This window comes from Myotis nattereri (assembly GCF_964212035.1).
Source record: "Myotis nattereri genome assembly, chromosome: 3".
Classification (NCBI taxonomy): domain Eukaryota; kingdom Metazoa; phylum Chordata; class Mammalia; order Chiroptera; family Vespertilionidae; genus Myotis; species Myotis nattereri.
In genome coordinates this window covers 169,717,152-170,005,509 of record NC_138077.1, presented here as the reverse complement: position 1 = coordinate 170,005,509, position 288,358 = coordinate 169,717,152, and the positions used below count along the sequence as shown (strand labels likewise).

Genomic DNA, 288,358 nt, shown 5'->3' with positions numbered 1-288,358 from the left:
ATGCTGTGACAAATGATAAGAGTTCCTTTTTCTTCTTCCTCTTCTTAAAGAATACCTTTCAGCATTTCATATAATGCTGGTTTGGTGGTGATGAACTCCTTTAGCATTTTCTTATCTGTGAAGCTTTTTATCTGACCTTCTATTCTGAATGATAGCTTTGCTGGATAAAGTAATCTTGGTTGTAGGTTCTTGGCATGCATCACTTTGAATATTTCTTGCCACTCTCTTCTGGCTTGCATGGTTTCTGTTGAGAAATCAGCTGACAGTCGTATGGGTACTCCCTTGTAGGTAACTGACTTTCTTTCTCTTGCTGCTTTTAAGATTCTCTCTTTGTCTTTTGCTCTTGGCATTTTAATTATGATGTGTCTTGGTGTGGTCCTCTTTGGGTTCCTTTTGTTTGGGGTTCTCTGCACTTCCTGGACTTGTAAGTCTATTTCTTTCACCAGGTGGGGGAAGTTTTCTGTCATTATTTCTTCAAATAGGTTTTCTTTTTTTTTTTTTTTAAAGGTTTTTTTTTTTAATATATTTTATTGATTTTTTACAGAGAGGAAGGGAGAGAGATAGAGAGTTAGAAACATCGATGAGAGAGAAACATCGATCAGCTGCCTCCTGCACATCTCCTACTGGGGATGTGCCCGCAACCCAGGTACATGCCCTTGACCGGATTCGAACCTGGGACCTTTCAGTCCGCAGGCCGACACTCTATCCACTGAGCCAAACCGGTTCTGGCTTCTTCAATTAGGTTTTCAATATCTTGCCCTCTCTCTTCTTCTGGTATCCCTATAATTCTGATGTTGGTACGCTTGAAGTTGTCCCAGAGGCTCCTTACACTATCTTCATATTTTTGGAATCTTTTTTCTTTTTACTTTTTCGTTTGGGTCTTTTTTGTTTCTTTGTATTTCAAATCTTTGACTTGATTCTTGGGATCCTCTTGTCTGCTGTTGGATCTCTGTATATTATTCTTTATTTCAGTCAGTGTATGCTTAATTTCTAGTTGGTCCTTTTTCATATCCTCGAGAGTCTCACTAGATTTATCGAGGGTCTCACTAAATTTATCGGCGGTTTCCATAAAATTCTTGAAAAACCTTATAAATGTGGCCTTGAACTCTATATCCAGTCATTTGCTTTCCTCCATTTCTGTCATTTGTGACCTGCTTCTTTGTTTCCGCATTTTTTATGCTTCCCTGTGTTGGTAGAGTGGTTTTGTGTGCTAGGTGTCCTGTAGGGCCCAGTGGCTCAGCCTCCTTGGTTACCTGAGGTGGACACTCTTGGTGCACCCCCTTGTGGGCTTTGTGCACAGTCTTGTTGTAGTTATGCCTTGATTGTTGTAGTTATCACTGGGAGGAATTGACCTCTAGGCCAATTGGCAGTGAGAATCAGCTGTGTCTGCAGTGGGAGAACTTCTGTGCTGAAGACACCCTTCTGGGGCAAGACTTGCTTCAGTGGGGTTTTGGTGCTCACTGAGTCTGCACCCTGAGTGTGTCCCTTATGGATCTGAGGAGTTGTAATCTGGATGGTCCCCCTCTGACCACCGGGTACACTGGCTCTTGGATCTAAGGAGGTGCTAATTTAGCCTCTGCCTGAGGTTACCCGGCAGGAGCTACGAAGAAAACTGCAGATTCCCTTCCTTTTTTGGAGTTTGGAGGTACCCTGATGAGGCCCAGCTGTGAAGCAATGCAAGCTGCTGTGGGGCCTTGGGCCTTCTCTTGGAAGTTCTGGGTCTGTCTGGTCCAGCTGCAGTTAGGTAATTTTCACGTTGCAAAGGGCCAGGGCATTCATATGCAAAAGCCTCTGCCGCAGCCTGGGTGGGGCGGGGTCTCAGGGAATCAAAGGGCGGAGCAAGCTGCTATGGCGGATTCTCAGCCCTGCCCTAAGGGGCCGTGCGTCTCAGTGTCCCAGTAATTGCTGCAAGCACCTCTGAGGGAAAGCCGACCTCAAGTTCCGAGTTCTGCCCCCTGCCAGACAGTCCAGTTTCTCCCCGCATGAGTCCTGGGTCCCCAGAGACTTCCGGGAACCGGAGTTCAGAGCAGCCAGGAGTTGTGACTCCCTCCCGATTCAAACAGACAGCCGCATCCTCAGGTACCAGCCCCTTTCCGCGTGCGGGAGAGCTTCCGTACCTCTGCACTTTACTTCCGCAGCTCCTCTGGCTCTCAGTGTGCTTTTCTTTCCTTCTAGTTGTAGAATTTCCACTCAGAATTTCCTGTAGTTCTGGATGATGTCCATTTTGTCTTTATGTTGTTTTTTTGAAGTTGTTGTGGGAGGCAGCAATTTCCTGGTGTTTATCTATGCCGCCATCTTAGTTTTTCTCTCTGTTTATATCTTTTTAAAAATTCTACTTGTAAGCGATACTGTGCAATATTGTCTTTGTCTGGCTTATTTTATTTAGCACAATGCCATCCAGGTTCATCTCTGTTATCACAAATGGCAGGATTTCCTTCTTTTTAAAGCCTAAATAATATTCCATTAAGTATGTACATATATACATATATCTACATATATACATCATATATATATATATATATATATATTTATATATATATATATATTAGAGTCCTGGTGCACAAAAATTTGTGCACTCAGGGCGGGGGGTGTCCCGTCAGCCCAGCCTGTGCCCTCTCGCAGTCCAGGACCTCTAGGGGGATGTCCACCTGCCAGTTTAGGCCTGCTCCCTGGGGGGATTGGGCCTAAGCTGGCAGTTAGACATCCCTCTGGCAGCCCAATAGCCTTTGGGGGATGCCCAACTGATGGCCGCAGTAGGACATCCTTGGAGCTCTCCCTGTGGGAGCGCACTGACCACCAGGGGCCAGCTCCTGCATTGAGCCTCTGCGCCCTGGTGATCAGTGCGCGTCATAGCGACTAGTCATTCCTGGTCATTCTGCCATTAGGGTCAATTTGCATATTACCCCTTTATTATATAGGATATATATATATATATATGGCATTTTTTATCCATTCATCTCTGATGGACACTTAGGTTGTTCTCAGGTTCTCACATCTTGGCTCTTGTGAATACTGTTGCAATGAACATGAGAGTAAAGATAACTCTTTGAGATAATGATTTTGTTTCCTTTGGATATATATCCAGAAGTAGGATTGCTGGATCATATGATTGTTCTATTTTTAATCTTTTGAGGTACCTCCATACTGTTTTCCATAGTGGTAATAACAGTTTGCTTTCCCACCAACAGTGTACAAGGTTTCCCTTTGCAATTAATTATATACAAGATCATGTTGCCTAAGAATCACAATAACTTTTTAATTATTTGCTTACTGCATTTAAATTAACCCTCTCAGTCCCTCTAGTATGCAACACCATAGCCCCCAAATATTCCTTACTCTTGGTAATGTCAGACACTCCTTCTCTGGGGATAGAATAGCATGTCCTTAAATTCCTCCTAAAGACTGGAATGTCTTGCTAACAGTAGCATTGACCTCCAGCCAGGGTAATTTTCCACATTCATCTCCCATACAAAGATATACGTATCACAAGAGCCAAGTGCTTGTGTTCATGCATCTAGGGTCCTTTGACTTTCTACTCTGTGACTTGCCTATATCTTTGCTTCAGTTGTTGACCAATCATCCTATGATGGCCATACTCTTCTATTATTTATTTATTTATTTATTTATTTATTTATTTATTTATTTAATATATTTTTGTTGATTTCAGAGAGGAAGAGAGATGGGAGAGAGATAGAAACATCATTGATGAGTGAGAATCATTGATTGGCTGTCTCCTGCATGCCCCCTAGACCAGAATCAAACTCAGGACCCTTCAGTTCACAGGCTGATGCTCTATCCACTGAGCCAAACCAGCTAGGGCCATACTCTTCTTTTTAGATATGATAATACATTTTAAAGTAAAATCTTTGCCAGTAAGTTTTCTGTCTCTACTTATGCTATCTTTGTCTGCTCTGATCCAATACTTATTTTATAGTTTTACTCTGAAAAGGCATTCTTATTTTTAATTTCCAAATGCAGCATGTGTGTGTGTGCGTGTGTGCACATGTGACTGCACATGCAGGGGTTGGGTGAATATCTAGGGATAGCACTCAATTATCATCCATTACTCAAGTCATACTTTTTGTCATTTAAACTCTATACAACTCTTTTACACATATCACTGTTAATTTATTTAACCTCCAATTGATCTATTTTATGAACTTGCTTAGGACTTTATGGTTAGTTCTCTTACAGTTACATCTTGTTAGATTCAGCTCATTATTTCAGACTACTGAGACCCTTTTTACATACTCATTTGTTTGCCATTCAGTGTAATGTATCCTACCATATTTATGCTTTCCCATATTTGGGCAGTAGATCACAGTCTATATCCAAGAAAAGTCTGAACTAAAAGCTCAGGGCAGAAACAGATCACTGTGGCATGCTATTGGAGACCTTCCCCCTTGGTTGCCTGTGATCAGCAATTAACATTCTTTAGAAATGGTTGCTTAGCTAGATACACATGGACTTACCTGTGCTTCCTTTTCCTCTGCATAAAATTAGGCTGATGGAGTACCCAACTCATCAGACTGTTGTTGGTTCTTAAAATATATTTTTATTGATTTTTAGAGAGAGAGGAAGGGAAAGGGAGAAGGGAGAGAGAAATAAGAAACATCTCGACTGCCTCCTACACAGCCCCTCCTGGGGATGGAGCCCACAACCTGGGCATGTGCCCTGACAGGGAATTGAATCAGTGACCTCATGGTGCATAGGTAGATACTCAACCACAGCCACACCGGGAGGGCTTATAAGACTGTTGAAAGGATTAAATGGTTAAACAATGTGCTTAGAACAGTGCCCAGCACAGAGTATGTGCCCCGGAAAGTGAGTCATCATTATTTGGGAAAGCAAGGGCTTTAGACAATGGCTTGGCCTTTATCTTCATCTTGTCATTTCTTAACTCTGCATCCTTAGACAAGTTATATAATTTCTCTGAACCTTAATTTTTTCATCTAAAAATTATCATAATAGTGCCTTCTTTATAAAGTTGTGAGAATTAAATAAAATAACACAAGTAGAATGTGTAATGCAGTGCATGACTCAATAAGTATTTGTTGCAATGTCTTTTATTGACATTCATCTTGTACACATGTTTTCATCTGCTCCTTCCATCCCTCTATCAAGATGTGTACAAAAGCTTGTAGATATAAGCCTGTTTGGTAACTGAAAATTTGCAGAGCTATGATTCATTTAAACCATGTTTTAAAACCCTTCTAAAATTCTGAAAATATCAGCAAAATAATTATTTAAGTGTGTAATTAATATATGTTATGGCTAGGTTATTAATTGTGGATTTATCTTATTATAACCTAGACTTGTATGTTACATATATGTTGTGTGTACAGTTTATGAGAACACCATAGGGACCTTTGAAAAGATTGTGATCATTTTATATCCTGGAAAGCACAGTTTGATTGTTCAAAATGATTATGAAGGTTTATGTTTGTTTTTATCACTGCTTGTCCCTTTTATTTATTTGGTGCTGAGAACATAGCTCAAGAATGCAACCACCAATGATAATGCTGTTTCTATGAGAAAATAGTCTGCCTCACAATGATCAGCTGAGATATGAAATCTCAGACTCACTGTGGTGAAAGCCACATACTGCTTGCCAAATCACAATGCTCCTTATGTGTGGCAGGACAAGAAATCCCAGATCTTAACGGTGTGATCTTCACAGAACAAACAATGCAAAAGCTGATGCCTTAGAGCAGCTAAGAATCAAAGCTTGATTTTTTTCAAATTATTATGTGTCAGATATTCTAAAAAGTGTCTGTGTGAGCATAATACAAAACCTTACAAGCCAAAAAACTTGAATTTTATTCTCTGCCATCCATTAATAAAAAAAATTTGGTGCCCTTCTGCCATATGAGGACACAGCTAGAAGATAACAACCTAAGAGCTAATAAGCAGACCTTCATAGACACTGAATCTGCCAGCACCTTAATCTTGGACTTCTCAGCCTCCAGAATTCAGGATCAAGAGTGTCAGGCAAGCCCACTGGTGTGGCTCAGTGGTTGAGTGTTGCCCTATGAACCAGGAGGTCATGGTTTGATCCCAGTCAGGGCACATGCCGGGGTTGTGGGCTCAGTCCACAGTGAGGGGTGTGTAGGAGGCAGCCCATCAATGATTCTCTTTCATCATTGATGTTTCTATTGCTCTCTCTCTCTCCCTTCATCTCTGAAATAAATAAAAATATATTTAACACACAAAAAGTGTCAGGCACAACCCTGACCAGTGTGGCTTAATTGGTTGAGCGTCATCCCATGCACCAAAAGATTGCTGGTTCAATGCAGCAGGCAGTCAATCGATGGTTTGCTCTCATATCAATGTTTCTCTTCCTCTTCTTTCCTCTCTCTAAAAGTTAATTTTAAAATCTTTTAAAAAAAGAATTGAGAGAACAAAAACATTTTAAAAGAAAAAGAAAAAACAGGGAACATGAAAGCAGTCTTTACATTATTTTATTTTTTTTTAAGAAAAAGGATTATGCTCGGCTGGCATGGCTCAGTGATTTGAGTGTCGACCTACGAACCAGGAAATCAAGGTTCAATTCCTAGTCAGGGCACATGCCCATATTGTGGGCTTAATCCCTAGTAAGGGGCATGCAGGAAGCAACCGATCAATGATTCTCTCTTATTATTGATGTTTCTATCTCTCTCCGCCTCTCCCTTCCTCTCTGAAATCAATAAAAACATATTTAAAAAGAAAAAAAAGAAGAAAGAAAAGGACCATAACAACATAGTAAATGGATTGGGATATAACATTGAGGAAATCTCCCAGAAAACAGAAGAAAGATGGCCAATAGAAAAATAATAAAAGGATCAATCCAAGAAGTCTGGTATTCCAAATAATAGGAGTAGCAGAAATTTTAAAGAAATAATTTAAAAATTCCCAGAACTAAAGGAAAAATATTTTCTAGTACATTACCTACCTTTTTGGACTTGACTTCTTTTCCAGAATGGAGATAATAATTACCAAAAAGATTGTTCCAAAGATTAGATTATTAGTATAAAGTATATAGTGCCTGGCACATGGTGAATGCTCAATAAATGTGAGTTCTCTTCTTTCCTTTTTTATTGTCAACTAGAGGCCTGGTGCACAAAAATTTGTGCACTGGGGTGGGGGGGTCCCTCAGCCCGGCCTGTGCCCTCTCGCAGTCTGAGACCCCTCAGGGGATGACCACCTTCTGGCTTAAGCCTGCTCCCTGGGGGATTGGGCCTAAGCTGGCAGTCAGACATCCCTCTGGCAGCCTGGGAGCCCTCGGGGGATGTCCACTTGCCAGTGGGGAGCAGGCCTAAGCTGCAGTCAGACATCCTTAGCGCTGCTGAGGAGGCGGGAGAGGCTCCCACCACCACCGCTGTACTGGCAGCAGTCAGCCTGACTTGTGGCTGAGCAGAGCTCCCCCTGAGGGAGCGCACTGACCACTAGGAGGCAGCTTCTGCATTGAGCATCTGCCCCCTGGTGGTCAGTGTGTGTCATAGTGACCAGTCATTCCCAGTCATTCTGCTGTTAGGATCAATTTGCATATTACCCTTTTATTATATAGGAGTGCCTGGCCAGCCTGGGTGAGGGGCTAATGGCTGTTTTCAGGCTGGCCACAACCCCTTCAGGGTGGGGATCCCCCCTGGGGTGCCTGGCCAGTCTGGGTGAGGGGCTGAAGGCCATTTTCAGGCTGGCTAAGTCCCCCAGCGGGGACCCTCACCCCATGAGGGTGTGGCCAGCCTGGGTGAGGGGCTGATGGCTGTTTGCACAACCCCCAGCCACTCAAGCTCCCAGTGGAGGCTGGCTGGAAGCAGGTATCTGGGATTTATTTGTCTTCTATAACTGAAACTTTGTTGCCATGAGTGGAGGCCACAGCTGGCTGAGGGCAGGCGGGAAGCTTGGCTTCCTCCATCACCCAGGCAACCAAGCCTCCTGCTTGCTCCAGCTCTGTGGCTGCCAGCCGCCATCTTGGTTGGGTTAATTTGCATATAGTCACTCTGATTGGCTGGTGTGCATGGCTTAGGGTGTAGCGAAGGTATGGACAATTAGCATCTTTGTCTTTTATTAATGTAGAAGATCCATTAAAAAATGTGGCCCCACCAGTGTGGCTCAGTGGTTGAGCATCTACCTATGAACCAAGAGGTCATGGTTCAATTCCTGGTCAGGGCACATGCCCGGGTTGCAGGCTCAATCCCCAGTGTGTTGTGTTCAGGAGGCAGCTGGTTGATGATTCTCTCTCATCATTGATGTTTCTATCTCTCTCTCCCTCTCCCTTCCCCTCTAAAATCAACAAAAATATATTTTTAAAAAAGATGAATGGAGTGGGAGAAACAGTAATTATTATTTTTTAACTTGGTTCTGGTTTGAGTTAGCTCCTTTAAAGGATACAAAAATAAAGTTGTTTTTTTATACCAGGCAATTGAAATGATTTATTCAAAGAACTTTATCATCATGCCTTAATACCAATCTATAATAAACAGAGAAATAAGGGAAGTAATACTATCACCCTAGTTAAATATATACATCATAAATAATATTTGCACATTTAAGCAATTCATGAATCCTTCCTAAATAATGAGACTGTAATGCGGAGCTTTTGCTTTTCAGTGGGAGAAAATACACTGCTGGGCTTTAATTTGCTTTTTGCAAGGCTAACACTCCATAGGGGCTTGTGGGGGGGGGGGGGTAGTGGTGGGGGGGGGGACTTTCCCAGTTTATTTGGACTATTTGTCTCCAAATAAATAACTTAAAAATTACAGAGACACCTCCCCAAGTGCAAAGAAGTTAAGTTGCTCAGCCCCAGTCCTTAGTTCCCATGCTTCTATATTGCCTGCTGCATTGTATTATCATTTATCTGTTGTTTATTAGTAATGTATTTATCTGCCTTCCTTGAGGGCAGTTTGCTGTGAGGATGAACTAACAGTAAATGTAAGGCTCATAGCACAGCTCCTGGCCCAGGGCAGGCCTGACCCAGTGTTACCCATTGTCATCATCAACTTTATTACAGACTTGAAATGTTCCCCACTGTCCAGAGCAGAGTCTGGCACACTCAAAATTAAGTGGGTCCTTGGAATACCTGTCTTAATCATCTTAAGTACTGATCCATTAGAATTGCAAAATCTCAGAAGATTCTCCCTACCTTCTCAACCACTTTCATTAAGCATCATGGTGAGAATGGGGTGTGCGAGGTCATGAAGAAGGCCTGCCCTCCACAAGTTCACAGATGGATCCTGGGGAAACACACGAGTACACTGTCTTAATACAGGTGTAAGGGAAGAAGTGCAGAAGCAGAGAGAAGGGACTTACAACTTATCTAGAAGAGCCAAAAAGGCACTTCAAGTAGCAGCCTTTGTCCCGAATGTTGAAGATGGGGCACCCGTGGGAGGAGGGGTGCACCAAGTCCCAGAGGACAAGTAATGACAGTGAGCCTTTTATTTTTTCTAATGAAAAGAGAAACAAGGTCACTTCCACATGTGACACTTTACCAGGCCCGGTGCTGCCTGCAGGGGGTGCTAAGGAGGGTGTGGCTCAAGCCCCCCCTGCAGGCTGGTTGCAGCTTCAGGCCTGTCCTCCCAGCACTGCTCTGTCGAAGGATTTGCTGCCACCCAGGTCCCTTTGCCTCTGCTGGTTTTCTGTTATCACTGTCTGCCACTTTCTTAACCTTTCTGCTCCTGCTTTTCTTTGTCCATCTTATCGTTTCTGTCTCTGGTCATTTCTTTCTTTTGCTTCTGGGTCTGCCCCAATCCCTTTGAAGTGCTTCTTTCCTCCATTCCCAGGCATCTAAGTCACCTTCAAGCTGTGGGTTCCTCAAGCTCTTGGGGTTCCCATTTTCATTGCTGCTTCCTATAATATTTCCGGCTCTTAAAATAATCCTGCAAGTTATTATTTCCATTTTAAATATGAAGAAACTAAGATATAAAGAGTGATGTTATTTGTTTGAGGTCATAGAGATGGACACTGGCAGTTCTGGGGTGAAATCCTTGTAAATCCTTATTTGACTCCAAAGCCCATGACTGCTATTCTGTGATACCAGCTGTAGTTCTAGGTCAACACTCAACAGTGGGATGGATGGCAGTCTATATTCTTCCCTAAAAATATCACCGGTACAGGCTCCATACATGTCAGCAGCCACAGCACACCCTTTTCTTCCTTCCTTATTAAGTCGAGGACTTTCATCTTTTCACCGAAAGGAAGCATTTCCCGGCTTTTCCTGGGCATGTCCGAATTACAGCATCAGTCCTCCTGCGCTTCGGGGCCTGTAGTAAGTAAAATAGGAGGGGCTTGAACATGAGCACTGTGATACCACCACAGCGGATCGGATCTCCCTGACTCTGCTGACTTATGTCCCGAGGCACACAAGCGCGTGCGGCGTGGAGACGTCCCCAAATAAAGTTTTTTTGTTTTGTTTTTTCTTTTTTAAATGGAAACACCAAGGTGGAGTTTTTCATTGTGGAAGATGAGGCCCCTGTTGGGGAGCTTTAAAAAAATACTTGTGCCTAGATTCTACCCACAGAGACTGACTGAATTGGACTACAGTGTGGTGTAGGCATTAGGATTTTTCTAAAAGTACAATTTATATACAATAAATTGCACATATCTTAGGTGTATAGTTCAATGAGTTTTGGCAATTGTTTATCTCCTTGTGACCACCATGATAATTAAGATAGAGAACAGGCCCAGCTGGCATGGCTCAGAGGTTGAGCATTGTCTTATGAACCTGGAGGCCACGGTTCAATTCCCAGTCAGGGAACATGTCCAGGTTGCGGGCTCAATCCCCAGTAGGGAGCCTGCAGGAGGCAGCTGATAAATGATTCTCTCTCATGATTTATGTTGCTATCTGCCTCTCCCTCTCCCCTCCTCTCTGAAATCAATAAAAATATATTTAAATTAAAAAATAAAATAAAATTTAGTCAATCTAGTCAGTGAGAAATGGTCATATGAATTGACATGGTATTTATGTGAACACCAATGAATACTGTTTTGTGTGCTTGCTAGTGATCCATAACCTTCTTTTTTAAAATATCTGTTTTGAAATCAAGGCTTTTCCCCATTTAAAAAAAACAACCAGGTTGTCTTTTTATTATTGACTAGAGGCCTGGCGCATGAATTCGTGCACCACGGGTGGGTCTGGCCAGCCCGCCCTGATTGGGGTTGGGGGGCTGATCAGGGGCTGGGCCGGCTGAGGGGAGGGGCTGTGGGTGGTTGGCTGGATGGCCCCGCCCCCTGGTGGAACTCCTGGTCTAGGGGACAATTTGCATATTAACCTTTTATTATATAGGATTTGAAAGAATTCTTTAGCTGACTCCTGTTTGTGCTGTCTTGTACCTGCTTTTGTTACTCTTACACAGTCAGTAGGTGTCTGTTACTTACAATAGCCTAGTGTTGGTACCACTGTGGAGATGAAGGGGAAGAAAAATGTGGCATGCAGGGGTGCAGAGGGGCAGAAAGAGCAGTCTCAGGAGGCTTGGTGGTGTATTGGCGGGGGGAGGGGGGGTTGCGGGTCAAGAGGGATCAAGCTGGTGGTGGAGAGGCTGAGTGAGCCATGGAAGGAAGACTTCTAGCCACTCTCTTAGGAGGATCCCCAATAAATCTTGGGGCACTGGACTTCCACATAGCCTAGAGAACAGATATATATCTGCCAGAGGGCTGGTATGCTTGGATACATCTGTGACAAAGATACAAAGATACAATTCTGACCCTTTTATAAGTGATTCAGAAAACTAATATCAGGCCCAACCTCTGCCTCCCTGTGAACTCCCCAAGGGTGGCAACCAATTCTTTTAGAATTTCTTAGAACAGAGACAACCCCACTGTGATGCTAGAAAATACTGGCTCCTCTGTCGTGTTCCTGGTTCTCCTCTCAGAAGTTGCTGGCTGTGGCTTCTTAGGTTACAGGTACAATGAGTGAGCCAAGGCTTTATGTACGGGTAGAGGCTCATTGCTATTCTTGGCTTGAATATGGCAGTGGCTTAAGTTCTATTATTCCTGGATGTTGGTTATTACTGTCATTATTAGGTCTGCTGATCATCTGTCATTTCAAGGTCAAAACCCAACAACTGGAATGCTAAGGACAATAAAAAAAATCAACTCTGTTATTCAGGAATTCGCAAGCAAGCCTCCTGCTCCTTTCAGCTGCATGGCTGCCGGCTGCCATCTTGGTTGACAGTTAATTTGTATATCCTGCTGATTAGCCAATGGGAAGTGTAGTGAAGGTACGGTCAATTACCATTTTGTCTTTTATTATATAATATATACTAGAGGCCCAGTGCACAAAAATTTGTGCACTCAGTGGGGAGGGGGTCCCCTCAGCCCGGCCTGTGCCCTCTCGCAGTCTGAGACCCCTCGAGAGATAATGACCTGCTGGCTTAGGCCTGCTCCTGGGTGGCAGAGGGCAGGCCCAATCCTAGGTGCAGCCCCTGTTCGGGCTCAGAGCAGAGCTGATTGGGGAGTTGGGGTGCCAAACCACAACCAGGCAGAGACAGATGTGGATGGCAATCAACAACCCAAAATTCCCCTGGCTGGCTGCTCTGGCTTGCCTTAGTCATTTCAATAATCTCAAAATAACAAGACCCCACATTTTTAAGCAATTGAATTTTATGGTCCCTAGAGTGCTATGATGGGGCTTTATTTTCTTCATAACGCGTGTCTTTATTTTCAATTATACAAGTCAAATATTCTCTTTGTAGAAATTTAGACAATGCAACCTATTCTACAGAATAAATAAAAATCATCCACAGTATCACCTTTCAGAGATAATTATTAGCACTTTTGTGTTTTCTCTCCCAGTCAAGTACATAATGAAATATCTGCCTCCCCCCCCGATCAAGTGTCACATACATTTGCCAAAGAGAGACCATTCTTGTTTATTTTCTATTGCAGCTGGAGACCTGGATTGACAGGTTCCTACTGCTAGGGTCAGATGCCAGTGACTTGGAGAGAGGGGAGTGGGCTTGGGGAGTGGAGTAGTCAACTTCCAAAGCTGTATTGGGTTTGGGCACTCTCTGAGGGTATATCTGAGGGTTCGGGGGCCTCATGATAAAAGGACTTCTTTCCTGTATTTGGCTTGAGATCTTGAGTCTGGGAAAACCACAGGTGAAGGCAAACTCACTCCTTGGGTCCATCCATGTGTATGAATGCCACCCTTACAACCATACAGAATCACAGCTTGACTCATCCAGCTAAGTACCTACTAGGTATGGAACATTTTTCTTCCCTCAGGAATGTAGAATCTAATGAGGGAGAGAGGGAAACTGACTGTTAAAATACATTCTGATAGCCTGGCCAGTGTGGCTCCGTGGTTGAGCATTGAGTTATGAACCACGAGGTCACAGTTGGATTCCCGGTCAGGGCACATGCCCAGGTTTTGGGCTCGATCCCCCTAGGGCCGTGGTCGGCAAACTGCGGCTGGTGAGCCACGTGCAGCTCTTTGGCCCCTTGAGTGTGGCTCTTCCTAAGCCTTAGGAGTACCCTAATTAAGTTAATAACAATGTACCTACCTATATAGTTTAAGTTTAAAAAATTTGGCTCTCAAAAGAAATTTCAGATATAAGCAAGGGAGAAACCAAGATGGAGGCATAGGTTAACTCCGGAGACTGCTGCCTCGAACAACCACTTCAAAAAACAACTAAAAGACGGAACGGACATCATCCAGAACCATAGGAAGGCTGGCTGAGTGGAAATTCTACAACGAGGAGGAAAGAGAATATCATACCCAGACTCAGAGGAGGCGCAGTGCTGAAGTGAAATACTAAGGTGCGGAGTGCACGTGGAGTGGGCTGGAGGCGGAGGGCGCAGTTGTTGTTTTCAATCGGGAGGGAGTTTCAGACTCTGAGCTCCAGATCCGGGCGAGTCTCTAGGGACCCAGACTCAAACGGGAGAAGCGGGACTGTCTGGCTTCGGTCGGAACTCGAAGGCAGCTTTCTCTCCGAGGTTTGCAGCGGTTGCTGGGACTCTGTGAGGCAGAGCCCCTAGGGACGGAGCTGAGAGCAGCCATAACTGCTCGCTCCGGCCCGCCCTGTAGATCCCCAGGGACCCGCCCTGCCCAAGCCCTGCACAGAGCCATTTGCCGGATAGCCTCAGGCAAACGCTAGATTAGCACTGCCCTAGATATCCAGCACAGAAGCTCTCCCACTGCAGACACAGCGGACTCTCATAGCCAGTTAGCCTGGAGGTCAAATCACCCCCAGTATTGCCGACAACAATCAAGGCTTAACTACAACAAGACTGCGCACAAAGACCACTAGGGGGTGCACCAAGAAAGCATAAAAAATGCGGAGACAAAGAAACAGGACAAAACTGTCAATGGAGGATATTGAGTTCAGAACCACACTTTTAAGGTCTCTTAAGAACTGTCTAGAAGCCGTCGATAAATGTAGTGAGATCCTCAAGAAATCTAATGAGACCCTCGATGTTATGATAAAGAACCAACTAGAAATTAAGCATACAAGGACTGAAATAACGAATACTATACAGACTCCCGACAGCAGACCAGAGGAGCGCAAGAATCAAGTCAATGATTTGAAATGCGAGGAAGCAAAAAACACCCAACCAGAAAAGCAAAATGAAAAAAGAATCCAAAAATATGAAGATAGTGTAAGGAGCCTCTGGGACAGCTTCAAGTGTACCAACATCAGAATTATAGGGGTGCCAGAAGATGAGAGAGAGCAAGATATTGAAAACCTATTTGAAGAAATAATGACAGAAAACTTCCCCCACCTGGTGAAAGAAATAGACTTACAGGTCCAGGAAGCATAGAGAACCCCAAACAAAAGGAACCTGAAGAGGACCACACCAAGATACATCATAATTAAAATGCCAAGAGCAAAAGACAAAGAGAGAATCTTAAAAGCAGCAAGAGAAAGAAACTCAGTTACCTACAAGGGAATACCCATACGACTGTCAGCTGATTTCTCAACAGAAACTTTGCAGGCCAGAAGGGAATGGCAAGAAATATTCAAATTGATGAATAGCAAGAACCTACAACCAAGATTACTTTATCCAGCAAAGCTATCATTCAGAACTGAAGGTCAGATAAAGAGCTTCACAGATAAGGAAAAGCTAAAGGAGTTCATCACCACCAAACCAGTATTATATAAAATGCTGAAAGGTATCCTTTAAGAAGAGGAAGAAGAAGAAAAAGGTAAAGATACAAATTATGAACAACAAACATGCATCTATCAACAAGTGAATCTAAGAATCAAGTGAATAAATAATCTGGTGATCATAGTAGAATCAGGGACATAGAAAGGGAATGGACTGACTATTCTTGGGGGGGGAAGGGGTGTAGTAGATGCGGGAAGAGACTGGACAAAAATCGTGCACCTATGGATGAGGACAGCGGGTGGGGAGTGAGGGCGGAGGGTGGGGGGGGGGGACTGGAAGGAGGGGAGTTATGGGGGGAAAAAAAAGAGGAACAAATGTAATAATCTGAACAATAAAGATTTAATTAAAAAAAAAAAGAAAAGAAATTTCAATCGTTATACTGTTGATATTTGGCTCTGTTGACTAATGCGTTTGTTGACCACTGCCCTAGGGGGTGTGCAGGAGACAGCCGATCAGTGATTCTCTCCTTCCTTCCTCCTTCCCTTCCTCCCACCACACCCTCTCTCTTTCTTTCTTTCTTTCCATTGATTTCAGAGAGAAAGGGAGAGGGAGAGAGAGATAGAAACACCAATGATGAGAGAGAATCATTGATCGGCTGCCTACTGGGGATCAAACCTGCAAATCAGGCAAGTGCCCTGACCAGGAATTGAACCTCCTGGTTCATAGGTCAATGCTCAACCACTTAGCCATCAGCTAACTTCCAGCTGAGCTCATCATTGATGTTTCTATCTCTCTCTCCCTCTCCCTTCCTCTCTGAAATCAATAAAAAAAAGTATATTAAAAAAAAACACTCTGTTAGTAATGTAGTAAGGCATACATGGTGAATTGAGAGGATAAAGGGGGGAGTGTTTATCTGCGATATACATCAGGTTTCAATGACTTTGGGGGAAGGGACAGTCAAGGATGAGACAACACCATGTGTAAAGACACATAAAAAAGTAAGAGATATGCTTGGGGAAGAGAATAGTTTTCAGTGAGACTGAAAACAGGGTATGGAAGGGACAGGGCTTTCGGGTGGTTGATTTTAATGCATTAAATAAAAGCAACAATTGAATGCTTGTTAGATGTTGAGCTGGGGATACAAAGTTAAATAAGATGGATTTTTAGGTCACAATCTTGTTAAGAATGAACCTAGAAACACTGAGAACTAGTAGCAGCCATAATTCTGGGAGTTCTACTATGGCAGTTCGTAATGTCCATCTCAAGCCAGTGACACTTTTAGTAATATCAAATTCTTAGTCTTCCCATCAAAGAGAATTTACATCTGAAATATAAGAATTAACCAAATAGGGAGAGAAACCAAGATGGCGTCATAGGTAAACACCTGAAATTGCTGCCTCGCACAACCACTTCAAAAATACAACTAAAAGACAAAACAGACATCATCCAGAACTACAGGAAGGCTGGCTGAGTGGAAATTCTACAACTAGAAGGAAAGAGAAAAGCACACTGAGACTCAGAGGAAGTGCGGAAGTAAAGTGCAGAGGTACGGAGGCTCCAGTGCACGCGGAAAGGGGCCGGCACCTGAGGACGGTTGTCTTTTTCAATTGGGAGGGAGACACAAGCTCCCGAAGGCCCTGAGCTCCAATTCCAGGTGAGTCTCTGGGGACCCAGACTCATACAGGGAGAAACTGGACTGTCTGGCAGCGGGAGGAACTCGAGGGCGGCTTTCTCTCAGAGGTGCTTCCAGCGATTACCATGGGACACTGAGACCCAGGACCTCTTAGGGCAGGACTGAGGAGCAGCCATAGCTGTTTACTCCGCCCTGTTGATCCCTGAGACCCCACCCCGCCCAAGCTGTGCACAGAGGCTTTTGTATATGAATGGCCTGGCCCTTTGCAATCTAAAATTACCTAACAAACTGCAGCTGGGTCAGAGAGACCCAGAACATCCAAAAGAAGGCCCAAGAACCCACAGCAGCTTGCATTGCTTCACAGCTGGGCCTCATCTGGGCACCTCCAAATCCCAAACAAAGAACAGGAATCTGCAGATCTCTCTGTAGCTCCTGCTGGGTAGCCTCAGGAAGAGGCTAAATTAGCACCTCCTTAGAGATCCAAGTGCCAGTGTACCCAGTGGTCAGAGTGGGATCATCCAGATTACAACTCCTCAGATCCATAAGGGACACACTCGGGCAGACTCTGTGAGCACCGAAGCCCCACTGAAGCAAGTCTTGCCCCATAAGTGTGTATCCAGCACAGAAGTTCTCCCACCGAAGACACAGCTGATTCTCATAGCCAATTGGCCTGGAGGTCAATTCCTCCCAGTGATACCAACTACAATCAAGGCTTAACTACAACAAGACTTGTGCACACAGCCCACAAAGGGGTGCACCAAGAGTGTCCACCTCAGGTAATTGGGGAGGCTGAGCCACTGGGCCCTATAGGACACCTAGCACAGAAAGCCACTCTACCAACACAGGGAAGCATAAAAAATGCAGAGACAAAGAAACAGGTCACAAATGACAGAAATGGAGGAAAACAAACTACTGGATATAGAGTTCAAAACCACAGTTATAAGGTTTTTCAAGAATTTTCTAGAAACCGCCGATAAATTTAGTGAGACCCTCAAGAAATCTAGAGAGACCCTCGAGGTTATGAAAAAGGACCAACTAGAAATTAAGCATACACTGACTGAAATAAAGAATATTATACAGAGATCCAACAGCAGACTAGAGGATCGAAAGAGTCAAGTCAAAGATTTGAAATATGAAGAAGTAAAAAACACCCAACCGGAAAAGCAAAAAGAAAAAAGAATCCAAAAATATGAAGATAGTGTAATGAGCCTCTGTGACAACTTCAAGCGAACCAACATCCGAATTATGAGGGTGCCAGAAGAAAAGAGAGAGCACGATATTGAAAACCTATTTGAAGAAATGACAGAAAACTTCCCCTACCTGGTGAAAGAAATAGACTTACAAGTCCAGGAAGCGTAGAGAACCCCAAACAAAAGGAATCCAAAGAGGACCACACCAAAACACATCATAATTAAAATGCCAAGAGCAAAAGACAAAGAGAGAATCTTAAAAGCAGCAAGAGAAAGAAACTCAGTTACCTACAAGGGAATACCCATACGACTGTCAGCTGATTTCTCAACAGAAACTTTGCAGGCCAGAAGGGAATGGCAAGAAATATTCAAAGTGATGAATGCCAAGAACCTACAACCAAGATTACTCTACCCAGCAAAGCTATCATTCAGAATTGAAGGTCAGATAAAGAGCTTCACATATAAGAAAAAGCTAAAGGAGTTCATCACCACCAAACCAGTATTATATGAAATGCTGAAAGGTATTCTTTAAGAAGAGGAAGAAGAAGAAAAAGGTAAAGATACAAATTATGAACAACAAGTACATATCTATGAAGTGAATCTAAAAATCAAGTGAATAAAAAATCTGAAGAACAGAATAAACTGGTGAATATAATAGAATCAGAGGCATAGAAAGGGAGTGGACTGACTATTCTCGGGGGGAAAGGGGTGTGGGGGGTGCGGGAAGAGACTGGACAAAAATCGTATACCTATGGATGAGGACAGTGGGGAGGGGGGGCGGGTAAGGGCAGAGGGTGGGGTGGGAACCGGGTGGAGGGGAGCTATGGCGGGGGGGGGGGGGGTGGGGGGAGAAAAGAGGAACAACTGTAATAATCTGAACAATAAAGATTTTAAAAAATAGAATTAACCAAATAATTTAATTTATAATAAAATACCTCTTTAACAAACTCTTTCCAGATGTATAGTTTTAAAACATATCTAGTGCACTCATATTGTAATGGATGGAATTGTGTCCCCTCCCAAAATTTATATATTGAAACCTTAACCCCTAGGACCTCAGATTGTGACTGGAGATAAGGCCTTTAACAATGTGATTAAGATAAAATAGGCCATTAGAGTGGGCCCTACTGCAATCTGACTGGTGTCCTTATAAGGGGAGGAAATTGGATACACAAAGGGACACCAAGGACATGTGTGCACAAAGGAAGAAGCATGTCAGGACACAGTGAGAAGGCAGCCATCTGCAAGCCAGGAAGAGAAGCCTCAGGAGAAACCAACCCTGCCAACACCTTGAACTTCCAGCTCCAGACCTATGAGCAAGTAAATTTTTGTTTTTGAAATCACCCAGTCTATGACTTTTTTATTATGGCAGCTCTTGTAAACTCAAACACATACAATCTGGCCAGATGCATATAGGCATTTAAAAATATACACTTGTTTTCCCCGTAGTAAGAAATCTGTACTTTATCCTGTAGAAAATGGCAACTGTGTAGAATTTTTGAGCAGAGCAGTGACAAGATCAGATCTGTGTCTTAGAAAGAGAATTCTGATGCCAACAGGCAGGTGAATTGAATAGAGGCTGGAAATTCAATGAGGAGTCTGCTGTCCTCAAGTAGAGGCACTAATCCTCTGCCTAAAGTTTCAGAAACATCTGGAGAATAATGCCAAGGGCAAGAGTGCATAAGTGAGTTTACTACTGGGAAACACACTTTTGCCTGATTTCACCCTTAGGCCTGAATTTTAAACTTCCATCACTGGCTAGACTAGCCTGGTGGCAAAGCATTCCAGGGGAAGCTGTCTTCACTTGTCTTCCAGGTCCCTGAGTGTTAGATGCCAGTCTCTTACAGAAAGCCTGGGTATTTCTTTTTCAAGTGTTCACTACTTCGTGAATTGCCAACTGAGCTATCTGCTTATTGTTTAAAAATAAACAACAAGTGTGGTTCAGTGGTTGAGTGTCTGCCCATGAACCAGGAGGTCGTGGTCCAATTCTTGATCAGGGCACATACCCAGGTTTTAGGCTCGATCCCCAGTAAGGGTCATGCAGGAGGCAGCAGATCAATGATTCTCTCTCATCATTGATGTTTCTCTCTCTCTTCCTCTCCCTTCCTCTCTCTAAAATAAATAAAAATACATTTTTAAAAAGTAATTACTTCCTTAGTGGGTAGTTAAGAGATTTTATAAATCTAGCATGGGGGAAAATAAATAGTTTTGGAATTGAAATAAGACATTAGGGGTAATACATACAATGAAATACTATTCCGCCTTGCCCTAGTTGGTTTGGCTCAGTGGATAGAGTGTTGGCCTGCAGACTGAAGGGTCCCGGGTTTGATTCCGGTCAAGGACACATGCCTGTGTTGTGGGCTCAATTCCACAGCCCATCAATGATTCTCTCTCATCATTGATGTTTCTATCTCTCCCTTCCTCTCACTCTCTGAAATCAATAAAAATACATTTTAAAAAAGAAGAAGAAATACTGTTCAGCCTTAAAAAAGAAGGAAATCCTGCAACATGTGGCAACATGGATGAACCATGAGGATGTCCATGAGAGAAAGACAAATACTGCATGCTTCCACTTACATGGGATATCTGAAATAGTCAAATTCATAGAATCAAAGGGTGGACTAGTGGTTGCCAGGGGCCAGTGTGTGTATATGGGGGGGGGGGGGAGGGGGCACGGGGAACTGCTAATCAATGGGCGTAAAGTTTCAGTTGTGCAAGATGAGTGAGTTCTAGAGACCTGTTGTACAACACTGTGCCTAGAGCCAGCAATGACATAGTGCACACTTAGACCTCCTGTTAAGCGTTGTTATCACAATAAAATAAAAAACAGTTTTTAAAGACATCAGTGTTCAAACTCTGGCTTGTTTTAAAGACTGGTGATTTGATATTGCTGAGAGCTTTCAGAGAGCTGGTGTATTTCTTTTTCAAATGTTTGCTCATCTGGGACTTGATTTGCTCACCCGGGGACATGAAAACTAATAGTGTTTCAGTCCTCTTATGTCCAAGGCCCTTGTTATCCTATTTATTACTTAGAATGTGTCTGTGAACTAATACTCTCCTCATTTTGACAGACAGGAAACCTCAGTTTGTCCAAGGACGTGGGATTCAAACTTGGGTCTAAAGCTCCAAATTCCAGGATTTCTAAGGCTCCTTCCAATTCCAAAATGCTCTCTGGCTGAATAACACTAATCAAGCAACAGTAGTAAAGACAATAGGTTCTCTAGTGATTAGTAAGAGGCTATGAAGAACCACTTACCCTGCAGGGAAACATGGTTTTTCAGGGGAAGAATTACTCCTTGTATTACTCCATGTATTACTTCTGACGTCTTGATTTCAAGCCCAAATGGAGCAGACAAAGGGAGGCCAACAATAAATTTTTGAGCAGCAAATGCATTTTCTTAGGTTGAACTTGTGGGAGCTTGGAATTTGGCAAGTGCTCTGGGCACTGTGAAAAAGAAATGCTTGGAATCGTATGCCTTTAGGAGAGAACCAGGCATGTCAGATCCAGGTTAAAGGGCATCTTTTGGTGCTGTTGCTAAAAGGACCTCCTTTTCTACTAACATGAAGCAAAAAATAAGCCAGGTCCCCCAATTCCAAATCTAGTATGTTTAGTTAACTTCAAGTAGCTTATGCTCTGGTTGAGAAAATATATATAATTCACACCTGTCCGCTTCTTCATTACATTGAATCAACTACCCTTATTGCACATTTTCTGTGTCAGCACAAAGTTGTAGGGACATAAACGCAAAGTCCCTGCTATGGGTTGGATTGTTTCTCCCCAATGATCATATGATGCCCTAGCTAGTTTGGCTTGGTGGTTAGAACATCAGCCTGAGTATTGAAGGGTCCAGGTTCAATTCCTGGTTAAGGGCATGTACCTGGGTTGTAGGCCTGATCCTGACCTGGGTCAGGGTGCATGCAGGAGGCAACCAATCGATGTGTCTCACATCAATGTTTCTCTCTCTTTCCCCTCCCTCCATTCCACTCTCTCTAAAAATCAATGGAAAAAATATCCTTGGTTGAGGATTATATATTTTTTTAAAAAATCATATGTTGAAGCCCTAGTCCCTAATACCTCAGGATGTAGCTATACTTGGAGATAGGGTATTTAAAGAGGCAATTACTTTAAAATGGAGTCCTTATAATATCCCCTAATCCAGTGGTTCTCAACCTTCTGGCCCTTTAAATACAGTTCCTCATGTTGTGACCCAACCATAAAATTATTTTTGTTGCTACTTCATAACTGTAATGTTGCTACTGCTATAAATCGTAATGTAAATATCTGATATGCAGGATGGCCTTAGGCGACCCCTGTGAAAGGGTTGTTCGACCGCCAAAGGGGTCGCGACCCACAGGTTGAGAACTGCTGCCCTAATCCAATATGACTAGTGGCATTTTATGAAGACAAGATTAGGACACAGACACAATAAACAGAGGGATGAACATGTGAGGATGCAAGAAGGTGGCCATCTGCAAGCCAAGGAGAGAGGCCTCAGAAGAAACCAGCTCAAGATGCCTTGATCTTGATCTCAAAATTCCAGCCTCCTGAATTTTGAAAAAATAAATGTCTGTCATTTAAGCTACCCAGTATTTTGTGATGGCAGCCCTAACAGAAGAATGCAGTCCTCCCGAGCTGCTAGAGTTTCTCTTTTGGTGGGTGAGACAGAGAAGGCAGCAAGCAACAGAGGGGAGCTCTGGGAACCATGGGCATCCAGAGGTGGACATCTGTCCAGACTGCAGAGGGTGGTGGTCAGGAAAGAATGCCTGGAAGAAGTGTCCCTGGAGGGGAGTCCTGAAGGACTGGTAGGAGGTTAGCCAATAGGAGCAGAGGCAGAGAGACATAAGCATGGAGACAAGAAAGAACGCAGCACCTGCGGGGACCGGCAAGTCATTTGAAATTTAAGGGTGATTGAAAATGGAAGTGCTATTGTGTAGCTCTGTCACGAGCACATTAGTTCGGAGAACGGAGACATGATGAACAACAGCAATGATAATATCTTATTATTATAGCACTTTCCAGTCTGACAAGCACTTTCTCCCAGCTTATCTCTCAGTGTCCACAGGAGAGTTGAATCATTTCACACACAAGGCAAATGAGGGTCAAGAGGCTAACTGGCTTGGCCAGGTCCCTAAAGGAAGTTAGTGGCAGACTCATCTAAAGTTCAGGGCCTTTGCTTCCCCATTGCGAGTGGGGGGGGGGGGGGAGTGTCAGAGGGCCCTGTGCCAAGCACAGCTGTTTCCTTGCCTCTGACTTTGCTCCTGGAGCTGCATGAGGGGCATCCCGGGGACAGAGTGGTTCAGGTGACAGGAAGGAGCCAGAGGGTTGAGAGCAGAGGGATAACTAGACCACAACATGCTAAACACACCTCTGGGAGGGGGAAGAGCTCTGGCCTCTGCTTATCTTCTCATTCAGTTCTGTCCCTGATTAAAGGTGTTTGAAGTCTCTTCATCTGTCAAGTGGAGTCATAACACCTTTCAGGCAGGACATTCTGTAACTCAGAAACCCCCTCTGGGGATGGACACTGGCCCGCCAGGGGGATGTGCAACCTCGCAGGAGTATCCCCTCAGGGTTGATGTGACAGAAAAGTGAAAGAAGCCCAGCTGGCATGGCTCAGTGGTTGAGCATCAGGATTCGATCTCTGGTCAGGGCACATGCTGGTGTTGCAGGCTCCATTCCCAATAGGGGCCGCGCAGGAGGCAGCTGATCAATGATTCTCGTCATTGATGTTTCTATTTCTCCTTTCCTCTCTGAAATCAATAAAAATATTTTTTTTAAAGAAAAGTGAAAGAAGAATTTAAAAATGCAAGGTGTTTTACAAATGCAAGATAGTCCTTTTATCTGCTTGAGAGGGGTTGCATTTAGGACCTGGGGATGGGGAGAAAGGAAAGGTCTCCAGCAGTCCTCTCTCCGTCACTCCTCTCCTGTGTCCCTGTAGCAGATGCTTAGGTGCCCTGCCATGTTCATTGACCTTAACCACATCCCTGGTTTCTGACCTGAATATCAACTGCCAGGGCCTAGGCCCCTTTGCCAGAGGGCGTTCTCTAGATGTCAGTGACTGCTAGGCCCTCACTTGCTGACGGCTGGCACTCCTGTGTAGGTAATGCTCCCAGGGAGCAGCTCTCAACCGCAGTCTAATGGGATTTGGTCGATGAGTGCCCCAGCTCCTTCTTCTCTTTGGAGTAACTACATTGGCTCCTAAGAGTTCTCCCGTTGAATGAAGCAAGACGAACACTATGGTTGTCCATCGTGGTGACTTGCTTAATAGCACAACTTTTATTGGTATCTGTTACTTCCTTGGCTCACTTCTCCGCTCCTAAGTGTTCCCTGGGGTCACCTCCCAAGGAGGCAACTTGTACTCCAGTCCATGACTCACACTTTGCTTTTGGGGAATCCCAAATCAGGACAACACTCCCTGTCCAAAGAGTTATTTCCTGCCTTGGACATGGTGAAAGGGCACAGAGAGGGGAAAGGAGAGAGATACAGAGATATAATTCATTCACTCAGCAAATACTTACTGTCTATGCCAAGGACCATGCTGGGGACCAGCTAGAAATCTCAAGTCTGAGGAGAACCAAGATGGCGGCATAGGTTAACGCTGGAGTTTGCTGCCTTGAACAACTACTTCAAAAGTGAAACTAAAAGACGGAACGGACATCACCCAGAACCACAGGAACGCTGGCTGAGTGGAAGTCCTACAACTAGGAGGAAAGAGAAACGCATACGGACACTCAGAGGAGGCGCAGTGCTGAAGTCAAATTCCGAGGTGCAGAGTGCGCGGTTGGCGTTTTCAATCGGGAGGGAGTCGCAGACTCTGAGCTCCAGATACGGGTGAGTCTTTAGGGACCCAGACTCAAACGGGAGAAGCGGGACTGTCTGGCTTCGGTCAGAGCGAGTGCAGCTTTCTCTCCGAGGTTTGCAGCCATTGCTGGGACTCAGAGAGGCAGAGCCCTTGGGGACAGGACTGAGAGCCGCCATAACTGCTCTCTCCAGCCCACCCTGTTGATCCTGTGCGACCCGCCCCGCCCAAGCCCTGCACAGAGGCATTTGCCGGATAGCCTCAGGCAAAGGCTAGATTAGCACCTCCCTAGAGGACAGAAGTTCTCTCACTGCAGACACAGCTGATTCTCACAGCCACTTGGCCTGGAGGTCAAACCCTCCCTGGTATTAGCTACAACAATCAAGGCTTAACTACAAGACTGCGCACAAAGACCACTAGGGGGTGCACCAAGGAAGCATAACAAAATGCGGAGACAAAGAAACAGGACAAAAATGTCAATGGAAGATATAGAGTTCAGAACCACACTTTTAAGGTCTCAAGAACTGTTTAGAAGCCACTGATAAACTTAATGATATCTACAAGAAAACTAATGAGACCCTCGATGTTATATTGGGGAACCACCTAGAAATTAAGCATACACGGACTGAAATAACGAATATTATACAGACTCCCGACAGCAGACCAGAGGAGCGCAAGAATCAAGTCAATGATTTGAAATGCGAGGAAGCAAAAAACACCCAACCAGAAAAGCAAAATGAAAAAAGAATCCAAAAATGCGAGGATAGTGTAAGGAGCCTCTGGGACAGCTTCAAGCGTACCAACATCAGAATTATAGGGGTGCCAGAAGATGAGAGAGAGCAAGATATTGAAAACCTATTTGAAGAAATAATGACAGAAAACTTCCCCCACCTGGTGAAAGAAATGGACTTACAGGTCCAGGAAGCGCGGAGAACCCCAAACAAAAGGAATCCAAAGAGGACCACACCAAGACACATCATCATTAAAATGCCAAGAGCAAAAGATAAAGAGAGAATCTTAAAAACAGCAAGAGAAAGAAACTCAGTTACCTACAAGGGAATACCCATACGACTGTCAGCTGATTTCTCAACAGAAACTTTGCAGGCCAGAAGGGAGTGGCAAGAAATATTCAAAGTGATGAATACCAAGAACCTACAACCAAGATTACTTTATCCAGCAAAGCTATCATTCAGAACTGAAGGTCAGATAAAGAGCTTCACAGATAAGGAAAAGCTAAAGGAGTTCATCACCACCAAACCAGGATTATATGAAATGCTGAAAGGTATCCTTTAAGAAGAGGAAGAGGAAGAGGAAGAAAAAGGTAAAGATACAAATTATGAACAACAAATATGCATCTATCAACAAGTGAATCTAAGAATCAAGTGAATAAATAATCTGATGAACAGAATGAACTGGTGATTATAATAGAATCAGGGACATAGAAAGGGAATGGACTGACTATTCTTGGGGGGGGAAGGGGTGTGGGAGATTCGGGAAGAGACTGGACAAAAATCGTGCACCTATGGATGAGGACAGCGGGTGGGGAGTGAGGGTGGAGGGTGGGGCGGAATTGGGGGGAGGGAAGCTATGTGGGGGGGGGGGAAAGAGGAACAAATGTAATAATCTGAACAATAAAGATTTAATTTAAAAAATAAAGAAAAAGAAATCTCAAGTCCTAGGGCTCTGAGGAACCATTCATCACTTCAATCACAGCTCACATACGGTAGCCAGGACAACCTGGATTGGAGGTGGGAGGGAGAGTGTTATGAGAGGACGCTTAATGTGAAGGAGGTGGGTCTCTAAAAGGGGAAGAGAAGCCTGGCCAGCAGGTGTGGCTCTGTGGTTGGACGTCAACCAATGAACACAGTTTGATTCCGGGTCAGGGTACGTGCCCGGGTTGTGGGCTCGATCCCCAGTGTTGGGCATGCAGATAGCCAATGATTCTCTTTCATCATTGATATTTCTATCTCTCTCTCCCTCTCCTTTCCTTTCTGAAATCAATAAAAATATAAAAATAAAACAAAAAAGGGAGGAGAAAACAGAAGTTCTGGAAGTGTAGGGGAGGTGAATGGCAAGAGTCAATAAAGGCCAGTGGGTGGGAAGGAAATTCACTTTGAAAAGGGCAAAAGCTCTGGGTGAGTACCTATGTGTCATCCTGGGAAGCACTCAGTTATCGGGGGCATCAACAGTCAGAGCTGAAAAGGGCCTCAGGGGTCACGGGCATCTCCTTCATTTTACTCCTGTGGAGACTGACGACCAAAAGCAAAAACAACATGATTTCCATGACCCTTTATGCTGAGAGTGCTCTTTCTCTTAAAGGAAATAAGACTCGGTCATTATTTCTTAAACTCTTTTTCATTATTGCCCAAGAATCTTTTTAGACATTTTTTCCAATTACCCCTGCCAATGAAATCTTAATACCACTGATATATTGTATGTCTGTTATATACTATGGATATGTTTATGTACTATAGCCATGAAGAGTAAGATTTTTTTTTTCAATCCCAAGAACCTTGCTCCTATTGAGAATGCATGGAACAGAGGGACCAAAAGTGGCCTGGTTACTGAGGTCTTGAAATTCAGGCACAAAAACTGAATTTGGTGCAGTAAACAATAGGGAGCCATAGTAGGTTCTTGAGCACAGGGATGCATTGGGGAAAGAAGTGAAGAGCCTATGCCATTAAACACTATGTGCCAGCTACGGGGGCCGGGCTAGAAGATTTTTTAAATGTCTGCTTGACTCTAAAATTCATGATTCCAGCCCTGGCTGGTTTGGCTTGATGGCTAGAGCGTTGGACTGAGGACTGAAGGGTCCCAGGTTTGATTCCAGTCAAAGGCACACGCCTGGATTGCAGGCTCGATCCCCAGTATGGGGCATGTAGGAGGCAGCCAATCAGTGATTCTCTCATCATTGATGTTTCTAACTCTCTCCCTCTCCCTTTCTCTCTGAAATCAATAAAAAATACATTAAAAAAATAAAATAAAATTCATGATTCCAATCAAATTTTTTTGAATCCTCACCCGAGGATATTTTCCCATTGATTTTTAGAGAGGATGGAAGAGAGAGGGAAAGACAGAGAAATATCAATGGGAGGGAAACTTTGATCGGCTGTCTCTTGCACACACCCAGACCAGGGCCCGGTTGGGAGGAGCCTTGCAGCCAAGGTTCATGCCCTAGATTGGAATGAAACCTGGGACCCTTCCTTCCATAGGCCAATGCTCTAGCCACTGAGCCAAACCGTCTAGGGCCCAACAGAATTGGTTAAAGGGCATGGGAGTTAAGGCTCTCATAACTTCAGCTCATGTAAGCAGAACAAGCCAGCTGAACTCAGGCTCCCTTCTCAGTGGTGAGCAGAAAAGGCCTGCACCTCAGTGCTATATGCAGATGAAATGTAACACAGGGGCTGTAACTAACTCACATATAAGAGTCTCTAGTGAGCCCTAGCCAGTTTGGCTCAGTGGATAGAGCGTCAGCCTGTGGACTGAAGGGTTCTGGGTTCGATTCTGGTCAAGGGCACATGCCCAGGTTGTGGGGTCCATCTCCAGTGGGGGGCATACAGGAGGCAGCCAATCAATGATTCTCTCTCATCATTGATATTTCTACCTCTCTCTCCCTCTCCCTTCCTCTCTGAAATCAATAAAAATACATTTTAAAAAAAGAGTCTCTAGTGAAGGACATATGTGCCCCTGAACTTGAAAGTGGAGAGGCAGTAAAACAAAAAACATGCTCATGCTTTACTATTTGGCCCCTCTGAACCTTTTCATCCTCTCTTTTGACTGTTACCAATGAATGAGAGAGATTTTTTTAATGATCATTTTTGCTTATTCAGTCCCAGGAGCCACAGAGCCTGGGACTAACAGGATGACCCAGGGCACAACAGTGGACATGGCAAGGGGGCACTTGCTGGTCAGCAGGACAGCCTGGAAGCTGACGGGGTGCAGAATGGGGAGGACGAGGCCATGACATGGAAAGAATTCACAGAATTATGATGGGAATAGTGTTGGGAGTCACAGCGAACCCGGAGCTAAATCAGCCACCGGAGTGTTGGTGGATGACTGCATTAAGGAGAGTGGTGGGCAGCATGGTCTGATGATATGAGAGTCACTGCTGGGGTTTGCAGGGTCCTCCCTTAAAAAGTCCTTTAGCCCTAGCTCGTTTGGCTCAGTGGATAAAGTATCGGCCTGCAGACTGAAGGGTCCCGGGTTCGATTCCAGTCAAGGGCACATGCCCAAGTTGCAGGCTCAATCCCCAGTAGGGAACATGCAGGAGGCAGCCAATCAATGATTCTCTCTCATCATTGATGTTTCTATCTCTTTGTCCTTCTCTCTTCCTCTTTGAAATATATATATATATATATATATATATATATATATATATATATATGTCATTTAATGCCTTTCACTCAAATTTTGAAACAGACCTGGTGACAAACTATTAGGATAGTTATATTTATTTAACATTTATTGTGAATTTAGTGCTTATTGTGAATCAGACATTGTTCTGAGTACTTTTACAAATATTAAGCCATTGAATCCTATGAGGTAGATATTATTGCTGTCCCCACTTTTCAGCAAGGAAACTTAGCCTTATAGATGTGGTAGGCAGTTAGAAAGACATGAGCAGAGCAGGATGATGGGCAGGTACAGAGGTCATCAGGGTGGAAGGCCCCAGGTGCCTAGCAATGGACAATCAATTGTAGGATGGCACCTCGCCCCAGGGTGACTTTTCCTCCTCTAGCATGTCCCTGGTGTTACAGTTTGGACTCCCTGACCTTTCCTCCCTAGAGATACCATCTAGGCTTCAGTTGTATTTCAGCTCCAGGCCCAGATAAGCAACAAAGCCAGCCTCAGGACCAGCGGCATTGAATAATGACGCCCCTGCCTTTCCCTTTCCTGTTCTTCCCCCTCCTCCTCCCTTTCTGGGGCCCCGGGCACCTTACTAGCTTCCTCACTGCCAAGCTCCAAAAGCTCATTTCTTTTAGAATTACTCCTCTACCTCTGTGATTTGCTCAATAAATGTTCTCTTACAGTTTGGGTCTTGGCTATGAATTCTTTCCTAGCCAGAACCCAACTTGCTGAACCCACGTTTGGTCTGACTTCACAATACCTACAACACAGAGAGCTTAGGTCAAACCTTAAGAAATATGTAGTTCAATTGGGAAACTAAGTCCCATAGTGGTGAAAATATTTGTGCAGAGTCCAAGAGAAGCAGCAAGAGATTAGCATTCCCGTCTCCTGAGTCTCAGCTCACTACTTTTTTTTTCCCCCTTGAGAATATTTGTGTTCCCATCTTCCCAACTAGACTTCAGGCTGCTGGGAGGCAGCAACTGCGTCTTTCTCCTTCCTGCACAGGCAGCAGCTGAGCACAGCACCTGGCTTATACGGGCCATTCTATAATGTTTATTGAATAAGTGCATGGATTAACCACCCCCTCTCCTCCTGAAACCCACCTTGATTCTTTCCTGCCTGCAGGTGTGTTGTTGTCTTGGATTTATCTTTCTGACACCATGGAAGCCTGGGCCAGAGGCATTGCAATGTCACCTGTCCTACGTGCTGGCTCTCTGTGCCCCCAACATTTTATAACTGCAGGCTGCATGTCATTTGTTCTGGGCCTGTCACTATGCCAGGGAGTTATCTGACCGAGTGGTTTTCTGCAGAACAGCCTTGATTTGTTTTTCTAGTTGTTTTAGTTCCTAGATTTTGTTTTCTTCATATAATCACCAGGAGTTCTTATGTTCTTCTTTCTCTGCTTTTTCAGATTGAATGCAATGTCCTTGAGTGATTAGCAGCACACATAGAGTGGGGCAAAAGTAGGTCTACAGTTGTTTCTATGGAAAATAATACAAGAATTAATAAAGAAATAATACAAGAATAAATAGTGTCTCATGTCCTCACAACTGTAAACCTACTTTTGTCCCACCCTGTATAGTATAAGAACTTAAGATAGAAATTTATTTTCAGTAAGTTAACTATTTGTGAAGTATTATTTTTATGGTAGGTACCTTGTATCCATTATCTCACTTAATCCTCAAGAAACTTCTGTGAAAGAGGCATTATTATCTCCATTTTACAGATGCTGAAAATGGAGGCTCAAAGGGACTAAGTGATTGATCCAAGCTTATGCAGCCAGTAAATAATAAAGCCCAGATATGGGTGTATGTGGCCAAAGATTATGCTCTTTCCACTACAGCACACTGTCTCTAGGGGCAACAAATTAAAACAAGCCTATTTTGCAAAAAACAGTTTGGGGAAGACATGCCTGGCTTTGTGTCCGTATTTTTAGAGATCCTTAGTGATTTGAGTGACAGCGAACTCTGGGTATGTAGTCAGTGTTGAGGTGGAGGAACTGCCAGTAAAGGTGGCAGAGGGCTAGACTGCATTAGCTAACTTCGCAAGCATCCAGAATGAGACAAGAGTCTGGCTCTATTTGGGGAACAAGACAGATACATTCCCTTCCATCATGGAGCTTACAATTGGGTATTGTTTGCAGTTTTGGCCATGCAGTTAAGTCGGGAAGCTGACAAACAGGAGAGTATACAGAGAAGTAGGACCAAAAATGGTGAGAAGAAAAAAAAAGAAACAGTTAAAAGAATTAAGGACAGATAACAGAGATCTAGAGATTAGATATATTCTGAGTGGCACTCGAAGGTATAAAGCTGGCTGAACTGAAGATAGCCAGCATTAAAAAAGAAAAATTTTCTCATAATTAGCAATGAATTGCCTCTAAACATAGTGAGCCTCCAATTACTGGTTCAAGCAGAGATTGTGATCACTTTTCAGTGACATAACGAGCAGCAGTGTACCTGGGCAAAGAGGGTGGGATCGGTTTACTGCCTGTGTGACATTGGAAAGTTACTTAGCCTGTTTCTTCATCTAAGCTAAGAAAATGAAGCCCCTGCATCTGAGGGATACTGTGGGGTTCATATGAAGTGTCAGGGCACATGGCTGATAGTAAGCCTTCAGGAAATGGTGTCAAGTATTATTAGTATACTAGAGGCCCAGTGCATGAAATTCGTGCACTCAGGAGGGGTGGGGGGGTTGTCCTTCAGCCCGGCCTGTGCCCTCTCACAGTCTGTAAGCTCTCAGGGGATGTCTGACTGACAGCTTAGGCCCACTCATCCTTAGTGCTGCTGCAGAGGCAGAGTCCAGCTTCTGGCTGAGCTGCACTCCCCCCGTGGGAGTGCACTGACCACCAGGGGGCAGCTCCTGCATTGAGCAGGATTGGGCCAAAACCAGCTCTCTGACATACCCTGCGGGGTCCCGGATTATGAGAGGGCACAGGCCAGGCCGAGGTACCCCACTGGTGCACAAATGGGGCTGGAGAGGGACATGGGAGGTTGATTAGCCGGGGGGTGGGGGGGGTGGGGGGGGGGCGGGACTGCGGGAGGGCTCCAGGGTGTGTCCGGCCCATCTCGCTCAGTTCCAATTGGCTGGACACCAGCAGCAAGCTAACCTACTGATCAGAGCATCTGTCCCCTAGTGGTCAGTGCATATCATAGTGAGCAGTTGAGCAGCCTTAGCATATCATTAGCATATTACCTTTGATTGGTTGAATGGACAACCAGACGACTGGACACTTAGCATATTAGGCTTTTATTATATAGGATCAGTAGAGGTGGGAGTAGATGGCTGTTAAGTCCCTTCCAAGTACACGATTCTATAGCTCCACTATTACCATTGAATTTGCTTGCAAGAGAAATTTTACAAAACTGGCTTTTGAATGTCCATAATTCCTGTTCAATGTCCTGGTTGGGAGAGAGAGGGAGAGGAGGTTGAGAGGAGCCCCCTCTGTGGTCCCTCAAGTCCCCCAAAACTGGTGATGCAATTTGTTTTATGAAGTAAAAGAGAGAAAAGTGTGATTATTTTGGAGGATGTAACCATCCTTGCTGAACCAACAGTTCTTCCCATTTGTTTGCCCTGACTTCCTTGTGCACTTAGTCTAATAATGGTCACACAGGGCTCTTCTCTAGGGCACTTCTCTAGTTTGTGTTTTGGGAAGAAACACCTTCAGACTTGAAGGAAGAAAGGAAGAAAGAAAGAAAGAAAGAAAGAAAGAAAGAAAGAAAGAAAGAAAGAGAGGGAGGAAGAAAGAGAGAAAGAAAGAGAGAAAGAAAGAAGAGAGAAAGAAAATATTTATAATAGTGAAAATCAAGGATGACCCAATGAACATGCTCCTGTTATGAACAGCGAGGGCCCCCAAGATCTTCCTGAATAAACAGGGCTCTGCCTGTAGGAAATGTGACCTGATTTTTCCTCTTCCTTTGCCATGGAAAATTCCACTCCCACCACTAGCAACTCCTTTGGCTCAGAGCCAAGAGTCAATCAAAGTGTCTTTTCCTACTTTTCTCCTTCCTTAGAACAGAGTTCGGGAGGGCCATTCCAGAGCTTGGGCTTCTACAACTTTCAGTGCTTTCACTCAGCAGGCTCATCAATTTAAGAAAAGATTTATGGAGCCCAGCCACAGCGCTTTAGTCTCCGTTTCCCCCTTTTTCCCTAGGGGTGTGTGTGTGTGTGTGTGTGTGTGTGCTTTGAAAATTTGGATTTTCATTTTGAAGTACAAAACTAATGTTTTTTGAGGCAAAAAAACCCCAAATAAATACCATTGTGCAAATCAGTCAACAATATTCCCCCCTTCTGCTTAATCTATCCCCCCCCCCCCCCGCAAATGTAAATATTTTGGGCTATATCTCTCCAAACCCTTATCTATATGTATGCATGTGTATCTATATATACATATCATATATGTGGTGTATGCATACCTCTATATACATTTACCATATACCTGTGTGTATATGTATTCACATATTTAAAGATTTTTGTCATACTCTTGTTAAACGGGACTTATCAACTCATTAAAAAACTTGCTTTTCCCAATAGTTCATTTACCCCCCCCCCCCCAGGTAAATATATATAAATGTAACTTATTTTATGCATAATATCCATAGTTTATATACACCATTATTTATGTATTCTCCTATAATACATATCCAAGTAGTTTCTAGTGATTTTGTCTTTTGCCACTTTAAATCATACTGCATAAAAGAGTCATGCATCTATGTTCTTATTTATTTATAATTTTAGTTTGGTAAAGAGATTTCCCAAAGTCTAATTTCTGGGTTCACCAGAGGATTTTAGATATTACCCGAGAGAAAGATTCAGTGCCTAGCATAACACATAGTCCTTTGCCAATAGCTTTTCCCTCTTTTTTGGGAAGAAGGCCTGGAAAAATACTGTCCCGTTCTCTTCCTTCCCTACACCATTATTCTCCTGCAGTAGAATGGGCAAGGATAATATATCCTGTGTAATTCAGCAAGGACTAAGAATCCCCAGTTTGCTGGGTCATTAGAGGATACAAGAGAGACCCAAATTAAACAACTACGTATTCCTTCAGTAAGGCTTTTGTTCCTTTTTTTTTTCTTCATGAAAAAGCAGATAATAAAGAAGTCAAATAAAGATAGATTGTGCATTGCTGGGCTTTAATAGGTAGTTAAATAATGGGACCTGTGAAATCATTGGCTTATTCCGCTTTCAGGATCTGAATATATTTTTCTTTCTGCAGACCAGAGGAATAAGGGAGTGAGATGAATGAGATGAATCACACCAAATGTCCTCTCTCATTATGATTTTTTAGTTTTCTCATCCCAGAGACTCACAGCTCAAGGTTGGAAGCGGTCTTAAGACATCTGGTCTGTTCGCTATGTCTGGCCTCTTGTTCCTACTTTCTGCATTCCTCCTTAACACAGTGTGTTTGGTTATTTCTTTCTTCCCTCCATGCCTTCCAAAGAACATTTATTGAAAAGCTTTCTGTGTATTAGAGCCCAAGCTGGACTCTGGGAGTAAAGAGGGAAGACACAGGCCTGGGCCTAAAAGAGCTTACAAATAAGGGGGAGAAAAATCAGTAGACTTAAAATTAGAAGAGGACAGAAATGTGAGTACTCAGGAAACACAGAACACAGAGCAGAAGCACCTACCTTAGCGACCCCCGGGAGTGTGAGAAGAGGCTAGTGAGATTAAGCTGTGACTTTAAGACTGAATAGAATTTTGCCAGCACTGACTATGCAGAAGGTATAGTCAGTACTGGCAAAGTACTGACTATACAAAAGCCTGGAGCATATACAAAGGCCTGGAGATCAGTGAGAATACCATATATTAAAGTTGTGATAGTAATTAAATTAGAGTGGAGTGAAGGAATATGAACTTGGAGAGGTAGAGAGGAGCCAGATCTTGAAAAACCTTACGTTCCTCGATAAGGAGTTTGTGTTTTATCCTAGTGCAAATGGGGAAAATATTAAGTGTTAAGTGACAAGATTAGATACACATTTCATAAAGATCTTTCAGAGTCAGTGCAGAAAATAAGGTCAGGGAACATGAAAGAAGAGTTTTCTGGTTTAAGGGAAGTTGGGTAAGAGAGGAATGAGCAGATCTGGAGGCAAGTTGGATGTATGGTTGATTGTGAGCAGGCTTTAATAAAGGATTAAAGAATTAAAGAATTAAAGATCCAGAATGAGTCTTCCAGTTCTGGTTCATACAGTTACACTGAATTTCAGTTGTGGATATACATTGAACATATAAACCTGAGGTTCATAGATAGGAGTCCATGAGGAATTTGGTGATTTGGGGCATAGGAATTAATACCTTAAGAATTAATACAATGGAACAAAAAACCCAAAAAAGATCAGGAGTAACAGACTAGATAGGGAGACCAGCAGGGAAGCCAGCAAGTCAGTAAGAAATGGTGGGGAAGGATCTGCCTTAGGCAGAGGCATTGGGTAGATAGAATAGACTGGCCCTGTGACTCTTTAGACAAGGAGGGAAAGAAAGTGGGAGTAAACTGGACAACCAATGGGTCTGGGCTGCTTGTCACTACTTGAGCCAATTAAGCAGAGACCTGACTGAATCATTCATGAGTGTTTATTCCAATAATGCTGGCAGTATGGGAGAGCAGCAGGTCATCCATGGAAATCTGCTCTGCACTCCCTACCCCCATAAGCTAGCAGCTTATATTGGGTAGGACAAAGATTATATGGGGAAGTAGACAAAAGGAATAAAAATGGATATGAAAAATGGGTACAGGCATGGGGAAGTAGGCAATGCAGGTGGGGTTGGGACTCCATTTTTTGGGCAACAAGGTGTTAATCTTTCCAGGATAATAGACAATTCTTGAATGAGAATGGGCCACATTCCAAGGTTGACCCCCAGGTCCAAGGTTGACTCCCAGGTCGTAGAGGTGTACAACTCCCAGCCAGGTTAGAATGGGCTTCCTTTAATTAGAACAAAACAAGGTGACAGAACCTGGCTGGAGAACCTGGCTAGAACCTGGCTGGAGAACCTCGCTATGCTGATCAACTGAATGCTGTCTCCGAGTCCTTCATTCTTTGCCGACTCCGTCCACACCTTTGGGAACCCCTGGACCTCCTGGGGCTGGACCCCAACACTCCAGTACCAGTGGGCTGTGCCGCATGCCCTCCAGGAAGACTCGAATCTCAGCCTTGGGAAGGGAGCCCCTTTCATATAGGCTTGTCTATAAAATGCTATTTTATTCTCCTTAGCAGGTCATTCATAATATGTGTTTATGTAAAATTTTTATATTCAAATTACTGGTGTGGTTTATGTCCAATCTAGATTCTAACTGCTAACAGGCTAGGTATGGGGATGGTCGCAGGAAATAAACCCTAAAATATGGTAAAAAACAAACAAACAAACAAACAAACAAACAAAAACCAAGGTTAACAGCATGATTAATATTTCTTTACTAGAGGCCCGGTGCACAAGATTTGTACACTCGGGCGGGGGGGGGGTCCCCTCAGCCCGGCCTGCACCCTCTTGCAGTCCAGGAGCCCTCGGGGGATGTCTGACTGCCAGCTTAGGACATCTTTAGCACTGCCTAAGTTGGCAGTCGGACATCCCTAAGGCGTCAGTTGGACATCCTTAGCACTGCCACCAAGGTGGGAGAGGCTCCTGCCACCACTGCTGTGCTCACCAACTATGAGCCTGGCTTCTGGCTGAGTGGTGCTCCCCCTGTGGGAGCGCACTGACCACCAGGGGGGCAGTTCCTGCTTTGAGCATCTGCCCCCTGGTAGTTAGTGTGTGTCATTTGCATATTACCCTTTTATTATATAGAACTAGTGGCCCAGTGCACAAAATTTGTGCACATTAAAAGGGAATTAATTAGAGGAAATATTTTAATATTGTTATTTGCCCTTTCTCTATAATACAAGTGTCAGATGCCAGAGTTCTTGTCCCAGCATCAAGAAGGGTTCAGGAATCTGGAGAAGGGGCTGTGTGTAGATGACATAGGAATCCAGAGACTACTAAAGAGCCCAGAGATGAAATATAATTTTGAAAGGCATTGGTGGTCAGAGGAGCTTACCTAAAGGAACTAAGATCTAAGGTCTTAAGTCTAAGGTCTTAGGTTCTCTCTGTCCCCAGGACTCCATGCTTTTTATTAACACAACTTGTCCTGAGGCGAGGTGGAGATATACACCTCAAAGGGTCAGGGTTTGGTACAGAGTCATTGTCAGAATGGGGGAATTAGCCTATGGCTGTTCAGGTGTTTGGCCAGTAGGAGGCAATAACATGTAGATTAAGATGCCTTTTAGCTCTCTGGCAGCCAACTATCAATTTAATGTATCCTATTCAGGTTTGGGGAAATGCCTTTAGCCATTCTCAGATGCAGCCCTGCTGTACATGCTAAAATTGGTCTTCAGCAGTCAGAGATGAAAGAAAATTATTAAAATGTATATGAAAATCTCCCTCCTGTCAGAGTCTGGGGCATGCTGCAGGACCCACAGTCAAGTCCCTGCCCACCCACACATGCCTCGAAATTGCGCGAGACCCAAACCTGTTTGGCCTCACCCCCATCAAGCCCTGCAGGGAGGGGGGCACAGCCTCAGGTCCCCCAGTGCAGCCTCAGGTCCCCTGGCTCCAGCGTGAGGGTGTGACAGCCATTTGCATATTAGCTCTTTATTATATAGGATAGCTATAACTAGTCCCCAGTATTCTATTTCTGCCCCTAATAGGAGGAATCCCAGAGCCATTTAGGTTTCTGGTTTAGACAACTAGGGTAGATGGTGCTTTGCATCCAATTTGGATAGGGAATACTACACAAGAAGTTGCTTTAAGAAAGATGATGAGTGCATCCTTAGATAGAATGAGTTCAAAGTTCCTGGGCTATATCCAAGGAGAGCTAGGCATAACAATTAGCTATATGAGTCTGGAGTTAGAAAAAAAGTATGGGTTAGAAATATAAACCTTGGTTTCAACATGTCAGTGGTAGTTGAAGCCAAAACTGTGGCTGAGATCACTCAGTGAGAGACTACAGAGTGAAAGAAAGGCAGGTCAGAGATGAAGCCATAGGAAAATACTTTTCATATATAAGAATTAGGTGCCATTTTGACCACATGAATGAGCCTGGAGGGCATTACACTAAGTGAAATAAGCCAGACAGAGACAGACAAAAAATGTATGGTATCACTTACATGTGAAATCTTAAAAAAAAAAAAGCGCCAATTTCATAGAAACAAATAATAGAATGGTGGTTGCTTGAAGCTGTGGGGAGGGGACAGTGGGATGATGCAGGTCAAAGTGTTAGGGGCAAAAATAGAATACTGGGGACTAGCTATGCTTATAGGAAATGTAAATCATGCTCTATTAACCATGATTGCTGTGTGCTGGTTAAAGAAAGGACATTCTAACCTGGCTGGAGTTGTATGGCCTGGAACCTGGGAGTCAACTTTGGACCTGAGAGTCAACCTTGGAATGTAGTCCATTCTCATTCAAGAACTTCCTATTATCATAGAAAGATTAACAACCCCCGCTGCCCAAACAATGGAGTCACAACCCAGAAAGCATTGCCTACTTCCCTATGCCTGTAATCCCTACTTCCCCATATAATCTTTGTCCTACCCTATATAAGCAGCTGGCTTATGGGGGCGCTGCAGAGCAGATTTTGTGGATGACCTGCTGCTGTCACATACTGCTGGCAGAACTGGAATTAATGCTCATATATGATTTGACCCTGTCTCTGCGTAATTGGCAGCACAGATCCATTGATTGTCTGGTTACAAAGGGGTACACATTTCCAGATATCAAAATAATAAGTTCTGAGGGTCTGATATGCAGTGTGGTGGCTACAATTAATAATATAGTATAGTATACTTGAAAGTTGCTGAGAGTAGATCTTAAGCATTCTTACCACACACAAAGGAAGGGTTAACTATGTGAGATGATGGATGTGTTAATTATCTTGGTCTTGGTAATCATTCCACAGCATATATCAAGTCATCAGGTTGTACATTTTAAATATATGCAATCATATTTGCCAATTATTTCTCAATAAAGTTAAAAAATTAGGTAGAAGATGAGGTGCTCAAGAACAAAAGTGAAGTGGGATGGACAGATAAAAGGCAGGAAAACTAGAGGGAAATGACATGGTAGATGCCAACAGAAAAAGAATTTTCAAGATGGAGGGAAAAGTAAATAGTTGGTGCATGTTGCAGAGAGTCAAGTAAGGTTAATATTGAGAAATGTTATTGGACTGGATTTAAGAAGTAGGAGTCCCTCTTCTTGTCTCTCTTGTCTCTGCCTCAGGATCTTTGTGCTTGCTATTCTCCTTTCTTAAACTCCATTTATCCCCCAGATAGTTGCATGCCTTACATCCTAATTTTGGTCAGATCTCTGCCTCACGTGTTACCTTTTCAAAGAGGTTTTCTCCGACCACTTTGTCTAATCTAGCATCCCTGTCTCACTCCAGCCCCTTATCCAGATGAGTTCCGCAAGTATAGCACTTAGCTCTACTTGACATTAGAATATTTATTAGTTAATTGTTTGCTATCCCTACTAGAATGGGAAATACATAAGTACAGGGATTTTGTTTTGTTTGTGGCTGTGTTCCCAGTGCCAGGCCTAGAGTAGGCCTTCAGTAAATAATGGTTGAGAGAGAAGTGACTGATGGGTCATCTTGATAAGAGGAATTTCAGTGAGGTGTTTGAGACGGAAGTCAGACTGACATAGGCTAAGGCATAAATGGCAGATAAGGAAGAGGAGTTATGGAGTGAAAACTTCTTTCTGAAAGGTAAAGAGAAACAGCCAGGGAAGAAGAGAGGGCTCAAGATATGAGCGGCTTGAGGAAAGAGTGCAGCTTTGGAGTAGGAGGCTTAGAGGCTGTCAGTCCTGCGTCTTTGAGCAAGTCACTTGACCTCTCTCAGTTACGTTTCCTCCTCTGTGTATGCCATCATTAAAATGGATTTAATAATAGCACACACTTCATAGGGAGGATTAAGCAAGATAAGACACATAAAAGAGCCTGAAATATGGTAAATGCTAAATAGTACTTCCTTTCTCCTTTCAACAATGCTGCAAGAAGGTATTGATTGATTCAATCAACAGCAATTTTTAGCATCCAGTTGCTATTCTAGCACCTGAAAATACAGGCTGAATAAAGCAAACAAGGTCACTAGGACATAGAGAAGAGTAAGCTCTTGGAGCCAGATCGTCTAGATTTGAATCTGTTCTTTGCTAGCTGTATAATCATTGACAACTCACTTAATGTGCCTCAGTTTCAATCCCAGTAAAACAGGGATGATAATAGCACCTTGAAGGGTCTGAGTGTTAAATTGTAAAGGAGTTAGCAATGTGCCTGGCAGATGGTAAGCTATTAAAGTAAATGTTAGCTATTAAAGTATTTTGTCATGAAGCTTTGCAGTCTAATGTGGAGAGAAGAGGGCAAGAATATTTGTCTGATTTTATAGGTAAAAAACCCTGAGGTTCAGAGAGGCTATAAGTAAACTGCCTAAGTCAAATAGTAGGGGTGGAGGTGAGACTTCAAAGCCTACACTATCTCTGTCAAGCCCTGTGGACTCTTTCATGGGTGTCTTCTCTAGGGCATCCCCTACTATGAATTCCACTGGTTTTGTTTTCAATGAAGAGTTTGCAATGGAGGACTTAGAAAAATCCAAGAAAACAATTTGTAAGCCCCCAGAACCCTTCATATCTTGGATCTGTCCACTGCAAGGTCTAGCCTCCTTCCCTTTGGGTAAGAGTGCGTCCCTCAAACCATCAAACAAGTGATCTAGAAGGAACTCAGAACGAGTCTCAGGAAACATGCCATGCTTGGAGGTGGGGATTGCCACTGATTCACTATAATATCAACTGGCCTTTTGTTTGTTTCTTTGAAATTTTGAAACTGTGCCATGTTCTAGGCACTTTCCTACATAATGAGGTTATCAGGTCAAACACAACAGTCCCTGACTCTTCACAGTGAGTGGAGTCCCACTCATGAAATCAGAAACCCTGGCACAGTGTGTTATATCCTATGATAAGTCTGATATGAAAAACCAGCACAAGGACTTCTGAGGAGGACGTACTTAATGGGGTGAGACTCCAGAGGAGGAGATGTGTGAACTGACTTTTTTTGAGGCATGAGTAGGCACGCTGTCGTTGGAGAAAGGGAAGAATATTCTGGTCCTGAACAAAAATCCAGAAGTCTGGGAGGAAAGGAGAATTAGATGGAAGGGGCTGGAACATACCATTTAGAAAAAAATTCTGTGGCCAGGCAAGAGGGTGGTGCTCCATGAGAGAAGGGACTTCCCTTACTTGTCCTGATGTCTAAAATGGTGCCTGACACAGAGTTGGTACTCATTCATTACTTGTTGGTTAATGGAAAGCTAAAATACTGTATCTACTCCCAGAGATTCTGATTCAGCTGATCTTCGGTAGGGCCAGGGCACTGGTATGGTTTAAAAACTCCCCAGGTGATTTTTTAAAAAAATATATTTTATTGATTTTTTACAGAGAGGAAGGGAGAGGGATAGAGAGTTAGAAACATCGATGAGAGAGAAACATCAATCAGCTGCCTCCTGCACACTCCCTACTGGGGATGTGCCCACAACCAAGGTATATGCCCTTGACCGGAATCAAACCTGGGACCCTTGAGTCCACAGGCTGACGCTCTATCCACTGAGCCAAACCGGTTAGGGCTCCCCAGATGATTTTAATGTACTTCCAGGCTTGGTACAATTGGACTAAATGAATGGGCTCAACCAGTGGAGATAAGAAAATGTATATTTGTAGTTTTCTGTGGGTCAGAAAGCTAAATCTTTGAAAATACCTCAGATGAAAGTACAGTGGGATTTTAAATAAGCCTGGCTGGTATGGTGAAATATTAATGGTAGCATCTAGGTGATGGGTTTTCTGGTGGGTATATAACTTTTTTTTTTTTTTAATTTAGATGTATTTTTAAATGTTGGAGAAAAAAATAGCTTGAGCCAGAGATAAAACATGAATTGAGTTACACTGAGAAATGGAGAGAAACCGTTTTAGTTCAGCCTTCTTTGAAGAGGCAGAGAGGAGCAGCCCAAGCCTTCCAGTGGAAAGGCAAGTAGTGGTGGGCTTGTGTGTCATTCTGCTTGGCTGCCGCAGAAGGAGGGTGCTCTGCTGAAAGAACCCAGGATGTCGATTCAACTGGGGTCAACTGGCTGTTGTTAATTGGGTAATGCCTGTGCACCTATTTCCTTACCTGTTAAATGAGAGTCATGTGAATAGCCGCTTTATGTACAGAATTCACAGAGCAGTTGTGAAGATCAAATAGTGCAAATAGAATGAATCAAATAGTTTTCAAAGACAGACACAAAGACTTTCCAAGAGGTAGGACAGCAGAGAGCATTTTAGGGGAATCAGTTCCTGGATTTTGTTTTCCAAATGTAATTTTTCTAGAAAGGATTTCTCTGAAAGACGCTGTGTGTTGAGGTGTTATGCCAGTTTTTTCTCAGTTCCACTTTCAGAACCAGCCATATCCCACTTGATAAAATAAAAAGGTTTACTTGTCCCCATCTTATTATGTACCTTGCACAGAGCCCCAGAGAGATCCAAAGAGGCCATTCAAAACACTGGGCGAGCCTAGCCCTTTTCTGGTCCAGGCAGCATGCACCCAAAGCAGGGCTTGTGTTTTTTTCCTGGCTTATCCACATGCTGTGAAGAATGAAAGGCAGCATCTGGAATGGACTATTTTTTCCCCCATTGGGATGTTTTGAATCCAGTTACACAATTTTTATTTAAGTACCTCAGCCTTTCCATCCCCTGACTTTTGTCAAAGAATCTGTCACTTCTGACATAGAGTCTTGTGATAGCAGAAACACACACAAACAAAAACCCCCTAAACAAAAGGGGGATACTGATTAAAAAATACTAAATAGAATTACATTTTATATATTCCATTTCATTCGGGAACAAATTCTCTGCAGGGTTCTCTTCACTCTCTCTCTCTCTTTCTCTTTGAATTCAGAAGTGAGATGGTTGTCATGGGGATGTGTCTTAACATGTTTATTTGAATAGAAAAATGTAGTCAGATCTTTTCTGACACAGAAAAATATCTGATTTGGCCGGCTGGTTTGACAGTGAGGGCTGATTTTTGGCAGTTAGGTGGTAGGTGAATATTTTCCATAAATCAAATGAGCTGAAAATACAGCGCCAAGATTTTTGAGTAAATTATATTTAAATCACATGACTTAAGAGAGAAAAATTCCTTGCCAAAATTTTTATTAATGAAGGTATTTTGAAATAAATAATGTTTTTCATTTGCTAATCCTTTCTAAACATATCCGGTTAATTAAAATGACTGTATGTGGAAAAGTAACAAGTATGATTTAATAACCATTTGAAAATTCTTGAGAAAGCCTTTTTGATGAACTTCCCAGAAATCCAAAAAGGTGAATGACTGGATAAGAAACCCTTTTTCATGACTGGGTAACAAACCCTTTTGCAAGTCAGGTGCTTGTAATTTTTTTGCAACAGAATTAAAGGAAGAATCAAGTTTCAGTTAGTAGTTGACTAAAAAATGCACATCAATGATAGATCACTCCATGATTTTTGTAATATAACTTGGAAGGTGTTAAAAGAATTGAATGATATTGCTGCAACAAAACTCTTATTCCCAACCTCTAATTTATGTGAACAAGTTTTCTCAACATATCTACACTAATAAAAGAGAAAAATGGTAATTGGCGTACGGCGATACCGTTTTCATTGGCTAATCAGGGCTATATGCAAATTAACTGCCAACTAAGATTGGCAGTTAACTGCCAACAAGATGGCGGCTAATTTGCATATGTAGGCACAATGCAGTGAGGTGAAAGGGAAAGCAGGAAGAAGCCCCCTGCCACTGACAGTGATCTGAAACCCAGGGGGGAGCTAAGAGCTGGGGGGCAGGGCAAAGGCGGCCCTGGGGCCGCCTTTGCCCTGCCCCCCAGCCATGATCGGAGAATCAGGCACCTTTGCCGCCCTGGCCAGTGATAGCAGGAAGTAGGGGTGGAGCCAGCAATGGGAGCTGGGCACGGTCGAAGCTGGCAGTCCCAGGAGCTAGGGGTCCCTTGCCTGGGCCTAAAGCGAAGCCCATGATCGCGGCGCCCCCCGCTGCCACTGCAGGTCCCCGCTGCCTGGGCCGGATGCCTAGGCCAGAGGCGTTAGGCCTGGGCAGGGGCGGAGCCTGCAACCGTGGGGAGCTGGGGGTCCCCTGCCCAGGCCTGACACCTCTGCCGGAGGCCTCAGGCCTGGTCAAGGGGCCGATCCGGTGATTGGTGATCGGAGGGTGATGAGGGTCAACTCCTCTGGCCGAGGCATCAGGCCTGGGTGGGGGGCGGAGCCGGGGATTGGGGGGATATGATGGTCCCCTTGCTCAGGCCTGAAGCCTGGGTCAGAGGCGTCAGGCTTGGGTGGGGGGTGGAGCAAGCGATCAGAGGGAGATGGGGGTCCCCTGCCCAGGCATGATTCCTGGGCCAGAGGCCTCAGGCCTGGGCGGGGGCCAGAGCCAGTGATCAGGGGGAGATGGGGGTCCCCTGTCCAAGCCTGACACCTCTGGCGGAGGCGTCAGGCCTGGGCAAGGGGCCGATCAGGTGATCGGAGGGTGATGGGGGTCAACGCCTGAGGGCTCCCAGTATGTGAGAGGGGGCAGGCTGGGCTGAGGGACACTCTCCCCGCCGCCCCCCCCCCCACACCCAGTGCACGAATTTCGTGCACCGGGCCCCTAGTATTTATAGAAATGGAAAACAGAGTGGAATAAATGTTGAACACTATCTCAATAAAGCAATAACATTCACATGAGCCAATTGTTAGATTTATAATTTATCTTACTTAGTAAGAGAAGAATTTATAATAAAATATTATTTTTATTTAATACTTTTGATAATAATAGTCATTATTTTCATCAGTAGTATATGACTAATAATTATAATGATAATTCAATTCCTAGAATTGAGTTCTTTTTGAACTATGTAAACAGGTGTGAGATGATATATCTCATTGTGGTTTTGATTTGTATTTCCATGATAATTAGCAATGTTGAGGTCCTTTCTAAAAAAATTTAAATTCTTTATTGTTGGAAGTATTACCTATGTCTCCTTTTTCCCCATTGACCTCTCCCTTGAGCTCCTTTTTATGTACCTGTTGGTCATCTGTATATTGTTTGGGAAAATGTCTGTTCAGATCATCTGCCCATTTTTAATGATTTTTTTTGTTGCTATTGTAGAATTGACTTATTAAAAGAGAAGAGTTTAAGATATCTTGCTCATGTTACATGTCCATCATGGTTCAGTTTTTTTTATGTAGGTGGAGTCACCTTTCTTTGGGACTCAAGTCAATTGCTGACCAAGGTGGCAAAGAGAAAAGGGACCTAGGGAACTCTGGCTCTTTAAGCTTCTACTTTCATTTGCTAAAGTAAGTCACATGGCTACTCCTGAGATAACAGAATGGAGAAGACTATTTCATGAGGAAAATCAGAATATTTCATGGATGGAAGTAGAATCTACTATGTAGAAAGTTCTGTATCATCCTCTTTGGGGATCCTTCATGGATCATCTAAGAACTCCTAGGGATTTGTGTAGTTCAAAATGAAGTCTAGTATATAGCATAATAATATTTAATAAATATTAGCTTTTATCCTATATAATAAAAGGCTAATATGCAAATTGTCCCCTCAACCAGGAGTTCAACCAGGGGGTGGGACCAGCTGGCCAATAACCCGAGGTCCCTCACCCCAGCTGGCCCCGCCCCCAATCACCTGATCAGGGGCAGGGCCAGCTGGACCCCACCCATGCATGAATTTGTGCAGAGGGCCTCTAGTTATTATTATATTTCATTAAGAAGAAAAACATCTTTCTGTATGTTACCTATTTATAAATCTTCTGAGGATGAACAGGATAACTTTATGGTCTTTCTTATTCATGCAGCAAAATACACACAATTGTGCTAGTCTCCAGTAGGATACCATATTACTTAAGGAATGGCTGAGTATTTCAGAATATTTAGCACAAAGAAGAGTAGTTCTACGTGGGGCAAGATGTCTGTTTTCAAAAATATGAAAGTATGTGAAAGACAAATTGTACAAACAAATAACGTGAGCACCCTCAGAAGACAGTCCTGGTACTGGACTCTCCAACAAGATACACCTATTATATTATACTCCCCTGCCTAGTTGGTGTGGCTCAGCTGGTTGAGCATTGTCCCATGCACTGAGAGGTCACAGGTTTGGTTCCTAGTCTGGGCACATGCTTGGGGGAATGTGCAGGAAGCAGCTGGTCAATGATTCTCTCTTATCATTGACTAGAGGCCCGGTGTACAGAATTCGTGCACTCGGGGGGGGGGGGTCCCTCAGCCCGGCCTGCACCCTCTGGCAGTCCGGGACCCCTTGCTCCTTACTGCCTGCATGCTCACTGCTCCTTAGTGCTTCTGCGGAGGTGGGAGAGGCTCCCGCCGCTGCCACTGCACTCACCAGCTGTGAGCCCGGCTTCTGGCTGAGCAGCGCTGCTGCTGAGGGAGCACACTGACCACCAGCTCCTGTGTTGAGCATATGCCCCCTGGTGGTCAGTGCGTGTCATAGAGACAGGTCATTCCACTGGCCAATTTGCATATTAGTCTTTTATTATATAGGATGTGTCTATTTCTCCCTCTCACTTCCTCTCTGAAATCAATAAAAATATTTTTTTAAAAACAATAAATAAAAACTAAGGGCAGAGACAGATCACTGTGGCATGCCACTGGAGACCTTCCCTTTGGTTGCTTGTGATCAGCAATTTAGGAAAGTACAGGTAGGTATACATTGAGTTATCTGTGCTTCCTTTCGCTCTGCTTTAAAATGTTTCTATTTCATCGATGTTCTATTTCTCTCTCCCTCTCCCTTCCTTTCTCTCTAAAAAAATCAATTAAAATTATTATACTCCCTTTCTACTCTTTTAAAAAATGTTTTTATTTTAGAGAGAGAGAAAGGGAGAGAGAAACAGAAACATCCATGGGAGAGAAACATCTATTGGCTACTTCCTGCACCGCCCCCCCCGCCCCCCCCCGCCCCAGTTGTCAAGCCTGCAACCTGGGCATGTGCCTGATGGGGAATCCAACTGATGACCTTTTAGTTCATAGGTCAATGATCAAGCACTGAGCCACACCAGTCGGGCCCTTTCTACTCTTTTGATTTGTCTCCCAGATGACTTGCCCATAGTAAGCCCTCAGGTAAGTGGAGTCTGTAACCTGGGCTGGGAATCTGGAACCAAGTTTGGGACTGGTGTGGTAGGCAGGTGGTAATGGCAGTGGAGGAAGACAGCTGGAACTTGACCCTGGAGTTGGTAGGTTGGTTTGTAGTCATGGGGTAAAAGACAAAGTGGGAATGCCAGTTGACAGCCAGATCAACCGTGAGCCAAGCATCACGTCAAAGGGGTCTGGCAGCAAGACCAAAACCTGGGACACAGAAATAATTTGGCAGGAGAAGGCTGACAGATGAACTGGCAAGTTCAGGAGGAGAGATGTAAGTTAAAACCTGTGGAGATTCCTGAAAGAGAGGGACTAGTGGGAAGAACCTAGCTGATGACATGAGTGACGTTCTCCTTCCTGTTAGCATTTCTCTGTATAATCTGGTGTAGAAATCTCCTGACAGTCTTAGAACCCTCTTTACTCAAGTACTAAGGAGATTGGGTAGGGTGGAGTGGTTATATGCCTTCACCCTGATGCCTAGGGTCAAATCCCAGCTCTGCTACTAACTGGCTCAATGACACTGGTGGATAAATTACTTAACCTCTTAGTGGTTTAGTTTCTTTACCTATGAAATACAGAAATAACAGTGTTACTCCAGAGGTTTCTTAATCAACATAGCACAGTGAATAAAGAGTATGGGTTTTGGAGTCAGGATGCTTGATTTAGGTCCTTAATCTTCCACTTACGTCTATGGGATTCAGGCAAGTTACCAGATGTCTTGCTTCAGTTTAAGATCTATAAAGTGCTCCAAGTTACCAGATGTCTTGCTTCAGTTTAAGATCTATAAAGTGCTCACACAATTATAGGCTACCTATGGTATAATACCATATAATAACATATATATATATATATATATATATATATATATATATATATATATATGGAGAGAGAGAGAGAGAGAGAGAGAGAGAGAGAGAGAGAGAGAGAGAGAACTGGCTGGCCTGGAACATAGAAAACACTCAATAAATGTTAATTATAATCTTTACTGCCCTTATTAGAAGACCAAATTTAGAAGACTTCCACAAGCGGGATCTTCTTTACCCACCTGGCCTTGATGAGCTAGACTTGAGCAGGATAAACTCAGTATTCGGTTCTGGTCCCTTTATTCAACTGGAGCAGAAAGAATGTTGCACTTTTCCTGGCAGTTAACGTTGCGCAGAGGAAAGACACACCCAAAGGCATCTGATCTCTAGACATGCCTACTAACCCCAGGCAAGGTCTAGAAGGAATTCTGCTAATGGTTGTGGTTAGAAAGGTGAGATGAAGAGAGGGAATGACACAGCCCTATTCATCCCTCTACGTGATGTACAAATCAGAACAAAGTTCTGAGCAAGATACCATCATTCTATCATTATATTTGGAGGGTAGAACATAATGGATTGTTACTTAGAGAGCACCTCTTGTTGTGGGCCACTGTTCGCGAGAATGAGACCACCAACTCCAATCAGGTCTTAGCAGCAAGCGAGGATTTATTGAAAGCTGGCCAGCGACTGCAGCAGGTCCTCCACACAGGGAGCCCCACCCTGCTGCAGCCCCGAGCCTTTCTCTAATAGCCTTTTTAAAGGGTGTCACAAGCTCAACAGCGGCCAGTGCGGTGTCACACCTGGCTGGAGCTTTTAACCACAACCCATTCTTTGAACAATCCAGTGGAAACTACCTACTCTTTGAAAGTTTAGTAGAAACAGGTGTAACACTTGGCTGGAGCGTGTCCGAGTCCCCGAAGTACAGATTGACATCAAGATACATAGAGTACAAAGAAGTTACAAAATTTTCTTTACGTCAGTTAAAGGTTACATATCTATACCCATTTCACTGTATGACACTAAGCGTGCATGCCCGTCACACTCTGTCATAAACTCTTATACAGGAGCAATTTGTAAATAGTCTGTTGCTTATGAAGCATAAGGAGGCATGACAGGTAAACACAAAGAATGTTGATTTCATGCCAAAACCGGTTTGGCTCAGTGGATAGAGCGTCGGCCTGCGGACTGAAGGGTCCCAGGTTCGATTCCGGTCAAGGGCATGTACCTCGGTTGCGGGCACATCCCCAGTAGGAGATGTGCAGAAGGCACTGATCGATGTTTCTCTCTCATCGATGTTTCTAACTTTCTATCTCTCTCCCTTCCTCTCTGTAAAAAATCAATAAAATATATTAAAAAAAAAAAAAAGAATGTTGATTTCTTTCCTCCAGTTCTTTGTTTAACTCCTCGGGAACTTTTTTGTTTGTTTGAGAGAGCAGACTTGTAAAATAAATGCTGCTGCCTCTTTTCAATAACCGTTAAGAATTTATAGGTTAATAACCATGTGGGCTAGTAAAATTTGGAGATAAAATGATTCTTTCACTTGTAAGAACACACTATGGTCACAAATAATGCCATATTAGTCCTTTATCCACCATTTATTCTCTCAACCATTTGGCTTCTTGAGTATTTAATAATGGCCTACAGGGAGAAAGGAGCTAGGTATACTCAGGACTGAAGTCTTGTTTCTTTTTTCTATTATTTTCAGCTTTCTTTTTGAATCTTGGCAGATCCAAGTCACTAGTCTTTCTTCTGTATATCCAGAGAAGCTTCACAGAGACAAAGAGAGAAATAACTATCCACTCACTCATTCAGCAGAGAGTCAGTCATTCAATAATATTTGATCTCCATGTCTGGACTCCATACCTAGCTATGTAGAGGCCATGATGAAAAGATGAAGCCACTATATTCAAACATTCTACTGTTCCTGCCAAATACAACAGAAATATGCCTAAAATTATTATGGAAAGTGACCAAGAGGAATTAGGTTTAACTTTTGAAGTGGGATCAGTGTCATGTCTGAACTGTGGTTCCATCATTTAAAAAATGCTGGTGAGTTATATTAAACTACATTTCAAAGTGTTAATGTAAAAAACCATTGAATCCTGTAAAGAATTTTTGTGAGCTTATTTGAGCCAAACTGTCGACATATGCCGGGAAGCAAAACCTCAATGAATTGAGATAATGCTCGGGAGAATGGCGGGTTACATCTGTATTCACATTGCAATCAAAGGAAAGGGATGTAGGTGGGTTCATGAAATCCATTGGTGATAGACTAGAGAGGCGGGAGAAAGCAAAGCTGAGAAACCCCTGGGATTGGATAAAAAGTAAAATGGTAGACACATACTTAGGTGGGTACAGGAACAATTAACATGATAATGAAGGAATTTGTGGTATCTGTCCTAGTGCCTAGCACATTAGGTTGTGCCTCCAGGGGTCCAGAAAAAGGGAAGTTACCAGTTACCCAGACATTTCAAGGTATGTTATTATAGATGCAAAAAGACAGATAGGCTCAGTTAAGGTAAAGGTTGACCTTGTCAGTGAAGATACCGGCCTAGGACGTAACTACCCACCATAACTGCTTTTAGTTAAAGTTTAATTTCAGACCATCCTTTGTGGGTACTTTAGGTCTCTGAGTTTGCAAGACTGCCATGCAGGCCTCCCCTGAGCTTGTCAGGTTAGCATGTGGCCCCTTTCATCCACAAAAGGTACACTTTGAGGTACAGTAGAGTATGTGACGTATATCCCTGGTGATGTAAGAGATAATTTGATATAGTGTTAGAGATGGTTCTAGGTCAGCCGTGGGCAAACTACGGCCCACGGGCCGGATCCGGCCCCGTTTGAAATGAATAAAACTAAAAAAAAAAAAAAAAGACCGTACCCTTTTATGTAATGATGTTTACTTTGAATTTATATTAGTTCACACAAACACTCCATCCATGCTTTTGTTCCGGCCCTCCGGTCCAGTTTAAGAACCCATTGTGGCCCTCGAGTCAAAAAGTTTGCCCACCCCTGTTCTAGGTGGTACAGTTGTTGTAGGTAGTTAGACGGACATGAGAAGAACAAGGACGATGGGCCAGGTACAGAAGTCACCAGGGTGGAAAGCTCCAGGTGCCTAGCAATGGACAATCAATCACAGGGTGACTTTCCCTACCCTAGCATATCGCTGGTCATGCCTTTGGACCCCTGACCTTTCCTCCCTAGAGATAACATCTATGCCTCAGTTGTATTTCAGCTCCAGGCCCAGATAAGCAATAAAATCAGCCTTGGCTGACCTCAGGATCAGCTGCATTGAATAATGACCCCTGCCCTGTTGCTGGCCAATCAGTGGAGACCACAACCCTGGAAGGACACACCTGGCAAACTGCTGAATATTTTATTGAGACCTTCTCCTGGGCCCTCCCCTAAAACCTCCACCCTAAAAACCCTGAGGCTGGAGGACCCAGTGTGCTCTTCTTTCTAGGAGTATGCCCCTCCTCCCCTTTTCTACTCTCCTCCCCCACCCCCCACTCCTCCTTCTGTGGCCCCGGCACCTTCACCTTACCATTGCTTTCCTCACTCCCAAGCTCCAAAGGCCCATTTCTTCTACCTCTGTGATTTACCAAATACATGTTCTGATACAGTTTGGGTCTTGGCTCTGAATTCTTTCCTAGTCAGAACCCAAGTACCAGCTTGGCTGAACCCAGGTTTTTTCTGACCCCACTGGTCAGACACCTGGTGCTGTTCCCACGCCTACAACACTTGGATCTGGCTTTAGATAATATTAAACTGAATACTTAAAAAGTACTCCATTTCTAATTTCATTTTGAGCTATACTAATTACAGATAAACAAAGTCTCAGTTAGATGCTATATGTCTTAAACACCTCTCTAACACTTGGTAAACAACCCCCTTACTTTATGTTTTAAATAAATTTTAAACTCAGAAACTCAACGGGTAGTCAGTCAAAAGAGTCCAGTTGGAATATGGTCTCCTATTTTATTTTTCTTGTATCCATTTTAGTTTATCCTTATATTTATGGTTTGTGAGTTATATATAGTTTCTTTTTCAAATAAATTATTTAGACAAATTGAGTCAATATAAAGGAACAGGATAAGCAGATAAGAGTCAAGGTGAGGCAAGGTGATGGCAAGATTATGAAAGTAGTATAGAAATGACTGCAGTTTAACAAACAAGAGTGCTATGCTTGAAATGAGATAATCTGAGATTGAGTCCCTGCTCCACCACCTACTAGCTGTGACCTGGGGCAGTTCACCTAATCTCTTCCAATCTTAGCTTTCTCATCTGTACAATAGGAGCAAGAACATTACCTTCTTTGCAAGCTTGTGAGAACTGATGAAGGAACATGTCAATGTAGTGACACTGTAGAGAGGCTATACCACTTAATGTCAAGGGTGTTGGGAGGAGGAGGGAGACTTGCCAACATTAGCAGAATACTTATTACAGGCAAAGTGCAGGAGAGAATGATGAATAGAACTTGGCCGCCACCTTTAGAGTTTAGTTTTTCTACAGGGGAGACAAACACATAGATGTACATTATTGTGAAGACTATGATAAATTATAAATGGGTATAAAACTATAGGCCAAGGAAATAGGAAGTTGATTGCATGGGTATATTTGATAAGAATAGCTGCCATTTCCTAAGGCCAGGGAGCCTGCTAGGTTCTTTGTCACATTAGCTCATTTATTCCTAACAATTTGGGAATTGAGATCGGAGAGACTAAATAATTGTCCCATTTTAATAATGGTGATAATATTTATGATGAAATACTTATCATATGCCCAGCACTGTGGTAAGTCCTTTATGTGCATTACCTCATTTCAGCCTCACCACCAGTCAATGAGATAAGTCTGTCTCCCTTTTACAGATAAACAAACTAAGGATCGCAGAGCTCAAGAAGCTTGCATATTCAGTAAATGGTGCTGTTGTAGTCTAATCCCAGGGGTGTTTCACTCCAAAACCCATTTCGTCTGATTATACTGCTTCCCATCAGCAGCTGAGCTTTGGGGCCCTGGTGTGACTCTACACAGGGAAGGTTCTTTGAGTGCTCTGTTGTTAACTGCTAGGTTCCATTCCGGGCTGAGTTTCTCTATTGAGTTTACCTATGTCACAACTCCTCTTTCTGTTTCACAATATAAGCTCCTAAAGCACGAAGTCCAAGGACCATATGAGTGGCCAACACTGCTCCACTATAAGGTGATGTTGGTAAGACATTTTAAAAGTAGGCAAAAGAACTGGGTGATGATAAGTCAGGGTTTTTGTGGAGGCTAGAAGCTGTATTTTCTGTAGGAACTTAGAGAATTAATTTTTGATAGATACAAAGGTCCTAACATCCCACAGCAGGCAGAGTAATCAAGAGACCACACATCTCCCATGTTTCTCAATGCTTACTTCACTAGAGCAGTGGTTTTTAAAGTGTGATCTCCGGATCACCAGCTGCAGCATTACCTGGGAACTTATTAGAAACTAGAGGCCTGATGCACGAAATTCGTGCAAGAGTAGGCCTTCCTTCCCCTGGCTGCCAGCACTGGCTTCCCTCTAGCACCCGGGACCCGGGCTTCCCTTGCAGCCTCATCTTAGTCCAGAAGGTCATCTGGAAGGACATCCAGTCTAATTAGCATATTATGCTTTTAGTATTACCTTAGACCCACAGAATCAGAAACTGGGATGGCACTCGACAGTCTGTTTTAATAAGCCCACGGAGTGGTTGAGACAGGCTCAGGTTTGCAAACCAGCACATAGAATCTACTATAGATTATAAGGCATGTGGCAGGAAGAAGAGGGGAGCTGTAACCCATCCTACTCCCTGCCTCAGCTCTTCTTTGTTCTAGGTGAAGGGCTGAAGGGGCTCAGCTAACAACCTTCTGAGGTCTACAGCAGCTCTGATATATTAGAGAGAATGAATGCTGCCCTGGATTGGTGGTTCTTGTGTGCTCCCAGGTAGCCAGACACTAGGTGCTGCCTGGCTGTAGGTGTGTGTGGAGAACAAGGGCTGCCAGGGGCCAGACAGGATAGGTGCTAGGCTCCTCCCTCACCCCAGCCTCCCAACAGCCAGCCAGCCAGGAACCTAGAGGAGGCGCCTCTCCACACTGTCCCTCCCCATCTGTGCGCCATGGTCGGTGGCTCAGAACCTTGCAATGGATTCTCAAAGGCTGGAAGCCTGTGGAAGGAGGGAAGAGAAGGGGAGTTGGTGGAATGCAAATGTATATGGAAAACACCTGTTTTTCGCTGCTGGATATTTTTACTTTATCCTGAAGGGACCATAATATCAGAGGTGGGGAAATAATAGAAATTCATTTGCACTTTAGCAATACCTCTGGTAGCTGTGAGGATGGATTGACAGAAGCCAGAGGTGTATGGGCAGGCAGTTAGCACACTAGTCCCAGAGGGAAATGAAGGCTGTGTGGGGTGGGAGCTGATTTAAGATGATATGAATTTGGATATGCAGGGGAGGGGAGGGGAGGGAGAAGATAGCACCCATTTGGACTTGATTAGTTGTAAGTATAGTGTCAACAGCTGGGCCCTGAAGTCCTGGAATCAGTTGGCAACAGGATCCTGAGGGCAGGTGAGTGATGACCGCGCCTCCTTCCTTCTGCCCCAAAGCCTAGGTTTTGGAATCAGGCAGATGAGGGTCCAAAACACCCGCTGGGATGTGGCTTCCAGGAGAGCAAAATTCCGTCTCTGGTTTTCAGCTATAGGCTTAGCGCCTGTGTCTGGCACACAGTAGGCACTCAGTAAACGTTTGTTGAATGAATCAACGAATGAAATGAATGGCCACACTCCAGGCCTCCTTTCCTCACCTGTGCATACTGGACCAGGAGTGGTCCTTGCCTAAGGAAATCACCTGGCCCAACTTGACGCACAGTCGGCGCTCAACAAGTTGTGTTATTTCCCCTGAACAGTAGGTCGCGCGCCTAGGCGACCACAAGAAAGCGCCTTCTGTCTCTTGTGTCTTCCCACCTCCCTTCGCCCCTACAGCCCCTACTGGGTCTTGGGGAGCACGTGGGCCCGGAAGGCGGGGTGGCAGCGCGGTGGGCAGGGGAACGGACGCGGGCCGGCGTCTCGCGCGGAGCCGGGCTCCTCGGCTTACGTAAGGCGCGAGCCCCGCGCGGACGGCAGGGACCGGAGTGGGGGCGGGCGGAGGCGGCACCGCCCAGCGGGATCTGGGCTGCAAGCTGTGGGAGCGCTGCGTCCCGGCCGAGGTGTGTGCTTTTGCGGCTGCTTTGGGTGGAGAGGCGCCGGACTCCGGCTCCTCGCGGCAGGGAGCGCATCCGTCAACCCGCGGCGGAGGCGGGCGCTGCGCTGTCAGTGCGGGCAGCGGGCGCAGCGGCCGCTGCGACTCCCGGGGATGTGACAGCCGCAGGGAAGGGCCGAGGCGCGGATAAAACGCTGCCCACGTGCGAGGACCCCGCAGGGGCTCAGCGCCCAGGCCTCCCGGTGCGAGGGGCGACGGGGGAGGGGTGCGCCTGGAGTCACCGCCGACCCGGGTTCCTGTGTGGGACTGGCTGGAGGATGCCGGGCTGCCCGACCCCTAACTCGGATGCGGTGTGGGGAGCGAGATGGAGGGATCAAAGTGGGACTGCTCCGGCCCACCTCTGAGCCCCAAGGCTGATCGTGCCTGGGGCGGGGACGGGGGACTTCTCCCAGCTCCCGGCTTGGGGCGCGGAGGGCGGGGAGGTGCAGCGTGGCGCCTCACTCCGCCTTCCAGCCGCCCCGCCGCGGGCTGAAGGGAGGGGCTGCCTTATAACTCTCTCTTTCCCTGCAGGGCGGCCGCCAAGTCCCCGCGCGAGCGGCGAGTGTCAGGAGCCGGCGCAGGAGAATAAAAGTTCCCGGTGCGTCTCCGAGGCCGCTGTCCGGCTAGCGCGCGTGGCTGCCCGACTCCACGCGAAGGCGATGGCTTCCAAACTCCTGCGCGCGGTCATCCTCGGGCCGCCCGGCTCGGGCAAGGGCACCGTGTGCCAGAGGATCGCCCAGAACTTCGGCCTCCAGCATCTCTCCAGCGGCCACTTCTTGCGCGAGAACATCAAAGCCAACACCGGTGAGGGAGGTTGGGGGCGAGGGGCGGGGGTGAGCCGAAGCGGGTTAGGCTTAGGCCGGGGAGGCTAACGGCCGGAGAGGGGCTGGGGCTCCTCGGGCCCGGGGCGCCCTTCCCCCTCCCGCGTGTGGTCGTGCAGCCTCCTACGTGCCGGGCCGCATGCAGCCGGTGGCCCGCGGCTGTGCGCCGGGGGAGAAGGCCGACGCCCGCGGGGAGGAGGGTGGGCGGTGCGCGCGCTCCTCTCCGCCGGGGCTCCTCCTGCCTTGGGGAAAAGCCGGTAACCACGGAGCTGACAACGCCAAGCTCCTCTCCGGCCCTGTTTCCTTAAGGCAAAGCCAACCCCACTCCCCAGCGCCTCGCGTCCATCCCGGAGCCCACTCCTCTGGCCCTGCCCCCCTGCCCCCCGCCGAGCGCCGCCCACCTGTGGGAGTCCGCCCGGTGCGCGCTGGGGAACCTGTGGCGCCGCGGTGCTCGGAGCCGCGCGCTGTTCCAGCCCCTCGGTGTCGCCTCAGGTCTCCGGGCAGAGCCCTGGGTGGCTCTGAAAGGCCTGTCTGTTCCGTGGCCATTTGCTAAGGTAAATTCTCACCAGGAACTCCCCGTCTCCAAGCCCGGGCCTGGCCGTGAGAAGACTAGTAGAAGACTAGATCTGATAAATTGCATATTGAATCCAGATTGCACAGAGCTGGCTTTTTGAGAATGCCTCCCTTGGCTTGCGTGATGATTTTGGGGATAAAGATCGCCTGACCTCCCAGGCTTTCAGGACAGCCCTCTTCCCCCTCCTTCCACCCCACCTTCACACCAGCTCATTAACTGGCATTAAAAGGCGAGAGGTAGCTGTTGTGCTGCGAGCGAGGTACATAACCCTCCTGGGATGCAGATGCTTATAATTATCAACTTCTTTATGAAAAGTTATTGCAAACGGGGTTCTTGACCATCGCTTCTGTTTCCAGTGTCCAAAGTGGTTATTATCCAGGGATCTTTTAAAAATTTTTTTTATTGATTTCAGAGAGGAAGGGAGAGAGAGATAGAAACATCAATGACAAGAGAGAATCACTGATCAGCTGCCTTCTGCACGCCCCCTACTGGGGATGAGCCCGAAACGGGGCATGTGCCCTTGACTGGAATCCAACCAGGGACCCTTCAGTCCGCAGGCGGACGCTCTACCCATTGAGCAAAACCAGCCAGGGCATTATCCAGGGATCTTGATTACAGAAGCACATATTAATTTGAAAAGTTAGGAATTAAGTATCTCAAAGGCAGAGTTTATTATGTCAAGCTGGTAGTAAAAGCAAGTTTTTACTTTGATTTTCAAGAACACTCCCGCATCCCCCGCCCCCACCCCCGCATCCATCTCTTAGAAGGAAGAGCACTGGTTACACCTGGAATTTTCTCTGGGAGGTTTAGTTACTTAAATTAGGTCTATTTTAATTTTAATACCACATTCTAATGCATTTTATTTCAGAGTTTGGGGTGGTTCTTTCTGTTTTGGGGGAGAGCAGTGTGAGAGGGAAGGCTGGCTCTCAACCTAAGGGTTTTGTGATGCGGTCCCTTGTGCATGGTAGGGAGATGGAGGCATAGTGAGGGGAGGAAATGCTAGAGTGGGATTGAGCCCATTTCTTAGCATTCTCTGTACCTGACTTGTTTCCTTCTGGCGTGAAGGGCTTTACACCTTTCCTCCTTGGGGCTGGCTTATTGGCCCTTTCCTAGTTTGTTGTTTATTTATTTATTTATAAAATGTTATCAGTGATTTCTAGGGAGGAAGGGAGAGGGTGAGAGAGACATCAGTTGGCTGCCTCCCTCTCCCCCCACACCAGGAATCAAACCGGTGATCTGTTGGTGCATGGGATAGTGCTCAGCCAACTGAGACACACCAGCCAGGGCTCTTCCATTTTTAAAGAGAATGTGACGGGAAGGGGTGTATTTCTGCTCTTAGAGGTTTTGAAAAATTTCCACTTGCTCTTTTCCCTTATTCTCATTAGTTTTTTTATTTAACTTTCCTTTGTTCTGCATTTTGAATTTCAGTTTTTATTCTCTTTCAAATATTTCCATCTCCTCTTCCTCCCTCCCAGATTTCTCCTTGGAGTAAGAAGAAGTGACTATGAAATGTTTAGATTATCTTTTTCTTTTTTTTCTTTTGGGAATCAAGTATTTTTGCATGAACCCGTTTAGAGAAGAAAAATAAAGGATAGCAATTTGTTTTTAAAGTGGCTTATTTCTAGTGGACTTGGAGACTGTTTTCGGATTATATTTCTCAGAAAGTCTAAGAGTCTTACTGCCCAGTAAATAAAACATTCCACAGTATTTATTTTTTGTTACCTGCTGTTTTCTTTCAGCTAATTCCCTGGTAGAGAAGCACAACAACCCCTGAGTATGTACCCCCTTTATAGCTGAATGTTTGAAGGAGATGATGAAACAACAAAACCCCAGGAAATAAAACCTTGGGAGGAATTTGAATTGGAAAGTAGCTCGGCCATCTGCTGCAGCTTCCATTAGGGCATACCCCTGTCCACATGGCTTTCTGGCAGCCTCTGCCTGGTGAAAAGCTGCTCCTTCAGGGAAGAGCTGCTCTTTGCTTCTGGGAAATCTTCCTTCCTCCACCTACCTTGGCAGACTTGGTCTCTTTTCTGCACATGGCTTGGTTCTATTGCTAAGGCCACATACAGTTATAACAAAGTGCAACCTATGTCAGTGACTCATCCTATAGGTACTTACTGAGTACCTGCTATGTGTCAAGCAGTGTTCTAATGTTACCCGGGGAGAGGAGAAGATAAGGATGAAATGGGACGACCAATGGGTCCGGCTGCCTGTCACTACTTGAGCCAATTAAGCCGAGACAGAGTTGAATCACAAATGAGCATTTATTCCAGTAATGCTGGCAGTATGGGAGAGCAGCAGGTCATCTCCAAAAATCTACTCTGCACCCCTCCATGGTGAAGTAGGCAAAAGAAATAAGAATGGTTATGCAAAATGGGTATTGCAGGCAATGTGGGCTGGGGTGGGCCTTGATTGGACTACTAGGTTGTTAATCTATGATAATAGGAGAATGGACTTCATTCCAAGGTTGACTCCCAGGTCCCAGGGGCATACAGCCCCAGGTTAGAATGTGCCTTCCTTAATCAGAACAATGAAGGTTAACAGCATGATTAAGATTTCTTATGTCTGTAGCTAGTCCCCAATATTCTATTTCTGTCCCTAATAAGGAGACCTCCGTTCTTGTCTTCTTGAAGGAAAGATTTCAATCAAGAGACAAAGTGTAGAAAAGTAAGCAAGAATTTATTGACCACAGCAAAAACATACTTAGGAGAATGAAACAAGAAGAGCATAGGAGAAGCAACAGGAGAGCCTAGGTTGGGCTGCCTTAGCTCACTGGGAAGTCAGAGAATAGGGGGCCTTGGGGACAAGGTTCAGGGGGTTAGCCCAGGAAGAGCTGCCAATTAGGGGATATGTTTTCATTTTCAGGGGTTTTAAAAGCCGGGAATTTAGGGGAAGTCTTAGGGCAGGTTAATAGAATATTCATTTGCAGATGTACCAAAATGAAAATGAGATTGTCTTTTTAAAATATATATATTTTAAAGATTTCAGAGAGGAAGGGAGAGGGAGAGAGATAAGAACATTAGTAATGAGGAAGAATCACTAATTAGCTGCCTCCTGCACACCCCATACTGGGGATTGAGCCCGAAGCCCCCAGCACATGCCCTGACCAGGAATTGAACTGTGACCTCTTGTTTCATGGGTAGATGTTCAACCATTAAGCCACACTGGCTGGGCTAGTCTCTTAATTTGTCTGCCCTTAGGTGTGGTTGGCAAATGGCACTTAATTGGATTTCTGTTGTCTCTCTCTCTCTCTCTCTCCCTCCCTCCCTCCCTCCCTCCCTGAGTAGAGTGATTTAAGCTATTTACCCTCTGGTTGGGGAGAAGTGCAAACCATTTACTCTTTTTTTGTAAAAAATATTTTTATTGATTTCAGAGAGGAAGGGAGAGGGAGAGAGAGATAGAAACATCAATGATGAGAGAGAATCTTTGATCAGCTACCTCCTCCACGCCCCCTTCTGGGGATCAAGCCTGCAATCTGGACATGTGCCCCTGACCAGAATCAAACCCAGGACCTTTAAGTTCACAGGCTGAAGCTCTATCCATTCAGCCAAACCAGCTAGGTCCCTTAAGTATCCTTGGTTTACTGAAGATAGGAATTATTAGGTGGCTGCAAACTGCTCTTTAACTATATTTCTTAGTTTTCCTATTCCACTTGTCCTGGAATTTTACTAGCTTCTTACTATTCTATAGCACCAGGTGCTGGGGGCTATAGCAATATTGAGATGATCTTGTGCCCCTGTCCCTTCTACTTTCACCATGTCTCAGTTCCTCCTGGTAGAGGGATTTGGCAAACAAACAAACATGAAAGGAGTTCAACAATGGGTCAGGAATTCTATGGACACCTTCCCCAGAAGGAGTCAAACAGCCTCCAGCTATCAAATCCATTCTGTTTAATTAGCTCTGATTTTTGGTAAAAGTTTGTACTTACTATTTTGAGGGAGGAAAAATTTTCTTCTACCCTTTGTTAGAACATGGAATTGGCATTATTAAGTGTTCATGAAGGGGCAACTTCCCATCTAGCAATGAGAAGGGCATTCAGAAGGGTTGGCTAAGGGAGCCATTAACAAAAGAAACCAGATTATCTTTTCTTTGGAAGGGGTTGGGGGTGGGGAGCATGAAAAGGTTTTTCATCATGCACATTTTAAAAAAATTCCTATACTAGAGGCCCAGTGCACGAAATTTGTGCATGTGTAGGGTTCCTAGCAACTGCCAGCTGCTGGCCAAGGCCTTCCTTTGTTCCACCTCCTGATATCAGCGTACATCATAGTGAGCAATTGAACTCCCAGTCTGTCCAACTTCCGAGGGGACACTTTGCATATTAGGCATATATATATATATATATATATATATATATATATATGTCTTTATTTAAATGAATAATTTAATTTATCTTCCAATTACAGTTGACATGCAAAATTATATTAGTTTCAGGTGTACAACATAGTGATTAGACATTCATATACCTTATGAATTGACCACCCCCATAAGTCTAGTACCCATCTAACACCATACACAGTTATTATAAGGTTATTGACTATATTGCCTATGCTGTACTTTATATCTCCATGACTTTTTATAACTGAGATGCTTCTTTCTCTGGGGGATATAGAGTGCCCAAGTAACAGATTACCTCATTGGTGTTGACCAGAAAAGTCTAGATTGGTTGATTAGGATTGTTTCCGGTGAGGTTAAAAATGTAATTAGACCAGGTATTAAATCTAGGTTTGGTATCATGGGTTTTTAGCACCAGTGAGGCCATTTTGGGGGCTTGTGGTTTTTCTCTTTAATACCTTCATGGTTCTTCTGGCTGGTCTAATCAAATTGACATGAGGCAGATTAGCAGGAGAGAAACAAATGTTTAATAACATGTATCTTTACATCTGTATATATAGGGAAGACCCAAGAAAACAGTAATTTGCCAAAATGGCAGAAGCTATCACCTTAAATACCATCTTCAGCTAAGGACAAAGGATGTTGGAGATGGAGAGTCAGTTATGAGAGGTCACCAGGAAAAGCACAATAAACAAGTATAATATTGTTATGCGTTGACAGTGAAGGCAGGCCTGCCTGGTAAAGTGAGGGAAGTACCCTCACAAATGGAGATTTCCTTTATACAGTGGGGCCTTGACTTACGAGTTTAATTTGTTCTGTGACGGAGCTCGTAACTCAAATTACTCGTATGTCAAATCAATTGTGAATGAGTGAGACATGTGATGCTGGGCTGATGTTGTGGCATTCACTGTGACGTTCACTGCACCAACTAGCGGTGGGGTAGCTGAAGCTGGCTCATAACCCAAATTTTAGCTCGCAACTCAAAGCAAAAATCGGCCGAGAGATGGCCCGTATCTCGAAAAACTCGTTAGTCGGGACACTCGTAAGTCAAGGCCCCCCTGTAAATGTAAGTGTTCTTTACAAAGGGTAACTTCTACTTAGTTCTCAGAGCTTCTCCCCTGTCTGCTGCTGTTTCTTAAAATTAACCCGTTTAAATAATCACTATCCCAAAGAGGCAGATTTTGGAGTGGCAAGTGCTGTTCCTCTCCATTCCCATCTTTGAAACTTCAAATAAGAAGTTTCACATTCCAGGAGCAATGCTGGTAGATTGTTCCATATCTTATTAAAGGTGCCTTAATCGTGAGACTAGGTCAGGTCAGTTAAGCAGTTGTCTCTCATTTCAAAATGTGGTCTGGCAGGTGAGCTCCTGACATTAGGTCTATATTGAGCAAACAATCAGGTAATTAATAAGAGGCATCTCTAGAAAACAAAAGAACAACGGTTAATAATTGGAGCAAATTGTAAATCAGTTTCCGAGCCAAGGGGACAGCCATCGAAGATTTCAAGATGTCAGGCTCAAAGCTTCTGCTGCAGGTTGAAATGTCTCTGACGTCATCATGTGTTCTGGAAAACTTAAAAAATATATATATTTTTTATTGATTTCAGAGAGGAAGGGAGAGAGAGAGTTAGATAGAAACACCAATGATGAGAGAGAATAATTGATCGGCTGCCTCCTGCAGGCTCCAAACTGGGGATTGAACCTGCAACCCGGGCAAGTGCCTTGACCGGTAACCAAACTGTGACCTCCTAATTCATAGGTTGACACTCAACCACTGAGCACACCTGCTGGCCGGGCTCATGTCTGCTGTTCTTAAAATTAACCAGCCTAAAATAATATCCCAAAGAGGCATATTTTGGTGTGACAGACTCTGCTTCCCTTCACTGTAGATTTGAGATTAGCCTTGTTAGCTCTCACACATTAGCTTTGCCTTGTCTGCCTGGAGCCATGCAGGCTCAGACTTATCAAGTACCTTATTTGAAGACTCACCCCAAATTTTTGGCTCACTGTGTAGGTAAATAGAAGAGAGAGTTCTCTTAGATCGACAGGGGCTGGGCCCTCAGTCATCACTGTGTGTGTGTGTGTGTGTGTGTGTGTGTGCGCGCGCGCGTGCACGCCCATTCACACTTTTTATGTGTAGTGAGAGCTTCCTTTGTTGAGTGCTGGGTGACTGAAACCTTCCTCTGAAGATGTGAGAATCCTGTGTTAAGGTTTGGACAAATAGTGGTGTTTTGAAAATCACATTATTCTGGATTGGGTCTACCTTAAGTTCAGGAAAGTTAGCAGATTTTTATTTGAAAGCATCCTGGACTTGACTGAGAGAAAAGATGCTCAAGGACAAGCCTGTTTCTGCTCTTAATTACTAACTGCAGCTCTTGCTGGGGTTTGCAGATGGGACTAGCATTTCAAATTAGACTGTGGTCTGAGTCTCTCTTCTCTGAAAAGATGACCTAGTTCAGAGGGTTCAGGGTTTGGGGGCATTTTTGAGGGGTACTCATTAAATATAAGTGTATCTTTCCGTGTAAGTGAAAACTTACATTAAACAGAGATATTGGATGATAGAGAAGCTGTGTTAGAGAGACTTGAGAGACAGATTTTAACAATATACCTAAAATATTATATAGTTAGCCTTTGTGTAGATCCTACAGGGTTCTTGGCTTATTACAGGATTTATAGAATGTGTTATATTCCATTTTTTCTCAGGTTGGTGAGAGCGGGGATGTAACCCAGGGCAAGGAGCCTGACCAATTTTGAAGCATCTCCTCAGTCTGCAGGTCCACTCCACACCCCCCTTACCTTCTGGTTCCTTTGAGGGTTTTTATATATTGTAGAGAGCTATCTGTGACTGGAACCAAGTGTTCCATTGTGGCAGGCTGGCACGACCATGGCATACTCAGCCCCACATTGGGCGCCTTATGTGCCGTGCCAGCTTAGCCAGGTTCAGTGAGCCCGAGTGGGGGCGGTGAAGGATTGAGAAAAGACAGACAAGAGAAGAAAGCTGGATCTCGGCGGGACACTGCCCTCTCTGATGGAGAGAGATAGCCCATGGACCACAAGCCTTGTCTTTATTTTCTAGCCAGATTCCACGAGGCCAAGTAAGGGCGTGGTCAAGATGTTTACAACATTCTCGTGGGTTTCGATCCTACTCAATTACATGCACCTGAACTCTATCAAGCCCACATCACTCAGACACATGGGGCCACGTGTTCGGACCATAGGTTCAAGCTTACAACTATAGCTGTTGTCTATAATTGTGCTGGGAAGGCTCTGTCCTCCACGCTGGGACTTGCACGTGGCCACGAGAGGACCGTGCCCTCTCATTAGTCCTAGGCTTGAACCTGTCCAAACACTGTAGCCGCTCTCCACATTCCATGACAGTAGGTCTCAGCCACAGGAGCTGCTGAATCTGAGCATTCTTTCAGTGCTGTCATTTTTTTAAAGTAGCTTTTTTTGATCATGCCTTTTAGAAGAATTAGTAAATGTGAAAATGGAAATAATTGAAGAGACAATAAAAATTACCCATAATACTACCCTGACACCTGAAATTTGTTATTTTATTTTTTTCTTTCCTGTGTCTTTGTCCCACTACCCCCAACAAACTAACTTGGGGTTATATTAATTGATAACTTTTGCCCTCCCACTTAGATAGATGTATGTATGGTGGTAATTTTTTTTTCTGTTTTTTTTTTTTTTTTAATTTTAATGAATTTTTTTAAGAGTAAGGGAGAGGGAGAGAGAAACATCAATGAGAAACATTGATTGGTTGCTTCCTGCACCCCGCCCCTCCCTCCCTGGGGATCAAGCCTGCAACCCAGGCATGTACCCTGACTGGGAATCGATCTGGTGACCTCTTGGTGCATGGAATGATGCTCAACCAACTGAGCCACACTGGCCAGGGCTTTTCTGTGTTTTTAAAGCTTCTTCAAGCATTTTTAAAAATCCTCACCTGAGGATATGTTTTTATTGACTTTAGAGGGAGAGAGGAAGGGAGGAAGGCAAGGAGAGAGAGAGAGAGAGAAAGAGAGAGAGAGAGAGAGAGAGAGAGAGAGAGAGAGGTGAGAGAGAAACATTGATCAGTTGCTTCCCATACACATTCTGTCGGAGGATCAAACCTGCAACTAGGTATGTGCCCTGACCAGGAATCACCCTGCAACCTTTTAGTGTACAGGATGATATTCCAACCAATTGAGCCACCTGGCCAGGGCTCTTCAAAAGCATTTTTAATTTCTGTTATTCCATTTATTCAGCAGATATTTTTTGACTCCGTACTCATATCTATTTGTTTTTAGAAATGCAAGTCCCCAGAGAGGTGAGAGGATGAGGAGGTTGAGAGGACAGATGAGTCCATATGGATAAAACAGGATAGTATTAGATAGAAGAATATGTTATGAAGGAAATGAAATGGTGAGGAGTTAGTAATGAGGGTTAAGGTGGCTATATCCTAGGTGGTGTGATTAGGAAAGTTCTCTCTGAGAGATGAATAGCCATAGGAATGAACATGCAATGATCTAGGACAGTGATGGCAAACCTTTTGAGCTCAGCGTGTCAGCATTTTGAAAAACCCTAACTTAACTCTGGTGCCATGTCACATATAGAAATTTTTTGATATTTGCAACCATAGTAAAACAAAGACGTATATTTTTGATATTTATTTTATATATTTAAATGCCATTTAACAAAGAAAAAACAACCAAAAAAAATGAGTTCGCGTGTCACCTCTGACACGCGTGTCATAGGTTCGCCATCACTGATCTAGGATCACAAGTGTTGGCGGGAGAAGCAAGGGCCAAGGGCCTGAGGTGAAAACAAGCACAGCTTGTTTGAGGAGCAGAAAGAAGGCAGTATTTTTGGATCCTTACGAGCAGCAGGAATGTGGAAAGAGGTCAGGTGAGAGCGATGAACAAATATGAGCCGCAAGGGTCCTGGAAAAGATTGGATTTTATTTCATGGCACTGGAAAGCTATTGAAGGGGTTTTTAATAGGACAGTGACTTTTGGCTTGATCGAAAAATCTTACCTTTGGGATGCTGTGTGAAGTGACTGCAGGTGAGCTAGAGTGGTGTCCAAGGAAAGGGTTGTATCTGCTCCATATCACCTCCAGCTTTCATTGTTTGTGCTTCGTCTTTAAGGTTCACACAAACACTGTGCCACCGTAGTTTATGAAACTTTCACATTTCTGCTTCAAACTTTCTGGAACTCAAGTGGTGGCAGTTGATCATGAAACTAGTAAATCGAGTACTAGGCTATTAGCTATAAATCCACCCATTATACATGACATATTAAATTGCCGGTTTCCTTTCAAATCTACCAAGTATATTGTTCAAGGGCATTACAATATACCATCTACTCTTCAGCACTCTGTGCGGTCCATGTTGTGAGATTTAAGGACTTGGAAATTATGTTTGTCTCATACAGTTTTAGACAGTATGCTTTCACAGCGAGTCAGATATGACAACCATGTATTATTGTCTTTCAGCAGACTACATTGGTTTTTCAACGAGTGAGGAGGTAGTAGAGCAGTGGTTCTCAACCTTGGGTGCACATTAGAATCACCTGGGAATCTTTTTAAAATCCTGATTTCTGGGCTTCATCCCCGGAAATTCTGTTTCTTTGTTACTAATGTTGTGGCCCCACCCCATAACAAAGAAACAGAATTTCTGGAGGATGAGGCCCAGAAATCAGGATTTTAAAAAGATTCCCAGGTGATTCTAATGTGCAGCCAAGGTTGAGAATCTCTGTAGTAGAGGCTTTGGATTACTCTGTGCCTTTTTCCAACACTTGCAGTTTGGTTCCCAGGTTGGCCTTTATGGGACAGAAGGTCTCATTTATAGAGCTTCACAAAGTCCAAGTAGATGCTGATTTTATATTTTAACAGCCTCACTTCTAAATTTCAAGAATTCTTATACTGGTTAAATGACAGGTCAAGCAGCCCTTACCTAGACAGTGAGAGTGACAGTATTGAAATAATGCAGTTACCCCTGCTCATCAAATTGCCAAGAATCTAGAAATCAACCGTTTTTCTGTTCTTCAGCACTTTCTTCTTGATCAGCAACCGGTGATGCTGGCACTTTTTGAATTCTTGTGACTTGGTCATTATAACTAACATTTGCATTGAGTCAAGCCTGTGCTAGGCCCGGTACTGGCTGTTGTGTGCATATTATCTTTTAGTCCACACACAAATCTACAGAGCTGTTGTTACTAGATCACTTTGAAAATAAAGAAATGGCCTCAGAGGTTGAGTTACTTGCCGTAGGTCCAACAGCCAGTTGGTGGAGAAGCTTGCATTCCAACTTGGGACTCCGTAGCTAGGGATAAAACTTCCCATGCTGCCATTCAGGCACTCCAGTAACTAGTGAAATGTCCATTCATGTCTCATAAATGCCACATGGGGACCGTGGACAGCAAGGAATTACTGCAGCTTAGTTATCCGCAGGTGCACAGAGATTCAGCTGGTTCTTTAAGGGTAGGCTAGAGGTCCATGGTTTGTGTCCCTAAAACATTAAACATCTAAAAAAAGGAAACATTGACTTCCTTCTCCCTCCTCCAAAAAGGACTAAGAGGTCTAACACAGAAACCATATGTTATTGTGGGGAGGTAGAAGTTGCTTTTTATCATAATGGTAAGAGTTCTGGAATAATACCTGAATTTGATATTTCGTTAGTCAGGTGATAGACCTTTCTGTGCCCACATTAGGTATAGGGAGCCACTGAAAAATAAAACATGGTTTCTACCCATAAGACACTTACAATCTAGGGTTCTAGGTTCTGTATTATGTTCTCATGAGGCATGGCAGAGTATATGTGTGGGGGCGAAATGTTAACATCATGGACCAGAAGGGGAGGGCATTGTTCAGATGTACCTTTCTCCAGTAATGCCTTTCACACTTACTAATCTCTCAAAGTCTATCTTCCGTTCATCGCCTCCGTGAAGCTTTTTCCACAGCTGTTGCAGCTACATGTCATTTTATTCTCTGACATTTCTTTTATTGCTAATCTGCACTTATAATATGGTATTCATTATCACCTCCCTGTAAGATGATCTGTTTCATAACTTTAGTTATAGTCTGTTGCCATCTGAATAGTAAATCCATTAGTGTCAGTTCAGTTCAACAAATGTTTTTGGCAGGAGGGAAGATGTGCTATATACAAGGGAAAAATAATCAAGATAACCTTGAATTCCTTATGTCTTATACCTTATATCTTGTGTAAGCACTACGAAGAAAACACAACAGTGCAATGCCGGATAGTGACTGGGGAAGACCCCTTTAGACTGTGGAGTTGGAGAAGGTCTCCCTGAGGTGATGTTGAAGCTGCACACCGAATGAGGGTAGGGGCCAGATGTGTGAAGATTTGGGGACGGAGGGAACAGCATGTGGAAAGAGCCTGATGTAGGAGTGAGCTTTCCATCAGTGGAGAGAAGAGGAAGCAGGTGTCTGGAGCACCGAGGGAGGAGATGGTAGAAGATTTTTAACTCTCATTACTTCAGTGGCTTAGTAATTTAAAAAAAATCAAGAATCTCAGTTTGGAATAAAATAAAAGTGTAAGACCTCCTTTCCAGTAAGCTCATGGCTTTGTTTCAGTTTTCTAGGGTTTTTAGGAACTAAACACTATGCATAACAATGAATGTGTTAAGTTTAATTATTTGTTCCATTGCTTAATGTCTTAGAGTTGGAAGGGATTTTAAGTCCTTCTGTCCAAGTGGCCATTCTGTGCTGGATCCTTTGGGCCCTTTCTATAGCAGCTGACAGCCAACTTGCCTCCTCGGGATCAGGTTCTTTCATTGCTGGACAGGTCTAATTGTTGGGAGATTTTTCGCCTTATACTGAGATGAAAGCCAACTTCTTCAAACTGCTACCCATAAACTGTCATCTACTTGTCCAACTTAAGTCTCTTGGAGCCACATAAATTAAATCCATTAATTCTTTAGAAAATTGAAAATAGTTGCTAGGCACCACTTGCCTGACTTTTAAGTTCTTCCCCCGCCCCGCATCCTCCCTCCCACAAGCAAAATAGTCCTAGTTCCCTCAACCATTCTTCCCATGATATCATTTCCAGATTCTTTTTCAGCCTGTTTCACTGACCCTTTTTGATGGCAATGTCCACTAACATCTGCCTAAATGTGGTGAGACTATTGTAGCTGAAGTGGATTTATTTCTAAATTCTACCCTCTTTGTAAATAACACATTATTTGGGAGTATTTGTGAACATTGTCCTGCAATGTACACTGTAGTTCAATTAGCCTCCTAACACTGACAGTATTTGAGGGTATGTACCAGGTTCATCTCAGAACCTAATTACTGGCACCAGCTACTTAAGGCCACTCAAATCTGTCCTTTCTCTTTTTTTAAACTATCACTTTATTTATTTAAAAAAAATATTTTTATTGATTTCAGAGAGGAAGGGAGAGGGAATGAGAGAGAGGGAAACATCAATGATGAGAAAGAATCATTGATGGGCTGCCTCCTGCACACCCCCTACAGGAGATCAAGCCCACAACCTGGGCATGTGCCCTGACCAGGATTCAAACCTATTAACCTCCTTGTACATAGGTTGATGCTCAACCACTGAGACACAACGGCTGGGCTGTGTAATCTTGGCCTTTTAAGTGAGGGTCCAGACATCCCCTCTCTCCTTGGCTCATTCCAAGAGTTAAGGTGGCTAAAGATTTAAAGATTAAATTAGAAAAATTCCAGGAGTTTGGTGGAATTAACACAGTGTAAACATCACAGTACATTGATTAGAGATGAATACGTCAAGACTAAATTTGCCCAAATTGTCATTAATTATAGTTTATTTGGATTGTTTTCCACATATTTCTTAAAATTAAGGCCTATATAGATTTATGTTGAATGCCTTAGTGATGCAAAGCTCTGAGAGGTAGTATGGTGTCTTTAGAGCATGGGCTCTGAGCCACATAGCTGAGTTTGGAATCTGACTTGGCTACCCTAGCTCTGTGATCTTAGGCAAAGTGGCTGCTTTTGTTTATTCACAAATGAGAGTAACTGTAGAGCTACCTCATAGGGTTTCCTCTGAGTATTAAGTTAATATGTGGTGGCAGAGCTGAGGCAGGGCGTGGGCAGTCTTCTTGAGTGAAAAATTTAAAGGGGTACCAAAATTCAATAAGTAATAGTCTAATGCAATAAAATGAAAATACCAGTATTTTACTTATTTTTTATTTATTGTTTTTAAATTTAAATTTAATTTTTATTGACTTTATTTGGGAGACATTGGTTAATAAAATTACATAGGTTTCAAGTGTACAATTCTATAATACATGATCTGTATATTGTATTGTGTGTTCCCCAGCCCAAGTCAAGTCTCCTTCCATAACCATTTATTCCCCTCTTACCCTCTTCTATCTCCAACAACCCCTTTTGTTTTATTTTTGCTAAATCTCTTTATCTTTTTCATCCAGCCCCCACCCCCCCGCCCCAACAGCTTTCAGTCTGTTCTCTGTACCTGAATCTGTTTCTGTTTTATTTTGAGTATTAGATTCCACATATAAGAGAAGTCATATGGTACTTTATCTTCCTCTGACTGGCTTATTTCACTTAGCGTAATATTATCCAGGTCCATCCATGGTGTCACAGAGGGTGAGATTTCCTTCCCTTTTATGGCCAAGTAGTATTCTATTGTGGACATGTATCTCAATTTTTAATATCAATATTTTAAGTAAATACTAGATTCAGTAGAACTGAGATTAGGATATAGTCAGTGATTTGTACAAGTGCAGGGTTGGATCCTGTCTTTATTTAAAAATTTTCATAGCCTTTCATCGTGGTTATTTTGTATTTTGATATTTTAAAATATTGCAACAAAATGTTATTTGTCTTGATTACTGGATGTGTTCCCCCCCCTTCAGTTCCCGCCCCCCAAGTTGAGTGCCTCACTCATCTCACCCAACTAGCAGGCCAGTGTGTTGGTGTTTGTTGTTGGTAGTGGGTTTCCAGCTGCCCTTCTGTGTTCTTCTGGCTGGACTAAATCAGACTAACATGAGACAGATTAACAAGAGAAAGACCAGATTTATTGCATATGTACATATGGGGGGTTCCCTAAGAATATGAGACCCAAGAACAGATGGGGCAGTTAAAGGCTTATATGCCACTGTGAGCAAAGGAGAGTGGGGAAGGAGTTGTGATTTGGGATTTCAAAGGGCCGGAAGGCAATTCACATGGAGATTGAAAAGCATATATTTGGTAAATAAGTATTTGCTGGATCATCTTGACCATGGGAACTGGGAGGACTTGTTAGATTCCTCCCTATCACACTTTGTTCGTGTTAAACTATAGTTATCTCTGATAATAGTTCCTTCTTGGAGCAGGTCCTCTGTCTAAATTCCTTCTAGACAGGGGGAAGGTCAATGGTTTTTCCTGAGTTCGTTTCTTGAAAATAACCAGCTTACAATGATCAATATCTCAAAAGGTATATTTTGGGGTGGCAGATTTTGTTTTACGTTAATTGCTATGATAGTCTGTAGAGGAAATGAATTCTAAGAGCCTAGTGGAAGGATTAATTTTCTCCCAACATAGATATTTCTATTAGTTGTCTCAGTGCCAGTCAAAATCTTATAATCAAGGTCAGTTTTAGGTTCTGAATGTCAGGTTTCAAACTCTGCTGGAGCTCAAATCCCAGAGAATAAAAAATGGGAACACTTAGCTTATGTCTGGAGGAACCTAGCCAAGCCAAACAGCACTGAAATATTGCTTGTCCTTGATGGCCAGGGTTGTGAAAGACAGCCACAGATGGTGGCTGAGCCATAGCTGGAACTACTGTTAGTCTGTTTGAGATGCTCTAAGTGATAGGAGCCAGAAATCCACCCACTAGGGCTGGGGGAGGTTGGTGGGAAGTGGTGTTTCTAGAAGTTAAATTATGATGATAGAATCTTTCTGTAAATCTGCATCTATTCCAATTTGCTTTCAGTTATGTAGACCTGATTATAAACATGTCTTAGAAATCTGTTTTATAATTAGTGGCCCTTGAAAGGCAGGAAAAATGTTGCAGAAACAATTTTTTAAAGCTTTATTCTTGGCAGACCAAGTGTTACACAAGACAAGGCAGCTGTTATCTGTTGGGGCATCATCCCCATTGCCGTGGTGTCTCTTCCTCCTTCCCTCCTTCCCTCCTTCCCTCCTTCCCACCAATTCTCTCTTTGATCTTTTTTTTCCTTTTTGACACAGATTTATTCAATGATACTTTCTGCACAAAGTAGTAGAAATAGTTGCTCTTATGTGAACTGGATGTTGTTGATGCTTTGTATAAAGTAGGTGGAGGTGAATGAACTAATAATCATTATAGCTGCTATCATTGGCTTTGATTTAAATTTATCTGAATTTTCTCCTTTATTTTTATTTTTTGTTTAATTTTTAAAAAATATATTTTTATTAATTTCAGAGAGGAAGGGAGAGGGAGAAGAGCTAGAAACATCAACGATGCGAGAGAATCATTGATCGGTTGCCTCCCGCACACCTCCTACTAGGGATTGAGTCCGCAACCCGGGCATGTGCCCTTGACCAGAATCCAACCTGGGACCCTTCAGTCCACAGGCTGATGCTCTATCTACTGAGCCAAACCAGCCAGGGCTGTCCTTTTCTTTTTTTTAGATTGCAAAGAATGTACTTGAGAACTAGAATGAGTTTAAAACACAACTTTATTTTGTTGGCTACTGCCAGACATTACTGCCTTGCTGTGGCGAGCTGACTCAACTGCATGAGTTTGATTATTTTCCCCCAAAATCTTTTTATTGACTTTTATTTTATTTTATTTTTTTTAATTAAATCTTTATTGTGCAGATTATTACATTTGTTCCTCTTCCCCCCCCCCGCCCCATAACTCCCCTCCTCCCAGTTCCCGCCCCACCCTCCGCCCTCACTCCCCACCCACTGTCCTCATCCACAGGTGCACGATTTTTGTCCAGTCTCTTCCCGCATCTCCCACACCCCTTCCCCCCCCAAGAATAGTCAGTCCATTCCCTTTCTATGTCCCTGATTCTATTATAATCAACAGTTCATTCTGTTCATCAGATTATTTATTCACTTGATTCTTAGATTCACTTGTTGATAGATGCATATTTGTTGTTCATAATTTGTATCTTTACCTTTTTCTTCCTCTTCCTCTTCTTAAAGGATACCTTTCAGCATTTTGTATAATCCTGGTTTGGTGGTGATGAACTCCTTTAGCTTTTCCTTATCTGTGAAGCTCTTTATCTGACCTTCAATTCTGAATGATAGCTTTGCTGGATAAAGTAATCTTGGTTGTAGGTTCTTGGTATTCATCACTTTGAATATTTCTTGCCACTCCCTTCTGGCCTGCAAAGTTTCTGTTGAGAAATCAGCTGACAGTCGTATGGGTATTCCCTTGTAGGTAACTGAGTTTCTTTCTCTTGCTGTTTTTAAGATTCTCTCTTTATCTTTTGCTCTTGGCATTTTAATGATGATGTGTCTTGGTGTGGTCCTCTTTGGATTCCTTTTGTTTGGGGTTCTCCGCGCTTCTTGGACCTGTAAGTCCATTTCTTTCACCAGGTGGGGGATGTTTTCTGTCATTATTACTTCAAATAGGTTTTCAATATCTTGCTCTCTCTCATCTTCTGGCACCCCTATAATTCTGATGTTGGTACGCTTGAAGCTGTCCCAGAGGCTCCTTACACTATCCTCGCATTTTTGGATTCTTTTTTCATTTTGCTTTTCCGGTTGGGTGTTTTTTGCTTCCTCGCATTTCAAATCATTGACTTGATTCTTGTGCTCCTCTGGTGTGCTGTCAGGAGTCTGTATAATATTCTTTATTTCAGTCCGTGTATGCTTAATTTCTAGGTGGTTCCCCAATATAACATCGAGGGTCTCATTAGTTTTCTTGTAGATCTCATTAAGTTTATCGACGGCTTCTAAACAGTTCTTGAGAGACCTTAAAAGTGTGGTTCTGAACTCTATATCTTTCATTGACAATTTTGTCCTGTTTCTTTGTCTCCGCATTTTGTTATGCTTCCTTGGTGCACCCCCTAGTGGTCTTTGTGTGCAGTCTTGTAGTTAATACCAGGGAGGGTTTGATCTCCAGACCAAGTGGCTATGAGAATCAGCTGTTTCTGCAGTGAGAGAACTTCTGTCCTCTAGGGAGGTGCTAATCTAGCCTTTGCCTGAGGCTATCCGGCAAATGCCTCTGTGCAGGGCTTGGGCGGGTCGCACAGGATCAATAGGGTGGGCCGGAGAGAGCAGTTATGGCTCTCAGTCCTGTCCCCAGGGGCTCTGCCTCTCTGAGTCCCAGCACCTGCTGCCAACCTCAGAGAGAAAGCTGCACTCGCTCTGACCGAAGCCAGACAGTCCCGCTTCTCCCGTTTGAGTCTGGGTCCCTAAAGACTCGCCCGTATCTGGAGCTCAGAGTCTGCGACTCCCTCCCGATTGAAAACGCCAACCGCGCCCTCCGCCGCCAGCCCGCTCCGCGCACTCCGCACCTCAGAATTTGACTTCAGCACTGCGCCTCCTCTGAGTGTCCGTATGCGTTTCTCTTTCCTCCTAGTTGTAGGACTTCCACTCAGCCAGCGTTCCTGTGGTTCTGGGTGATGTCCATTCCGTTTTTTGGTTTCACTTTTGAAGTAGTTGTTCAAAGCAGCAAACTCCAGCGTTAACCTATGCCGGCATCTTGGTTCTCCCTCTAGAATATACACCTTTTTATTGATTTTTAGAGAGAGGGGAAGGGAGAGGGGCAGAGAGAGAGAGAGAGAGGGAGAGAGGGAGAGAGGGAGAGAGAGAAACATTGATATGAGAGCAGAACATCCATCTGCTGCTTCCTGCACTCCCCCTACCTGGGATCCAACCCGAAATCTTGGCATAGCCACACCGGTCAGAGTGAGTTTGATTATTTTTAGAGACTCCAGTTCAATTTGTTAACAACAAAATAGGGATGGGAAATTATTGTCTCAAAAAGAATGTATGTCACCTTCTTTATACCAATTTTTAGAGCACAGCTGTGGCAGCTGAACTACATATGCCTGCTTTGTTTTCCTCCTGTCATTTGGCAGGTGGAGAAAGAGTGAAAGTTTTAAAGTGAGTCTAAAATTAGTATATCTGGTGCAGCATTCAATTTCCTGTAAGTGCTATTTGGAATAGCAATATGTAGCAGAAGAAGATATAGAGATGTGAGTATAGAAGAAGCTTAGAGGTTGAAATCCAGGGGCCAGTGCAGTTTGATTCATGAAGGAAATATTCTCAGATATCTAGGAACTCATGGAATAGAAGCCACTGTGCAAATAGATTGTCTTACCCTGAAAGTGATCCTTGGTTTAATGGGCAGGGTTTAATGTTTCCTATTGGGTAATTTAGCAGCTCATCTTTAGATTAGTTAGTGAAGTAGGACTTCCTGAGTTGCAAAATGAAATCCAATGCTTCCTCTTCCTTCTCACTGCTCCTGTCCTGGGGCCAGCTTGGACTGAGTTAGAGATTTGCAAACCAAAATCCTGGTTGTTAGTTTTGCGTCATTATGAGGTGTAGCAAGGGATTGATTGCACTGGGTGGGAGCAGATGTGCTCTTACAGTGGGAGTGACTGGTGACACTGGCTAACAGTTGTGTCATGTGGCTCCAGCATTATCTCTTGCATTAGAAAGGCTTGGGTCCCCATCACCTGCTTGGAAGGCACATAGTATTCTACTCCACTCCACTGACTATGCACCTCTCCCTAATCACCTCTTTCTCAGCTTTCATGCTTCTGGAATTCTTCACTTCTGCTTGCAAGTCTTTTCTTGTAAGGGCTGCCCTTTTCTGCACTCCTTCACCTGTGTTGGAGACTACCTTTATTTTCCTCTCCTAAAGGACCCCCAATATAATGTGCTTGTATGGAGGGTGTGTGGGTGATAGGGATTAGAGTCTGGCATAGGCAACCTCTTGACATGGCATATTAAACACCACTGCCCTATGACCTGTCAGTCATTCCCTATACGTTCCTCCAGCTCTGCCCTTCCCTCCCCTAACTTAGAGTTCAATTTGTTAACTTCTTGCTCTTTTCCTTTCTGGAGAATGTGTTCTTTTTCTGTCTCCCAGATTTCAATCCTCCAATACTTTCTTATCCAGAACAGTTTACCTCTTCACTGCTAACCCCTCGGTTGCAGGCTCCATCCCCAGCCCTGGTTGGAGGGGGGAGGGGAGGGTATGGGAGGCAACCAAGCGATGTGTCTCACATATCGATACTTCTCTCTCTCTCTCTCTCTCTCTCTCTCTCTCTCTCTCTCTCTCTCTCTCTCTCTCTCTCTCGCCCTATCCTGTCCACTCTCTAAAATTCAATGGAAAAATAACCTTGGGTGAGGATTAACAACAAAAAAAGACTGTTTCCCTTTGCCTAGGATAGATCCTCATGTTTAATGTTTATTACTTTTTTCTTGCAACGTTTTATTTTGCTTTTCTTTTAAAAAACAAAAAAACCCCACAATCCATCTTTATTCACTTATTCAACTTAAAAATGATTGGAGGTATCCTTAGCTCCCTGAGGCTTAGTTTAAATCACTCAGGTGAACAGGACATACTCTAAGGTGTCCAGAAGGGGAGAAGGCGGTTGGTTGAACAGAGGATTCCAGTGTGGGAGTCATTTGGAGGAGGAGACTAAGTAATTGCTTGAGGAAATGGAGGAATGCTTTGGAGGCTGGGCCTGGAAGACTCCCCACTGTAGGGCATGTGCTAAGAGTGCAGCCTGTGGGATCGCATTGTCTGGGCAGCCAGCCAGCAAGTTGTGCAAGCACTACATATCTCCATTTCTTCCACTACAACCAGGACTAATAATGGCACTACCCTCTTAGTGTTCTAAGAATTAAATGAGATAATACATACAAGGGATTGGAGTAAGGCTTGGCCCAGTGTTTTTGTTTGTTTTGTTTTTGGTGTGTTTGTTTTAACTTTTAAAAAAATGACCTATAATGTTGAAATAAATTTTTCTCTCGGCCCAAGATGGAACCACATCACCACACTGAGACTTAGGTAACTTTCATATCCTGTAAATACTCTGCTTGATACTTTGGCTATTGTCAATATCTTGGCTGCAAGGAACATGGGGGTGCACATATCTTTTTGGCTTAATGTTTTCATTTTCTTTGGATAAATACCCAGAAGTACTTCTATTTTTTAATTTTGGGGGGGAACCTCCATACTGATTTTCATAGTGGCTGCCCTTTGACATTATTATTATTCTTGCTGGGTGTTAAAGGATGGTTACATGTCACCCTACCCAGTGGACCTTATGCCCCCACTGGGAGCCCCATCAGAAAAGAATGTTAGCATCAGCTTTATGTCTCCTTCTCTTTCCCTTTGTTTGCAGGAAGGTCTGCTGCCAGCTTTGGGAGGCTGGTGAGCATGGCACATCTTTGGTGTCCTTGTAGTTCTCCACCAGAGCATTGCCAGGGAGCTATGACTGAGGGACGGAGGGAGGGATGGAGGACAGTCCCTCATGGCAACAGTAGCAGCCCATCGTCTGAGCAGATGGCACTGGAGGAAACAGCAGCTTCCCTGGAGCTGATCTGCAGCCAAGAACCTGCACTGAGAGGCAGCTGAAAAGGTGTCTGGCACAGCCAGACCCACACCCCAGGCCTTCTGCAATGGGAAGGAATTTCTTTTTATGTTGCTTTAAAAGTGAAATTCCTCCCTGCCCTCTGAATGGGATGGTAATGGGTTTGTGATAAGGTTATAGGGGGAGGCAGAGAAAATCTAGAGAGCTCAAGAGATTTGAAGTATGGCCCTGCTCCTCAGGACTGAAAGTGCCTGGTGGACATCAAAGCAGACTCACAGAACGTGGGCTTGAGGAGATGCTTAAGCATTTTGGGTCTAAAACTCATCTATAATTTTGGCAGATCTTTCAGATGACTTGCCTTTTCCCACTTGTTCCCTTGCCCGGCGTCTGTTGCCTCCATCCCAATCTGCTTTTTCTCCTTTGCTGCTTATATAAGGCGGCACATGGTCCTACACCAGATGTTCATGGTGTCCTTATGAGTGCATGTGTTCCTATTCTGGGCCAAGAAAATACTCCTGATGTAGGACATCCAATATATTTTAGCTTATGTAACCCCAACTCTTTCATGATTTATTTAACATCTTAAAACAGGATTACTGCACTGTTTTAGCCTTTGAATCAGTGTGGAGGGTCAAGTAGTAATGAAGCTGCTGGTGGAATGAGAAAGCTTACGGAAGAAGAATCTGCTGGATATCCTTTGTGCTTTGATATTGTGTCACCGTCGTTCTCAGTAATGCTAGCCGCTTCCTTACCCAAAGTCGTCATGGCTTCTGGCCATGCATATTTTTATCTTGGCTATTATAGAAACACACCCACTGCCAGCACATTTCTGGACCTAAAGTTACAAAATTAGACAGAGTGTAAATATCCAGTCTGGCTAGAGAGAAAAGAGCAAAGAGGTGTCACAAAGCATCGGCCCTTATTCCAGAAGTCTTCCAGGCAAGGAATGATAGAACGCTGACAGATGATTCAGGTTGGAGTTGTGGTCCAGACTCCACTCCTCACATCTAGAATGGGTTTAATGATCCATACCTTGGCTGCCCGTGAAAGCAAGGAGATTTTTCTTAACCTTTGAGGTCCCTTACATCACTGCAGAGGTGGAATCTCATGATTAAGAGGACATGAGTGTGTACCCTGACCGGTGTGCTCAGCGGTTAGAGTGTCAGCCCAAGGATGGAAGGGTTGCATCAGCCCATTGATTCCAGGTCAAGGGCATGCACCTGGGTTGCAGGTTCAATCACTGGTCCTGCTCAGGGGGCGTTGGGGAAGCAACCAATCGATGTGTCTCTCTCACATTGATGTTTCTCTCTCTCTCCCCCCCCCCCACCTTCTACTCTCTCTAAAAATCAATGGAAAAGATATCCTCGGGTGAGAGATTAGCAACAAAAATAAACAAATAAAAGGACACTAGTGTAGTTTGAGGCATACTGGGAAAGCTAGTCCACTTACCTTCCCACCTGCCCACAAAGCCAGGTACTGGAAATTGGAATTCACCTCTGATGAATAGAGGTAGAGGGGTCCAGCTCTCTCATGCAGAGGAGGAAGCTTGAGGGCACAATAAATGAAGCACATTGATGTGTGCAGTCATGCGGAAGCAGAACTGAGAGCCAAGATTCTCGATTCCCAGTCTGATGGTAATTCCTTATATCATGCTGACTCTTTGCCTCATGATGAAGCCATTTCAGTGTTTTTAAAAGTGCATCTTCCCATGATCAAAAGGCAGATAACAAGAATAAATCAAGTAGAATGGTCTCTTATATGTGGTATTTAAAAAACAAAACAAAAGCCTTAGCTGGTTTGCCCAGTGGATAGAGCATTGGCCTGCAGACTGAAGCGTCCTGGGTTCTATTCTGCTCAAGGGCACATGCCTGGTTTTAGGCTCAATTCCCAGTAGGAGGCGTGCAGGAAGCAGCTGATCACTGATTCTCTCTCATCATTGATGTTTCTATCTCTCTCTCCCTCTCCGTTCCTTTCTGAAATCAATAAAAATATATATTAAAAACAAAACAAAACAAAAAACCAAGCTCATAAATACAGAGAACAGATTGATGGTTGCCAGAGGTGTGTAATAATGAAGGTGGGCAAAATGAGTGAAGGGGGTTAAAGGTACCACCTTCCAGTTATAAAGTAAATAAATCATGGGGGTGCAATATACAGCATGGTGACTATAGTTAATAACACTGTATTGCACATTTGAAAGTTGCTAAGAGTAGATCTTAAGAGTTTTCATCACAAGAAAAATAATTTATGATGACAGATGTTAACTATACCTATTGTGTTGATTATTCTGCATTTAATATACAAATATAAAATCATTATGTTGTATTCCTGAAACTAATTTAATACTATGTCAATTGTACCTTTATAAAAAAATCACATCATAATTATGTTTTTAATCTCACAATTAGTGGTAAAGAGATACACATTTGTACTTTACATGAATTTGGGTTCAAATCTAGGTTAAATTTTTTTTTCTATTGACCTTCTTTTGACTTAGGAAATGATTAATTATATAGGTCATAGATTCAAATAACTTTAGCTACAATTTCCTTTGGTTAATATACCTTATGATGAGCTAAATATTGTACTCTAAGGTTAATAGCAAAAGAAAGGTGTTGAAGACAGGTGTACTCTGTGTGGAGTCACTGTTCCTCGGGAGTGACATGATCACTGACTTAGGGATCTTAGCCTGATGTACAAAGGAACAAAGAATGAATAGGATTAAAGTCTTGCTTTATAGTTTACTTTATAGTATTATTTTGTATTAAATAAATTATAAACCTATCCTTACCTTCTTTAGAAATAGTTTACAATCCCTAATGTCTTGTGATTTATCAGAAAACCTTTAGGGTAAAGATTGTCTGTATCACCCAGACACCCAGAAGGAGAGATGGCTCCAAAGATAGGCAGCATGTGTTTTGGGTGGTCTAGTCTAGTATAAACCTCACTTGGGGTGATAAACTTTCTGCTTCCTTAGTTAGAGAATATTTTGGAGTCGTAAGCTCAGACATCTTTAAAAGTTGACTCATACACATTTTGTGGGCGTTTAAAAATGTCAGGTAGCTTCAGGAGGAGCAAGCATCTCTTGTACGAACAGATCTTTTTTGTTAGGAGGTCAGGCTTGGGATCCAAATGCAACCTGTGGTAATGATCTTTCTGCACCAGCTTGAATAGGCTGAAGCAATAGTTGTGAGAACTAAATGTTCATGTATGCGGACTGATCAGATAACAGAATGTTGCTTAATTCAATAAATTTATTCTACTCAGTTGTTTAAGGCCTGCCTGGCAAAAATTAAGACCATAAGATAACATTTAAAAGAAACATTGCTGTTCATAATCCTCACTATGTGGTTGAGTCGGTTTTTCTGAGTTTTTATTGCCTTAAAAGTTTTTATTATCATGACTGTTGAACAACACAGTAGACTGAAGATATGACAGGGGATGTAGTGAAAGGAGTTTAAGAATTTGTAGGACCTTGGGTACAGGAAAACAGAGCCTGAAGATATGATAGTATCTTCAAGTAGTATCTCAAGTAGAATGGCCCTTATTGATCCTTAAAATTGACTCTGCCCTCAAGGGGATTATGATCTGGTATGGAGGATATGTAAACAATCTCCCTTAACAAGAAGAGTGAGATGTAGGTACAGGTATAACCACATATGGTTGTACAGGGACGTGGCAGGGCACCTGGCTAAGGGGTATGTATGGGGCCTGTAGTCCAGTTTGGTTCTGTACACCAAGCTGTTTCCTGGCACACAGTTGAGTCAGCCTGGGGAAGTGGGCATCTTCCTAAGGGGGCACCTTTTTTCTAATCTGTACAGAATCACGTATAGTCTAGCTTCAGCCTAGGTTCTGGTGGGCTATAGAAGAGGGGATTACTACTCTGAAGGAAGTAGAAAATTCATGGCTCTGAGGTGGTTGGCGCATGTAGTACTTGAAGGATACCTCTTTCAGCCAACTTTTGCTAGCCCTTCAAATTCCAGCTCTAGGATGGGAAGCTTTCCTTGGGTCTGAGCATGGATTGAGGTGTCCACCTCTGTGTCCCTGTCCTGGGCACATCACATCAGAGCACTGCCTCCCTCCTGACCTGCCTTTCCTCCATGAGACTGTACACTGCTTGAGGGAAGGGAGAACAGTTTTTCTCAGCTTGTGCCTGGCATAGCGAAAGGGTCGGGGATAAAGGAACTCTGTGGTGGGAGGTGAGGTTTGAGGAGTAGTGCTTCCAGGCCAAATGGGAGTGATTCTGAATGCTAGCCTAAGGAGTTCCCATGCCATCCTGTAGGTCAGGGAATGCATTGTTGGTGTTGGAGGAGGAAGTGACCTGTGCTGACTTGTGGGTTGGGAAAATTCCTCTGGAAGTTGTGTGGGGGATGGATTAGATGAGGGAGAGGGCCCTGGGGAGAGGAGGGGGTTGACTAATTAGTAGGTATAGGATTGCAGGGTACTTAGAGTTTGGTAGGAAGTAGCTGCAAATAAATACATGCTGTAAATTTATTTGTTTATTTAGTTGAAGATATAGTGCCTACTGAGAGCAAAGTGGTTGCACAGAGCAGGACCAGGTATTTCCCCACGGGGCAGACTATCACTGAGTAGGTAAGTTTTGCCAGAGTTCACAAAGAAACTCACTTCTCATTATGCTCTTGTCCCTTTAGACAGGGACCTCACTATTCCAGAAGGTTAAAAGGTTCTGCACCCAACCTCCAGCATTGGTGTGTGTGTGTGTGTGTGTGTGTGTGTGTGTTGTGTGTGTGTGTGTGTAGAGGGGGAGTTTGCACACCACCAAATAATTCTCCAGTACCAGCTGGGTGTCTTACATTTCAACTCAATTCTGACATTGTCTGTCTGGAGCCAGGGTCAGATCCCATAGGTTAAAGGGTTCAGTCCTGTAAGTCCACCCTCTAGTTCAGATTGTCAGGCCAGTTGGTCACCTGTGCTTCTGACCTGACTAAATCAGAGGTTCCCACGACTTCTGCCTTGGGTTTTGCTGCTAGACCAGGTCACAGAATTAAGGAAACCCATTTATCTACTAGGTTATCAGTTTATTACAAAATATATTAACGAATACAAATCAGTAGCCAGATGAAGAGATACAGAGAGTAAGGTGCTGAACAAAGGAGCTTTTGTCCTTGTGGAGTTTGGGGTTTGGCACGTTGAAGTGTTATGGTTCCCCAGCCTGGAAGCTCTATGAACCCCCTCTTTTTGGGTTTTTATGAAGGCAGATTATATAGGCATGACTCATCGACTCATTGGCCTCTGATGACTGAGTCAACTTCCAGCCCCTCTCCCCTTCCAGGAAGTCAGGGGGTGGGAGTGAAAGTATACCCCTCTCTTCATGGTTGTTCCTCTGGCAACCAGTGCCCACCCTTAGGTGCTTTCCAACAGTTATCCCATTATTATAAACCCAGTTGTGGGAAGAGGCTTATTATGAATAACAAGACACCATTTCACTTTTAGGGCTCCAGAACATTTTCAGGAACTAACGACAAGAGACCAAATATTATAATGAAAGATGCTCCCATTGCTCTTACCACTCAGGAAATTCCAAGGCACTGGGGAGCTCTGAGCCTTACTTTGGACCGCTCTGAGCCTTACTTTGGACCATATATATTTCTTATAAATCACAAATTACACACGTACTCTAACATTCAAAGTGCTTGTGTTCAAGGAAATGCTCACAAACATTCAGAGATAATGTAGTGTGACGAGTGGTAAAGAAAAGGAACTCTGGTACCAGCCTGCTTGAGTTTGAGTTCTGGCTCTACCATCTATTAGCTGAATTATTTTGGGCAAGTTACTTGACCTCTGTGCTTCAGTTGATTTATGAAATGGGGAAAATAATAACATCGACTTCCTAGATATTAGGATTAAATGGTTTCATGTATATAAACTACTGAGAACAACATCTGCCATATCCGAGCAAAATACGATCTCCATATCCTTGAGAGAAATTTGCAAAGGGGTATTATTCCAAGTCCTTTACCACATATGAACCACATACAACTTTTAAAACAATTGTAGGTGGTGGGCATTCCCTATTTATAGATGAAGAAAGTGAGGCCAAAACACACAATGTGACCAAAGTCTTAAAAGCCTGTCCATGGCAGTGTCAGAATTTGAACCCAGGAAGTATGACTCAGAATGTTCTTCATACCTACCAATAGCAAGTGTCACAGAATGATTTAAGACCATGTCTTTTTGTTGTGAAGGAAAAGAAAGCCTGCTTTTAAGCTAGGCCAGCTGGAGGGTGGATACTGGACATCTGAAATGAGTCATTGAGTTAAGTGCCCCCTAAAATTAGGAGTTTCTTCCATAATTCTCACCTCTAAAGGTCCTTGGTATCAATCTCTTAACCAAGATGTTTTTAAAAGCTTATTATTATTTTTTTAATCCAAAGAGATTCATCAAAGTGATTTCAAGGATAAATAGTTTATAGAATGAAGTTTTTCTTTGTTTTATTAATCTTTTTCAAGTAACTACTTCAGTGTCAAAATATTCTTAAGAGCGGGGGGATAAGGAACTTGTAGCTGGCAGAACCACAAAGCAATAGTTCATTTTGACCACTCCTCAGATGGTGCGTGTGTGTGCTTTGGCATTTTCAATGACCTTTTGAAGAAGGGCTGATTCTGGGAGTGGCAATGGTTTCTCCTGATTCTAGGCAGCCTTATGAGGGAATCAAGCTGTTTTTTACAGGGTTCTTTTATTCTCAGTGTTTTCTGCATGAACAATTAAAAGGACATTGAGCCCAGCCGGCATGGCTCAGTGGTTGAGCGTCGACAGGGCACATGCCCGGGTTGTGGGTTTGATCCCCGGTGTGGGGCTTACAGGAGGAGCTGATCAATAATTCAGTGATTATCTTTCATCATTGATGTTTCTGTCTCTCTCTCTCCCTTCCTCTGAAATCAATAAAAATACTTAAAAAAATAAAAGGACATTGAGTTGTTATCTATTTCTGGTGATTTGGCTAGTCATCTTGGGGAATTTGCTGCTTTGTGAACACTTGTCCAGCTCTGTCCAGTTTGCCCTTAATTTATAGGGAATCAGAACAAAAAGACACTGTGTGCTTGTCTGCAGCCTTTCTTTGGAATTCTACTTGAAAGATTGGAGCAGCCATGTGTTGTATCCAAATGTGCTAGCATTAGCACTTAATAATATTGCTTTTCTTCCAAACAAACTGACCTGGGCAGGTGAAGGTCATGGTTCCCGGAATGGGCCTCTATCTCCTGACCCACATTGTATTACTGTTTGCTGTTGAGAAGGTCTTCATTCAGATGTAGATATATTATTAAATCCATTTTGCTCTGGCTGTTGACCTTTCCAGGTTTTCATGGTAGGGATTGAGAGATGTGGTGGAAGTTTGATTTTGGAATCAGATTGAGAACATACCTATCCTGCCTGAGAAGAGCCAAGGCTGCCAAAAATAGTTGGAAAACCATGTTGCCCAATCCCGAGTCCAGTTGTCATAATCCCTCTACAGTAGCCATTCCTAGGCAGTGATTGTGTCTCCATTCAGACATTTCCTTAGGCAACTTTTTGGAACCACTTGAAATTCCCACTACTAATCCTAATTCTAAATCCTAGGCTTTGAATAAAATAAAGCCTTTCCCATGTATCGAGTATCAGGCCATGGGTAAATTGTTATCATGTCCTTCTCTGGGTCTTCTCTTTTCCAAAGAAGCTGCTACCTACTCTTTCCTCATGGGATGTCTGGTGCCATTTCACATCTTGGTCTCTTACCTTGGAAGCTGTGTACTTGTTTATATCTACCTTAAGGTTTGTTAAATGGGCCTAAGAATAAGGCTCTGGGGCTGGTTGGCCTGCCTATTGCAGAGTAGGACAGCACCAAACTTGTCAGTTACTCCAAGCCTACTATGAAAGTGATTTTTCAGATACAGAACATACATACCCTACAGGTATTATTCAAGAGAACTGAAACCATATGTTCAGACCAAGACTTGTGCACGAATGTTCATTGCCGCATTATTCACCATAGCCCTGAAGTGGAAACAAACAACCCAAATGTTCCTCAATGAACAAATAGCTAAACAAAATATGTTCTATCAGTACAACGGAAGAATAGTATTCGACCATAAAAATGAACAAAGTACTGATATATGCTACACCAGGGGTCCTCAAACTTTTAAAATAGGGGGCCAGTTCACTGTCCCTCAGACCGTTGGAGGGCCGGACTATAGTTTAAAAAAAAAACTATGAACAAATTCCTATGCACACTGCACATACCTTATTCTGAAGTAAATAAACAAAACAGGAACAAATACAATATTTGTATTTGCATGTGGCCCGTGGGCCGTAGTTTGAGGACCCCTGTGCTACACCATGAGTGAACCTTGAAATCATTCTGCTAAGTGAAAGAAACCAGACACAAAGTACCACATGTTGTGTGATTCTGTTTATGAGATGTTGCAGAATAGGCCAACCTTTACAGACAGAATGCCGGTTAGTAGTTGCCACATGCTAGTGGGAGGAGGAGATGGGGAGTGACTGCTGATGGGTGCAGGGCTTCTTTCTGGGGTTGATACAATGTTCTGGAATTAGGTAGTGGTGATGATTGCACAACACTGAGAATGTATTAAACACCACTGAGTTGTACGTTATAAAATGGTGAATTTTGTGGTGTGGTATGTCTCAAAAAGCTGTCACAAAAAAACGGCTGTTACCTCCTAGGTGAAGGTGAGGATATATGAGGATGAAATGAAATGACACATACAATACTTAAAGGAACACAGTATATATTCAGTTAAAGGAGCATAGGATGTATTAAGTTAATGATCGCTAGTGTTGCTCTTAAGGAAATTAATACTGCTTAAATATCAGTACTTTTCTTTACTGCCACCTCTCTAGAATATTACCTGTTACGTAGTACGCAATCAATCAATATTTTCCCATTCATGTTCAGCCACATTCAGGAATGTGCTTGTCTTTAGCGTTCTGCTTCTTCAGGGAGTTATTGAATACGCGTCTCCTGGGGCCTAACTGAGCTACTTTGGTCCAGTAGGAGTGATGGAGTGATACGGAGCTCTTCACAGCTCATGTTTCAGTGTGGAAGTTGGAGTTAGGAGTAGACTCAGCCTTGAGAAGGAAAGGCTCTACCTTAAATTCAAGGTGAAGGTGGGGGAAAATAATTCTTGAGCCCCCCCCCCCCCCCCCGTAATATAAAGCTGCTTTATGTTTCTATAAGAACTTCATTGGCTTGTGGAGGATGTGACTCCTCATGGTTCACTAACAGTTCCCTGGAGAGCAGATGACTTCATCTTGGTTAAATAAAAACTCAGTGCGTAGACATTTAAACAATTTAAACTGATCAATTGTTCTGCTGAATCCAACTCACAACTTCTACAAGTAAGGAATTGTTATTTTAAATTAAGATAGAAGCATTTTTTTCTTGAAAAATAATTAAAAATTTTTCATTCTTTTATGAACTTGGCATTCCACTGATAACACTGAGTTAGTTTCTTTCACAGTTATGTCAGCAATGTGCTATTTGCTTATACGGGGGCTCCGGAGAAGATATAGACCTGTTGTGTGTTCTACCCAGCATTCTTTCTAGAAGAACAGTGGAAATGGTTTTTTTGTTGTTTTTTTGTATTTTTTGGTCTCTAAGGAATGGTTGTGCTTCGCAGCTTCCTTCAATCTTCTGTACACTGTGTGCCGTGTGGTTGATCACGTTTCCTTGTTACCATAACTTGTTGGGAGGCTCAGGATCCAGTTTCTGGCTCACCTTCAGGGAGTCGCCAGGGCTCCTTTCTGGCTTTTTGTGTACCACCCTCTTTCCAGGCTCCAACTTCGTTTCCTACTCTTATTTTCACGTTATGTCTAATATATATATTCTTTTATTTTTATTTCATCAAGAGGTGCTTTTATAATTCTTTGGGAGACAAGAGGGAGACAGTGCCACCATTACTGAAGCAATATTTAAAACTTAACTCTACCCCCCCCCCCCCCTTCCCCATATGAACCAGGAGGAATGGGAGAGAAGGCAAAATTGTCCAAAAAGCGTTTGTAAGGTTTTTATTTTTGAAGCTTTTTCTGAGAATCTCTTTTCTCCTGCCTTTTTAACAGAAGTTGGTGATGTGGCAAAGCAGTACATAGAGAAAGGCCGTTTGGTTCCAGACCACGTGATCACACGCATGATGCTGTCGGAGCTGGAGAACCGACAGGATCAGCACTGGCTGCTAGACGGTGAGTGGGACCCGTGGGTGAGCTGGGTTTCTGGGAGTAGCTTGTTCCTAATAGAATTCCGTTATTGTTCCAGTTTGATGACGCCTTTTCTTTCCATGATGAAGTTGTCATAAGTATATCTGAAACCAGAGGTTCTTTCATTCATAATAGGCCACAAAAATTTAAGCCGGGAGTTACCATTTTTCACCTGTCAGATTAACAAAGATAGAAAATTTGAAAATCTTTTATTGCATATGTGGGAAATAAGTGTTGAGTATACAATGCGCAACCTTTGGAGGACAGTTTAACAGTCTTTATACTTTTTGTTTCAGCAGTTCTTTGCTGGATTTCTTGCCTAAAGATATAGCTTCAAGGATGTTTATTTTCAGCATTATTTATAAAGAGCAAGACATTGGTAACCATCTAAGTATCTATCATAGCGATGTCTTAAATTTGGTATGTACCTATGTTATAATATGAATAGATCTCAACATAAACTGCCAAGTGAACAAAGCTAGTTGTAGTATAGTGTATATTGCCTATTATTTATGCAAAAATAGAGGGATGGCGTAATATTACTGTATATACTTAGAAACGCATGCATAAACTATCTTTGGAATATAAAAAACTGCTAACAGTGGTTGACCTTGGATAAGCATTAGGATTGGGAGACTTACTTTTCATCATGTATACATACGCCCTGGTACTGTTTGATTTTTTAACATGTATTTAAACAATACATGGACCTGATCTGAAAACTGAGTGGTTCCTAACCTTTTTAGGCGTTATGGATCCCTTGATGACAACTATAATATTTCACCCAAGAAAATACATACAGATGCTCACACACAAAATGCTGCACAATTTTGTACTTTAGCTGGAATTCAGAATCTTCTACTTTAAGTTTGCTGATGAACATACTGCTTTCTATGAACAAAAAATGGATTGGGAAATTTAGCTCTAGCAAACCTCTTTCCACTGCAGAGCTGTTTTTGTCTAGTTCACACAATGCACATATTCCTGTCTTAATTTGGTGAAACTGAAGCCTTGTTTGCCAGCTACAGAGAAACCAGAGGAATTGTCCCATATTCAAACTATTAGGTTGGCTGTATTTCAGCTAAAGTCTAGAGTCCACGAACCTCCAAAATGACTGATATGGTGGAGTATTTATTCTATGACATTGTTTCTCAAAGTATATAGCATGCAATGCTTTTAATGGCTAGACCAGAAAACAGACTTTGTGTTCAAATATATTTAGAAAATGTCAGTTTAAACATTAATTGCTAACACTGTGTGTCAAGAATTATTCTGAACACTTAATAGGGTTCTATTACCTGCCCAGAGTTAGCGTCAAAGTTAACCAGTTTCCTTTACTTCAGGATTTTGTCAAACTTATTTTCTTTTTCATCTTCACCGGAGTATATTTTTTCCATTGATTTTTAGAGAGAGTGGAAGAAAGCAAAAGACAGAGAGAAATATCGATGGGAGAGAAACACATCGATTGGTTGCCTCCTGCACATGCCACGTCCAGGACCCAGGCGGGGGAGGAGCCTGCCCTTGATTGGAATCTAACCTGGGACCCTTCAGTCCACAGGCCGACCCTCTATCCACTGAGCCAAACTGGCTAGGGCTTGCCAAACTTTTAATATGATCATGTGATTTAATGCTTCATAGAGGAGACATGAGGTATTTTTTTAATTTATTTGACCCTAGAATCTCCTGCCTCATTCCCAACACCCATAGGATTTGTTCTGTGGAGCATTCTTTATATATATATATATATATATATATATATATATATATATATATATATATATATATATATTTCAGAAAGGAAGGAAGAGATAGAAACATCAATGATGAGAGAGAATCATTGATCAGCTGCCCCCTGCACATATGACATTAGATTTGTGTCTCAGAAAGACCGTTTGCTTAGCAGCAAAGGAGGGATTAGGGGCTTGGGCAGGGAGGTGGTGATGACTAGAAGCCAAAGAAGAGATTGGTAGAATAGTCGGACCAGGGGATGTTGAAGGTCTGAATTTAAGCAGTAGCAATGTGATGGAAAGAAGACATCATTTGGGAGAAGAGATTGAGCAGGAAGAATCGACAGCATTGTGACTGATGTTAGGTACCACAATCCTGGGTTTTCTTTTATTGTCTTCCAAGCTTTTTGAGTTTGTTGGCTATCATCACGCCTTCAGCCAGGTTAATTTCTCCAGACGCTATACATTTAACTCACAAGAGTTAGCCCTCCAATACTTCTTGGGTAGGTATTTGCCATGACTGATAAACTGTGCCTTCACCACCACCTAACAGTAATTTCCCGAGTTTAAATTCTTTAATGTAAGGCTTCTCAACTTATAAAGTGAACTTTTTTAGTAAACTTTAAAAAATCTGTTTGTTTTTTTTGTGTGTGTGTGTTTTTTTTATATATTATTGATTTTTTACAGAGAGGAAGGGAGAGAGATAGAGAGCTAGAAACATCGATGGGAGAGAAACATCGATCAGCTGCCTCCTGCACATCTCCTACTGGGGATGTGCCCGCAACCCAGGTACATGCCCTTGACCGGAATCGAACCTGGGACCCTTCAGTCCGCAGGCCGACGCTCTATCCACTGAGCCAAACCGGTTTCGGCTAAAAAATCTGTTTTAAAAGGGTATCATCTGTGTTACAGATTTCTGGGAAGGTGATCAGTGTAATAATAATTAACCGCAGGTTGTAGCAGACTGCTCATTTCAAATCTCAGCTCTTTTCACTTATTGGCAGTGTGTGTGACCTTGGGCAAGATACCTGACCTCTGCATCCTATTCTGCATGGAAAATGGGTTAGAAAAGGGTTTGTAAGGATGAAGTGAATGAATATATGCAACGTGCTTAGAAGAATGTTTGCATATAATAAGTGCTATATAAGTATGAGATTCTGCTGTTATTATTTATTCCTGATATGCAGATTTTTTTTGTGTGTGGTGACTTCATGAAGTATTACGTTCAAATGTGGACTTAAAAACATTTAGCTATGTGAAGTCAAAAAGTCAGTTCAGCTATGGAGTGTTTTAGTGTTTCAATGCTTTGCTTTTGCCATAACTTCCTCTCAGGGTGAAAAACTGAAGTTCTTTTACATCCTAGGTCTGTTTTTAATCAAGTACATCAGTCTCCTAACTGACTTCGTTTGTATATTTCTCCTTGAACACCCCATCTGGTCACTCTTTCAGTTGCGATTTTTCTGTAAAGCTCTGGAATAAATCCATTTGGCAAAGTGAGGAGTGTCAGGAATGCCGAGGTCCTGTGTTCAGCCTTAAACTCCAGGGTGCAGGGCACGTGCTCTGAGGAGGATGTGCCTGTCCAGTGCGCGAAAGGTGATTGGGTGTGGAAAGGTCAAGAGAAAAATTCTGGATGATAGATGACTCATCATCTTGGTCCATATGGCTGTAGAGAGGCATCCTGCAAATGGTGGGTGGAAATGAGCCCAGCGGATGCAAGCCAGGGGAACGGCAAGGGGGTTGGTTGGATGATGTGGTTGGTGAATGCTCTGTGGTTTGGTCAGCTGTGTCCTTGCTAAAAAAAGCTCAGCACCACCTCGCCTTCACAGTGTACTTTCCAGTTGGGTAAGAAACATTCTTTTATGCATTAATAGGTGTATGTATGTGTGGGTTGCCCCCCTGCTTTTTTCCTATAATTTCCCTGGAAGGTAAAAGTGTGAGAGCAATATTTAAAAAATATTTTTCTTTAATTTTTAAGAAAAATATTCTACCAGTGGAATGTAATGCACAAGATTTCTAAATTTGTTATAAAACCAAGTGTTTTTTAGTTTCATAGAAAAAGTATTTCCTGTTTACTAAGGTGAAATAGTAACTAGGGCATAATAACCATCTCCTTAAAACAAATACAAATTCTTTACTTTTTAAAAGAGGGCTGGCAATAAGGTGGGCCAGTAGTGAGGTTTGTTGGTATTGGGCACTTTTCATTTCTAAACTTGAATGCCATCCTATGCATTTAAACAATAGTCCTGCCCTAACCGGTTTGGCTCAGTGGATAGAGCGTCAGCCTGCGGACTGAAGGGTCTCAGGTTCGATTCCAGTCAAGGGCATGTACCTTGGTTGTGGGCACATCCCCTGTAGGGGGTGTGCAGGAGGCAGCTGATCGATTTTTCTCTCTCATCGATGTTTCTGACTCTCTATCCCTCTCCCTTCTTCTCTGTAAAAAATCAATAAAATATATATTTTTAAAAAATTAAAAATATAAACAGTAGTCCTAATTGATCTCTAGTTAGCAAGATGTACCAGAATTGTCTGCCAGATAATTTTAGGTGTAGTGATGAAATATTTTAAATTTGTAGTCAAAGTTTGGTGTCACAGAAAACAGACTTAAAGTTAGGAATTATAGGTGGAATATAACTTAAAAGCCTTTCCAATGGAGAAAAAGATACCTTTAGAATGAGAGTCCTCATTCGATCCATGGCTGCCTGCTCCATATGTTTTTTTTGTGCTGAGCAGTGTTGCTTTCTGCTGCTTTCCATAGGAATTCTGGGATTTTTAATTTTTTTTTTTTCTAAAGAAGACGTCTGAGCTGCTTGAATGTGTGCAGTGTTTTCTGTGTATTTGTTTTCCCTGAGGTTAGATGACCTCAGACCTAAGCTATTCCAGGGTACATACTCAATCCGAGTCCTAGGTATCTAAATAAAGGCTGGCACTGGGAGACCAGACTACGGATGCTGGACCTGGAGTATTTTGTTCTAACTTTGCAAATGTGTTTTACTATGCTTTCCATACTGCTCTGACCTTATCCCCTCCGTATTTTTCTTTCTGAGTCAGATAACTCTGAAGAGTGTCAGATCCCACTGGGCAACATATGCCTACAGAAAAAAGCCAATAATCACATAACTCCTGAATCACATCTTTGAAGAAATGCCAAGGGCAATTGTTTTTCTGTTGCCTTTGTGAATGTGACTGTAGGGCATCTTTCAAGAAGAAACTATAATAGGTTTATTTGGAAGGTCACTGAACAACAACAACAGAACGCATCAGGCTCTCTCTCTCTCACTCTGTGTGTGTTTGTGTGCGTGCACGCATGTGTGTGAGGGTAATACATTATGTTACTCATTTTCCTTCAAATGTGTAGTCCTGAAAAATAATATCAGATAACCTTTGTATCTTTTTCCCCCATCACCATTTATCCTCCCTATACCCTCTTCTACTTCTACCACCCCCCAACCTTTGTATCCAAGGTCATTGTTAAGGCAATGATGTATTCTCTGATACTCTGAATGGAAGATTGGGAGAAATTGGAATGGTTCCTGGAGAAAGGAGAGTGGCCATAGAATTGATGGGACTCTGCTAGGCTACTGTGGCAGTTATGTCTCTGCCAAGCAGAGTGAACAATCAAAATCGTTGGTTCCTCACCAGGCTTGTCCTTCTGACACACTCATGACTCGCCCCTCCTTGTAGTTCTGTTCGTTCATCAAACATTTTTTATACACACCTAAATGGGTGAAATACCTGTTACATCCTAGGTATTGCTAAAGCGAATCGAATATAACCATGTCTGACTTTGCAGTGGGATGGAGTCAGTGAAGAAAAAAGAGGGAAAATTATTGCAGAGACACTAGAGGTAGAGTAGGCTCATCAGGAGCTCCTGATGATGTGTGCAGCCAATCATGCCGCAGATGGCATCTGTTCTGAGAGATAAGTGGAAATATTTTTTCAAGAAAGACATAGTCTTCTTGGTGAAAAGTGGATGTGTGCATAATTAGTCTAAGTGCCCAGACATCACAGGACAGCAAAAGGATGGGCAAGACCTGGCCCTCTGGGAATTAGAATCTAGTGGTGATTCAGCCTTTGAGCTACCCTAGGCAGTGAGGGTCATCTTTTATTTCTTTGATTTAAATCCAAACTATATGAACTTGGATTTTACCAATTTTGTCAATGTGAGATCAAGAGTGTCTAAATGAGAAGCAAGGTCTTTTCTTCATTTGGTTGGGTTCCCCCCTGAGACTCTAATCCCATGTCCATTTCTGATGTATTTCTTTTGATTGATCTGATTGCTGCCTTGGGATGAGGAACAATCTTAATATGTAGACAATCCTGACTTTGTTTATTTGGTCTGTTTTTTCAGAGAGAATGACTATCTAAGCATTAAGGGACATATGGAAAACATGTGTGTCCAGATATTTGAGCATACCCTAGAAAAACTTGGTTCTCAGATCAAAAGTGAATTGAGTGCACATTCTGTGTGTCCTGATGTGCTTGGCGCTGGTCCGTCTGAGGAGAGAAAAGCACTTGTCCTGCCCTCATAGTCCAGGAGGAGCAAATGCTGCACAAACAGCTGCAAGTCTGGAATGTAGTAGGTGGTCAAATGGTAGATATAATTATTATCAATGTTAGGAGATAGACATATATTTTTATTTTTACATTTCAAATTTAGACAGGAGATATTGTCTCTTTACAGTTAACAGTAACCTCATGTACTTAATATACTTTCTTCTACCTTCTCCTCTTCCAACTTTTGTTGGCTTTGTTGTTAATATTTTTCTTCTGTGTTTTTAATTTCCCATTATTTGGTCTTACATTTAAAAAATTTAAATGAATTTTCTGTCGTGTTCTCTGCTCCCCCTCAAACCCTCCCCCCCCCACCATTTCTCTGTTCATTTTGTTTTGATTAATCTCTTGGTGATATACCTATGACTACTAGAAATCATTGCATTGTGCACTTTAAATGAAGGAATTGTGTGGAATTCTGTGTGAATGAAGCTGCACTTCTTTTTGACAAAACTTTTCATTACTTAATTGACAGGATTTTTAAAGATAGTTTTTTCTTCCTTTTCTCTTTCCTTCCCTCCTTGCTTATGAGGGGCTATGGTCACGAGTTTGCATGTTTGAAAATGTCTTTTTGTTGTTCAGCAGTCCTTGTGTCCTTCAGAACTTTATAGCCATTGGCCCATCTGCTCCTGGCCCGAATTATTGCTCTGTAGAAGCCTTGGGCCAGTCCAACCCTTGCCTCCCCCCATTTTGAATAGCATGTTTTTTTCTATACAGACTTCCTGAAGAATCCTTTCTTCTCACAGCATGCCCCAGCGTTTCCCCTCCTCCTTTACACAGTGTGTCCTTTTGATCTGCAATTCAGCTCGTTCCCTTTAGGGAAGTTCTCCTCTGTTGTATCTTTTTTTAAATCCATCTTGGATATCTTTGCATATTCTTTGTTTTTATTATATTTTGTTTAAATTTTTGTTCTGTGTTTCCTTCTGCCTTCAACCATGTTCAGATCTTTTACTTGAGGCCAGGGTTGAGCAAAGCTTTGTTCATATTCTGTGGCTACTTCGTAATTTTTCTACCTGTCTGTGCCATGCATGCTCAAGCTGCAGAGCCTTTGCAGGTCCTCTGCCCTCTACCTGCAGTGCTCTGCGTGCAGATATCCACGTGGATTGCTGTGTTCAGATCTCTACTCAAGTATGGCAGCTCCGAGAGTCCTTCCTGTACCATCCTATCTACTCATGCTGCCTCTATTCTTACCTTACAATCACATGACATTACACATTTATATGTATATTTGGTGTTGGCCACCTCCCTTATACCCTCACCCCCAATGTAGGCCTCAGAAAGCAGATTATGTCTGTTTCAGCATGGCCATATTGCCAGTATCTACAACAGTGTTTGCTTTTTCTGTTTTTTAATGCTTTTTTTTTATTTTTATTGATTTCAGAGAGGAAGGGAGAGGGAGAGAGAGAGATAGAAACATCAGTGATGAGAGAGAAGCTGCCTCCTGCATGCCCCCTACTGGGATTAAGCCCGCAACTCTGTATGTGCCCTTGACCGGAATCAAACCCGGGACTATTCAGTCTGCAGGCTGATGTTCTATCCACTGAGTCTAACCGGCTAAAGCTACAACTGTGTTTGATACATAGAAAGGCTGATAAATATGTGTCTGAAGATAGAGAGGTCACACCTGCAGCCTGTCACTGAACCCATGTAGGGTGAACTCAGCCTCTGTGTTTTCCTTGGAGCAAAAATGTGGGCCTATGGTGAAATTATTTAAAATTCCTATTGTGTTAACTTAGATACAATGGGACCAGTCTTTCCCTCATTTGTTTATAGAGACTTATGTTTGAAGAACAAGCAAGCAGAATTCTTCAACAGAAGAGCCTTTAAGGAAGGAATTTGCAGACGACAGATCCTTCCTTAATGCAGTGTGCCTCTCCCTTACTGGGAAAAGGGTTAGATGATTTTAGTATACTGCCTTTAAAAAGCAAAGGTTATACGCTAGTATTCACCTACGTCCTTAAACAGGAAAAACCATGCTGACGTCAGAGGATCTCAATGCCATTTAGAAATTTCCCCAGGAATGCCTAACTCATAGGAATTCATTATTTATTTTACCAAGCCACTTTGAAGAGGCAGACATTTGGTTTAAAAACAAATGTTCTGGAATATCTACCTTCTCTTTGTCAGTGGATCAGTAAGTAGTGATTATAGCTTATCTAGGTTTTAAAATTATTTACCATAACCTACAAGCTCCTTTAGAGCAGGACCCATTTATTACAGATCCCCTAAACTCTAGAGTATGTAGAGAGGAGTGCCAAGTGTCTCAGGGAGGTTTCAGTGGGCCGGAAGTGGGTCCCAGGGCTCTCTGTACAGTGGAAATGTGGAACTCACAAAGTGATATGGTATAGTCTAAGCTCTGTTTGCCAACATCTGGAGCACAGCTGCTTCTTATTTTATTCCCTCCATCTGTCAATAAAAACTGGATGAAGTGGAATATGGAGGTCTTAGATATTCTATAAACAGATAAAGTAATTATAAAATGAGAGAGACAAGGCCTTCATAAAACAGGTTTTGATGGTGATTACTTTTAAGAAATGTGTATGTTTTTATTGAGTAGAGAAGAAGGGAGAAGGAGAGTGAGAAACATCAGTGAGGGAACAACATCAACATCCATTGGCTGCCCATTGCATGACCCGGGGATAGGCCCTGGTCAGGAATCGGCCACACTGGTCTGGCCAATGGTGGATTACTTTCAACTTGCTATAGAGGCTTCTGGTTGAAAGCAATCTTCCCTAACCCAACGGAAGGCTGTGGGAGAATAACTGACTTGCCTGCTTTCAACTTCAGCTGATCACTCGGTTATTAATTGGGATGAACCATGGCTTGCATTTGCAATTTGGTTCTTGCTTTCCCAACCCACTGGGAAGAGATAGGTGGCCTCTTCCTTGTTGGCCCCAGATCTTTATTTTTTCAATGACAGTTTACAATTAGTTTTTTTTTTTATTAGTTTCATGTGTATAGCATAGTGGTTAGACAATCATATACTTTACAAAGTGTTCCCTCTGGTATTTCCAGTACCCACTTGGGACCATACATACTTATTACAATATTATTGACTATATTTCCTATGCTATACTTTACATCCCCATGACTATCTTGTAACTACCAATCTGTACTTCTCAATCCCTTCTTCTTTTTCACCATGATCCCCAAACCTCCTCTCCTCTAGCATCCATCAGTCTCTTCTTTGTATCTCTGAATCTGTTTCTGTTTTATTTGTTCATTTCTTTTGTTCTTTAGATTCCTCATCTCTGGAAATCATAGCGGTGTTTGCCTTTCTCCGGCTAACTTATTTCACGTAGCATAACCCCCTCTAGGTCCATCAATGCTGTAGCAAACGGGAAGATTTTTGTTCTTAATGGAGGTCGGAACGGGGCCTGTTGCGTGGCCTTTTCACAGGCTGCCAGACATAGGCGGATGCTGCCCTTCAGAATTGCCGTTTTGTTTTCATCAAGTGGAGGGAATGTGGCAGTGAACTCTGGCCCAGCGCCCTTCCTCTGGAATGAATGCACTCCAAATTAGAAAAACAGACGCGTCCTAGTTCTCTGTTCCCGTCCATCGCTACAGCTTGTTGCTGTGGCACCAGCTGCCCTCCGCAGGCTCTTGGTATGGCCGAGAGGAGCAGGTGCCAAGGCCCAGTGGCCAGCACTTCTGGGAACGCAACGCCAGTCAGGAGCTTAGTGACATCTCCCTGCACCGAGTGAGTTTTTTTTTGGGGGTGGTGGTGATGGTGGTGGTGTCTAAAAATGCAACCTGTAAGAACCATAATTCCTGAGAGCATGCCAGATTTGGGGAGAAATTTAGCCACATAAAATTATAGCTTTCAGTGCGGATTGGCTGTTTGATCAATCAGGGCAGAGCAGCTTTTCTAGTCTGGGTTGTGAGACGAGGGATAGCCTAGCCTAGTACAGAACCATGAAGTCAGTTTTTCATACTCCTGGTGAGAAATCAAGCGATGGAACAGTGTCATGTGTAGTTTATGGGAAGGAAAACAGGCTCTCTGTGTTTAAAATGTGATCACTATTTTACGGTGCCTATTGGGTTTTCTGGCTTCCTCAACAATTAATAGACTATGTGTACTTGGAATAGGTTATCGAAGGAAGCTGGAATATGCTAGTCATTTAGAAAGCATGTCTTTTGAGGATTACTTTTAGTAAACATAAAACCATATCAGACTTGGTTGCAGTTCTTTCTAAAAGGAAACATTATTAATGCTGCCACCTGTTGACAGAATTTGAGTGTGCATCTAGTCCACTGGATCGGTAATCCTGCCCACCAGGAATACAGCTTCAGGAATAAATACAGCCCCAGCCCTCAAGGAGCTTCTATTTTTTAATAGAGGCTACAGCAAGCACATTTAAAGAAGAATACACACCCTCCGCTAGAACAGCAAACTCTCCTTGGTCTTACCAATGTAATCAAAGCCTGCCTAGTCTAAATCACTTGAGAGATAATCTCTTAAATATTTTTACACATGCATCAAAATACTTTCATGTTCAGAATGGCCATTCTGTTACAAGTTTCCACAGATCATGCTTTATTATAACATTAGTGACCCAGTGCATAGATTCGTGCACATTGAAAAGAAATTAATTAGAAGGTGGCTGGTGGGGTGGGACTGGGCCAGAAGGCTGGACATGCCCTGGAAGCAACCTTCTGTGGTCCCTCCCAGGTATCTGTGGAGTGGGAGGGAGGTCTCTCTGACAGTGGGTTCCCTTGGCTTGGTCTGGGGGAATTGGGCCAGCTCTCCGACATCCCAGAGTGTGAGAGGGCACTCTGCAGAATTGCCATCTTACCGGGTGTGCACTAAACTACATTCGGGGCTGACAGTGCCCCAGCAACAACATAACCCATGGCCGAAGGTGGAATCGTGCTGCCCGGTGAGGAATTGGGCTCCCTCCTCTCATTTCGGGGTGCATAACCTGAGAACTGCCACTGCCAAGTCACTGCAGCTTGGCAGCTCCTGTGTTGAGCGTCTGACCCCTGGTGGTCAGTGCATGTCATAGCAACTGGTCAGACAGTTGGACCCTTAGCACATTAGCCTTTTATATATATAGATTTGTTACATCTACTGTTTCCGTACAAATCCTAATATCCTAGCAATTCAAAGTACTAAGGAATTCCATCTCATACCAGGAGTGGTTCTCTAGAAGAGAACCTGGATCAGTGGATAGCAATTGTTAACTAAGTGGATTCAAGAGCAAAGTAATCGTACCTCTTTCAAGTGAATACGACCATCTCATGTCCTGATGCAGGAACATTCTTGCTTGACAGGTTCCCCCTCGTCTTGATATTGTGCTCCTGTGACATTTTCACTTTTCAAAATGTGGGCAGATAATGACAGTGCTAAAGATGGTTTAAGACGTGATGGTCAGATTGCCCCTTATCAGACCTTCATTCTTGCTAGCTGATCGAGGTGACAATTACACCGGTACCATCATAATTTGCTTAGCCCAACTTGAGACACTGGAGCTGCTGGGGTGCTGGAGCTGCCACGCCTGCAGTTTCATACAGGGTGCCCTGAAGCCTTTGAGTTAGGCTCTATAGCAGTGATGGCGAACCTATGACACGCGAACTCATTTTTTTGGTTGATTTTTCTTTGTTAAATGGCATTTAAATATATAAAATAAATATCAAAAATGTAAGTCTTTGTTTTACTATGGTTGCAAATATCAAAAAATTTCTATATGTGACATAGCACCAGAGTTAAGTTAGGGTTTTTCAAAATGCTGACACACTGAGCTCAAAAGGTTCGCCATCACTGCTCTATAGGCTGAAGAATCTCCATGGTTTTTGTTTGTTTGTTTGTTTTAAATATATATTTTATTGATTAAGATATTACATATGTGTCCTTATCCCCACGTTACCCCCTATACCCCCCGCCCCCCTCATGCCCTCACCCCACCCCCCACCCCCCACCCAACCCCCGTTGTCCGTGTCCATTGGTTAGGCCTATATGCTTGCATATAAGTCCTTTGGTTGATCTTTCCCCCTTACCCCCACCCTCGCCTACCTTCCCTCCAAGGCCCAACAGTCCAATCAATGCCTCTCCGTCTCTGGATCAGTCCTTGTTCATCAGTTTATGTTGTTCATTGTATTCCACAAATGAGTGAGATCATGTGGTATTTATCCGCTCTCCAGTTCCATCCATGCTGTGGCAAATGGTAAGAGTTCCTTTTTCTTCTTCCTCTTCTTAAAGAATACCTTTCAGCATTTCATATAATGCTGGTTTGGTGGTGATGAACTCCTTTAGCATTTTCTTATCTGTGAAGCTCTTTATCTGACCTTTTATTCTGAATGATAGCTTTGCTGGATAAAGTAATCTTGGTTGTAGGTTCTTGCTATTCATCACTTTGAATATTTCTTGCCACTCTCTTCTGGCCTGCATGGTTTCTGTTGAGAAATCAGCTGACAGTCGTATGGGTACTCCCTTGTAGGTAACTGAGTTTCTTTCTCTTGCTGCTTTTAAGATTCTCTCTTTGTCTTTTGCTCTTGGCATTTTAATTATGATGTGTCTTGGTGTGGTCCTCTTTGGGTTCCTTTTGTTTGGGGTTCTCTGCGCTTCCTGGACCTGTAAGTCTATTTCTTTCACCAGGTGGGGGAAGTTTTCTGTCATTATTTCTTCAAATAGGTTTTCAATATCTTGCCCTCTCTCTTCTGGTATCCCTATAATTCTGATGTTGGTACACTTGAAGTTGTCCCAGAGGCTCCTTACACTATCTTCATATTTTTGGAATCTTTTTTCTTTTTTCTTTTTCGGTTGGGTCTTTTTTGTTTCTTTGTATTTCAAATCTTTGACTTGATTCTTGGGATCCTCTTGTCTGCTGTTGGATCTCTGTATATTATTCTTTATTTCAGTCAGTGTATGCTTAATTTCTAGTTGGTCCTTTTTCATATCCTCGAGGGTCTCACTAGATTTCTTGAGGGTCTCACTAAATTTATCAGCAGTTTCCATAAAATTCTTGAAAAACCTTATAAACGTGGTTTTGAACTCTATATCCAGTCATTTGCTTTCCTCCATTTCTGTCATTTGTGACCTGTTTCTTTGTCTCCGCATTTTTTATGCTTCCCTGTGTTGGTAGAGTGGTTTTGTGTGCTAGGTGTCCTGTAGGGCCCAGTGGCTCAGCCTCCCCGGTTACCTGAGGTGGACACTCTTGGTGCACCCCCTTGTGGGCTTTGTGCACAGTCTTGTTGTAGTTATGCCTTGATTGTTGTAGGTATCACTGGGAGGAATTGACCTCCAGGCCAATTGTCAGTGAGAATCAGCTGTGTCTGCAGTGGGAGAACTTCTGTGCTGAAGACACCCTTCTGGGGCAAGACTTGCTTCAGTGGGGCTTTGGTGCTCACTGAATCTGCCCCCTGGATGTGTCCCTTATGGATCTGAGGAGTTGTAATCCGGATGGTCCCTCTCTGACCACTGGGTACACTGGCTCTTGGAGGTTACCCAGCAGGAGCTATGAAGAGAAGTGGAGATTCCCCTTCCTTTTTTGGAGTTTGGAGGTGCCCTGATGAGGCCCAGCTGTGAAGCAATGCAAGCTGCTATGGGGCCTTGGGCCTTCTCTTGGAAGTTCTGGGTCTGTGGCCCAGCTGCAGTTTGTTAGGTAATTTTCAGGTTGCAAAGGGCCAGGGCATTCATATGCAAAAGCCTCTGCCCCAGCCTGGGTGGGGCGGGGTCTCAGGGAATCAAAGGGCGGATCAAGGAACTATGGCGGATTCTCAGCCCTGCTCTAAGGGGCTGTGCCCGCATCTCAGTGTCCTGATAATTTAATTGCTGCAAGCACCTCTGAGGGAAAGCCGCCCTCGAGTTCCGAGTTCTGCCCGCTGCCAGACAGTCCAGTTTCTCCCCATATGAGTCCTGGGTCCCCAGAGACTTCCCGGAACCGGAGTTCAGAGCAGTCGGGAGCTTGTGACTCCCTCCCAATTCAAAAAGACAGCTGCGTCCTCAGGTACCAGCCCCTTTCCCTGCACTGTCGAGCCTCCATACCTCTGCACTTTACTTCCGCAGCTCCTGACCCTCAATGTGCTTTTCTCTTTCCTTCTAGTTGTAGAATTTCCACTCTGCCAGTCTTCCTGTAAGTTCTGGATGATGTCCATTTTGTCTTTTTATTGTGTTTTGTTGTAGGAGGCAGCAATTTCGGTGTTTCCCTATGCCGCCATCTTAGTTTCTCTCCGAATCTCCATGAGTTTGAGTTTCTCTCCAAATCTCAAACAAATACTGCTCTTCACTGCATGGAGCCTTTGCTAAACCAAGTGACAGAAAGTCTGTCTCTAGACCAGTGACATTTCACCCCAAACTTGAGTGAGAGCCCCAGCCCATCCTCAGGGCCTTGGTGACAACTCCAGAGATTAAGACACCACATCTGCCCTGAAAATTATGCTGTTTGAGGCTAGTCACTTTCAAATGTGCCTTTCATCCCTGTGATACTTGGTTATTAACATAAACCATCCCTCAATGTCTTTTTTGAATCCTCTTCCCATTACTGATTCTCCTTCTCCTCCTTCCTCCTGATTTTTGACTCTTTCACTGTCCCCTCTGGAATCCTCTTTCCTTATAGTTTTCTCCACATGCCCCTTAGCTGTCTGCAGAATGCTCTTTTTCTGCCTCAAAGGAAACCTGGTTTCCCCTTAGGATGTGACTTTCTGTCTCTTCTGTTAAGACTCATTCTCCCCCTGAAAGCATCATGTTGAGTGACGGTGTTGGGGATATTCTGTCTCCCTACTGCCTCTTTTGTCTCTGGCCACACTTTCTTTAGAGGTAAGACCCTGGACAGGAATGGGATAAACAAGTGACTGGTATTACTGAATCTGGAAAGATTGGCCTCCATTTGGGACCTCCCTTCTTTGTTCTCCTCTCATAAAATGGTTTGTATCTGCTTAGAAGTGGTGTGAAGCTTAACCTGCAAAATGGGGCCGATAAAAGAACTTACCACTGCACTTCCCCTATTCTTGTCACTGAGAAGTTTGGTGGTTCTTTATCAATCAGGGGAAATATTAGCTTGACCTGGATACTGATAAAAGAACTTACCACTGCACTTCCCCTATTCTTGTCACTGAGAAGTTTGGTGGTTCTTTATCAATCAGGGGAAATATTAGCTTGACCTGGATACTTTTAAAATGCCCAAGTCTTGATCCTGTGCCTGGATGCTGCATTCTAGGAAGCCTAGGATGGAATGTGGACACCCATATTTTATGTTCTCCTTTAAATCTTCCCTGACAATTTTTATGTGCTCCATCAGTTGGAAACTCTTGAAGTTGTGGAATGATTGATTTCTGTTGTTGGTACTTAATAACCAGTGATTTTTGACCCTTTTCATCTCATTGCACACATAAACTACTAAAATTCTGTCACACACCAAAAAATACATTTTTGCCAATATGACAGGAAAAATTGGTATAATTTTGACTCATTCACACTGGATGGCTATTGTTGTGTTGACCGTTGTGGTTTTTTTATTTGACAAAGGGGAAAGAGGTCAGTGCTCCTGACTCAATAGTCAAGTATTCCATATTGTAAAAAGTCTTGGTGACACACTGGTTGAAAATTGCTATTCTAAACTATTGAAATGGTTGCATTCCAATAATAATTTTAACTTTCCTTAGATTTTTGTATTTTCCATGGTTCTTTTAACTTGAACCTATTTTGAGGTTGGAAGGACATAACAGCCACTGCCCTATCAGAAGACCTCTAAGCCTCCAGAATTAACTCTTTTCTGCTGTCCTTAGCAGTTCTGAATGTGAGTGCCCACTAGATAGGGATTACCCCAAATAATTTTGAAATCTGTTCCTTCTGAGTTCAGTTTATTTTGTATGCATTTGCATTTTCCACCCGTTCCTCCAGAGGGCCCCAGACTTCAGAAACAGCTGGGAAGCTGAGCAAATTGGCTTGCAATCTCGTTAGAGAAGAAACATTAGCCAGTAATAAGATTTGAGCTTTCATTTATTGGAAGAACTCCTATTCTTTCCTACTCCTTTTTTCAGCTGTCAGCCTCTATCCAAAGGATAGCAAACCATGTTTTCTTGTCAGGGTAGTGGCTTGTGATGCTAGAACACAAGACGAGTGCCTGTGGCTGAGAAATCAGGCCTTTAGTAGCATGATCTCTAAAATTCTTTGCTCAGACTTAATCAGTAAAAATGTTGAGTGTGTACAACTTCAATATATAAAGATTTATGTATAAATTATGTGTTCATACAATTTGATTATATACCTTATAAATTGTATCCTCCAAAATAGAAGCTTTAAAAGCATGAGGGGAAAAAAAAACCCACAATAGAAGCTCTATTATCTTCCTTCTGTGCTCTAGTCAGGGCCACTGGGAGCTACTGCTTTACAAAATGGCCTTTTAAAAAAAGGATTTGAGGAAGGAACATAGGTTGATTTTGGCTGCAGAAACATTTTTTAAAAATATATTCTTATTGATTTCAGAGAGGAAGGGAGAAGGAGAGAGGTAGAAATATCAATAATGAGAGAGAATCATTGATTGGCTGCCTCCTGCACAACCCCCATTGGGGATTGAGCCCGCAACCCGAGCATGTGCCCTTGACCGGAATTGAACCTGGGACCCTTCAGTCTGCAGGTCAGTGTTCTACCCACTGAGTCAAACCAGCTAGGGCTGCAGAAACCTTTTTAATTCCAGCTGTCATCTTGAAGATTTAGTGAAGAGTTGGTGATACAGGGAAAGGCAGGGGCTGGCAATCAGTGAGAGCGTGCTTTTATGAGAAAACTCATCTCTAGGCCAGCGTAGGATGCAGTGTAGGGGGAGTGAGTCTAGACCAGTGGTTCTCAACCTTGGCCACACATTAGAATTACCTGGGAATCTTTTTAAAATCCTGATTTCTGGGCCTCATCCTCCAGAAATTCTGTTTCTTTGTTATGGGGTGGGGCCACAACAATAGTAACAAAGAAACAATTTCCGGAGGATGAGGCCCAGAAATCAGGATTTTAAAAAGATTCCCAGGTGGCCGAAACCGGTTTGGCTCAGTGGATAGAGTGTTGACCTGCGGACTGAAAGGTCCCAGGTTCAATTCCGGTCAACGGCATGTACCTGGGCTGCGGGCACATCCCCAGTGGGAGATGTGCAGGAGGCAGCTGATCGATGTTTCTCTCCCATCGATGTTTCTAACTCTCTATCTCTCTCCCTTCCTCTCTGTAAAAAATTAATAAAATATATTTTTTTAAAAAAGGGTAAAACGCCCTAAAAAAAAAAAAAAGATTCCCAGGTGATTCTAATGTGCAGCCAAGGTTGAGAACCTGGTAGGCAAACCGCGGCTTGGCAAACCATGGCTCGCAAGCCACATGCAGCTCTTTGGCCCCGTGAGTGTGGCTCTTCCACAAAATACCGACTTCTGCGCATGGGCCACAAAGTTTCAATCGCACTGTACGTGCGCGCCCCCACGTGGTATTTTGTGGAAGAGCCACATTGAAGGGGCCAAAGAGCCACATGTGGCTCGCGAGCCGTGGTTTGCTGAGCCGCAGTTTGCTGACCACTGGACTAGACTAATAGACAGCATAGTGCCCACACCTGCTCGCAATGTTCTCTCTCTGGCATCCCCAGTCCCAGATCTAGCGAGCTGTTGGGGGAAGGAGTAGTTGAAATGATCTGGTTGAGGGTGTGGGTGTAATATTGTAAAGGTATTTTCTGGGAAAGATAAAGGAGGCATGGCTTTTTCTGGACTCTTATGAGACTCTTTCCCCACTCTCCAGTCTATGTAACCATAGATTGAATTGAGCCCTGAGGGTCCACGTGGGTCCAAATCATCTCGTGATAACTCAGACAGAATCACATTGCTATCTTCCTGGTAGTTATTATATGTCTGGGGCTCAAGAGCACACCCAGGCGCTATAAAGCCCCAATTATAAAATTCAGTTTGTTTTTAAACTTAATAATCAGAGAAGTTGTTTAATAAATTGACATTTAAATCAATTAACCATTCCGTATTAGAAAGAATGTTATATATTGAGTTTACAGAGCTCAAAAGAGTCATATAATTTCATGGGGTTAAATTAGGGTTTTAAAATGAGTTGGACTGGTCAAATAAGTATGGTCACTGAATGGAAAGCTGGAAGACAACTTCCCTAGGGTTACATTCAAATGTTGGCCCACTGTGTGCCAGGCATTGCCACCTAAGGCCAATGGTGTACTTGATTTGGGCAAATACGATTTGACTTTCACTTCCCTCAATGCCAGCTAGTTATAATTGGATCTAATAGAAATTATGTTGAGATTTTTAAAAATCTAAAAGTTAGCTATTCTTATTTTAAGAAAAAATTTTAAAAAACATTTTCATTAATTTCAGAGAGGAAGGGAGAGATAGAAACATCAATGATGAGAGAGAATCATTGATCGGCTGTCTCCTACACTCCCCACTCTAAAGAGCCCCACACTGGGGTCAAGCCTGCAACCCGGGCGTGTGCCCTGACTGGAAATTGAACCGTGACTTCCTGGTTCATAAGTCAACACTCAACCACTGAGCCATGCCAGCCAGGCATAGTCAACAATTCTTTATTTAAAGAAACCGTTTTTAAAAATAAATAAATAAATAAATAAATAAACCATTTTTCCCCCCATTCTGAAAACACTATATTCACAATTAGAAAAAAAAAAGTGTAGAAGAGCAGAAAGGAATCACCCGTCTTTTCATGGCAAAGGAAAGCCACCATGAACACACTTTCCAGCACAATTTCCCAATGTGTGGGTGCCTTCATCTGAGGGGGATACTTAGCCAGAGGCAGTGTGACTGGGTGCTACAAGATGAGACACACAAGGTCGCTGTTGAATTTCTGTGTAGAAACCAGCCTGAATGCAAGCTGGGTCAGAAGAGGATAGCTATGAGGACATGAAAGCAGTTTCTTCTGATGCTATCTGCACGGCTGGAACAGCCGTTTTGCGTAGAGGGAACACGTGTATACCTTGGGTCAGGCACATGAAAACCAGTGAACTGAGATGTTACCTGCAAGATAAGCCTTCCCCCACCTCTGTGTGAACTTGTTCTTTCTTTCCTTGTCATAAGAATGGTGTTGGAATGTACCGCACGCTTGGTTCACTCTGTTGTTGTGTCTTTTTTGGGGGAAGAGATGCAACTTAATTTATATCCCTTCTGTAATAAACACCATCAAAAGTTATATGCTAGTGCCATTGGATAGTTTCCCTCATTGGAGAAATTAGAAAGGAAGTTCCAAGGGAAATCTGGAACAAGCTATCTGTAGTGAAAGTTCAGTTTTATTTTCCCCCAATCCATTGCAAAACAACCCTTTGGTCAAATATAATAAAAACAAATTGCTAGAAAAAAGGAGAAGAAGAAAAAAATCAAGTCCTAATAACTTGAACTGACCTTAGAATTGCTATGAAATTCCTGACTGTTTTTTTTCTTGTTTCTGTACTTATTGTGACTCAGATTTGCCAATATTTGAATGTTAGCTGTCTTCCAGTTTTCCATTCCATACACATTTGACCAGTCCAACTCATTGTAAAATCCTAATTTAATTCCATGAAATTATATGACTCTTTTGAGCTCTGTAAACCCAATACGTAACTGCAACCCTATAAATATAAGCAGTTTAACAGGGCATAAACTTTGGAAATATGGCCATATACTAATTTTCCCATCTGTGTTGATTATTTTGAGGAGGGCATAGCAATGATCAAAAGTCCCTTTTCTCAGGAAGTGATGTAGGGATAGAAAATAATACTAAAAAATTATTTATAGTAATAAATAATAGAAAATAAAAAGAGCAATGAGATAGAAAATGGGAGGAGAATGGGGCTATGTTTTGAAATGCGTTTTTATTGATGTCAGAGAGGAAGGGAGAAGGAGAAGGAGATAGAAACATCAGTGATGAGAGAGAATCATTGATTGGCTGCCTCCCGCACGCCTCCCACTGGTGATTGAGCCCACAACCTAGGCATGTGCCCTTGACTGGAATCGAACCTGGGACCCTTCAGTCCTTAGGCCGAGGCTCTATCCACTAAGCCAAACCAGCCAGAGCAAGAATGGAGCTACTTTAAATTTACTAGTTCAAGAAGCCTCCCTGAGAGAGATGCACATATGTCCCAAATGATAAGGAGTCAGATCTGTTGGAAGAACATTTGGGGCATAGAACAGCAAGTGCAAAGGCCTAGGTATCCTTGATACGGCAGAGGTATCCTTGGCACCTTCAACGATAGAAAAAGAGCTAATGAGGCCTGCAGAGAGTGATACCGAAAGTAAGTTGATGTGGCCCAAGGCATCTTTGGGCTTCATGTCATTTGATAATGGGCAAATGAAGAATAAATGAGGGAAGGGTAGATAAGGCAACTGGTATCATGGGCAGCCTGAAAGTGAAATTGTGGGGACAGGTGAGCTAGATTGCAACTGGGAAACATGTAGGGCTGAGGAAAAGCAGGAATTTCACCCATGGCTTAGCCCGTAGTCCTGTATGTGGAAAGGAGGCAAGAAGGGCCTGTTTCTTTATGGGAAAGATGATTGATGAGCAGCCTGAAAGGGATTTGGAGAGAGGGGCCTGGCCTCATGGACAGACGATAAGGAAGGCTTTGAGGGGAGTACTGGAGTTTGCAGCAGTGGTTGGTACCTGAAGCTGGGTGGATTTGATCACATTTAGCTCATAAAGCACTCTGAAAATCTTGACATTCATACCACTTTAGAATTTCAACACAGAATGTAAGACATTCATGATTGAACAACAGACTTCCTGCAGTAGGAAAAGGAGTTCTTTGAACAGTGGGTGTTTCAGGGCCATAAAGACCTTTCTTTGCATTGTCATCTTGTTATTTCCACTGATGGAAAGGTGGAGATAGGCTGGTGTCCTTACCTGAAGTGATTTAAAAAGTTTATCTTCTGGATATTGCACTTCCTGTTATAATTCCCATTCAGCTTTCCATCCTCCTGCCTTTCCTAAAATTTAAAGGACATTAAAACAACAACAACAAAAAAAAACACAACTGATATCAGATACAGAAAGGTTTTTAATGGAGCAAACAGCCTGAAATGATTCTTTTTGGGAAGAAATATACCACTGTGTAGTCCCACCCCAGCCAAACTTGGAGTAACATTTAATGCAGGTTAATTCCTGGGGGCAGGGGGTAGGGGACGGGGAGAGAACATAATTTGCAGTTACCTAACTCCGAGGTTGCCTTTAAGAAAAAAGGGAAGAGATGTGCTTGAGCCCAAATTCAATTTTGCTGTTTGTTTTCCCACCTGTGGAAAACCAGGCTGGGTTCATAAATTTTGCCGTATCCAGATAGTTTTAAGACCACCAGTTCTTTTTGGACTTTTGGCCACCTTGTTAAGGTACAGGCCCCAATGAAGCCTGGGTGAAAGAGCCTACTTTAATCACACACACACACACACACACACACACACACACACACACACACACACACTTTTATGGTAACTTAGGAATACTATACTCAAACTTTTAGAGCTAAGAGGGCACAAATATTGCTTTGACCCTTCACTTCTTTAACAGAAGAGGAAATGGGGGTGATGTAACTTGTCCAAGGTCACACAGGTAGTTAGGAGCAGAGCCGGGACTGGAGCTGGGACTTGTCTAGTGACTTCAGTTTAGTGAACTTTCTACTTTTATCATGTGACTCCTTAGTCCTCAAGCACTCCAAAAGCTGGAACCACATTGGAAAGTAGCCTGTTTTCTTCTCATTAATTTTGGGAGTAGGTTATATTTCAGCGACTAATTGGAATTGAGAAATGTCTTGCATTTGTTGTGTTTTGTTTGGCGTTTAGGTTTTCCCATGACGTTAGCTCAGGCTGAAGCCCTCGACAGAATCTGTGACCTGGACCTCGTGATCACGCTGAACATTCCATTTGAAACACTCAGAGACCGTCTCAGCCGACGCTGGATTCACCCTCCTAGCGGGAGGGTGTATAACCTGGACTTCAATCCACCTCTTGTACATGTAAGAATATACAAAGTGCGCTCACAAACTAACAAGAAAGAACCAAGACATTTTAGTTGAGAAGTGGGTAAAACATAGGAAGGGACTATTGAAAAATGAGCAAATATATATAGCCAACCAATACTTAAAAGGCTCATTTACTAGTAGTTAAGGAATGTAAATTAAAGTTTATAACATTAAACATTGATTGCTGGATGGTATTTTGGAAAATTAGAACCGTAAGGATGCCTTCCTAGCTAGAGGTTCAGTGAAGTTCCAATGAGTCTGGTTGATTTGGGCTGACCACTAGTTTCAATATTTTTTTTAACACTATTCTTTAAAAAAAAAAATTTTTTTTAATTGATTTCAGAAAGGAAGGGAGATAGAAACATCAATGATGAGAGAGAATCATTGATTGGCTGCCTCCTGCACATCCCCTACTGGGGGGGATGGAGCCCACAACCTGGGCATGTGCCCTTGGCTGGAATTGAACCTGGAACTCTTTAGTCTGCAGGCCGATGCTCTATCCACTGAACCAAACTGGCTAGGGCCTCATCTCCTTTTTAAATGTAAGTAGTTCTGGAATTTCTTTATTAGATCTCTTTCTCTTTTCCATCCCAAGAAGCTGCTAGCAGGGGAAAAAATGGGTGGGGAGAACGTTCTGAATATGCACTGAAGTCTAGCACAGATGCTTCACATTTTGGCTTTGACTAGACCTGCTTTTGCAAAGATTCTCATAAAATTTGAGATGATTTAACACTTTCCAAAGACTGGGTTTCCCAACAAGAATACCGGCAGTTACAATGCTGCTTCCAAAGACAGCAGTAAAAGTGCTTGTCTGGGCCAGCTTGACCAGCCCCCCTGGGGTCCGAGAGCTCCCCCAGAAGGCCAGTGCATTGCCCTAGCATCCTCCTGCTCTTTCCAGAAGCAGCTGTATTTTCTGGGGCTCTCAAGTGCTGGAAATGACTTCTGAGCTTTGCAGCCAAACGTATGAAAAAAGAGAGTGGGATATAGGTGATGTATAGCCTCTCCCTTCCCTATTGCTCGCTCCTATTATGTCAGGGTAGCAGCGATGGAATACACATGTGACTCACCAGTAAGTCATCAGTGTAAATTATGTACCCAGGACCCTGAGCTGTAATGGAATTTAATGGAGTTGTAGCGAGTTTTAAATTTATAGCCAGTTTCTGATTATCCAGTTGAGTTGCCTGAGCACTTTGGTTCTGCTCTAGCCTGCTTTCTGACAGATTTATTTCTTTTGACTATCTCCCCGGGTGCAGAATGGCCATGGACTTGGGAGGCAAAATTCTGATCTGTCCAATTTGCTATTTCTATATAGGGTATCTGAGGAGGTTAAAATACATTTAAAAATCAGGTGATTTTTTTTTTTATTGCCATTTTTCAGTTCTCAGAATGTTTGTTCCTGATTATCATGAGTGTATGATTCATGCCTATTTTAATTTACCTTTATTAAAATTCTTTTTTTAATCCTCTCCCAAGGATATTTTTTGCATTGATTTCTAGACAGAATGGAAGGGGAGATAAACATCGATGATGATAGAGGCACATCGATCTGCCATTCCCCACATACACCCCAACGGGGGCTGGGATTGAGCCTGCAACCTAGGCAGGTACCCTTGACTGGGAATCCAACCCATGGCCCTCTGGTCCACGGGCCGATGGCTTAACCACTGAGCCAAATCGGCCAGGGCTAACTTACCTTTAGATAAATCATTATTTGATTTAGTAAAATAACACGAGTAGATTACTCTTAGAAAAGCTACATGATAGAATTTGAAAGTTAGCGGAGGCAGGACTGAAATGATCTTCTCAGTTAGTGCTTCCCCTAAGTAAACCAGTTGGCTCCTTGAAACATTTCATTTTCTATATTAAGAACTCAGGCTTTAGAGAGCATCTCCATTTTGTTGAAAGCTTGCTTGTTGGCAGAGGGAGGCTGCGTGGAAATTTAAACTGAATTAAAGGTATCATTTATCAACAGCACAGGAACCTGCTTGGAAAGATCTGAGAAGTTAATAAAGATTTAATGTCAGCTCTCATGAAGTAGGGCTTACATGCTGTTAAGAGTGCCATTTCTTTTCAAGTGCCTTCCCTGTTACCACTGTGCCCAGGCCTAACCCATTATGTGGTGGGAATCAAAGGTGAAGACATGGTTGTCACAGGAAAGTGTTTTACTATGGAATGGCCCGACCGATGCCCATAGTAACTGGTTTCTCTGGCATTTGTAGGGGGTTGATGACGTCACAGGTGAACGGCTGGTCCAGCAGGAGGATGATAAGCCGGAAGCAGTCAACGTCAGGCTAAGACAGTACAAGGAGGTGGCCAAGCCGGTGGTTAAACTCTACAAGTGAGTGCGCTTCAGTGTTTTCGTGGCAGTCGGCCCATTAGAGAGGTGTGGAGTCTCATGGGAAGGGCCTTGGGTAGAGGTGGGGGATGTTTCTTTCAGCTAGATAAGCCCTAAAAGCCTAGCACATTCCCAGGATGAAATGCTAGAGTTGTTAGTGGGAGACAACGCCCAGCTCTGACACCTGATCATCCCTGTCCAGTTGGAAATTGCATCTAGACTTAGTGTCAAAATGTAAAGCATTACTTCAGCCACTTAAAAAAGAAAAATGAAAATGCCACACATATATATCTTATTTGGATACAAGGTTAGGTGGGACTTTTGGCCTAGATGTGTCTGGAAGGAGTTTTACAAAGAAAAGCTAAAACTATAAGTTGTGGATTGCAAATTCAAATGGCAGGTCCTGGAAATGAATGTCAACAGAGGGGTGGGGGAGGTGGGAGTGGGGGGTGCAGGGGCAGTTGAGTGGCAGTTGAACTGTATGGCTTCTATGCAGCTCCAGTCAGTTATCACCACAGGGGTCCCCCCAGGCTCCATGTGACCAATGATTCCTGTTTTTCAAGAGAAGCAGACATCTGGCTCTGGGGTGTCTTTTTACATTAGCAACAGTGAAACCTGTGTGCGGACCTGCATTCAGGACAGCAGGGTACAGCTCCTGCTATGATCCATTTCTGACCTTGTAGCCTCCAAAGAATTTAGCTGTCGTTTAGGTCTGAGGTTCCTGATCAGATTACTGTGACTTATTCCATATTTCACGATCATGGTTGTAATTTGGGTTTTAGAGTACAAAATCTTGTCCGTGGTTCCCTTTTCAGAAATGTGTCATGAGGCAGACTTGGGATTGTCCCCCAAAGAGTCATGCTCTTCGATATGTTTTAAAGGGGAGAAGAAAAGGTGGCATGGTGGCAAGCATGCCAGAATTGTGAAAGCTATGGCCTTATTTAGAAACCACAGAGGGGGGTGCTGATAACATTGAAGGGGCCCTTTGGACGCTTTGCAGTGTGTGATGGAGACTCTGAGATTGTGCTTGCATTTTACCTGCAATGCCTGTGTGTGCTGGGCTTTGTGTTTCAGGTCCCGAGGAGTGCTCCACCAGTTTTCTGGGACGGACACTGACAAAATCTGGCCCTGTGTTTACGCGGTTTTCTCGAACAAGATCACGCCGATTCAGTCCAGAGAAGCATGCTGAGCCCGGCCCGGGGAAGAACCAGAAAGATGTGCTTCTCCCTCCAGATGTTTCAATTGTATGTGTAGAATGGTCCCCAGTAGAAGCCAGCTGAGATAGCTTGCAGTATCTTTTCTAGTTTCAATGATGAACTGATATGAAAACTAATGAGTGAAAGGAGGCAATGAAGAGGCTGTTCTCTGCCCTCCGGAAAGAAGGGTCACCCGCACATGTTGAAGATGCCTCTGCACACGCCCATCAAGCCCTTTGCCAGAAAACGAGGACAGGCTGGATTTCAAACGCCGTATAACCCAAGCTCTAGCTGATTTTTGACCTTCATGTTGCCATAGTGGCAGCCTTTTTGCATATGGTGGTGGTGGTCTCTTGGTTCTCCCCACCCCCTAAAGGCTGTTGAACCACAGCACCAGTGGCCTGAGGATGCCCAGGGCTGTAGCCTGGGCTTTGTCCACGGTCTCTGGTATGTTCTCCCCTGGAGACAAGGAGGTTGAAGCCAGTTGCTCGCAGTGGTCGCTTCTCTGACTTTGAGTGACTGTACCCACAACTTATTTTTTCTTTTTTGTTAGGAGAGGCATCTCCCTTGCATCCATGCTCCATAGAAGCTCTGCCCTTCAGACATCCTGGAATGAAAGGATTTGGCTTCTGCTATTTTTATTAGATGGTGTTTTTGTTGTTGTTGTTTTTTAAACATCTGTTGCCTCCCCTCCCTTTCTCCCTACAGATACTTACTGCTTTGAGCCCGCTGAGATTCCTCTGTAAGAGCTGAGAGCTAGGGGATGATGTCAGATCACTTGATGCACCAGAACTGAGCTCTTTGAGGGTCTACTTTACACTGCTGATCTGACTCTCATGGGTGGATACTGTTCCTTTTTTTGTTGTTGTTGTTGGAAAAAAAAAATCGTCGTTGTAAATCCCCAAAGTAAGAAATATTCACCTACATAAATGTTAAAAGGTCATATCTTATGTACTAGATGTAATTAAGACCATAGGGAGTTACTGGACTAAAAGAATTGTTTACTTTTATTCAAGATAAAAAAAAATGTATTTTGAAAATGCTGCTAAATTTTGATGCCGACAGTGTTTTTCTCCTGTGAATAAAGTGTTGGCGAAGGGAATGGAGCCTGTGGGGTTGCGGAAACATGTTGCACTAGCTGTGCCTAGACTCAGGATGACAGCTTTACAATGATGAGAAAACAAAATTTTAGTTTTTTTTTTATTCCAAAGATTCTATAGGGTGGCCATAAAGTCTAAAAAGACGGATAACACTATTTTGTCATTCACTGTAATGTAATATCAATAAATCACTTGTTAACGCTTTGCTTGGTTTCCAGACTTGGTGGCCACCTTGTATAATTCTTGCTCTCCTCTGGGAAGAATGATGAAGTTTATTCCTGTTGCCTTAAAAAATATCCCTCTTCATGCATTGTGATTACTCCCAGCGAGGGTCCTTTACTATTCCTGGGAGGGACTTCAGTGGACTTATTGCCTTTGGCCTCTTTGGGGAAGGGATAGGAAACGACCTGCTCACTGATTCCATATTCCTCCATCCTTCACTCCCATCTCCCTTCCAGCAAAATAACAACCACAGCCTGTGACACTGTGTCTCACAGTGTCGGCTGTTTCTGAGACTGCCCACCAACCGGGGTGGCCCTTTGCTAGGCGAGACCAAAAAAAGTCACACACCTTTTCCATGGTCTTGGGAAGACGATGCTTATTTCATGCTCAGTGGTCTAAATATATATTATTTCTGGTTTTCTTCAACACATTCCTTCAATGATTTTGTAAAAAAATTTTTAAAAATTGTTTCGGAAAATATTTTGGGAAAAGTAAAATCCAAGGGACAGCTTTTCTTGGTTTTCATTCTACTGCCACACACACAGCTCCTTTGCTGTTATGCAGAAATCATTTGGATAGTCTGAGATTCCCCCCTGTCCTCACATGTGGTGGTTCTAACCAGCTCTGAACTCACTTTCTCTCCATTATCCTGACAGGCGGCCCACTTGTTCAGGATTTAAACATTGCTGTGTTTAATACCCGTTAACTTTAATGCAAGCATAAAAGAGGTACCATTTATCAAAGGCCTACCGACTGGCATGTGCAGTTTCAGGGCCTTTATAAATACAAGGTGGGGCAAAAATAGGTTTACAGCTGTTCATGGAAAATAATACAATAATAAATAACACAGGAACAAACTTTTATGCCCTCACAACTGTGACCCACCCTGTACTTCGTCTTTCAAGCATCCTGTGAGATAGGCACGCTCCCACATTTATAAGAGAAGGCAAGGTCAGACATGTGCCCAGGCCCCTGCTGCCAATAACTGTAGCCAGGACTCACGCTCAGGCTTTCCTGACTGCAGCGGAGTGTGCTCCTGGATGTCAACCACCTGTTTCCTGAGTGAGCTTGCTTGTTTTTGTCTTGTGTTTAAGAGTGGCCTCACATAAAAAATGGTCCCCCTACGTGACATTCCGCTTTACATGGTACTGTTCGTAGTTTTCCCTTTGCTTACGCAAAGGAAGCTGCTAGAGGAAAGTCTGAGCCTTGATACTCCTCCGAAACGATTCTCATTTATAGACAAAATAAAAGGCTGTTCATGTACTATAGCTGGCTTGAGTCCTGGCTAATCTATGGAGAAGGGAATCTCATGTCCCTCACCAACCCTTTCGTGTCCGTGGTTTTAAGCCCTTAAAGGGACCATTACCCTTTAGCCACCCTCACCCATGGTGCTCACAGGTAGGTCAGGGCTCCTGGGAGCCTCACTTCTTTCCTGAGATTAGAACAAAGTGCTCACTGCGACCCCAGACAAAGCCCTGATAAACCGGTCCTTCCTAAAGTGCTGGCAGGTGAACCAATGGTGATGTGCACCTACACAGGGTAACCCTGACTTGACACCATCTCTATATTATATCACCAGGGTTCTGAATGCCAAATCCACACCTTAGCCTGCCATCTGATGTGGTGGCGCTGCTTATCATACACAGTTCTGGCCAACTTGGGAGACTAGCTTCCTGTCTTCCTCACCTTCCCCAGGCCATTCCCTGTCCCCCTCCAGAAGCCACGCTCAGATGTGCCCCCCGTCTTCCCCCCTTCCCTACCTGACCCCCAACCCCCATTGGGAAGGGAAAGGAAAGGAGCAATGGGTGAGAGAGGTACTGCTGTGGCTTTTTCTGCCACTCAAAATGTTGAGACAATAATGTTAGAAAGATACCTGTGCAAATCCATACATAGGGCTTTTACAAAATTTAACTTACTGGAACCTACATTCAGTATTTGACTTGAGCAGTTTGTCTAAACAATTTACCGGCATGCTGGGGGTATTTGCTCAAATCATAAACAACACAAATTTCCAAGTGTTATGGTATAGGCATTCTGAGCAGTTGCTGGTTATTGCTATTTCATGCTAAGCGCTTTACAAGCATTGTCTAATTAAATCCTTAACAATTACCCCAAATGATAGATATTTCAATTACCTTGCCTCCTTGTATTTAGGAACTGAAATAATCCGGTTTACGTGAACTGTTTTCATGGACCTATAGGGATTAATCAGGAAATGAAAAATGGCCTTTTTGGTACCTTTCTTTAGTTTGAGCTCTCCATCCTCATTAGTAGGTAAAGCAACATATTTGCTCCCGCCTGGCACCTTTACTTTTGGCGCTCTGGTTCTGAGACAGGAAATGGGCCCTCCCTGGGTCCCAGTGGTAGTTGCACACTGTATACACCAGCCGTGGGCAAACTACGGCCCGTTTGAGATGAATAAAAACTATTGAAAAAAAAGACCGTACCCTTTTATGTAATGATGTTTACTTTGAATTTATATTAGTTCACACAAACACTCCATCCATGTTTTTGTTCCGGCCCTCCGGTCCAGTTTAAGAACCCATTGTGGCCCTCGAGTCAAAAAGTTTGCCCACCCCTGGTATACACAGAGGGCATATGTCTCATCTGTACTCTGCCTGTGTTACAGGATCCTGGGAGGCATCCGTATCTACCTGATGAATTTTGCTTATCACCTTTCCGTGAACAGACAGCAGTTACATTTTCTTGCTGCAGTTAATTTTGCCGGAGAGGCCATTCATAAGGCAGATCATGTTCACGGTATGAATTGCTTCTCTCTTCCCCTCCATTCTGAGTAACTCCCTTGTGTCTGATTGGTGTCTCAAAAGAAGAATGTGGTCTGGTCCTAAGTTATCACCCCTTTTCCGTACATAACGGGCCCAGTCTGGTTTCCAGGGGAGAAGTGTGCAAGACCCAGATGTCGGGGACCCATGAGGCCATATTTCATCCGTGAAGAAATATCTGCTTCCTGCACCTGTTGAGATGTATTATAATTACAGTTGTTTATAAGTGCCATATCTTATCTTTCTTTTAGCAAATTGCACAGTTCTTGCCAAAATAAATGCCATTATCTAATTACTGTGTGTGTGAGACAGAATGACAAAGAGAGAGAGAGATGGTAAAACATTTCCAAAAAGGAGAAAGCTCTTGTATGGCGTGGATATTCCTTCCTTCCTTAGTGATAATTAGGCTATCCCAAGAAGTTCCATATCTTCGAAAGAAAAGATTTCCTGCTTAAAACTCTTCAAGCATCAGTGCACCCAGACGATTCTCCCTGGGGTTAGTGTGTGTCTAACTCCATTTCATCAAAACTTTTTCTTTATTTTAAAGCTTTGGCTATACAGTCAGAAATGTACTCAGTAAAAACAAACTGAATTGTATTTAATTTATAGAAAAGGGAAGAAAAACAAAAACTCAGTCTTTATGTCAGCGCCAAGGCGTCAGGGGTCAGAGGGCCTTCCTGGTTTTAGGAGAATTTGTACTACTGATTTTTATATACTCTTGTTTTTGAAATGAACAGATCTCTGGGGGAAATTGAGTTCCAATGGCATTTCACTGTGATCCCTCTCACGCTCAGATCAGTTCTCCAACCCAAGGACAACTTGTCTCTGGTTTACTGCCCTGTGAACCCTCAGCTCGCTTTCCCAGAAGTCACGTGTTTACGATGAGTCAGTGCTTTCCTTCAGGGAGAGCCCTCGGCCTTCTTGATTTGGGTATATGTGCTTAATGCAGACTATAAAAACCTAATCTGTAAGTGTTCTAACTGTTCATTGTATTATTATTTTTACTATCTTGCTTGAAGCTTATTCAAACTTTTTGATTTGATAGAAATAAAGTTTTTTTTCTGCTTATAACTAGTGAATTCATTTAACATTTGGATAGCTTTTTACACTTGACCATCTGCATCTTCACAGATACTCTCACGCGTGCCGCTGCAAGCACTCCACTATCCACAGTTTTATCTCCAGCTCACAGATTGGGAAAGCGGAGAACACGGTGTTGCCTGGATAAGGCCGGGCAAGATCCTGAACCCGAGAGTTAGGATCCCCAGTCTCATTTTCTTTCCATGTTGCCTCATTTTGTGTCCCCTCCAGTACCTTGTTTGTCCAGCACTTTATTTTTCACAGGTTCATGGACATGAAAATTTTATTTGTGAAACAACTGGATGATGTGAGCAGGTCACATCATCACATCCTACACAGATCCCATCCTATAGATTAGGAGATGGATCAAAGTATGTGACTTTCAGGTCACAGCGTTTGGGGCTACTCAGCAGAAGAAGAAACCTCAGCAGGCCCATCTGGCGGGGTTGGCGCCAGGGAGGAAATCGAGCCTCCACCGGAGGAGCCCCCTGCGATAGGGAGGGAGCAAAGGCTTCTCCCAACCTCACACTCCCCTTTCTCCCGTGGGTGGGTGTGTGTGTGCGGGCTTCCCCTTAGCAGAAGCCAGCTAACAGAAGCCTGAGAAACGTGTTCTACAGGTTTCCACGCCCCTGGAAAGGTGAACTGGATATGATGGCAAGTGGTGAATTGAATTAAAGTTCAAGCCATTCATCTCTTTGTTGTTGTTAATCCTCTCCCGAGGATAGCTTTTCATTGCTTTTTAGAGGGAGTGAAAGGAAGGGAGAGAGACCAAGAGAGAGAGAAAGAAACATCCATGTGAGAGAGACACATCGATTGGTTGCCTTCCCCATGCTCCCCAACCGGGGCCAGGGATTGAGCCCGCAACCGAAGTACGTGTCCTTGATTGGAATCAAACCCAGGACCCTTCAGTCGGAGGGCTGATGCTCTATCCACTTAGCCAAACTAGGGCAAGCCATTTGTATTTTAAGAGGATTTTGCATCTCTGCCCCATTGGCTTCTTGCTGGTGCATATGATTTGCTTTAGCCAATGGAATGTGAGAAGAAGTGAAGTGTGTCACTTCGGAGCAGAAGCCTAGAAGTTTCAGGAGCCAGAATGTGGACGCCAATCTCATTCTGCAATGATCCTGGCAGTCTCATGGGACTTTTCTTTCAACCTGGATCCTACAGTGAAGACATGGAGTCTGGGATGCAGCCAGTCCACAATGCAAAAATCAACCTTTGCTTTTATAAGCCACTGAGATTTGGTAGCACAGCATACTGTAGCCCAAGCTGACTGATCGAAATGGGCCTAGTGTATGTCATCCAGTTATAGCTTTGATTCTTCATCAAGCACTATTAGGCTCTAGGGATGCAAAGATGAGTAAGACCCAGTTTTTACCCCTTACTTCCTCAGTCTCCCGGAGGGGATGGACATATGATTACACAACTCTACACATAACCGTTGGAGTTACTCACTGACTTATGCCTGAGAGGACACAGAGGGAGTCGCTCTTGGCTGACCAGGTAGAGACCAAAGAAGAGCTCATTGAGCTTAGTGATGCAGGAAAGGGAACCCAAGAGGAGGAAAAGGGATGTGTGTTGGGTGAGGCAGGCCTGGGAGTTGAAGATAAGATTGAGTTGTATTGGGAAGTTGTGTGGACCCGGTCGTAACTGCTCCCAGTCCAGCCCAGTCTCTATGCCAGAAAGTGATTCATCAGGTTCACACGATAACATTGTAATTGTACTAGAGTCTGGACTAGGATGTGGAAGTCCAACAAAAGGGAATGGTTGGAACAGGAATGAAAAAGAGTCAAACGCCTCCAGGGGAGAAGTCAAGAACCTAAATGACTGAAATGGAGGCAAGTGTGAGGCAGTAGGGAGGGGCAAGGGCTATGAAGAACTATTTCTAACCTGGGAGTCACTGCTCAGCTCTGGATGATTGTTAGCACCTCAGGAATGTTGCCCAATCATTCAGTTTGTGAACAGAACTAGATATGTTTTCTTGGTGAAATCTTCTGTTTAAATGTTTGCAATTTAAATTTCGATAAAATGGCACTGGCCAAACAGCATATCCATTTTGGGGCTTCTGCATTAGAGACATAGGAGGTAGGGATGAGGGGTTTTGTGGCTAGATAGGTAGCTATGAAGTAAAGAGGTAGGTGTTGTAAGGGCAAAGAGTCTGAAGGGGATGATTTTTTAGCTTTGACAACAACAATGACAAAATGCATAGTTATAGTCTCTGCTTTATCAGAGAATACCACCTATTCAAAGAAATCACCTGCGTTTTTTACTCCAGAGTTCAATTGAGTGGGGTTTTTCCCATATTTATTTCAGCCAGTTAGTACATAAACATCCAATACTAAATAAAAACCATACCTGTACCTGGAGAAACTTATGTAAACTATATGTGTATGTGTGAGTGTTTTATATACATATGTGTGTATATAGGGATGGGCAAACATAGGTTTACAGTTATTTGTATAGAAAATACAATAACTAATAAATAATATAAGAATAAACTTTTGTGTACATATAACTAAAAATCTACTTTTGCCACCCCCTGTATATATGTATATGAATGTACAAATAGAATTATGTGTGCATATATGCACATGCGCATGTGTAATAGAAGATAACAGTTAAAATTTATTGAGGGTTTACCTTAGTGCCAGGCAATAGGCCAGCATTGCACAACAGCTACAGATGATGAACCTCAGGCTCAGTGAAATTAAGTTATTAGTTTACCCAGTAAGTGGTAGAATGAAGACTTCAACTCCAATGCTTACTTATGATTAGTCAGCTGTTCTGCCTCATTCTGACTCTCCCTACCCAAAGACTTAGAGCAGTGATGGCCTTTTGAGCTCGGCGTGTCAGTATTTTGAAAAACCCTAACTTAACTCTGGTGCCATGCCACATATAGAAATTTTTTGACATTTGCAATCATAGTAAAACAAAGACTTATATTTTTGATATTTATTTTATATATTGAAATGCCATTTAACAAAGAAAAATCAACCAAAAAAAGAGTTCGTGTGTCACCTCTGACACGTGTGTCATAGGTTCGCCATCACTGACTTAGAGGGACCACAATTAAGGGCCCTGAAATCAAGGCACCTTTGACCTTGGGCAGAACTTACAGGAATGGGGGTGGAGAGTACTGCTCATGACTAGGACATGAGCAGTACTGAGACTGCCCTGTGGCCAGCTTTCCTCCTAGCCAGGATCCTAGGTCAGTTTCTTTAACAAGCCTAGTAGGCCTTCATGAAAGACTAGATCTCATATTCCATCAGGAGTTGACAACTTGTACTTCCCCAGTCTAGAGCCATGCATCTGGGAAAAGGTAATATTTCCTGACAAGGAAGAATCAGGGGAAGAAAAATGAATTGCCCATATTTGGATACGTCAGGGAGGAAACCAGCCACTTACTCTCCTCACTATCATGGTCTTCACATAGAAGGGAACACTCTAGATCCACTGACTATGTCACATGCATCAATCATCCTGGGTACACTGACCATCTCAGACTACTCTGGATATATTGACCATCAGGATATTCTACCCTGGACACATTGATCATATGCACTTACCACAATGAGGAATTCTATCAGTGCAATAAGGTCAGGGAGAATGGGCTACAGGCTAAAATTGCTTGGAGACCTGAATGAATCATCTATATTTTATCTGTATAAAAATCTTTGCTGTATTTTTTTCATATGCAGCCAATAAAACAGCCCAATTATCTAGTGCTCATATGAAAATCTTATCTAACAATTTATCTATCAGCATTTATCAATTGAGGCTAGAGAGTGAGAGCTCTTTGAAGATAATGACAGATGCCTACCGTAAACTGAATTTTTCTACACATCTTCCAATAACCATACACGTCAAAGGCAACAAATAAAATCACAATGAACTCAACACACAACACAATTTTATCTACCATATAACCAGGAAATAGAATGCTGCACACTCCCTTTTCATTTAAGTGGGGTAGTGAACAGCTGAAATCAGTAGCACCAGCTATCACACCCATGTGGAAGTGGAGAGTTAAGAAAGAATGTTTTGGCAAAAGGAAAGTGCACTGGTGTCCCAGAGAGTCCACACTAAATAGAGAAATACTGAGAACAGTTATGCTGGATTAGAGCACTGGTTAATGGGGAATTGGAAAAGGGGGGCTTGAAAATACATGAGTTTAAATGTGTAAGTATTGAGAGCACATAGCTTTTGTATGTGAGCAAGGGAACTAGGTAGGAGGGACATCTTTTTTGGAGACTTGGTGATGAAGAGGAAAAAATAAAGAAGTTGGTGGAAATTAAGGTTCCTGCAGAAATTACTTTCATGAAATCTAAGACATACCAAACTCTCCCTAGCCCTTCCCACCCATCAAAGATGCTATTCATCAAAAAAAATTGCATTTCACTGTACCAACTGAAGAGAGCAGTCTTGAACTAAGAAAATAGTAAGACATCCAAATTCTTGAACCACATCGGTAGAAACACCTGGTCCAGGAAAATCCAAGTCTTGGAAATAAACAGAAAAAGGAAGTAAACTCCACATAGAGTTACTCTGAAAAGGAAATCAATTGAGAATCAAAATTCTTCAGCTAATGAAAACACTCAAGACCCAGTCTTAAAGCGGAAGATACTATAGCACAACACTCCAGCACAAACAAATGTTGTTAGACAAGCAATAACAGATATGAAAAAGCACCACAAATCATAAATTCACAAATTCAGAAGAGAAGTGGGCACAAGACAAAAATACATGAAATAAGAATTGATTGAACATAGAAAAGAAAGTGGTGCTCGCTTTGGCAGCACATATACTAAAATTGGAACGATACAGAGAAGATTAGCATGGCCCCTGCGCAAGGATGACACGCAAATTCGTGAAGCGTTCCATATTTTTAAGGCCGGGGAGGGTGGGAGGGCAGGAGGGGGGTGGGTAAGAGATCAACCAAAGGACTTGTATGCATGCATATAAGCATAACCAATGGACATAAGACACTGGGGGGTAGGGGAGGCCAGGGGATTGTCAAGGGTAGGTGGATAAAAAGGAGACATATGTAATACTCTGTAATACTTTAAGCAATAATAAAAAGAAAAGAAAAGAAAAGAAAAGGAAGTGAAGGAAAAGACAATGATCTCAAAATTAGGACTAAATTAAAAGATGCACAAAAAAGTAAAAGTTTTTAAAAATATACAATATAAACATGGAAAAGTGAAATGAAAATTTCCAAGAGACTAAAACAAAATTGGAAAAATCAAAAAGCTCAGAAAGAAAATAATAGCTATAGAAGACAAAGAAGATCTAACACACTTATAACTGAATTCTCTAAAGAAGAAAAACAAAATAATACATCAAAACCAAGATTAAAAGCTATAATCCACTAAAAACGTACAAAAAAAATAAATAAATTCTGAATCTACATATTGGAAAAATACACAGTAGAATTATGAAATTGACTCAGTAAAGTCAACTTTAGGACATTCTACTATGTCCAAGAAAATTCCTGTAAACCTGCCGCCAAAAACACCAAGGAATTCGATATATGAATCAAAAAGTGAAGCAACGTTTTCATCATGGAAGGAAATTCTGAATCAAGAATTTTATATCCAGCCAAGCTGACCTTCAATTATCAAACAAATGTGGCAAAAAAAAAATGTTTATAGAGAGAAACCAAGATGGCGGCATAGGTAAACACTGGAAATTGAAAACCTCCCACAACAATTTCAAAAATACAACAAAAAGACAAAACGGACATCATCCAGAACGACAGGAAGGCTGGCTGAGTGGAAATTCTACAACTAGAAGGAAAGAGAAAAGCACACTGAGACTCAGAGGAGCTGCGGAAGTAAAGTGCAGAGGTACAGAGGCTCGAGCGCACCTGAGAACGCAGCTGTCTTTTTGAATTGGGAGGGAGCCACAAGCTCCCGACTGCTCTGAACTCCAGTTCCAGGAAGTCTCTTGGGACCTAGGACTCATAGAGGGAGAAACTGGACTGTCTGGCAGCAGGCAGAACTCGGAACTTGAGGGCAGTTTTCCCTCAGAGGTGCTTGCAGCGATTACCATGGGACACTGAGACACAGGGCCTCTTAGGGCAGGGCTGAGGATCTGCCATAGCTGCTTGCTCCACTCTGTTGATTCCCTGAGATCCTGTCCTACCCAGGCTGTGGCAGAGGCTTTTGCATATGAATGCCCTGGCCCTTTGCAATCTAAAATTACCTAACAAACTGCAGCTGGGCCAGACAGACCCAGAACTTCCAAGAGAAGGCCCAAGGCCCCATAGCAGCTTGCATTGCTTCACAGCTGGGCCTCATCTGGGCACCTCCAAACCCCAAAAAAGGAAGGGGAATCTGCAGATCTCTTTGTAGCTCCTGCTGGGTAGCCTCAGGAAGAGGCTAAATTAGCACCTCCTTAGATCCAAGAGCCAGTGTACCCAGTGGTCAGAGTGGGATCATCCAGATTACAACTCCTCAGATCCATAAGGGACACACTCAGGGGGCAGACTCAGTGAGCACCAAAGCCCCACTGAAGCAAGTCTTGCCCCAGAAGGGTGTCTCCAGCACAGAAGTTCTCCCACTGCAGACACAGCTGATTCTCACAGCCAATTGTCCTGGAGGTCAATTCCTCCCAGTGATACCTACAACAATCAAGGCTTAACGACAACAAGACTACAACAAGACTGTGCACAAAGCCTACAAAGGGGTGCACCAAGAGTGTCCACCTCAGGTAATTGGGGAGGCTGAGCCACTGGGCCCTATAGGACACCTAGCACAGAAAGCCACTCTACCAACACAGGGAAGCATAAAAAATGCAGAGACAAAGAAACAGGTCACAAATGACAGAAATGGAGGAAAGCAAACGACTGGATATAGAGCTCAAAACCATGGTTATAAGGTTTTTCAAGAATTTTCTGGAAACCGCTGATAAATTTAGTGAGACCCTGGAGGATATGAAAAAAGACCAACTAGAAATTAAGCATACACTGACTGAAATAAAGAATAATATACAGAGATCCAACAGCAGACAAAAGGATCCCAAGAATCAAGTCAAAGATTTGAAATACGAAGAAACAAAAAATACCCAACCAGAAAAGAAAAAAGAAAAAAGAATCCAAAAATATGAAGATAGTGTAAGGAGCCTCTGTTACAACTTCAAGTGAACCAACATCCAAATTATAGGGGTACCAGAAGAAGAGAGAGGGCAAGATATTGAAAACCTATTTGAAGAAATAATGACAGAAAACTTTCCCTACCTGGTGAAAGAAATAGACTTACAAGTCCAGGAAGTGCAGAGAACCCCAAACAAAAGGAATCCAAAGAGGACCACACCAAGACACATCATAATTAAAATGCCAAGAGCAAAAGACAAAGAGAGAATCTTAAAAGCAGCAAGAGGAAAAAAAGTCAGTTACCTACAAGGGAGTACCCATACAACTGTCAGCTGATTTCTCCACAGAAACTATGCAGGCCAGAAGAGAGTGGCAAGAAATATTCAAAGTGATGAATAGCAAGAACCTACAACCAAGATTACTTTATCCAGCAAAGCTATCATTCAGAATAAAAGGTCAGATAAAGAGCTTCACAGATAAGAAAAAGCTAAAGGAGTTCATTACCACCAAACCAGCATTATATGAAATGCTGAGAGGTATTCTTTAAGAAGAGGATGAAGAAAAAGGTGAAGATGAAATTTATAAACAGCAAATACATATCTATTAACAAGTGAATCTAAAAATCAAGTAAATAAAAAATCTGATGAACAGAGTAAACTGGTGAATATAATAGAACCAGGGGCATGGAAAGGGAGTAGACTGACAATTCTTGGGGGGAAAGGGGTGTGGGGGTGCAGGAAGAGACTGGACAAAAATCGTACACCTATGGATGAGGACAGTGGGAGGGGTAAGGGCAGCGGATGGGGTGGGAACTGGGTTGAGGAGAGCTATGGGGGAAAAAAAGAGGAACAACTGTAATAATCTGAACAATAAAGATTTAATTAAAAAAAATGTTTATAGTTGCTGAATCTGGGAGAAGGGCACCAGAGGCAGTATTCCTGTAGCTTTCCTGTAGATGGGGAAAATTTCTAAATACTACATTGGGGAAATTTTTTTAAATTTAAACAAGTATTGGCTATTTATAGATCTCTTATTTCCTCCCTCTCCCCAGCCCCTGACAACAACTAATTTACTTTATGCCTATAGGTTTGTCTATTCTGGACTTTTTCAGTATAGAAATTTCTTTTATAAATCAAATCATACAAGTGGCCTTTTGTGACTGGCTTTTTCACTTAGCACCATATTTTTAGGTGTATCCATGTTTTAGCATGGATCAGTACTTTCTTCCTTTTTTTTTTCCTTTTTTTTAAAAAATATATTTTATTGATTTTTTACAGAGAGGAAGGGAGACAGATAGAGAGTTAGAAACATCGATGAGAGAGAAACATCGATCAGCTGCCTCCTGCACATCTCCTACTGGGGATATGCCCGCAACCCAGGTACATGCCCTTGACCGGAATTGAACCTGGGACCCTTCAGTCCGCAGGCCGACGCTCTATCCACTGAGCCAAACCGGTTTCGGCCCTTTTTATGGCCAAATAATATTCTGTTGTATGGATGTACCACATTTTGTCCATTCATCAATGGACATGGGTTATTTCCACTTTTTGGCTATCATGAATAATGCTGCTATGAATATTTGTGTACACACTTTTATGTGGACATATGTTTTTAATTCTTTGGGATATCTATATAAAAGTCAAATGACTAGATCATATGGCAACTGTTTAACTTTTTTAGGAACATCCAAACTGTTTCCAAAAGTGACTGCACCATTTTCCATACCTACAAGCAATGAATGTGGGTTTCAATTTCTTCACATCCTTGACAATACTTGCTTTTGTGTCCTTTTGATTCTAGCCATCTTTCTCTGTGTGAAGTGGCATCTCATTTTGATTTACATTTCCCTAATGATATTGAACATATTTTCATATTTCATTATTGGCTATTTGTATATCGTCTTTTCTTAGTACCTTGTTTCTTCAGCACAATATGCTGGGTTTTGTGTTGCACAACACATGGAGTAACAAGACGCTGAATCTTGTGTGCTTTCATCCTAGGTTTCTTACCTTCTTTGTTTAGGGCCTTTCTCAAAACATATTGGCAGACATCATCTTCTTTAGAGAGATTGAAAAGTTTGCAAATTCTGCAAGCTCTTTGGCCCCAGGCAAAAAGGCATAGTAGTATCAGTGAGACCAGAAATATCCCCTCTCTTTTTTTTTTTTTACTATGACCAAGCTGAGAACAGAGATTGGCATCCACAATGCAAACCTCAAACAGATTTGTGCTTTCTTTCTCCAGCCCTCCTTGGTCTATAATAGGATTGCCCCTTACTCAGTAGCAGATGGACATGGCCATGGGTCAAGACACCCTGCTTCATGAGGGAACCTCATTTGTCATTCCCACCACTAATTTGAACCACACAAGCATCCATTCTTCTCCCAGAGCATCAGCAGCAACTTCTATGGCCCTACGCTTCTCATAAAAGATACTAAGTTTGTATTCATTGACCACTTCAAGGAGTTTCAGGCAGCCAGTGGCTAGGAAAGAGATGTTCAGCTTCATCCTGAAGCAGCCAACTGCCTCTGAGGTGCCACAAAAAAGAGAAGAGTTCTTCATATATATACTCTTATCAGATATAAGATTTTCAATATTTTCTCCCATTATGTGGGTTGTTTTTCATGTTTTTTTGATAGTGTTCTTGGAAGCACAAAAGTTTTAATTGTGATGAAGTCCAATTTACCTATTTTTTTTATTTATTGTGTTTTTTGTGTCATATTTAAGAAACAATTACATAAGTCATAGTCGCACAGATTTGTCTGTATATTTTCTTCTAAGAAGGTTATAGTTCTCACATTTAAGGCTTTGGTCTATTTTGAGTTAATTTTTATATATGATGTGAGATAGCTTGGCAGGGGGTCCAACAATTCTTTTGCATGTGGCAATATAGTCTTCTCAGCACCATGTGTTGGAATTGTCTTGATTTGTTGAAAATCAACTAACCATAGATACATGGTTTTATTTCTGGAGTCTCAAGTCTACCTCATTGATCTATATGTCCAGCCTTATGCCAGTAGCTTTGCTATACATTTTGAAATAGAAAATGTGGGTTCTTCAACCTTATTCTTCTCTTTCAATAATGTTTTGGCTTTCTCTGGCCTGTTGCTCAATGGATGGAAGGGTCAGGGTTTTTATTCCCGGTCAAGGACCTATACCTTGGTTGTAGGCTTGATCCCTGGCCCATGGGGCATGTGCAGGAGGCAACCAATTGATGTGTTTCTCTCACATCAAAATCTCTCTCTCTCCTCTCCTCCTGCCTCTCCTCCACTCTCTCTAAAAACAAACAAACAAAAAACAATGGAAAAAATATCCTTGCATGACGATGAAAAATAAGAATGTTTTGGCTCTTCTGGGCCCCTTACATTCCTAGAAGAATTTTAGGATCAGTGTCTCCTTGTCAATTTCTGCAAAAAAGATAGGTGGGATTTTGATAGGGATTGTGTTTAATCTGTGGATACATTTGTGAAGTATTATTATTTTCATATTATCATGTCTGATTCTGGGTCTTCCCTTCCTGTTAACCCAGAGGTTTTCCCTGCTTCTTCTTCAGTCCCAGGACTCATTTTGCTGTTCCTGCTTCCCACCAACACACTGGAATGTCTGAGAGACAGTCTATGGGCAACTTCCCAGGATGCTAGTTCAGAGACAGGCCTCTGAGCCCCTCACTCCAGAACCTTCCCAAACCTGTGTCCTCATCACTTTATCTCAGTCTCTCTGCTCCCCATCTCCCATGGTAGTGTCCAAGGGTAGGGAAAATGACAAGTGGGCAATCCCTCTGTCTGCAAATCCTCTACTTTTCTTATTTATTATGTTTCTTCAAAGGCTTTGTATACACCAGGATTCATTCTCATTCCAAAGGTTTTAGACTTTTGAAAACCAAAAGTGAGAAGACTCTCACAACCCTCTACATTTGTTTTTTCTCTTCCTTCTCTCACTGTGGCAATGAGCACAAAAGAGACAAGCTGGGTGAACTAGAGAATTGTAGCAAGGGAGGAATTTGCCTAATATTTCAAAATATTTTCTTGTGATATTTTTTACCCATATTTGTATTGATGTAGAAGAAAGATCTGGAAAGGTATACATCAAACAGTTAATAGTGACTGCTTCTTGGGAAGGCCATGGAAAGTGGGGAGCTGCAACTTGCTATATGCGTGGAGGGAGACAGAGCTTGACATCTGTGAACCCCAGTGATGATTCCACATACTCCAAACCAGAGGCTCTGAAAAAGCGGCATGCACAAGAGGTATTCCTCTTCCCACTCTGTGCTTATTGATATGTTTTTTAAAATATATACACATGTTTTTATTGATTTTTAGAGAGAGAGGAAGAGAGAGGGATAGAAACATCAGTGATGAGAGAGAGTCATCCATTGGCGGCCTCCTGCACGCCCCCCCCCCCCCCCACTGGGGATCCAGCCCACAACCTGGACATGTGCCCTGACCGGAAATCAAACCGGGACCTCCTGGTTCATAGGTTGATGCTCAACCATTGAGTCACACCGGCCAGACTGCTTGTTGATTATTTACAAGGAGAGTGGGTATCCCCTGTTTTTCACCTTCTCCTGACTGGGGATGTGATTAATAAGTAATGCATTCATCAAATGAGTTTCTGATCTATATTTAATTTCTAATTGGAATCTTCAGTGCATGCCCTCTCTCTCCCCCTGCCAAAGAAAAAAAAACGTATTTTATCTCCATTGTTTCAAACACCTCCTGTGTTGAATTTTGTTTTTGTCACCAAAGCTATGAGGAGTAGTAAAGTAAACTGATATATTCTCTCCTTCACCATTCTTGACCATCTTTTGATTTTGGTCTAAACAGGGAGGTGAAGGAGGGGGGAAAGCGAAGGGTCAGGACCCAGTAGAACATGTAGTCCAAGAACAACTTTCCTGCCAAGACAGTGCAAGGGAAGCAGATCTATGTATCTGGAGCAAGCTCACATTTGTTTCATGATATACAGACCTCTGTTCTTAGCCTTGGATGCTTCAGTGACATGGAAATAAAATCATAGTGACTATGTTCACGGCTGGGAGGGATCACTGTCTTGATAAAAGACTCAAAATTTCAAAAGACCTTGAGTCTAGGTCAAAACAACAAAATGTAACTTAATGGAAATGAATGCCAAGTCTTACATTTAGGTTTAAAAAATTCAGTTTCAGAAGTATAGCATAGGAGGAACATGGCTTATAACAAGTATTGTGAAAAACACTCTGAGGTTGTAGATGACACTATACTAGTCCAACCTAATGTTAAAAAATCCTCCATCACCCCCCTCCAAAACAACAACACAAAAAACGGCAACTAATATAATCTTAGCTCCTATAATAGAAATGCAGTATTGTGTTTAGATTAATGGAGGCATCATATCATGTCACTGTACTCAGCTTTGGAAGTATTTCCAGATTTGTTGTTAATGAGAAATATGCACAACATGCAGCCTATGATACCATTTACGGAAAAAAAAGTGTGTGTGTGTAATTTTATAAATGTAATCGCACTTTTCATCTTTAAACTCTCCCTCTGAGACAGATATTAATTTCCCAGTTTTACAGGGGAGAAAGCTAAGTCACAGAAGCCAGTAACTTGCCCAGAAGTGATCAAGTCTGAGCCTTTAATCAGTCTTCTCCACTGCTCCTAAGCTCCAGATATTACAGGGAAGACAGGGGAGGCAGATTCTGAAAAGGTTCCTTCGAGGGGGATGCCTGGACCGTGTTAGGCTGCACATGAAGTTCCAGGTCAGAAAACATTTTGAGGCAGAGACCGTTTCTTCTCCCGGGTATCACTTTGGTTACAGCATCTGTCTGGTGACCCCAACCCCTGGATTGTTGTAACTCCTCCTTTTGCCTTCTAGCCCAGAGCGTTAGTGACTGACTTTCTACTGTTGTTATTCTCCAGACTAACTCATGATCACCACTTCCCTGCCATAAAGTCTCTTTGTTCTGATTAAATTGAAGACAGAGCACATATATATTTCTTGAGAACCCCCTCTTCGCCAAATCTGCTGCTGACTGCAGGGAATCCTGTGATTTAAGCCAAGTGTCAGATGCAAAAATGGGGAGCCTTAGTCTGTGAAGGAAAGACAGATGTTTAAGCACATATTTTCAATACAATATGAAAAGAGCTATGACAGAGCTATGTGTAAGGTTTTGTAGGAGCACAAGATCAAAGTCCATTGGCCAAGCAAGAGCAATGGCTGTCTCCTATATCTTCCATCTGTCCTCTGGAGGCCAGTGAATGATAAATCATCATGTCTGGACTTTGAGAGCATGGATTCAATACCTCAAGGCTGACTTTCCCCACCCCTGTTTGCATCATCCCTCTCTGCCCCATAAAAAGGATAAGAATCTGTAGGATAATAATCCCAATTGTTCATTTACTCTTTGTATAACTTTGTGTAGTTACTTAGCCTCTCTCAGCCCCAGTTTATCCATTAGTAAACGGATCAGTAATGGCTGCCATCATTTACCATTGGCTCCCATTTCACTCAGAGGGAACAGCCCAGCAGTAGCCTACCAAGCTCTCCTCAATCCCTCGCTGTGGCAACACCCAACCTCTTCTGCAGCAGACCTCCTGGCTCCCTCTATTCCACCCACTCCTGTCCCCCTGCTGTTCCTCAACCCTACCAGGCTCGCTCCCGCGCTCCTAAGGTGGGCCTTTAATGCAAGGGGTCCTTCTGCCTGAAACCCTCTTCCCTGCAGAGCTGACTTGCTGGTTTATTTCTCTTCCTACAAGACTTTGCTCAAATTTTCCCTCTCCACCAGGTCAAACATGACCACCCTATTTATAACTTCAACCAGCCCCAGGGCCTCCCCACCAGCCTTGGATGCTTCAGTGACATGGAAGCATCTTGTTGTGAACAAGAAGGCAAATATTATTATCCCCAATTTACAGATGAGGAAAGGGAAGCTCAGCTAATTAGGTACCTTCGTGTAAGGACATTAAAATGTCAAGGAAACTAGGCTCAATCCAGGATTTTGTTATCATTCCCTCACCCTGCTCTACTTTTTCTTTTATTCATAGCACTTATATCTTCTGTCAAACTTCACAGCCTACTTACTTTACCTATTGTTCACTGTCTGCCCCCCCCCTCCCCGCCCCCCCTGCGCCCTAGAGGAATGTGGCTCCATAGAACAGGAATCCGTATCTGATTCATTCCTCATGGATCAAAAGAGTCTACAATAGTGCCTGACACACAGTAGGTACTTAGTTGATGCTCATAGGTTGTTGTCAATAAATAAGTCATGTCTGAGCCCTGGTATCTCAGTTGGTTAGAGTGTTGTCCCAATACACCAAGGTTTCAGGTTTGATCCTCGATCAGGGCACATATGAGAATCAACCAATGACTGCATAAGTGGAACAACAAATCCATCTCTCTCTCTCCCTCTCTACCTCCCTCCCTTTATCTTTCTCTCTAAAATCAAGAAATAACATTTAAAAAATAAGTCATGTCTGTAACGTTCTTAGCACAGTGCATAGCATCAGGTATTATAAAAACCCCAGCTCACACTTATTCATTGCCAGGTGCTGTTCTGAGTGTTTACACACAACTCATTAAGTTTTCACAACAGTCGTAGGAAGTGGGCGCTTATTATTCTGATTTACAGATGAGAAATTCGGCACAGAGATGTTATTGCAACTCTCTAACGTCCCCGTGCCAGTAGACTTTAGTCAGGAACAGCGCGGCACCAGGGTTTGTGCTTTTAATAGCTATGCCATACTGCCTTTCTCAGTAAACATTTTTTTAAAAATATTTTCAGGTCAATTTAAAAATGAATCAACATTTTTGAAGGTCTGAATTAGTACTATCACAAGGCACATTATAATAACGTTATAATGCATGCAGTAGGCACACAAACGCCATACTGGACTTTCTACCTCTTCTTTTCATCTTCCCTTCACACTCCATCTTTGCACCAGCCGCCTGCCCTGACAAATCTGCATCGCAGGAGAGGGATTCAATCCACCCCCATCAGCCCCACCAGCTGACTTCAGGCACAGATGTGGCAGAAAGTGAGGTCCAGGGGTTTTGTTCCCTTTAAAGTCCTGAGATCTTAAGAGTCAGTGCATCATTTTATTAATAAAACATTTGCCAAGTAGTATATTGGATTATTGACAACTGGGTGCTTTCACACGTGCTTTCATTGGAATCTCCCTGCATTCCAGGGTAATTGGAAATGCCCTGTTATGAACAAGAAGGCAAATATTATTATCCCCAATTTACAGATGAAGAAAGGGAAGCTCAGCTAATTAGGCACCTTTGTGTAAGGACATTAAAATGGCAAGGAAACTAGGCTCAATCCAGGATTTTGTTACCAAGCCTGGTATTCTTTTCACTTCACTCAGTGCGAGAGAGAGGCACGAGGTTTAGTTTCAGCACCGTAGGTGCTCAAAAAAGGTTCCTATGATTTTAATTCGCAATATGATTTTTGCCTTTCAATGATTGTCCCTTTTTTATGCCTATCTTCCCGTTTAGTGGGCCTTTTGCAGAACCCCGGTTTCTGTGAGGAGTGTTCATTTGGCACGATGCTTCTGCTCTCTCTGAGACTCTGGGTATAACCCCACATATTGTTGGTTGGGGTTATTCTTTGGCTGGTGGGGGCCTGTGCCAGCTGGGCCCTGAAAGTGATTTCAAATTATTCTGCCCTCCTCGTATGTATATGTCACTCACCCTTCTAAGAGGTGAAGCCTGTGACTTCTCCCTTGAACAGCTGAGCCTGTGTCTGAGTTGATCAATAGAATGTGCAGGAAGTCCTTCTGGGGACTTGAGACCAGGCATCTGGGAACTTTTGAGCCAAGGCTTTAAGAAGCCCGGCAGTTTCACCTTTCTGGGGGTGACGACCTTCCTACAACAACATGCCTCTTACTAAGATCTCCTTCATCCCTCACCAGAAGAGAAGAGGAAACACAAGAAGAAGCGCCTGGTGCAGAGCCCCAATTCCTGCTTCATGGATGTGAAGTGCCCAGGGTGCTATAAAATCACCGCCCTCCTTAGCCATGCACAAATGCTGGTTTCGTGTTGGCCGTTCCCCTGTGCCCTGGCAGCTGATAGGAGGGAAAGCAAGGCTTACAGAAGGAGGCTCTTTCAGCAGCATGAGACGCGTGGGGAACTGTCCCAATAAACACACTTTGCAAAACAACGAAAAAGGAAGCCTAGCAGTTTCAGCTTTTTCCCTTTTGGAACCCAGCCACCATGCTGTGAGGAAGGCCAAGCAACCATGTGGGGAAGAACCAAGGCTCTTGGCTGAGCTCCCGCCTGATGCCAGCACCATCTTGTGGGCTAGGTAACAGAGCCATCTTAGAAATGGATCTTCAGCCCTGAGCAGCCCCGCTCACCTCAATCAGAGCAGAAACAGGCTGTCCCCTCTGAGCACGGCCTAAACTGCAAAATCATTTGCCAACAAATGATTGTTGTTTTTAAGCCATTAAGTTTGGGGATGGTTTATTATGCAGTAATAGGTCATTGAAACAGACCTCTCAGAAGCCCTGAACGCATTTTCTGCGAGCAGTTTCCCCTCCTCTCACACCAGACACGACTGCTGACAACGTGGTTGGGAGGCTTTCTGTAGGTACTGCTCGTTACCTTGAGCACATCATAATCTTGTCAACTTGGAGAACTTCAGATTGAAAAAGTCGTTTAAAGTGCTTCCTGTACTAATAACAGTCATATTTGCATTGCCAATGGGGTCATGCAAAACACTGGGCAGCACTCAAGGTGACTGTAGGTGGTACAGCTTTGTTTATGTTCTGGAACTCTCTGTAAGGGAGGGGAGGTAACAGGAGGAGGCATAATAAGAGACACAGGCATAAGAGGAGACACAAAAAGTAATCATGAAGTTTGAAGGGTGTGACTTCCACCTAAAATCGAGATATTCCCATTTCTCTCTCTTTAGAAATACACACACACACACACAATTATTTGTTGCAAAAGAAGATGCCATTGTTTATCTGCCATTGTCTCAATAGATACAGTATTATAATAAGCTACTATTTATTGAATCTATTCAATGCTTTACACATAATAGTTAAACTTAGCACAACCCTGTGAGGTAGGAACTATTTATTATCTCCATTTTGCAGATGGGAAAACTGAGACTTAGAGAAGTTGGGCAAGCTGGGTAAGATCACTCAGTTAGCAAGTGGCAGAGCCAGGATTCACTAAGCTTTGTGTAGCTGGAACGTCTAGGTTTTTTTTCTATTAGCCCTCTCTCCTCTCTCTCACACACATGCACACACACAGAAGAATCTTGTATCTCATTGACTTTGAGGACTGCCCGTTTTATGTTTCTGGACCTAGCTTCACAAGCACAATGAAGTGAATGAAATTCAAGGTTTATTTTTTTTTTCCCTTTTTGTTTTCCCCCTATGCCCAGTGAGCCAGATGTACAAATAAGTGGGCTTGTTTTGCATTTTTGACATTTGAAAAGAAATTCCATGTTGCCAGTACTCATGAATGTGCCTCAGGGGCACTTGGGTGTTTCTGCTTGGGTGGAAGGTCTCTCTGGCCGCATTCTTTTCCCATGGACTGCAGAGACTCCCTGCTGGATCTGCCTGGAGCAAGCCGTGTCTGTGGGAGTCAGAGACTCTGGCCTTGTTTAGCTCCAGGCTGGACGAGTGCCACGGAATCACATGATGTTTGGACAGAAAGGGCAAACCAAAGAATGTTTCTTTCATCCTTCCCTGACCAGTGAAGTCTAAGCAGTGAGCAAGTGGGCCCCTCCCAGGAGCTGTTCTGATGCACTGGATGTACCAGGACAGTGGAAGAAAAGATGGGTCTCTAAGCCAGGCCCACGGGGATACTAACACTTAGCAGTATTCCAAAACCAGTTAGCGGGAGTCAGGATATGCAGGGAAGAATGGTGGGACCCTGGAAGGAAACATCTGTGTCATCTTGTTAAACCCCCTCCATTAATGGGACTGGAGGTGATGGTGGAGATTAAAGTAGGAAGCCAGGAGGGGAAGGGACAGAACCAATATTTCACAGATGGTTTGGATAACCAGGACTAGGTTCTAGGTGCCCTAAGCCCAGGACCAGGTAAGAAGTCCGAAGAGCAGAGCGAAACCCTTGTCTAGGGTATTAGTTGGTGGTATATAGCTGCTATTCCTGAGTAACTTTGTTATTTAGGTTATTTCTTCTAAGGGCCTATTTTTCAGACTTTAGTCTGGATGCCTTGGTGTAGAAGAAAACTCAGCCTATTGCTGACACAGGGAGAGAGAGGACACCTCTCAATGTCCACCCTCTTTTAAAAGAATACCTTTATTGATTTTAAGAGGAAGGGGGAGGGAGAGAGAGATAGAAACATCAAGTTGCATGTGCCCTTGACTAGAATCGAACCCACGACCCCTCAGTTCACAGGCCAAAGCTCTAGCCACTGAGCAAAATCAGCTAGGGGTAGAGGCTCTCCACTTTCATCTGCCTCCACTGGTGATTTTAATTTTGATGATCTGGTGAAGTTATTGTTTGATGTTACAATACAAAAATGGCAATTTCATGACTCAACCTAACATATCACCTTTATTACTGTTTTATATGTGTAACCTGACCCCCCTGACACTATGTCTCTTCCATTAATTAAGCATAGATATTAATCATTTCTCTCTCATGAATATCATTGGGAGAGTTAAATAAGGTAATGTATGTAACATCTGGTCCATGAAAAGCAGTCCATAAAAATAAGCTATTATTATTGTAACCAGGCAGTATTAAAGGAACCTTGGTTTTGATCTTCCTCTCAGACTCTCCCGATTACAAGCAAAACCAGGACAGAAACACAGTGGTGGGAGTGGAGGCAAATGGGAAACGCCTCCCGCCCCACAGGTGTGCTATGAAGGTTAACCGCGTGTATGTGAAAGTGCCCGGCCAGCGTGGCTCTGTGGTTGAGCGCGGACCCCTGAACCAGGAGGTCACCGTTGGACTCGCAGTCAGGGCCCATGCCTAGGCACATGCAGGAGGCAGCCAAACAATGATTCTCTCATCATGGATGCTTCTCTCTTTCTCTCCCTCTTCCTTCCTCTCTGAAATCAATAAAAAATAAAATAAAGTGCCCGGACCTAGAATAGGTTCTCAAAAAATCATGACTGATTCATAACCCGTTGTATGAGGAAAGCAGAAATATCTGCCAGACTTAAGAATCTAACATAAGGTGGGATCATTCTCAGGCCGTAGCGAGGTACGAAATAATAGAGCCAGGACTTGAGCATGGGCACCATTGAGCAGTTGTGTGACTCTGGGCAGACTAGAGACACTCTCGGAGCTTCCATTTTTTTCGTTTTGGGGACAAAATCACAGCCCTCGGGGTTTTTCTGTTAATTAATGATGCGTAGCAGTACTTGGGTTCTCCAGGGACACTTCCTGAAGGAAGGACGAGCGGCTACAGCCTCCCCTGCAAGGCGGCCGGGCTCCAAGTGCTTCCCAGCCTAGCGCATCAGAGTAGCGCCCACGCCCAGGCCGGCCGCACCCCGCAGGCGCCGCCCCAGCAGCTGTCCCCCCCTCCTCCATCTCCCTCTCTCCCCCACTTCTCGGCCCCCCCTCCCCCCTCCCCGGCCGCAAGCTCCTCCCCCGGCCGCCGCGTCTGCCCGGGAGACGGCCCGGCACCTGGCAGACGCGCGGCGGCGGGGGCGGCAGGAGGCGACCCTCGGGCGCGGCGGGGAGGCGCGTGGGCGCACAGATGGGAGCTACTGAGCAGGGCGGCAAGAAGAGCCGGCGGCTGTTTTCCTCTCTGCGGCCGTGGAAGGCAACCCGGCGGCTCTGGAGGACGCGCTCGGCTCCCAAGGCGGCGCAGGGTGAGTGTGGGCGCGGCCGAGGACCTGTTACTACGCGCGGCCGGCGCCGGCCACCCAGGGCCGCAACTCGGGCCGAGTTCTCCGACCCCGGACCTGCGGGCGGGGGGCGGCGCGGCCAGGAGGTCCGGCCGGGGATGCTGCACCACGACCCTCGGCCGCGGGAAAGAGACCAGTCCCCGAGCTCACCCGGGGCCGGTGGACCAAGCGCAGGGTCCAGTCGCAGCACTGTCCCCGCGCCCTCGCCACCCCTCGGCCCCATAGGCGTCTCCCGTTGGCTCCGGTGTTGCAGCTTCTTGCCCGCAAAAGTCGCTGGCTGTGTATTTGGCGCTGGATGGAAGGAATCAGGGTGCTTCGGGGACACATCTTAGGTTTGCATGCGCCGCCCCGCCTCCTCCCGCCCAGCACCTAGCAGGCACCTGCATTGCAGTGCCCACTGGGGGTATGAATCTGGACCCAATGCTACCTTCAAGGTCCTTCCCCATCCGACCCTCCCGTTTCCGAGCTGTCTGGTGTGACTCCTTGTTATCTCCTAAGCTCTGGCCATGATAAACTATTTCCCAAACACATTCCACCCTGTTCTCACCAGGACCTTAACTCCCATTTATTCAGTCACTGATTTCACTCCATTCATTGGTTCCACAATTTTTATCCTGCCCCCCTGTGTGCCAGGGCCTGAGTGAGCCAGAGGGGCAAGGCCCCAGCTCATGGAACTACTTTTCCAGGGGGAAAGGGCCACAGCACATATAAAACAGATCAAAACCTCCCAGTCAGCTGGGAGAGGAAGAGAGGAAATGGCAGGTGGATAGGGAAGGGCTCTCTTTCCCTGAGGCAATGGAAGTCGAGACCTGAAGTCTGATTAGGAGCTACTCCAGCTTGGAGAGCGGGAGAGCAGTGCGGCCACAGGGAATAACTAGTGGCAAGGTTCCTGTGTGCCCAGGGAAAGCGAGGGAAGCCGGGCCTGGATCAGGGTCTGGGTAGGCCATGATGAGGTGTTTGGAAGCCATTAAAGTCTTCTCTGCAGGGACATAACATGAGCTGCTGGCTCACGCACTGCCTCCTTTCTATCTGCAATGGCCTGTTCCTACCCACCTGTCAAGATTAACCCGTGAAGCCTTTCCTGGGGTTCCTGCCACCTGTAACCCCTCTTTCATCATCTCATCACGCATCGGGCATGTGTTGCTGTTCATCTGGTGTTATAGATTCCACGTGACAGGTTCCCATCGGTTTCATCTCTGCATTCCTCCTTAGGCTAAGCGAGGGTTTGGAACTATGTAGATACCTGTTTGCGTGTGTGTGTTTGCCTGTGTGTCCTATCTTGTCCTTTTCATCTGTTTCCATCATCTCAGGATTCTTCTTCAGAGACACCCACATGCCGTGATTTCTAAAATGGCTGATCTGAACCGGGGCAGAGGCTGGATTGCTCCAGAGCCCTGTGGATGGTGTGGTTGTCACCCTCTCACCCCTCGGGTTGTTTTGAGGATAAAATGAATTAATGAGTCAATAAATGTGAAGTGCTGGCACGTAGTAAGCATTCTACAAATAAATTTGACAAAGAGCAGCAATGATTGTCTTTCAGATATTTATTGCATTAGAAACAAGCTTTTCTCTTGTTGGTAGTTGGGGGTGGGGGTGGGGGTGGGGGCTTGGCATTGTCCTCTGGTGGCTTTCACAGGATGTGTGAGTACTTTCTTTGATACACCAATTAAGCTCCTTCCCCACTGGCATCCAGAACTGTTGCTGAAACTTAGGGCTGAAGGCTAACCACCTGTTTCTTTCGCTTGCCTGAGTAGTTGAATAGATTGGGAAATGCAACAAGTATTCCTTGAGTGATAATCACATTCCTAGTGTTGTTCCAGGTGTGTGAGAATATTTTCAGAAGAGGACTAAATGGATATTGCCACTGTGCTAAATTAAGTTACAGTAAGTTTCCTAGTTTTATAATTTTTAAAAAATATATTTTTCATTGATTTTAGAGAGGAAGGGAAAGGGAGAGAGAGAGAGAGAAACATCAATGATGTGAGAGAATCATTGATCGGCTGCCTCCTGATCCCAATAGGGATCAAGCCCACAACCTGGGCATGTGCCCTAGACAGAAATCAAACATGGGACCCTTCAGTCTACAAGCCGATGCTCTATCCACTGAGCCAAACCAGCTAGAGCAGTTTTATAATTTTTTTTAGGAGAAAATGGACAAGTTTTCATTTATTTTATTTTTTATTTTTTAAAATATATTTTCTTATTAATTTCAGAGAGGAAGGGAGAGGGAGAGATAGAAACATCAATGATGAGAGAGAATCACTGATGGGCTGCCTCCTGCACGCCCCCTACCGGGGATCGAGCCTGCAACCCAGGCATGTACCCTTGGAATTGAATCTGGGACCCTTCAGTCTGTAGGCAGGCGTTCTATCCACTGAGGCAAACGAGCCAGGGCCTAGATTTATAATTTTTAAAACCAGTTCTATACTGTATATGCAGCCAACCTCTCCTCTCTCCCTGTGTTCCTCTCCTAGAGTTTGCCCATTGCTGTGCTATACCTCTCTTTCCCGAGTTAGGATCTTGGCTGCTCACTACATTTCTCTATGTCCCCATCCCTTGTACAGCCTGGAGATGAGGTCATTATAATGTCTATGTCATAAGATACGTTACAGTTTACAGAATAGGTCAACCACAAAATCATGTTTAGATCTTGACAACACCCCAGGAGGGAGGGAAGCTGATTTATTTTTCCCATTTACAGATGAGGAAGATGAAACAAAAGATAGAATAACATGCAGGAGATTATGTGACTGGTGAGTGGCAGGCTCAGGCATGGGTACCCATACAGCACCCTTTCTGCCCCATCTCCAATATCTATACTCATGGAAGGGAGAAGTAAAATTAATAAATATCACCCAGCTGGTGTGGTTCAGTGGTTGAGCATCGACCTATGAACCAGGAGGTCACAGTTCAATTCCCATTCAGGGCACATGCCCAGGTTGTGGGCTCAGTCCCTAGTGTGGGGCGTGAGAGAGGCAGCCAATCAATGACTCTCTCTCATCATTGATGTTTCTATCTTCCTCTCCCTCTCCCTTCCTCTCTGAAATCAGTAAAAATATGTTTTTTAAAAATTAATAAAAATCATGCAATGAAGGAAATCCACATTCCAATTTCATTTGATTTTTTTAAAAGGTAGCCTGAATTTATCATGAGGCCGTCACCATCACTTTGGGCATCTAGATAAAATCACATTCTTTAGCATCAGACAGACTATGCTTTGAATCTGCAACTAATAAGTGACATATTAATAAGCTGTGTGACCTTGGGAAGGGTACTAAATCTTTGTAAATCTAAAACTCCTTTATATATCACATGTAGATGAAGGGTGCTGATGCCTATGTCATCATGCTACTGTGATGATTAAATGAGTTTATGTATATAAAATGCCTTGTTCATAGTGGCTCACAAGGTGGTGGTTATTTTTATTAACATTACTTCAGATCTTCCCCCATATGATCATATCCCAAATATGTTCAGCCGTGGGGCTGGAAAGTTCAATGGGCTGTGGGAAAAACCATGGCTGGGAATTCCACTGGGGCAGCTATTCCTTCTGGGCCAACGAGAAGGCCTTCCATACCACCATTCCTCTTTCCCACTTTTTTTTTTTTTTTTTTCACAGAAGGCTGCAGTTCTGTGAGAAGTAACATACCTTTTGGGGACTCTTGACATCTTTTCAGCCTAACACTGTCCTGGACCAGAGCAGACATTCAATACATAAGTTTGTAATGAATGAATCCTCTAGGGATACATACATGGTGTCCCTCCAAAATGTATACACACTTTAACAATTTTGAAAATGAAATGTATCTTAATGAACACTGCCTTTATCATTATTCAAAGTGTGTGTATATGTTTGTTTGTTTTTTGGACACCTTCTATATCTCCAAAGAGAATGAGTAACAATTCAAACACTGTAAGTATAGGATAAATACCTAGAAGGATAGTTAACTGGGTTAAAAGGTATATATTTCTTTAATTTTGAAAGATGTTGTTAAGTTTACCTCAGTATATTTTTACTTCCCTTCAGTAAAGAAGTGTATGAGAGTCCTGACTCCCTGCTTCCTTGTTAATACTGAGTACTTTTCAACTTTTCAGTGCTTGCCAATTTGTTGGGCATGAAATGGTACTGCATGGTTTCATATTGAATTTCCTTGATGATAATGAAGCTGAAGATTTTTCACATCAGCCTTGTGTGATCCTCTCTGAAATGCCTGCTCCTGTCTTTTCCTATTTTTTTTTCCTTTGGTAATTTGTCTTTTCCTTACCCACTTAGGAATTCTTTCAATATTCTGGACACTAATCATTTACTGGCTTCTATTAAGAACTTCAAAATATATCTAACAGTGCAAGTGGTTCCAAATGGGAATGTGAGCAAGCTGTGCCCAGTGGAAATTTACTCCCCACGTGCTTCCATCCTTTCCAAAAAAAAAATGTATTTTAGTCAAATATCAAAGCTTTTAGGTGATAGAAAAGGGAGCAAACAGCTGGTGGAAGGATTTTGTGAGCAGGAGATTTGCCTAGCCCTGGAAGCCATGGTGTAAAATGGGTTCTGAGATCCTTCAATTAGAAATTACCTCCTCCAAGCCCTGCTGGGGTGAAGAGCCCTTTCCTGAGCGATATTCCCTGTGATATTCCCTGGGAAGACACAGATTGGAACTGGAGTCAGTCTCTGTTGGCAATAATGCTCCCCAGGACAAGTTAGTTGGAGAAGAGGACAGAATACTTGCCAGGTGATCTGTGGTTTGGTCCCCCACTGCCATTTTCTGGCCACGTGTCTCTAAAAACAGATCACATTGAATGGAAATAATGACATTGGAAAGATCAAATGGGATCATAAATATGAAAGGCTATGTAAATACATGGTATATTTTCTAGGCTCTTGAAGTAACTGGCACTGCCAGAGTGGGAAAACCTTGTTGAACTATAATCTTTAGGCCCCATCCCTTCTCCTAGCACCTGGTCTCCATTCTGGTGCATGACCATAGAGCAGTAGTTTTCCCAGTGTGGTCTCTGAGCCAGCCTCATCTACATCACCAGGAATTGGTTAGAAATGCAAACTATTGGCCCCACCCTAAGAGCTACTGAATCCAGAAATGTTGGAAGTGGGGCCCAGCAATCTGTTCTAATGAGCCTGGCAGTAATTCTGACCTGTGCTAAAGTTGGAGAACCGCTGGCCTGGTGGGATGTGCCATGGCTTTAAAGTCAGCAGGTGTGGGTTTTAAATCTTAACTCTCCCATTTGCCACTTGTGACGTGAGCAAGTCACTAGGCCCCTGTTGAGCTTCCCACCTCTCGTCAATAAAAGGAAGTGGTATCTCCCTCCTGGGATTGCGGTGAGAAAGAAATGACAGGGAGAATCCCAGATCTACTACTTTTTAGCTGTATGTCCTTTGGCAAGTTTCCTTGCCTCTTTTTTCTCATCTAAAAAGATGGAGTGGCAAGAATTAATACGTATGCACCGCTTACTATGTAACAGCCATTGCTGGCTTATATGTCCAAACAATTTAAAAAATATATCTGTGCACTGCCCTAAACCAGTGCATATTTTAATTTTATTTAATTTCTACAAAAACCCTGTTTTACAATATCTATTTTACAGTTGAGAAAACCAAAGCACAGAGAGGTTAAGTAACATTTTGTTTTCCTTTTTTAACGTCCTTTTATTGATTTCAGAGAGAAAGAGAGAGGGGAGAGGGAGAGAGAGATGAAATATAATTGATGAGAGAAAATCATCCATTGGCTGCCTCCTGTAGTGCCCACCCTGGGTGTCAAGTCCACAACCCGGACATGTGCCCTGACCGGGACTCGAACCACGACCTCCTGGTTCATAGGTCACTGCTCAACCACTGAGCCTCGCTTGCAGGCTAAGTAACATTTTCAGAGTTACACGAAAGTTACACAACTAGTGAGCTGGACTTCAAACCCAGGCAGTGTGCTGTGAAAGTCCTTGCCTTAAAGATAATACTTGGAAATAATTAGTTCTCAATTAATGTGTGATGATGATAAAAAGATTGCCTGAAGCACAGTAGGTGCTTCATAGATCATCTCCCTTTCCCTTGCCTTGTGGCCTGGCTTCTTGAGAGCTTGCGGAGCTTTCCTTGTAGTTGTGCCGCCCCCTTCTGCCCTGACTCTACTTACAAACCGCCACCCACCAGTAGGCAATTTTCCCTCACGCCTCTTTTATGGTCACTTGGATGCTCTGAGCAAACCAGACAGGGGCTTGGCTTAATGGAAGACGACCACGTGAAGCGGTTCAGGTGAAGCTACCCTCCTGTCACCCCACCCTACGTGTTTTGGGAATGAATGACCAAGCTAGGAGAGGCTCTAGGCAAGTGGAAGCTCATTAGATCTGCCCAATTTGGGACACAACCTCCAAATTTCTTTTGCTCTCAAATTTCTAAGGGAATAGAAAAGCTTTTTTTTTTTTTCCTTCTTTTTTGCTCATTTTTTTCTTCAAATTAAAATGTACAACTGGGAAGTTTAACTCACAATATTACAGCAGTGTTTTTGTGTGTGTTTTTTTCTTGCAAAAAGAATTTTTTGGGGGGCCTGGGACAATAAAAAGCTTGTTCTCTTTCAATTCAGGGCCCCACTGATTGTTCTTAAAAATGCTCTTTGGTTCTGCTCTCAAGATGGCCTCCCCTGCTGGGCATGACTCACCAGCCTAGTGACTCAGAAGTGGCGTCTAACAAGACCAGGCCTGTGCGGAGTAGTGAGCGGACTTGGTGGCCAGGGGAGCCCACCTGGCGCTTTCCCTAAACCCGGTCAATGAGATGGAGCATCATTTTCATCACTGCATGTTTATAATGGCCCTTGGTACCTGTGTATTGAAGTATGAGGCCTGCCAGAGACATTGCCTTGTTCTGGAAAGCTCCAATGCTTGAGTCCATCCTTGTCCCTCAACTGGGTGTGGCCTTAGGGTTACTGTGGGGCTTGACAGCTTTTGAGAATTTACCTGGCTTGGCTTGGAATGGCCACAGAATCAGGAGGTCTGTAAATATTGTGTCAGGAGGAAAGTAAAGTTTCTTTTTATTTGAAGAGGTCTTCAAACCTCTTTCAACTTAATTTTTAAAATAAACTATCAATTAAGGATGGATGGAGAGATGGACAGATATGCAATAAAGAAAATATAGCAAAATGTGCTTAAAGATGCAGTTCACCATGCAATTCTTCCAACTCCCCCCCTTGTCCTTTGGCAAGTTTCCTTGCCTCTTTTTTCTCATCTAAAAAGATGGAATGGCAAGAATTAATACGTATGCACCGTTTACTATGTAACAGCCATTGCTGGCTTATATGTCCAAACAATTTAAAAAGTATATCTAACTGTGCACTGCCCTAAACCAGTGCATATTTTAATTTTATTTAATTTCTACAAAAACCCTGTTTTACAATATCTATTTTACAGTTGAGTGGAAGAGGGAGGGAAGGAGGGAGGGAGGGAAAGAAGGAAGGAAGGAGGGAGGGAGGGAGAGAGAGGAAAAGAAACATTGATCAGTTGCCTTCATACACTCCCTGACTGGGGATCAAACCCATAACCCAGGAATGTGCCCTGTACCAGGAATTGACCCGGCAGCCTTTCGGTCGGTGCATGGGACGGGAGCCACTCCGACTGGGCTCTTCCAACCTTTTTATGTTTGAAACTTTTCAAAATGCAATGTTGTGCAAAATGCACCATACTCTAAAAAAATTACTTCCTCTTGAATATAAATAGCCACCCTTCTCGCACTTTCTGACTCCCCAGCCTTAGTCTTTTTTCCTGGGAAGCCTGCTTGATTAAAAAGGGCCTGGAGTGAGGCTGGCAGGGGGTGAGCTACTCCTTTATGTCAAGGGCTTTATATTATTCCTGATTTGTAATTCTCACAATAGCACCGGCTAGTTATTGTTTTCTGCATTTTATGAGGAAATAGAGGTGCAGGGGGGTAAACTTGATCCAGGTCACAAGGTACTAATATTAGTCTTAGAGCATGTGTGGAGCCCTTACTTTATGTGTCAGGCTGTGTGTTATGTACTTTACTTGCATTAACTCGTTTGAGCCTCACCCAAGCCTAGCAGGTAGGCACCATTATTACTTCCTTAGAAAATAGAGAACTAGAGAGCTGCAAGGACATGTCTCCGCTTACTCTAGGGGCCAGTAAGTGGCAGAACCCATGTCTGAATTGAGTCTCTTCTGCTTTAGAGCCCCTGCCTCCCTACTCGGGCCCAGGCCTTGGCACTCCTCTTCCTAGTTCAGTACATCAGCATACCTTCTGGAACCCTCTGGCCCTGAGACCACAGCTCTTTGAGGACAGAGAATGTTTTGTTCTGCACTGTGTTATTGCCAGTGTTCAGAGCGGTGCCTGGCACAATGAATATTTATTGAGTGAAAGGGTGAATGAATGGTGGCTTCTCACCACCTACTTCTTCCCTAACCCTCTCAGCCTCTAAAGGTGGGCCTGCTAGGCATGTTTAGGCTGTGCTGGACTTGGTCCTTGGAGCCAGAGATGCCTGTTCCTTTGACGTGACTTATGGGCCAACACGGCTCATTTGGTAGCAGCAAGGAATTTTAATGAAGGTCGATTTTCTTCATTGGTCTTATGTTGTCAGAGAAGTGCAGAAAAGTATTATCCACTGCAAGGAGAGAGGGGAGCAAAAATTAAATAATTATAATTTCCCCCAAACGTCAGAGAACCTTAAATTGTGGCAGCTAGAAACCAACTCCAAAAACTCTAGTGCCAATGATAGCTTTCATTCTATAGCTATATTTGACTGTAGTAATGAACTAGTGAACACTAGCAATTAGTTCTTACAAGTGTGCCCAAGCATGTTGATAATTGTGTATTATATTTATATAGTGCTTAGTTACAAAGTATCACATCTGTTTTCCCTTCTGATCTTCTGAACAGCCTGGTACATACAGAGGCAGGCATGATTAGCCTCTCATTACAGATGAGGAACCTCGTGCCAGAGCCGCTAAGCCATCTGCCCTACACCACTCAGTTAATAGTGGTAGAGATCGGCCTTCAACGCTCCTGCCTTAACTCCCACTCCAGCAAATTTTCCACATCAGTATTATAGTTAACCCAGCAATTTCTGGGTGTGAGAGCAGTAGGCAGCTATATTTCTTTTTGTTGCCCGCCATCCATCTTAGTGAGGCCCTCAATTGGGTCAGTTAATCGTTTTGGATATCAGTTTACCAATCTGTATAATGGGGAATAAACAGCACCCATCAGTGAGCGCACTGGGAGCAGAGGAGTTTATGAGGATCCCAAACTTAAAAAACTATTTCAGAGTGAAGATATTTGGAAGGGACCATAATGATCCTAACCAATTTTCATAAAACAAGTTAAATATCAACTCCTCTGGCCACTTTATAAAAAATGGCACCTCTGCTCCCTCATAACCATGCTTCATTTTTCTTCATATTAGTCACTGACATTCATTATATGCTTAAATTGGCTTATTTAGTGTCTGTTTGAATCCTCCCACCAGAGTGTAATAGCCATGAGAGCAGGGACTTGGTCTGCTTTTTGTATTCCTGGGTTCCTAACCAGTAGACTAGTGCCTGGCCCAAATACCATTTGGTAGGAAGGAGAAGGGGGGAAAAGGGAGAGAAGGAAGGAAGAAAGGAAGGGAGGGAGGGAGGGAGGAAGGAAGAAAGGAAGGAAGGAATCTGAGCTGTGTAATGATGCAAAGTAAGCTTGAATTGGATGATTGAAAGATTCACTCAAAACTTCCTTGCCCTCTAACAGAGGGGACTCCCGCATGATCTGGGTTCCTCATACCCATTTCTGGCTCAGTGATTCAGTGGCTTAAAACCAGTTACCAAAGCCTCCTTGAGTATCAACTTACATCAGGGTGAAGTGGGTTCAGTACCCGTGTCCATGCAGCATTCATAGGCCATTGTATCGTACTGTATGCTTCTATTGTAATGCCTGTGAGCAGCTTGAGTGAGGACAGAGGCTAGTCCCCTGTACTGAGCCTGTCCACAGAGAGGTAAACATTGAATGAATGACTATGTAAGAGGAAACAAGGTGCAGGGGTCTTAATCCCCCTCCAGAGTTAAGATCTCTATTTGAAAGTAAGCCCGGTGCACGGCACAGACATTCCCCTTTGAACCTGAACCACATCTCTCCAGAGGCAAGGAGGTGCTAAAGGACTGGTTCCCTAACCTCAGGGAAGGAAAGGCATGCCTAGGCTCCAGATCCGATTCCGTGCCATGTTTTGGAAGTTGTGTTTACGTCTGCCTTCATCCCTGGCCTTTCCGCTCCAGCATAAGCAAAATTATAACCCCGCACACTGACTTGCATGCAGTTACCAGAGCCCCGTGCTCCTCTGTTGAGGGACTTCGCCCCTGAGACCGCCGCCTGTCTGTGAATGACAAATCGAAAGTCAGGGTTGGAGAACCAGCTGGACTTTCCTGCCGGTTTGCAGCAGAGGGAGGAAGGAGAGGATGAGAGATTCTGAAAATAAAGGTAAGGGCCCACTGCAGAGGGGAGTCAGAAAGATGCTAGAGATGCGATTGCCCTCCGCGGACGTGTTTGGTGTGTATTAGTGACTAGTGTAGCATCACTGTGCACATATCATTTTAACATTCCTCGTTACATAATAAACATGACTTTTTAAAAAAACCAGCTTCTAAAAAATTATACAAAAATTAAAACGACTGGCCTTGGGCTTCCAAATAGTGTGTCATTCAATTTTCCATTCTTGTGCGACTAAAAACCTTATTTTTGCATTCTTCATTTAAGCTTAGCTGAGGAACACGTTTCCATCTCACAGATTTCTTCTGTCAGCTCTCAGGGTTTTAGTAATTTTATATTGTGTTTGGTAATTTTATATAATAAATTTATAGTGTTCACAATAGTTAATGTGTAGGTTTTCAGTGCGTTATTGGAGTTGGAATAGCTGATATACTTTGGACTTACGTAGTTTGCGATGCCTGGGGAGCCCTTACTGAACATTAATCTTTTTAGGAGCGCCCAATGGGGCGCTTTCCCTGACCTTCAGAACTGTTTACCTTGCAGAGAGAAATTCGGATGCAGACTCCCCCCACTCCGCCAGCCTCCACCCCCTAGATCATCAGCATGTTAACATTCCCCCCACCCCCTGTCGCTCTAATTCCCTCCGAGGTTTGGTGGAGGAGAGAAACGGTTTTAAATTCTGAGGCTGCTTAAAATTTCTGCCGCAGTTGGGGGAGGAGCGATAGACCCCAAGGTCTCAGGAGGCTCCCGTGCTCCCTGATCCTGTTTCCAGGACAGAGCCCTCGCTTTCTGCTGCGTTGGTCCAGCTCCTGGTGCGGGTGCCGGAGGCAGGCGCAGGGGCTGCAGGCTCCCGGGTAGCTCCCAGGTGGCCGCCAAGCAGAGGACGCCATCTCTGCGCGTTGGTGCCCTGCCGCTGCTTCCTGAGGGCTAATTTTAGGGTTTGCCTGCTTCCCCCCCCCAACCCCCCTCCGCGCTTTCGCGATTCTCTCCCTGGAGCCACTGCTCATCCATTTGCACAAGACTCTCTTCTCCCAGTGCCATCTGCATTAAGGAGACCGGGCGCTTTGCCCTTGGGGACCAGGCTTGGGTGGCAGGTGGAGGCGGCGCACAAGCAGGTTGCTGGCAGCCGGGTGAAGTTATTTGGGTGATCCCTGCAAGGACAGTGGCCCCCAAACGCCTCCTTCCTGTGCGCAGGGTCTTGGGCTTGGCCCAGCCACTGTCTCTGGCTTGTTATAAGATTCCAAATTAAAAATAAGAAAAGAAAACAAAACCATAACACACACACACACACACACACACACACACACACACCCCATACACAGTCTGATGTCAGCTAGGAGACGGGTATTTTAAGCTACCAAGCTGTTTGTAGTGCAGGCTCTTAGCCACCCCACTGTCAGTAATCCAGGCTCAAAAGAGGGCTGGGGTAGGTGCTGTTGGTAGTAGTACCATCTAGTAGTCTCTGGGTCATTCATATCCACGTATTGATCCATGTGGTTTAGATGTTAAAATTTTAATGAAGCAGCCTTAGCCGGGAAGAAAACAGCTATGCATGGGCCTGGTAAGTGGGAAGAGGGCCTACCTCCTGCTGTTTCTAAGCCAGCCTCTGACAGACAAAACCTGTGCGTGTGTAAGGGGACTATTTTAAATGAACTCAAGAAGAACGCTGGCTTTTCCTGTGTTGCTTTCAGTGGCTGGAGAAAGGGTTACTAGAAAGAACAAATTTGTTTATATGCCATGTCATGCTAGGCCAGTGGCATGATTTCGAAAAAAAGTAAGGCTGTCTGAATTGGAGGCTGTGGTTGTGGTTAATATTCACCATGGGCTGGAGTAGAAGCTGTTACACAGCATGTTTCCAGTTTGGGATCCCAGCTGCTTTCCTGAAGTGAGTTGGTATTTGGAACTTTTGTTTCACTTTGTTTCGAAAGGAGCCTTTGGTTGGGAGTCAGAATAGTTAGGTTTCTGGCTTGTTCCGCCACAGACTCATTCGTGACCTAGGACTTTGTTTTTTTGGATCTCAGTTTCCTTATTTCAAAAAAGGAGAAATGTTAGACCAGCTCTCTGTTCTTCAGATTGTGGGCAGTAAGAAAGCCATTTAGTGAGCCTCAGGCAACATTTAGAAAGATGAAATTGAATAGAAAATGGTAGAAACCATTGCACATGGTAAGGGTAAATATTGTTTCCGGAAACTTCTGTTTTGGATATTTATGTTTGTTTTGGTAGGTAAGTATGGGCTATATTGATGTCAGGTTCTATTTCCCACTGTGAATCCTCACTAAGTCAAAAGGAGAAACACTGAAATAAATCATAACTTCTTTAATTTGGTTTGCAAGGAGTCTGTGAAATGCAATTTTATATGCATGTCCTTTTTGCTTATATATGAGAATATTTATAGTTTTCTTCAGATTTTCAAAGGGTGTATGAGCCCCCAAACAGGTTATAAATTATTTTTTTCCCCCAAACCTCTTCCTAGCTAATTTCTTAGAGATGAAAGAATTCTTTCAGGCTGGGAGGTGGTTAAGTGTTGACAGAGACCAGCTGAGAATGTGATGCGATGTGGGGTGTGTGTGTATGTTTGTGTGTGTGCATGTTGAAGAGCGGGTGTGATCGTGCTAACCATACCATGAGAACTCTTTGTAGGTTGCAAAGAATCAGTTGGAGACCTGAATATGAAACATAAATATACTAGGGAGGTTGGGGGTTAATGGGGGGATGAGGACACATTTGTAATACCTTAACCAATAAAGAAATTTTAAAAAAGAGAGAGTTATATAAAAAAAAGAAACATAAATATACTAAAAATTAGAGTCTTTGTGCTGAAAAGTACTACAGAAAAACTATTAAAATGTTGTGAATTTTTAAAGAGGTAGACAGAGGCAAATAAATACTCAGGATGTTGGTAGGAGAAACTGAATTTTTATAAGCTACCATCACATGACTAGTGTTCAGTAAATGTTAAATTGTAGTTTAATAAATGTCATTCTTTGTCCTATTTTTGGTATATGTTGTCTTAAGACAGTTGGGCAAGGCTGTCTTTATTTTTTTAAAGAAGAATTTTCTTTTTTAAAATATATTTTTATTGATTTCATAGAAGAAGGGAGAGGGAGAGAGGGATAGAAACATCAGTGATGAGAGAGAATCATTGATCAGCTGCCTCCTGCAAGCCCTCTACGGGGGACTGAGCCTGCAACCCTGGGCATGTGCCCTGGCTGGTAATCGAACCATGACCTCCTGGTTCAACTACTGGGCCACACTGACTGGGTTGAGGCTGTTTTATACAAGAGACATTGTGTAACATTTACCCAGCATATCTCAAGAGGCTTTTTAAGCCAGAAAAAAAAAATTTGTATAAGGCCACTAAGAAGAAAATAGTTGAATGAGTTAATAAGCAGGTATTAATAAACATGACAGCTAGTTATAATAACCACTAGAGGCCCGGTGCACAAAATTTGTGCACTCGGGGGGAAGGGGGGGTTCCTCAGCCTGGCCTGTGCCCTCTCGCAGTCTGGGACCCCTCGGGAGATAACGCCCTGCTAGCTTAGGCCTGCTCCCGGGTGGCAGAGGGCAGGCTCAATCGCTAGATGCAGCCCTTGGTTGGACTCAGAGCAGGGCCGATTGGGGAGTTGGGGCGCCGCCCCCTGTCATGCACAGAGCAGGGTCGATGGGGAGGTTGCGGCACCACCCCCTGTCATGCACAGAGCAGGGCCAATCAGGGGGTTGGGGCACTGCTCCCTGTCACTCACAGAGCAGGGCCCATCAGGGGGGTTGGGGCTCTGTACCCTGTCATGCACAGAGCAGGGCCCATCAGGGGGTTGGGGCGCCGCCCTCTATCACCCACAGAGCAGGGCCGATCAGGGGTTTGGGGAGCTCCCCCCATCAGGCACAGAGCAGGGCTGATCAGGGGGTTGGGGCGCCTTCCCCTGTCACGAACAGAGCAGGGTGGATAGGGAGGTTGTGGCCCCGCCCCCTGCCACACACAGAGACGCAGGGCGATCAGGGGGTTTGGGCGCTTCCCCCTGTCACGCTGATCCCGGTGCTGGGAGGCCTCACGGCTCCGCTGATCCTGGTGCTGGGAGGCATATTACCCTTTTACTATATAGGGTAGAGGCCTGGTGCACGGGTGGGTGCGGGCTGGTTTGCCCTGAAGGGTGTCCTGGATCAGGGTGGGGGTCCCCACTGGGGTGCCTGGCCAGTCTGGGTGAGGGGCTGAGGGCTGTTTTCAGGCTGGGGGTGACTGAAGCTCCCAACCGCTCCTTTTTTCTTTTTTCTTTTTTTTTTTTATTCTGGGCCAGCTTTAGCTTTGAGGCCTGGCTCCAGCTCTTAGGCCTCTGCTGCTGAAAGTAGGTTTCTGGCCTTTGCTTACAATGTTGCGATCCTGCTGGCTGAAGCCGGCGGCGGACTAAACAGGTTTCTGGGGTTTTGTTTAGCTTCTATAATTGTTACATAGTTGCTTAGAGTTGCAGGTCAGAGGCCTGCAGCATCAGGCGGGGAACGTTGGAGTCCTCTGTCACTGAAGCAAGCAAGCCTCATGTTAGTTTCAAGCTGCCTGGCTGCTGGCCGCCATCTTGGCTGGCAATTAATTTGCATATTGCCCTGATTAGCCAACGGGAAGGGTAGCGGTCGTACACCAATTACCATGTTTCTCTTTTATTAGATAGGATAGCTTCTATTTAACTAACAACTAGTGCATGAAAAGCTGTCTGCAAAGAGCTTTACATATTGTCACAACATTGATAGGTAGGGGGTATTTTATATGTAAAAAAATGGATTAAGAATTGTGTACAGGGATTCAGCTGGTAAGTAGCAGAGCCAGGATTCAAACCCAGGTCATTTTATCTCCAAAACCATTCATTCACATGGTAGACAAGGCTTGAGAATAAATAGCATGGCTACTTGCAGAATTTTGAATAAAATTTTCAACATCATTTATTATTAGAATTAATTTACTTGTTATAAAAGGGAAATGTGAACCTTAGAGAATGATAGCTTTTGACTAATTTTCTAGATTGTGTTTATTTGCAAAAACATCTTAAGTCCAGCTCCAAATTTTTCTTTTATTTAGTAAGTTCTCTGAGTATTTTATACAACAAAGTTTTAGAAACAGCTATGAAAGGATAGGAGTGGAGACTTTGAAAATTTGGGTGGAAATTTTTTTTTCTACAAGGTTTCAGGACAAATAGTTCTTTCGATTTTTGTGCTGTTTTTCTATATTTTATCTCAAAATAACAAACATGACATTTTGTAAGCAAATGAAGTTATGTATAGCATATTTTAATGTGTTAAAACTAGGATTAGAGCATTGGTCTATGCTAGTGGTTCCTGAAATAATTTGATTATTTTATTGAATTTTATTATAGAGACTTTTTGATAGTTTGAAGATGGTCAGATCCAGACTTTTGGGCCCTAAATATTAAAAAGACTCTGGTGTTCATACCCAAGTCTGTAATTCAAAATAAAAAATAAGTGTAAGGAAGTCCAAAGACATTGTGTGTTTTTTTAACCATCATATCTACTGTGATACTTTTAGAGAACTCAGATTCTGTCCAGGATTTTTTTTGTTATTGCTGCTTATGACTGTGTGGGTTGAGGAAGTGATATTTTGGCTGGGTGATCTGTAAAATGGCTGTGTGATTTTTTTTGGTTTCACAGCTAGTATGTGACAAAGCTGGTTTTACAGCCTGGGTAAGTCTGGTGGTTCGCAAATGGGCATGGTACTACTTCCTGTGGGAAACTGGAAATATGCGTTCACTGGGCAGACTCCAGAAATGCTCAATGTACTGGAATGTTCCAGATTATTCTGTCCCATGACAGATTATCTCATGTTTTGTGCAACTTTCAAATGTTTTGTTGAAGAGGTAAGTAAAAACCTTCTATAATTTTCTGAGCTTAGAACATAAGTTGGTTTTATATATACACTGAAATTACCAGGATTAAAAATGCTGTGTGAATTGAGGAAAGATTGAACTTAATTTTGTTCAGAACATCACTTACCCAAAGTGACACCACTTGCATTTGACATTACAGTACAACACACCTGTCTCATTCAATGTACATACAAGTGCATGTATGTGACTACTTTATTATGTTCCCTGACATAATCCTGCTTGATTATTTACATATTGAAATGCATATTGTTTTATTATAAACTAGTGGCCTGGTGCACAGATTCGTGCACATTGAAAGGAAATTAATTAGAAGAAATATTTTAATATCACTATTTGCCTTTTCTCTGTAATAGAAGTGCCAACCAAATTCATGATTGACAATGACAGATGAAAACATGTGTGCAATTGGCACCAGTGAGAGCTCTATATATATTGTGCATACACGAGTCAACGTTTATTTTTAAATTGCCAGTGCACATTATATGTACCAGCCGGTCAGTTGGTTGGACAGTCAGACGAACGTATGGTCGGTCACTTACCTTTTATAGAAATAGATAACTTGTCTTTCACTTCTCTTTTACATTATAGTTGGTACATTATATATCTTATTTTTCAAAATGTTGTGTTACGTAGATTATTTTATCTTTGAGTTTCATTTTGAGATACTAAACAGGGAACTACAAAATATGTATTATATTTGTGTATATTTGTGTTACCTGGAGTTTATAAAAACAACTTTATTTTGGCCTCCTTAACATTAAGAGAGTTTGACCCAACATTAAAAATTTTTGAGATTATATACTCAATTATGTGTTTACTAGAGGCCCAGTACATGAAATTCGTGCACGGGTAGGGTCCCTAGGCTTGGCTGGTGATCAGGCCAATTGGAGCCTTCCAGCTGCTGGCCAGAGCCTCCCTTCCCCAGTTGCTGGCTGTTGGCCAGGGCCTTCCTTCATTCTGCACCGCCTCCTGGTGGTCAGCGCATGTCATAGCAAGCGATCGAACTCCTGGTCTCCAGGTTGAACTCCCAAGGGGACAATTTGCATATTAGAGTTTTATAGGTATAAATAGTTCATTTAAAAATATTTTGACCTATCTATAGCAATGAGATTGAGCTGTGCACAAACTACCCTCTTTTTTTAAAAAAATAAATCTTTATTGTAGAAGACATTACATATGTCCCCCTTTCCCCCCATTGATCCCTTCTAGCTCCCCCCCCCCCCGCCCAACCCCGTCCCAGGCTTTCACCACCCTATTATCTGTCCATGGGTTATGCATATATGCATACAAGTTCTTTGGTTGATCTCCTCCCACCCACCCACCCCTGCCTTCCCTCTGAGATTCGACAGTCTGTTCCATGTTTCTATATCTCTGGATCTATTTTGTTCATCAGTTTATTTTGTTCATTAGGTTCCACATATGAGTGAGATCATGTGATACTTGTCTTTCTCTGACTGGCTTATTTTGCTTAGCATAATACTCTCCAGGTCCCTGCATGCTGTCTCAAAGGGTAAGAGATCCTTCTTTTTTACTGCTGCATAGTATTCTATGGTGTAAATGTACCATGGCTTTTTAAAAAATATATATTTCTATTGATTTCAGAGAGGAAGGGAGAGGGAGAGAGAGATAGAAACATCAATGATGAGAGAGAATCATTGATTGGCTGCCTCCTGCATGTCCCACACCAGAGATCGAGCCCGAAACCTGGGCATGTGTCCTGACCGGGAATCAAATAGTGACCTCCTGGTTCATAGGTTGACACTCAACCACTGTCCTACACCAGCCAGGCTGTACCACAGCTTTTTTATCCACTCATCTACTGATGGGCACTTGGGCTGTTTTCAGATCTTAGCTATTGTAAATTGCACTGCTATGAACATAGGGGTGCCTACATTCTTTCTGACTGGTGTTTCGGATCTCTTAGGATATATTCCTAGAAGTGGGATCACGGGGTCAAATGGGAGCTCCATATTTAATTTTTTGAAGAAGCTCCATACTGTTTTCCATAATGGCTGCAGCAGTCTGCATTCCCATCAGCAGTATACACAGGTTCCCTTTTCTCCACATCATCACCAGAGCTTGTCATTTGTTGATTTCTTGATGGTAGCCATTCTGACAAGTGTGAGGTGATACCTCATTGTCTTTTCAATTTTCATCTCTCTAATGATCAGTGAGTTTGAGCATTTTTTCATATGTCTCTTGGCTATCTGTATGTCCACTTTGGAGAAGTGTCTATTTAGGTCCTTTGTCTATTTTTTGATTGGATTATTTGTCTTCCTTTTGTTAAGCTCTCCAGACCAGCGCTTTTGTTTTCTGGGAGTTATTTGATAACTGCTTCTATTTCATCATTTGTTATTGGCCTATTCAGGTTTTCTTATTCAATTTTGGAAGATTGTATTTTTTTAGGAATTTATCTATTTCATCCACATTGTCCAGCTTGTTGGGATATAGTTGTTCATAGTATTGTTTTACAATCCTTTGTATTTCTGTTGCACTCTCACATTGATGTTTCTCTCTCTCTCCCTCTCCCTTCCCTTCTCTCTAAAAATCAATAAAAAATCTTTAAAAATAAATTAAATAAATAAAAAATGTGGACTATATTAAAAAAAATCAGCAGAGCAGAACACCAAGATACCAACGACATTTTCAAAATTTTATAAATAATAAAGGGTATGTACAGTTGATTTCTAGTTACTGTTTCTTGCTTATTCAAAGCTTGTCTGTATCTTCTTTTCCCATATTTTTTTCTGAAATATTATAAATTTTTGTTGCTTTGTTCCAAAGAATATGGACCTTTTCATTTTCGTGAGTCTGACCCTACATTCAAATGTTTAATACTTTTGTGTGTGTTTTTTTTTTAATAATTTGGAATTGTCAACTGTCGCCTCCCAAGTTTAATGCAATTCTAAAATTTACAAAATAACTTGAATGATTAAGTTACAAAACATTCCATAAAATTTGTTAGCATAGCTTTCACCGGGCCTTTTATCATAGCTGAGTAGGTAGTTTTTCAACATCCTTCCCAGGACTTAGGGTTATGTATAGGTGCTGCTGGTCACACTCATGGGCTTCATGTCACTCTGCCCATGTCCTTAAATCTCAAATCCAAGGTCAGTTCATTCAAATCCAAGGTCAGTTAATTCACTCATTCATCTCATCCTTTTGCACTAGACTGTCCTTCCTTCTCAAATATACACTAAGGTCGTTCTAGGAATTGGGTTAGGGCAATAAATAGCTCTATTCAAGTGTGACCTAAACTGAAGAGTGACCAGGTGATTGGTGCCTTACCCAAATGTGGGAATGTTTTTCATGTTACCCCAAATTTTGTATTGGAATTAACTAAACCAACAAAAAAGCACTTATTTTTCAGTCTTTTCAGATGTGTCTCTCTACTCCAATGCTGTTTTTTTAGGCACATTCAGTTGGTGAAAATTCATTGAGCTGAACACATGATTTGATTCATGCTTCAGTATGTCTATTACACTTCTGTGGAAAATTTTAAAAGAACTAACATGCTATTGTTAAAAAAAAAAAAAAAAGGAAAAAGGGCCAAGGACAAAAAAGCTTGAGAACCACTGATCAGGTTCAGCTTCCAATCCCAGAATGATTTGGGATGAGGAAACTGAAGCTTGAAAGGGAAACTCACTTGAGGGTGGGGGAGTGTCTCATGTAATAGGGACTGACACGCAGGCCTCTGACTCTAGTTCTGTCTTCCTTTTCTTACCTTTCAGAAAGGGGATGAGGAAAAACCCAGCACGCACTAACCGTGAGCTGGATGACATTCGCAGAACCCCAGATGCATCTTGCATGAGTCACCACTTAACTTCCCTACCCTTTTTTGCCGCCTTCAACCTCTTCCCTGGTCATTTAAAAACAGACACTTTTGTCTCATGAGAACTTGGGGATGGTTATTTTATGACCTAAGAATTATTTGACTACATATGCTTAGAAAAAAGGGTAATTCATGCCTGTGAAATCTAACAGGAGCCCAGCACAAGGTAGTTTGTTTCCCTTACTAAGCCATTTTTAGTTTGGTGCTGTGTGGTTTAAATTTCTTTAGAAAACTTTTTCCAAACTGGGGGTTGTGGGGGCGGGGGAGGGTGTTGGTGCAGAGAATGAACTCAGCTGTGACTCCTGCTGCTGCGAGTTAAATGGTAAAATCTGAAAACCAGTATTAAAGGAGAGGGCTCTCAAGGGGCGGGGAGGGGGGATGCAGGAGAGCAGACTTACCTTAATTGGGGTGGTGGGGGCAGTAAGGAGAAAGACACAGTGGGAGATAGCTCCTTTTTTCCTCCTGCTTCTATGGGGCGTGGCCTGTTGAGGATGTGGTGGGGCTATTTTGTACACAATCACACACACATATAACTTGGCTTGGAATTAATAGTGCATCATTTTGTCATCCTGGATTTATTTTAATTCCTCGAAGGCTGGGTTTTGAGTTCTCAACATTCTGTTCCTTCCACCTGAGTGTATTTCCCCTCCTCTTTGCCTGGCTCAGTTCCTTCTTCTTGAAGGCTTTCTCTGACTCCAGGTCCCCTCCCTGTGTTCTGTTTTATAACACCTAGCATAATGCTTGATACGTAGTAGGTACTCAATATATTGTAATTTAAAAGTATATGTTTCCCAAAAGGAAATTATGAAAATTCAAAAAGCACAAGAAAAACTGTCAGAACCTTCTGTCATTCCATCCCTTAGAGATAACTGCCGTTAAAGCTTGAGTGTATCCCCTTTCTCTGATATCTTTATGTATCCATATATGTGTTTTACTTGGTTGAGATCATTTTTTTTTTCAGTTAACATGACTGCCAACTTTCTACATTTTTAGTGTCTGAAAATACTACAAAATTTATAATATTTCATAACAATAACCTGGACTTCAGTTATTAAAAGGAGATTTAGATACTGGCACTTTTAACAATTCAAACTCTACTTAACAGGAAAATGTGTTATTTATTTAGGAGGCTAATTCAAGTTTCAGAGTAAATAAATGATATAATGGATGGAGCACACATTGACCTTCCTTCCTTCCTTTCTCCTTTCCTTCCTCCCTTCCTCCCTTCCTCCCTTCCTCCCTTCCTCCCTTCCTTCCCCTCTTCCTCCCTTCCTCCCTTCCTTGCCTTCCTTGCCTTCCTTGTTTATTTTGGTGGATTGGAGAATTATTTTAGATTTTTAAAGAAATGAGGCATCCAGGTAGAATGAAAAATCCATTGTTCTAAAAGTTAAGACATCTGAGATTTTCCTACTTACAGCCCAGCCATTGAATCACCTTGAATCAGTGATTTCACACTGCACTATGCCTATCACAAAGTCGATGCCCAGCATATTTTTATGGAATCATTTAATGTACCCTGTACCCCCAGCAACTTGGGGGATCAGTGAACATGTGCTACATGAAACTGACTTCCTGTGTGTGTATTATTCTCTCACAAAATCAGAACCTGATTTTCATTTTGTTAATTAGTATTCTGCATCTGTCATTCAGATAGCAAAATTCCAAGTTAGATAGAAGAGTGGTCATCTGGTTTTGTTTGTTTGCTTTTTGTGACCATCTGTAGATCACTTCTTAGGGTTGAAAAGTCCATAGACCATCTTTTACATCTTGTTGGATAAACGTCAAAAACTATCGCAAAACTGATGAGAGGAATGTGTTGGGCTTGATGAAACTCTAGGGAGGTGATGCATATAAATTTAAAATCTTAGATATAGAAAGTAGGTTATTAATTCATTTAAGAAACAAGTTGCTGGGACTTCCAGTCAAGATGGCGATGTAGGTAAATGCCGTACTCACATCTTTCTTGAATAGAAAACCAACACACTATGCTCCAATCTTGCAGGCAAAGATTTAAAGGTTATAGAAAAGCTCTAACATCATCTGAATAGTGAGGAGCTTAAAATATACTTACCACAACTTGGGCAATTTGTTCTTGTAATTTGTGACCTAACACTTTCTCTTTTTTTGTTTGGAGAGCTTTTATTTGTATATATATTTTTTAAATATTATTATTATTATTATTATTTTTATTGCTTAAAGTATTACAAAAAGTATTACATATGTCTCCTTTTTTCCCCCCCGCCCTTGACAATCCCCTGGCCCCACCCCCCACCCCCCAGCGTCCTATATTCATTGGTTATGCCTACATGCATGCATACAAGTCCCATGGTTGATCTCCCACCCACCCGCCTCCTGCCCTCCCACCCTCCCCGGCCTTCCCGCCGTAGTTTGACAGTCTGTTCGAAGCAGCTCTGCCTCTGTATCTATTTTTGTTCATAAGTTTATAATGGTCTTTATTATCCAGAAATGAGTGACATCATGTGGTATTTTTCCTTCATTGACTGGCTTATTTCACTTAGCATAATGCTCTCCAGTTCCATCCATGCTGTTGCAAATGGTAAGAGTTCCTTCTTTTTTACAGCAGCATAGTATTCCATCGTGTAGATGTACCACAGTTTTCTAATCCATTCATCTACTGATGGGCACTTAGGCTGTTTCCAGATCTTAGCTATGGTGAATTGTGCTGCTATGAACATAGGGGTGCATATATCCTTTCTGATTGGTGTTTCTGGTTTCCTGGGATATATTCCTAGAAGTGGGAGCACAGGGTCAAATGGGAGAACTTCCCCATCTAGTTTTTCACCAACACATGGCTCCCTGTACTCTGTACCACATGGGCATGGTGATTTCAGAGCCCAAGGTGAAAGTGTCATGTTCTTTTATTCATAAACAATATCTGGCCCAAAGGAAATAATCTTTAAAATGATGATCCGTAATTCTTTCAGAAAAAAATAATGATTTGCAGTGTATGGATTTTCTACTGAGATAAAAAAGTCAAAAATTTCAAACTAAAATGATTTAAAAAGGGTATAAGTCTGTGTGTTTTCCTTAACCCAGTAGAAGTGGTTTTATTTGCATAGGAAAATAGTTACTGCTATTTATAGTTACTGACAATGTTATTGGCTGGATTCATACTAAGCAGTGTGATGGAATACTAAGAGCTCTGATATGGACTGGCCAGTTCCCTATATAGTATAGTTGTATCTCTGTGGCCTTACACAGTTATGAATGCAATGGTTAACCTTCGTGGGGTGCTAAACAGTATACAGAGCAGTTTCCCATATGTCTTTCATGGACTCTTCCAAGTGGCAAGAGTCATTCATTTAACAAGTATTTATCAGGCCATGGAGTTAGGTACCAAACATGGCCCACAATCTGATGTGGGAAGTCATACATGTAACAGGAAATTTCAATGTAGTGCGTTGTAAGTTTATGTTCAACTATGTACAACGTTCTGTGGGACCACATGACATCATATCTAACTTGGTTTTGAGAACTTGGATGGTTTCTTGGGGAAGTGCTATCTATGCAGGGATCTGAAGGGCAAGCAGGAATTGGCCAGGCAGGAGATCACAAAGAAGCCCTATAGACTTTAAGGCATCATGGGGGAAGGGGAAAAGTGGAGAGGGCCGCCTAGAGGGACACAGCTGGTCTTAGAATGTAAAGGGTCCATTACGTCCAATACCTCAGACTGAGGGTGATGGAAACCCTTGAATGGTTTTAAGCTGCTGAGTCACGTAATTGGATCTGCAGTTTTAAAAGCTCAAATGTGAATCAGTTTGCTCACTTCTTTGTCTCAATTGTCTTATTTCTAAATTGAAAGGGTTAGTCTACCCTTTACAATTCCTTCCAACTTTAATATTCCAGAAATTTCTTGTATGTTGGAAAAACTCAATTCCAGACTGATTTCTAGATTTCTTGGGTAGCAAGGCCTAAGATCACAACTAGTGCTTGAAGAGGTGAGTTTGTGGGGCTGGGAGAGGGGTGCTGAGAGTGAGGAAGTTGAATGGACTGTTATGTCATTTCCACTGGGAAATAAGAAAACTGACAGTCTCCTCAAAGGCACCTGGTGGATAGCTTTAGTTTCACAGCAGACAGATTAATGTCACCTTGTCCTACTTCTAGTACAGAGAAAATATAGTAGGCATTTTACAAACATTAAAGTGCTACATACTGAGCTATTTACTGATGAAATGATACAAAATCTAGAATTTGCTTACAAGTAGTTAGGTGTCTATATATGTAAACCATGATTGGTCATGATGTGGTAATAGTTGATACTGAATGATGGGTACAAAGGATCCATTATATGATTTTCTGTATTGTGTATATGTTTGAAAATTTCCACAATAGAAAGTAAAAGGAAAACAAAAAACACCGCAACAACACCCAGTACAATAAGATGCCCAACCTATCACTCACACTTCATTTACTTTTAGCACAAAAGACAAGTCATACTCTCTCATTTGGCCATATTGAAGTAAAGAGACTCAGAATCACTATGGCATAAGTGTTGACACTTTGCTGTAAGATCTAAATCGACTTCGATGGCTTAAAATGTCCCAGACTGCACTGAGATTGTTTGGGCAGACCAAAAAAGATACACTCCAAGGAAAGGCAACTTTTCTGGGGAGTTCACCAATGGCATGGTCAGGGTTCTGCAGCGCTGGGTGCTCTGGCCAGGAGGGCCGTAACTCGGTAGCAGAGTGAGGTGGAGAGATCACTGGCTTTGGATTCATGCCCAGTGGACCCAGCCGTGTATCAGTCAAAGGACAATGACAAGACATAACAAAGGTAACATTCACTGAACTTCATATGGCAGGCAGTGTGCTAAGCTCTTTATGTGTTTTATATCATGCAACTCTAACAGCTGCCCAGAGATGCTACTATTTTACAGATGAGGAAACTGAGGCATAGAGAAGTTAAAATAATTTGTCCATGCACACAGAGACTTTATGTTGTTTCCAGCAAATGTTGTGGTAAATAAATAAAATCCAGTGGTTAGCTTATAGTTGTATCCTAGTTAGGATTAGGTTTGGGTGCACATAACAACAACAACAAAGAAAAATAAAAATTGCTTAAAACAAAATACTTTGTTTCTCTCTCACCTTTAAGAAGTCTAGAAATAATCAGTATAGGGCTGCCATAGTTCTCTAGGGATCAGGGTTCTTCTATTCTATTGCTTCATTGTCAAAGTCCTCCATTTCAAGGTCATCTCATGGTCCAAGACACCTGTTGGAGCTCCATAGTTTACCAGAAGATAGAGAAAGGGACTGGAAGAAGAGCACACCAGCTGTCCTCCCTTTTGAGGATGCACACCAGAAACTGCACTGATCATCTCTACTTATAGTCCAGTGACCACAATGTAGTCCCATGCACACACCTAGCAGATTATAGAAAACTTGCTGTGACAGGTCCAAGACATGAAAGAAGACCGAGAAATATACTCTTTATACTGTATGACCTTGTGCCCAGCTAAAGATCAAGGGTTCTATTAGCATAGAAGATGGAAAGGGACATTGGGGATCACTGACAATCACTGCTTAGCCCATGCTCAGCTGTATTCGGAGCCCTGGTCTCCATACGTGTGATATGGCCATGGTAGTCTTCTCAAAAGACCTTTCACATTTAGATAGGTAAATACATGAGAAACCGAGGCTCTTAATTTAGTGGTCAGGAAATTCTGGTTCTTTCCCTGCTTTAGATGTAGTCAAGTGGGCAGCAGTGGGTTGGTGTCTTAGAAACTGCCTGGAGATTCAGCACCCCGAGAATTGGCTCTGTATGCATCTGGGGTGACCACTGCCTTCCTCATCATCATTGTGGAGGATTTGCCACATACGCTAGGGCTCACAACCGTTAGGCACAAAGGGATTACATTGTAGAGGATTTGCCACATGCTCGAGGGCTCAGAACCTTTAGGCACAAAAGAATTACATCTGGCCCTGACTGGTTTGGCTCAGTGGATAGAGCGCCGGCCTGCGGACTCAAGGGTCCCAGGTTCGATTCTGGTCAAGGGCATGTACCTTGGTTGCGGGCACATCCCCAGTAGGGGGTGTGCAGGAGGCAGCTGATCGATGTTTCTCTCTCATCGATGTTTCTAACTTTCTATCCCTCTCCCTTCCTCTCTGTAAAAAATCAATAAAATATACTTTTTAAAAAAGAAAAAAGAGTTACATCCACTTTTTAGGGATCTTGTGCATAAAATCTTATATAATGAGCTCAGGGCCAAACATGGGAGTATCTAGCATTTAGGAAAACATTCACTTCAGTGTAGATATGCATCTGACTTTGGAAAACTGTTCACCACGCAAAAATTTTGAGTCTGTTTTCCGCAGGATTGATAGCAGTTGAGCACAGAGCTAGCTTATGGTAGTCTGTTGGTGTCTGTCCATTTGAGAAACTGAAGTTTCCCTGCTTATAAGATGACAGATGAAAGGGACAGGCGCTTCCAGGAGTTACTCTTGAAATGGTAATGTAGGTGTAACATTGTTATACCAGGAGCCTGTCCTTGAAAGTCAGGCCAGCGGTTCTCAACCTGTGGGTCGCGACCCCTTTGGCGGTCGAACGACCCTTTCACAGGGGTCTCCTAAGACCATCCTGCATATCAGATAGTTACATTACGATTCATAACAGTAGCAACATTACAGTTATGAAGTAGCAACGAAAATAATTTTATGGTTGGGTCACAACATGAGGAGCTGTATTTAAAGGGCCAGAAGGTCGAGAATCACTGAGTCAGGCTCTTGATCCCAGTGGGGGACATGCAGGGGGCAGCCAATCAATGTTTCGCTCTCAAGTCGATGTTCTCTCACCCTTGCCCTCTCTCTAAAAATCAATAAAAATATTTTTTTTAAAAATTAGGTAAAATGGATGATTTCTTAGACGTGATGAAATACAGTATTTGAATAGGGCTTTAGTGTTTATCATATGCTTTCATGTCCCTTATTTCATTTGATTGTTTCTATGAGGGAGGAAAAGTTGTCTCCCCAACTTTATAGAGAAAATGAGGCTGATAAACAGATTATAGAAAACTTACAAGTGGCAGGTCCAGACTTAAACATAGTTGTACTTTCCCCGCCAAAGCTAGTGGTTTTCCTCAATGCCTCGATGTCTTAATTTGCATACACACATATTTATACACATACATGTGCAAACTCAGAGGCCAAGCTTATTTTTTAAAACTAGAAACTTGCTTTTAATGAAAAATAAAGATTTTATTTTTCCTACTAGAGATTTAAAAGGAGACCAAAGAATAGCAAAGCATCAGTTTTCAGGAGCACAACATACAAATTCCTCTAGCCCAGATGCTCACAAATGAGACTGCCTATTGGGAAGCCACATTAATTGAAAACGTTCAGGTTTCACTGAGCAGGACCCGTAGCAAAGCCAGGGTAGTTCCCACAAGGTGTCCAAACCATTTTTCACCGGCCACACTTAGGACAGATACCAGGAATGACCGGGGCATCCTCTGGCTTTCACTTTGACCACCAGAACCACCTCTTCAGTCTGGTGCAGTGGCCAAAGCATGGACAGAAAGACTGGAGTTTGAATCCTGAGTGATTGGTAGCTGTGTGAGCTTGGGCAAGTTACTCAACCTCTCCAGTTTGCCTCAAAATAAGGATAATATCTTTGCAGAGTTGTTGGGAAGGTGATAGTTAAAGTAGTTAAGGTACCTGGCAAATGGTAAGTAACCAATAGCAGCTGTTTTTATTATTATTATTATTATTATTATTATTATTATTATTATTAGAGCTTTAAGGTAGCACAGGTTTAGGGGAATTGTCTCCCCCCCACCCCAGGGAATTATCTTAAAAAATATATCCTGCCTGGAAAAATCTGTCCTATTTTCTGGGAAACTTAGCACTCCCATCAGGCACCCAGAACAGACAACCTCATTCCTCAGGAATATTGTAGGAATAATTGAGATTTCCTTCTATTAAGCGTCAGCTCACTCATTTTCCTAGCATACTTCCTTGTCTCTCGTTGTACTGCTCTATGTCAGCAATTTTCAACCTTCTTCATCTCCTGGCAAATATAAACTAGTTACTAAAATTCTGTGGCACACCAAAGAATTTATGTTTTGCCGATCTGACGAAAAAGGTATCATTTGGGTTGATTTACAAAAATAGTAATAATTACCTACCTTTTTGCCCCAAAGTAACTTTAAAAAAAAATCATGTGCCTCTACGTGTATGTAAGGATTTCTGGTACCAAGAATTAACCAATCAGACGCAACTTTAGTATGTGATGTGACCAATAAGATGCAGCTCTATTATATGACCTATATATTTATGGTTCAAGACAGGGCATTCACACCAGACAGGTATTGTTGTTTTGGCCGTTGTCACTTTTTTATTTGACAATCTAAAGGAAAAGAGGTCAGTGCCCCTGACTAAACAGTCAGGTATTGCTTATTTTAAAAATTCTGCTGGCACACTGGTTGAAAATCGCTGCTCTATGTGTAATTCTTGTCAGCTGCCACTATTTATATGTGTGTTCTATGGAAAAACATAGATTAACTGGGACTTAGCTCCTGGAACACTTAAATGGTCATGTTTTTTCCCCTCTGGGCTTCATTTGAAGGAGAAAGAGGAAAATGAGAAGTAAAGTTTTAAGAAGGATAGGAAAATGGTGTGATTTAATACCTTCAATTTTATTGCTAAGAGAAAGAGAATGATTTTTAAGGCCACTCTGCTGATTAATAATAGAGGCGGGAGAGGATTCCCAGCCGATGGCTCTTTCATTTGGACTGTGGCCTGTAGATGTGGCTTTGGCACTTGTCTTGGTGGTGTTACTCCTCTGGCTGTGGCCACTACACTATGCAAGGGCTGACTGACGATGGGAATGAGCAGAACAGACTGGGTATCATACCTTGGGAAGTGGTGATGAAATGTGGCACTCAGACTGAAGCCTATCTACCTTCTGTGAAGTCATCTCAGCTAAAAAAATTTTTTTAAAAAAAGTAAAGGACAAACAAAATATGTCTGAGGGCCAGTTGGAGTACCTTGCTTTCAGTTTCATTGCCTTGTACCAACTATATCCACAGGCCTTATTCAATAAGGAGAGCATCTGAATTATGGACCTGAGGCATGTTGCCAAAGAAAGTTTCAATTCTATTCATTGATTTATATGAGCTAAAGCAGAAAATTGAAGAAGTGCATTTTAGAAACCTAATCACAATACATTTTGCAGCAGAGAGAACACAGCAGAAGCTCTGCCCTCGTTTATTACCTGGTTAGCTAGAATTCTCTGCTGTCCAATTATCCACGTGAATGCAGGTGTCACAGTGTATAGGTCATTAAAAACTGCGAAAACTAGTCCTGGCTGGGTGGCTTAGTTGTTTGGAGCATCGTCCCATACACCAAAAGGTTGTGGGTTCTATTCCCTCTCAGGGCACATACCTAGGTTGTAGGTTTGATCCCCCATTGGACACTTACAGGAGGCAACTGATCAATGTTTCTGTCTCTCTCTCTCTCTCTCCCCCTCCTCTCTCTGTAAAATCAATAAAAACATATCCTTAGGTGAGGATTAAAAAATTTGGGAAAACTAGGACCTCTCAGTACTGGAGGTGCTGTCATATATAGACATTCAAACATTTAGTACTGGGACCCATGGTGAGAAATACATTTATGTCATTTTCGAGCAGAATCTCACACACACACACACACACACACACACACACACACACACCAGAAACCCAAAATAGTATTTGAAGAAACAGTATCTTACCATATGCCCAAACTGATGTTTTCCAACCTGTTCCATTTTTATTAAAATAATGGTCATGAATTGCCAAGTTTATTTTATAATCTACTAGTAGACCACAACGTTTAGTTTAAAAAAATCATGAGACAAGGTGATTGATGCTAACACATTTTTATTTATTCATTAAATTTATTAATTAAATAGATATTTACTCAATTTCTAATGAGTGTGAGGTGGACATGGACAAAACATGGATTCTTGTCACCAAGGAGTCCAAAATCTAATGGGAAAGACATGCATGAAAATGCCTGAAAACTCAAGGCAGAACAGTCACGTTACATTTTACATGACGCTTTTTTATTATTACACATCATAATGATAATCTTTTAAGTAGGCAGGACAGAATTTAGCCTAATTTTACAGATAGGAAAGTGTGTTTTTGAAAAAGTGACTTACCCATACAAAAATAATAGAACAACAGTGACAATAGCATTTGTTAAGCATTTACTATATTTAATTTTCACTACAACCTTACTTGTCTGGTGCTATTATTACACGCATTTTACAGAGGAGGAAAGTGAGACAGAGAGGTCAAGTATCGTGCCCAGGTCCTAGAGAGTTAAGATTCTGAGGAACTAGGATTCAATCCTAGGAAATATGGTTCCAGAACCTCAATGATAAGCAATGTATTATAGTTCTTGGAAATCAGAAAGCAAAGATCATAATCCCTGATGGGTTGTGTCATCTATTTGTCTTCTCCTACCCCCACCATAAAAGTAGTGTGACATCTGCTGAGATGAGAGCATTTTGGGGTGGAGGAGATGGGGAGAAATAGAGCCTTGCCTCCTGAATAGTCCTCAGTGTGGAAAATCTTCACCAAGTTAATGAAAGTGACTGAAGTCATCAATAAAAAGGCGAAGGGAAAGAATGCTCTCCCCCGAAGAGGGTGTCTAATCCTTTGACTCCGCCCCATGCATCATGTGATATTCTTGAGATAAGGTGATTATGGAGCAATCTCAATCTGGGAAAAAACAGGCGAGTTTAGCTCTAAATGTTCACCTTGGGTTTTACCAGTGCCATCTCCCTTAAGTGCAAGTTCTCATTCAGAATCACACAGAGAAGTTTCCATTAGTATCATCCTGGAAACAGTAATATGTAGCCTTTGTTGAGCTCCTCCCATTGGAGAAAGTAGGACTTTCAAACACTGAGGGTAGAGCTGTGTCCAAGCCATATCAATAATACTAATAATAGAGGATATTAATTACTTTATATGTGTTAGGTACTTTTATTACGCTCTGTTTTATAGAGTAGTGTTGAGATTGGTATATATTCCAGTGTCAACTAGTATACCCATACTGGTTTTTAGAATGTTGTAAATGAATCCAGCTATTGTTTTTCCTGCCCCAATATGTTCTTTTAAAAGATTATCTATATTTTTAAAAATATTTTTTTTATTGATTTTAGAGAGAGAGGAAGGGAGAGAGAAAGAGAGATAGATACCCCGCCAATGAGAGAGAAACATCCGTCATCAGCTTCCTGCATGCCCTGTACTGGGGATTAAGCCAGAAACCTGGGCATGTGCCCTGACCTGAGCATAGGACTATGCTCAACCAATGAGCCACACCAGCTGGCCTGATATGCTCATTATATCTCTAATTTTGTAGGGTTATTATAATTGACTTTGTTAATATTAAATTAAGAGTAAAGTTAAAAAATAAAGTGATCCCTGTAGCCATTCATGTTTTTTCCTTAAATTTGCAAACTGGGGAGATAGTTATTCAAAAATATGTTTCACCTAAATATATTCCAGCAATATGTCTGCAACTCTGAAAACAGTTCAGCAAAAAATAACTGAGAGTGCTCTTTTTGAAAATAATAATTTTCACTTTTCAAAAATGATCTTCTCTAAATTCTCTTAATCCAGTAATTATAAATCCAGAATTTGTCAAGGCACATGATGAACTCTGGGTATTTATTCTCCCTGCAAATCAGTAATGAACTAAATGAGAAGGAAATGTGCAGAAAAAGATAATTTAATATATAATTGGAAAAGATTTATTTACTAGACTTTACAGAGTATTCTGTCAAGTAACTAAAATAGCTTAATCTGACAGATTTGAAAAATTGGAAGTATAAAATTTATGTTTAAAATTTTTTTACAATTTTAACCGTCACCACTCAAGTTCTTTGATGTTGTAAATGAGCATTAACTGATTTGGGATTCAGGTCAGATCATACCTTCACTAGGTAATGCAGTTAGGAAAGCAGCTGGAGGATTCATAAGACAGCATTTTAAAAAATTGAATTTATTTGGGCAACACTGATGAACAAAATTATACATATTTCAGGTGCACAATTCTACTACACAATCTAGGCCTCTCTACTGATTCACCCTCTTCCCACAAGGATTTGCATTTGTGTGATCCTTGAACAGAAAACGTCTCCCAACCCGATTAATTTATTTTATGTAAACCTATGTAGAGCTCGAGCTTCCAGGAAACTCTTTGGATCCCAAGTGATTTGGACTGAAGTCTCTTGGAATGTATAGTTTGATTTTGTGTCCTTAGGAGACCAAAATCATAATAGCCAGAGAAAGCCAGGAAAGGAGAGAAGGCAAAACTAGCTTTGTGTGTAGATTTAAGAAAATTTTACACACATGTACCTTTTTGTTGTTGTGTTGGTGATGAAACTCTGTCAGATGACTTTGGAAAAGCTTTTCATTTAGTCATTCCAAACCCTAATAGGGAAAAGGTTCCTTTTTAATCAAGATTTTCACCTGGTCTTCTCCTGCAATGATGAGAATGATGGATACTTCTGCAGTCTTACTAATTCAGGTGAAAAATGAACATTTGGTAATTACATTTTGAGAATTACAGCTATATCCAAGTTTTATAAGGCTTGAAACTTACACAGTGTTGGGGTCCACTTGAAGAATAAAAATATGAAATCACAAATGTTAGGTTAGGTACACGGTCTTGTAAGGGGCTTTGGCAAAAAAGGGGCCTTGACCCTTAAGCTTCGTTACGTTCATGATAAATTCTCCTCTAGTAACGACTGACTGCTTGCTTTGCCCAAAATTATGAAAGAAAAAAAGGGGGAGGGGCTAGAAAATGGAAAGAAAATCCTGTTTAGCTGGCTTCCCAACTATCCCCTCAAGCCAGCCAGTGGTTTGGTCCTTTCTCCCGGTCCCAAGGTAAATGATGTCAGATCTGAAATTGCACCGGATTCAACCGTGCCCCCCCCCTTCTTCTTCCCCAATTTATTGCTTCAACAAATAGTTATTAAACAGTCACATACATTCACTAGGTGGAATAGACCCCAATTGCCTCCTAGCGTTAGCGTTAGAATGGCTAGCTCTTCCATCTCTCCCTTAGGGATCATTCCCATTATGTGAAATGTGCAAAAATACGGCTGTTTCTTTCTATCCTGGCAGACAAATAGCCACTTCATTTGAGTTACAAGTCAGTCCTCCAGGACGGTAACCGTCGGGGTGGCTTTGACTTGCTGAATCTTCCAGCAAATATAGGTTAAGTTATACGAAATGGGCGTGCCTGGATCTTACCAAGAAACCCCCTCATCCCCAAAGCTTACCAGTCAGAGGCACCCAGCCCCTTTCTTTACCCAACACGCACTCCTCCCCCTCCCATCCCGCCCCGTTTTCCCGTTTTCCGCCTGCAGCCCACTTCCCTGAGACTGTCCCCTCCCTCACTCCCTCTCTTGTCCTCCTTCCCGTGGGCCAGCCGTGCTTGGAGCTGCCCTGCTGCGCGGGGGACACGGTGACACCTCTAGGTTGCTTCCGGGCACTCTCCAGCCAGAGGGTGGCTGGCCGGGAGCCTGGAGCTCGGCTGGGCCGGCGGCTCCGCGGTGGCGGCACCGAGGACGCGCGTGCCCGCCCCCTCGCTCCCTCCCTCTCTCCTTCCCTCCCTCCCTTGCGCCGGGCGCCCAGAGCTGCGGTCTGCCCAGGGCGGTGGCTTCTTGCGCCCCGCACAGCTCCTCTACGGAGGCCGCTCCCTCTTTCCCTCCTCTTTGCGTCATGTCGGGCAGTTGATAATTTTCCTTTCTTTCTTCCTTAAAAAAATCTCTCCTTTAGTCCTTCCCACCTTCCACCTCTCCATCCGTCTCCCAGGTTGATTTCTTTCCTTGTCTCTGGGCTTGCCCATGAGTCTCCTCGGGAACTACCGGAAAAAGACCAGCAACGATGGTTATGAATCCTTGCAGCTGGTGGACAGTAACGGGGACTTAAGTGCCGGGAGCGGCGGGGGTGGCGCCAAGCAGAGAGTGAATGTCGGGGCAGCGGCGTGGAGTCCCGCCCGGCAGCCTCCGGACCGCGCCAGCACCATGGACAGCTCAGGTAGCGCGGCCGGCGGGAGCGCGGGGCTGAACTGCGCGGGCCCTCCAGACGCGGCCCAGGTAGAGGCCCGGGTAGAGGCCAAGGCATCGAATACCACCAGGGTGTCGCGTCTCTAATTTCTCTAATCCAGGGAGCTAGGGAATGTTAGATTGGTCTGGAGGCCCAGTGACCGTAGTGAGCGCCTCTTAATCTCGATAGGCTGCTGAATTCACCTGCTGGGAGCGGGGGAGAGGAGGGGTGAGTAGGGGAGGGGCAGGGGTGGCGCGAGGAGCGGCTGGGAAGAGGGGCGGGGAGAGGCAGCTGCTTTCACTATGCTGCTAGGGGAGCCAGAGAGAGGAAAGAGCTAGTGCTTTGTTTTTGCAGCCTGGGGACGGTATTTATTCCAGTTGTTTTGGTAATGCTGATGTTATTTGCAATTGTGTAAAGCTCTACCCCCTCTCGATTCTGCTCTCTGCTAGGGTTGATGCTGTTTCTTGAGTTTTTACCTGGGATCTAGAGCTCTTACACAGCGTTCATGATTTGCACAATGAAAGTTTGTGTGTTGTTGCTTTTTTCATGTTGTCTTTGAGCTTGTTTTTCTTTAGCCATTTGCATTGAGTGTATTAATATTTCATAAACCTTTACATGTAAGGCAAGTGGAAATGCTTTCAAATTTTGTATCTGGGCTTGCAACCATCTCCTATAAAACAATTTAGCAAGTTGAATTTTGCTCTTGAAAATGCTCTTTTAGTGACTCCCATAGCAAAACAGTCATTTAATATATCCATGTTGGACCAGGAGTAGTGTTATAGTTGTTTCCTTACTTTTTCAAGGAACCAGGGTACAAGGCGTGTTCACATAGAGATAATTTACAACTGAAGTGTTCAGTGGTTTCTTCTACATTGATAACTGTAATACTGGACAACTGAGGACTCCGGTTGTTTGGGGAGTAATGAAACCAAGCCGAATTTAATTCCTCCACTTTGCAAACAAATGCTTACTTCTTTAATTGTGTACACTCGCTGGGCTATCATTTTTTTTCTCATCCCATAAATGGGATGAAATATTGTTAACAAATGTTCAACTGCTCTGGCCTGAAAATGAATTTTACCCATGCAAGCAGGCACTTACTGAAGTTAAATAAGGTATTAGTGGGATGTTCTCTCAGGATCATTTTAAATTGAAGCTAAGATGGGACTGATGGTTTCAAGAGCTTTGGTATTGATGTTGTAATGGTTATTTGATTTATGTTTTTCCAAATCTGTGATATATCAAAATCCAAACCATCTTTAGACTAGATATTGTCTCCTTTAAATCTTAAATAAAGATTCATGTACTCAAAATGATGCCACTGTAATCCTTTCTGGAACATAGTGGACATGTAAACAAATAACTGAAATGAAAATGAACAGTATCCAAATGAGTATGGAGGAGCCCCACTTCAGGGAAATGAAAGAATTATGAAATTTTGTGTATTAAACTTTTATAAGGATTTTCACTTTTGGAATTAGAATTTTTTTTTAAGTATGTTACATTCTAGAATAAATTCAACACGTATTTCCTGAGCTTGTTATTTGCCAGGTACTGTGCTAAGCACTGTGGGGAATTAGAGAGACACTTTTGGCCTCTAGGGGACAGTAACTCAAACACACAACCCCCTATGGTAAGTCCTGTTTCTTTGAAGATTATCTTTTTTCAATAAATTAGAGTTTTTCAATAAGTTGAAAGAAAAATGAATTGCCTTGATAAACTATTATAATGGGAAAGCATTTTATTAATAACTAGGGGCCCGGTGCACAAAATTTGTGCACTGGGCGGGGGTCCCTTAGCCCAGCCTGCCCCCTCTCACATACTGGGACCCCTTAGGGGATGTCCTACTGATGGCTTAGGCCCGCTCCCTGCTCCACTTGGGGAGTGGGCCTAAGCCATAGCCTAGCCTCCCTCTGCAGGAGGTGACCGGGCTGATCAGGGGAAGGCACCAGCCCCATCACCCCTCTGCTGCAGCCACTGCCAGCCACCGCAGCCGCCAAGGTGTTTTCATCAACATGGACTCCAGTCCCTTAACCATGAAAAAATGACAACTTTCTTTAGGCATTTTCAAGATGTGTCTTTCATAGGATATGACATTTCTTTCTTTCTTTTTTCTATCCTCACCTGAAGATATGTTTCCATTGATTTTTAGAGAATGTGGAAGAGAGAGAGACAGAGAGAAACATCAATGTGAGAGGGACACTTTGATTGGTTGTCTTCTGTATGAGCCCTGATCTGGGCCCTGGCCTGGGAGGAGCCTGTAACCTAGGTACACGCCCTTGATCAGAATCAAACCCGGACTCTGTGGTCAGCAGGCCGAGGCTCTATCCACTGAGCCAAACCAGCTAGGGCAGGATATGACATTTCTTAGCCCCTCCATCAGCAGACCTTCGTTTTTTCCTCCAGGAGTGTGGTGGAAAAACCCTAGATCACCTTCTTGGATTCTTATAACCCAGGTTACCAAGAACACTACAAGTGGTGGCGTACAGGGAGCTTAGCCAGTGCGCGGTCAGAAAAGGTGTTTAAGCTCAAACTGGTTTGGCTCAGTGGATAGAGCGTCCCCCTGCAGACTGAAGGGTCCCAGGTTTGATTCCTGTTAAGGGCATGTACCTTGGTTGGGGGCACATCCCCAGTGGGGAGTGTGCAGGATGCAGCTGATCAATATTTCTTTCTCATCAATGTTTCTGACAGTCTATCCCTCTCCCCTCTTTTTTGTAAAAAAATCAATAAAATATATATTTAAAAAAAAAGAAAAGAAAAGGTGTTTCCTCTGCAGCCCATGTGCAGAGGATCCCCTGCATTGTGTCCACTGAGCTAGGGGTGTGTCCAGCCGGGGGCATGCCCCCAAGCCCAGCGGCCCCATGTTCGCTGTGTCCACTGGGCTGGGGGACATGGACCTGGGCTGGTTGGCCTGGCCACTTGCGCTTGGCACCCGGGCTGCTTGTCCCGGGACCCAGCCCACTTGGCGCCCCCGACTGCTTGTCCTGGGACCCAGCCCGCTTGGTGTCTCAGGACCCGGGCTGCTTGGCATGGCCACTTGCACTTGGCACCCCGCCGCCTGTCCTGGGACCCAGCCCACTTGGCGCCCCTGGCTTCTTGTCCTGGAACCAGCCTGCTTGGTGTCCTGGGACCTGGGCTGCTTGGCGCAGGTGCATGCTCAAGCAGCCGTGGCGTAGAAACTTGCGGCGGAAGTTCCCACCCCATGGCTGCTTGTGCTTGGCGCCCCCAGCCGCTTGTCCCGGGACCCAGGTTGCTTGGTGCCGGCGCCCATAGGCCACTCCTGGCCAGGGTGTTCTGGGACCCTGGCCACTCAGGGCCTATGCGTGGGCCTACAGGCTTGGAGCAGCCTGGGTCCCGAGGATGTTCCCAGGATCCATGCCGCTTGGCACCTACGCATGCAAATTAACCTGCCATCTTTGTCAGATTAATTTGCATACTCACTCCTGATTGGCTGGTGGGCATTGCGGAGGGATGGTCAAATTGCATCTTTCTCTTTTATTATATAGGATATTATCATCTCTGAAATGCTATTATTACGAGTTGATTCTTCAGCTTAATCAATCTAGCACTATGTGAAGAAGTTGTAGGAATTCATCCCCCCCCCTCCCCCCCCACCTCCACCCACCCTCCTTCTTAATTAGGGGAATGCTATGGCTTTGTTGTGGTACTACTCTGTATTTTATGACTATTTTGGTGCATATGTGCAATTGAGAATGCAATTTAGGCGGATGCTGTTTGGTTTGGATGAGGGATTGGGCCCAGAAAATGGGGTTTCTCTCAGTGGGTAGCAAGTTTTATTTACTAGTGCAACTATATCTGTCTTGTCTAATGATAGTTCTTTCTTCTAAGATCCCCACTGAGTGGCCTTGTGCAGTGTAAATTATCCATTTGTTTAAGGTATTTAATTAAACTCATAGATCACTTCTAAAGTAGCAGTACTCTGCCCATTCATTCAACTGATTGTGCTGTGACATGCTGCATAAGATAGGTGGTTCGTGGGGCTTTTGCTTTAACAGAAATGTTTATGAATGGAGAAAATGTGTCAAGGCCTCTCTAGAGAATTTAAAGCTTAGTCTTAACAATACCTTATACGTGTAATAGATTGAACACTTGGACAGTTATCTCATTTCATTTACCCAGAATTCTAATAGGTAAAGTAAGCAGCATGTGAATGTGCCTAGGGATTTGGGATCGAACCTCTTCACTATTGTTACTAGCTATAAAATCTAGACAATATTTGAGCCTGTTCCCCATCATAAAAGGAGAATCATAGTAGAGCTTTACTTTGAAGCTTAAAACAACATGATAATATATTTGCAATTTTTCTTCCCATTGCTGTCTGTGCCCTTCCAATCAGATGAGGAAACATATTCTTAGAGATGACAGGAGACTTGTTCAAGGTAAAATAGCTACTTAGTGATAGCTAGATTGTTGAAAAAGAAACAATATTATCTACTTCGACTTTCCCATCTGTCTTTTTTACGTGAAAGAGTGACAGATGTTCAGAGAAGTGTAATGACTTTCTAAGTCAGCAGATTCTCAAGTGGCAGATTCCAGAGCGCCCGTCTAGCCATATGTAACTTGCGGAGCTCTCTACCTGCCCTGGCTCTCTTTATCTTCATTGGAATTATCCACTATAAAAGATTGTCATTCAAAGGTAATCCTCTGATATCCCAATGGCACTTCAACGATCCCAGTTCATTAGCCCAGAAACCCCATATTTCTCTTGTGTGCCTTTCACCTTCTATGGAAAGTAGGATCTGGAAAAGCGGAACTCCCAATTTTAAGTCACTAAAGTGTTCCAACATTAGGCTTTACTTACCATATTCATAATGACAAGCAATAGAGCAGTAGTTCAATTAAAAGTATAAGGATAATGGCCCTGGCCGGGTGGCTCGGTTGGTTGGAGCACCATCCCATACATCAAAAGGTTGAGGGTTCAATTGCCAGTCAGGACACATACCTAGGTTGCAGGTTCCATCTCCAGTCAGACAATGTACGGGAGGCAACCAATTGATGTTTCTCTCTCTCTCTCTTCCTCTCTCTCTAAAGTCAATAAAAACCTATCTTTGGGTGAGGTTTGATTTAAAAAAAAAGTTTAAGAAATGAATGTTGAACTACTTTTCTGTTTAGTATGGATCTGATTGGAAACAAAAATTATTTTTAACAAATACAGGTGGGGCAAAAATAGATTTACAGTTATCTGTGTGGAAAAATAATACAATAATTAATAAATAATAATATAAGACTAAAATCTGTGTTTGGAGTTCTCACAAATGTATACCTATTTTTGCCCCACCCTGTGATGTCCACATTTTCAGGTTATCACCTACTTATTCTTCAGGACTTGGCTTCAGTATCCTCAAACCCTAAAGCAGCGGTCTCCAATCTTTCGGACCTCACTGACCACCAGTGGTCCGTGGACCATGGTTTGGCGACCGCCCACCCATAGGTTGCATGAGAGGCCATTCTCTATGCTCCTACAGCAGCCTATACATCTCTATCACAGCTGTCATCACATTGAGTTGTCTGTCTGGCCTGTCGCTCCCTCTAGACCAGCGCTTCTCAACCTGTGGGTCGCGACCCCTTTGGCGGTCAAACGACCCTTTCACAGGGGTTGCATTAGACCATCCTGCATATCAGATATTTACATTACGATTCATAACAGTAGCAACATTACAGTTATGAAGTAGCAACGAAAATAATTTTATGGTTGGGTCACAACTGGGAACCACAGATGGGATTCAACATGCGGCAATGGCAGGGCACCGAAGATTTGGGAGCAGCGGTGAGGCAGGGCCAACGTATCCAACAGGCATAGTGTCACAATAATCATAAGGTCCATGAAAATGTTTTAATTTTAAGTTCTTTTAAAAACTAGGAACTGTATTTAAAGGGCCAGAAGGTTGAGAACCACTGCTCTCGACCAGTGGTCGTCAAACTGCGGCTCGTGAGCCACATGCGGCTCTTTGGCCCCTTGAGTGTGGCTCTTCCACAAAATACCACATGCGAGCGCGCACGTACAGTGCGATTGAAACTTCGTGACCCATGAGCAGAAGTGGGTATTTTGTGGAAGAGCCGATATTTTGTGGAAGAGCCACACTCAAGGGGCCAAAGAGCCTCATGTGGCTCTCGAGCCGCAGTTTGCCGACCAGGGCTCTAGACTATAAGTAAAATACAGAGCCAAGCTGGGTCTTATTCACCTTTTCATTCTTCTTACTGCTTGGTATTTATTAGGAGCCTGATAAATACTGGTTGGATGAATGAAAACATGAATAGATTTTGAATTTTTTAAAAGGGCATTTATAATGAAATATGTCCATCCAAACTAAAAATAATCATACAGCTAGATTTTAACAGAAATGAGGCCAGACTTGAAATAAATTAAACTGTGGGCAAAAAGCTAGACCAGTTCAATAATGAGTATGTTTTATGTGCAAGGACATTAGAAAGGGGAGAAAGATGATGAATACATAGTCCCAGACCCCCAACAGTTTTCTAATGTGCAAATGTAAAGAAATTAGCTCACCAAAAGACTGGGCTCTTTTGATGCTACTATCTATTGTGTGATTCATCATCCAGATAATGTTTTTCAGCAGAAAAAAAAGAAATACCAAAGATTTACTTTTTTTATTTTTACAGACTAATAGTAGATGACTTTTATCTGTAGATCTGTGTGTTTCTTCATCATTATCACAAAGTATGACTCTTAGCTATTTTCAGGTTTAATAGTAAAACTTTTTTGTTTCATCTTCCACTGTCTGTAGTATATGTAAGCTTTATGGTGACTTACTGCTTTTTATAACCTGTACTCACCATCTTGAACCTCTTTAGGAAAAAATCTATAATTTTGAGGTCGATTGAAAAATACTGGGGTTTACATTTTCTTGTTGGCAAACTTGTAATTCAGGAAAAAAACTAAATTGCAGTTATTGCATATTAAACAACATCTCCTGAAATTTACTTGGAAGCTTTTGACAGAACACCTCAGTATCTGAGGAATAAGTCCTTCACGGTCCAAAGAATTAGGAAATTTCATGGCATGTGCCAAGAGATATGGCAGTTTTTACTACGTTTAATTGCTTTACCTGACATGTATGGGCCATAGTCTAGATCCAAAATATCTTTTTATTTCAATAATGCATCAATTCACAATTTTAAAAGCTACTAGGGATAGAAATTAAAATTCAACTGTGTGTGGTGTTAACAATGCAAATAACTTCACCCAGGAAGCAAGCAGATGACTCATGGCCTTCTGTGCAGTGTTGGGATTGCATGTGCAGAAAATTACTCTTGGCGTGTTGCAGTATAGTCCTCTACCTGAATTTGTTTGGCATATGTTATAAGCCACTTCCTGATGTTATGTTGTGAGAGAAATACCCATTAAAATTGGGTATATTTGTCAAACAACAGGGTGAATAAGTGGTATAACAAGAGCCATATAAAATGCCATGGGGGTGCAGAGGAAGGAGCCATAGTTTCAACCAGGAGGACTTGGGAAGGCCACCATGGGATGTGATGTTTGAGCCAAAAGTTAGTAGGGGTAGAAGGAAAGGAAGATTGTTTCGGGCCGAGGGCTAAGACACAGTGGCATCACGTGCGTGATGTGGTGAGAGAAGCAGCATTTAGGCCTAGAGGCTGGAGTTCATCTAGGTGGGAAGTTCTGTGGTGGATGGCACGGGAAGAGGGACTGAATCCAGATCAGGGCGAGCTTGCTGAGGAGGTTGACCTTTATTCTGTAGGCAATGGCAGGGCACCGAAGATTTGGGGGCAGCGGTGAGGCAGGGCCAACGTATCCAACAGGCATCGTGTCACAATAATCAGAAGGTCCATGAAAATATTTTAATTTTAAGTTCTTTAAAAACTAGAATTTTACACTTGCTGAGAGCCACTGTGGTTTATACTCCCAGGCCCCCAAAGGTGTACAGTTGTTCTGGACTACCATTTGGAATACTTTTCATTGAAAAGCAGTCATTGACAGTAGAGCCCTATCAAAACGTGCTCGGTGATGATGCTAACTAGAATACAAAGTGATCGGCTTTCAGTTGCTATTCTCAGAAGAGAAAAGCTAAGGTTCTTATCTTCTGCAGTAGGGAGAGGAAAGGAGAGAATGAAATAAATGTTTGATGCACATTTATTTGTAATAATCTCTATGTAGCTAATAGATGGAAAAAGTTTTCTTTTTTCCTTTTAATATAGCAACAGAGTGCTGACTGAAAAAATACTGGTTTTTGTTATTCTTGCAATAATGGGGCTCTTCATATTATGAAATTGAAATCTTTTGACCTATTTATAGCATTATGGCAGGGTTTACTGTGCTTCATCTCCTTGGACCCTTTATTGGCCAAGACAGCAAACTATCTATATTGTAGGTGGCTCATCTGTAAAATTAAACTTGCATACATTAGGGATAACAATTATGAGACACAAATGCTTCCCCTCCCCTGGTGAAAAAAATAAATAAGAAATACCAGAATTTAAAAAATGAGCACAACAGTGAGGAATTATTCTTTATACAAATGCAGTTGACATATAATTTTCTAATGAGAGAATGGGCACTCAAGGGAAAAGTGCCTAGGGCCCACAAAAGTCTTACTGCAGCTCCAGGAAGAAGAATGGAATGTGTGGATCCTGGAGACGGTTTGCAGGTTTAAAGTTGAATCCCATCTGTGGTTCCCAGCTGTGTCCCGCTTCCCTGGGAGGCTGGTGGAAAACGCGGATTCCTGGGCCCAGGAATTTCTGATTTAGATAGGAGGGAGGGGCCATCCTGCCTGGAGGACAGGGAGAAGGACTGGGAAATAATGAGCGCCCACACCAGGGCAGTGCCCATGGGGCTGTGGGAGAAAGAGGCAGCTCTGGAAAGCATCACAGGAGAATGGACAGACTGACAACTGACAGGTCCTGGGGTGGGAGGTATAGGGGAGCTAGCGGCATCTAGCCTGGGTGACAAGAGAGGAGGGAATATTTCTAGTCTTGGCTAGAAAGGGAAAATGTGACCAACTGGTGTCCTATGCTGCAAAATGCACCAGGAACCCCTGGTGGAGGAGCTGAATACACACTGGCAGCTTGGCACGAGGTTTCACCAGGCTTTCAGCCTTTGGTTGGCTGCCCATGAGGCTGGGCAGCTCTTGTGGGGAGTGCTGTGGAGAGGGCTGGAGGCAAGAGCAGGCTCTGTGTTTGCCTGGGGGCGGGGTCAGGTAATCAGTGGAAATGCTAGAACGGAAGCCCTATGGCCCGAGGTGGGAGGCTAGGACGGTGTAGGGTAGCCAGCCTGCCCTTATGTCCGTTCTCCCTGGGCGAGCTTCTGGTTCCTTGCCTGGTGATGGGGGCACAGGAAGAAAGCTCAAACAGCAGTGAAATTTGGAAGATGATTATTGATGCAGGAATTGTTGGTTTCTATGGAAACAGACAAATGCCTGGCAAAAACCCTGACCCCAGGATTGCCTTGTACTCGATTTGGCCACTTGAGCATTGCAGCAAAAATCTTAGCAGGTTAACAGTCCTCATTTCTCCCTGTCCCTTGATTCTTCTTTCACCACCTCCCTCTTCTGTAGTCCCCCTTCCTTCTCTTTCTCCTTCCCCTTCATCTTGACTCCCTCGTCCCTCTCTCCTCCTCTGTTTCTGCTGCTCTCCTGTTCTCTCTCCTCCTGCCCTTTCCTGTGTGGGTCCTCTCCCCTTCTCTCCTGCCAGTGAGTCAGCATATTTGGGAGGCTTGGAGCCATAAGGTGTGTGGACGACGGCAGTGCTGGGGCGTGTGTGTGGGTGTGTGTATGACTTAGATCCCAGCTTGCTGCATGTGGCCTGGGGTGTCACTTTCCAATTTGGGTAACTGTATCTGACCTACCTAAAATTTCACTTACTGTTTCAATTAGCAGAATGTTCCACACACTGGCTTGGTGATGAGAGGTTTCATAAGCCTCCATCCCGGAGGCAGCTGCATTTCTTTCAGATGAGGGAAATGATATTGCTTATTAATTCACAACAAGGCAATGCAAAATAATAGCTGGCCACTTTCCCCTCCCTGTCTCTCCAACCTCACCCCGCAGATCTTTGCCTTCCTCTCTCTCTCCCCTGTTTCTGAAGCCTAGATAAATCGCTCTATCCTCAACCCTTCCGAGTTCAATTTTTGGATGCTGTGGAGCCATGGGGTTATTAGGGAATCATGAGTCAGAAACCTAGATATAAGCTCTGGCTTTATCATTTACAAAATGAGACTTCGGGCAGGTGATTCAAGTGAGAAAAATCATCCTGACCCTGCCTGTTTCGCGGGCAAGGTGAAATGTGAGCATGTAGATGAAAGCACTTTGCAGTGAATAACTCTATTCTTTCATTTCATAAATGTCTCCCGACTGCCTACTATGCGTTGGCCCTGTTCTAGGCGCAGGGATACAGTGGAGGATGAGACAGATGAGGCCTCAGCACTTGTGAGTTTATATTATCGCGTAGAAGATATACCATTAACCAGGAAACCAAGATAAAGGATTATATGGTACGTTAAATGCTATGAGGGACTGGGGTGAGGTGATAGTAACTCAGGGAGCTGGTGGGAGGAGAGAGGCCTATTCTACAGACCCTGATCAGGAAAGCTTTTTTTGAGGAGGTCACATTTGAACTGACACCTGGAAAAAAAATAAAGAAAGAGACAGGAAAAGAATAAAAAAGACGAGAGGGAGAAAGCTTTGCAGGAAGGAGTAGATAAGTGGTGGCACTGGCATTTAGTGAGCCAGGAGGGAATAACTACAAAAGAAGTCTGAGTTGTGTTAACAGACCATTTAGGCTGCTTACACCACGAAAGAATCGGAGGTGGCTTTCTAGGGATTCAGATTGGATTTTCGTGGCACAGATGAGGTCAGCAACTGGACTGCTCAACATTAATGGTCAGCCTTTCTTTTCTTTTTTTTTCCAAGATCAAGTGAACTAACATTTTCACAGCATCTTAGCTTTGGCAACATGCTTTTTGATACCCTATTATATTTAGTTGTTACGATTATCCAGTGAAGTAGGGGCATCCACAAAATGTTTTAGAGGTGAGAAGCTATGTTAAGTTCAATGAGCTGATATACAGCCAAGCCAGCAGATGGCCTGCCCTCCTGACATATTTGAGAGTGACAGAGCCGGCAAAGGAGGAGACTTGAGATCTTGCACCCTGTGGCCAAGATGTATCAGGTCTTTTAGGAGGAGACTCGTGGGTGGGATAGAACAGGAAAAATTGGGTTTTAACTGCTAGGGAAATTAGCTTAGGTTGCCTCAAAAGCAGGATTTCACTGTATTTATTGGTCTTAATTCCCCTAACAGGGTAGGAGCAGGCTTTGTCTGCCAGTGAGTGCCAGGAAAGAGCTGTCTCCATTATGCCTCTTACTGGTACACAGAACCCGGGAGCCTTTCACACACTGTCTTGTTTTGTGAGCATTTGCAGTCGTAACAGAAAACCATTCTCTTTCATGCGCTGCTTCGTTTTCAAGCCCTTGCGTGAGACCTGGGCTTCTTGTATCTGAAGAACCAAACCAAAACAAAACCCTGTTTTTGCTCATAGCCGTGATACATATTTATGAAAATTTTTTAAACACAGAACAAAATTCAGAGAGTGAAATAAAAATGAAAATAAAAGTCTATTTCCTTTCCCCCCAGCTTTTAGTAAAAAAAAAAATGTATATATATATATATACTCTCTAAATATAATTAGCATTAATTGTTTCTTGGATATACTTAGAGTTTTCTATGCCTATACAAGCTTATATACAACCACATAGACATAAGCAGATTCCTGCATACCACACATGCATATAGATACACATTCATATATAATGTATACCTGGAATCCTGTACATACTGTTATTTCACTTGTTTTTTAATGAACACTATGTCTTTGATAACTTTCTACATTAGTACCTAGAGGTATACCTCATTTTCTCTAATGACTGCTTTGAATTGCACTGTCCCAGTTCCTTTATTGATAGGCAGTAAATACCTTTGAGCACCTATTTTGGTAAGCTGTTTTTAGAAGTGGAATTGCTAGGAGAAAGAGCATATGTACTTCACGTTATGATAGATCTTGCCAGATCCCTGTCTTAGACCCTGTATCAACTTAAGTTCCTACTCACAGTGTGTGAGACTGCTTGTTTCTCACATCCTTGTCAAAGCTGAGTATTATCAAACTTATTTATTTTTGGAAGTCTCGTAAGTGAGAATAGTGATGATAATGGTTCATTTAAAAGTGGCATCAAGTCTGCCTGGCATGGCTCAGTGGTTGAGCGTCAGCCTATGAACCAGGAAGTCACACTTCAATTCCCGGTCTGGGCACATGCACAGGTTGCAGGCTCGATCCCCTGCTAGTAGTTGTTCTAAATTCAAGTTTTGATGTCACTGACCAGTTTTGTAACCTTGGGCAAGTCGTTTTACCCCATGAGCTCCTGAGTAAAGCAGGTAATACCTTCCTCATCATATTGTTAGGAAAATCAAATGGGACAAAGTATAGAAAAGTGCCCAGTGCATTCCCTGACCTATAGTAGATGCTTGATAAATGTTGGCTGTATCAGGAGGTTGAAGCTAAGTGAGGCGGTGTTGGGAATAGTTTATTATCCTGAAATTGTTTCTTCAAAGTGGATCATTTTGCTCTCTTCATTTTACGAGGCTCTGAGCATTTTCTTTGTTATATTCATTCTGGGATTGTTCATAAGCTTTAAGAACAATGTGTGGTCCTCATAACTATGTAGGCTATTTATTACCAGTCAGCAGGCTTGTTACATTATGGGGTGCTCAAGATAGCCCAGTTAAGGGGAATTTTGAGGGTGCAGGATGAAACCTAGGAACTTTCCAAGGATGAAGGGAAACTAGAATTTATGTTCTAAGCATGATTAGGCATTGCTTATTTTTTCTGGATCTTTATTTATTCCCCCCCCCCCCCCAGTATTGCTGCAAAAGCTAGTCCATGTAAAGCAGTGGTTCTCAATGAGGGACTATTTTGTGCCCCTCTCCCCAACATTTGGCAATGTCTGGAGACATATTTGGTTGTCACAATTGGATGTTACTGGCATCTAGTGGATAGAGGCCAGGGTGCTGCTAAATAGCCTCCAGTGCATCAGCTCTACACAATAAAGAATTATTGTCAACAGTGTGAAGGCTGAGAAATCCTGATATAAAAGGAATGAATGTATTGATTATGAGTTGAAGATAGAAAATATGGTGAAGTAGGGGTCCATGGCCCATCAAGCTGATGGTACTGGCCAGTGCTACCAATTAAACCATATCTAAGAGGAATTCCTTCTGGCTGCATGAAGGTCCTTTGCTTTTCAGGGAGATGGTGTGGAGAGGACTAAGTTGTAAAATGATTCTGTTAGGTTGAGTTATTACCTGGAGGCAGCCAAAGCCCTAGGAAGTTCAAGTGTATGTCTCAGTTTCTTTGTTCATTCGAGCATTTATTCATTCAGCAAGCACCATTAAGTGACAGCCAGCCTCAGTACTGTGCTGTGAGATAAAAAATAAAAGGAACTAAAGCCACGGTCTCCACCCCAGAGGAGCTTAGAAGACAGCTTTATTGTGGTTAATGACTCAGATCTGGATCTGTGTTTCCTGGCCTTGAATCCAGTCTGCCACTTTCCTCATTTTAGGGTAAGGTAAAGAATGTCTATCTCACATGATTATTGGGATGATTAAAACATTGGCATAGCCCTGGCTGATGTGGCTCAGTTGGCTGGAGTGTCATCCAGTGCACTGAAAGAATACGAGTTCTGTTTCCAATCAGGGCACTTACCTAGGTTGCGGGTTCAATCCTTGGGTGGAGCATGTATAGGAGGCAGCACATCGAGTTCTCTCTCTCTCTCTCTCTCTCTCTCTCTCTCTCTCTCTCTCTCTCCTCCCCCCCCCCTTTCTCTCTCTGTTTTTCCCTCCCTCCCTCTCCCTTTCTTTCTCTAAAATCAATAAGTTGCCTGGCTGTTGAGGCTCTTTGGTTGAGCATTGACCCATGAACCAAGAGATCCCTGGTTTGATTCCTGGTCAGGGCACATGCCCATGTTGTGGGCTTGATTCCCAGTAGGGAGCATGTGGAAGGCAGCCAATCTATGTTTTTCTCTCATCAAAGTTTCTCTCTCTCTTTCTCTCTCCCTCCCTCCCTCCCTCTCTCAAAAATCAATAGAACATGTTTAAAAAAAATAAAATCAGTACGCATGCCCTCGGGTGAGGATTAAAAAAAGTGTTGACATGGAGTATTTACTAGTAGAGAGTGTCTAACTCAGTAAAACTTTAGTTGTCTTTGTTATTTTTATTTCACTGTTATTACTGGAATCTTGGAGCCTTATGAATGATCTGGTTTAGGGTTTTCAAATTTGATTAGTACCAGATTCCTTTTCTCAATAAACACTTATTTAGACTGACAATATATGAAATACATGAAAACAGCAACTTTGGTTAAAATAAGATGGGAGGCCAGATACTGCTTTCTTAGGACCACTCACCTCTCTACTCCCAGGAGTGGTTTCTTGTGCATAGCTGCAGAACCTGGGGCTGTGTGGGATCCAGTTTGACAACCGCTGATTTCATCCAGTCCGTTCATTTTAAGAGAGAGGAAGTGATTTAAAGGGTAGATAAGACAAGTACATGGATAGCTCTGATGTGCTTGTGCCAAACACAGAAATGATGCTATATGAGGGAGTTCAGAGAAGACAGAGATAAGCTCTTCCTTGGTTAAGTCATATTTAGGGTTGCTTGAAGGATGGGTAGGATTTGAGCATTTCAGATAAAGTTGGAAAGAGTATTTTCAGAGGAAGAAATAGAATGATAAAAGGATGGAAGAAAAAACATTGGAGTCTTTGGTCTTTATCTTAGTGAATTTATCTTTGGTGCAAGTCATAAAGGTCTACTTCAAAACATCTTAATTGAAAACCAAAGAGAGGGAGTTATAAAGTTACAGGGTACCTTCTGGGTCCCAGGGTCAGAATGTGGAGTTCTGGGGCTGGAACTCCAGAGCTGAGAGCCTCCTGGCAGCCCACCCTCTGTAGTGCTCAATGGTTCTTGTTTTGCTCTCCAATGCATTTGCTCTATCCTTGAGTCTCTGTAAATCAGCTTTCTTGTCTTCTCTGTGTCTCTGGCTTCCTGGAAGTTCCCAGGTTTGCATGTCACTAATTCAAGTGATCAGTCATTACTGTTCATCCATCCCGGAATACCAAACTCTAAATTCTAGAAGGAGAGAATCCCATTGTCTCAATAAATGTTATTGGGCACCTCTCATCCAAAGGCTATAGTCAGAGTAGGGGATGTGAGGGGCCTGTCTTGCCCTGTGAATGTGGTTGGTAAAGCCCAGTGCAAAGTTGAAAAAGGATCAGACTGACCCTCAAGTTGCTCTTTCACCATTAGTAGAGGCATTTATGTTTCTATAACAAAGTATGGGGTAGATAATAGGGATGAGAAGTAAGTTAGTGGGTTGATGAAGGTATCTCTGAAGAGGGACACTAGTGCTGACTCTGAAATGTAGGCAAGATTTCCTCAGGTGAGGAAGGCAACGAGGAAAGACATTCCTAACAGAGCTGACTAGAAAAGTGGAAGAACATTGGATGTTTGAGTCACTGTGAGCAGCCAGACTTCAGTCATTCATCCAGATGACATATATTTATTGAAGACCTACTAGGAGAGGGGTATGTTTATGAATGAAACAAAATTAAAATAGTTCAATTACTTCCCCAATGTCACAGAGGATGGAAATATGAACCATATCTAGAATGCTTCAGTCTTAAAACATTTTTTATCTATAGTTTCTCCATTTATGATTTTCTACTTGATTCTATATGGTCAAAAATGGCTTAGAGCAATGGTTCCCAACCTTGGCTGCACATTAGAATCACCTGGGAATCTTTTTAAAACCCTGAATTCTGGGCCTCATCCTCCGGAAATTCTATTTCTTTGTTACTAATGTTGTGGCCCCACCCCATAACAAAGAAACAGAATTTCCGGAGGATGAGGTCCAGAAATCAAGATTTTAAAAGATTCCCAGGTGATTCTAATGTGCAGCCAAGGTTGAGAACCACTGGCTGTTAGAACAAGGTTGGTGGTGGTTGTTTTTGTTTTTAACTAGCTAATGAAATGATGCATTGTTCTTACTTCCTAAAGTGAGAATAGGCATACAGTTTCCATAACTATAAAATGTTTTATATATAGGTGTATGTTTTATGGGGATTGTTTGGTCAGATGATTTCTGAGATCCTCTCTAACTTTAACATTTCAGGGGCCTGCTCTCTTTCATCTCAATAGTGTCAGCAATTAATTAATTTATTTATTTTAAAATACATTTTTATTGACTTCAGAGAGGAAGGGAGAGAGAGAAACATCAATGATGAAAGAGAATCATTGATTGGCTGCCTCCTGCATGGCCCCACACTGGAGGTTGAGCCCACAACCCGGGCATGTGCCCTGACCAGGAATGGAAACATAACCTCCTGGTTCATAGGTTGACACTCAACCACTGAGCAACACAGTCTGGGCAGCAACTAATTTATTGTATAATTACTTATTTTTTCAAAATATGTTTTCACTGATGAGAGAGAGAGAGAGAGAGAGAGAGAAAGAGAGAGAGGTTTTATGATTCCCCTCAAACACAGCATCAGCTTGAGCTCTCTCCCTACTCTTCATCCCCAACACCTTTGTCTCAGTAATTACTTTCTTTGGAAAACTTTTATCTGCCCCTTTAAATCTGTGTCAGCCGCTGTTGCTTTGGGCCCTGATTATACTCTGTATTTTCCTCATTGTACACTTTTCTTATCTTATCTTTGCTCACAGATAATCAATACATATTAGATAGGCAGATGAGCCTGGATGAGTACTTTTCCAGTTTCTGATGAGCCTCCAAACTGCCAGCTCTTTTCCTTCTCCCTCTTTTTGAGTAGCACTTCACAGCATTTATGTGGCCAGCCTAGCTTACTTCGGCTGTGCCACTGCTTGCCTGGTTCCTAGATTCCAGCCCTCTACCTGCTGGTGCTGATGCCAGGATGACTGACTCTGATCTTCTGAGCTCTTCACAATTTTCTCTTTTCCTTCTCCATTTCTGAAGCTAATATGTTGATGATGACTACTGTAGGCAGCTACGAGCCTAGCACTGTGCTATGCACTTGCCATATGTTATCTCCTGTAACACAATATATCTCAAGTTATGTTTTACTATCCTGGTTTTTAAAATGAGGAAACGGAGACTCAAAAAAAGGTGAATGACATGTAGCCAAGTAAGTGACAGAACTGCCTTGAAATCCAGGACTGAATACTGACTGGTGTGTATGAAGGAGCTGAGTCTGTTTTAACTCCATGGTCCTCCCAAAACTCAGCACTTCCTCTAGGAGCCTCTCTAGCCTCCGATTGGACTCTTCCAGTCAGGGAACTCGGGACTTTGGAGGCAGCCATTATATTTTGGGACAAGAAACGTCACAAGAAGTCGTCTTTGCCGTTCAGTGGAAATCCTCCTTCACGCTCTCAGTGCTGGATCTAGCTGGGTTGTAGTTCTGTCCTGTGGTGCAACATACATTCCTCTGAACCTAGAGCTCCCTCGTGCTATAGCTAGAAGGGATTTTAATGATTTTCTGGTCTTATCTATTACGGATGAGGAAACTAGAGTGCAGAGAGAGGAGCCCTGTTCAACTTACTACCCTTGAGTTACTTGAAACCTAATCCTATTGCTCTGGCTTACCTTTCTCCTTCTAGCTCTTACAGTCTTTCCTCAGGAGATGGGTTTTTTCGATCTTTCATTGCCCTTGTCATTCTCCCATGGACACCCTCCAGCTGGCCACTGGCCCTCTTGTTTTGGAGCTGATCTCAATATTCCAAATTTATGTTGATTGCCTGGAGTTCTAGAGAGGATATTTAATTCTGCAAGTAATTATGAGAACCTACTGTGTGCCAAGGTCTACCACATTCTGCCTTTCCTTTTCCTTTCTCCACATCGTCCACAATACTTACAAGGCTGTTAGTTTGGCTGCATGTTAACAACGGCCATTAAAATTATGGCTTAAACAGATGACAACTTATTTCTGGCTTATATAAAAGCCTGATCTGAATGGCAGCTCTGATCTATAAAATGACTAGCTCCCAGGCTCCATCTATCTTGTTGCTTTACACTCCTTAGGGCCTTACACTCTTTTTTTTTTGCTATCTAACATGGCCAACCAACACATTTGTTTCCCAGCATACCTCTTTCCTCTAAGCAACACTCTGGAATTTGCACTCTCACTTCCATTGGTCAGAACTTAATCACATGGTCAGAGCTTTGATGAAGGGAATCCTGGGAAATGTAGTCTTTTATTCTGGGAGACCACATGACCAGCTAGAAAATATTCCTAAGGAAGAAGGGCAGACTGGATATTGGTTTGAAATAGTAGTCTCTTCTACACCCCTCCTCGTATTTCAGCTCTAGGAAAGCAGGCCCTGGGTTGATGCTCTAGAACCAGTGGCCTCCCAGGCTTATAAAGTTTCATTCCTAGGAAAGATGGCAAAACAGGACCTCCCACTAACGTCAAGAGAAATTCTCAGAACTTCATGCAAAACTGAAATTCAGAATCTTTGGTGAGGGGGTCAAAATGGTAAAAATAGCTGTCATGTATTTGGGACTTACTATTTATTTGCCATACATGTGTTAAATACTTAATATGCATTATCTTATTTAATTCTCAGAAGAATCCTAGGAGACAAATACTATTATTAATCCCCAGTTTTTTGGTTTTTTAAATATATTTTATTGATTTCAGAGAGGATGGGAGAAGGAGAGAGAAACATCAATGGTGGTAAAGAATCATTGATTGGCTGCCTTCTGCACGCCCCATACTGGGTGTCGAGTCCACAACCCAGGCATGTGCCCTGACTGGGAGTTGAACCATGACCTCCTGGTTCACGCTCAATCACTGAGCTATGCTGGCCGGGCATTAATCCCCAGTTTTACAGATCCTGTTTTCCAGAGAGATGAATAACTTCCCAATGGTCACATAGCAAATACATGAGGACATTGCCAGCCACTCATCCTGGTGCCCTGGGAGCTTGAGATCATTGCCCTCGCCACTCTAGTGCCATACAAGTCAGAGTTGCTCATGAACCCTTCATAAAGTCCTCTCATGTCATGTAATAATCATAACTTGAGCAGGAAGTGTTGTTGTCAGTAGGTTACAAGCCCCAAGCGGAAGGGCTGTAACTTACACCCGGTTTGCTAAGTTTGAGCTCAGGTCAGAAAAAAGATAGGGTGACTGAGCTGGCAAAGGCTGTTGCCCCTGTGCACGGCTTGCTGTCAGCGGTGCTCCTTGGGATATTTCCTTTGCCATGAGGAGACGGTGGCGCAGAGATGGCAAAGGACTTATTACATGTGGTGGAGTTGGAATTTGGCTCCACGTCGGTGTGATGCCAAACTGGAAATCTCAATTTGCCCATTGCCTCATGTCCATTGTTTTCCTGGGCCTGAACTCTTTCTCCTCATGCTCTGGGCTCTCCCAGGATATCCTGGTGCCAGGCCCATGTTTGCCCGCCTTGCTGTGCCTGGTTAGGGATCACAGACCTTTATCCCCGATTTAATGAGCGCCTTGCTTTTTAACATTTGTTTTGTTTTTCGTCTTCTAAGTGTGGTGAATGGATCATTCATACAAATATTACCCATGAGGCATGCCTCTATGGTCAAGTCTCTTTCCCAACTCCAAATCAGAGTATGCACATCACAGGAGGGGCACTCGAACCTTGGCTATTTCAGAATAACGAATACTAGTATTTATCAACTTGTGGAGTGGTGGTGGGGGCTGTTTTAGCACTGGTGGGTGGGGACACCTTTCTGAATGGGTAGCAGCATTTTCAGTAGGATATTTGGGAGAATGTGACGGAATCAATTATGCAGAGAGCCAGGAAGAGGTTCTTAATAGAAGAAATAACAAAAGCAAATGCCTTGAGTGGGGAAAATGGAAAAGAGTCAGGACATGAAATTAATATTGTTAGGTTGCCAAAGGAGGAACGCAGGAGGCCAGAGTGGTGAGGGCTTATGAATTTATTTGATCATCCACACACCAGGTGGCTGAGCCTGGATGGCTCCAGCACCCAGTGACTGGAGTCAGCTGCTTTTAAAGGACTTTTGGCGGGCTTTTTTTGGGTGGAGACTTCTTTATGCATACCCAGATGGGAGATAATGGAATGTGGTCACCACAGGTGAAATGTGGTCTCAGCAAAGGGAATGTCCATAGTGAAATGACCTGAAAAGCCAGTTTCTGGGGGATTGGTATTGATCCAATTGTTCAATCAAACCTATCAAATGTCATGTTTGAGCTTTATATATGGTGTTTGTTTGTTACAGGAGGGGAAACAGAGCTCATTGTGAGTGGTGCTCCCCTCCCCCGCCCAGTGGAGAATTAGTGGCCATTTTTGGACAAGCCTCACTGATGCTGGGGTAATATCTTCCTACTTGTCAGTTCTCCCTTGCTAAGGTATATTTGGAAGAATGAGCAACAAGTTCCTTGATGAATCATTGTTCTCTTTCACTTCACTAAACTCACCTTTGAAAGTGGTCACATGGACAATGTTCCTTTCAGAATTCTTTAAAAAATATTTTAAATCAATATTTTTATTGATTTTTAGAGAGGAAGGGAGAGGAGGGAGAGAGATCTAGATCTCACTTGGGTGTGAGAGCGAAAGGAACATCGATTGGCTGCCTCCTCCACATCCCCTACTGGGGATCAAGCTGTAACCTGGGCATGTGCCCTGACCAGGAATCAAACCTCATCAACCTTTTGGTGCATGGGACAATGCCCAAAAACCTGAGGCACACTGGCCAGGGCCAGAATTCTTTTGAGATCTCCTAGGGGCTTTGAGGCTAAGAAAGGAGCAATATTTTTTTTATATTAGCAGTTTATAAAAATATTTAGCTTACCCTTTCCTCTTAATATGCATTCAAAGCACTTAAAGGGTTGGAAATCAGATGATTCTATTAGTCTCAAACCTGGAATTGATAGAAAACTGGAGGACACTCAAAGACTGTTCTCTTGGCAGAGAGGCTGAGATGCTCTGAAAACAATGGCAGATTCTTTTTTATTTATAGTCGCTGGAGCCTCACAGATGTGCATCAACTGGCAGCAGTCCATCCATCACCAGCAGATTTGCACATGGTTCCAGTTTGGGCACTGGGGTTCTTAATCTGATTTTAATTCAGCTATTTATTTTAAGGTTTATAGCATACATACCAAGATGTTATTTGTTTTTTTAAAGCAAGGACAAAGGACACAAGTCCAGTAATTAATTGTGGGAATTTGATAGTACTAGTACATTCTGGGCTTATTTATTTGCCCAGGCTCACCAGAGGTCCTTTTGATGTACTTCCAATAACGAAAAAAACAACAGCTTGGTAAACTAAACGGCTCTTAGGTGAAGTTCTAGGAAGAGTTTTATCTTCTAATTGCATTGCTCTTCGGCATTGGCCATGAGCACAAACCATCAATGCCTCCCTTTTAGTTTACAGAGCACTTCCACGCACATCATTTCACTTCACCTTTACAGCTGCCTTAGGAGCTGAGTTTAATTATCATTTTATGGCTGATGAGACGGAGGCTCAAGAGGGCTAAGTGACTTGCTCAGGGTCACAACATAGCTAGCAGGGGACAGAATCAGGACTCCAACCCAGCTGCTGTTGTACTTAAACTTTTAACTCCTGAAAAACAGGAGTTTTAAAATCTAAAAAGCATCAGTGCCATCTTTATGGCAATGTCTTAGGGAGATTTCCTCCATGAGTCTTGTTTAAACATTTCAAGGAAAGAATTGCAAATTCCGTTCCAGACGAACCCTAATAATACTTTCTATAATGTCCCCGAGTCCAGAATTCCTCAAGACTATTTGATGTTCCTCCCAGCTTTACTCTTTAATATTACCTTGAGTTTGGTTATATCATATTGAGTGCAGAGCCTCGAGAGTCATTATTCAGGATTTGTATGTTGTTTGCATGACCTTTTTAAAGAAGAAGCATAGATAGTGCAGTGAGTATGAAAAACGGTGTGGAGGTTCCTCAAAAGATTAAAAATAGAGCTACCATATGACCCAGCAATTCTACTTCCAAAGCACTAATTCGAAAAGATATATGCACCCCTGTGTTCATTGCAGCGTTATTTACAATAACCAAGATGTGGAAGCAACCTAAATGTCCACTGATAGATGAATGGATAAAGATGATGTGGTACATACATACAATGGACTAATACTCAGCCATAGAAAAGAATGAAAACTTACCATTTGCAACAACAGAGATAGACCTAGAGCAGCGGTTCTCAACCTGTGGGTCGAGACCCCTTTGGGGGTCGAACGACCCTTTCAAAGGGGTCGCCTAAGACCATCGGAAAACACATATATAATTACATATTGTTTTTGTGATTAATCACTATGCTTTAATTATGTTCAATTTGTAACAATGAAAATACATCCTGCATATCAGATATTTACATTATGATTTATAACAGTAGCAAAATTACAGTTATGAAGTAGCAACGAAAATAATTTTATGGTTGGGGGTCACCACAACATGAGGAACTGTATTAAAGGGTCGCAGCATTAGGAAGGTTGAGAACCACTGCTCCAGAAGAAAGCAAGAGCTTGGGCTGCAGGGAGACTGCGCGTGGTTCCCTGGGACTGGAGCCAAGAGCTAGAGGACGGGGAGGCACACAGGAGGTGAGAATGCAGAGGTCATCAGCTCCCAGGGAATGCGAGGCCGTTTGAACCCTGTGACCTGGAGTCCCTGAAAGTTTCCGAGGAGGGGAGAGACCAGATTAAATGTGACTTTAACAACATCCCTTTGGGGAGGACTAGAGGGTTCTAGGCTGGCAGTAAGGAGATGATCAATTTGCAGGACAGTTAGGAGGCTGCAGATGCGAGTGGCCTGAAGTAAGGTACCAGCCAGCAGTGAGTGTGTGGAAAGGAGTGGATTTGGCATTTGCCTACAGGAACAGCGGGAGGAGACAAAGTGACGCTTAGATTTTTTTGTATCACCCATTCCTACCCCATAATCTTCTGTGTCATAAAACATTTGTTATCAGTAGGGCAACAGATTCTTTCCTAATAACCAGTTCTTTCCTGCCACCCCAAGTTGCTAATGCCCTTGAGGCATTATTACTCAAAGAACCTTGAGGGCAAATGATTGCCTTTCTGTGTGTGTATGTTCATATCTCTTTATACAGGGACATTGTATTCTAGCCCAGAAGGAAACAGCTGTCTTAAGTGACTAACAAAAAAGATAGTGGTTCAGCTTCTTTAATTTGAAGGTGATAGATCTTCTAACATATATACCATATAAACACTGAAAACATCTGTTTCTTTTAATATGATGGTAAAAGTGGAAAGAATGGCTCGACCCTGTGACTCAGTGGTTGAGCGTAGACCTGTGAACCAGGAGGTCACGATTGGATTCTTAGTCAGGGCTCATGCTTGGGTCGCGGGCTCCATCCCCAGTAGGGGTTGTGCAGGAGGCAGCCAATTGGAGATTCTCACTCATCATTGATGTTTCTATCTCTGTCTGCCTCTCTCTTCCTCTCTCTGAAATCAAAACATATATATTTTTAAAATATATTTTATTGATTTTTTACAGAGAGGAAGGGAGAGGGATAGAGAGTTAGAAACATCGATGAGAGAGAAACATCGATTCAGCTGCCTCCTGCACGCCCCCTACTGGGGATGTGCCCACAACCCAGGTACATGCCCTTGACTGGAATCGAACCCGGGACCCTTCAGTCCGCAGGCTGATGCTCTATCCGCTGAGCCAAAGCAGCTAGGGCAAAACATATGTTTTTTAAAAAATGGTAAGAATGCCTATAACTAAAATGTGCAGGCCTGTTCTATGTAGCTTGAGGCTCTCCATCACCTACAAGGTAGAATTTGAGTGTTTTAAAGGGGCATATAAGCATTCCATAATGTGGTTCCTATCTACCCCACCAATCTTTGCTCAATATTATGTGAAGTATTGCTGATTAGTTTATGGTTCAGATTTTAAAATCAACAATATTTATTGAGCCAGAAACTTTGGAAAAAAACAGTTCCCCAAACAAACCATATCTATTCTATCATGGAGCTCCTTTTCTAGTAGGTGGAGACAGAAAAAAAAAAGTTTAAAAAAAATACCATGAAGAAAAATAAACCAGAATAAGGAGATTGGGGGTGGGGGGAGGGTTATGCTACTTTATATAGGGTGATCTGGAAAGCCTCTCTGAAAAGAAAACATTTAAGCAGATTTGCAGGAAGTGTGAGAGAAAGTAAGCCATGTGGCTATCTGGGGGAAGAGTGAGATAGTAAGTGACAAGGTCCTGGGGCAGATATATATTGAGTAGAGTTGTGATGAGGCTGCAGTCAGAGACAGGGAAGGAGAGGTAGGAGATAAGGCCAAAGAGGTATACAGAGCTCAACCCTTGAAGAGCCTTGTAGGCTGTAATAAGAACTTTGATTTTTACTCTAAGTGGGATGAGAAACCATTGGAAGATTTTAGGCAGAAGAGTAACATGGTTTGCCTTATTTCGTAAAAGAATACTATTGTTGCTCTCTAACAGACTGCAGGGAGGCCAGGGTGGAGGTGAAGATACCAGTTACGAGGCTACTGCAATAATTCAGGTGAGAAATGATGGTGACTCAAATCTATGGTTGGAAGCACTGTAGGCAGTGGGAAAAGGTGGGGTATATCTATATGTATGTGTATATATAAAATATATACATTACTAGAGGCCCGATGCACGAAATTTGTGCAAGGGTAGGCCCTTGCAGCCCAGCTGCCTCGGCCCTCACAGCCCTGGCTTTGTCTGGAAGGTCATCCAGAAGGTCATCCAGATGGTCATTCCGCTGTTCGGTCAGTTTGCATATCATGCTTTTATTATTATAGATATATTATGGTATATATCTGTATAACCTGTAAATATATAATAGTTTTCTAATTTCAAATATATATGTAAAAATAGGAAGGCGGGACAGCACAAGTACAAAGCAGAAACCTAGGTCCCTGTCATCAAGCTTTAATAGTTATCTACTCATGACTAATCACATTTTTTAAAATATATTTTATTGATTTTTTACAGAGAGGAAGGGAGAGGGATAGAGAGTTAGAAATATCGATGAGAGAGAAACATCAATCAGCTGCCTCCTGCACACGCCCCACTGGGGATGTGCCCGCAACCAAGGTACATGCCCTTGACTAGAATCGAACCTGGGGCCTTTCAGTCTGCAGGCCGACGCTCTATCTATTGAGCCAAACCGGTTAGGGCATGACCAATCACATTTCATCTGTACCTGCCCTTGCCCCTCTGGATTATTGTGAAGTAATCCCAGCCATAATATAACTCCGTTCTTAAATATTCCAATGTGTCTCTAAAATATAAATCTTCCTTTAAAAGCATCATCACATCCTCATCACATCTAGAATATAATAGTAATTCCTTAATATCATCCAATATCCACTCTATTTAAATTTTCCTAATTCTTTCAAGTGGGAGTCTTAATTTTTCTTATTATAGTTTATTTGAATAAGGATCCAAATAGTGTTTTCATTCTCTTTATCTTCTAAAGTTTCCCTTTCATCTCTTTTTTGTCCCCTTGCAATATCTTTGTTGAAAAGTCAGATTATTTGCACCGTAAATTTCCCCCAACATCTGGGTTTTGCTGATCCCTGTGGTGGCACTGAACCTATTTCTCTGTTAGATCTAGACACTTCATTAGGTTTAGTTTCAGATTAGATTTTTGTAAGACCATCTCATAAGTTGTGTTTTGCATTTCCCTTGGGGATACATAATGCATGGTTCTGCTTTTGTGATCACTGCCTAATTTCATTATTATATTAGGAGTTGCAAGGGCAGGAAAAGACTTGGTTCTTTCTCTTTATCAGTTTTCAAAACAAACAAACAAACACACACACACTGACTCCCTGTTCTTCTCCAAGGGTGACTAATGAAGCTTTTCTCTGTTTCCCTCTTTCTCTTATTATTATGACCTTACATTTGTAAACATGTAGTTATGTTACAGTCGTTATTGTTACTGATGCTCAACTGGACCTCTCTTTGGCCAGTGGGAGCCTTTAGGTTAGCATCTGAGTCCTTTAGACACACCGCAGTAGTCATTGACTCTTTGCTTTCTGGTGCCACAAACCAGGCTCACCTTGTACATGTTCTGCCCCAACATTAGCATCAGCTGTTTTTCCAAAGGCCCTAGTTATTTTTAGAAGGCAGTGGTGTTTCAGGACCACAATCTTGGTGTGACGGGTACTCACTGCTACTGGTATGGTCTTTGTGTCTAACCCTCTTCAGTGGATAGAGTTAGAAACAAGTCTTGTGTGTTTTTTTTTAAAGATAAAATACTTCATGGATTCATAATGATTATTTCACCTCATATTTAGGAACATGTGGTTTTTTTAAACTTAATTTCTTTACTTTTTTACATAGCTTTCTCTTATGTCTATAACTCCTTTCTCCTATGCCAAGAGTCCTGGTTCTCAATTGCACCAATATAATTACTGGTTTGCTTAATGCCATAATACACAGTCATAGAAGAACAATACCAACACGACCACCCTCCCATGCGCTGTTAACAGTTTAAGGTCATGATAAGGTTGGTTGTTTCTTTGTGTGGGTTTTTGTTTTTGGACTGGATATATGTCTCTTTAAGACAGTTACTTTGTGTCTTAAAGTCACTTGAGATAGTTTCTCTGTGTGGCTACATCATCAATTTGATACTAGTTGGGTTTGTTTGCCTTTCAGTTTGTAGGGGTTGCTTTTCAATTTGTGTTTGTAATTATGCAGAGTATTGACATAGTTCCACATTCAGATCTGTAAAATAAGTTGTATTCAAAGAAAGCCATCTTCTGTCCCTGCCCCCTCGGCCTCATAGGTAGTTTTGGGAATACGTGTATATTTTATATACACATATACACACACTCATTATATATATATGTTGTTATGTTTTCCCCCATGCCCCTCCACCTGTCTCAGATAAGCAGGAGCTCACACACATTTTGGACACTGGGTAAAATTTGAAGGTAGTACAGCCAGTATTTTCCAACCTGAATGCGAGATAGGAGAATAGGGTCAAGGTCGATGCCCTGGGGAATGGCTTCATCAGCGGACAGAATGGAATAACCTGGCCCTGAATGCCCTTCACTCATCTGTCCTCGTTAGCCTCACTTCTCCCTGCAGACTCTGTTCAGTTTCCCTTGCCCTCAGGTGCTCTTCTCCGGGTCCCAGTGCTATCCTGTGTGTGATAACACTGCCCTTCCCACATGGTGTATACTCTTTTGTTTATGTTTGTCTGATCATTAGACTATGAGCAGCTTGAGGGCTGGGATTGTGCCTTCTTCTGTTTTCCTACCACCTAGCTGAGTAGCAATTCAGCATGCCTATGAATAAATTACTAGACCAGGCACAACAGCAGGTTCTTTTACAGGCATTTGTCTCTGATCTCCACAAGGTAGATGTTGTTAGCCCATTGCACAGATGAAGAAACTGAGGCAGAGGAAGGTGTAAGCAGCTTGTTTAAAGAAACAGCTAGTGAATGGCTGAGCTGGAGTTTGGACCCAGGTCTGTCTGATGCCAAAGGCACACAGCCCCAACTGTTCTCTAGGTACATTCATTCAACAAGCAGTGTGGGAAACCTTCTGAGTTGCCTTTGTTAACTGTGTGATCTCAGCAAGTCAGGTAGCCTCTCTCTCTGTTCCCACATCTACAAAATATAAGATAGTGATAACACATACCTCACAGAGTTGTAAAGCATTTGGAACAATGCCTGGTACATAGTTGGCACTCAAATGGTAGCTGACTTTAGTTAGTTTGATATTATTATAGCAGAATACTAGAATACTCTAACCATCGGTGTGTCCACAGCTCTGTGCTCTGCACTGTGTATGCAGTCTTGTCTAACCCATCCAGCTTGCCTTCTCGAACTGTACTTTGAGTTAAAAAGGCAAGATGCAGGCCTAGCCGGTTTGGCTCAGTAGACAGAGCATCAGCCTAAGGACTGAAGGGTCATGGGTTCTATTCCCGTTAAGGGCATGAACCTCGGTTGCAGACTCAATCCCTAGCATGTGTGGGGGGCAACCAATCGATGTGTCTCCTCACATCAATGTTTTTCTCTGTTTCTCCCCCCCCCCCTTCCTCTCTCTCTAAAAATCAGTGGAAAAATAGCCTCAAATGAGGATTAACAACAACAACAACAAAACAAAAAGGAAGTTGCAGATGTTTAAAGGTTATAAAAATCGGCAACCAGTGAATGGGGAGTGGTCATTCAGTTGGAGAGTAAGGCCAAGGTCAGTGAAAGAGGACAGAAGGAGTTTGCAGCTGACCAGCCTGTTATATACCAGCCCTCACCAGGGCTTCCCAGACAGAAACAGAAGCCTTGAGGTGACTGATTGCTTTTGTTCAATTGATGCCGCCCTTAGTGGCAGTTAAAATGTCCTGTCCAATTCGGCACCAGAGTTAAGTTAGGGTTTTTCAAAATGCTGCCACACCGAGCTCAAAAGGTTCGCCGTCACTGGCATAAGCCAACTGAGACCCCGTTTCCTCCTTTTAAAGAAGGAAACCACACCTTTAAAATGCACTTGCCAAACCGCTCTGATACCATTCTTTGGGTTTTGCAGGGGACACGTTTCTCAGGATGGAAGGTCACCCGCCTTCAGCCTCTCACATTGGCCCTCCTTTACCAAGACCCTTTTTGTGGTTGTGTCCGTCTTTGAAATTACAGAGCCTGTGAGCTCTGATCATGTTATGTGGGATCTAACAGGCAAGAAGGGAGCACGGACCGTGCTAATGATTTATCGGCTCTGTCAGCCGTGGCCTTCTCAAAGAAGGTTGTGACTCTGGGCTTGTCAGCACTGATGTGCTTTGTACCTTAAAGGGACCTGACAGTGGGCAGGTCTGCAAAGTCTGTAGAATGGTTTTCTGGGGGAAGGTGGAGAGCATATCCGCAGGTTGGTTCTTTGAGCTCTTGTCCCCTCTCCTCTCTTGTGTTTTGCCGCCATCGCTGAAATGCTTATGCACATGGCTGGTGAGCATGAGAATCAAAGTCGGAGCAGCAGCTGCTGACCCTGAAGTTCTGTGCGTGCCTGTAGGGTGGGTGGGTGGGTGGCACTGGGTAGCAAGAAGAGACTAATTTAAGAAAGAACACCTTTAAACATTTATGTATCTACTGACGTAACGTTATGTAAATTTAACGTGTACAACATGTTGACTTGATACATTTGTATATTGTGATATGATCGCATGGTAGCAGTAGCACGTCTAGCACATCACATAATTATAATTTCTTTTTTTGTGGTTTGAATAATTAAGATCTAGTCTCTTGGGAAGTTTTATTATATACAAGTTTGATTATTATTGTTGTTGTCTATAATCACTATATTGTGCATCAGATCTCTAGGACTTATTTACCACTCATTGCAAGTTTGTCGCCTTAAATACCTCTCCTATCCCCTGACACTCCAGATCCTGGTCATCACCATTTCACTCTCTGGTTTTTATGAGTTTGGCTTTTTTAGATTCCACATCTGAGTAAAGAGCACCTTAAGCTGCTGCTCCCTTTGTGTGACTGGTTCCACACGAGGGACCGTGAGCCCAGCGAGGCCTTGGTTTCCCTTTGCTGCCCGTTGCAGTCTTAGAAGGTCGTTTTCTTTCATTTGTGCCTTCCCAGCAGCTGATGGTGAGCAGTTTTTCTCTCTGGTCTTACAAGTGTACTTAGATCATACAGAGCAGACACCAGATCAGGGTCTGGCTTCTCTAGTCTCCAGCAGTGCTTTCTGGTTTGACTGTTTCCCTTTAATTTATTTTATTTTATTTTATTTTTTTTATTTATTGCTTAAAGTATTACAAAGGGTATTACATATGTGTCCATTTTATCCCCCCGCCCTAGAAAGTCCCCCAGCCTCCCCTACCCCCAGTGTCTTATGTCCATTGGTTATGCTTATATGCATGCATACAAGTCCTTTAGTTGATCTCTTGACTGTTTCCCTTTATGATGGAGGCTTTTAACGTGTGTGTGTGTGTGTGTGTGTGTGTGTGTGTGTAGCAGCAAAATATCATGAGAAGAACATGGGCTTTGGTGTGAGAAAGACCCGGGGAAGAGCCCTGGCTGTGTGGTCGTATTTGTCTCTTGGGTCCTCAGTTTGCTCATCTGAGGAAAGGGGGTACTACAACTTACTTGGCAACATAACTGTGAGGATTACATGAGATAATGGATATAAAGCTCATTGTCTCTATTCCCAATAATCAGAAGGTGATTAATAAATGGTAGCCACTGCCATTTTATCTTGCAGCATTTCAATGCAGTTGTCATTGGGTTAAGGCTGAGATTGAACTTGTGCTTTTTGACACATTTAATTCAGTTCAGTTCAGTGTCCTGGAAGGTGTTCTGCTTGGTGCTTGGTACAGATACGGTGTGAACTGAGCTCTGTGTCTGTTCTCACTAAGCTCTTGCTCATTCCTTTGAATTTTGTCTTGTTGCAGCTTCCAACAAAAGCATTCTGACACTCTTCCCCATAATCCTGAATAACTCTGTGCTCTCCTTTGAAGCTTAGTTTGACCTTCATGCCTTTTGGGATCTGAGGACCACTGACCCTAGTCTCCCCTCCCTCCCTCTGTAACACACAACACAGGCTCTACATCCTCCCAACTCCCTGAGGAAACTACATGCCCACTGGGTTCCAGTACTCACTGTAGTCAGTGCCTTAGACACATGACTCACCCGCTCAGCGTCACCTCCTTCCTCCTGGGTAGTGGAGATGGTTAAACCTCCTCTCGGGCTGGGAGAGGATTCGTGCCTGTAAATGTTTGTCCTAAGAGAAGATGGACCCCCACAGACCAGACTGCAGGAAACAGAAGAGACGTGGAATCTGTGCCTGCCAAGTGCCAGGCAGAGGCAGAAGCTGCCCTGAACTCAGGGAGGCCCTGGGTGCACAGTGATCGGTCTGTGCCGTATCTGGTGCCATCCCTGCGGCTTGCAGAGGAGAAGCCACAGCTCTTTCCTGTTTGCCTTCCCCTCCAGGCTCCTTATAATAGTGGGTATGGTGAAGAGGGAGTAATGATAAGGCTACTTTTTAAAAATGAATCTGTTTCATTTTTTACATCTGGCTAATGGGATGAGATTTCCCTCAAAACAGATCCTGGTATCTGCTCTTGCTGTTGCTGCAAAAGGTCCCCAGCCTTGTGCTGGTGGAATGTTTAAGGGGATATGCTTTCCTCCTTGAGTTTTTTTTTCTTTCTTAAAAAAAACTTTATTGTTGAAAGTATTACATAGGTCCTCCTTTTCCCCTCATTAACCTCTTCCAGCCCACTCCCGCCCCCTGCCCCCCAGGCCCTCACCACCCCATTGTCTGTGTCCACAGGTTATGCATATATGCATACAAGTTCATTGGTTGATCTCTTCCCCCCACCCTCCCCTGCCTTCCCTCTGAGGTTCAACAGTCTGTTCAAGGCTACTTCTTATTGAACATTTCATATATATATATATATATATACACACACACACACACACACATGCACATGTTTGTATATGTATATGTTTGTATATATATGTTTATATAAATATATAATATTTTTGTTTTAATATATTTTATATATTGTACATAGAAATATTATATATATATATATATATATATATATATATTTGAAAACTGATGTTCAGAGAGGTTACCTAGAACCCTTGAGCATGTAGGAGACAGGGAAGATCTGAAATGGGGGTGATGGACTCTCCAAAGCAAGACTTCGAGTTCTTCGGATGGCTGGAAACTAGTATGCCAGGAAGTAATCAATTATCTGACCCCTCAGCAACAGCTAATGTTTGGCTTCATTGTCATTGGTGCATTTCAGTTTTTCCTGCAGGTGAAGAAACAGGCCTCGGAAAATGTAACCCAGCTGGCAGTGTTCTGCCCAGGATTCAATTAAGTCCATGATTTCCAATTAATGGGCCCTCATGCTCAGATTGAGCTCATAACATTAATCTTGCTTTATTTTAGGATTGCCACGGTCATGATGGATAGCCAGTCTTTTGAGAATTACTGGAGCATAATTAAGCCAGAGAGACAGCCAGAGCAGGTAGTTAACATGGGAGCCAGCGGGGGAGGGGGGGGGGACTCCCTTTCTTTGCCTGCCTCAGGCAGCACTGTGAGGGTTTCCCTCTGAGACCATTTCCTGGATGGCTCATCTCGGTGCAGTTCCTGTCCCCATAGGATAAAGCATCTCCAGACAAGGAGAGGATTTGAGAGTCCCAGTTAGTGATCCATTGTGAGCAATGTTCTAGTTAATTCAGTGACACCACATCCACCTCCGTCTCAAGTGACCACTTGCTAAGTTGTGACTGCAACAGACAGTGTGCTTTCCCAGATGGTGCAGCGAATCTTTGTGATGAGTCTATGAGGACGTAGCAGAGGCTTGCTTTTTGCATAAGGTTCTAGACCAGCGGTTCTCAAACTGTGAGTCGCGACCCCTTTGGGGGTCGAGCAACCCTTTCACAGGGGTCGACTAAGACCATTGGAAAACACATATATAATTACTATTGTTTTTGTGATTAATCACTATGCTTTAATTATGTTCAATTTGTAACAATGAAAATAAATCCTGCTTATCAGATATTTGCATCACGATTCATAACAGCAGCAAAATTACAGTTATGAAGTAGCAACAAAAATAATTTTATGGTTGGGGGTCACCACAACATGAGGAACTGTATTAAAGGGTTGTGGCATTGGAAGGTTGAGAACCACTGTTCTAGACAATGATAGGCTTTACTCGGAATCAGTGGGAGGACGTGGCAGTTCCTAGGTGCAGACCTTTCCGTTGGGCCTCTTTCTTTCCTTTTCTCATGGTTGTTTCTCCCGAAGAATCTACTTCACTTTCCCATTTAGGAAGAAGAGGATGGGCATGCATAGGCAAATACTACTCATGATTGCCTGTCATTATCTCATTGAATCCTCTTCACAGACTTGGAATGAAGATGTCATCTGCCCCCATTTTACTAGTACAGTATAGTGGAGGAAGCTAAGGCTCGGAGAGAGTCCACTGTTACAGAGGTAGTAAGGAAGGAGGGTCGGGGTCTCAAATCCAGGCCTGCTTATCTACAAAGCCTCTCTTCTTGCTGTTACCAAAAAAGCTTCTTCTCTTTTCCTGGTTCTCCAGGAGTGTTTATTGTTGAACTGAGCCTCTTTGGCACAAGTAACACATGGAGAGTCATTTTCTGAGTGGAGGGTTGCTGAATCCACCATTCTGCTCCCCAGCAGCTAAGGGTGTGCCCTTGAGATTTTGCGGAGGCTCCCACGTCTGGCCCACCCAACCCCCGTCATTGACTTTGGTTGAATTTTCTCAGTGTTTGGTTTTCCCACTGGAGAGGGCAGTGGTCAGAACTCTATGACAAAGTCTCCACCAGTCAACCCACACCAGACTTTGTCCTTGAGATCACTGGAACAGACGAGTTGCAGGTTCTCTCTGCATTAGGTAGCAGCTTTTCCTCCAAATGCTTGCTGAGGAATTCTGCAGTGTTTTTTTGTTTGTTTGTTTGTTTGTTTTGTTTTGTTTTTTGTTTGTCCCAGGATTCACCTTCAGAATGTTCCTGCGTTCCCCATTTAGTTAGCATTTACATGTGTCCTCGCCTTGAGTTTGCTTCGCCTCATTGAGCATTTTTTTGCTTGGCACTGCATATTATTCACAGGCGGCCTGTCAGAGGTTCCTACAAATACATTTATCTGAAGCCGAAGGTACTGCCTTGAAATTTCCTTCAGGTGCCCTCTGATGGAACTCTGGCTTTTGAAATATGCCCTTAAGTGTGCGCTCTCCCTGGGAAATTCCACTTGTCTGAGGCATTATTAATCGCTCTGAGAATAGCTTCCTGGAAATCTGTTGATGACCATTTTTTGTCATTTGTTATGTTGGTGTGACAACCAAACCCCACAGCAGTTATACTGAGAGCAGGCAAATGTTCTTACTCTTTAGCTTGACCCTCAATCATTCTGGGATCCGAGAACCACTCACCTTCCCAGTCTTACCTCATTTTCTCTCTAACATACTCTCTACCCCCTCCCAGTACCCCGAGGAAAGAGCATGAAATCCAAGCTCCAGCACGATGTCTTAGACAGTTCCTGAACCCCCTCCTTCCTCATCTGTTTAGTGGAGACAGTAATGCCCATCTCTCAGTACTCTAGCATAGTCCCTAGTACAGTTCTAACTGGTGCTCAGTCATGGTCCTTTTCCTTTCTATGCATGTCCTTGACTTGGTGGTCTGGTGACCACACCCCCCCCCATCTCCCCTTAGCTTGAAATGCTCTGTAGCCCATTTCTACCCAAATTGCAATTCAAATGGCACCTCTTCCATATAGCTTTTCTCTTTCCTACATCTAGCCACCTACATCCTTCTCCTCAAGCTGGAAATAAGCTCCTCTGAGCTGTCCACTTTATAGGCATGCATATATATATAATACTACTTGGTAAGTCTATGCAAAGGAAATCAGTTAATAGTTATGTTGCAGATCTATGAGAGAGAGATATTAGAGGAAAAATATTAATGACTTGGAAAACACTTTTCAGTCTTCAGTGGGAAAAATGGCAGGTACAAAACTGAGTATAATATGATCTTATTCCTGTATCTGTATTCACAGAACACAGTATATATGTGTGCACATTGTCAACCGATGGTCGTTGGTGCAATTCAGCACCAACAGGAATCCCCAGTGTGGTGTGTAGTGAAGAAGGAAACTTTATTCAGTCAAAACAGCTCAGTTGTGATACCCAATGGCTATGAAAACAGCAGGGCTGTGAAAACAGCACGTCCCCCTTGGGCTAGACAGCTCTGCCCTGTGCCATGCCTGTCTGCCCCACTCTCCAGCGAGACTTCTTCCATGTTTCACTCAGCCAGGGAAACACAGTCTTCAGTGGAAAGGGAAGTTGACTTGGAGGGGAGCTGGCTTATATAGACAGAAGTCCCTGCCCCTGATCCCTGATTGGTCTGTCCTCAGGCAAATGAGAGCTCCAAATCCTTGCAGTTTGGCCCAAAAGGCACTGTCCTGATTGGTCAGAATAGAGCTGTTTGGTTGGATGTGGAAAGCCTCGGTCCTATTGGTTGAAATAGGATTCCAGGAACTCCTCTGTAAGGGCTGGCTCAGGTGGCAGAAACAGTGCAGGCAGGCAGTTCAGTGCAGGCTTCTCCCTGAAATGCAGTTTGCAGAAGAGGTTCCTGCTAAGCTCTTTTTTTTTTTTTTTTTTTTAAATTTGAGTCCAATTAGCCACCAGGAGCCCTCCTTAGTATGTGTCTTTTTTTCTCAGGGTTCTCAATGTACAGAAAAACACAGAACTAAAAATACAGGGATATACAGTTCTCTAACATGTTAACAGTGGTTATCCTTGTTTGTTCCTGCTTTATTTTCCTTTCTGTTTAAATTCCTTTCCCTTGGTTTTGGTGAGTCTCAGGTGCAGAGAAGCAAGTTACTCATACTGCCTTGTGGTCTTTACACTGCACTAGGCCACTCTCTGGTTTGATTTTCTCTTTTTCTCCCTTCATCCCCAATCCCATCCTCTCTTCTAAGTCATTCACTTTTTCTAGGATGATCTTGACATATGTTCTTAGATGTGCCCAGATTTTCCATATTGAATATGAATATACTGTATTATATCTATAATAATAAAAGCATAATATGCTAATTAGACTGGAAAGCCAAATGACCTTCCAGATGTCATTCCGGACATCCTTCCAGACAACCTTCTGGATGAAGCTGCTGTAGAAGGGGCGAGGCAGAGGTGGTTAGGGGTGATCAGGCAGGCAGGCAAGTGGTTAGAGGCGATCAGGCAGGCAGGCGAGTGGTTAGGGGCAATCAGCCAGGCAGGCAAAGGGGTTAGGGAGGATCAGGCGAGCAGGCAGGCGAGTGGTTAGGAGCCAGCAGTCCTGGATTGTGAGAGGGCTGTCTGACTGCTGGTTTAGGCCCAATCCCACGGGGATTCCTGTGGGATAAGGCCTAAACTAGCAGTCGGACATCCCACGAAGGGTCCTGATTGCGAGAGGGTGCAGGCCAGGCTGAGGGACCCCCCCACCATGCACAAATTCCATGCACCAGGCCTCTAGTATATTATATATTATATAACAAAATATGATATAACAAAAATAATGTTATATCTACATATAGTTTATAAATCTAAATGAAAGCATTTTTAAAAGAAGAAATCAGAATTCCTCTCTCTGTATGGTATCACCTTTCATTCTCTTCCCCTCATCTCACAATCTCTCTCTCCCTCTCTCTCTCTCTCTCTCTCTCTCTCTCTCTCTCTCTCTCTCTCTCACACACACACACACACACACACACACACAGATTTCTTGACCAATTTCACTTCCAGCTAAAAAATCTCATTATTCTTTATTGCATATTGGTTGATCCCTCCCTTGAGTTCTGTGATATGTGGTTATGCATGGAGTTTTCACTCTGACTTGTCCCAAGTAAGCAAACACAGCTCCTACCTCTTAGCACAGTACGGAACTTTGCAGAGGATGGCCACGTCAAGGTAAATAGCCCTATAGAACTAAGGGTGGCATTTTGTGGTGACTCATGTATTTGTCTTATCTTCTCCCAATCTGGGCCCTATTCAAGGAAATGACAAGAGGAACACAGACTTTAGAGTTTAAGAGAGGTGTGTGTGTGTGTGTGTGTGTGTGTGCTTGTACCCATACACATATATGTCAGAACTTATCAAATGTTTACATTTTCAATGTGTGCAATTTAGTTTTTGTCAATTTTATATATGTCAATAAAGCTGTTTTTTAAAAATATATATATTTTATTGGTTTTTCACAGAGAGGAAGGGAGAGGGATAGAGAGTTAGAAACATCGATGAGAGAGAAACATCGATCAGCTGCCTCCTGCCCACTCCCTACTGGGGATGTGCCCACAACCAAGGTACATGCCCTTGACCGGAACCAAACCTGGGACCCTTCAGTCTGCAGGCCAACACTCTATCCACTGAGCCAAACCTGCTAGGGCTCAATAAAGCTGTTTTAAAAAATGCATTAATCATAGCAATAGTTGGGGACAATAATTTTATTTTCCTGATGTGTCCATTGGAGGCATGTACATTTCTCATACCTATTGAGTGTTGAAATGTTACAGATGTGAGTTGCTTCCTCTCATGGGTTGAGCAGGACTTCCATCGCTGTGGCTGAGTGCACCTGACCATGCCTGACGACATGAAAAATGAGGGTCATCACACTTAGCTGGATCCTAGCTAAGTGACCCTGCAGGAATGAATCCGCCTCTTTGAGACACAGTTTCCTTACCTAAAAAAGTAAGAACAAAAGTATCTTTGAGTTTTATTGTGTGGAATACTGTACCTTCTTGCATAGCTCTTAGCATGTAGTAAGGCTCCTTTGGTGTATGTGTAGCATATGTGTGTGTTATGTGTAGTATATAGTCCATGCACATTGACGCTGATCTTGTCAACAACAAAATCTGTCTACAACAGTTGCTTCTCCTTGGAGAGTAACGATTGGATCCTTCTCTAAGAAGTCTGCTTGCAGTGGCAGCTCCAGAATTTCTGTCTAGGAGGAACTAAGAGAAGGCAGTCTTGTTGGAAGGAGATGGGGTTGAGAAACATCTCTTCGAGCTTAATTGCATAACAGATAGTGTTTTTCCAGAATTCAGGGTGTACCTGAGGATTACTTGGGAGGACTGTTACTGTTCTCTCAGTCACTCCTTGAGGCCTCTGCTCTCTTCCCTCTCCTTATGAAATGGAACTGAAATGTTGGAAAGAAGATTTTTGCTTGATTTTGTTTCTTCGCGGTATTCTTTAAGCAGGCCATGGGCTGCTAAGCAGTTCTCAGAAAGCACAAAATTAGACCCTCAACAACTAAGCATCGTGACATGTGGGAGTCCCACTGAGGAAACTGAAGCTTTGGTGAACTTGAGTAACAGTCATGGCAGAATGAGATTGGACCTGTGTGTGGCTGAACCTGAAGCCTCTGCCCTTAACCACCTCCCCATCCTGCCTTCTTTCACCAGGAACTTTGTTTCTCATGCCCCCATTGCCCCACCCTTTACACCTCCATCCTAGTCTGACATATTAGAATAACTTGTGAATGGGTCTGTCTGCCCCCCACCAGCCCCAGCATCTCTGGGTCTTTAATAACAGGGACCATGTTTCATGCTTCTTCACACCCCTCTAAAGTCTTAACTGGCACACAGTGAGCACTCGGTGTATGTGAAACTGGGCTGCTATAGAATGCAAGAATCAGAGAAGATGGCAGGTATGGCCAGGTAGATCAGACAAAGACCTGGTTGTTGCCTAATTGGCAAATATAACCAAATGCTTTCAATGTCTCCTCACATGTCTCAGAATTTCTCATTGCAGCACTGTATCTTCCAGCACCCACGAGCATGCCTCCTTAAGAGATGGGGATTTCATGAAACTCAACAAGAGTTTTATTGTACAGAAGACTAATATTTGACAAGACTAGAGGGAAATTTTTATCTTCAGACAGATAAGAGGAACTAATTAAGTAACCATTACCAGCTTCTCTTCCTCCAAAGGATGTGAAAAAAAGAAAGAAAGAAAGAACTAGAAATGCAGTCAAACTGAAGACCTCATTGAGACCCAAATTGACCCTGTGAAGAATAAAGGCAAGGCATGGTGGGACCTAACAGGCTGTCAGTGCTGGGGAAATTCCAGCTAAATGAATATAAAATGTTTTATTCCTTCATAGATCATTGGAATCAGGACATAGTTGCCAATCCAAATTCTGGCCACTAAACTCTCATAGAAAACATATATGGATACTGCTTACTATGATTCAATAAGTATTTTAAGTCTGGTATGCCAGAGAAACTTCTATATAAGAGACAGTTCTCTCCATCAGTCCATCATTATAAAATAAATATGATCAAAACTATTTAAGGAGATCAGAACCCCCAGTAGAACTCTAAAGAAATAGACGTTCTGCCTACCCCATGCCTCTCAACTCTAGCAAAAAATTTTTTTCTTCCTGTCTAACAAAAAGGTCAGGGCTTGAATTGCATTAAATGGAATATGGCATTTCCCTCTAATTACTAGCCTGAAACTGAGAAAACGTCCTCATTGCTGTCTGACTCTGTCCACGCAAGAATGTACCATATGCCACACAATAAAACTCAAAGATATTTTGCTCTTATTTTTTTTAGAAAAGAAAACTGTGTCTCAAAGAGGCAGACTCATCCGCAGAGGGTTACTTAGCCTGGAGTACATGTGTAACAGATGACCTTTTTACAGTGATGACAGGGTCAGAGAATTTTAGAACTGAGGAGACTTAGGGGATCGTCTAATTCATTCCCCGTTGTTATATTCTTTGAGACCCTGAGTCTGCGATTCTTCCATAGCCACATAGTTGGGTTGCTCTTCCCATCAAAGTCATGAAAAGTGGATATAGAAATATTGTACATACTGATTTGATGGGGTCAGGAGTGATAATAAAATTTTTTATAACTGGTACGATAATGTAAATGAATATATAAATATATAATGTAAAGTACAGCCCCCTTTTATTCTCTGAACAAATACACACACACACACACACACACACACCCGTAACTGTTCGCCAGGGGATAATATTTATAGCACAATTTACTCTAATTTGCAATTTTTGGGACATTTAGCTAAGTGACCCCCATTTCCAAGTCTTGGTTTGACCCAGGGAATGGCAGCGGATCCTTCAATTAACGTCCCCGTTAAATCGATGGTCACTAAGGCCCTGGCCCCTCGTTCCAGCTGAGGAGCTGAGCGTGCTGTTGACCACTCAGGGCTGTGGTGCCCTGGATGCCAGTGCTTCCTCCATGGTTTGGACCCTCAGTGCCTGAGTCATTGGCACCACCTGCTCCGGAGCCTGTGCCTGCCAGTGCTGAGCTCCTCTGGAGCTGTTGGTGGATGAGAAACATACCCGGGTCTCTGCCCCCTGGGTCTGTTAGCAGCTGCCAGACCTGTCCTGTCTAGGGCCGCAGCTGTGCAGTGTCATCAAGTGGCTTGTAGTTTAACAGCTCACACGACACGGCGAATAATCCAGAACTATTTCAGCATTTCCAAGTCCAGTACCGTGGAACTTGAAAGTTAGTCGTGCAAATAACACATACCGTACCAGTTCACTTCGAGATGGCAAGGGGCCACGCCAGAGCGCTAAGAGGTTCCCCTCTGTTCAGCGTCTGTGATCCTGAACTATCAAAGGTGAAGAGTTCACGAGAGTCGTCGTGGTGGCTCCACAAGAGACTCTGTCCTTGTACACATCTCTCATTAGGCTTTGTCAACCCTGACATTTAACAGCGTGGCCTCTTTTTTTCTTTTCTTTTGCCGAGGCTGCCTGGCTTTGCTGGAGACAGCATGTTTCATGGTTGTCTTCTTTCCATCCCCAGAGCCGCCTGGCACCTATCATTCCCTAAGTGCTGACAGCACCCCAGGCCCTGTGCTAAGGTTTTACCGAATCCTCACCACAGGCCTGTGTGATATTCTGTGAAGGCTTCCATTTTACAGCTAAGGAAATCATAATTTGGATCAGTTAACTTGTCAAGGCTGTACACCCAGCTAGTAGCAAACGTTAGGAGCCAGACCCGTTCTGGCTGATGTAATGCCCATCTTCCGCATCTTCTGTGGCAGCTTTGTTTCATGACTAACCTTTTGTTTGGCATAGGGAGTGTTGATTTTTTTCACTTGATTTTGTTTTTTTCCGTGAAATTGTTATTTCTAGTTGGATTCCTGGGTAGTCTGTGGTAGGTAGTCAATCCAATGACTCATTTGCGTGCGAGCTGAATTTCTAAGAATTCAAATGAAAATTCCTGATTGTTTCAGAAAATCGCACGACTTTAAAACCACATTCACATTCACGGTCTCATTTGATCCTTTTGATGCCCTGAGGCACGTAGGGAAATTTTTGTTCTTAATTTGTTCCAATGTATGAAGGGAGAAGAGGCTTCAGAGGAGTAAAATACCGTGCTTAGGGTCACGGTTTCTAGGTGGAAAAACGAAGTCTCCAGTGTAAGATCCTCTATCCCCAAGTCCGTCCTCTTTTCTCGAAGCTTCCCTGAAGTAGGATGAATGGGGAATGAGGTTTAAACTGTCTTTGACTCCGGAAGCCGAGACATTGGGTTTTTCTGTGGTCTATCTAGTTGGAATCCCCATGCGATCCATCTCTCTAGTTGTGGGGAACCAGGAGATGACAAATCTCTTATACACAAGGAGAATGAATCCTTCTGTGGTGAAGACCCTGGTTCTTGCACCCTTGCTAAGTGTTGTGGAGAAGAAACAGCCTTTTCCCAGGACAGGGACTAACGGTGCATCTCTGCAAGGTCCCTTTAGTTTTGGGAATTTCTGTCCTGCAATTGCCAACTTTGTAGAAAGCAGGAAGAAAGGACACTTGTGGCATTGCGTCACTTAAATAACCACAGAGGAAAAGGCCGGATAGGTGAAAAGGAGCATGAATAGGAATTTCAGATCATCGGATTTTCAGTCATCCCTTAAACAGGCTGATCCTGAACACTGTGGAATAATGATAATAAATCACAGGTACTAGAATTGGATGGCAGTGACTTTCTAGAAATGGGAAGGGTGATGCTCTGTGGAAGTGCCTTTGTGGAGGCCCAGAGAACCCACCGAGGAAGGTTCATGTCCTGAGAACCTTAATCATTGCCAAGAGTTCTTTTCCATGTCAAATATATTTCTTTTACAAAAATGAGATTATGCTGTACATAGCTTATATTCTGCTTATTTTTACCTAGCCCTTTGTCACAAGTGTCTGTACTCTTCTAAATAGTGACTTGGTAGCTAATTATGTAGAAGAAATCATCAGTTAGTCTCTTGCCTCTATGAACAACACCTCAATAACAACACCTCAATGGACATCATTTTTGCTAAATATTTGCATATGATCCTTTTCTTTTTATGACAGTACTTGATGGAGGAGCATCTCTTCTTAGAATTGCGTGCAGCCAAAGGTGTCCTGGGCACTTACTGTATGAGCAGTGGAGTGTATATGTGGGGATCCTGACTGTGCATTATGGACTCTGCAAGCAAGGCCTTTGTCAGCATTGTCCTGCTTTCACAGTACTCGTGGTGTTTTGCCTGTGACTGACAGTCATCTAAGATGTTTATGAAAAGTAGGCCACACTTAACTTTTTCTATATTTCTAGTTACATTAAGGAAATTAAGATCAGCCTTAACATTTGTGCTGGCCTTCTTAAAAATATACTTTGTTCCGACCCAGCTGGGTGTGGCTCAGCGATTGAGCTTCGACCCAGGAACCAAGAGGTCACTGTTTTGATTCCTGGTCAGGGCATATTCCTGGGGTGTCGGGTGTGCAGGAGGCAGCTGGTCAATGATTCTCTCTCATCATTGATGTTTCTATCTCTCCCTCTCCCTTCCGCCCTGAAATCAATAAAAATATATTCTCTCTCAGGAGAATCAGATTTTATGTCAGCGTACAAGTGAGAATTAATCAGGTTATACAGGGGTGAACTCCCATGACTTGGGAGGGTTGGATGCTGCTTGTAGTCTCGTCAATATTAAGAATCCCATGACAGCTTATTACACCCTTAGAAATGATGGGGAGGGCAGGACTGCACCCTCTGATGCTCGTCTCTGGTGGGCTTAGGCTTTACCATGACAAGAGTCTACCTGAAGCCTTAGAGGCTCAGATATGGATCCTTCTCTTTGGATAGTGCCCTCATGCTTTCACAATTCTGTCCTCGTCACTCCCACCGTCTGACACCCTCAAAACCTGAGTCCCCTTTATTAAGCCCCAGGTGTGTGTTTCCCCTGGTGCCATTTTAGCCAAAGCATTTAGCAACATGGCAGAGGTGGCAAGCTCTGGACTCCCAAGAATGGAAGTCTTTTCAGCCATCTAGTACAGGGATTAGAAAATGTCTTCTGGCCTGGCTGGTGTGGCTCAGTCATTGAGTGTCTATGAGCCAGGAGGTCATGGTTCGATTCCCAGTCAGGGCACATGCCCAGGTTGTGGGCTCAATTCCCAGTAGGGGGCATGCAGGAGGCAGCCAATCAATGATTCTCTCTCATCATTGGTGTTTCTATCTCTCTCTCTCCCTTCCTCTCTGAAATCAATAAAATACATTAAAAATTTTAAAAAAAGAAAAGGAAAAGAAAACGTCTTCTGTAAAGGGCCATCAGTAGTAAATACTATAGGTTAGTGGGCCATATGGTCTCTGCCATCGTAGCATGGAAGTAGCCGCAGACAATATGTAAAGGTGTGAGTTTGGCTCTGTTCTCAGAAAACTTTACTTATAGACACTACCATTTGACCTTCGTATTATTTTCACTCTATCAAACCTATTCTTCGGACTTTTTTCACTCATTTAAACATGGAAAAAATCATTCTTTTTAAATTTTTTTTTAAAAATATATTTTATTGATTTTTTTTTTTTACAGAGAGGAAGGGAGAGAGATAGAGAGTTAGAAACATCGATGAGAGAGAAACATCGATCAGCTGCCTCCTGCACATCTCCTACTGGGGATATGCCCGCAACCCAGGTACATGCCCTTGACCGGAATCGAACCTGGGACCTTTCAGTCCGCAGGCCGACGCTCTATCCACTGAGCCAAACCGGTTTCAGCGGAAAAAATCATTCTTATTTAAAAAGACAGTGGACTGGATTTTGCCCAAGGGCTATAGTTTGTCAGCTCCTGATCTATCGTTATTGTTTTGGTTTTTTTTTTCTGCATCACTTTCTGACTGTACCATTTCCCTCTGCGGTGTGTCGTTTTTTGAAACCTCTCTGCCCTTTCTCTCAATGGGCTGAGGCTCAGATATCCTTTGCAGAATCTGTGCTTCTGGCCTTCATGTAGCTCACCAGGGAGAGCCAGAGTCCCTACCCAAACAAGATCAGATCATGTCCCTCTTCTCTCTTTTTTGTGTCCTGGCTAGTTTGACATATAATTTGGGGATATGAAGGTCACAGATGTACTCTGACCAGTGGGTCTGGTTTCTGCAGGGTTCCAATGAACAGAGCATGCTGCCTGAATGATGGCGAGAGCCTGATTTTTATATAATCGAGGTTATTTATATCTTTTAATAGGTTGGTGCCCTGGAGTTCTTTTCCAGCGTGAAACTGAGAGTCAGAGAGAGGTCTGGATAATAAATTCAGCATCATCTCTTAGAACGATAATATATCAGAAGGGTATTCAGGCAGGAGTGTTAGCTTGTGATGGAAACAGGGGAATTGTAAACATTTTATACTGCTCTATTCTTGCTAAGTTTAACATGAAAACACAATACAGATTTTTTTTAATGTGGAGTGTGTTTAAAGGGAGATAATGTGCCCTGTATTATAGGGGAACAGCACCCAGAACATTCTTAGATTTGTGGCTTTGGCTGCAGTCTGTGGAGCCACCCAGCAAACCAGTTCCTGGCCTTTATTCAGGGCCATGAAGCAGTGGGGGCGACAGAGGCTCAGGCCCCTACAGAAAGAGGCTGGTTTGGTTGGCCTGACAGCTGCAGTGATTTATGAGAGTGCTTGTTAAGGGCCATCTGCTGCTGAGAGCCGCCAAATGAAAGGCGCGTGGAGGAGATCAAGGAATAGGAGGGGGAGGGCTTGTGTAAAGCAGGTAAGGATCGTCCTAATTACAGCTGTTAGAATTGTGAGTTGGTATGGAACTGTAGAATAGTGCGAAATGGTACAAGCAGCACAGGCTTTGGCCTTGCACAGACCTGGCTCTACTGCTTGTTAGGTGAGCTGCGTCCCTTCTTTTGAGTTTCCATTTCTTCATCTAAAAAATGGGTATAGTAGCCTTAGCTGGTTTGGCTCAGTGGATAGAGCATCAGCCTGCGTACTGAAGGGTCCCAGGTTCAATTCTGGTCAAGGGCACATGCTGGGTTGCAGCCCCAGTGGGGGATGTGCAGGAGGCAGTCGATCAATAATTCTCTCTCATCATTAATGTTTCTCTCTCTCCCTCTCCCTCTCCCTTCCTCTCTGAAATAAATGAAAATATTTTAAAAAATGAAATGAAATGGGTATAATAAACACTCTCTCCTCCTGCTGTGTGAAATTGTATGAACATAAAAGTCCAAGTGGAGTTCCTGGTGCCTAGGAGAGCTCAGAAAGTGGTAGACATTGTTAATGTTTGTCCATGTGTTCATTCATTTGCTGATTCATCAGCATTAATTGTCCTTTGTGATTTCAAATAGAGCCTCCTTTTCAGATAGGTTACTGAGGCAGCAATAGCTCATGTGATCAGAATGGAAGTATAAAGCAGTCAATATATATATATATATATATATATACATATATATATATATATATATGGCACCCAGGAGTGCAGTAGGTACCTCAAGTATGATTTAAAATACAGCCACCTGGCCAATAAATACAATAAAAGAGACACCACCTCACTCACTAGTAATTGGGGAAATTACAAAATAAGATCGAAATGAGATCTTCCTTCACATTCTCCAGATTTGTAAAAATTTTAAAGTCTGACAATATCAAGTGTTAAGGAGAATGTAGAGTGAGGGACATCATATTCACTAATAGTATGAGTTTGAACTGACATGACTACTTTGGGAAATGATTTGTCAATATCTAGAAATTTGAAGATGTGCATATCCTATCTATTAACAAATTTGATTCTTAGGCATAACCAAAAGAGAATCTCCCACATGTAGTTAAGTTGATGTGTTTATAACTGCATTGTTTTAGCAAACAACCTTGTCCATCTTAGTGGGAAACCTTAGTGTCCTACCTTAGTGGGTAATAGATCCATTCTTTAAGGAGCTAAAATTACATGTGGTACCAGCATAGGTGAATTTTAAATAATGTTGGGTGAAAAAAATGAAGTTGCAAACAGAAAACTGTTTATATATGGCTTGAAATCATGAAGAACAATCCTATCTAATAAAAGAGAAACATGGTAATTAGCGTACATCCGCTACACTTCCCATTGGCTAATCAGCAAGATATGCAAATTAACTGCCAGCCAAAATGGCAGCCGGCAGCCAGGCAGCTTGAAACTAACATGAGGCTTGCTTGCTTCAGTGACGGAAGACTCCAACGTTCCCCGCCTGCCTTGCCCGCCTCTGAACTTGCAGTTTGAAACATTGTTACAAATATAGAAGCTAAACAAAACCCCAGAAACCTGCTTTCAGCCCTCCGGGATCTCAGAGCTGGAGTTGATACAGTGTTTCGATAATAGAACCCAAACAAACCAGATACCTGCTTTCAGCAGCAGAGGCCTCAGAGCTGGAGCCAGAGCTAAAGCTGGCCCAGAATTAAAAAAAAAAATAAAAAAAGGAGCAGTTGGGAGCTTCAGTCACCTGCCAGCCTGAAAACAGCCCTCAGCCCCTCACCCAGGCTGGCCAGGCACCCCAGTGGGGACCCCCACCCTGATCCAGGACACCCTTCAGGGCAAACCAGCCAGCCCCCACCCATGCACCAGGCCTCTATCCTATATAGTAAAAGGGTAATATGCCTCCCAGCACCGGGATCAGCGGAGCCGCGAGGCCTCCCAGCACCGGGATCAGTGTGACAGGGGGCAGCGCCCAAACCCCCTGATCGCCCTGCGGCTCTGTGTGTGACAGGGGGCGGGGCCACAACCTCCCTATCCGCCCTGCTCTGTTCGTGACAGGGGAAGGCGCCCCAACCCCCTGATCAGCCCTGCTCTGTGCCTGATAGGGGGGACCTCCCCAAACCCCTGATCGCCCTGCGGCTCTGTGTGTGACAGGGTGCAGTGCCCCAACCCCCGCCCCGCCCCCCCCCACGGGCCCTGCTCTGTGTGTGATGGGATAGAGCCATAACCTCCCCATCGGCCCTGCCCTGAGTGTGACAGTGGCGGCGCCCCAACCCCCCCCTCCACGGGCCCTGCTCTGTGTGTGATGGGGTAGAGCCATAACCTCCCCATCAGCCCTGCCCTGAGTGTGACAGTGGTGGTGCCCCAACCCCCTGATCGGCCCTGCTCTGTGGGTGATAGAGGGTGGCGCCCCAACCCCCTGATCTGCCCTGCTCTGTGCGTGACGGGGGAGCTCCCCAACCCCCTCATGGGTCCTGCTCTGTGAGTGACAGGGTACGGAGCCCCAACCCCCCTGATGGGCCTTGCTCTGTGCATGACAGGGGGCAGCGCCCCAACTCCCCAATCAGCCCTGCTCTGAGCCCGACCAGGGGCTGCACCTAGAGATTGGGCCTGCCCTCTGCCAACTGGGAGCAGGCCTAAGCCAGCAGGTCGTTATCTCCCGATTGGTCGCAGACTGCGAGAGGCACAGGCCGGGCTGAGGGACCCCCCCCTCTTCCCCCGAGTGCACAAATTTTTGTGCACCGGGCCTCTAGTCTATATATATAAAAGCCTAAGTGACTAAATGACTGAACGACCAAACAGTGGGTCGAATAGTCGCTATGACGTGCACTGACTACCAGGGGGCAGACGCTCAATGCAGGAGCTTCCCCCTGGTGGTCAGTGTGCTCCCACAGTGGTAGTGTCACTCAGCTGACCAATGGGCGCCAGAAGCAGGGCTCACAGCTGGTGAGCGCCGCTGTGGTGGTATGAGCCTCTCTTGATGGGACTGACTGGGTGCGAGCCCGCAGCAGGCGCAGTGGGGCCGAGATGAGAGGGAGTGGCAGGCAGCGGCAGACTGCTGGTTTCAGCCCATTCCCCCCAGGCCATGCTGAAGAACCCCACCAGTGCATGAATCCGTGCACCGGGCCTCTAGTATTAATATATTGCAAATGTTACCCACATATGTAATAAAAGTCTAAAGAAATTATTTGGCCCTAGCTGGTTTGGTTCAGTGGGTAGAGCGTCAGCCTAAAAGGTCCCCAGTTCGATTATGGTCAAGGGCACATGCCCGGGTTGTGGGCTTGATCCCCAGTGTGAGGCGTGCAGGAGGCAGTCATCAATGATTTTTCTCTCATCATTGATGTTTCTCTCTCTTGCTTCCTCTCTCTGAAGTCAATTAAAACATTTAAAAAAAAAAGAAATTATTTGGAATGATAAATATTAAATCCAGGGTAGTATTAAGAGAAAAATGAGGGGATGTGGTTAGAAAGGTTGCCTAGAGCTCAAATCCCAGCTCTGCCAATTACTTACTAGCTGTATATCCTTAGACAAGTTTCTGATCTATAAAATGGAATAGTATTACCTACCTCATAGGTATACTATAGATTAAATGAGTGAGTACAGGTAAAATACTTAGAATAATACCTAGCAGATAGTAAGTGCTACATAAGTTTTAGTGCATAATAGTAGTATAGCTAAAGTTTATTACCCCTAGATATATTAGGAACTATGCTAATAGTTTTCTGTGCACTCATTTAACTGTTTCCTGTGAAGTAGGCATACCTGTGCTACCTAGTAGATAGAGGCCAGGGATGCTGCTAAACACCCTACAATGCACAGGGCAGTCCCCCTCCCTGGCAAAGAAGTATTTGACTCCAAATGTTGATAGTGCCAAGGCTGAGGAACTCTGAGCTATCTCCAAGGAGCCAGCAAGTACAGTTTTAAGAAGCTGGAAGGGAGGAGAACCTGAAATACTTGACAAATAACACTAATGACCATCATGCATCCTCAGGCCTAAAAGCTGTCAGAAAGGCCCTTCAGAAGGTATTTTCCATGATGAAAGTGAACTATTACTTTGAGGGATAGCCATGCGACGGCTCTTCCAACACAGCCAACTCCATCAAAAGGTAGAGGAGACCCCCCGGACTCACCTTGGCCATGTCTCTGAAGCAGCACTGTCTGAAAGACGTATAATGCTGGCCACATCTATAATTCCAAGTTTTCCAGTATCCACATTAAAAAAGTTAAAAGGAACAAATGAAATTAATTTATTAGTATAATCTATTTAATTTGATATATCCAAAATACTATCATTTCAACTTGTAATCAGGGTAAAATACTGAGATCTTTTACACTTCCCCCTACCCCTCTCCCACCCCCCCCCCCCCCCCACACACACACACACACTGTCTTTGAAATTTGGTGTGTGTTTTATGTTTGGACTAGCTACATTGCAAGTACTCAGATGGCACATCTGACTAGTGCTTCCAGTTCTAGTTGTGCTGCTCTGGAAGGTTCTGTTCCTGGAACTTAGTGAAGACCGGCAGCACTGCTGTAACCCAGTCAGTGAGCTGAGAGCAGGATGTGACTTCCAGGAATGCCGGCCCCAGACTCCGAAGGCGGTCTGCATACGTTTCAGGATCAAAGAGGGGTTGGTTTTCTGTGTGGTCTGTGCCATCAGCTCCTTTTCTGTTTCTCATTGGCAGGTGCCTCGTCCCCAGACATGGAGCCCAGCTATGGGGGAGGCCTCTTCGACATGGTGAAAGGAGGTGCAGGCAGGCTCTTCAGTAACCTAAAGGACAACCTGAAAGACACCCTCAAAGACACATCTTCCAGAGTTATACAATCTGTTACCAGGTATGTGTGTTCTTCCTGGTTGAGTTAATGGACCTTCGTGGCTCCAAAGGATCAGGTTACCTGTCAACCACTTGTCTGGCTCAAAGACTGGCAATTTTGTGATGTAATTTCATGGGTTCTGATTGAGCAGTGTCACCAAAGCCATAAAGTGGCTACAATCACAGGCTGGGAGGCCTCAGCTCACTGGTACATGAGAGCCCAGTGGGTTGTCATCCCTGGCCTTCGAACCCAGTATTCTGAGTTCTAGTGCATTATCTGCTCTTGTTAACCATGTGACCTAAAGCAACTTCATTAACCTCTCTGAGCTTTACTTTTATACCCTGGTAGGATTTGTGCCTTTGGGTGTTTGAGAATTAAATGAGGTAATCATGTCTATACAATCTGAATAAACAATACTCATGTATTGCAATCAAAACAGAATTTTGTTTTTGTATCTTTTTTTTTAAATATATTTTATTGATTTTTTACAGAGAGAAAGGGAGAGAGATAGAGAGTTAGAAACATCCATGAGAGAGAAACATCGATCAGCTGCCTCCTGCACACCTCCCACTGGGGATGTGCCCGCAACCCAGGCACATGCCCTTGACCAGAATCAAACCCGGGACCTCTCAGTCCGCAGGCCGACGCTCCATCCACCGAGCCAAACCGGTTTCGGCTTGTTTTTGTATCTTAATAGCCCTTTAGAATTTATTTGCTGGGAGAAGTTTTCCATTCTTTCACTGCATGAAAATTCTACAAGCAGACATATGATTTTTTTTAAATTCTTAGTTATTAGAAAGTTTTAGGGTCACTTTAAGTTACAGTGTGCAGTTTTAAATCAGAAATTCAAATGTCAAGTCCAGTCTTGGCCATTTTGGCTCAGTGGATAGAGCATCAGCCTGTGGACTGAAGGGTCCTGGGTTCGATTCCATACCCTGGTTGCAGGCTCGATCCCTGGCCCCAGGCACGTGCGGGAGGCAACTGAGCGATTGATGTTACTCTCTCTCTGTCTCTCTCTCTCTCCTGTCCACTCTCTCTAAAAATCAATGGAAAACTATCAGATGAAGATTAACAGAAATTCAGATATTAAGTCCAATATACTGATCAACATTTTAATCTTTGTTCAAAGGTAAAACTTACCCTTCCCTCCAATCCTCAGCCAGGGCCTGGTAGGCAGAAAAAGGATGTCCTTTGTTCTTCCTCCATCACTTCCTTCCCTGACACCTATGGGTGATATTTCCCTATAGGCAGAGAGCCTGGAACAATGCTTGTTAATAAATAAGCACTGTTTTCTGAGTGGATTCTGTTCATAAAGTGGCATCTGTTTGTAAAGACTCTGGGGGTGCACAGGTTGGAGCAGTACATTTAAGCTACTGAGGGTGTGGGCTGCCTTCTCTTAACAAGGCTCCCTTGTTGGAGAGAAGGCTTGAGGGAAGTCAGAATAGGGAAGTGTCCCCGGTGATGATGCGAAAGTGATTGAGAGAGAGCAGCCGTGGCATCTGAGGATCATTTTAATGAGTGCTCTTCCTTGTCTTGCTTTTAGCTACACGAAGGGAGATTTAGACTTCACTTATGTTACCTCCAGAATTATTGGTAAGTTTCTCATGTATCTTTACTGCTCAGACTCAGCTTTCAATTGCTGCTCATCACCACAACCGAGCTGTCTAATCTGCCTTCTTTCTGTGTGACCCTCCAGTGATGTCCTTTCCTCTGGACAACGTTGACATAGGATTCAGGAATCAGGTGGATGACATTCGGAGCTTTTTGGATTCCAGACATCTTGACCACTACACGGTGTACAATCTGTCGCCCAAGTCCTATCGAACTGCCAAGTTTCACAGCAGGGTAAGGAAGTTTCGCTCTGGGATCGCAGGGTTGAAGACATCACAGGGTATTTCTCCTCTTAAGAGCTATCCTCAAAGCCTTTGCCCTGTGGCACATGAAGCTGAAAAACGATACACTGTGCACATTTCTAGCCACAAAATATTTATTAGGCTTTAATGATATATTCTGAAAAATCTTTTTTTGAGTGAAGATATTTGTTTGTCGATGAAATACCATCTAAGTTGGGGCCTCACACCAGTTGTGGTTGTTGCTCAATTGTTAGGGTGCATTGCTGTGAGGCTCAGTTGGAGCTTGAACTGCTACATAAAGCATTTGGCTAACTTTATACTACAACACTCATCATGCCTTTACCTGTCCTTATTGCTACCTGGGCATCGCGATGAGACAGAGTAGCTAGACCAGTACAGACATACTAGTATTAATGGGAATAGCCTGCTGACATTCAGTAAAATTGCTTCTTTCAGAAGTGAAGAAAGCACATAAATAGGCTACATTGTAGGTTTGGTAATCCTATTACTAATATTAATAGTAGTGAGTGCAGCAGCCAACACTTACAGAGTATGTACACCGCGCTGGGGACTTGACATGCAGTATCTCATTACATTCTCTTAACAGCCCTCTGAAGTAGATGGAGAAACAGAGGCACAAAGCGGTAAGGTAACTTGCCCAAGACCACACCATTAGGACTGACACTGTTACCTGGAAAAGCTGGATTGTCTTCTAAAGGAGCTTTTACAAATAGGCTGAGAAATATTCCTCGTTCAGGAGCTATGAGAGCTGGCTTGGGTTTGAATCTAATATCAAGCCTGGTATTCCTGGTTGCTGAATTCTTTTTGTTTTAAATTACATTTATTGGGATAACATTATGACTTTACATAAGTTTCAAGTGTACAATCCTGGAATACATCATCTGTATATTGCATTGTGTGTGCACCACCCAAAGCCTAGTCTTCTGTCCCTGAATTCTTGATTTACTCACCAAGATAAGGCCTTTTCTCTCTTAAGAACATCTTCAGATATTTTGACTTAGCCTTTAGATATGATTGTTTCTGCAACTCCATTTGGGTCTCGTAATAAATAGGAAGGGTTTTCTATACATTGGACCCTTTAAAACTGAAACTTGACTTCTCGTATTGAAGATGGTAGCTGATGGTCTATGCTGTGTATCTAGCACCTCAGCTTTGATGCCAGAACATGTTATGCTCCAAATCTCAGTTGCCATTGATCATGTCTGGGCCTCCGTTTCCAGATCTGAGGTTGATCTGCATGTTTTCTAAGATTCCTGTCCCAATGTGCAATATGGAAAGGGAGAGTTTTGTTAAGGACTCTGTCTTCTCAGAGTGTTCCCCAAGTAGCAAGAGGTAACCCAGAGGTTCTCAAACTTTAGTGTACATCAGTCACCTGGAGGGCTTGGTAAACACGCAGGCCCAGCACTGCAGATTCAGCAGGACAGAGGTGCAGCGAGATTCTGCATGGTTAACAACTTCCTGGTGCTACTCCTCTGTTGCCATGGGGACCACGCTGAGAAGCGCTAATGAAGCCACTCAGAAGTGGTTTGTTCTAAACTGGCATTCTCTAATGGAGAGTTTAAGTGCAGCTCCTTCAAATTCTCTATACTTAACTGCCCTTCAACTCTTATTCCATCTCTTACCTAATGCAGAACAAGTGATGTCAAACAAGATGCGGGTAGATATTCTGTTTCTAACTCAGATGCAAATCTTTTGAATTGATTTTTTTTCTTGTTTGGAGACAAAGTCAGTGCCATCATTTTTAAAACAAAGGGGCTATGGAACATCCTGCACAATATTTCATAGAAATTTTATTTGATCTGGAAAGATTTGTGATAGTCTGGAATATTTTCCTTCTGAAAGTAAATAAAAATATAATACCATTATAGAAGCATTCATTCATATGAAGATGTCTCTTTGGGTAGTATTTATAAAAGCAGTCACGATAAAGATATTTAAAGAAAGCTATCTATTAGCGTTACTATGTATTTTGTGACCAATCTCAACAATCTTACCAAAGGAACCAGGAATTAATTACACATTGACTTAAAACTGCCACAGGCTGCTAGCCCTCACTTGCCTTAAAAGGGCAAGAAGCATGTTTATTTGATTTGATACCTAGAATAGTGCCTGGAATGGCTAAACATTTCTCAGACAAATGAATGTGTCAAGGACTGTTAAACACATAGATATAAAATAAATATTTGGTTCTTGTTCCCAAGGCACCTAAGCCTAGTTTGAGAGAGAATCCAAGACATTCTAAAGACAACTGCAAATAATATGTACAGTACCTACTGAGAAAGATTAACGAAGGGAGATAGGAGTGAGAGCTGGACCTTGAAGCATGAGTAAGTCTTGTATAGGTGAAAGGTGTGGTGGTATTTCTATTTTTTAAAATATATTTTTATTGATTTCAGAGAGGAAGAGAGAGATAGAAACATCAATGATCAGAGAGAATCATTGATCAGCTTCCTCCTGCATGCCCCCTACTGGGGGTCAAGCCTGCAACCCAGGCATGTGCCCTTTACCGGAATCGAACCTGGGACCCTTCAGTCCACAGGCCAACGCTCTATCCACTAAGCCAAACCAGCTAGGGCTGGTGTTATTTCTTTTCCATACAAATTGTAGAATGTGTCTTACAAGGTTCTTCATGATCTGGCCTCTGCCTGCCTCTCTGGCTTCATCTTTCACTGTTCTTATGCCCAGAACACCCAGGCTCCAACCAGGGAACACACACACCGTCTGCATGAGCTGTTCTCTCTCCCTAAAAAGCCATCCATTGTCACAACGCCCCCACCCCTTCCTTGTTTACCTAGCTTCACTAAGGGGAGGATTTCCACAAAGTTTTTCCAATCCTTTCTTCCTAAAACACAGGAATGCATGACACCTTAGCCCTTTGCAAATAGTCCCAGAACTCTGCCGAATAGATAGACCCTCTGGCGAAGCTCCTGCAGGCCTCAGGGAGACAGTCCCAAAACCTGGGTCTATTCGTCTTAGCTCTGTTTCTGATGTGGCTTTTTTTCAGGCTCCTAGTTCTTTCTCTCCTCGGTACTAACACTATGCATTGGTTTGCATCTCATTGTTGCATTAATTAGAAAAGTTCTCTTACTTCTCATCTTCCAGTCCATGAAGACCGAAACCATTTCCTCCTCCTTTCAGATCAGTGGAGGGCTAGGTCTGCAGTTAAATATTATTTTAATAAGTGTATATGGCAGAGTGTTCCATAAATAGCCAGGGTTGGAAAAGAGTAAATAGAAGACTGGTTTTATTTATAGACTCACAGGAGTCCTGCTCTGTCCTTATTGCTGAACTCAGTTACTTTACATTTGTAGTATGTGATATGTGCTTGGGGATATGGGTAGTGGTGGCAAAGACAAGCTGTTTCTATGCTCTTGTCAATAAATGGAAAGTGGGATGAATGGCCACCAAACCTAGCCTGGCTCTAAAGTTCTAATGTCTGACTAAGGCATTTCAGTGCCTCTTTGAGCTTCCTTTTCCCTCTGCAGGAAGGAAGGTGTGCTGTTGGTAGCATAGAAAAAAGAACCCCATTGGCTCGCTGGTGTGCTCAGTAGTTGAGCGTCCACCCATGAACCAGGAGGTTATGGTTCGATTCCCTATCAGGGCGCATGCCTGATTGTGGGCTTGATCCCCAGGAAGCGGGGTGGGGGGGAGCATTGTAGGAGGCAGCCAATCAGTGATTCTCTCTCATCATTGATGTTTCTACTTCTCTCTTCCTCTATAAAATCAATTTTTTTTTTTTAAAAAAAAAAGAACCCCAGCTGATTCTTTTAGACTCTCCCTTCATGTTGACTTTTTCCAAATTTCGTGTTCTTGTAGGATTTCTTCCCTTTGGGGAATGACTTGATTTTTTGAAAATATATTAACAACTTGGGCTTCTTTAAGAGGTCATGATTGTTTGCAGGTGAGCCCCCTTTTCCCCTTTTTCTTCCAGAGTTCACATAAGCTCCCCAGTGTTTCTGCTTTGGTTTGCTGGTTGGTGAGGGGGGTCAGCCATAGAGCAGTGATGCCTCATCTTTCCCGCTGTCGCCATGCCTCAGTGCAAGGATGGGGAGTAAAGGGGCCCAGGAGCCAGAGGGCTGTGGATCCCCACATCGTAGCTCTGTCAACTTCGGTGACTTGAATGTCTTAACCCTAGTGAAATGTGGCCATTACATGAAACCCCACAAATGTATGATGGGATTGTAGTAAATATTCGTTAGACAGTGTGGTATAATAGAAAGCTCCCAAATTTACTGTTTTTATAACATACACAATTTAAATGTCCCTAGGTTCCTATCTCAGCTGTTCCTCTTCCTGGGCAAGTTACTTTCCCGCACTTGAGACTCAGTGTTCTCCGCTGTAAAATGGGGATGACAATAAGAATACCTGGCTCACTAGTACTTAGCCCATTTTCTCTAGGTTTGCTTAACACGTTGCGTACCGCATAGACATCTCTAAGACATACGCCAGGGACCGCACGTTTTTGGGCAAACTGCACGTTATTTAAATCATAATGCACTTTAGGTGTTGTTTTTCAATAATTATAACATTTTTATTTACAAAAACAAACAATTAAAGTTCCTAGTACTTTTTTAACGTATGGTACTGCGTAAAACATTTTCCTCTATGAAGAGGGACCAAACAAAATTTACAGAAGTATCTAGATTCGCTCCTTTTTCCATGGGCGTGAAAAACGAGAACACTCGTGAGCGGTCCGTAACAGATGGCGCGCGAAACACGAGAAAACTCCTGAGCGGCACGAAATGTGTTAAGAAGGAGATGTGACAGCAGTGCCTGCCGTAGAGTAAGCATTCAGTAAGTGGTAGCCATGATGAGCACGGATAATAATAAAATGCCACAATAAATGATTGACTGAAATACCCTTGTCCTCCAAAAATGGTTTCAGATTCTGAAAACACTTGATATGGCTCTTCTGTCTGATTTTCCATAGCACCTTTTGCTCTAAATGCTCAGCAGGTTGGATGCGTGTGCCGTCTTATCTTGTGCTTGGGGCGACAGACAGATGAACATTGAATGGCATCCAGCCCGGGTTCTGTTTTGGCCTCTTTCCCCACTGGGTGACATCATGGCAGCCTTGTAATCCATATGGCGTGTTCTGTGCCCTGCAGCTCCGGGAGGTGCTCAAAGGGACTGGAGATGGCACAGTGAAGTGTCACCTGCCCTAAGACAGTGGTGCTCACGGCAGGCATGAAGCTGTGAATTTGAGAGAGAGAGAGAGAGAGAGAGAGAGAGAGAGAGAGAGAGAGAGAGAGAGAGAGATGGCGGGGGGAGAGAAGGGAAAATAGCTTGTAGTGACTGAATTCCTTTTTAGAATGTTTAGGGTTTGTTTATGCCTTAATGATTTTTCCCCTTTAGATAGAGCACATGCTTTAAAAAATTCTAATTGTATGTTTGCCTAATGATGTACAATTATATATCAAGTAAATATGTAATTATAGAGCACTTTAAATTAATATTATTTACTTGATTGATTTAATTGTTCTGGAGCTGTTAGTCTATTGTGCTAAGAACAATTTGGTAACTTTTGGCTGAGACTCATTATAGATAGTAACAGTGTTTGTGTGGGTGACAGACAGTTTCTAAAAGGTTTAAAAGTATTATCTGGGAGCCCTAGCAAACCAAACAGATTGCTCCTACTTCCCTTGCTCCACTGTGAAATATTAGGAGTTTGAAACATTTGGGTTTTCTTAGGCCAGTGGTGTTCGTGTTGTAGAGCACTTTCTGATAACAGCATCCACACAAAACCTGCTCTTTCTTCAGAATTCCCTCCATCAGCAAATGGCACCTGCTTCCATTCTTTTATCCAGCCATTCACGCTGGAAGCCTGGAGTCATCCCTGACTCTCCCATCTCTCTTTTAAGTACACCCCTCCTCACTCATGCACCGCCACCATGGGATCCATCACCTACTCTCATGTATAGGTATTCCACTTCCTCTTTCCTCCTGAATCCCTCAAGTTTTTTGCACCCCGCTGCTACGCGTCTAGGCCTAAGCCCCCACCATCCCTTCCTTAGACTTCTCAGCAGCCTCCTCACTGATCTCTCTGACTACTCTCATGTCATCCATATCCATTACTAATACTGGATCTTTTTTTAAAAAATATATATATATATATTATTGATTTTTCACAGAAAGGAAGAGAGAGGGATAGAGAGTTAGAAACATCGATGAGAGAGAAACATCGATCAGCTGCCTCCTGCACACCCCCTACTGGGGATGTGCCCGTAACCACGGCACATGCCCTTGGTCGGAATCGAACCTGGGACCTTTCAGTCCACAGGCCGATGCTCTATCCACTGAGCCAAACCGGTCAGGGCCTAATACTGGATCTTGAGGGTTCTTTGGAAAAATGCAGATCTGAGCATCACTCTCTTACTTTACCCAGCTCCTAACAAGGCCTGACCCCCTTCAGTTTACACTCTCACCATACAGGTTTTCATTCATTTTTTCCCAAAAAACATTTTTGGCTCTGACCTCAGGGCTTTGAACTGGCAGTTACCGGATACAATAATAGTAATAGCTATATTTATTGATCACGTTGTGTGTGTCATATGCTGAGCTAGGCCCTTGAAATACATCCTCATGTAGTACCCACAATCCTGTCAGATAGGTAGGTAGGTATCATTTACCACATTTCACAAAGAAACGCTTAAAGAGGTCACAAAGGTTGCCCAAGTCTAAGCTTCTCTTTATTATTTATTGAATTAGTGAATATCTGATCAGTTGAGGCTGATGTCTAGTATTTTGAGGGAAACAATAATCTCAACCAGTGTACTACAGCAGTACAATGATTTATAGTCAGAAAACCAAGTTGCAGTGCTGGCACTGACCAGCAGCGTGATTTTAGACAAGACAGCCTCTGAGAGTGAGTCTTCTCATCTGCAAAATGGGGATCATATCAATACCTCTCTTAAATGGCTGCTGATTAGATTAGAATAGAGCCAAGCAGAACACAGTCGGGGCTCTATGACTGTTTCAATTACAATTGACATGCGATAGGATATGTTAAATGAATATGTGTGTTAGATGAATAAAATGATGGAGGTTGGCCCCATGGTGTTGTGAGTCCCTTCATTAAGAGAGGAAGAAATAAGAGCCCTGAACAAGGTTTGGCTCACTTTCATGTGCTCATGAGAGCTGGTATAAAATTAGGAACAGTGCAGGATTTATAAGATAAACCTATAATTAAACATCTACTAGGCAGGTAAAAACATTTTATACTTAACAGACATTAAATTTAGAGCTTTGTGCAGTGGGTAGTATTATAGCCAATGAGGTATATCTGAGGCATAATTATTGTTAATTGAAATAAAAATTTGGGTAACCTTACAGAATAAAAATAAAATCCAAATATATAGTTTAAGTGATCTCGCTGAATTTAAAATGTATTTTAAAATGTATTTTCATACCCTATAGAAACATAATTTTTTGATGAAAAAATTGCTGGATTAAGTAACTCTTCTTCCATTCTCAGTTGTTCCTGAGGCTAGAGTATCACTCCCAGAAGCAGTTGTTTGGCGTCCTGTTGGAGAGGAAGTCACTAAGGGAATTCATTTCCTTTTACTGTGTTCCCTTAGGTTTCAGAATGCAGTTGGCCCATTAGGCAAGCCCCCAGTCTGCACAACCTCTTTGCTGTGTGTCGGAACATGTATAACTGGCTACTGCAGAACCCCAAAAACGTCTGTGTTGTCCACTGCTTGGTGAGTAACCTTTATTGTTGTCATTGTCTGCAGTTATTTGGTATAGTTCGGTCAAATACAGCTTGCCCTATGCAGACTGATGAGCAGGTAACATTTAAGTTGAATTATCATTTATTGAGATCCTACTTAGGAATTTGGTGATCTGAGGTATATGAAAATGAGGAATGACCTTATTATTCTTGCCTTAAAATTTGAGTATTAGTGGGAGAGGCAGACATGTACACAGCCCGCATCATTTAGAGCCTCTAGAATGTGCTAAGTATTACAAAAGAGGTAGAAGCAAGAGCTGTGGGTGCCCAGGTAACAATGTCATTGACCTTGTGTGAGTAAATTTGCCATAGCACAATGGAATATTCATTTTTTCTTATTTTTAAAACATAATTTAAGAAATTTTTTCAATTACAGTTGACATGCAATATTATTTTAGTTTCAGATGTGGGACATAGTGATTAGAGATTTATATAACTTACGTAGTACTCACCCTGAGAGGTCTAATACCCATCTGACACCATACATAGTCATTGCAATATTATTGACTGTATTTCTTGTGCTTTCCTTACTTTTTGTGTTTGAATAAAAATGAAATAAAATGACACCTATGCTCTTGTAAGTAGTCACAGAAAATATTGACTGTGTTTTACAGCACTTCCCAGTGAGACTGATGTCTTTGCTGGCTACTGACTTTATACAGTCCATTTTTCTAACCCTTTTTTTCCAGAGGCCTCTTACCTATTGTTTAAAACTCAACTTCCAATAAAGTCATTTTGAGTATTTTCACAATATGGACATTTCCCCTATATCTCTAAGTGCTTCTGTGGCAGTTCATGCATTGCATCATCATATTGGTGAACTCCCACTTGACCATGAGTACCTTACAGGCAAGAACTGTGTCTTTCTTTGCACCCCAAATATAAAGGATTTTGAATAAATGGCTGGCAATATAAGCAAATGAACACACAAATGGAATCTGAGCATAAATATTGGAAATATTCATTGCTTCTATAAACTTCAGGGTCTATATATTTTTACTATGATTTTACTTAGTGATTCTCCCTTTTATTCTTGAAAGCCAGTTGGCTAAGAGGGAAAAAAGCAGAATATTTCTGCTTCAAATACTTAACTTTTAATATAAAAACTAGTATAATTTTTTAAAAGACCAGCATGGAAAATAAAAGGAGGGACCCATATCTAAGCACCTAGAGCATATGAAAAGAGTGTCTGGAGAACTAAATCTTAAAAAGAATTAAGATTGAGAAAAGTGTATTTTTTAAAGAAATATGTCCTTGGAATAAGGACAACAATAAAGGCTTGAGGCACATGGTACCATCTTATCTTAACTCCTTTATGCTGTTCCTTTATCAGCGAACAAATGTCAAGCAAGAAAGGGTGTAGCAGTAATTAAGACAAAACTGATAGGTAGTGAGATAGTAAAAGAGCTTCACAACACTGAACAATATCCACTCTCTAGACTTCAATTATGGGACAGAATGCCAACAGCACAAGGAAAGCAATTATGGATCCGTTATGTAATATGAGGAAACTAGAAGAAGAGGTGCCAGGCAAGCAAGGAGAGATTGCTTCTAAAAGATAGCGGAGGTTAATCCTGGAAAGTCACATCTGGTGAGGCTGATGGCAATTCAGGCAAAATTTTCATATAAATTTTTGCACACATATTTTTTGCACAGATGATTTTTAACTCTTAGAAAAACACCAAAAAGTTATTCATTATGAACACACATATCAAACCACCTGAATATTTTTCAAAAAGACTAATACATTAGTAGAGATAGTTTATTGGATTTCTGCAAGATATTGACCAGTTTCTTGTAATCAAGGTGGAGAAACTTGGACAAGGTTGATACACATTTAGTGAAATCATGGTTGAATATCTGCTTCTAAAGGTAGATGGCTACTGGATCTGCAGCTTCCCAAGGTTGCATTTGGTTGCCCTTTTAATTAACTTTTATTGGTTTCAGAGAGGAAAGGAGAGGGAGAGAGAGATAGAAATATCAATGATGAGAGAGAATCATTGATCAGCTGCCTCCTGCACACCCCACAATGGGGATCGAGCCTGCAAACCGGGCATGGGTCCTGACTGGGAATCGAACCGGAGACCCCTAAGTTCATAGGTTGACGTTCAACCACTGAGTCACATCTTCCAGGCTTAATTAACATTCTTTATGGCAATATAGAGATCAACCTTATCAATTTTCTCAGAATGGGAGATTCACATAATGAATCTGGATTTAAAAAGTTTTTGGAGATTGGTCATTTAACAAACTATGTGAAGTTAAACACAGGATAAATGTTGTATTTTTAAAAAATATATACTTGTATTGATTGATTTCAGAGAGTAAGGGAGAGGAAGAGAGAGATAGAAATATCAATGATGAGAATCATTGATCAGCTGCCTCCTGCACGCCCCCTACTGGGGATATAGAGTTCACAACCCATAGCCCTAGCAGATTTGGCTCAGTGGATAGAACATGGGCCTGCGGACTGAAGGATCCTGGGTTCAATTTCGGTCAAGGGCCAGGTTGCAGGTTCGATCTCCAGTCGGGGCTTGCAGGAGGCAGCCAATCAATGATTCTCTGTCATCATTGATGTTTTTCTCTCACTCTCTCTTCCTCTCTGAAATCAATAAAAATATATTTTAAAAAGAAAAAGAAAAAAGTGCCAATTAAAAGGAAATATCTTTAAAAAATAAAATATTAAACATATTTGTCTGTTAAAACAAATTAAAAAGAACTAGTGGTTTTAGTAGATAGGAAGTTCAATCAGAGTTTATGGTATGACTTAGCCTGCATTTAAACTAGCTTGGCCTGGGGTTATGTTAATAAAAACATAGTATCTGAACTAAGGAAGATGATGTTTCCTCTCTAGTTTGCTTAGAACACATATCATAGTATGCATTTCACATCTGGGCAGCACACTTAAGGTTGTTTTAAACCATGAACAGAGACAATAGAGTGAAGGCCTGGGGTGGAGGAGTAGGGGCTGGGTGGAAGGAGGTAAAGGGGGGTGGAATGGGGGACATATGTAATACTGTCAACAACAACAATACACACACACACACACACACACACACACTGGAGTCTTGTTCAGAGGAAGTACACCAAATAATGATGTCTATTTAAATGGAATATCAGCCTGGCTGGTGTGGTTCAGTGGTTGAGCGTTGACCTATGAACCAGGAGGTCACAGTTTGATTCTCTGTCAGGGCACATGCCTGGATTTCATGCTTGATCCCTAGTGTGGGGTGTGTAGGAGGCAACCAATCAATGATTCTTTCTCATCATTGATGTTTCTCTCTCGCCTCTCCCTCTCTGAAATCAATGAAAATATATGTTTAAATGGAATATCAAATGAGGAAGAATTGAAGAGATTGTGTATTGTGTATTAGTGTTCTCCAGGGAAACAGAAACAGAACCAATGGGATGAATATATATATATATATATATATATATATATATATATATGGTATATATTTATGGAGAAAGAGAAATACATATATGAAATTTACTATAGGAATTGGCTCGTGTGGTTATGAAGGCCAAGAAGCCCCACAGTCTGCAAGCTGGAGAAGCAGGAAGGCCAATGGTATCATTAGTCTATGTCTGAAGGCCTCATAACTAAGGCGGCTGCTGGTGTAAGTCCAGGAGTCTGAAGGTCCCCAAACCAGAAGCTCCAATACCTGAGGGCAGGGTAAGATGGAGGTCCCAACTCAAAAAGAGAGAGAGAATTTGCCCTTCCTTCCCTTTTTATTCTGTTGGGCCCTCAACAGATTGGATGATGACCCCTCCCTTTTGATGAGGGCAGATCCCTTTCCTGAGTCTATTGATTCAAGTGCTGACCTCTTCCAGGAACACTCTCATAGACACACCCAGAAATAATGTTTTTCCAGCTTTCTGGGCTCCCTTAGCCTGGCCAAATTGACACATAAAATGAACCATCACAGACTGGGTGTGATGGGAAATAGAAGTGTTGATGGAAAGGGAGGGTATTTCAGATACGTGAAGACTGTCATGGGGGAAAGAGGTCAGCTGACTTTTGATCTTCTCAGAAGGAAGAATGAGGATCATCGAGTGGCATAGACTTCAACTCAGCATATTCAGTATAAGGAAAAACTTTGTGAACTGCACTGGCCTACTTCAACTTGCAGGAAGCTACCTGTCACTTATAGTGTTCCAGGTTGAAAATGTTGGCCACCATCTGTCAAGAATATTAGTGTATATAGGGTGTCCCCCCCAAAAAAAGTATACACACTTTGAATAATTATAAAGGCAGTGTTTATTAAAATACATTTTCAAAATTGAGCCATCAGCTGTTACAGTGTGTATATATTTTTGGGGGACACCGTGTGCATTCCTTCATCGAATGAAGGTGAATCAGGTGAAGCTTCTTTTATATGATTTTACTAGAGGCCCGATGCACAAAAATTCGTGCAAGAGTAGGCCTTCCTTCCCCCAGTTGCTGTCACCGGCTTCCCTCTGGTACCCGGGACCCGGACTGCTTCCTTCCTCCAGCTTCCCACAGGCACCCAGAACCCTGCTGGCTTCCCTCTGACCCCAGCTTCGTCAGGAAGGACGTCTGGAAGATGTCCGGTCTAATTAGTATATTACACTTTCATTATTATAGATAAGAATCTAGGAATACATATTGTCCCAAAAAATGTAAACACACTTAACAGCTGATAGTTCAACTGATGTTTCTTTCTTTTCAGATTTAACCCGTTGGAATGAATAATTATTCAAAGTGTGTATGCATTTTTTTTGAGACCCTGTACATAGCATATTCCAAAATGCAGTATTACCTAATCTGTGAGCTGTACCTCCAGCCCTAAACCAAAAGACCTCAACTGTTAGTTCTAATGCCACAAGTCTAAAATTACTTTGAAGATCAGATTATTTTCCAGTAAATATATGCAAATCAAATTTATATTGCTAGCTTTCTCAGGTTAGTAGAGAGCCAATTTTATCCTGAGAATAAGTCTCTCGTTTCAGCTTTCAGATTTAAGTAGCTGGGACTGAGTTTGCTTTTCAAGTAAACAATTTTGAACTGACTGGCATGCCTAGTTAAAAGGGTTTCTCTCCTCTCTCCCTCCCCCCACCCCAACTCTTCTTTCTTTTAATTTTTTAAAGAATATGTTTTTATTGATTTTTTAGAGAGGAAGGGAGAAGGGAGAGAGAGAGAAAGAAACATCAATGTGAGAGAAACATCAATCAGCTACCTCCTGCACGTTCCCCACCAGGGATCAAGCTCCCAACCCTGGGATGTGTCCTGACCCATAATCAAACCAGCGACCTCTTGGTGCATGGGTTGATGCTCAACCACTGAGCCACACTGGCCTGACCCAACTCCTCTCTTTTAATGGCAAGTACAGCCAGTCTCAGTGGTGAGTGGCTGATTGGACCATGTTTATGACAAGTTTATGCATTTTCTTTGGCAGGATGGACGGGCAGCATCGTCAATTCTGGTTGGTGCTATGTTCATTTTCTGTAATCTCTACTCGACTCCTGGCCCAGCTGTTCGATTGTTATATGCAAAGCGACCAGGAATCGGACTCTCACCATCCCACAGGAGGTAAAGTAAGCTTAGATGCAGGGTAGGCGCAGACATAATCGAATTGGTGTCATGTACTTTAAAAAAACACACGCAAAAAAAACCTGTTTAGATAATTGACTTATCTCCTCTTCAGTCACAGTTTCATCCTTTCTCTTATTTAAATTGCATCTCCTTACCTTTCTTTTGGATCAAAAGTGCTTCTGATGATAAAATCCTACAGATTTTTCAATGCCAGCCTTTAACTGATAAATCTAATCTGCTAGGTCAAATAGGAATAGATGTTCAAATATTGAGCCAGTGTCAAGCTCCCATAACCTTTTGCATTTAATAAATACCCCTTCATCACTTCTCTGGGGGAAGTACAGCAGTGTCATTAGATAAAAGCTTTCCTACATGATTGGTTGCATTCTCTTTAGCTACTTATGTTAAAGAAGTGAGCATCGTAAATTTTTATTATAAGTTAGTAATTTGCAAAAACAAACATCTTAGCAAAGATCAATGGTTTCTTTCTTCTGGTGTGGTGGGCGCCAACCGAATGTAAATCTTCTGTTTTAGATACCTGGGCTACATGTGTGACCTCCTAGCGGACAAACCCTACCAGCCTCACTTCAAGTCTCTCACGATTAAGTCGATCACTGTCAGTCCAGTCCCCTTTTTTAACAAACAGAGAAACGGGTGTCGCCCATACTGTGATGTGCTGATTGGAGAAACCAAAATATATACAACCTGCACAGATTTTGAACGGATGAAGTAAGTCATAATATTTCAATTCTTGTGAACTGCTCTATTCTTCTGTATATTGGATCATATTCTGCCTGTGAGGACTATGTCATTGTGAAATGACCGAAATTAAAAAAAAAAAAAAGTTTATCCTAGGTCAGCCATGGGCAAACTACGGCCCGCGGGCCGGATCCGGCCCGTTCGGCTGTTCTATCCCACCCGCGGAGCCGAAAGAGCAGAGGGTTCTCTCCCCTCCACTCCTTCACCACCAGCAGTGTTAACATGGCAACGTAGGGAAACACGGCCACAGCTCCTTCTTCTGAGTCCAGTTTAAGAACCCATTGTGGCCCTCGAGTCAAAAAGTTTGCCCACCCCTGTCCTAGGTGGTAACCATAGAAAAGTACAATTAAATCAAGGATGGCATAGCCCCCTTTTAAATGGTGATATGATTTACGGGATTAACAAGAGCTGTAACAAGGGTTAAGACACTGCTATGGGACAGAAGACCTGGATGTTCTAAAAAGGAATGACCTTGATGAGATTTGGTGAGCATAAAGGAAGTATCAGGGAAGAATGGGTTTTCCAGGTGAACAGCAAGGTGGATGGTGATGTAATTAAAGACATTATAGAATCTAAAAGAGCAGCTGCCAGTGGGTGGTGGGAGGGGGTGTGGAGAGAAGGGAGTGGATGGTAACATGAAATGAAATTAGTTTGAAATAGACTGAATTTGTGGATTAGTATCCAAGACCCTCACAGAGCATTTCATTGCTATTTCTGTACTGATCTCCATTGGACTTTTCATTCCCTCTACCTCTGTTTTTGCCATTAATTTATAGTCATGTAAAGGCAGATATGTCAGGGCTAGATGTATTTGAAGAAATGAAACCTGTGAAGTAGGGATGGCAATTAATTATCTAGAGAGAGACAGTGGCACCAGATCAATGCCATCCATCCATGAAGGACCAGTTTGCACCCAATTGGCACAGGCTGTGCTTCTACTTTGCTCAAGACAGGAAATGGTTCCTGGGTCCAGAGCTGGGCAAACAGGTCTCTTGGCCAGAGCCATGGAGGTCTATACCTGTGCAGATATACCAAATTGGACTCTTTCATGTATGTTGTTGTCTCTGTTTAAAGAGAATACCGTGTCCAAGATGGGAAAATCTTCATTCCCTTGAACATCACTGTGCAAGGAGATGTGGTCGTTTCCATGTATCACTTGAGGTCAACCATCGGGAGTCGGCTACAGGCCAAGGTATGGTTTTATGGCATAAGCTCCTCGGAGCCTTCAGTGGGAGTATGTCAGTCTTTCTTCTACATCACTTTGGGCTTGAGTGTCTTATGGTATTAGAATCAGATGGAGCCGTTCAAGATTGCTGATGCCCATCTCCCTCCCTCCTTTTACAGGGAAGGGAACTGAGGCTCAGAGATTATGGCTTGCCCAGATCACCCTGCTGGAAGGTGGCAGCGCTAGCACTTGTAGCAAACCTTGCTCTTTAGAAGCTTGTGCCTTTTCTACAGTGTCCCGTTTGGATCAGCATGTTGCGGGGGAGGGCTATTTCTAGTAAGGAAGTGGGATTAAGTGATTATATATTCTTTTCAGTTGTTTTATTGCAACAGAATTCACCCTTTTAAAGAGTACAATGCAGTTGCTTTTAGTATTTTCAAAGAGTTGTGCAACCACCAGTACTGTCTAAATCCAGGACATTTTTATCACCCCCAAAGGAAACCCTATACCATTAGCAGTCACTGCCCATTCCTCTTCCTCCATCCCCTAGGCCCGTGGTCGGCAAACTGCGGCTTGCGAGCCACATGCGGCTCTTTGGCCCCTTGAGTGTGGCTCTTCCACAAAATACCACGTGTGGGCGCACACGTACAGTGCGATTGAAACTTCCTGGCCCATGCTCAGAAGTCAGTATTTTGTGGAAAAGCCACACTCAAGGAGCCAAAGAGCTGCATGTGGCTCGCGAGCTGTAGTTTGCCGACCACTGTCCTAGGCCATCATTATTCTACTTTCGGTCTCCGTGGATTTGTCTGTTTTGGACATTTCATATAAATAAAATCATGCAACATATGGTCTTTAGTGACTGGCTCTTTTCACTAAGCACAATGCTTTCGAAGTTCATTTATGTTGTAGCATGTATTAGTACATCATCCCTTTTTATTTATTCATTTACTTTTAAATATTTATTGTTGAAAGTATTACATATGTCCTTTTTTTCTCCCACTGACCCCTTATTGCCCACTCCTGCCCCCTTCCCCAAGCCTCCGCCACCCTGTTGTCTGTGTCCACGTGTTATACATATATGCATACAAGTTCTGTGGTTGATCTCTTCCCACCCACCCAAGTACTTCATTCCTTTATATGGCCAAATAATATTCCATTATATGACTATACTGCTTTTTATTAATCTCTTCATCAGTTGATGGTCATTCAGGTGATTGCCACTTTTGGGATATTACTGCAAGTAATTGCATTTTAATTCATCAAATATTTGCTAAGTGCATGCACTGTACCAGTCACTGCCTAGGAGCTTAGGACCGAGAAGAATAAGACTGTGTCCCTGCCTTTAGAAAACTTAGCCAAGCAGGGGAAATTCACACATGTACAGACATCCACTGCCATATTAGAGGTTGCATTAGATGCTCTAATGGGAGCAGTTGTTTTAGCCAGTGGTGGCCCAGAAAGGCTACAGAGGGGCTATGACCATCCAAGCTAGGCTGTGAAGGTTGAGTCTATCAGGTTGGAGCAGGGGTATGCTGGATGGAAGGAATAGAATGAGTCAAAGCATAGCAGTGTGCAAGAACGTGGGGCATTCGCAGATGAGGAAACGGCTTGCCTGGACAGAGCTCATGGAGAGGAGAGACTAGAAATAAAGCTAGGCCTGTTCCAAATGGGGAGGTCATTTAACATTCAGAGTGAAAAAAGGTTCAGACTTAGAAACAGTTGGAGGTGCATGGCTCCTCAGAACATAGCCTTTTGATCTGATTCCCTTTCTACTGATGGATTGAAATGTGCTTCTCTCATGTATCCTTAGGTGACCAACACTCAAATATTCCAGCTTCAGTTTCATACTGGATTCATACCACTGGAAACCACAGTTTTAAAGTTCACCAAGTGAGTGCTGCTCGGGCTGAAACCCCTTTCAATCCGCACAGCTGTGAAGTGCTGCGGGCCAGTTGCTCAAGGCTCATTGGTGCTGTGCTGCAGGGCTGAGGCTGCTGCCGGACTGTGGAGTGTAGCTTAGCAGCACAGAGAGGCTGGCATTGATTTTCTGTGTTTCTTTTTACTTTTTTAAAGAGAGAGAGAGAGAGAGGGAGAGGGAGAGGGAGAGGGAGAGGGAGAGGGAGAGGGAGAGGGAGAGGGAGAGGGAGAGAGAGAGAGAGAGAGAGTGAGAGAGAGAGAGAGAGAAAGATTGATGTGAAAGAGTGCCCCCTGCATGCCCCCTACTGGGAATCAAGCCCATAACCTGAGCATGTGCCCACACTGGAAATCAAACTGGTGACTTCTTGGTGCATGGGAGGATGCTCAACCAACTGAGCAGCACTGGCCAGGGCAAGGCTGGTGTTTTGATTTGTCTTGACCACAAATTGTTCAAGAGACTCCAAATAGGAAGGCCTAAAATTCCAAGTGAAGGAACAAGGGGGAACAAGAGAGGGCATAAAATATCAGGGCTGTCATCCTTTGCATCTGTGTGTCCTTTTGTGTTTTTCAACAGGGGTGGCAGTGTCATCAGTAGTATGATATGAATAATAACCCTTCAGACTGGATAGCCCTTCAGATCACAGCATTGAAGCAGGGTCCTGGGAGACCCCCCTGTGCCAGACATTAACCCTTAGTTGCTGTATTATAGTGTGGTCTAGAGAACTCGGGGGGGGGGGGGGGTGGAGGGCGGTGGCCGATGCTGGGTCGGGATAGGCGTTCAAGAGCTCAGGGTGGTGGCCTTGAGCCTGTTTCACTCTTTTAATAACTGATTTGGCCATGCTGGTGCATACTGGCTGTATGTATCACCCCTGCCTTCTGGAGTGCTTTCACATGTAGTAGTATCCAAGTTCTCTGAGTAGGCACTATTCTACCTCTTTTCTCTAGAGGAGGAAACGGAGGCTCAGACCAGTAAAGTAATTTATCTGGTTAATGATTGCATTTTCCCTAGAAATGAGTCTCAGGGTTAACCCAGGAGTCAACCTCCACTGGGTTTTGTGCTGAACATCGTACTGGTTCCATTTGTTTTTCACTGATCTTCTTCTTTTACTTCCCTATTTAGGCCTGAGTTGGATGCAGTTGATGTACCAGAAAAATATCCTCAACTATTTCAGGTGACTCTGGATGTAGAGCTACAGCCCCAAGACAAAGTGGTCGACTTAACCCCACCCTGGGAACATTACTGCACGAAGGATGTCAATCCCAGCATCCTCTTCTCTTCTCACCAGGAACATCAAGATACTCTGGTCTTAGGAGGTATAAGCCACCTGATATGGCTTTGTTTTCAGCATGAAGGCTCGGTGTTGGTGTTATTTATCACGTTGGCTTATTTCCTGTGTTTCATTGACTCTGCATGGCCTTTTGTCTTGCAGGACAGGCTCCAATAGATATCCCTCCAGACAACCCCAGACATTTTGGGCAAGGTGGCTTCTTTTCCACTCTCTGTTGGCAAGGTACTTGCAAGCATTTCTTTAAATTTACACAGTTAGGTGATTGTCACATGGTTCTTTTGTAAAGGTGATGAGTTCTCCAAGCAGCCTAAAGTAAAGCAGCACTTAGAAGTCGTCCATGTTCCTCCTTATTTGACACTCTCTTGACTCATGCCTTTTTTAGGTCAGGCAGCTTCTCTCCTTTCAAGACCATAAATGCTTAGACTGATGCAAAAGGCTATTTTGAGCCTAATGCTACCTTTTCTCTCGATGCAGTATTTTGGATCACATTTTTCCTGGCTTTACAAATAAGCATGATCTTTTTTAGGACCTCCCTTTACTCTGCTGACACACAAATTAACTCTATCTCCTGCCCTCAGCTAATATTCTAAAAATATAAAATCTGGCATTGCCCCCAGAGGGCTCTAACCATTAGCGGGGCAGAACTGAGCTTCCCTGGTGTCGGGAAGGCAAACACTTGGCCCATACTTGCTACTTGCTGTAACAACCATGGCAGAAATCGGGCTCCACCACAGTATCATTTTCTGCTGAACCTGGAGATGTTTCAGAATCTTTCTAACATAATACTTCAAATTACTGCCATCAGTAGATTGGCATTCTAATCGATACCCATCTGCCATCCTGTTACCAGCTGGGGTTCTTGGGTTCCCCAAGATGGAAATAAAAAGGAACCACCTGAGATATTCCCAAATTTTATTGGACTTGCACCAGGTGTGAGGGAGATAGCACAGGAGCACAGAGTTCCCAACTGGCACCGCAAGTGGCTTTGTTGGGTTGTTTTTAATAAGAAGTGGATAAAGTGGGCATGCATAAAAGTTGGGCAAGGCATGATTTTTTCTATGTCAGGGCCCAACCACTTCTTCATTCCTTTGGGTTGCTTAGCAGTAATTTGCTCCTTAGGGCAAGAAGGTGGTGTTGCTCACTACTGCCGCTCTAGGAAGGTTATATAGTGGTCAGATCTTAATTGTGCATGTGGAACAGGGGTTTCCATATCTGCAAGGAAGTGGAGGGATGGTTGCATTTATGTGGTTATTTTATACGGTGTTCTTTCTGGCTATCTGGCATTCCTTTGGCCCCAGGCCCAAGTCCCTATGCTGTCTCAATCCTTGCTTTAGAGTGTGCTGAAATTAACTGCAATAATATGAAATGGGTAGGAAACTGGTTTTGGCAATAGTCTACTTACAATTTTCTTGATGGACCCTCCTCAGCCGGCTGTGTGAACATAAGATATTTTTCCCATTGCCTACACAGAATTTCCCGTGTTTGGTGAAAAAATTGTTCATAGAATTCCTTTGAATTGAAAGGCTTATATTCAGAAATAGGACCAATAACATTAAAAAAATGGATAACTTGGGAAATCTAGACCTCAGGTAGATGGCCGAGCTCCCTCTTGGTTCCCCCATATCTTGTTTTATCACACAAGGGCCTTCAATAAAACTCCATGTTTACCTCTCTACTGCAATTTTAGTAAGTAATCTAGAAATCATTCCTGTCAGGCTCTGAAATAGCACACACGCACAATTTCTTTTCCTGACTTTGCAGAGCCAGGTGTGTTTAGGAATGCAGAATATTTTGGATTTTAGTGAGGTGACATGGTACATACGTTGTATATGACTTAGCGTTTCCCAGGGGCATCTCTGACAACAACTTGTAATCAAACGTACTAACACTTCTGCAGTGAAACATAGAAATAGTAACCCTGAGTGAAATAAATGGAGATTATAAATACTTTCACATCAGGTCTGGTCATATTTTTCTACCAACTTAGGTTGCACCAAACTTAGGAAAAACCTTTCCCTTTTCATAGCTTTTTGCATTTTGGAATTGGGGATAAGGGATGTGCATCTACTTAATTTGAATGTGGATCTATCTATCTGACATTAAATGATAAAGTTCCATAGGAGGAGCTGTCTCAAGGAGGGCCGGAAAGTCACTCACCAGCATCTCTATTCCTTCCCCGGAAGATGCCTCTTTCCTGCTGCCTATTTTATGCTGAAAGTACCTTTCAGGTTGGTGTAAGGACCATCCTAAGCAGAGCCATTCCCTCTATTCCTTCATTAGGTGTGTGGTTCACTTCTGCTCCAGACTGGGGGAGAAAGGCCTTGCTTTCGGCTACAGGCCACAGGGAAAAGTAAAAAACAGAGGAGTCCGCACAGAAATAGCTATTTTTTTTTTCAAAGCACCTAGCATAGTGCCTGGAAGCTAATAACAATAATAATAATTATTATTAATAAGAAACGCTATAAACACATATTACTTTCTATTGATCTGAGCACTTCCTATATGTATATCATGTCATGTGAATCTCACAGCAGCCATGTGAGTTAGGTAGTATTTATTACCCCCATTTTGCTGAGAGGGAAACGGAGGCACTGAGAAGTAAAGCAACTTTCTGAGTGTCACAGAGCCAGTACGTAGTGGAGCTGGGATCCAAATCCCTGTTATCTGGCTCCAGAGTTTCTGCTCTTCACCCCAGTGCTGTACTGGACTCTTAGATGTTCAACAAGTGATAACTGAATGTCATGTGAAGTACATCAAGCTTTCCATTGGGAAGGGTCTGAAAGCATTGTTTGCTCAGAGCTATTCCTTCTCTCTTTCTGGAGGGTATATATATATAAATTATAAAAAAACAACAATTACAGAAAGGCTGTGGCCAGTAGCTAACCATTTGTTGTCATACTGGCCTTTCTTAGATCAGAAATCAGAGAAATCATTCTGTGAGGAGGACCACGCTGCCCTCGTGAATCAGGAAAGTGAGCAGTCAGACGACGAACTTCTGACCCTTTCCAGTCCCCACGGCAATGCCAGCGATGATAAGCACCATGAAACCAAAAAGCCCAGCAAAAAGCAGCAGGAGCCCGCTGCCCCTCCTCCCCCCGAGGACGTGGACCTTCTGGGCTTGGAAGGGTCTACAGTGAGTAAGAACTTCTCCTCACCAGTGGCTCCTCCCACCAATTCTGATCTGCTCAGTGACCTGTTTGGGGCTGCAGGTGCGGCCGGCCCTGCCCAGGCTGGACAGTCCGGGGTGGAAGACGTGTTTCATCCAAGTGGACCTGCATCCGCCCAATCAACACCACGCCGGTCTGCCACCTCCACCTCTGCGTCTCCAACCCTACGAGTGGGAGAAGGTAAAATTTTCCATGCTGCACTGTACAGTTTTGAAATCTAACCTTTGGGCCAAGTAGGTAGAATTGAACCTTCCTAATAAGCTAGACGTTTCTAGTCTCCCTGAAAGTTCCCCAGAAGTTTATATATTTATTTAAATGGGGAACACAAGAGGAAATAAAAGGTAGGAAAGGGTAAGAGTGAATATTTGGGCTTCTCACCCCTACTTTAATTTTTTTAGGGCTTTAATACCTGAGCGTGCAGATGTAGATTGATGAATTATTATTGCTAATGATGGTGGGGTATTTACATGGAATTTAACACTACACAGTAATTCAATTCTTATAAAAACCCAGTAATTAGATGCTGTCATTATCTCTCCTTCATAGTTGAGGAAATAGAGGCTTAGAGTCAGATTAGTAGCATACCATTTTTTTATCCAGTTAGTAATGGATCGGGCCAGGTTCCAAAATTAGGCCATTTGTCTCCAGAGCTTTCCCTCAGTTTTTTTTTCCTGTAATGCCTTCCTGGAATTGTAGTTTTCTGAATACACTTTGGCTATGCAGAGAAGTACTTGGCTACTTCAAGGCATATTTGAGGGACTCATGCCTGCAGCACAGCTGACTGTAGCAGAGCTATTGGAGTCAGGTAAGGAGCTGGAGGCCCATGTGGCTCAGGTAGCTTCACCTTGCTCATTGCTACAGACTCCACCCTTCCTGTGACTGGACATCCACAGTGTTTTGATATTTTGTAAGACAGTGTAGTTGAGTAAGCGGAGGTCCTTTATAGCTAAGAACCTCTGCCCCTTGTTACCAAGGTAACAGCACATTAGGAAGAGGAAAGGGAAATGTCTGAACATTCCAGGCACATGGTAACCTGTGGGACCTTTCTTTCCCAAGCTTACCCTTCAGTTCTCAGAAGGCCTTGGACAGGTGTTGATTCATGGCAGTTCAGCTGGAGGCATTCTTTGTAAGAGTGAGCCTCAGAATCATAGAATGTAGGGGCTAGGGCTGAGGTTCCTACAAGTTATTGGTAGAGCCCGGAAGTGAGGTGCGCTGAATCTCAGGATATTTCCTCTATACTTCACTCCCTTCCATCCAGTTCTTACTCACCAAAGTGAATAAAAGTTCTATCAGGAAATAAAAAATTCCCCAAGATCCTTAAGACAGTGCATCTTGTGTGACTTTTGATGATTTAATCCATCGTAGTCCTATGCAGATAGTTCTGTCCCATTGTCAGAAATAGAAGGGCCTTCTGGCACATTAGATAAATCTGTGCCTCAGGTTGCCGACAATGAAATTGAGGCCTGTGTATACTGATTGACTTGTCCAAGGATACACAGCTGATTGGTGGCAAACCCAGATCTAGAACGCAAGTATTCTGTCTCCTAAGAGGAAGTAGAAAGAACACAGTCCAGAGTTAAAGGCCTGGATTTGAATCCCAGGACTGACACTTAACCATCTGTGTAGCCTTATTAATAAAACCTTAATTTTCTTGGTTATATAGGGGGTTAATATTTACCTATCAGCATTGTTGTAAAGACTAAATTTTGAGCTCTTGTCTTGTAGTGTTGGGAAGTTCACTTTTAGTAATGGAGAATGCCTCTAATTTAACATAAGTTGCCATTAAAAGGGTACCAAGAAATAGAAGATTTTAGCATCCTACACCAGTTGGCATTAAACTTAGATGTAGAGGATTAATTCAGTGTCCTCTTATAGTTATGCTATAAATCTGGTGTTCTCATTTTATAAAAGAGATAAAGTTTAGTGAGTATTAAATGATAAGGGATATACATTGTGTAACAGAATGCCTGACAGATGCTTGATTTACTGGTGCTGCACAGGGTTAATTCATTGCCCAGATGATTATAGAACATTGTAGCAATGAAGTCATAGCTGAACTCATCAAACCATATATCCTGCCTGGGCTTTAAGAGTGGGATTTATTCGTTAACTTGTTTGATTCTAGTTGTCCATTCCTAAACAGGTCAGTTCCACTCCAGGAAGCAATTAATTCACTAGTGTGAGACTTACAGAATAGGAAGTGACATCTCAATATAAGGTGCTAAAGGGAATTTTATTCCTTGTCCAATAATGAGATATTAAAGGGCAATTACATACATGCAGCTCTGCATGGTTTCAGTCACATTCATTTTACACCTTGAGAAATGTGAGATGCCTTTGGGAAATTCCTGGAATTTGGAGTCAGAAGACTTGAGCCTGAATGTCAGCCCTATTATTTACATTTTGGGCTTTCTAAACCTGTTTCCTTGTCTATATAATGAAAATAACACCACTTCTGTCTGATAGAAGACAGAGGTATTGAGGATCAGCTGAGGTATTCTTTATGAAGGGCAACGCGAATCCTAAGAAATGTTGCATTGTTGCTGGAAACCTCAGCTGTCCACTTGGTTCTCATCCTCTTAGTTCATTAACAAACTTTTGTTAGCCCTGGGGGACATTTAAGGATAGGATGGGCCTGTGGAATAGCCCAAGAGGCAGGAATCATCCTGATTTTTCAAGTATTTGGCCTAGGGCCTGGAAATAGTGATAACTCTTCAATATTTATTGAATGAACGAACTCATAGGACAAACACATTTCTCTTTTATTTTCTAGGTGCCTCCTTTGACCCATTTGGAGCACCTTCTAAACCATCAGGTCCAGACTTGCTGGGTTCTTTCCTGAACACGTCCAGTGCTTCCAGTGACCCCTTTCTTCAGCCTACGAGAAGTCCTTCGCCTACATTGATTGGTAAGAAGTATTTCATATTGGGAAATAGATTTCCACAAGATACCCATAGGTACTTAGTGTTAAAAGCATCATGTAGGTGTTTGGGAGTGGGGTGAGGAGAAGCTACATAATGCATCTCTCTCTTTTGGGTATTAACAATTCATGTTACCATATTAAAAGCTCTGGGTGTCTTATCATAAACAAGCCTGTTTAACTTTGTTTTACTCAGCTTTTCTAAAACTTATTGACTTTGGAATTCTTTTTTGTATTAGAACGACATGCATAGAATTATGATACCGTTGATTGTAGGGTGTTTATTTTATGTACTGATAAGGAAGAAAACAATGCTATTACTTTTAGTTGATTGGAAGATGCATCCTAGTTGAAGACATCTTTGAAATGTGGAAAAATATGAGTCAAGTTAATAAAATGTGATATGAGCATTCCACAAATCAGTATGCTACAGAACGAAGTTTAGAATATAGCACCCTGATGAGTTAGAGCTATTCTGTCTAATATGAAGTGGCCATTGAGCGCTTGGTATGTGGCTAGTCTATTTGAAATGTGCTCTGAATATAAAATAACATCCAGATTTCAACACTCAATATAAAATAAGAATGTAAAATATCTCATTAGTATTTTATATTGATCACTTGTTAATATTTTGAATACATTAGGTTAAACAAAATATATTTCTAAAATTAATTTAACCAATGTCTTTTTACCTTTTTAATATGACAACTAGAAAATTTAAAATTACATCTGGCAGGGTAGTTCAGTTGGTTAGAGCGTTGTCACTATATGCAAGGTTGCCAATTTGATCTCCGGTCACATACAAGAAGCAACCAATGAATGCATAAATAAGTGAAACAACGAAATCAGTGTTTTTTTTCTCTCTCTCTCTCCTTTCCTCTCTCTATCTAAATAAATAAATTAAAAAAAGAAAATTTTAAATTACATATGTGGCCCACATTATATATTTACTAGAGGCCCGATGCACAAAATCCGTGCAAGAGTAGGCCTTCCTTCCCTCGGCTGCCAGTACCGGCTTCCCTCTGGCACCCGGGACCTGGGCTTCCCTTGCAGCCCCGGCTTCATCTGGAAGATTGTCCAGCCTAATTAGCATATTATGCTTTTATTATTATAGATTATTTTAGAGACTTAGGTTGTGTGGCAAGAGTAGTGATCACATCCATTTGTAAGTACAAAACAGATTAAAATGGGAGCTCTTCGCTGAAGGACAAATGGCTTTGAGCTAGAGAATTGCGTCTCATTCTTGATGTTGAAGGCTATTGAACATTACTGGCCTCAACCTAGAAAACGATGTATTGTTCAAGGCACCCTGAGCTTGTCTGGAGAATGCAGTCCAGTCATCAGCTTGACTTCATGGAAGTTAGACCAATGCAAAAGGAAGATGCGTTATGCAACATAGGTCAGACTGTAACTTGACTGAAATAGGAATCAGTCTAGGAATAACCTTTATGGGTGATTTCCAATTACAGTGGGGCCTTGACTTACGAGTTTAATTCGTTCCGTGATGGAGCTCGTAACTCAAATTACTCGTATGTCAAATCAGAAAGTGAACGAGTGAGACACGTGATGCTGGGCTGATGTTGTGGCGTTCACTATGACATTCGCTGCACCAACTAGCGGTGGGGTATCTGAAGCTGGCTCATAACCTGAATTTTAGCTCGCAACTCAAAGCAAAAAATCGGCCGAGAGACGGCTCGTATCTCGAAAAACTCGTTAGTCGGGACACTCATAAGTAAAGGCCACACTGTAGTCTTAAATCTCAAACTATTTGAGGTGGGTCCACAGGACAACATACAAGAAATGCACCTCTCACCCTTGTGTAGTGCCCACCTAAGAGAATCTCCTGATTGGAAGTTGGTTTCCCTGGGGAGAAAGATGCAGGGATGGAGGTTAAAGCTATTGTTTTTGCTCACTTACTTAAAATGTAAGTCACATCATTGCTCAAAATAGCTCCCTATTTCACTTAGCATGGGAGCCAAAGTCTTCCTCAAAATGGCCTACCTAGGCCCTATGTGCTCTAGCACCCCAGTGACCTCATTTTCTGTTCTCTCCTTCTTGCTCTCTTCATTCCAGCCATATTGGCCTACTTGTTGTTGCACTGGCTGTCCCCTCATCCCCAGACATCACATAGCTAACTCCTTCACCTCTTTGATCTTTGCTCAACTGTCACCTTCTCAATGGAGTCTACTCTGATTGCTCCGTTTCACATCCCAACTCATCCCCCCGCCCCCCCGCCCTTACTACAGTTTCCTTTCCATGGTACTTATCAACTTCATTATATTTAATAGTGTACTTACATGTTATGTCTATCTCTCCCACCAAGGCAGGGATTTTTGTTTGTTTGCTCATTAATGCTTCCCTAGCGTTTAGAAGAATTATTGGCACACAGTGGGTGCTTTCTATCTATCTTTCTATTGAATATGTAAATATAAAGTGAATTAACTCATTTTTTTTCTATCTGTGCTTCTTTGATGCACCATGATAGAATTAATAAGGTTATATATTTTCCTGGTTTTGGTACTTTGAATTTATTATTTTCACAAGAGTTCTACCTTTTATGTCCCGGGGGTGTGGATGTTTATACTTCAGCATGGCAGTTCTGGATCTGGTTCTCTGTTTCTTTTGAGCTGGTTAGAACATGTTATTACCCAATGTAGGTCAGTTAGCACCCCTTTGTTCTGTAGCCATTTTTGTCTGTGTCTTGCCAGTGAGGGAAAAGAATTTACCACTCTCCTTGCTTGGAAGTCAATGATCATTCCATCTGTAGTAGATCATTTGCATATTCTTGGTATAGAATAACATATATGTGAGACTCAGATGTCAGATTGGGCGGTCAGAATTGCTCATCTCTAGAATTCCCTATCTGAGCAAAAGGCACCTATTCCCATTCTTTTACCCAGCCGTTCAAGCTGGAAACCTGGAGTCATTTTCCTGATTTCTACAAGGCACCACCAATCTCTTCTGAAAATCAAGAAATATTACCTTTGAGCTCTACAAATGTTTATTGAATGTCTACTCTAAAGAGAATAAGCACTAGAGCATAGTGTTAGAAGAAAAAATAAACAACTATAATGAAAGGCAAGATGGAGAATAAAAGTATTAGGTAATTACCTTTTAATTTATGTATTTCCATCTCCAACAGATTTTAAGTTTATTGAAAATAGGCAATGTGTCTTTTAGTTATCTGTTCCCTGGCATGGTGCCTTGCATAAAGATTTTTAGGTTTGATTAGTAATAAAGTTGAAATTCTGACACCCAGTTCTACATCCTAGCTGGATGTAACACTAAGATCAGAGTGTAAAGGAAGTCAGACAGCAAGGGTTGGCAAAATGGTCTAATTTCCACCTCAGTTTTCAGGGATTACTGTGGAATAAGAATAGAAAGGAAAGAACTGTAATTGCTGATAATGGCATGCTTTTTTTTAACTTAATGATGGGAAGGTAGAAGACATCTTGGTTTATACTAAGCAAACAAGAAAATATAAGGCTTTGTAACGCTAATCTTGGTGATTTCATGATTCTTTTGGTGGTGGTGATGGTGGTGGTGGTGGGGGTGGTGTGGTCATGGTGATGAATGAGGGTATGCATTAAATCCAACTTGCAATGTTTAGTATTTGCATTTTACTCACTGATTTTATGGACAGAACTTAGAGGTGCCTTAGAAAGAAATTCTTATGACATCCTGTTTCTTATTTGGATTTTATAGATTCAGAAAAAACTTAGTACCAATGTGTATGCATTGATACACATGATTCTCTTTAGCTAAACATTTTTAAATTCTACATTTGGAATTTTCAGAGGTGCTAGGGGGTCTATTTTGAGTGGGAGCTGTAAGGAGTTCGTTTTGAGTGACAATAGATACACCTCTAACATGAGCATGGTGGATGCATATAGTCAGTGCCTAATATGTGCTCTGAAAGACTGATTATTCTCAATTCATGTCACAGCAAAGAAGAAAACAAAAGTTCAGTTCTAAGTTGATTGTGCCTCTCATACGCTTGTTCATGCCAACTGAAGACAAATTGAGTTGGTTTTTTTCATCTTTTCTTATTGCCCACCGACTTCCAGATAATTATAGAAGTGGGACACACATTGATGAATCAGGTAGTTCCTGCCTTCAAGGAACTCACAATTTAGTGAAGACAGACTATGCACAGTTATATTTCAAAGTGTGTGGTACATATGGAGGTAAAATGAAATTGAGCCAAAGAAGGGACAGAGATAAACAATATACTAAAAAAATGTAATGTACACACATTTTGGCTGCCATTATTAATTCCAGTGGGTTAAATATGAAAAAAAAAATCAGTTGAGCTATCAGCTGTTAAACTGTGTATACATTTTGGGGGATACTTATATGGCTTTTACCAGCCCTCATGGAAGTCACCAAGGAGGAATGCACAAATTATCAAATGCTGCAAAACATATTGAGAGCTCAGAATCCCTTGGGACCTTGGGAGGCCATGCAGATCTCATGGACAGCATAGCACTTTCCTACATAAACTTAGAAAGGCAGGTTCTGAGCTGTCATTTCTTAATTATTTTTTTCTCCTGATTTTTAGCTTCAAGTACACCTGCTGTGAATATTCAGCCAGATGTTTCAGGAGGTTGGGACTGGCAGACTAAACCAGGTAAAGGTCAGGCTATTCATATGCATATGTAACCAATTGCTAAAGCATGACTGTTCACCCAGAATGAAGTGAGTACTTAGAGAGTATTATAGCCCACCTATGTAATTTGTGTTGATCTTTCCTAAAGACTTATATTCTTGTGGAACTTTCCCATTGCATTTGACGACATGGTAATGACATGATAACATGTATTACATGTTATTTTACTTTTCCTAGTCTCATTTGCTGAATGTCTGTTTTGATGCTAGAATTTGGCAGATCTGGGTATATATCTAACTCGGCCAATTAGAAGTTCTTGGATTTTTTTTTTACAAGTCTGAATCTCAGTTTTGTTATCTGCAAAGTGGGATCCATAATTCTTGTCCCACATAGTTGTATAGTTTAAGTGAAATAACTTATTTGAAAATTTCTAGTGCAGAGTAGCTGCTAAATAATTTGGATGGTCTTCCTTCTTCACAAAGGACTTGTTTCAGGGCTGGGTTTGTCTGTGATTTCATAAATAAGTTCTTTCTCATGGCGAGATGGTGTTTATTGAGAGCCAACTTGTGTGATTGCATTCACAGCACTATGCAAGTTACACACACACACACACACACACACACACACACACAATGTGCTTATCATGGCAACTTTCTGAAGCAGTTCCTGTTTCTTAACAAACGAGAAAATGTTGAAACTCAGAGAAGTTAAACAGTGTGCACAAGGCCACTCATTCATTAAATAGCAGAGACAGAATTCAGATCCAGGCCTGACTACAAATCTCATAAAAAGAATGAAGTCAGATGACAGGAAAGGTAAACACTGGACATAATAGTTCACAGGTGTGGCCAAGAAACAACATATATGCCTTTTTTGGGCCCTGTCTCTGCTCCAGGACACTATTCACTTAAGTTCACAAAAACAAGGTCTACCAACTTCTAACATATTTCCAAATCCTATCCTAATTTACCCTTAGTGACAAAATTCAGAATTACACCTTAGACAACTAACTCATTTTCAATTATCTTATTCCTTTTCAGGAGGTTTTGGGATGGGAAGCAAGTCAGCTGCCACCAGCCCCACCGGATCCTCACATGGAACTCCCACCCATCAAAACAAACCCCAGACTCTGGATCCTTTTGCTGATCTTGGGACACTAGGTATAAACTTAACAGGTTAAGAAATTTACTTATGGCTACGAAACCTCAAATCTAAATCCTTAGTGTTATAATAAGCTGGTACCTAAAATGTTGCATATTCTTAAGGATATCCACTCTAAACCCGAGATTGGCTTTAAACACATACGCAAAAAATAGGCTTTAAGTAGTCAGCCCACTAACTAACTCCTATTAATCCATTTTGGATTAGTAGGATGAATAAAGTTACAATTTCTAGGAGCATCTGACAACAGAGTTTGCAGTAAAAGTAGCAAGAGTGTAGGGAAATGTAAGCGGTGAGACGGGTCAGGTAGATTTGAGCCCCCTGGGGCCAGCTGTGCATAGGTGTTCTTGTGATGTTACCAGTGAGGTCCTTACACTGGTACCCACCTTCTCGCCATCAACTACATACAAAAAATAGACTCTCTGTATAGTATTTTCAAAGTGGTTTTCATCGTGTGCTCATTGTTATTAGAGGATAAGTGTTACATGAGCAAGTAATTTTGGAAACACTGGGTTCGGTGGACTTTGATGACTGCAAAAACTTCTGGGAATAAATGGTCATAGTGATGCTTCCCAAAAGGTATACAGTTTGAAGTATTCTCAAACTATTTCACCAAGAAAGCATTTTTTGCAAGGAGTAGTTCATTGGATGTTCTGAAGCCTTGTCTCCCTCCCTTTCCCTTCCTCCTCTGGGCAGTGCAGAGCTGTTAAACAAGGGTGGATGGGCCCTGACACGAAGGTTTAAATTAGCCAGGTGGATAGTTCAGGTTCTCAGAAAGCCCTGGGGTATTTAGAGCCAAGTTGTCTGCAGGGAATGAGAGCATGCCACCATTTTGACAGTGATTGGATCAGATTCTTGACTTTTCCTTATATATGTTTTAGAATTTTTTTTAAGAACTCTCAAAATTATTTTCCCTTCTTTGTATCCTAATGTAAGTTTAAAAATTTTAAATAACAACATCTGGTGAAATTCTCCCTCAAATCAAACATCATTAGGTGTTCATTTTTCCCCATTTATTCATTTCACAACTATTTAGTGTCTTCAATATGCTAATACTGTTTTAATAAAAACCAACCACCAAAAACAATAACAAAATTTCTGTTTTCTAAAGCTTATATTCTAGAAAAGTAAATAAATAGTAAGTGAATAAATATATAATATAATAACTGTTTACTGGGGGATTTACTATGTGCTGGGCACTATTTTAAGTGCTTTACATATATAAATTTATTTAATCTTCCCAATAATCTTTTGAAGTAGAGGCTATTATAATCCTCCTTTTGTAGATGAAGAGTGGCCATTGTAGGAGGTTCTTTTTAAAATCCAACATTATGTCTTGCATTTAGCTCTCATGTCCTTTTAGACATTGTTAATCTGGAATCATTCCTCAACCTTTCTTTGCATTTTATGACATTGAAACTTGAAGGGCACAGGCCAATTAAGCAAGTCTCAATTTGTTAACTTTAATGACTTGCTTAAGGTGATGTCTGCCAGTTTCCTTCATTATAAAATTATAATTTTCCTCTTTGTAATTAATGAGTAATCTGGGGGAGATAATTTGAGGCTATCCTATTTGAGATAATCCTATTAGAGAAGATTATATTTTCCACCTGACTTTACCCACCTATTTTAGCATTCATTAATGATTCTTTTCTGAAGTAGTCATTGTTATGATACTTGCAAAATTGTGATTCTTCTGATTCTTTCTTTATTTCTACATTTATTAATTGGCATTTTACTGTAAAGAAAATAATTTTCTTTTTTCTTTCTCTCTTTCTCCCTTTCTCCCTCCCTCTCCCTCACATCAGAATGGACTAATGGATTTTTTTGATTTATTGGGTTATCATTCATTACTGTCATTATTTCCTTTAATGTTCACATTGTCCCAGATTTGATTTGTTAAAGCCTCTTTGCTCTGGCTTCTGTGCCCTTTTCACTAGATTCCACGAGAACTTACTTTCTTTATAGTACAACAAGATGTTCCAGGCTTGTCCTGACCTTTTTATACCCTAGTTCTGGAATCAGTCGTTCTCCAAAGTATCTTCACTCCCTTTCGTGGGGAATGGTATTTAGAAACCAAAATCTGTACACTGAGTATGTTCATTGGTACTAAGTGGGTGTCATTCTCTACCTTTCAGAAGATATAGGAGATGAATGTATATTCCTATATAGGCTTTCATCCGGTTCCACAGGGTTCTTCCTTGTCTTCCCCTATTGCAGTGGTTCTCAACCTTCTGGCCCTTTAAATACAGTTCCTCATGTTGTGACCCAACCATAAAATTATTTTCGTTGCTACTTCATAACTGTAATGTTGCTACTGTTATGAATCGTAATGTAAATATCTGATATGCAGGATGGTCTTAGGCGACCCCTGTGAAAGGGTCGTTCAACCACCAAAGGGGTCGCGATCCACAGGTTGAGAACTGCTGGTCTAGAGGGAGCGACAGGCCAGACAGACAACTCAATGTGATGACAGCTGTGATAGAGATGTATAGGCTTGATTTCCTCATCTTTAATGCGGGACCAAGGGTACTACCTATCTCCTAAGAGTGTTGCATAGACCGAAGGCAATAATATACATAAACATATTTTGTAAACTCTAAAGAGCTCTAATGTTAGTTATTTTATTGTCATTGTTACTTTGGGTTTGGTGCATGAAAGGGTCCCAGGAGATCACAACTACAACGGGCAGTTTCTCATTTTACCTCTTTAAACACAAGCCACAACTGGTCTTTCTATTTTAGAAACAGCTCAGCGTGTATTCAGTGAATACTTTTAAGTTTGGGGATTATGGAATCAATCAGGATTCTACCTAAATTCCTGGCACAAAATAATATCATGTTTAAAAGGTTGAATAAGATCCTTTGTTCTGTTCAAAGTTGGCTGTGCTTACTCTCCTGCAATGAAATCCAAGTAGTGTGAAATTGAAACCTACTCGTGAAATTTCAAAACATATTTGTTTACTCTTGAGCATTAACCACGCTTGTACTTCAACAAATAATGATTAATCCTGACCGTCGAAGTTTAAATAGCACCTTAATGAGTGAACATATTTTGTTTTATTTCCTGTTCTTATTATTTGGTAATCTTTAGTCCAGTCAAGAAATAGAATCTGCTTTGAAGATGGGATGGAGGAGAGGAAGGCGCAGTGGGGAGAGCCAGGGCTCTTCTGGCATGGAGTCAAAGGCTTGGATTCAAATCCCTGTTCTGTCGCTTGCTGGTTGTATGACTCTGAGAAAATCAGTTAACTGCTCTGAGCAGTTTGTTCATCTAAAGAAAAGATGGGGCTATTAATACATACCTAAAAATGTCATTGTGGGGATTAAAGGAAATATATACCTGCTTTTTTTTTTAAGTATTAGGAAGGTTAATAGTGCTATTAGTCAAAGCAATTTCCACTAAAGCTATTGCAAACAATAACTCAGGACACAAGAGTTAAAGGCTACTCAAAACAGCATTACCTTATTTCTTCCGCCCTTTTTTTTTCTATAGGTAGTTCTTCATTTGCCAGCAAACCCACCACACCAACTGGACTGGGTGGGGGATTTCCACCTCTCAGCTCACCACAGAAAGCTTCTCCCCAACCTATGGGTGGAGGGTGGCAGCAGGGAAGTGGCTACAACTGGCAGCAGACACAGTCTAAGCCACAGCCCAGCATGCCGCACTCCTCTCCCCAGAACCGGCCCAACTACAACGTGAGCTTCTCAGCCATGCCTGGGGTCCAGAATGAACGTGGGAAAGGATCAACTAATTTGGGTAAGGATGATGGTATGGAGCCTGGCTGTAGCGTGGCCTGTGTTGTCATACTACCTGGATGTATATATGTCCTAAGAAGGAGACAGAAAATAATTCCATTGATTTCTGAGGCAATCATACAGTTGTAGAGACACAACATGACCCCTGCCTCCAACTCTGTGCCTAGAGTACCTGGGTTTGCCATGCTCTGAACGCTTCATCATTTTATGACTGTTGCTTCACTTGTCTGTTTCTCCCCACACTGAGACCAAATGTGTGTATGTTTACCATGTTATCACTAGCGCATAGCATAGCGCTTGGCACACCATACGCACTAAATCAGGGGTGGGGAACCTTCTTTCTGCCAAGGGCCATTTGGATATATATAACACCACTCACGGGCCATACAAAATTATCAACTTAAAAATTAGCCTGCTCTATTTGGCCAAACATTTAATTAACTCACCCCTAATGCCATGGCATGGCCAGACCAAATGATTTCAAGGGCCTTATATGGCATGTGGGCCAGGCATTCCCCACCCCTGCACTAAATGAATATTGAGTGAATGAGTGGAAGGGTGGGTGGATCTTGAAGCTGTCGTTCCTTTGAAAGAAGGGGTAGAAGAGAAAGATTGGGAACTTCTTAAGCACTGTGTTCACATTTGCCCTTGGGTCCTGGTTACAGTGAATCTGTCTTCGACATTGAGTCTTATGCTGCATAAGCGGATGTTCCTGAGGCCATTGGGTTTCCTGTGATGGTTTTCCCTCTCTTCTGAGAACACAATATGGGTCAGCAGCTAAGGCTCTAGGATACGCTGGATGGGCTTCTTTTTACTTTGATTTTTATTTGTAACTTTTGAATGGGATTGTTGCTGAGTAAAAATATTTTGCATAGCAGGGGTGGTTAAACTTGAGTTTATTAAAAGGCCTGGTATGATACATTTTGCATTCCGGTTGATCTGATCATACCCAGGAATTAAATATATAGGGACATGATGAGGAAATAGGCCTTTCCCTCTACGGAGTCCACGGAGAGAAATTCTACTTTTCCTAGTAGCAGTAACTAACATTTATTGAGTACTTACTACATTGTGTCAATTGCCATTCTAAACAGTTTTCATGGATTATTTCATATAATCTTCAAAACTAACCCTATGTTGTAGGTGAGGAATCTGTGACAGAGATTGATAAAGTAATTTTTTATATTGATACAACTTGTAAGTGACAGAGCTAAGATTTGGTCCCAAGTGATCTGGCCCCAGAAAGTCTGCTCTTAACTGCCACACTCTACTGGTCATGACGTGGCTGTCTTCTGACAACACTAGCGTGATAGGGATTCTTTTATTGGGAACAGGTGACACCACGTTTGTTCTTTGGAGAATGGTGGATATTCTTTGGACAATTCCACGAGTCTTGTGGCTTCCTTCCCATTTTTATTTTGAGTGGATGTGTGGTGAGTGTCTTCATCAGCAAATATTTATGGAGCATCTTCAGCGTAGAAAACACTGTGGATACAGTAGTGAACAGGACAGGCAAAATCCCTAGTCAATGTGTACATGTGTGAATGTGTGTACAGAGCGCCTTATAGTATGGAGATGGCAAATGGGTTTCAGTTTGGACACCAACTTTGGTTGAAGCGCATTGATGGCATGGACTGCTGTGTTTTGGTTCTGTTTTTTGTGTTGTTGTTTTTTTAAATATATTTTTATTGATTTTAGAGAGGAAGGGAGAGTGAGAGAGATAGAAACATCAATGATGAGAGAATCATTGATCGGCAGCCTCCTGCAAGCCCCCTACTGGGGATCGAATCCGCAACCTGGGCATGTGCCCTTGTCCGGAATCGAACCCAGGACCCTTCAGTCCACAGGCCGATGCTCTATCCACTGAGTCAAACCAGCTAGGGCTCTGTTTTAATTTAATAAATATTTAAATAGCCAGGTACTGTTCTAAGCACTTTAAAATGCTAACATCAATTCTCACACAACCCCATGAGGTAAGTAGTACAGACTGTACAGATGAGGTAAGGCATGGAGATGGTCAGTAACTTGTCTCAAGGTAACATTACTGAAGTAGCAGAGCTGTGGAATTCAGACCCCAGGGAGTCTGTCTCCAGAGTCTCTGCACCACCAGCTAGGCTGCCTCTTCGAATAGAATGAGAACGATTGAGGGCCAACCAGACTTGTAGAAAAAGACCACTATGATGGACTAAAACGGTCAGCTGGGTATAGGAGGGAAAGTGGTGGCATGCATAGATTTCAAGCACCAAGACCCAGACTTCGTGCCATCATAGATAATAACGAGTTGTATGACTAGGAGAGAGCGTGGGGGAGAATCAATATTACCCTCATCTATACATAGATGGTACAGTGGAAACAGAATTATGGAATTGGATTTAGTCTAATGATCTAGCCTCAAGTCCTAGCTTTGCCATGGACATGGCATATGATTCTGGAAAAAATCTCTTCAGTTCCCTGGACTTCATTTTCCTCATCTATAAAATGAGCATGGGAGTCTTATACTCTACCCACAGGGAAAACGTGAGTATTAAGGGGATTTATGCATGTGAAAGCAACTTGAAGATTCTAAGTGTTATGAGACAATGGTCTGATACTTTAAGGGTAAAAACTATAATGATTTTTTTTTTTAATTATATTGCAGAAGGGAAACAAAAAGCAGCTGACTTTGAAGACCTACTTTCTGGTCAAGGCTTCAATGCACACAAAGACAAAAAGGGGCCTCGAACAATAGCCGAGATGAGAAAGGAAGAAATGGCTAAGGAAATGGATCCTGAGAAATTAAAGGTGAGTCCCTGGCCCAGTGTGATTATCCTGTATGACAAGGTTATGTGTGTGGAGCTATCAGGTTCCTAGTCCCCAGCTTCCGCAGTGCTTTCCTCCACTTTTAACCAGAGCCATTCTGCTTTTATCTGTTTCTGATTCTGGAAGTCTCTAAGATGATTTGACTTGGAGAAAAAGAATGTTTCTCCATTTTTTTTTTTAAAGTTTGAAAACCAGCTCTTCTAACTGCTTTATTTCACAGATGATGAAACAGATGATAGTTCATAGATGAGGATGTTGTGTAGACAGGGGTATCCAGGTTAGCTTGGAAACAAAAGAGTGGTTATGTTGATGAGTTATGGAAGGTAGTGGAAGAACTTATAAACATCAAGAGAATAAGAATACCCTTCATAGAGGGAGAAGTCCAGTTTCTATGTGACAAAATACTACATATGCTGCCACTATAACAAACTGGAAGGTGAGGGTCCAATCTGTTACTGCTGCAAAGGACTAGTACAGCCGGTCAGTCATTTGGAAAAAAATATAACACATTTTTAGACAGATTTGAACAGTTGTTGAGGATGTATATTTAGATTCTTTTTTTAAAAAATATATTTTATTGATTTTTTACAGAGAGGAAGGGAGAGGGATAGAGAGTTAGAAACATCGATGAGAGAGAAACATCGATCAGCTGCCTCCTGCACACTCCCCACTGGGGATGTGCCCGCAACCCAGGTACATGCCCTTGACAGGAATAGAACCTGGGACCCTTGAGTCCACAGGGTCTCAAACCAGTCTATCCACTGAGCCAAACCAGTCAGGGCTATATTTAGATTCTTGGGTACATGTTTAAGTACAGTAGAAAATCCTTTGTTGTTTTTGCTTTTCTCTTCACATAACATCACAGAAGCTTTATGTTCCTTCCCAAAAGTTTGTGCTCCATCTTGGTAACTTTTGTTCATTAGGCAAACTGACAATCTCCTGTAAAAGGAAGTCATGTCTGTCTTTTAAACCATGCTTGGTTTTATAGTTGGCACGGGGTATTTATTCATTTAGGAGAGTAGCCATCATTAGCCTCGACGGAACCATTCATTCAATGAAAAATATGCTCTGAGCTCCTGCCATGTGCTCAGTGCTGATGCAGTGTTACGAACCCACTCTCTTCATCACCTCATTTATTCAAAATATGAAGAGCCAAGCTATGGATAGTTTGAGTGAACGTCTAAATGGATGAATTCATTTGACAAGCCTTTTTAAAAATATATATTTTTATCGATTTCAGAGAGGAAGAGAGAGGGAGAGAGTGATAGAATCATCAGTGATGAGAGAGAATCCTTGTTTGGCTGCCTCCTGCATGCCCCACACTGGAGATCGAGACCTCAACCTGGGCATGTGCCCTGATGGGAATTGAACCATGACCTCCTGCTTCATAGGTTGATGCTCAACCGGCCAGGCTTACCAAACCTTTTTGAGCTCTATTCTGTGCCAGGAGAGTTATTTGGTTTCTGAGAAACAGTGTTATGTAAGAAATAGTACCTTTCCTCAAACAGCTCTGCCTCATGGCAGGGAAGGACAAACACACAGACAATTACAATGAACGGTGGCACATATTATGATAGAAACATATTTAAGGAAGTAGCCTGGAGAAATTCTTTTTTTTTTCCAAGGGGCATTTATTTTATATTAGTTTGCCAGACACTGTACCAGGCAGAATTGGATAGCAGAGACCAAAATAGACATGGGGTATGTCCCCATGGAGTGTATACTTTAGGAATGAATAATTCACTCTGGGGTGGGGCAGAGAGGAAGGAATTCAGACTCTCAAAGGGGAACAGTATGAAATTCCTCAGCAGGCTTTTGAAGGATGATGAAGAGTTAACCAGAAAGAGAAGGCAGGAAGTGGAGGTGGAAAAGCTTTCCAGGTAGAGGAAGCAGCATGGAGTAGCAGGGGGCCTCAGGTACTTTGATGTTGCTGGAGCAGGAGGGATTCCCGAGAGTCCCAATAGAGACCTTCTGAATTTCTTAATTCCCCTGCATTTACAGATTCTGGAATGGATTGAAGGCAAAGAGAGAAATATCCGAGCACTTCTCTCCACGATGCACACTGTGCTGTGGGCTGGGGAGACCAAGTGGAAGCCAGTCAGCATGGCAGACCTGGTAACGCCAGAGCAGGTGAAGAAGGTGTACAGGCGAGCTGTGCTGGTGGTGCATCCAGACAAAGTGAGCATAACCCACCCTATTGTATTGCCTGTTTGCTCCTCATTTCATTAATTTATAAACATGTATTAAAACAGCATACCTTATTTTTTTAAAAAAATATTTCTTTTATTAATTTCAGAGAGAGGAAGGGAGAGCTGAGAGAGAGAAACATCAATGATGAGAGAGAATCATTGACCGGCTGCCTCCTGCACACCCCACACTGGAGAGCGAGCCCATAACCTGGGTATTTGCCCTGACTGGAATTGAACCATGACCTCCTTCCTGGTTCATGGGTCGATGCACAACCACTGAGCCACACCAGCTGGGCAAAGCTACATACTTTCAATTTGCTGGTTATTAGGCCATTTATATGATAAAATAAAGTTCATGGGCTAAAATCCAGTATTTAAAAAAACTTTATAAAGTGGATAAAAAAATCAAACTACATATTATGAATAATGGAATGGGGGCTTTCCTTACAGAGGAATATCACCAGTGACTAAAGTTTAGGATCTCCAAGAACTTAGCTATTTTTAGAAATGGGAAAATGGGAGTTTAGAAATACAATCAGTTAGAGATAGGCTGTCGTAATCCTTTGTCACTTGGTAGATAATTCTGGAAAACTTCTGGAGAATAGAGAATAATCTTTTGCTGCCCAATAAGTTCTCTGTTATCTACTCATTGACCTACCATATGTGAATTTCTAGGGAGAAGGCATTCTGTGGAGGTCACAGTAATGAGGGGCACATAGATTGGGCTGTAAGAGGAGAAATGGCTTCATAGAAAAACATTTCAATAGCATAGAGCCCGCATATTAGCAGTGAAAATTTAATATAAATAAAATTCTGGTCTGTGGTATCTAATGTGTGTTTTGTTTTTTCTATAGGCTACTGGGCAACCCTATGAACAATATGCAAAGATGATTTTCATGGAGCTCAATGATGCCTGGTCTGAATTTGAAAATCAAGGCCCAAAGCCCTTGTATTAATTTATGAGCTTTTCCATCTTTGCTGCAGACCTGTGCTAATGCTTAGTGTATGTCAGTTCTGAGGTTTTCAAAGATGAACCAAAAACTCCAGTAACATGTATCCAGTACTAAACTGTTAAATTACTCGTGAATTACTTCTCCATTGATAAGGAATGTGGATGTTTGTTTTCTCAAGTCCCCACCATAAAAGGTCCAAAGCAGGAGAGGACTTTTTAGTCAGCTGACCTTGCAGAGTTACAACATTCCAGCCTGCCCTTTGAGGAACCTCCTCAGCACATTGTGGGGAAACGGAAAACAGAAGCCACAGAAGCATAACACCCATCTCATTGTCTGGGAATAGGATTAATGAGCAGAAGTCATGATAACAGGATTACATGAAGGATTTTAACTAATGGTTTTTAGATTTTCTTGGAAAGATATAATTTACGCAACGGCTTTAGACTCCAGGAATACAACCACTGAGTTTTTTGTTTCTGTTTTTTTTTAACGGACATTGACTATGGTCTTTAACATAACACTGCATACTTTGGGTCAAGAGGACTAACAGATGCAAGTGAACTTGAATTGTGGGAAGTGATTATACTACTATCCAGTGATGACCACAAACTCTTAAAATTAGTGAAAATGTTGGATAAAGCAAATAGCCACTCTGTAAAAAATTTTAATCCTGGTCAGAAAGGTAGGCTGCTACCTTCCTATCCCTTTAGAAAACTGGTTGCTTAATGAAAGAAGTCTTAATACCGTAACAACAACTCAACCTGATTTGAAAGAAACTTCTAATTTTGCCCTTAGGCTTAATGCTCTTCCCTTTGCTTAGCCGAGAACATGTTCTTAGCTTGTCGTGAAGCAGTTTGGCACATTCACAAGTTATCAGGACGATCCCTAGAGTGGACTGAATGCCCTCTAGGTTTGTGAGTGGTTGTGGTGCGAGCGTAGAAGACAACACTGAACACCCGTAACCAAACAGGTACAGTTGCAGTGAGGAAGCTGGGCTGATCTTCAGACCCCGTCAGATGGCTTGTCAAGATTTTTAGGTTCCTCTCCCCAGCTGGTAGATTGAATTCCTTGGATTATCAGTGGGGTTTATTGTTTTAAAAGTTGTTGGGGATCCACAGGAACAGCATTCACACAGGGTCACCTGTGAAAGCAAAGCAAGAATGAAACCTTTACGGACTTTAAATGGGTTGGATTTTAGTTCACTGTTTTGGCTGTTTGTGGTTTTAAGAGGTAAGCAGTTGTTATCCTGTGACTGTAGTAGATCTCTTTGGTGCACACATAGACAGTGAGCGTAGTATATATATGCAAAGCAGATGGGCAAAAAGATTCCCATGATAATATTGTGAAAAGCTTTCAAAAATTGTTTTCCAAGACAATCATTTTTTTTCTACTTTAATTTTCATGTGGCAAACTGTACCAGAGAAGCAGCATGTCAAAATGCTTTATGTTCCAAATTAGAAAAAAGAAAAAAATGCTTTATGTTCCATGTAGAACTTTTTTTTCCTTTTTTTTTTTTTGTTAAAGGGATTTGTTTTCTATTTTACTTTTTACTGACAATGTGAAACTCGCAAAAAATGTTCTTTTAAAATATACAGCTATAAACTGTTCAAGGCAACCATAACAAACTAGGTGTTATTTATTAACATATTATAAAATAATGTTTGATCCAGTATGTGCTTGTCTTATTTAAAATTGGAATGTGAGACATGTTGCTGTGACTTGGTTTTATTCTCATTCACATTTGTAGATATTGTGTGAACTACAGTATATAATGATAATAATTAAAAGGATATGTGAATGCCACCTACATTTTGAAATGATAGAACTATATTAGCTTTGTATCATGTTTGGGTAATTCATCACTGTTCACAGTTTAAAACATCATTAAACATTATGTAATTAGCAATGAGAAAGAATCTTACCTAACTTAATTTTGGGTTCCCCCATCTCTTTTCCAAATATGTTATAACTCTGGAGCCCTATTTATCTTAAAACCCTTAACATATGCAGACCAACAGGTTTTTGCATTCCTTTTAAATATCTGGTTGTGACAGAGCTTCTTGTTGGTCAAATTCGCCGTTTCATTCATTCATATTTATTGTAATATATTTTTGTTTTGTAAATATGTTACACACAACAAAATGTGATTGGTTTAAAATATTTGTAATGTATATTAAAAGGCTCAAAAATATATTTGTAGAAATCTGTTATTTTTGCACTCGTAGGAAAATAATGACAAGCTTGAATTATACCTTCTGACATGATTTGCATTTTTAAAAAGTTACGGGCAAAGAATATGGAAAGCATAGAACACATTTGTACCAAAATGTAATCTGACAGGATTTCTGCATTTATACTCTAACCACCCCAACTGCCACCCTTGCCCCATGGCACACACAGTTTGATCATGCTACATGAATACTATGTTTCAAAAAGAATCAGCATAGAAATCCTGGTCTCCCAGCTAGAATATTAATGGGTTTCAAAGATTCATTTGCATGCTAAAGCAGGGGGATTGATTCTGGGAGTTTTAATAAGTGTACCTTCCATCTATGAGGAGACATAGGAGGAGTGAGGAAAATAAACAAACAGGTAATTAAACATGTGTTGAGACTATAGTATGCTCAGTATACAGTTTTGAAAAAGTAAACCGAGAGGAATCTGAAAGGTGGTGGGGGTGAGAATTTGTACTTCTCAGGTAGCCAGGGAAACCCTGGGTTCCCATGAAACCCTTTATCTTTAAGTTTTGTTGAAAATTAAGCAAAAGCAATCAAAGAGGGGCAGGGCCCTACAAAATGGCCCTCTGGGGAGGGCTCAGGTCCTAGGCAGTGATGGTGAACCTTTTGAGCTCGGCGTGTCAGCATTTTGAAAAACCCTAACTTAACTCTGGTGCCGTGTCACATATAGAAATTTTTTGATCTTTGCAACCATAGTAAAACAAAGATTTATATTTTTGATATTTATTTTATATATTTAAATGCCATTTAACAAAGAAAAATCAACCAAAAAAATGAGTTCGCGTGTCACCTCTGACATGCGTGTCATAGGTTCACCATCACTGTTAGGAGAGAGATCGCGGTGCAAGGTGGGGGATACCCGGAGCTAGCGGCTTTGCAGGGATGGCCCAGGATGTAGATCAGGAGGCAGGCGCCCAGCTCCGTGAGATGGGGGAGGAGCCAGGCGAGGTGGGGGCGGAGTTATGGGGGTAATGGGGCGGGGCTCTACGTGGCGGGGCGGGCTCGGCCCGCGGTACCGCCCCTGGCCGGGCGTGGGCGGGGCTGTGGCTGGAAACCGGAAGCAGCCGCGGCCCCAGCTCGGGAGACATGGCGGGCATTAAAGGTACATCCGCGGCCCTGGCCGCCGCTCGCCGGTCCTGTGTAAACTTGGAGCTGTGCTTTCAGCGCGTGGGCGGGGAGCGGCCTCCCCCAGACCCGCCGCGCACCCCGCCTCTGCGGGTGGGAATGCGCGCGCCCACCCCCTTCGCGTCTTGGGTTGCGGGTCGAGGGTGTGTGGGGAGCCGCAGCCCTGTTTGTTTTGTTTTTTTTGCTAGGCCACTGGCCGAGCCCTCGCGGGGAGTGGTGCCCGCCTGGGGGACCCGGCCCGCCTGGAGCATCCCCTCCCAGCTCCTCGGAAGGCCACCCCACCCCCGCACCGCCGAGTTTTAACCAGGGTCCCACTTCCTGGCGTGTCCACCCGGACGCCCCTTCTCTTTCCTCCTGCCGCTCCGCGAGCCTTTGTCTGCAGCGCTCTCGGCTCTGGGCCACTTAATCCTCTTGTTCCTTGAGGATGTTTTCCGAGGAGGCCGAGTCGACTGCAGGCGGGTGTTCATGGAAAGCACCCAGAAATGCTGCATTTCTCGTAATTGTGGAGAGCAAATTAGGTGGCATTTTATCGTTACTTGCATCTTTGGACAGACGAGAAAGGGGTGTTTGTGCAGTGTGTGTTTTTGAATGGTGCGGTTGATAAAAAAAGGGGGTGTGGTTGATAAGACGGGGGTATCGAGAACCCCGCTTCCCTGATCTGTGTGCCTTCAGAGGACTGGGGGACACCTGCATTGGGAGAGGTTATTGGAAAGTTTCCTGTTATTTTGGGAGGAAACCATTAGATTTGTAATCTTTTGAATAGAGGGCATAACTTGTTTCTTTGCTGGAGTTCCTCTTTTCTTTAAAACGTGTACCCAAAGATCTCCCCACCTGCTGTAAACTTGTATACAACATAGTTGCACGCATGGGTATGTTCACTGTGAAATCTATATGGGCGTGTGAGCTGTTGGCAGCAGACACATTTTATCATTATTTCTGGGTGGCCCTATATTCCACATCCGTTGAGTAAACAGGATGTATTTGGACAGTGACCCCTGGGTAATACAGCCACTTGAAGCCAGTGCAGAAAACAGTTGACAAAGGTAGTATCTGTATTGCGCCGTTTAGTCATGCCCAGAAACTATCAAATAATAACGCGTAGGTGTGAACGTGTTAGAAATGGTGAAGGAAGCTAGGTTATGACATGGAAAAGGATTAAGGGAAGGAAGCTTTTGCAGGTAACTCGGGGATTACTGTCTGCCTGAGACTTGGGATAAAAAGATACCTGGGAAATTGTTGGGCAAGGGAGTTGGAAATAGTTACTATTTTCCTAGCTTAAGGCATGCTCAGGTACCGTGGGAGCACCAAGATGGTGTTGTGGTTGAGTCATGTCTCTTGAATAGATATGTTCTGACTCCCCCAGGACCTGTCAGTGTGACTTTTTCTGGAAATAAGGTCTTTGCTGATGTAGTCAAGTTAATATTGGATTCGATTGGGCCCTCACCCAAGGACTATTGTTCTTATAAGAGAAATTTGGACATGGAGATATATAGGGACACCATAGAAAGATACCATATGAAGATGAAGGCAGAAAGAAGAGCAAGGCAGCTGCAAGCCAAGGAGCACCAAAGATTGCCGGAAGCCACTAGAACATGGACACCATGAAGGACACCGACGCCTTCCTGACACCGTGAAGCCTCCAGAACTGGAGAAAATGGATTTCTGTTGTCCTAAGCCACTCAGTTGGTACATTGTTAATAGCAGCCCTAGTAACTAGTACAGATGGGATCGCTTGACCCTGCTTTGGGGACAAGGAGGACCCTTTGTACAGAAGAGGCAATCCTTGAATGGAAGCTAAAAGGATCAGTAAGGCTTCGCCTGGCAAAGGCTGGGGTGAGGATAGAGTTTATTCCAAGTGGAGAGAACAGCATGTGGCACGGAGCAGAGGGCATGAAAGAGCACACCTGTTCTCTCCACCAGGAGCTTCGTCTGTGTTATTAAGACTGGATCTCAGTGGGAGAGTGGTGAGGCAGTCAGGGATCAGACCACGTTGATCCTCAAGTGCCAGAACAACTTGTCGGCTATGAAAGCAACTTCGAAGAGGCGACACCAGCTTTGTATATTTGAGAGAACACTGTCTGCTGTGAAGAGGGTGGATTGGAAGAGATGATTAGAGGCAGGCACGGGATGATAAGGGCCTGTGCTAAGGCAGTAGCAGAGGGTTCAAGAGAAGCAGGCTGCTATAAAGCGGGTGGCTTAAACAGAAACTTATTTTATTAATTCTGGAGTTTGGGAAGTCCAAGGTCAAGATGCCAGCAGTTTGCTATGAGGGCCTGCTTCCTGGTTTATAGACAGCCATCCTCTTGCTGATTCCTCACATGGTGGAAGGGGTAAGGGAGCTCTTTGGGGTCTCTTCTGAGGGCACTAATCCCATTGATGAGGGCTCTGCCCTTGTGGGCTGATCTCTTCCCAAAGGCCTCGCCTCTCAGTACCATCACACTAGGCCTTAGGATTTAACAAGAGTTTTGAGGGTTGAGGTGGGGGTGGCATACAAGCTTTCAGTCTATAGCAGTGAGGTCTGGGAGATTGAGTCACCTTGATTTGCTGATTTTCTAGAGGAAATAGTGCAATGGTGGTGTTGGTGTTTCAAGATAGAACCTTCAAAGGGAAGAAATGTGTGTGTGGGAGGAGGGAGTGGGGATGTGTCAGTTTTTGACATCTTGAATTTGAGGTCCTTGTTGGCTACTCAGAGGGAGAAGACAAGATTGGAGTTGGAGGTGCAGCATTTATGTGGCCAGACCCTTGCAGTGCCAGGGAGCTTTGGGTTGAACGCATCATCTCAACAAGAGCATAGAGTGAAAAAAGATGAAGTTGGAATCCTGGTCAGCTCCAACTTTAAGAGGCAGAGAGGATGCAATTTCTGAAAAAGAAAAAAAAAGGACTAAAAAGAATCAACCAGAGATATACAGTTGTGTATACAGTTGTGAACCTTGAGGGACTGTGACACCAGTTCACAACTGTAAGAAAAGGTCTGCGGTCCCTAGCTTTGAAAGCTGTCCCGGAGGAGGGAGCAGTACAGATAGATGGTCAGGCACAGTGAGGGGACAAAGCCAACTAGGAAGAGATTCTCCTTAATGAAACTTAGTTTTGTACATTTTTCTTTAAAAAGTGACACCTACTAAATAGAAACGTATACAAATTAAAATTATTCTTTCCTTGTCCTCTAATACCTACATACTTCTAGGTATTTCTTAAAAGCACTTTGGCATCTTCCTATAAAACATTCCCTCCAAATCTCTTAATGTAGCAGTAAGCAATGAGAATGTTGGTTAGTTTAATCAGTGACTTAATTTTGAGTGTTAGGTATTTTTTTCAGAAGGATATTTGGATAATATAGTGTCCTATGCTTCTGATTTATACCATTATCAAAGAACATTGCTAAAATGAGCAGATACCTACATCAATCAACATTTACTTATTGAATCCCTCCTTTTGCCAACCACTTTACATAGATTATCTCATTTAATTACTATAAGCTCCCTAATAAGGTGGTACCATTATTACTACTTTACAGGTGAGAAATCAGATTTAGAGAAGTTTAGCTTCTACTCAAGGTCACACAACCAGTTGGTGGCAGAGAAGATTTGAACAAATGTTGGTGACTCAGAGCTCAAGATTTTTTAACACGTTAGCAGCATAAGGACTGATGTTTCCTCTCCCCTCAGAGATTAGTGTTCCATAGATGCCAGGAATAAATATTTTATTTAGTAGTTGAGAATAATTTTCTATGAAGGCAATCTCCAAATACTTAAAATGCTAAGGATTGCGGAGGCAAAAATGATCAAAGTGTATATATTTCAAAGAAGCAGTTTTGCATATAACTTAAGGAAAGAGGTTTTCAACATTTAGAAACTATCAGAATGAAATGACCTGCCTCAGGTGGTGGTGAGTTTCCTTTCACAGGAGTTGTACAGACTGGCTGGCTGCCCTCTTCTGACAAATATAGAGGGAATTAATACAGTAGATAGAGGATGGGTACTGGAAATTCTTGAGACCTTTCTCCATCTAATGATTTAAAAGTGGTGGGCATAGGCAATGATATGCTAGTCAAATGTAACATCAACTAATAAGTAAATTGCTACATTTGCTTAAATTGTGGACTTAATTTTTTTAATTAAAATTTTTTATTGAGATATATTCACATACCACAAAATTAACCCTTTTAAAATGTTAAATTCTGTGTGTGTTTTTAATATATTCACAACCATCACTACTATCTAATTCCAAAACATTTCATCACCCTCAAGAGAAATTCTATACCCAATATAGTCACTTCTCATTCCTCCCCTCCTACCCTAGCCCCTGGCAACCACTGATCTAGAACCTGTAACTCTTGGCTTTATCTTTCACAGCTCTTGTGTTATTATCCTTCAGTGGGGCTATTGGACTGACTTTTCTTATGCTGGGATGTGCCTTAGAGGATTATGGGTAAGTTATTTTAAAAAAACAACTATTCTTTTTGTGTCTTTGTCACTATTTTGTGTGTATGTGTCATGAGTGTTAGGGAGTTTGGTCAATTTAACACCAGACTCCAACCAATGAGTTAGTGAAGCCCAAATTATGAATCCAATCCCTTCATGGGTCAGTTGTACTTGCACAGAGAAAAGCTTTTTTTAAAATCGATATATTCATTTAATAAGCATTTACTGACTACCTTCTCTGGATCAGCTGGGAATGCAAGAATGAAGAGACAGCCCTAGCTGGTTTGGCTCTGTAGATAGAGTGTTGGCCTGCGGACTGAAGGATCCCGGGTTCAATCCCGGTCAAGGGCACATGGCCAGGTTGCGAGCTCAATCCCCAGTATGTGCAGGAGGCAGCCGATCAATGATGTTTCTCTCTCATCATTGATGTTTCTATCTCTCCCTCTCCCTTCCTCTCTGAAATCAATAAAAATATATTTAAAAAAAATAAAAACGAATGAGGAGACATAGTCCTGTCCTCAAGGAGCTTACATTGAGTGAGAGACAGTTAAACTATCCAGTTAGTAAGAAAGCTGTAGTGGAGATATGCGAAAAGTACAGTGAGAGCTTTGAGAAAGTGCATCAGAGTATCAAGAGTTTCCCCGGGACAGTTGGGGGTGCTGCACAGAAGTTGTCTTTTAGCTGAGACTGGTGGATAAATGAGAGTTTATCAGGCGGAGTCGGGAGGGAACATTCAACTAATTGCTTTATTCACAAGTGTTGGTTGAGTGCTTGCTGTTTTCCAGCTGCTGTTATGGGAACTGGGGATTAAGAAATAAGAAAACAAGAGTCCTGCTCTGTTGGAGTCTGTATTTCAGAGGGGGAGACAGACGATAAACAGATTTTAAAATGTGCATGCTGCCCTGGCTGGTGTGGATCAGTTGGTTGAGCATTGTCCCATGCACCGAGAGGTTGCTGATTTGATTTCTGGTCAGGCACATGCTTCGGTTGTGGGCTCAATCCCCAGTAGGAGGGTGAAGGAGGCAGCCAATTGATGATTCTCTCTCATCAATGCTTCTCTCTCTCTCTCTAAAAATCAATAAAAATAATTAAAATAAAATATACATGCTATCAGAGGTAGAAGTGTTATGAAGAATAAAGGGTAAAGGGCACAGGGGATGGTGGTTATTGTATTGAAATGGTGGACCATTGGGGATAGGGCAATATAACCATGAGATGTGAATTGAGACCAAATTTTTCCATAAGTGAAGATCAGGTAAATGGAAGTTAGTCAGGTCTTATGGGCCTTCATTACAAAAAATACTCTGGATCATTTCTATCCTGTGAACTATCATGATCCAAGTTTTGCCATCTGTTCCATTTTTCTGTATTTTTCATTTAGTATAACACATATATAGCTATACAAAGAGTATTATCATATACATCTTTAGTAATCATAAGCAGTTGGACTATTAGCAAAACCCAAAGAACAAGTATATTATTATAACATATCATTAGCATACAGCTAAAAACAAACTGGTTTCTGAGTTTAGCATTGACCTGAAGATATACAGACACAGGCCTTGTCAGTGTCTTGGGATAGCTGTCTATCTCTGATGTCAGTGGCTTCTCATTCTAGAGGAGTCTTTGATGTCTGTTGTAGGCGGAGGCAAGTGTCAGAGATGGGTAGATGTCTGTTCGTGGTTAGGTGCTGATAAGGTCCCTTTCAGTGAGGTTGGAGAGTGTGTTTTATTTGATGTCCTTTCCAGTAAACAAAATCTCTAGGTGGTAGTTAATGATTCTTAGTCTTTTGTCTTCTGGTTGCTTCCTGGGAAAGGAAGCGGTTACCCATTTGGCATTTTCTGGTAGTGACTTTATCAAACCTTGACAATAGCATAAGCTGTCTCCTTTCAATAATGGCAGCTCATAAGTTCCTTCATCTAATCTAAGTCCAGCTTGAATGCAGTATGAGGCATGAAGGAATGTATAAATACTGAAAAAAATGGTGTTTGCCAGGGAGCCAAGTAGCCAAGGAACCAAGGAACCAAGTAGCCATCTTGGGTTTCCCATATCCCCAACTATTCATTTTATTTACAGCCATTTTTTACCCTGGTAGCATACCCTAGTGATGAAGTCTTTCACCACTTATTTTACAGTGCTTCCCATGCAATTTAACATACAAAAACAGTCCTGATTAGTTTAAAACGTCTCTGTTCTAAGAAGAGAGAACAGATCTTTTTGAGTTGTTCCAGGGTTCATTTTGGAGCACAGGAAACTTATTCCTACATATGTTGAGATTTTAACCCTTAAAACCTTAATTTCCAATGAAAACTAAGAAGTAAATTTATGAACACATTTTATAAACTCTAGAAACATTTCATAGATGTAAAAGTCAGTTGTTAACATGGACTTACTTTTATAAAAACCCTGGAAAAAACATAATATAACTGTATTATATTTAAAATATCAACTCAAAAGACACGTCTGTTCTGCCTAAACCAACAAACTTAAACTAGCTTTTATTTATTAAGGGTTAATCTTAGATCATGTGGCCTTACAAAGCATTTGAGTTAGTTTCTATATTTCTGAGAATTTTGAAATACCCAATCACAAGTGCTTGCCTTTAAATTAATTTTAATAATGCCATCCGGAGGTAGAAAATTATCTCACATTTTCAGTGTTCACATGTAGTCACAAACAGAGACCTTTGGCTATGAGAAAAACTCACTAATGTGTAAAAATATAGTTGGACCCAAATTTTGTTTTGAGGCATTTATAATTTATATTGTTGATGTAAGAAATGTCTAAATCTGTGGAGGATTTTTATAAGCCTTTATTTAAGCCAAACCTGACAACAATTGCTGGAAAGCAAGATCTCAAATGCTCGGAAGAATAATAGTTTTTGCAGTTTCTTTTATGCATTTGACATTAAGGAGAGAATGCAGTTACTGAAGATTACCTGAAGTTGGGAGAAAACAAGGTACAGTTAACAAGATTATGTGCTCTCTTGAGGGAAGCTATGCTTATTTCAAAGGTGTATTAACCTGGATACACAGAAAAATACACAGGGCTTGCTTAAGGCAAAGATAAATCTTTCACTAAAGAAGTTATATGCTGCCCAGCCAATGTGGTCAGTGGTTGAGCGTCAATTCATGAACAAGGAGGTCATAGTTTTATTTCCAGTCAGGGCACATGCCAAGGTTGTGAGCTTGATCCCCAGTGGGGGTCGTGCTGCAGATCAGTGATTCTCTTTTATCATTGATATTTCTATCTCTTTTTCTCTCCTGCTTCCTCTCTGAAATCAATAAAAAACAAACAAACCATATTTGGAAAAAAGAAAGTTATATGCCTGGAGCGTGACTACCCACCATGACCTGCTCATTTAAGATTTTATGATCAGATCTTCTTGTGAGATTATATTTCATCACTGAACTTGTATATACCCACCCCCCTCCTTTTTTTTTGTCCACAATGGCTTCCTGTAAATGGGAACATAGATTTTCTTTAGAAAACTTATTGTTTTCTAGGAAGAATTAAGAGCTCTTTGCTGTGGGTATGTCAGGAAGCAGCTGGGTCTAGTCCAGTCCTTTTTTCCAACCTGTGTCTGTTTCCTCACTTGTTCAATAATGGCTTTGAACTAGAGAATTTCTAAAAAAACCTAACTATTGTTTTGTGATTCTTTTTAAAAGAAAAATGTTTTTATTGATTTCAGAGTGGAAGGAAGAGAGAAAGAGGGAATCATTGATTGGCTGCCTTTTGCTGCCCCCCTACTGGGAATCGAGCCTGCAACCCAGGCTTGTACTCTGACCTGGTATCAAACCATGACCTCCTGGTTCATAGGTCGATGCTCAACCACTGAGCCATATTGACTGGGCTATTTGGTGATTCTTGAAATATACTGTATTTCATTTAAAATAATTTTAAAATGATATTTAAAATAATATTAACTTTGAAACAGTAGAATGTCTTAACTGTAACTTTTCTTTTTGCATTTCTCCTGGGTCCAACCAACAGTGTTTATTGGCCCTTGTTCGTCCTGATATTTCACGCCATCTCTCCCATTCCTCATTTCATTGCCAAAAGAGCAACATATGACTCTGATGCAACAAGCAGTGCCTGTCGGGAACTGGCATATTTTTTCACTACTGGGATTGTTGTTTCTGCCTTTGGATTTCCTGTTATTCTTGCTCGTGTGGCTGTGGTGAGTTTTGTTCTCTATTGTTTTGCCCAGTTGTCACTGAGTTTACTTCAAAGGCCTCTGTCTGGACCACTATTTCATTTTCATTGCTTAGACTCAAAGCCAGGCATATTTTCAGTTAATCTGGTCCACACTTTAGATCTACCTAACAATATCCTAGCCATATTTACAGGATGCTTTCTTAGTTTCTCATAACTTTTAGCCAGGCCAAATGACTTCTTGCTTTCTCTACTTTAAGCTATTATCTGGAATTGTTCTTAAGTCCTTGCCTTCTATCTTAGGGCAATCCATGGAGACTGCAATAACAATACTTTTCTAGTTTCAAAATGAATATCTAAATGAGTCCTGATCACCCAATTTCAATGTGTGTGGTGTGGGAGTTTCCCCCCACACCTCCAACGGAGCAATTCTCCAACACCAGCGGGGTGTCCAACAATTCATCTCGATTCCGACACTGTCTACCCAGAAATAGTATTAGATCCCACATGTTAAGGGTTTAGTCCCACATGACTGCCCTCTGTTTCAGTTGCCAATCAAAAGTCCAGGTTGTCACTTGTGCTTCTGACTGATTGGCTATAGATCAGAGGTCTCCGTGACCCTTATCTTCAGTTTAATTGATTTGTTCACAGAATTCAGGAAACCCATTTACTCACTGCATTACTAGTTTAATTACAAAAGGAACAGCCTGATGGGAGAGCTGCATAGAGGAGTTTCCAGAATGCGTCACTCTGCCCCAATCACCAGCCTGGAAGTTCTCCAAATACCTTCATTTTGGGTTTTTATGGAGGCTTTATAACACAGGCATGATCAGTCAAATCATTGGCCACTGGTGATTGAATCAATCTCCAGCCCCCTCCCCCCCTTTCCCTTCCCCAAAGGTCAAGGGAGAGTGGGACTAAAAGTTTTGTCCCTCTAAGCACATGCTTGGCCTCTCTAGCCCCCGTCCCTTGGTGCTTTCCAAAAGTCACCATCGTATATAATAAAAGCCTAATATGCTAAAGGTCCGGTCATCTGTTCAACCAGTCAAAGTGTAATATGCTAAGGCCACTCAACCACTCACTATGGCATGCACTGACCACCAGGGGATAGATGCTCCGACCGGTAGATTAGCTTGCTGCTGATCGGGACTGAGCGAGATGGGCTGGATACACCCTGGAGCCCTCCCACAGACCCTCTTCTGCTGGCCAACCTGCTGTGTTCCTCCGGCCTGATTGTGCACCGGTGGGCTCCCTTGGCCTGGCCTGCGCCCTCTCGCAATCAGGGACCCCTCAGGGAATGACAGAGAGCCGGTCCTGCAGGCCAGGCCTCTAGTATTAACATAATAAAAGTCACCTTTATCACTGTTATCACTTAGAAAATTCCAGGTGTTTTAGGAGCTATGTGCCAGAAAGGAGAAGATCAAATATATCTAATCTAATAAAAGAGAAACATGCAAATTGACCATACCTCTGCTACGCCCCAAGCCACACCCACCAGCCAATCAGAGCGACTATATGCAAATTTACCCAACCAAGATAGCAGTGGCCGGCAGCCATGGAGCTGGAGCAAGCAGGAGGCTTGGTTGCCCAGGCAATGGAGGAAGCCAAGCTTCCCGCCTGCCCTGGCCTGCTGTGGCCTCTGCTCAAGGCAACAAAGTTTCAATTATAGAAGATAAATAAATCCCAGATACCCGCTTCCAGCCAGCCTCCACTGGGAGCTTGGGTGGCTGGGGGCCATGGCCAGCCTGCAAACAGCCATCAGCCCCTCACCCAGGCTGCCCAGGCACCCCAGTGGGGACCCCCCTCCCTGAAGGGGGTGTGGCCAGCCTGAAAACAGCCTTCAGCCCCTCACCCAGGCTGGCCAGGCACCCCAGCGGGACCCCCACCCTGATCCAGGACATCCTTCAGGGAAAACCAGCTGGCCCCCACCCATGCACCAGGCCTCTATCCTATATAATAAAAGGGTAATGTGCAAATTGACCCTAGCAAAGAACGACTGGGAATGACTGGTCACTATGACACACACTGACCACGAGGGGGCAGAAGCTCAATGCAGGAGCTGCTCCCTGGTGGTCAGTGCGCTCCCACAGGGGGAGCTCTGCTCAGCCACAAGCCAGGCTGACGGCTGCCAGTGGTGGTGGTGGGAGCCTTTTCTGCCTCCTCAGCAGTGCTAAAGATGTCCAACTGCAGCTTAGGCCTGCTCCCCGCTGGCAAGTGGACATCCCCCCGAGGGCTTCTGGGCTGCCAGAGGGATGTCTGATTGCGATCTTAGGCCCAATACCCCGGGGAGCAGGCCTAAGCGAGCAGGTGGACATCCCCCGAGGTGTCCCAGACTTATGAGAGGGCACAGGCTGGGCTGAGGGACCCACCCAAGTGTACAGATTTTTGTGCACCAGGCCTCTAGTATTATTATAAAACACAGTACCATAATATCATATCAAATTCTTCTTCAATAGGATCATGGACACAATTCTCAAGTCAACACAGTAGGTATATGTTGAGGGACAACTAACTATATAGCTATTAGAAAATAGAGTGAATAAAAAACATATTGTGGGTGTATTTATTCCATTCTTTGACATCCACTGTCTTTTATACTCTATTTTTTTATTTATTTTTAAATGGTGATTTTTTTATACTCTTTATTTTTATTCCCCCAATTACATACTCTTTCAGTTTCATGAAACTTATTGGGACATTGAATATCAGATATGTACAAGTCTTATTTATTCATTTAGTAAATATTTTTGTAACATCTGCTATTTGTCAGACACCAGGAATAAGAGCCAGATGCTGTCTCTGTTCCCAAAGAGCACAGAAACTAACCTGATGGTTAAGCATATAATACCGTAAATGCACTATGTGGTAATTAAAACAGTATCAGAATGCCTTGGGAACACAGAGAAATACTATCTGGCATTTGATGTGGTTTTTGATAAATCGGATTTTGATTAAAGTAGGGAATCTGTTAAGTGGAATGGCATCCAACTGTGGAAATGCAATTAATATGTGGAATAAAGAGCAGTAGTCCGATATGATGGAGCAAAAAGGAGTAATTGAGATTGAGGTTAGAAAGGTTGGTGAAGCCTGATCAGGAAGGGTTTTGAATGTCCTACTAGTTTGAACTTTATCTAGATAATAGAGAAGCATCAGTGGTGTTTGAATGCAAGATTGTCATGACCTTATTGTTTTTATACCTCAGACTAAATACTTCTTAAATTTTGCTGTAAAGATTTGTATTTTTACCTTTCATTACTACATCATGTTATATGAAGCAACTTCCATTGTTGTTTTCTATTGGTTAAATTAAAACAAAAAATGCCCACTAGAGGGTACTCTCATCCCCAACTGTACCTCTGTAAAATCATCTGCCACGCTGAGAAGCTGTTTTCATTTGCATGCAGATTATTTTTAAAAATCTTTTCTTGCCTAGAAAAGAAACAAATCCGTAATTCTCTAATTCCTGTTTTTGTGAAAGAAGGCAATGTGTATAGAACTTTCAGTACCCAATGTTGCAATTGGACCTTTTATAATAAGCTGCATGTATTTTACTTAAGGCCATCATTGTCTGCTGAAAGCAAGTAGAGAAATATGTCTAATGGAGAAAATGTTACGGATGATACTAGACTTAATTAACAAGCATCATGAAGTAATTAGACTAATTACTGAATAGTTCACTGTCTCCTGCCTGTTACATTAAGCCTTTTAGCAGTTTTATGTAATATTTCATTGAATTTTTCTAATGCAGAAAATAACAGATTTACAAAGAATGTAATATGATGAAACTAAATATTTAATCCTTTTTTCTTGTGTTTCAGATCAAATGGGGAGCGTGTGGCCTTGTGCTGGCAGGCAATGCAGTCATCTTCCTTACAATTCAAGGTTTTTTCCTTGTATTTGGAAGAGGAGATGATTTTAGCTGGGAGCAGTGGTAGCACTATATTCTGATAAAACGCATTTAATTTCTTATAATTCATACTATATGTGTGTGCACATGTGGCTTTTTGCTATGAAATTCAAGATGCTGGGTTTTTTTTTTTTATACTTTTATATCATGTTCACTTTAAGGAGGACTGTATGAGAAAGAGATTTGTTTTAGTACCAGCAAATAGACCACTCCATGTACTCACGTTGAATTATGTTACTTGGCTCTTCATATAGTCATGGTGCTCTCAGAAAATATATTAACACAGTCTTGTAGCCAGCTGCTCACATATGCAATGCATCTACACCTTTTGCCTGGGGATGTGCTTGGATAGGAGCAGGTCTCAGTTCTGCTCAGGATTTCAAGATACACTTGTGGCCCAGAGAGACAGAGGTGGCTCCCTCCTTCTCAGCGTGTGGTCCATGGACCAAGAGCATCGGCATCTCCTAGGCACTTAGTACAAATGCAGAATCTGAGGCCCCACCCCAGACCCAATGCATTTTGATGAGACCCCCAAGTGAATTGGATGAGAAGCGCTGTCATAGAGGACTAAGTATCACACACAGTTTCCTTTTCTTCCCCTTGCAGAACCCCTTAACCTCTGCTCATTTATGAAAATTGTTTCACCTGCCCCCATGGTGAGGCCTAGTTCAGACTCGCTTTGGTATTTGTGAAATGTCCTCACCTGTAATGTGTAGGCTGTTCCTCAAATTTATGAAGTGTTCTCAGGAACCAGTCCCTGCTTTAACAGGATGAGGAAGACTAGATAGGTGATTCCGTTTAGTTTCCCTTTATTATCCGACACTTCTGTCCCATTCCTTCCTGTGCTGCTCCTCCTCCCCTCCCCAAACACATACTATCAGCAGTTCTGATTGGTCCTTGCTTCTTCATGGCTGTGGTCCATCCTTTCTATAGAGACATGGAACCAGGTAAGCAAGCAGAGGGTGAGCTGCTTAATTTTCCTGACATGCTGATGTACTTACTGTCTTTTATGTCCTGTAGGACTTTTTATATAGATAGTAACATTTTAGGCCACTTTTAAATGAATCATGAGGAATACATGTCATGCTGGATCCTATAATCACAGTTTTTCTAGCTCAACTTGATGTCCAAGAGAAAGGGAAATATGGGAATTAGAACCACTTAATCAGAATAGTAGAAGCAGTGATTTTAGAGTATTGTTAATGTGTGATAACTGACTTACATTCAAAACACTGACCCTTTAAGTTTGTAATCTGAGTAATTAGCATATCCTTTCATATTCTGGAATCATACTGAGACGAGAAGAAGATAAAAGTGATCCCTAAAAGGACAGTATGCAAAGTTACATTTTGACCTTGTGCATGATTTTATGTTTTCAGTGTTCTGTGTACATATAGAATTGTTGAAGTTATTATTTCCAGTATTTATATTAGAAAAAATATATAGACACTTTATAATTTTAACCAGCATTTTTAATAACACTTGCACTTATTGTATTGTAATAAATTTCACTTTAAACACAAAAGAAAAGTTTACTTTAAAAGTCTTTTTTCTGATGTAGCCTTACTTAAAAGATAACAAAAAAGTGAGAATTTCTTGGTGTTCTGAAATAGACAGTTTTGAGTGATAATCTGCCTTGCAATAGAATAATAGCAATAAGAGTTAAGATTCCATTTTGAATGTCTAGTTGGCTTACAATAGCTTTTCCTAAGATGGAAATAGTGTTTAATTATGTTACCTTTTGCAAAAAAAATGTCTTTGTTGCGTGCACAATAATCCAGGTAGCCTTAATGTGTAGCCTTAAAGCATTGCCTCTTGATTGTATTTCCAGAATAGAAAGTACTTGCCTATAGAATATTTGTAGCTATTCCCTAATAATGTAATGGCTTGTTGAAGTGGTAGATTATTCGATTTGCTCTATTGTCTGAAAACAGAGACATTCCATCTCTTTTCCTAAGAACAAGGTCTGTCTTCCACTTTTGGAGCCCTTCCTATCCCCTGATGCCGTTAGGGCCCAGGTATACTCCTGTGAGGTTTGCTGGCCTCCTTTTCTGGATCAGGGCCCTTCTAGCCTTCTCTACCTCCTGGGGTTCTTCATATTCCAAAATCACCCACCTTCCTACTACCAATCAGTTTTCTTAGTATAGCTGATACCATGTGTTGATCAGAAGAAAACAATCTGATCAAACTCCTTTCCAAGAAAGGATGAATGACTTGGGATCATCTTCCCCTCGTCTGAAACTCCCAATACCTGCATGATGCAGTTGCCACACAGTGCTGCAGCTGCATTTTTACAAGGCCATGCCTCAGAACCCAATGACTTTCACAGAAAATGGCAATGCTTCAAAGTAAACTGGAAAAGCATCCCAACAATTTACAGAAGTGTAATGATGCTTTGGGGACAGGGGCAACCCTGTCACATTCACCCCTTCCTCGGTGAATTCTCAGCTGGTCCTGCTTTCCATAGTTGTTTCTTTTACTCCACTTATAAACCCACATATTTTATTTTATTGATTTTAGAGAGAAGAAGGAAGGGTGAGAGAGAGAGAGAAATAACCATTGGTTGACTCCTGCACACTCGCCCACCAGGGATCGAACCCACAACCTGGGAATCAAACCGCCACCTTTTGGTGCACAGGATGATGCTCCCACCAACTCAGCTGCACCGGCTAGGGCCTCAGATTGTTCTTACCATCTCCTCTTAGGTATTTTACCTCTGCGGTGTCTTCTTCATGAAGAGTCTTCCCGAGTGTAGCTGGAATGTTATGTTATATAAATAACATTCCTCATGCTCTCAGGGAAATGCTTCGACGTCACAAAAATGTGCATTTCAAAGTTTGTAAAATTTACATTTTGCACCATAATTTAACTGAAATATTTATGAGGATGCTAGCGTTTTCCAAGCATAGTAATTAGGTCACAACTGAGAAATACTTATGTAGATGAATATAAGTTGTGCAATTGCATTATTTCTTGACAGTCTGCCTCATGAAGTACCTTATTTGCAAAAATTCTGGTGTGTAATAGCTCATGACTTACTGGAGGAGAGTAGTGATACATGTGGCCCCAAACATAATGTGAAAAACCCAAGACTGCTTTAGAATACTTTATTATATATGTATGATGAGGATGATTACTTTTTAAATAAAACTTGTCATTTATACTTAAAAAAGACTTGTATGTACATTATTAAACTAACATGTTTGTGTTTTGCTTTGGGATACATTATATTTAGAAAAGAGACCAGCAGATTTATTTTCCCAGTGTTTTTGTTTGGGTAATCTTCATGTGAGTTCGACTAGTTTTGAGCCTATATTTACTGTAGTTGAAGCAAAGCAGTCCAGGAATGTGTGCTAACTGGAAGGAATCAAGTCCCTAATTATAGCTTTGCTTTGGCTAACACTCCTGGGTGTAGTTGGGTGTGGGGGACATGGTTAATCAAGAGTTTGCTGCATTGGAAAAGGGAGACAGACTCAACACTTAAAAAAAGTTCTGTACCTGTCCTGAAGAGTCTTCTTGTGCACTACAGAAAAGCACCGATGTACTAGTAAAATACTACTTAAGAAATAGTGTGTCCTTAGGCACTAAAAGGGGGTAAGACTTGATGCCTTGCAGGTGGATTTAGGCAGCTAGATTAGGAAGAAACTGAGTTAGATATTTCTTTGTGTTGCCCCACCAAGTGTAAAGTGAAGTTTTTATAGAAATTTGATAAGACCAACATAACTGGAAAATGCCCATAAGAAGGAAGAGTTCCTAAGGAGATGTCTTGTCCAGGGCTTGTACATATGCATTTTCATTTATCGGGATGAATCTAGATACTTCATCTGGGGCTGAGAGTGAATGTGTCTGGAGAAAGCATGTACCTACCTATTATTTAAAAATAGCATCTGGCCCTAGCTGGTTTGGCTCAGTGGATAGAGGGTCGGCCTATGGACCAAAGGGTCCCAGGTTTGATTCCAGTCAAGGGCACGTACCTTGGTTGCAGGCTCTTTCCGGGCAGGGGCGCATGCAGGAGGCAACCAGTTGATGTGTTTCTCTCACATGGATGTTTCTCTCTGTCTTTCCCTCTGTCTTCCACTCTCCCTAAAAACAAAACAAAACAAACAAAAAATCAATGGAAAAATATCCTTGGGTGAGGATTAACCAAAAAAAGTAAAAATAGCATCTGTTTTATATATACATAAATTTGGGGGGGGGGATCAGCTAAATATGAATAAAAAAGACTTCAGTAATTATAACTGGGAAGTTACTTCTTTCTTTGTGCAAAGTAAATTTTTTAAGTTTTATCCTCATTGTTTTTTGCAGAAATAGAAAACAAATGTCTGTTTTTTTTTAAAAAAAAATGTATTAAAGTTGGTGAAGAATTTACATTTCAAGCCTTTCCCCACATTTTTAAAAAGTAGAAAGTAAATTTCAATTCTTTCAGTTTTCCCTGTAGTCACCAGGCACAGAGCAAAATTAATAGATGACCATTTGAAATAATTATTCATACCATCTAATAAAAGACAAAAAGGGTAATTAACCGTACCTCTGCTATGCTTCCAATTGGCTAATCAGGGCGAAGTGCAAATTAACTGCCAACAAAGATGGTGGCCGGCAGCCACGCAGCTGAAGCAAGCAGGAGGTTTGCTTGCTCCAGTGATGGAGGAAGCCAAGGTTCCCCGCCTGCCGCGGCCCGGCTCTGAGCCCGAAAGCAACAATGTTTCAATTATAGAAGTTAAACCCCAGATACCTGCTTTCAGCAGGCCGCGGCCTCAGAACTGGGAGCGCCAGTGACAGCAACAATGTTTCAATTATAGAAGGTAAATAAATCTCAGAATAAAAAAAAAGAAAAAAAGGAGAGGCTGGGAGCTTCAGTTGCAGGCCAGCCTGAAAACGGCCCTCAGCCCCTCACCCAGACTGGCCAGGCACCCTCGTGGAGACCCCCACCCTAAAGGGGGTGTGGCCAACCTGAAAACAGCCATCAGCCCCTCATCCAGGCTGGCCAGGCACCCCAGTGGGGACCCCCACCCTGAAGGGGGTGTGACCAGCTGCAAACAGCCATCAGCCCCTCACCCAGGCTGGCCAGGCACCCCAGTGGGACTCCCACCCTGATCCGGGACACCCTTCAGAGCAAACCAGCTGGCCCCCACCCGTGCACCAGGCCTCTATCCTATATAGTAAAAGGGTAATATGCAAACTGACCCTAACAGCAGAATGACTGGGAATGACTGCCCACTATGACACACACTGACCACCAAGGGGTAGGCGCTCAATGCAGGAGCTGCCCTCTGGTGGTCAGTGCGCTTCCACATGGGGGAGCTCTGCTCAGCCACAAGCCAGGCTGATCGCTGCCAGTACAGCGGTGGTGGTGGGAGCCTCTCCTTCCTCAGCAGCGCTAAGGATGTCCAACTGCAGCTTAGGCCTGCTTCCTGCTGGCAAGTGGACATCCCCCGAGGGCTCCCGGGCTGCCAGAGGGATGTCTGATTGCCATCTTAGGCCCAATTCCCCAGGGAGCAGGCCTAAGCCAGCAGGTGGTCATCCCCCAAGCTGTCCCAGACTGAGAGAGGGCACAGGCCGTGCTGAGGGACCCCCCCCCCCGAGTGCACAAATTTTGTGCACCGGGCCTCTAGTTTTTAATATTGGGCATATAGACAAAGCGGTCCTAATCTTAAGATTGCTTATTTAGAAAACATACTGAAAGACTTTGCACAGTATCTCTTCCCTGTTGATTATCTCACATCAAAATTGGATAATTATGGCTGTTTTATACACTTCCAAATTAATTACTAGATACCATTAAATCAAAAGTTGTATATTCAATTTTTCTTATAATAACTAAATAAAACCATCACTTTCTATATTACTAGTTTTGGAGAAGACGTTTCATTTTGGTTATGAAAATTTTACAAATTCCTTTGTCCCAAACCCATTTCTAAAGTTGGTTTATTAGAATGTGCTGTGTGTTCTTATCCCAAAGATTCTCAACCAGATAGTTTGGGAATTAGATTGTTCCTCTTTCTCTGAGAGTATGCATACTTTCCTGGTCACATTTGGATTTTCCCACTCTTTTAAAACTGTAGTGAGATTTGTTATGGCTGCTGCTTATTTTAAACTCCCCTTCAGTTATTGAAGAAAACAATGTCAGTTTTTCTTTTTGCTTCTTTACAATTTAACAATACAGAATTATATTCTGTTCATTATTTTCATGCCCAGCACTAAGATAATTTCTTTTTTCATGAGTTCTCTATCAGCCCTCTCTTACTTTTCTCCCTTCTTTTGTTTTTTTGCAGTCTCTTTTTATTTGTCGCCTTTAACCGTTGCTTGCCTTTAAAAATAGGAACTGTATATAACCTGCTTCCTCTTGTGTTTGGAAAAAAAGCCATCTGCAAATGTCTGAAGCTCTTGGAAAAATAAAAAGAAAACCATTCAACTGAAGCAAAGGAAAAAAAGAAGAGAAACCTTTCACTTAAAAGATATACGCTTTGGGAGTTGCCTGCTCAGTTAGGAATTTATGATCAGATCACCTGTGCGGTTACTTTTCATAGGACCCTTTTTTATATTCACACTAGAGCCCCAGTGCACAAAAATTTGTGCACTCGGGGGAAGGGGAGGTCCCTCAGCCCGGCCTATGCCCTCTCGCAGTCTGGGACCCCTTGGGAGATAATGACCTGCTCGCTTAGGCCTGCTCCCGGGTGGCAGAGGGCAGGCCCAATCCTTAGGTGCAGCCCCTGGTCGGGCTCAGAGCAGGGCCGATTGGGGAGTTGGGGCGCCGCCCCCTGTCATGCACAGAGCAGGGCGGATTGGGAGGTTGCAATGCCACCCTCAGTCATGCTCAGGGTAGGGCCAATTGGGGGGTTGGGGCACCGCCCCCTGTCACACTCAAAGCAGGGTTGATGGGGAGGTTGCGGGGCCACCCCCTGTCACGCACAGAGCAGGGCCAATCAGGGGATTGGGGCGCTGCCCCCTGTCACAGAGCAGGGCCCAACAGGGGGGTTGGGGCTCTACCCTGTCACACACAGAGCAGGTCCCATCAGGAGGTTGGGAAGCTCCCCCTGTCACGCACAGAGCAGGGCCGATCAGGGGGTTGGGGAGCTCCCCCTGCCACTCACAGATTAGGGCCGATAGGGGAGTTGGGGCACAGCCCCCTGTCACACACAGAGCACGGCGGATCTGGGGGTTGGGGTGCCGCACCCTGTCACACTCAGGGCAGGGCCGATGGGGAAGTTATGGCTCTACCCCGTCACACACAGAGCAGGGCCCGTGGGGGTGGGGAGGGTTGGGGTGCCGCACCCTGTCACACACAGAGCAGGGCCGATCAGGGGGTTGGGGCACCACAGCCTGTCACACACAGAGCCGCAGGGTGATCAGGGGTTTGGGGAGGTCCCCCCTATCAGGCACAGAGCAGGGCTGATCAGGGGGTTGGGGCACCTTCCCCTGTCATGAACAGAGCAGGGCCGATAGGGAAGTTGTGGCCCCACCCCCTGTCACACACAGAGCCGCAGGGCGATCAGGGGGTTTGGACGCTGCCCCCTGTCATGCTGATCCCGGGGCCGGGAGGCCTCGCAGCTCCACTGATCCTGGTGCTGGGAGGCATATTACCCGTTTACTATATAGAATAGAGGCCTGGTGCATGGGTGGGGGCCGGCTGGTTTGCCCTGAAGGGTGTCCTGGATCAGGGTGGGGGTCCCCACTGGGGTGCCTGGCCAGCCTGGGTGAGGGGATGATGGCTGTTTGCAGCTGGTCACACACCCTTCAGGGTGGGGGCCCCCACTGGGGTGCCTGGCCAGTCTGGGTAAGGGGCTGAGGGCTGTTTTCAGGCTGGCGGGTGACTGAAGCTCCCAACCGCTCCTTTTTTTCTTTTTCTTTTTTTTATTCTGGGCCAGCTTTAGCTCTGAGGCTCCAGCTCTTAGGCCTCCGCTGCTGAAAGCAGGTTTCTGGCCTTTGTTTACCTTCGGTATTTGAAACAATGTTGCGATCCTGCTGGCTGAAGCCCAGCGACTAAAGTAGGTTTCTGGGGTTTTGTTTAGCTTCTATATTTGTAACAAAGTTGCTTAGAGTTGCAGCTCAGAGGCCGGCAGCGGCAGGCAGGGAACGTTGGAGTCCTCCGTCACTGAAGCAAGCAAGCCTCATGTTAGCTTCCAGCTGCCTGGCTGCTGGCCGCCATCTTGGCTGGCAGTTAATTTGCATATTGCCCTGATTAGCCAATGGGAAGGGTAGCGGTCGTACGCTAATTACCATGTTTCTCTTTTTAGATAGGATATTAATCACTAGCCCAGAATTCTCTAAACCCCAGAGTTGTATATCCTGCTGGCAGTGTAAACTCACCACTTGGATGCCTAATAAGCATCTCAAACTTACCTTGTCCAAAATCAAACTCCTGACACACCCCATCAGTTTCAGAACTCATTATTGCACATCCCAGATGCAATCCATCAGGAAATCATTTTGCTTCTACCTTCAAAATGTATCCAGAATCAAAACACTTCTCATACCTTCACTACTTCTATTGGTTCAAGACACTGTGTCCTGTTTGGATTACTGGACTAGCTTAACTTGTCTCCCTGCTTTGACTTTTTCCTCCTTCAGACTAGTCTCAAAGCAGCAATCAGTGAGCCTGTAAAATGTAAATCAGATCATGTCAGTCCTCTGCTCCAATGGCTTCCCATCTCATTTCAATAAAAAGAAGGCAAGCAACACATTTTTTAAATGGATAAAAGATACAAATAGGCATAT

The 288,358-nt window shown here is 42.9% G+C and overlaps 3 protein-coding genes and 1 pseudogene across 6 annotated transcripts; 3 read left to right on the top strand and 1 right to left on the bottom strand.

Moving 5' to 3' along the window:
- The first annotated feature begins 54,976 nt into the window (after nucleotides 1–54,976).
- AK4 (adenylate kinase 4) lies at nucleotides 54,977–114,645 on the top strand. 2 transcript variants are annotated; one of them, XM_081087341.1, is made up of 6 exons: nucleotides 54,977–55,159; nucleotides 55,723–55,995; nucleotides 87,469–87,588; nucleotides 109,617–109,789; nucleotides 112,015–112,133; nucleotides 113,205–114,645. In XM_081087341.1, exons 2-6 carry the CDS (start codon nucleotides 55,851–55,853, stop codon nucleotides 113,317–113,319), a joined length of 672 nt encoding a protein of 223 aa, XP_080943467.1. In that variant the 5' UTR covers nucleotides 54,977–55,159; nucleotides 55,723–55,850; the 3' UTR covers nucleotides 113,320–114,645. The 2 variants fall into 2 exon arrangements, with proteins under 2 accessions (XP_080943467.1, XP_080943468.1); XM_081087342.1 differs by having other exon boundaries at nucleotides 55,148–55,394.
- A 12,837-nt stretch (nucleotides 114,646–127,482) lies between these two features.
- LOC308515532 (small ribosomal subunit protein eS6-like) lies at nucleotides 127,483–128,308 on the bottom strand (annotated as a pseudogene). The gene has a single exon. The product of its transcript is annotated as a small ribosomal subunit protein eS6-like (transcript).
- A 9,898-nt stretch (nucleotides 128,309–138,206) lies between these two features.
- Nucleotides 138,207–265,991, top strand: DNAJC6 (DnaJ heat shock protein family (Hsp40) member C6). Of its 2 annotated transcripts, none has more exons than XM_081086428.1 (19): nucleotides 138,207–138,383; nucleotides 221,826–221,976; nucleotides 223,499–223,548; nucleotides 223,652–223,800; nucleotides 231,407–231,529; nucleotides 236,979–237,112; nucleotides 237,650–237,844; nucleotides 238,949–239,066; nucleotides 240,850–240,929; nucleotides 242,077–242,270; nucleotides 242,387–242,467; nucleotides 245,158–245,592; nucleotides 248,186–248,320; nucleotides 252,894–252,962; nucleotides 253,982–254,101; nucleotides 257,595–257,858; nucleotides 260,496–260,638; nucleotides 262,658–262,834; nucleotides 263,700–265,991. In XM_081086428.1, the coding sequence occupies exons 1-19, from the start codon at nucleotides 138,269–138,271 to the stop codon at nucleotides 263,799–263,801; spliced, it is 2,835 nt and encodes a 944-aa protein (XP_080942554.1). In that variant the 5' UTR covers nucleotides 138,207–138,268; the 3' UTR covers nucleotides 263,802–265,991. The 2 variants fall into 2 exon arrangements, with proteins under 2 accessions (XP_080942554.1, XP_080942555.1); XM_081086429.1 differs by lacking the exon at nucleotides 138,207–138,383 and adding an exon at nucleotides 148,663–148,869.
- Nucleotides 265,992–267,090: 1,099 nt separating this feature from the next.
- On the top strand, nucleotides 267,091–281,164 carry LEPROT (leptin receptor overlapping transcript). The gene is made up of 4 exons (XM_081087647.1): nucleotides 267,091–267,137; nucleotides 271,513–271,588; nucleotides 275,575–275,761; nucleotides 279,555–281,164. Exons 1-4 carry the CDS (start codon nucleotides 267,122–267,124, stop codon nucleotides 279,669–279,671), a joined length of 396 nt encoding a protein of 131 aa, XP_080943773.1. The 5' UTR covers nucleotides 267,091–267,121; the 3' UTR covers nucleotides 279,672–281,164.
- The last annotated feature ends 7,194 nt before the right edge of the window (nucleotides 281,165–288,358 follow it).

Bases quoted from the DNA above. Each gene is read 5' to 3' on its own strand.
- AK4 (XM_081087341.1), top strand. From the start codon at position 55,851: ATGGCTTCCAAACTCCTGCGCGCGGTCATCCTCGGGCCGCCCGGCTCG. The intron at 55,996-87,468 runs GTGAGGGAGGTT...CCTTTTTAACAG, and splicing joins GAACATCAAAGCCAACACCG to AAGTTGGTGATGTGGCAAAG. The intron at 112,134-113,204 runs GTGAGTGCGCTT...TTTGTGTTTCAG, and splicing joins CCGGTGGTTAAACTCTACAA to GTCCCGAGGAGTGCTCCACC.
- DNAJC6 (XM_081086428.1), top strand. From the start codon at position 138,269: ATGGGAGCTACTGAGCAGGGCGGCAAGAAGAGCCGGCGGCTGTTTTCC. The intron at 242,468-245,157 runs GTACTTGCAAGC...GGCCTTTCTTAG, and splicing joins TTCCACTCTCTGTTGGCAAG to ATCAGAAATCAGAGAAATCA. The intron at 260,639-262,657 runs GTGAGTCCCTGG...CTGCATTTACAG, and splicing joins TGGATCCTGAGAAATTAAAG to ATTCTGGAATGGATTGAAGG.
- LEPROT (XM_081087647.1), top strand. The intron at 271,589-275,574 runs GTAAGTTATTTT...TCCAACCAACAG, and splicing joins TGTGCCTTAGAGGATTATGG to TGTTTATTGGCCCTTGTTCG. The intron at 275,762-279,554 runs GTGAGTTTTGTT...CTTGTGTTTCAG, and splicing joins TTCTTGCTCGTGTGGCTGTG to ATCAAATGGGGAGCGTGTGG.